This window comes from Microtus oregoni, unplaced genomic scaffold (genome assembly GCF_018167655.1).
Source record: "Microtus oregoni isolate MIOR12 unplaced genomic scaffold, Mior012 000026F_ref0000081, whole genome shotgun sequence".
Lineage (NCBI taxonomy): Eukaryota > Metazoa > Chordata > Mammalia > Rodentia > Cricetidae > Microtus > Microtus oregoni.
In genome coordinates this window covers 26105476-26393833 of record NW_024543085.1, presented here as the reverse complement: position 1 = coordinate 26393833, position 288358 = coordinate 26105476, and the positions used below count along the sequence as shown (strand labels likewise).

The 288358-nt window shown below is 41.8% G+C and overlaps 4 protein-coding genes and 1 long non-coding RNA gene across 6 annotated transcripts; 3 read left to right on the top strand and 2 right to left on the bottom strand.

The window, feature by feature from the left end:
• Window positions 1–62065: 62065 nt before the first annotated feature.
• Klf14 (Kruppel like factor 14) lies at window positions 62066–63040 on the top strand. The gene has a single exon (XM_041675318.1). It carries the CDS (start codon window positions 62066–62068, stop codon window positions 63038–63040), a length of 975 nt encoding a protein of 324 aa, XP_041531252.1.
• Window positions 63041–114657: 51617 nt separating this feature from the next.
• Window positions 114658–131897, top strand: Tsga13 (testis specific 13). The gene is made up of 7 exons (XM_041675325.1): window positions 114658–114680; window positions 115923–116004; window positions 119989–120060; window positions 120868–121074; window positions 126073–126215; window positions 127902–128029; window positions 131731–131897. Exons 1-7 carry the CDS (start codon window positions 114658–114660, stop codon window positions 131895–131897), a joined length of 822 nt encoding a protein of 273 aa, XP_041531259.1.
• A 335-nt stretch (window positions 131898–132232) lies between these two features.
• Window positions 132233–256933, top strand: Copg2 (COPI coat complex subunit gamma 2). Its single transcript, XM_041675596.1, has 24 exons — window positions 132233–132342; window positions 133393–133445; window positions 134050–134130; window positions 138005–138076; window positions 144168–144247; window positions 166784–166859; window positions 168403–168495; window positions 169716–169802; window positions 170906–171063; window positions 202371–202504; window positions 203070–203137; window positions 204408–204596; window positions 216164–216259; window positions 217045–217288; window positions 219684–219759; window positions 220554–220657; window positions 221510–221635; window positions 222118–222180; window positions 222621–222760; window positions 223441–223612; window positions 254796–254893; window positions 255509–255647; window positions 255893–255991; window positions 256428–256933. Exons 1-24 carry the CDS (start codon window positions 132306–132308, stop codon window positions 256556–256558), a joined length of 2616 nt encoding a protein of 871 aa, XP_041531530.1. The 5' UTR covers window positions 132233–132305; the 3' UTR covers window positions 256559–256933.
• LOC121463400 lies at window positions 224347–236824 on the bottom strand. Its single transcript, XR_005976435.1, has 2 exons — window positions 236574–236824; window positions 224347–228011 (listed from the first exon to the last, which is right to left on the bottom strand). It is a non-coding gene; the product is annotated as an uncharacterized LOC121463400 (long non-coding RNA).
• Window positions 256934–257309: 376 nt separating the features above from the next.
• Mest lies at window positions 257310–268353 on the bottom strand. Of its 2 annotated transcripts, XR_005976434.1 has the most exons (13): window positions 268088–268353; window positions 265648–265802; window positions 264201–264280; window positions 263768–263845; window positions 263535–263671; window positions 263319–263377; window positions 262168–262208; window positions 261659–261729; window positions 261342–261443; window positions 260073–260149; window positions 259220–259283; window positions 258523–258680; window positions 258262–258370 (listed from the first exon to the last, which is right to left on the bottom strand). XR_005976434.1 is itself a non-coding variant. In XM_041675597.1 (12 exons), the coding sequence occupies exons 1-12, from the start codon at window positions 268111–268113 to the stop codon at window positions 258253–258255; spliced, it is 1008 nt and encodes a 335-aa protein (XP_041531531.1). In that variant the 5' UTR covers window positions 268114–268353; the 3' UTR covers window positions 257310–258252. The 2 variants fall into 2 exon arrangements, 1 of the variants encoding a protein (XP_041531531.1); XM_041675597.1 differs by lacking the exon at window positions 258523–258680 and having other exon boundaries at window positions 257310–258370.
• Between the last annotated feature and the right edge of the window lie 20005 nt (window positions 268354–288358).

Here is a 288358-nt window from a genome sequence, read left to right as displayed (position 1 = left end):
TAAATCTCATAAATCTTATACCTTAAAAAACTGTTCAAGAGTCAATATAAAACCAAAGGATTGTGAGATTAGTTGCAATAAAATAGTCTTTAAACATTTGCTTTTCTTCTGTCCCATAGCATGCGGCTCTTCTTACATGAGACAAAGGTTTTGGATTTCATTTTATTAAGTATGCTTGGGTTTAGAGAAGGAAAGAGCCACACTCTAACTCCAAAGCCAGCTTTAATCTTTAATTAAACTGGGACTAGCCAGGCGGTGGTGGCACTCACCTTTAATCCCAGAACTTGGGAGGCAGAGGCAGGAGGGTCTCTGTGAGTTCCAGGCCAGCCTGGTTTACAAGAGCTAGTTCCAGGACAGGTTCACAAAGTTACAGAGAAACCCTGCCTCAAAAAACGAAAACAAAATAAACCGGGACTAAAGGGGAAAAAAAAGGCTATTTGTAGAAAGCAGCAGAAACAAACATTTGGGAAGATTTATGAAATTTAATCCTGTTGGAAATGTGATATGCCAATAAGCCAATTTACTCTTTTTTTGAGATTTTTTTTCTGGGTAATTTGTCCCTTTTCTTTAGATGTCTCATTTTTCCAGTGTTCTTCAGATTTCTTAGCTGGATACCTTTATTCTCCTGAAAAGACAGAAACAAAACCCTTTCCCAACTGTTGTGGGACAATGATCTTGTAACCTACAAAGATTTGTCAGTTGTATTGCTTTAATAAAATGTTGATTGGCCAGTAGCCAGGCAGGAAGTATAGGCAGGGAGACAAGGCAGGAAGTATAGGTGGGGCAACAAGAACAAGAGAATTCTGGGAAGAGGAAAGGCTCAGTCGTCAGTTGTCACCGAGATGCAGAGCAAACAAGATGAGAATACCTCACTGCTAAAAGGTACCACGCCATGTGGCTAATACAGACAAGAATTATGGGTTAATGTAAGTTATAAGAGTTAATAAGGAGGGGCTGGAGAGATGACTCAGAGGTTAAGAGCACTGGTTGCTCTTCCAGAGGTCCTGAGTTCAATTCCCAGCAACCATAATGTTGGCTCACAATCATCCATAAAAAGAGATCTGGTGCCCTCTTCTGGCATGCAGGCAGAACACTGTATACATAATAAATAAATAAACCTTTTGGGGCTGGAGAGATGGCTCAGAGGTTAAGAGCACTGATTGTTCTTCCAGAGGTCCTGAGTTCAATTCCCAACAACCACATGGTGGCTCACAACCATCTGTAATGAAATCTGGTGCCCTCTTCTGGCCTGCAGGCATACATGCAGACAGAACACTGTAAACAAAATAAATAAATAAATCTTTTAAAAAAAGAGTTAATAAGAAACCTGAGCTAATAGGCCAACCAATAGGCCACTGATCTCTGTGCGTTTCTTTTGGGACTGAACAGCTGCAGGAAACGGGCAGGACAGAAACTTCTGTCAACACCCTACCCTAATTTTGGGGAGATTCTCTTTTGGAAAGTTAAATCTGATCAAATGAAAATTATTTGTTAGTTTTATATGTTAGTTTAGATTAAACAGCCATGAACTATCATCTCTTCTAATTAAGAGGTGTCTATAGTTCAAATCAAATCTTTATTAATTTTGAAGGTATCCATAGCTTTTCCTCTCCTGTGGAAACAAAAGCAAAACCCGTTTTCCAACATAACGCATGTCCTGGCTTCCATTCTGAGGTCAGTACATCTTTAAAGTATATTAGCTGATTTAATTCTATAGATTTTTTTCTACTATCCAATGTCTTTCCACAGCTATTGTTCCTTTCTCATTAGCATTTAGAAAATTCAGTTAGTAAAGCATTACACAATCTATTTCTGGGGGGGGGGGTATTTATCACCCTTTTCTACTTAGTTACCATATACTTTAGAGTTCAATTTTATCTTTCTTTAGCTGCCTGACCTGTAGTATTGTGTAGCATACCTGTAATATGCTTTATATTATAATAAACAAAAAATGGTTTTATTTTCTTAGAGACATATGCTGGATCATTGCCTGTCTTTATTTGCACAGGTATACCCATGATGACCATAACTTCGAGCAAATATGCGATTATTAAATCAGCCTTTTCTGAACTCAAAACAATTGCCCATTGAAAACTTGAATAGGTATAAATGATGTAGTGTACATATTTTAGTTTTTTAGATACTACGAAATAAAACACATCCATCAGCCAGATTTCATTCCTTTGAGTACCCTTTGGGTTACTTCCTGCAGAGAGTGGTGTTTGGTTGACAAAGAACAAGTGGGACATTTCCTTATAATTTCCTTGGTTTGTTGCCATGTGACAGAAAAGTCTTTTTTAAACTTTTGCTATTGACATGATTTTTTAATAAAATTCAGCACATTTCCAATCAATAATTGATCAATTTCTGTATTACCTGGCATTCCTATATGGGATTAGATATGTGTTATGTATATGGGATGATTCCTATTCCTGATTATATCTTGTAACTGAATAAATAATAAAGTAGATTCTGTATCCTCTGGTATAAATTCAGTGGTTTCAATATACAAAATAACTCTTTCTGTATATTGTGAATCGATAACTATGTTGAGAGATAACTATGTTAAAATTCTTTAGTGCTATGAGAATAGCATATAATTCTAACTTTTGAACAGAATCATAAGGGTTTTGTTCTACTTTACGTAAATTTTCTCATTTGTAACCTGCCTTTCCTGATATATTTGTAACAGTATAGAATGTAGGGACTCCAGTTATTGGTGTGTCCCATACAATGCGAGGAAGGATCCAGCTAGTTCTCTTTATAAGTTGAATTCTCTCTCTTTTGGGATAGTTGTTGCTAATCTCCCCCCCCCCCCCCCCAAAAAATACCACAAGCTCTTTGTCAGGGTTTACTTTCTTTCCATAATTTGTTAATTTCATCATTATTAAAAGGTACTGTAGGGCTGGAGAGATAGCTCAGTGGTTAAGAGCATTGCCTGCTCTTCCAAAGGTCCTGAGTTCAATTCCCGGCAACCACATGGTGGCTCACAACCATCTGTAATGAGGTCTGGTGCCCTCTTCTGGCTTGCAGAATATTGTATACATGACAAATAAATAAATATTAAAAAAAAGGTACTGTAATTTCTGCTGTGTCTATTGCTGCTAATTGACCAAGTCTCAATTTTCCTTTAAGAATTAACTCAGAGACCTTTTCCACATAAGTTTTTAATTTTTTACTTGGTTTATGTGGTAAAAAGATCAATTTAAAAATAATATCTTCCATCTGCATTAAAATTTTTTGGAGGGTAATATAACCAGAATGCAGTTAAGATTTAGATCCATACTATTCCCATTGCCTTCTATAACTTCTCCTCAATCAAAGTCAATTCTCTCTCAGCTCTAGGTGATAATTCTCTGGGACTATTTAAGTCCTTGTCACCATCTAAGGTTTTGTTTAAATTAATTATGTCATCAAGACCTATCCCAATAATACATCATAATGGGAAATGTCTCCTAGCCATCTTTGGAAGTTATTAAGAGTCTGCAATTGATATCTCCTAATTTGCACCTTTTGTGGCCTAATTTTTTGTATACCTATTTTATAAACTAAATAACTAATAAAATCTTCTCTTTGTATTTTTTCAGAAGTGGTTTGTAATTTCCAACAAGGCAAAATTTTACTGCTTCAAACATTCCTTCTAAAGTATCTACACTTGAATCAGATAGTAAAATGTCATTTATATAATGGTAAATTCAGGAAATTGTTTACATATTGGCACAGGGTGGGGTTATTTAACATTCTCTGTGGGAAAATCTTCCATTGATATCTTTCAGCAGGCTGAGAATTATTATACATAGGCACTGCGAAAGCATATTTTTCTCTGTCTTTTACTTGTAAAGCTATAGTGAAGAAACAATCTTTTAAATCAGTAACTATAAGAGGCCACCCTTTAGGCAATAGGAAAGGCAAAGGAATGCCAGACTCTAGAGAGCCCATTGTCTGAATCACCTTATTAACAGCTCTTGGATCTGTTACCATTCTCCATTTTCCAGATTTCTTTTTAACAGCAAATATAGGAGAATTCCAATGCTGGTTAATTCTTCAATATGCGTATCATCTCATTGCTCCTATATCAGCTGTTCTGAAGCCTGCAGTTTCTCTATTGCTGAAGGCCATTGCTTAACCTATACAGATTTGTCTGTAGACTATGTCAAAGGTTGGTGCTTTTGAAATATCAGCAGCTGTTGTGCCATGTTCGCTTAAAACCTTAATGGTTGGTGGCTGTTCTTTATAATGTCTTGTAATATTTTTCCCAGAAACATCCCGAGAACAGGGATTAAAGGCACACATCACCAACACCCAGCTGTTCCTCTCTATTCTTATAATGCACTGATGAAATGGTGTCTCCATTAAATTCCTCTGTCTGGATTTGAATATATAAACAATCTTTTTTTAAAAAAAATAAGTTTTCCTAAGTCTGTATGTTAGCACCAACTTTTTTAGTGATACAACAAAAATGATAAAGCTGATAATGTTTACAATTGACATTACATAAACACCATCTAAATAATTACCCTCTCATGTAACCTTACTCCATTTTCAAACAGCTTGGCATATTGTCACACAGAGACCCAAATCCCTCCACTGGAATGGTGTTTCTCATTTTTAAATGTGGGGGAAAAAATTCTCTTTTAGCTAATTCCTCCCTTTAAGAATTTCCAGATCTGCTGATGGTGCTGATAAAGATATGTGACTTATTGCTGTTGTATAGAACACTAAAATTTTGACTGGATTTCAGGTAGTTACCTAGTTTGGCAGCATCCCAGAAGGGGGTTCAGGGAGAGCCAGCAACCCATGGAGGAGGGCAGGGGAGAGAGAGATAGCTGTCTGAAAAAATGCACAGGGAACTGTTTGGAAAAAGCATGGGGGGGGGGGCCTTCCTGAAGGCAGAACCAGGCAGTCTAGGGCAGATGAGTCTTATGGCATTTGGAGCTCAGGAGCTTCTGGAGTCTGGGTGGCAGCTGGAGACTGTTTCAGAGAGGCTACAACAGGAAAATCCCAAACTTGCTCAGAGGCTTTGGGAAAAAAGAAAAGAAAGCCTAGCCTGGTGGGGCTGGAGCCCCACATGCAGCTCCTGTGGGAACCCCGTGTGCAGCTCCAGCCTGTGCCGGAGGCTAAAAATCCACAGGCAAATGGCTTTTTAGTGAATCCATACCCCAAATGTGGGGTACCAACTGTAGCACAAATAATAAAAACCCAGAGACAGATATTGGGGTTCAAACCAAAGATCAGAAAAGCAAAGCAGTCAAGCCACTAGACAGATCTTAGCTCTATGAAATCTTCAGACTGAGAGAGAGTGAGTTCCTGTCTCATCATCTCACCTTGTATTGCTCTCTAGAGTTGGGATTTAAGGCGTGCACCACTACCGCCTAGCCTCTATGGCTAACTAGTGTAGCTCCTGGGATTAAAAGTGTGTGCAACCACTGCCTGGCCTGTATGGCTGACTAGTGTGACAGCTTTGCACTGACCTTCAGGCAAGCTTTATTTATTAAAACACAAATAATACACCGCTATAGTGACTGCTCTTGTCAGCTAAGGGATGGGGGAAAGTTTCATTATCTCAAGTTATAGGAGATGGAATATAGAATTTTGGGGAACATAGTTTTTAGTTAAAAGTGCTCTGGTTGTTAGGTTTAAGAGAAAAAGATGAAGGAGGGACAGACAGAGAGACACAGGCACAGACAGCTCTTCGAGCAAGAGATTTATTGTGTAATTGGCACAACACAGATCTAGGGAGCATTCCAGGCTCAAGAGACAAAGCAAGGTATTTGCTTTCAGTAGTTCCCGAGGGGTAGGGAAGATTTGCATCCTGACAAAGCAGGCTTGGCTAATGCGTGACCGAGGCAGGGGAGAGAGGGGCATTTACAGCTTGGGCTTCTTGATGAGGGGCACTCTTTATCTGGATAGAGAGGAAGGCTGGTTAATGTGTGACCCACGCAGTGTGATAATAATCAAGCTGTCACCTGGCCCCAGGCAGCGGGCGGTGGGGGCTGGACATGTTCTCTCTCTCTTGGCTTGTGGCCTCTAACACCAGGTCCCTGCCCAAGAAAACCATAAAGCTCGTTAGTACTGAGGTTTTCCATCCCTGGCTGTCACAGCCGCCACTGCTGCTTAAGATTTGCGACTTCAACATCCACTCCCCAACAGCCGTCCTGAGATCAATGAAAGGTGGCAATTTAAAGTAATAGTTTTAAAGCTAATTGAACACGACACTACTCCTCAGGCAGTCTGACAAGAACACCATTAAGAATCGTGTCCTGGCCCTATCTAAAATGGAGAGAACTCTATCCATTTTCCAAGATGGTAGAATCCTTAGCTACGTAGAGAACCTCTAGCTCCCTGGTTCTTCCTGATGTGAGCTGGCTTGGAGAAAGAGAAGTATCTATGATTTAGCTTAAAGTTAGTACTAATTTCTTCATCTCGATTTTCTTTCTTAAGATTTCCTAGAATACTTATGAGTAACTATAACAAGTTAACCCTGCTGTTCTGTGATGGTGGGTTATTCTAACAACAGCGAGGTTTTCAGATTTGCTTTATGCTTATTTTCCAAGTTTTTCCCCCTGTCTATTTTTACTTCCTCCTTTACTCAGGAGAGATAGTAAAGAAATATGAAAAATTTTAAACATTAAAAGTGACTTCATTGACTTATTGTATAATCCATTCTCTCAGAAAATGGCTACAGGTCATTTCCAGCAGCAATTAAGTCATTAGAACACATCTTCGGAGGGCTGGGGAGATGGGTAAAGTGCTTGTCACCAGCCTGAGGACCTGACAAGTTCAGATCCCTAGGACCTATATAAGTTGGGCATGGTAATGTGTGTTTCTATCCTAGTATTTCTATGTCAAAATAGGAGGGAGAGGCAGACAGAGAATTTCCATGGAAATTCACAGACCAGCTATATATATGGTAATGAACAACACATCTGTCTCAAACACAGTGGAAGATAAAGATTGACACCCAAGGTTGACCTCTGACCTCCATAGGCACGCTGGGGCACACACCTGCACTTGCTCACACAGTCTTTGTAGTGGCAAAGCAAATTAATTAGCTCTCTCTCTCTCTCTCTCTCTCTCTCTCTCTATATATATATATATATATATATATATATATATATATATATAGGAATATTTTAACAGCTGCCTTCCCAGAATTCTTTATAATGTGTTCCCAAAATAAGGCTCAAAGGATCGCAGTCTTGAGGAAGGTGATTTATGTTAGAGTAAACAAATGTTTTCAACAGAGCCCGTCTGATGGATGTTCCAGATGTTCACAGTAGCAGTTCTCAAAGGAGATTTCTAGACCAGCAAGCTCAGGCTCACAGAGAGCACGTTGTCCTGCACCAGACCAACTGAACCAGGCTGTGGAGGCAGCCTCAACACGGTCTCCAGTGCCCCTGACATAGTCTAGCCTTTGGGTACCCCTTTCGTAATTTTCCTAATTTCCCAACGTGCCGCATCACAAAGACAAAACAGTGAGAAATTAGTTTCGATGAAAACAAATTCAAGCAGGCGAAACAGCGGAAGCAATGATGGACTGGTGGCCATCACCCCGACCACAAATGCTACTCGTATATCCCTTCTAAGATCTTATCAGTTTTCTCATTCTTTTGTATCAAGGAGATTTAATATTGTCCCAGAAGGCAATAGAACAACTCATAAACCGGCGTCTAATCTGTCTGGTGGGTATTCGCACCGTGCAAGGCTTTACACGCGTCTCTCCCAAGGAAGAAGGCAAAGTGCATGTAGAGGGCCAGCCACCTCCCTGGAATTTCATTTACAGCTCGCATAAAACACAAATTTAGGACACAGGACCAAACAGAAGAATTTACTCCAGATAATCTAAACTTGAGATCCAGTGAAGGTGAGGGCAGGAGCAAAGGGACAGTCGGGGAAAGGTGAGGGACCCAGGGACCAGCAGCAACGCAGAGCCATCGCCATCTTGTTTAGGGAAGAGGCGGAGGGGGAAACTGTTCCTGGGGACCAAGTGGCTCAAGGCACCACTTTTCATGGAAAGGACCTGGCAGGGGAGGAGGAGGAGAAATGTCATAATGGAACTCTCTTGTGTATCATCTCTTTGAATTCGACAAACTCAGCAGCAGCCTGTGGTGAGGAAACTCAGGGGCTAGACTCGCTGGGTCTAAGTCCCTGGGCTGGAGCGAAGCAGAGGGGCTGAGCAGGGTGGGGGGCCCGAGCGAAGCAGTGGAAAATGAGAATCCACGAACAGGACTCAGGTTTGGACTCATGAAACGATGTTTTGGAAGCAGCTGTTGTCCTTTCTCTGTTCAAGACTTTTATTACACCTCTGTGTATTTATTTCGTGTGAATGAGAGGGAGACATGTGGGCCACGGTTTGCGTGTGGAGGCTGGCAACTTGCGAGGGTCGTTTCTCTCCGTCCACGATGTAGCCCCAGAGTTGACACAGGCTTGCCGGCCAATGCTGTGCCCACTGAGACACCTCGCCGGCCCATCATTTCTCTTTATGAGAGGCAGCTTTAAGGTTGAACCCCGCTTTTGAAATTACCGGAGAAAATATTTACTGTCGCGGTGTTTTAGAGACTCTAATGATGTCAAATTAATTACAAGAATTATCAGAGACTTTCAGAAGTTTTGATCAAGAATGTCATTAGAACAATTTACACAGTCAAATAGCTTTAAAACATTGCTTCTATTACACAAAAATGACTCCTAGATGACACTAGCATATTTTAATTAACAGATATGAGTAGTACAATTATATCTAAATTACATTTTGTGATCTCCCTAATAGCTTTGCAAGTAATTTTCAGATATATTTGAAATTCTGCCCAGAGGGTTTTTTTTTTTAATAAAACAACCAAGGAGTTTTTCATGACATTTATAGAAAGTTTCGTAGCAATATCCAATTTTCTAAGCCATATCAAGATCAAGGTTTGGATACTGTGGGAATGTCTAATTAGTACTGAGACTATCACAAAGTCACCTTCTTGTTAGGTATTTATTAATTACTTTTTGAGACAGGATCTCATGTATCCCAGGCTGGCCTCACACTTGCTGAGTAGCCAAGGACGATGGGAACTTCTGACCCTCCTGTCTCTCCCTCCTGAGTGCTGAGATAATACGTTTGGAGTCAAACACCCAGCAGGATGCAGGGGGATCAAACCCAGGACTTCACACCAGCTAGGCAACCACTCTACCAACTGAGCTACGTGAACAGTGTCTCTGTTTCACCGATAAGTACCAGTAAGACCCCCAAGTGCAGGGCAGCCCTGTGGCATGCTGCAGCCGGTCCGTGAGAGCCAGTTCTGTGTATCCCCTCCCAACTTGGCCTTCAGTGACTGCATCAATGGTGCAGTAAGAGGGGAAATTATATCAATGGAACCAACAACAAACAACAACAAAAACCAACCACCCCATCCTCTCCCCCTCCTTCCTTTCTGAAAACAGAGACCCACCAGGCACTCCGCTTCTTTTCCCTAGAACCTGGTGTTTTTGCTGCCTGTGGTTTGCTGGAGACTGACTCCTGCCATGTGATTCCCTGGAGTTTAACTATTTCAATGAGCCCTTTGGGATTCATGGAACTGGCAGTTGCCTTTGTGTGTTCTGTTAAGAATTGAGGTAAGGGATGCAACTCCACTGGGGGCCTTCAGTGTGACTCTGAGCTAGGTCCCTAACATGTCCATCTCAGGAAGACACTTTCTCTCACCCTCGTGTTGCTCAGGACCTGTGCTCAGCCCAGGTTAGTCTCTTCAGACTCTCCTTACACACCTTTTGGCACTAGACTCGATCCTGCCACGGTCCTGGTGCCCGAGGAGCTGGTTTTTCAATTATTTTTAGAATATACGATTTTCCTTTGACCCACACCAAATCTTTGCCTTCTCCTCACATACTTCTGACACTACGGGACAGAGAAGCACAGCCTAGCATCAACACCACATTCTCAGTTCAGAAGCCACATGAGCCAAGCCAAGGTCCCAAATTAGCCTATGCCATCACTTTCCTCCTAATACTTGAAACTGTAGCATGTTCTGGGCAGAACGCCAAAGGCTTCTATCTTGGGACCCAAAGGCCTTCATTACTAAATAAAATGATGCCTGAAATAGAAAAGTTAGATTTTCTTTAACTCTTTACTGACATTTTTTTTATGTCACAAATTATCATTTAGTATCCTTGTGAGCTGTGGGACACCTTGATAAGGATGAAGTTTCCTTGTAACATTTTCATAGTCATATGTAGACAAGAAGTATAATGTCTTACCAGACTCAAACAGCAAGAGTTTTGTACAAGTTAGAAGAAGAAATCTCTTCGTGTGAATTGACAATGGAAGGTCTTGTGCAGCTGTCAATACTACACCCTTCTCTGTCGGTCAGTTTTCCAAAACACAGAATGGTAGCTGTGATGTCACCCACCTGGCTGGTCTCAGGTAAGAACCAAAATAGAACTTGCTGGAAGCACGTGTCTCAGCGTGTCAATCGTTGTAATTATTGCCAGCACGAAGCCAGTCTGTCTTCTGTTCTAACTCACGCTGAGTAAAGTTCAAAACAGAACATCTTCATCGCTGTTGTGAGGGAAGTGGTAATATAAAAGGGTAATGTATTTATTATGGATGACTTTCTCCTGAGTCTTAGTCAGTGTTCTATTGCTGTGAAGAGACACCATACCAAGGCAGCTGTTGTGAATGAAAACATTTAATTGGGAGCTTGCTTACCATTTCAGAGGTTAGTCCATTATCACCACAGTGAGGAGCATAATAGCATGCAAGCAGACATGGTGCTGGAGAAGAAGCCAAGAGCCACACTCTGATCCATAGGCAGAGAGAGTTTAGACCTAGCATGGGCTTTGAAAACCCCAAAGCCCCCCACCCCAGTGACATACTTCCTTTAACAAGGCCACACCCCCTAATCCTTCTAATCCTTTCAAATAGTGCCACTTCCTGGTGACTAAGCATTCAAATATATGAGCCTATGGGGGCCATTCTTATCCAAACACCACATCCCAGTATGTTGAAGCTCTCTGATGGGACTCTTCAAAGTTGCTTTTAGATGTCATTCATTATACTTTCCTTGGGAGGCATAGTCAAGCAATTGAAAGTGTAATGAGAGGGAAAGGAAATGTACGTTAAAGTAGAACAGAACGTGGTCCTACTGCAGTCTGGGACTGCGTTGATGTTCATGGCCCAAGTTAACCATCTAAGGACATTCCAATATGCATGATCTGAGCTGCCACCTGAAGCCACTGATGTCCGTGGGTTGTGTTGCTACTGGGGACCATGCTGATGTCTGTGGTTGCTGCCGCAGCCAGGGACCAAGTTAATATCTCTGGTCATGTGTGTGGTCTGTGCTACCGCCTAAAGCCACATTGATGTTCCTGGTCTGGGCTGCCACGGAGGACTGTGTTGGTGTTCGTGGCCTGTACTGCCAGTGGAGACCATGCTGAGGTCCGTGGCACATAGTGAGGCCAGAAGCCACGTGAATGTTCCTGGTTTGTGCCATTGCCAGAAACCACTTAGAAGTCCATGATCTGTGCTCCTGCCGACTGTAAAGGATGAGGAATCTTCTTCTTCAGTGGTGTCAATGCCTGAAGACTCATAGTTGAGAAGAGACATAAAAGGCTTCTGGGAAAACCACCCCCACCTCAAAAGTAACAACCTAGACAGGAAGGCATTGAAAAGAACTCTTAAAAATTGGGATAAGGATGTTGAAGTGTAGCTCTCCACAATAGATGGCTACTGGCAGGGGTGGGGATGAGGAGGAACTCACCTCTCTTTAAGGGGCTGGCCACTGGGAGTTTGACCATGCCCCAGTGACTATTATAACAGCACACATTGGTTTTGTTTTTTGGTTTTTGTTTTTTCTCTTTTTTTTTTTTTTTTTTTTGAAGGGAAGTGCACAAGAGCTAGGGAGCAGACTTGGGAGGACTGGGAAGTAATCTGTAAACTTCCAAAATAATCAACAAAAATGTTATGTAAAATAAATACATAAATAAATAAATACATAAATAAATAAAATAAAGTGGGACAGAAAACCATGGCCACAAAAATGGAATTCTTAATAATAAAAATTCATCTTCTGGCTCCAGTCTTTTTCACTCCCTGGGAAGATGCTCTACTTTTCTTTCTCCAAATTCTTTTATTTCCTTCTTCCTTTTCATTGGTTTGTTTGTCATTGTTAAGGTGGATTCTGTTTGTTTGTTTTTAGGGAGTCTCACCATGGAACCCAGGCTGGCCTTTGACTTGATAGCCTGTTGCCTCAAAGTGCTGGGGTTGCAACTGTGCACACACCTGTGCCCTGAATGGTTCTCTTTCACAGAGTCAAGTCATACAAAAGGTTCTCTGTAGTCAGACAAGTTGCAGAGACTAGAGGGGGGGAACTATTCTCTAGCTGAGTGTATCAATACTTTAATTATTTCATTATCCTGCTAAGTCTAGTGAATTATAACTATTTAAAAATTTTCCAAACATTCATTCACTTAAGTAGAAATAAAAAAAAAACAACAAACAAACGGATAGAGAAAATAAGGACTCCCCAGATGTGGATTGAAACTTTAAATTTCATGTACCTAATAGACTGGATTCTTGTAACTGCTTTAAAGGCCTTTAAAAATATAGAACAACATAATAAATATAAAATTGTAATGATATTCCATTTGTATTTTAATAAATAAACCTGGCCTGAAGATCAGAATGCAAAACAGTCACACTATACAGGCCAGGCAGTGGTGGTGCACACTTTTAATCCCAGCAGCCCACACTAGTTAGCCATAGAGCAGAGTGGTGGTGGCTCACACCTTTAACCCCAGCACTAGAGAGGAATATAAAGCCGGATGAAACAGGAACTTGCTCTCTTTCAGTCTGAAGATTTCATAAAAGTAAGAGCTCTCTAGTGGCTTGGCTGTTTTATGCTTCTGACCTTCAGGTTGAACCCCAATATCTGTCTCTGGGTTTTTATTATTTGTACTACATTTGGTGCCCAAGGTTTGGGGTATGAATTCATAAGAACGCTGTTTGCCTCTGGCTTTACAGACAGCAACACAGGCCAGAGCTACACACTGCTGGAGTTACTGTCCTACAGGCTATGTTTTTCTTTTGTATTTTCTGCTGGCGAGCTCTCCCTGAACCCCCTTCTTAAGCTGCTGCCAAACTAAGTAGCTGCCTGGGAATCCAGTCGGCTTTTACTGCTCTACACAGCAGCAATAAGCCTCACATCTTCATTAACATCATCAGCAGATTTGGGAATTCTTAAAGGGAGGAATTAGTTAAAAGAGAGTTTTTTCCCTCATTAAAAAATGGAACACACCATTGCATCAGAGGGATTTGGGTCTCTGTATGATAATACACTGGACAGTTTAAAGATGGAATGATTAAATAGGAGGATAACTAATTTATAAATGAGAGGATAACTAATTTAGATGGGATTTATGAAACATCAATTGTAAGCATTATCAGCATTATCATTTCAAGTGATCATTGCTGTATCACTAAAAAAGTTGGCTAATCTGAGAGCTAAGACACAGGCCTAGGGAGAGGGCAGCTGCTTATTGTCACAAAGCAACTCACCAACCTCTCAAGTTCCTGTAATGGTACAAATAAAACTGTGCCTTTCCCCGAGTGGCAGCAATGGGCAGCAGTTCCCAGGCAGGGAGCCATAAGGCAGGAAAGAGACCTCGGTGGGTCAGCTGGTCCCACAAGGAGCCGCAGTGGGTGAGAGATAGAAATAGAGACAGATAGACATGCCATGCAGAGTGAGGTTGGATATTTATATAGTGGGTTATGGATGGGAAGGGGGAAGGGGAGAAGGGAGAAGAGCAGAGAGAGGCAGAGAGGGGGGGAGAGAGAGAGAAACAGAGAGAGAGAGAGAAACAGAGAGGGGGAGAAGAGAGGAGAGAAGAAGCTACTTCGTTGGGAGAGAGACAGAAAGGAAGGAACTCAGGCTGGAAGTGGAAGGAAGATCCGCTTGCCTCAGCGGATGGGGAGGGAGTAAATGGGGCTTGTCTCTTCAAGGGACAGGATAGACCATTACATTCTCTTCTCTTTTTTATAATAAAAGGCAGGAGGTTAAGCACAACAAGTTAAAGGAATTTGGTTGGTGGATTCTCAAGATGACTTTCTGCTTATTTGTAGGTGTCATCTTGAGTGTGGCGGGGGGGGGGGGCTGAGAAAGCTGGGTGCTGGTCACATCCTAGAGAAGCTGGTCTCTTTGCTCCGGTCCAGTATTTGTGGTATGGAAATGTCTGGTGCCTCTTACAACTGTTTAATGTATTGGCAGAATAAAGGACAAAGTTAAGTTTGGGGAAAAAAGGGTTTTTTTTAGGACCAGGGAATTGAGAGGGGGTGTATCTGACCTGTTTAAGGTGGATCCTTTAATTTGGATCCCTAGAACTCACAAGAAGAAATTTTTGGGTTTGTGAAAATATGAACTTTAGCATATTTATGTCAGAATGGCTGTGACAGATTTTTTGCACAGTGAAAAATATTTTTAATACTATGAAAGGCAGTGTGAGAGAGAAACTTAATAGTGTGCACTTGTCCTCACAGCTTTATAACTTGCAGGCACATGCCTTAATAACTTGCAGGCACATGCCTTAATACCTTGCATTTGTATTTTGCTGAAATTTGTTTGGTGAGGTTGTCCTTTTAAACTGACAAAACCTCTCAGCTATCAAACTGAATCAGAGATCTTTGAGAAGGATAAATTTTTACTTGAGTTATTGATTAAAAAACAACAGAAAACTTATTTGATTGGCACCTAGAGCTACTCCTTAGGGTCCTCCATGGTTGCTGAGGGTCGGATTTGCCTTCTTCTGTTTAGGGCAGGGCCTGCCAGCCTCCAGAAAATCCTGTGGGCTAAGAAATCTCTAGAAAGAGATTTCTTGACCAGAGCAGCTATACTGTTGATTCTAATGATTCTGTCCATGTCTACAGATCTTCAGTTTAGATGAAAGGCAGTTTTGCCCAGTGGTCAGCACTTGGCAGTTGAAGAAGTGAATTGCAGATGGATATTTTTGTGTGCCCTTCTGTCTTCTTTGGAAGAAGTAGAGTGCTGCTGCTAGAAGCCAACCTGACTCTTTTTGTTTTGAAAAGTCTTTTAATAATTAAATATTTAAATGCCATATTTCCCAGATCTCTGAGAAGTTGAGGGCTGTTTACCCAGTATAGATGAGTTATAACTACAGTACAAAATCTGCCCAGAGAGCTGGATCCAAGCTTGTCTGTACTGGCTCTCAACTTAACAGGTAAAGCAGGGTTGGATTAAGAGACTTAAATTTACATACCAATTTAAAACATGAGACTTATTGCTTTGTAGTCTGGAATGAGATACAATGAACAGACAATTATAACATTTAACAGTAAACATAGGTGCATTTAAGTCACATGCATGCACACACACACAGTGAACAAGAATTGGGCAAAGTGGATGATCTTGGTGGGCCCTACCAAAGGCATGCCATTGCGCAAAACACACATGTAACAGAGTCAGCACCGGGGAACCAGACAGGGAATACCTCAGTAAAGATGGCAGGACTTGGTCACCTGATCTGACTCTCAGTTAAGATGGTGGTAAAGTAACCTGAATTCAGTTAAGATGGTGTTAAGGTCACCTGACCTCAGTCAAAATGGCAGTGGTCACATGTTGTATGGAGAAGCCATATTTTTTTGAGCTGCAGGACTTTTATTAAACATAATAATAAGAGAGACTCAAAGGTGTGTGATCTGCCCTGAAGCTGTGCCGCAAGCCACAGTGGGGAGCAAAGGCTGGAACTGAAAACAGCTGCCTCGCAGATCTGATTAACCTTGTTAGTTTCCACGGGACCAGTGGTAGCAGTGGCAGGGATAGTTTGAGGAAAAGCAGAGCAGGTGGGGCACCAGCAAAGCATTTACAGGTGGGTGGCTGATAGTTGTAGGTTTATATTCCACAACTGAAAATGTAAAAACCCATGAAAACAGCAAACAAACACCACAAGGCCTGTATAAGAACATCTTTTCTCTACAGGCTGGGTGTCAATGAAGTCAACAGGCCCTGGTCCAGGTGACTGGGAAGCCAGAGGCTAGAGAACAGTGACACTGCAAAGCCTATAGGAAAACATCTTTTCTCTATAGGTGGGGTGTTGATGAAGCCTGAATGGTCCCAGTCCAGGTGACTCAGAAGCCAGAGAGGCTAGAGACCACTCTGGGTGGTCTCTTACAGTGGAGACCACCTACGAGAGGTCCAAAAGAGAAGAAAAGAAAAAAGAAAGAAAAATCCAAGGAACCCTGGGCCCCAAAGCAAATGCACTGCTCAGTGTGTGCTGTGCTAGCATGGGTGAACTACCCTGGGTAGTCCCATCACATTTCTAGCTATGGGAAGCAACCATAGATGAAAGTCAGAGAAGAGCTCAACCATAGCTGTGAAGGCTATGGCTAGGGGTAATATGGTTAAGCTGACTAGAAGGCGAAAAACTCACCACTGAAGTTGCTGGTGTGTGCAGAGTTTGGTGTTCAGGCAGATAGAATGTGGGTCTGTTGTAAAGAAACCTGGTTCCTGAGCCCAGGGTTCCATGTGTCCTCAGCTGGCTCACCTGTGGGCAGGAGGGAACATGTAAAGAACCTTGACCAAGTCATGAACACCTTATTTTTCTTCTCCGTGCCCCTTCACTTCACTTTCCCCCTTGCACAAAAGATAAAGAACATGCAGAGTTAACTTTTACCCTCAGATCTTCACCTGCCATAGATATCCAATACCCCTAAGGGGGTACTGAGGCTGGTACTCAAGAACCCCATAGAGAGGCAGCAAATCTCTGTGAGTTCAAGGTCAGCCTGGTCTTCAAAGCAAGTTCCAGGAAGGCCAGGGATACACAGAGAAACCTTGTCTTGAAAAAGAAAAAACAGAGTGACTTCTGGGAGCAGGAAAGCAAGGCCCAAGCAACCTTCAAGAGCAGGCAAGAAGGCCTGAGAGACTTCCAAGAGTGCCGAATGACCTCCAGGAGTAAAAAGTGACTGGAAATCCACCTCGAGGACCAACCATCTGAGCTTTGGACCCACTGGTACCTGGAGGAGTGATCACCAGAGACACAGCCCCAACTCCAACAACTGGAGGAAAAGATGGGTAGACAAAGTAAGAACATACTTAATAACACAAAAAGCAATATGGCACCACCAAAAACTAATGGCTCTACAAGCAAGACTTGAACACCCCAACACAGATGAAGCAGAAGGAAATGACTTTAAAAAGAACTTTAGGAGAATTATTGAGGCCCTTAAAGAGGAAATGAAAATATCCCTCAAAGAAGTGAAGGAAAAAAACAAACAAAAAATTTGGAAGAAATCAACAATACCGTAAAGAAAACCAAGAAAAAGCAATCAAACAGGTGAAAGAAACAATTCAATACTTGAAAACTGAAATAGAGACAATAAAGAAAACACAAATGAGAAAATTCTGGAAACAGAAAGTATGGGTAAACAATCACAAATCACAAATGCAAGCATAAACAGCAGAATACAAGAGATGGGAGAATCTCAGGTGTTAAAGATATGATAAAGGAAACAGATTTGTTGGTCAAAGAAAATGTTAAATCTAACAAAAGCTTAACACAAAATATCTAGGAAATATTGGACACTATGAAAAGACCAAACCTAAGAATAATAGGTATAGAAGAAGGAGAAGTCCACCTCAAAGGCACAGAAAATATATTTAACAAAATCATAGAAGAAAACTTTCCTAACCCAAAGAAGGACATGCTTATGAAAATACAAGAAGCTTACAGAACATCAAATAGATGGGACAAAAAAATACTCTCACCACATAATAATCAAAACATTAAATATACTGAAGAGAGAAAGAATACTAAGAGCTGCAAAGGAAAAAGGCCAAATAACATATAAAGGCAGATCTTTCAGACTTCTTTATATTACACCTGACTTCTCAGTGAAAACAATGAAAGCCAGAAGGTCCTAGTCAAGCATTATACAGACATTAAGAGACCATGGATGCCAGCCCAGACTGCTATACTCAGCAAAAACTTTCAATCACCATAGATGGAGAAACAAAATATTCCACAAAGAACCAGATTTAAACAATACCTAGCCTTACACAAAGTATTAGAAGGAAAACTCCAACTCAAGGAAGTTGGCTACATCCATAAAAACACAGACAATAGATGATCCCACAGCAGCAATTCCCAAGGAACGGAAAAGCACACACAATAACATCACCAACAATGAAAACTAAATTAACAGGAGACAGAAATCACTGGTCATTAATATCCCTTAATATAAATGGTCTCAACTCATCTATAAAATGGCACAGACTAACAGATTGGATACAAAAACAGAATCTATCCTGCTGCATACAAGAAACACACCTCAATCTCAAAGACAGACAGAGAAATGGTTGAGAAATTTTTTCCAATCAAATGGACATAAGAAACAAGCTGGTATAGCTATCCAAATATCTGACAAAATAGATTTCAAACTAAAATCAATCAAAAGAGACAAAGGGCCAGGCGGTGGTGGCGCACGCCTTTAATCCCAGCACTCGGGAGGCAGAGGCAGGCGGATCTCTGTGAGTTCGAGGCCAGCCTGGTCTACAAGAGCTAGTTCCAGGACAGGAACCAAAACGCTATGGAGAAACCCTGTCTCGAAAATAAAAAAAAAAAAGAGACAAAAGACATTTCATATGTAACACAGGAATAATCCATCAAGAGGAAATCTCAACTCTGAATATCTATACCCCAAATATAAGGGCACTTACATATGTAAAAGAAACATTACTACAGCTTAAATAACATATTAAGCCCCACACAATAATAAAAAAAAATTAGTGGGAGACTTCAAGACCCCACTTTCACCACTGGACAGGTCTGTCAGACAGAAAATTAACAGAGAATTAAAGGAACTAACAGATGTTATGACTCAAATGGACTTAACAGACATATATAGGACAGTCCATCCAAACATAAAAGAATATATCTTCTTATCATCACCCCATGGAACCTTCTCAAAAACTGACCACACACTAGGTAACAAAGCAAACCTCAACAGATACAAAAAAATTAGAATAACCCCTTGTATCGTATCAGATCACCATGACTTAAAGTTAGAATTCAACAGCAACACTAATTCCAGAAAGCCAACAAACACATGGAAGAGAAACAATGCTCACCTGAATCATCAATGGATCAAGGAAGAAGTAAAAGAAGAAATTAAAGACTTCCTAAAATTCAATGAAAATGACCGCACAAAATACCAAACTCATGGGACACAAGGAAAGCAGTGTTAAGAGGAAAGTTCATAGCACTAAATGCCTACATTTAAGCAGTTGGAAAAATCCCACACTAACGAGAAAACCTGAAAGTTCTAGAACAAAAAAAAGCAAACTCACCCAGGAGAACTAGATGGCAGGAAATAATCTAATTGAGAGCTGAAATCAACAAAATAGGAATAAAGAAAACAATACAAAAGTCAGTGAGACAAACAATTGGTTCTTTGAGGAAAAATCAAAAAAAAAAAAAAGACAAACCTTTATTCAAACTAAACCTCTAGCACAAGGTAATGCAGAAATCAATCAATTATTGCTTGGAAATGTGCTGAAGACCTCCGAATTTCATTTAAAGAAATCATGTCAGTAGCAAAGGTTTTAAAACAGACTTTTCTGTCACGTGGCAACAAGCCAAGGAAATTATAAGGAAATGTCCTACTTGTTCTTTAGAAAGCAAATACCACTATCTGTAGGAAGTAACCAAAGGGTACTCAAAGGAACAAAACCTGGCAGATGGATGTGTTCCATTTTGTAGAATTTGGAAAACTAAAATATGTACAGCACACCATGTATACCCATTTAGGTTTCCAATGGAAAACTCCTTTGAGTTTGGAAAAGGCTGATTCGGTAATCACATCTGCTAGAAGTTATGGCTATCACAGGTATACCTGCACAAATAAAGACAGACAATGTTCCAGTATATGTCTCTAGAAAATGAAACCGTTTTTTGCTTATTACAATATACAGCATATTAAAGGTATACTACACAAACCTACAGGACAGGCAGTTGTAGAAAGATCAAATCAAACTCTATATTAGGATATGTTAAATAAATAGGAAGAGATGATAAATACCCTCTGAAATAGATTGCATAATGCTTTATTAACTTGGAATTTTCTAAATGCTAATGAGAAAGAAACAAAGCTATGGAGAGACATCAGATACTAGAAAAAAACTACAGAATTAAATCAGCCTTTTGCTGATTAATTAAATTAATCAAATCAGGGCTTTTGCTTTTGTTTTCACAGAAGAAAGGCTATGGATACCTTCAAAATTGATGAAGATTCAATTTGAACAAGAGATACCTCTTAATTAAAAGAGATGATAGTACATCAAACATCATGGCTTTCTAATCTAAACTAACCTATAAAACTAACAAATAAGCCGGGCGGTGGTGGCGCACGCCTTTAATCCCAGCACTCGGGAGGCAGAGGCAGGCGGATCTCTGTGAGTTCGAGGCCAGCCTGGTCTACAAGAGCTAGTTCCAGGACAGGAACCAAAAGCTACGGAGAAACCCTGTCTCGAAAAATAAAAAAAAAAAAAAAAAAAAAAAAAAAAAAAAAAAAAACCTAACAAATAATTTTCACTTGATCAGATTTAACTTTCCAAAAGAGAATCTCCCCAAAAGTAGGTTGGGGAAGGGCTTTATTTCTGTCTTTTCAGGAAAATAAAGGTATTCAACTAAGGAATCTGAAGACCATAGGACAAATGAGACATCTGAAGAAAGGACAAATTACCCAGAAAAAAAGTCTCAAAAAAAGAAAAGAGTAAATTGGCCTATTGTTATATCACATTTCCAACAGGATAAAATTTTACAAACCTTCCCAAATGTTTGTTTCTGCTGCTTTCTACAGACAAATAGCCTTGTTGTAGTCCCAGTCTAATTAAAAATCAAAGCTGATTGGAGTTGGAATGTGGCTCTCTCTTTCTCTAAACCCAAGCATGCTTATTAAAGTGAAATCCAAAATCTCTGTCTCATGTCAGAATAGCCACCTGGTATGGGACAGAAGAAAAACAAATATTTAAGCACTACTTTATTGCCACTAATCTCATAATCCTTTGGTTTTATATTGACTTTTTATATAGCTTTTCTCAAGGTATAATATTTATAATATATATATATATTAAACTTTTTGTCATGATATTAATGGTCATATAAAGTACTAAATAATTATAGAAAAAGACTTTATCTACCTTCCTGTACGTGATTTCTGGTTTGAGTCTCTATTTTCTGCAGTGAACCATGAGCATGCCTAACAACACCTTTGTAGTCTCCAAATAAAGGATGGGACCTCATAATGACTGTTTCCCCAGGACTATGATAATATCACTAAGCTAAAAACAAACAAACACACAAAAACACCAACTAAAGATCAGCTTTGGACAACAAACTGCTCAGAACATTTTTGTGGTGGCTAGCTGCGATGATCCAGCGTCACAGACTAGACTAGTCAGTACTCAAGTCCTGCACTTTTCCATTACGCTGAGACTGAACAACAAATGGTACAGCTGCCTCTCCCAGGACTTGACAATTAACCCAAGCTTTTCTTTTCAGGATCCCTTAAAGATGTCATCACACCCCCCCCCCCCCAGACAACAGGAAGCAAATTTAAGAATATGATGCCCACGTTCCCAAGAGATGGGTTGGATAATTTTTGCTCACTTGATGGGTTGTGGATATTTGTCATTATTTAGGGGGGTTGATTACACGTTGTTATTGGTTATGGTCAGGAAGAAAGTTGAACAGAGAAGATCAGATAGAGAGTTCTTGTTTTGAAAAGAAAAAAGGAGGATATAAATATGATAGGATAAAAGGGTAAGTTATTGAATTTACTCTGAAAAGAAAAAAGGGAGATTATATAGGATAAGATAAAAGGTAGATTATTGAATATACTTTTAAAAAGCATCAACCAGTTTTAAATGTTTTACTTGGATTGGAATTTTGCGTATTGATACAAATTTGAGATTAATTTTGTTAGACTATACTGTACATACATTTCTACTTTTGCTCAAGATATTTGTACCTATATACCTCATATAACAATGTAATGCAAATTTCTAGTTATTGAAAGCTATTATTACCAACTGCTTAGGATAATAAAGAAATGCAGGTTAGTAATTACTTACCTATTATAAACAAACTTGTAGTCACATTAGGTATGTTTTCTATGTCAAACAAAGATATATTTTAGATAGACAGGTCATCTTCAAACACTTCAGAGATCTACAGAATATGGCATTTAAGATGTTTTAATAGCATAGGTTCTTTTTTCCTTTTTTGTAACATGTCTGTTCCTGGCAACACCAGTCTACTTCAGAGAAGATGATGGGCATTGCAAAAACTCCACATGGAGTTTACTTTCTTTGTGGCAGAAGTAAGCCACTGGGCAATAAAATGCCCTTGCCTCAACTGCTGACAGAATGCTGTCCTAATCGGACAAGTAGGGCACAAAGAAAGTGACTGCCAAACACTGTCAAGACAGGATGGACAGCCCTTCAGAACATTCTGCTTAGAGAAATCTGTCAGATGTGCTAGGCCTGTAGGCCAAAGATGGATGTCCCAATGTTGCAGAGGAACCTTGGGTGACTGTCCAGGCTGCCAGCTGTTTCTGTCATTTCTCACATTTTTTTGGAAATCGCTTACTTGCACTTCCTTCTTACTCAGTTAATATTATTTCCTTCTTGGGTCTCTGAGGGAGTTGGAAACTAGATAGTTATAGTTTTTCTTGTTTACTAGATGCAGAAAGCAAAATATGATAGAAAGTAAATTAGGTACAAGACTTTGGACTCACCAAGATAGGATAGACATGGAGTATTTTCTCTGAATTTTCAAATGCAAATTTACTATACATTGTTGATGTGTTTATTGCCTGTATTTATATATTGCATATAGTTATTGTCCTTATTGTTTAAAATTTTTCTTGTATTGGTTATAGCCTTCTTTTTTATTTTAGATTAAAATGGGGAAATGTAGTGGTATTTCATTTGTATTTTAATAAACAAAGCTTTCCTGAAGATCAGAACACAAAATAGCCACACTAGTCAGCCATAGAGGCCAAGCCGTGGTGGCACATACCTGTAATCCCAGCAGCCATACTAGTTAGCCATAGAGGCCAGGCAGTGGTGATACAGGATTATAAGGCAGGATGAGATGGGAACTCGCTCTCTCTCAGTCTGAAGATTTCATAGCGCTAAGAACTCTCTAGTGGCTTGGCTGCTTTTCTGATGCTCAGGTTGAACCCCAATATCTGTCTCAATAACCTGTTTATTATTCATGCCACACAGAATTGGGTATATAGTTGGACTTGAGAGGGAGGGGGAGGGTGAATGAGTGAAGGGGGAGGGAAATGGGAGGAGGGGAAGAGGTGAAAATTTGTAATAATAATAACAAAATAAAAATAAAAAGAATTGGGTATATATATGTGTGTGTGTGTGTGTGTGTGTGTATATATATATATATATATATATATATATATATATATATATTTATAGTGATGCCAGCTGTAGATATGCTAATTCCTTGTATTAAACTTTCCTTGGTCTTTTTACTCTAACAGGGAGATCTCTATCATGGAAAATAGAGTTTTAAAACCTAAACTATCACACTCCTAGGTCTGAGTCAACGGCTTTAACCCTATTTCACCCGCCAGATTAGGATTGTTAATTATATCAGAGTTTTCTCTGTTTTAAAGCTGTAGAATTGCAGACTCATTTACATTTTTATTGTAAATAATGAGTTTGGTTGTAGAGCAATTGAAGCTTCATGCTCCAGAGCCTCTGAGACACAAAACAAATTTGCCTGAATCAAATAGTCCAGGTACGGGGAATTGTAATTTGGAATAAGACTTGATAAAAGAATACCAATTAGCCAAGTGAAAATAGCTTTTATGGTTGTGCTGCTACCTTGGTTACAGAGTTTTAATTCACATTTTTCCCTAGTATTTCTCTCTCTCCATTTCTCACAAACATGATTAAGAACATAATACCTGCCCTAGAAGAAGGCTACATAAAAGTATAGGATGGGCTGGGAGAAACTGCCCCACATCACCTCAAAGACAGGGCACAGCTTTACCGTTACAGCTTCTGTACTGAGACAATTTCTTAGGACTTGGGGACGCTATCACTGTGAAATAAAAAGACGGTGTACATCAAGGAGAAAGAACTCATACTGATGACTTAAGGTGCCAGCGTGGATGCTAAGGACTTTTACATTCTAAGAGAAACTTCTAACTTGAGATTCATAAAGAAAAACTGCAGGTTTGCTCCCATAAAGACACAGGCATGAAAGTATCTATATCAGAAGGGGAACTATTTCAGGGAGAGGGTAAGGACTAGTGAAAAGGAGAAGGGGAAAGAAGATGGCCATGAGGAGAGTATTAGCAAGTATGTATTTTGGGGAGATTCTCTTTTGAAAAGTTTTATCTCATGAAGAGAAAAGTATTTGTTAGTTTTATTTGTTAGTTAGTTTAAATTAAACAGCCATGATGTTTGATGTACTATCATCTCTTCTAATTAAGAGGTGTCTCTTGTTCAAATCGAATCTTCATCAATTTTGAAGGTATCCATAGCTTTTCTTCTCCCATGAAAACAAAAGCAAAACTCCTTTCCCAACATATGTCCTGGTTTCCATTCTGAGGTCAGCACATCTTTAAAGTATATTGGCTGATTTAATTCTGTAGTTTTTTTCTAGTATCCAATGTTTCTCCACAGCTGTTGTTCCTTTTTCATTATCATTTAGAAAATCCAGTTAATAAAGCATTATGCAATCTATTTCATCCCTTTCTATTTATTTAGTATATCCTTATATAGAGTTCAATTTGATCTTTCTACAACTGCCTGCCCTGTAGGTACGGAAACACTGAAGCCAGCAAGATGACTCAGTGATTGAAGACGCTCGCCACCAACTCCGACATTCCGAATTCAGCCTCCAGGGCCCAATGGTAGCAGGAGAAAACCAACTTCCCCAAGTTATGCTCTGACATGCATGTGCCACGGTACAAGTGAGCCCACAAGAAGACACGTATACATAGATAGATGAATGTTTTTAAAAGATTTATTTATTTATTATCTATACAGCATTCTGTCTGGATGTTTGCTTGTAGGCCAGAAGAAGGCACCAGATCTCATTACAGATGGTTGTAAGCCACCATGTGATTGCTGGGAATTGAACTCACGTCCTCTGGAAGAGCAACCGGTGCTCTTAACCTCTGAGCCATCTCTCCAGCCCCTAGACGAATTTTTTTAAAGTATCAGTTGTGGGTGGTGGCACATGCCTGTAACCCTAGAATTTGAAAGCTTATTTATGAAGATCACAAGTTCAAGTCCAACCTGGAATACATGACAAGATCCTATCTCAAGACAAAAACCCTCAATTTTCATATTATATGCAAACAAAACCTCAGAGAAATGACTGGTCTTAAAATAAATGTTAAAACTCCCGTGTCCTGCACGACTTAGGGATTGGCCTAGCTGGGACAGCAGGGAATGAAGAACTGACAGGAACCGGGGTCAGGTGGACCATGCGCTCTGATGCAGATGCGTCAGCAGCTGCCCAGACACTCAGTGCATTTGTTCTGTACACGTGAGAAGGATGCAGGTTAGCTCGTCAGCAGGAGTCTCTATAGTGAGCTCAACCTCAGGTCGCAGTCAGCCAAGGAGGGGTGGTGGTCTTTAGCTGAAGGTCAACCATTTGTTGGCATTCTTTCTTGAACCAGGGGATGGCTAATACACGTCCACTGTGGACTTTATCTGCTCTCCACCTAACAACTATTTTATAACTCGTAGAAGAAGACATAATTTTAGAAATATTAGATTACATTTTAGATAAAGAACCAGTTATCTGTCTCTTTAACGTCTAAGAGCAGACAGGGTATGAAGAGCAGAGGGGTGAGAAAGATAATCAGACACACAGATGCAAAAGTGGGCCGTGATTACCAAACTTTAATCAGATACAAGTGGACTTTAAATGGAAAAACTCTAAAATGAGGCAAGTAAGCTCAAAACATAACAAAGAAATAGTCATCAAGAAAATGTAACAATTTAAAACATATGTTTCCAATACCGGGTCTAAATGCATAAGCCAAATAATGGACCTAAAACAAGAAATCAATACAAAACATCCTTGATCACTCTAGTTACAATGGAGCAGACCAACAACTAATAAAGAGATGGCTCAGTCAGGAAAGGGTTCCACTTCCCAGCCCCCACGCAAGGGTGCAATAGTGCTGGTCTGTAATCCTTGCACTGAGGGGGTGGAGACAAAGAGGATCCCTGGGGCTCGCTAGCCAACCTGTTTAGCTAAATCCGGGAGCTCTAGGTTTGATGAGAGATTGATTCAAAAAAGGGGGAGCATGCTGGAGGAAGTTATACAACACGCTTCTGGCTCTCACACCCATACACAGAAGTCAATGAGGAAACACTGAATTTAACTACACTTTAGGACTGTGGTTCTCAACCTTGCAGGCAGATTTTCCTGTCCCACCAACCAGCTCCCAGAAAATGACATGGAGACTTAGTATTAATTATAAAAGCTCAGCCAATAACTTAGGCTTGTTTCTAACTAGCGCATATACCTTAAATTAGCCCGTTTCTGTTCATTTACTTTCGCCTAATGACTTTATAACCTCATCTCCATAGTGCCCATCCTATTTACTCTGCATCTCATGGAGTCTCTGCCTTCTTCCCAGAGTCCTCTCTGCCCCCAAAATCCTGCCTAGCTATTGGCTGTTCAGCTTTTTATTAAACCAATCAGAGCGACAAGTCTTCACAGTGTACAAAAAGATTATTCTGCAACACAACCTTCTTAATGCTGTGACCCCTTAATACAGTTCATCATATTATGGTGACCCCCAGCAATGAAATTATTTATGTTGTAGTCCATAAATAAAGCATCTTAAAGGCCCATCACCGGCTAGAAAAGTAGGGTGAAGTCATGGTGAAATGTCCATGCCAGGGCAGGCAGCAGCAGTGATTATGTCCCAGATGATATGTTCAACAAGAGAAGCCAGACACATACTGTAAAGTTCTGTCTCCATTGTGTTTTAAAGTTGGCAAAGGGGATCTATGGTTATGGGGAAAAGGAACTTTTGAAAAATGGCCTCAGATGAGGATGAGGCAGGGATTGTCTGCCAGGATCTGCAGAGGAGGTGGAAGCTTCGGGGTGCTGGGAAGAGGGTAGTGACAAGGAGGATAACTGGCCCCAAACTGACCAAACTGTGGTTTAAATGGGCAGTTTATTATATGTCCATTTTGTCTTGACGATGATTTCATTTTTTACAGAGGTCAAATCACATTGTCCTGAGAACTTTCCCATAAGCCCCCTTTGACTTAGCACAAAAGTCAAAGTTCCCACCCTGGCCGTCAAGGTCCTTCACAATCTGTACCTTCCTTCTCTACCTCCCAACCACATGCTCCTTCTCTCCCAACCAATGTGGCCTCCACATGTCCCCCAAACAACCAAGCTGCCACCTCAGAGAGCCTTTGTGCCAGCTGAGCCTTTCATCTGGAATTCTTGCCTCCAGAAGCCATGTGTTTCTTCCCCTCCTTGGGTCTCTTCTCAAATGTCGACAGACCAGTGAGATCCACCTTGGGAATCCTATTTAAAAGGACAGCTCCTCCTTCCATTCTACATACCTGTTACTTGCTGTCATTAGTTCTTCCTAAATGCAGGGACTGTATGTCGCAATACCCACGTGGGAAGACAATTTGGTCTTGTAAGCCAAATTCTGAGGTGATCGTTCCCTTGAGCCAACTTCTCTCCTAGAGGAACACTGAAGATGTTCCCAAGGAGGGCTGTGCCAGGGTGTTCATTGCAGCAAATCTCAAACAGTGAGAAGCTGGAAATAATTAGAAATTTTAAAATTGTGTTTGTCGTTACTATTGTGTATATGTGGGGGTGGGGGAGCTATGTATATGGGGAGCTGTGTATATGGGGGACTGTGTATACAGCAGCACACATTTGTAGGTCAAGGGACTGATCTGGGGTCGGTTCTCTCCTTCCACTTTAATGTGAATTCCAGAGGTCAAACGCAGGTCTGTAGGCTTGCATTGTCAGCAGCAAGTGCCTTTATCAGCTGAGCCATCTTGTGGAACAAAAACTGGAAATAATTTAACAATCTATTAGCAGAGGAATGAGTAAATATATTGATCATATCTACACTATGAAGTTCTTTTCAGAATTTAAACAGAATTGGGTGTTCTACCAACACGAATTAATCTGTAATACATACTATTTATTGAGTGAAAAACAAAAATTAAAATTTGTATCAGAAAGTGAAGAACAGAGGCTGTGTCATTGTTCATTCAAAATGGTGAAAAGTTATTCTTTTGACACGAATAATTCTCCCTGCTGGTCGTGTGCTGGTGTTGTGGTGCGGAAAGGGTTACATGTGTGCTACAGTTACACGGGTTTGCACCATGACTGCATGCAACCTGGTACAATCTGAATAAAGTCTGTGGGTTGGGCCAATGTCAATGTTCTAGTTTTGACACTAAACCATAATTACATATCCTACTGCCAATAGGAAGAGCTCACTGAAGGGCTTTCAGTTCTGTTTATATAGCTTCCTGTGAATCTATAATTATTTCAAAATTTAGACAGTTAAAGTGTTGTGAGATATTTGATCACACTGTGAACCCTGAGATTGCATTATTTAAATAAAATTGACCACTGGTTTAAAAAAAAAGTGGAGCAAGCAGCAGTTGACTGGAAGTAGCCATAGAGAGTGAGGGGAAATCAGGAAGTCAGAGAGAGAGGAACAGGAAGTGAAGGGAGGGTCAACAGGTTGCAGGATGTTTCAGATGGCATCAGAGAGAGCTTTCTTTCTGGGATGTTGGCAGAGGAGGAAGGTCAGCTGGCTGCTTCCTCTGACTCTCTGAGCTAGAAGGTTTTCACCCCAGCATCTGGCTCCAGAGTCTTTATTAGTAAAATAAAAAGACAGAGGCATAGTTAAAACAACAAGTGGAGGTAGCTGAGGAGGTAGCAGGACACTAGGCTCCCCTGGCCATGGCCTCAGCAGTGAGGCGGCAGCTGTGGTAGGGTCAGGTGTAGCCTCAGTGCCGCAGGTAAAAAAAAAAAAAAAAAAAAAAAAAATTAAAGAAATAAAAAAAAATGTAATGTATTTGAAAGTTCAATTTTATGAAACTATTTTTCACTAAATCGTTTTGGAGTCAGTAGAGTTTGTATGGAAGAAAACAGAGAACAAGGTGATACAGGCACCCTCTTGACTCAGAACCAAGGACAAGAATGTGGTTTGCCAGATGTGGGGACTTGTTATAAAGCCTCTGCAATAAGGAAGTGTGGCATAGCCTCCAGAATCAGCAAATTGATCAAGGGAACAAGATAGGAAGGGGGTCCATGAATAGCAGAACAATGTATTAGTCACCATAAAGTCGAAAGGTTAGGTGTTCAATAAAATGTGTATATACAAGATAAAAATAGGGGTTAGGCATGGTGGCACATACCTTTAATCCCAGCACCTGGGAGGCAGAGGCAAGTAGATCTCTGAGTTCAAAGCCGGCTTGGTTTATACAGTCTGTTCTAGGACAGCCAGAACTACATAATGATACCCTGTCTGAAAGAAGTAAAAACAAACCATCAAAAGCATTAAATTAAGTCTCTGCCCCTCACCAAACACAAAAATTAATGAGTAGTTAGGATCACATTTACAGGAAGTGGAAATCAGTATCGGTATAAGAAAGGAGGCAGGAAGTTGATAGAATATGCAAATGAGAATTAAATGGAAATTTTAGAACAAGAGGAAGCAATAACGCACTCAGTGGATGAGTTCAACAGTGGATGGAGAGAAGAGAGAAGAATGGGTGAAGCTGGAGACAAGGATGGCCACTAAATGGTTAAAGAATGTGCACTATGGATCGTGGAGGAGAGCCCACCACCCCACTTTACTAAGCCAGCATAAGCCCCAATGACATCCTAAATATTTGTCCTTCTACTCATAGACAAGTGCAGATCTCTCACCCCTCACCAAGAAAACGGTCTCATTGCAACAGGTGGAGACCACGCCAGACAACCACAGGAATCCAGAGGAGAGCTGTAGAGCCCGGTCACAGCTCCTACACAGTCCTGCAGTCCCGGGCTCAGAGATCCTGGCAGAAGGGATGGAAAGATGGTAAGAGCTGAGGCTGTGTCTCCCGGGAACATAGGAAGCTACAACCATATGATCTCACCAACATTAAAAAAAAAAAAAAAGACTTCACACTGGTTCCACCCAGTAAACAAAATTCTGAGGCCAGTTTTGCCACAACAGCGAAACACAACAGAGAGAAAGAGGAATAGTAACAAGCTTCGTGACCAAGTGTCATGGCCATGTCATGGAACCCCCAAAACACAACAGAGAGAAAGAGGAACAGTAACATACTTTGTGAACTTGTGTCATGGCCATGTCACAGAACCCCCAAACAAGACCACCGCAGAGCTGGTATCCGATGCAAACACACTGGGATTATTTATTATAAGTTAGCTAACTCGGACCATAATAAAACACACTGCCGCAGCTGGTGAGGGAGAATGACCCTGAGGCTTCACAGCAAAGGGCTTTTAAAGAGAAAAACAGCAAGGCAGGGTGTCACAGCCCTGGCGTTTCGGGATTGGGTAAAAGTATTGGGGCGTAGGAGAATTTCAAAACAGTCAAAACAGCAGTTAATCAGGTATCTGCAGGACATTTGAAGCAAGCAGATGCTGTTTGGACACCCTGGTGGGGTCACTTGACCGGGGCTGGCACAGTTTCTTGGGAATGCTTATGAGTTTGCTGGGCTGTTTCACCCCCTAGTTAGGTCCTGTCTAAAATGGAGTTCATTTTCAAAATGGAGTCTGTTCTGCTCTTTCACATGAGTGCGAATTTAACACTAAGTGTTAGTGAGCAAATGGAAATAAAGCAAGCACCAAGACTAAGGTGGAAGGGGAGGTCCCTGGTTGAAAAGCAGTCACTGTGATCTACCATATTCACAGGTTAAGAGAAGCCACATAGTCATACTCTTTGTTACTGTTCTACCACTGGGAGGAGACGCCATGACCAGGTAACCTTCTGAAAGGAAGCATTGAACTGTGGGCTTGTTCACAGTTCTGACTGGCTGTATGTTGAGTCAACTTGACACAAGCTAGAGTCATCGGGGAAGAAGGAGTCTCAGTTAAGAACATGCCTCCATGAGATCCTGCTGTAAGGCATTTTCTCAATTAGTGATCAATGGGGGAGGGCCCAGGTCATTGTGGACGGTGCCATCCCTGGGCTGATGGTCCTGGATTCTAAAAGAAAACAGACTGAGCAAGCCATGTGAAGCAAGCCAGTAAGCGGCACCCCTCCATGGCCTTTGCATCAGCCTCTGCCTCCAGGTTCTTGGCCTGTTTGAGTTCCTGTCCTGACTTCCTCCAATAATGAACAACAATATGGAAGTGTCAGCTGAATAAACCCTTTCCTCCCCAACTTGCTTTTTGGTCATGGTGTTTTACTGCAGCAATAGAAACCCTAAGACACTTGTAGTTTTTGAAGGTTAGTTCATGGGCATCATTGTGAGAAGCAGACAGGAATGGTGCTGAAGTAGTCATTGAGCAACTTACATCCTAATTTTCAGGGAGGGAGGGAGTGAGGGAGGGAGGGAGAAAGAGAGAGAGAGAGAGAGAGAGAGAGAGAGAGAGAGACTGGGTCTGGCTGGTGTGGGCCTTTGAAACCTCAAAGCCCACCCACCAGTGACACACCTCCTCCATCAAAGCCACACCTCCTAATCCTTTCCAAACAAGTCCACCAGCTGAGAACTAAGAACCAAGCATTCAAACATCTGAGACTATGGAGGCCATTCTTCTAAAGCACTATACATACCAATCATAGCAAAAAAAAAAATTATTTGACAAAATTCAACATCCAGAACTCTCAGAAAGCTTTGTCATCTGGTGAAGGGCACATGCAAACACCAGCATACAGCACTGTACTAACTGGTAGCAGATCAAACGCTTCCTCTCCAAGCAATGACAGGTTATCTTACCATTGTTATTAGACATAGTACTGCAATTTCTGATTAATATAATAAAGTCAGAAAGGAGAGAAAAACAAATGTGGTTTGGCAGGAAGAAACAAACCTACGTCTATGTGCAGATAACAGAATGGCTTGCAAGGAAACCCCCAAGTGTTTATTACTATGTATCATTGTGACCCCCAGAAAGGGACTTAGGAGGAACTTGCTTTGGCTTCTTGCTTCAGAAGTGGAGAAGGATACAGTAAGAGGGCCTGGCTCGTTGACGTTTCTGTCCCGCCCAGTCCCCCAGCCATTTAATTCCAGAGAAAATCACACAGAGAGTCTGCATTAATTATAAACTGATTGACCCATTAGCTCAGGCTACTTATTAGCTCTTGTAGCTCATATTAACTCATCGTTCTTATCGATGTTAGCCCAAGCCAGAGAACTTTGTAGGACTGGACCCAAGTCAGGGACCTCCATGGGAGCAGACTCAGGCCAGGGACATCCACGGAAACAAGCCTGAGCCATCCAACTCTGTCAGAACAGGCCTGAGCCAATGACCTCCACCAGAGCAGATCTGAACCAGCAATCTCCACAGGAGCAGGCCTGAGGCAGAGACCTCCACAGAAGCAAGAACAAGGCAGCCACCACTAAGAGAGCAGGCCCGAGCCAGAGACTTCTGTGGGACTGGGCAGGAGTCAGGGAGTCAGGGACCTCCAAGGGAGCAGGCCTGAGTCGGAGATCTCTGAGATAGCAGCCAGCCCTGGGCCAGCAACCTCTGCCTGAACAGGCCCACGGCAGCTCCAAGCAAGCAACCTCCATGGGAACAGGGCCAAATGACCCTTGTGATTGCAGAGTGATCCCAGGGAGCTTTGAGCAACCTCCAGGAAGGCCAAGGGACCTCCAAGGTGACTAAAACCATTGCCCTGACTGCACCATGAGGAGCAACCATCTGAGCCTTGGATCCACTGGCACCTGGAAGACTGATCACCAGAGACACAGACAGTCCCAACTACACCTCAGGACTGGAGAGATAGCTCAGCAGTTAAGGGCATTGCCTGCTCTTCCAAAGGTTCTGAGTTCAATTCCCAACAATTACATGGTGGCTCACAACCATCTATAATGAAGTCTGGTGCCCTCTTCTGCAGGCATACACGCAGACAGAATATTGTATACTAAATAAATAAATAATTAATTTTTTAAAAGACTTGTCTTTAAAAAAAAGAAAAGGAAACACACCTCAACCTCAAAGACAGACATTGCCTGAGAGTAAAGGGTTGGGAAAAAATTTTCCAATCAAGTGAACGTAAGAAACAAGCTGGTATAGCTATCCTAATATCTAACAAAATTCACTTCAAACTAAAATCAATCAAAAGAGACAAAGAAGGACATTTCATATTAGTCACAGGAAAAATCCATTAAGAGGAAATCTCAATACTGAACATCTATACCCCAAATACAAGGGCACCCTCATATGAAAGAAACACTTCTAAAGCTTAAATTGCACATTAAACTCCACTAACTAATAGTGGAAGACTTCAACACCCCACTTTCACCACTGGACAGGTCAGTCAGACAGAAAATTAACAGAGAAATAAAGGAACTAACAGATGTTATGACTCAAATGAACTTAACAGACATCTATAGAACATTCCATCCAAATAGGAAAGAATATACCTTCTTCTCAGCACATCATGGAACCTTCTCAAAAATTGACCACATACTAGGTAACAAAGCAAACCTCAACAAGATACAAAACAATTGGAACGGCTCCTTGTATCTTATCAGATCACCATGACTCAAAGTTATAATTCAAAAGCAACACTAATTCCAGAAAGCCACCAAACAAATGGAAATTAAACGGTGCTCACCTGAATCACCAATGGATCAAGGAAGAAATAAAGGAAGAAATTAAAGACTTCCTAAAATTCAATGAAAATGACTGCACAACACACCCAAACTCATGGGACACAATGAAAGTAATGTTAAGAGAAAACTTCATAGCACTAAATGCCTACATTAGGTAGTTGGGAAAATCCCACACTAACGAGTTAACAGAACACCTGAAAGCTCTAGAACAAAAAGAAGCAAATTCACCCAGAAGGACTAGATGGCAGGAAATAATCAATTTTAGAGCCGAAATCAACAAAATAGAAACAAAGAAAACAATATAAAGAATCGATGAGACAAAGAGATGGTTCTTCGAGAAAATCAACAAAATAGACAAAACTTTATCTAAACTAACCCAAAGGCAGAGAGAGACTATCCAAATTAATAAAATCAGAAATGAAAAGAGGGACAGAACAACCAACACAGAGGAAATACAGAGGATCATAAGGTCAAATTTCGAAAACCAGTACTCCACAGAATTGAAAAACTTAAAGGAAATGGACAACTTTCTGGATAAATATCACTTACCAAAATTAAATCAAGACCAGATAAGCAAATTAGACCTATAACTGCTAAAAAAAAAAAAAAAAAAAAAAAAAACAAAACAGAAACAGTCATTAAAAGTCTCCCAACCAAGAAAAGCCCAGGACCAGATGGTTTCAGCGCAGAATTCTACAAGATTTTCAAAGAAGAACTAATATCAATACTCCTCAAATGGTTCCACACAATAGAAACAGAAGGAACATTGCCAAACTCTTTTTATGAGACTACAATTACCCTGATACCCAAACCACATAAAGACATTACTAAGAAAGAGAATTACAGACCAATTTCATTCATGAACATTGATGCAAAAGCACTCAATAAAATACTGGCAAACCGAATCCAAGAACACATCAGAAAAATCATCCACCATGATCAAGTCAGCTTCAACCCAGAGATGTAGGGATGGTTCAACATGAGAAAATCTGTCAACGCAATCCACCATAGAAACAAACTGGAAACAAAAAACCCATGATCATCTCATTACATGCTGAAAAAGCCTTCAATAAAATACAACATCCCTTCATAATAAAGGTCTTGGAGAGAGCAGGGATACAAGAAATATACCTAAACATAATAAAGGCAATATACAGCAAGCTAACGACCAACATCAAACAAAATGGAGAGAAACTCAAAGCAATCCTACTGAAATCAGGAACAAGACACAGTTGTCCACTCTCTCCATATCTATTCAATATAGTTCTTGAGGTTCTAGATAGAGCAATAAGACAACAAAAGGAGATCAAGGGGATACAAATCGGAAAAGAAGTCAAGCTCTCACTATTTGCTGATGATATGATAGTTTACATAAGCGACCCCTAAAATTCTACCAAGAAACTTGTACAACTCATAAACACTGTCAGTAACATAGCAGGATATAAATTTAACTAAAAAAAAGTCAGTATTCCTCCTGTACACAGATGATAAATGGGCTGAGAAAAAAATCAGAGAAACATCACCCTTCATAATAGCCACAAATAGCATAAAATATCTCGGAGTAACTCTAACCAAACAAGTGGAAGACCTGTATGGCAATAACTTTTAATCTTTAAAGAAAGAAATTGAAAAAGACACCAGAAAATGGAACGATCTCCCATGCTCTTGGATCGGTAGAATTAACATAGTACAAATGGCAATCTTACCAAAAGCAATCTACAGATTCAATGCAATGCCCATCAAAATCCCAGCAGAATTCTTTACAGACCTTGAAAGAACAATATTCAAATTCATATAGAAAAAGCAAGAAACCCAGGATAGCCAAAACAATCATGTACAACAAAGGAACTTCTGAAGGCATCACAATCCCTGACTTCAAACTCTACTACAGAGCTACAGTACCAAAAACAGCCAGGTATTGGCATAATAACAGACAAGAGGACCAATGGATCCGAACTGAAGACCCAGACATTGATCCACACACATACAAACACCTGATTTTTGACAAAAAAACAAAAAATATAAAATGGAAAAAAGAAAGCATATTCAACAAATGGTTCTGGCAATACTGGATATCAACATGTAGAAGAATGAAAATAGATCCATACTTATTGCCATGCACAAAACTCAAGTCCAAATGAATCAAAGACTTCAACGTAAAACCAACCTCATAAAAGAGAAAGTGAGAAGTACACTTGAACACATTGGCACAGGAGATCACTTCCTAAATATAACCCCAGTAGCAGACAGTGAGAGAAATAATTAATAAATGGGACTTCCTGAAACTGAGAAGTTTCTGTAAAGCAAAGGACACAGTCAACAAGACAAGCTGACAGCCTACAGAAAGAGAAAAGATCTTCACCAACCCCACATCAGACAGAAGTCTGATCTCTAAAGTATACAAAGAACTCAAGAAATTGGTCATCAAAAGAACAAATAATCCAATAAAAAATGGGGTACAGACCTAAATAGAGAACTCTCAGAAGAGGAATCCAAAATGGCTGAAAGACACTTAAGGAAATGCTCAACATCCTTAGTCATCAGAGAAATGCAAATCAAAACAACTCTGAGATTCCATCTTATACCTGTAAGAATGGCCAAGATCAAAAACACTGATGACAACTTATGCTGGAGAGGTTGTGGGATAAAGGGAACACTCCTGCATTGCTGGTGGGAGTGCAAGCTGGTACAGCCCCTTCGGATATCAGTATGGCAATTTCTCAGAAAATTGGGGAACAACCTACCTCAAGATCCAGCAATGCCACTTTTGGATATATAACCAAAGGATGCTCAATTGCACCAAAGGACATGTCCTCAACTATGTTCATAGCAGCATTGTTTGTCATAGCCACAATCTGGAACCAACCTAAATGCCCCCTGATCAAAGAATGGATGAGGAAAATGTGGTACATTAACACGATGGAGTACTACACAGCAGAAAAAAATAACTACGTCTTGACATCTGCAGGCAAATGGATGGAGCTAGAAAACATCATATTGGCTCATCAAAATCCCAACAAAATTCTTCACAGACCTCAAAAGAACGGTACTCAACATCATATGGAAAAGCAAAAAACCCAGGATAGCCAATACAATCCTGTACAATAAAAGAACTTCTGGAGGCATCACAATCCCTGACTTCAAACTCTTCTATAGAGCTACAGTACTGAAAACAGCCTGGTACTGGCATAAGAACAGACAGGAGGGGCAATGGAACTGAACAGAAGACCTGAATATTAATCCACACACCTTTGAACACCTGATTTTTGACAAAGAAGCAAAAAATATCAAAAATGGAAAAAAGAAAGCTGTGGGGGCCAGCCATGATAATCTAAATCTGGGCAGGTCACCCAAAGAAAGTTCTTTACTTCCAACCATTATCACCTGGGACTCTGGCCATCAATAAATTTAAATAAGAAGCCTGAGTCTCAGTAGTTTACCCTGAAGCAATACCTGGTAGCAAGAAAACACCACAAGCTGAGGTTACCAGCTCCCAACCCTAAGAGCAGACCGTTCAAAGGAAATGCCTGACATTCCAACTGCTGTAGATAGGATCACCTGCCAGCGCACCTCACTAAGACACCCCTAGGCAAATGTCAGTCAATCAGGGGTCCTGAACCTCAGAGACCCCTCACCCCCACCTTTACTACTATAAAAACTCAATTCTAACTGAGCTCGGGGCTCTCCGGATATTCCAATACATATTACATGAAAGCAGAAGGTGGGGTTATCCTTGGGGAAACAGGACCAGAAAGAGGGAGGTAGGGGATGAGGGAGGACAGCTAGAGAGAGATGGATAAGGGACAAAGTGAAAATAACACATAGGGATGAAAATGCTATAACCAAATGCATTCTTTTATATGTTCACTTAAAAAATAAAATAGCGAAGTAAAGGAACTAAACCTTTACACTGTAATTGTGGATGCCTATGGTAAAAATGGCAACGTTCTCTAGGCAATGGTGGCGCACACCTTTAATCCAGCTCTTGGGAGGCAGAGGCTGGCGGATCACTATGGAGTGATCTACAGAGGGACAGGCAGAACTACACAGAAAAGCCCTGCCTCAAAACAACAACAACAACAACAACAACAAACAAATAAGCAACTGGCAACAGTGACTTCAGCAACACAGACGTAAACGATCTACCATCATCTAAGCAAGAAGATTCAAGTTAGTGCTATCCTGATACAAACTTTCTCTTTCTCACAGACTAAACACAAAGGAGATTTTAACCATGTAGCAAATTTATCCTAAAGTTCATATGGGAAAAATACAAGTGGGAAAACTACCAATGACTATTTTTAAAAGAAGTAATAATGTTGTGTCTGTGTTTTTATTCACAAGAAACATTTAAAAAAATATACTCAGAGATTTGATGAAGATTATAAACATGAGCAACACTTTGTTATAAGTTAAAATATGCACCTACAACAGATTGTCTCAAGGGTGATGGAATGGTGGAATAATTTTTAAAATCACAGTTATAATTCCTAAATTTTCTACAATAATGTATAATTATACTAAATAAGGGAAAAAGCAATAGGCATTTCTTTTTTAAAAAACTGAAATATTTCTTTTGCCTCTCAAGAAAATCTTTATTCAGCCCCATCTCTCCCTGTCTGGCTAGAGATCTCTGTTCTCATTACGTAATACTTCGGATAGAGGATATCACAGTTCTTCATCATAATCTAGTCCAACAATCTGAGCTTTTCATAAAAGAAGCTTTCAGTTATCTGTGCATCCTTAATAAAAACCTTAATACACTGTCAGTTTTCAATATTTGTTGACCAAGAAAATAAAAAAACACACTTGCAACTCCTTATCTTACCACCAGAGGGCACCATATCTCCACTAAGACAGTTCCGGGAGCTAGGGAGATTGGGGAGAAAGATGTGGGTTTTTTTTTTTTTTTTTCCAACGGAGAACGCTTCCACAAAGCATTGTCAGGTCCACCTGAAGAGGAAATGAATGTGAACCATTCGCAACGATGAAATGTCGATCCTAAGATGAGATAGGCTCCCTAATCTAATGCTGTGTGCCTCGTGTCTGCGCCATCCTTTCCGGCTCTCACCGTAAAAAAAAAAAAAAAAAAAGGCAGCTTTACCGAGTAAAAAAATTAGATCCTGTGTTTGCCTCCAAAACAAAAACGGAAGAACAAAAAAAGCAAAACTAAGTTTATGTTTAAAGCTCATTTCTCTTCCATTCACCAGTTCAGTTTGAATCCTAGGAGTGTAAAAACGCTTGCTTCGTTGAATTAAAAGGTTAAGATTCCCTTTGAATCGTGTGCCTCTCCCAAGAAAAATCCAACAGGCAGAGTTCCAGATTTACAAAACCCAAAAATGATGCGTTCGTTATGAAATCCTTCTCGGATTTACGAACGGTTTCAGTACAAGTCACAATGGAATGTTCTCCTGATTGACTTAAAACACGGTCCTGTTTTAAGAATTAAAGTGGCAGCCAGTTTCACAGGGATGTGATTTAAAGACTGGCAGGTCCTTGCTTTTGACAGTGGACAGGCAGACAAGACCACTCACAGGAGCAGCGATTCCTCCAGAAAAAAAGGTGTAACTGGAATACATTTGGTATTTAAAACAGGAGTCTACTTGATGTGGCTCTGCCGTGTTGTTGAGGCTGGGAGCCATGGAGTAACTAATAAGTTTCCATCAACACACACACACACACACACACACACGCCGCCTACCTTCCCAAGCCCCAATCCCATCCCCTCCCCCCACTTACTGATCTCGACAATTGCCCAGCTCCTCCAAACTTCCTCCCCTCCCCCCATCAGAAGCGAGACTGTCTTGCCTAGGAGGGGTCTCAAGAGGGTTGCAGGAGACACGGCGGAGAGGACACAACCTAGAGTACTTTGTAAACAGACGGTCACCGGTACTAGTCAGAGTACTCGGCAAACGACGGAGGAAATATCTAAGGCGTCGTGCCTGGCACGAGTGGGCACCAGGTGTGGGCTATAATTTTCTTGTGAGAGAAAGGCTCCAGACAGCCCGTGAGGTTCTTGATCTCCGTGAGAGATGCATCATCGTCACGTGCAGGAGGCAGGAGACATCCCACTCGTGACAGTGTGGGCTCCCGGATTCTGATTTCAAACTCAGCTATTAGAGAAATAGCTTGCCAAGAAGGGAAGGTAGGGGGCATCTGATCTGATAGGACCTGGAGTTTAGGATACAAAATACATTCGCATCCCCACTAAAAACCTCTCCTTGACCAAATCCAGTTCCCTCTCAGCCACAAATTGAGACTTACAAACAGTCTTTACCTAGGAATATTCTTTTTTGTCTTACTTCTTATTAGCTATATTAGTTTATAGAGGAGCTTTATTACGACATTCCATACATGCACGTAACTAATGAATTTGATCATATTCTTCACCTATTACTCTTTCTTTTGCCCTGCCCACTCCTGCTGAACCCTGTCTTCCCAACCTAGTCCCCGCCCCCCCGCCTCCCCTCGCGCTCCCACCCATCCCCCACCCCCGCCACTTCGCACCTTTTTTTTTTTTTTTTTTGGTGACTCGGTGAGTTTAGTTAGGTTTACTTAATTGGACCATGTGGGAGGGCTGTCCACAGGGGCATGGGCATCTCACCAGTGGCTACACCGCTGAAGGAAAGGTCTCTCCCTCCCTCAGGGAGGGGTGGAGCCCCATGAGTCCCCCCTTTCCATTACATGGTGTTGGTGGGGACCCCAGTCCGGTGCAGGCAATCCCAGCTGCCAGAGTCTAAGAAGACTGGCAGGCTCAGAAGTCCCCATCCCATCGCACTCCACACCGGGGAGTCACTGCATGTTCTAATGGAACAGGGTTTTTTGGAGCCAATCAGCAAACATTAATTGAGCACCTGCTGTGTACCAGGTGCGGTGCAAAAGCACTGCAGAGAAAGACAATGGGCAAGCCCACCCCCAGCCCCAGCTCCGCTGCCATTGTTTGTGTTCTAAAGGGGAGGACAAACTATGATTAAGGGCCTGACAAGAAATACCAGATCAGGGACAAGTACCAAGAAGAAAAATAAAATCGTGCTCGACAGTGTGTGGGGACATAGGTGCAGAGAGCTGCAGTTTTGCACGGAGAAGACAGAGGGAGGTAAGCGTAAACCCGCTGGCGCAAGAATAGGCTAACCTCTGGCTGCGCCGCTGTAAGGTGCCGGGAAACGGAGCCACTGTACCTCCCCTTCTGCTGAACTCATAAGCATCTGGGGTCAGGACCACCTGGCCCACAGCCACTCCCTCCAGTGAGACCCCTGTCCCACCTCCCAGGGCCTCCAAACACGGAGACTTTCAAGCAATCTCCCCTCACCCCCACCCCGTACCTCTGCTTTTAGCCCAGCGACCACAAAACCTTTCCCTTCTCGTTTTCAACGGGAGTTAGCCATGCCTAACATGACAGGCATAAAGGGCTCCGTGACCCCGGTAGGTGACCCTCAAACAACCCAGTCCAGCTCTACTCCAGGAGACAGCCCTCTCCCCCTCCCTTCCCCGTCCCGTCCCCGCCCCCCGCCCCCCGCGCCCCCACTCCCACCCCCACCCCTCCACCCCCCCCCACCCCCCCCCCACCCCCGCGCCCCCTGCCTCAGTCTCCTGAAAGAAGAATTCTCTGGTCTGGAGTTTGATGAGCCTCTATGCTAAGGGTCAGAAAAGAATCATTTACAGTTTGTGAGATAAATAGGTTTCTGCCATCCAGTTTGGTTGCTGTTTTGCCACTGATTACAATGTTCTTGTTTTTGCTTCTGTGTTAAAGATTTCTTTAAGGTTCTTAGCTGTGTTTAGCGGTGCCTCCTGTAGTCTGACCACCCCCACCCGGATCCATCTGTTGATTCTCACACATTACCCTCCACCAGTAGCTCTCGCGTGCTCGATAAAGGCCTCTTTGTTGGGCTTAGGGATTTATTGGCTTATTCATTTATTTATTTGGGGTTTTTAAGACAGGGTCTTACTCTGTAGCCCAGTCTGGCCTTGGGCTTGCAATCCTCCCGACTCAGCTTCCTGAGTGCCGGGATTGCAGGCGTGAGCCACCAGCTGGAGGCATTAGACTCAGGCAAAGGGCAGGTGGGTGCTGGGAGAAGAAAGGTGGAGACTGACAGCACCCGAGGCTATGGAAGTCTGCAGGAGGAATGTCAGAGCCACAGCCCTGTGGCCAAGGGGACAAAACCTTACAAGACTGTTTTATGGTCCATCTTGCTTTCTTAGTGCTGAGGAAATATGAACCCCAACTGAGCCCAAACCCTTACTTCTTTCCCCAGGCAAGACTGTGGCTAACTCCCAAGCCTGTGGTACGAAGCAGAGGAAAGAATTACAAGATATATTGAGAAAAGAGATTTGTTAAAGCACTGTGAAGGCCTGGCGAGGCTGCCAATCACTAAATGGCCACCTGGACATCTCACTCCAGGTGTGGGGTCCAGGAAGACTTCAGATTAGTGCAATCCCACAGCCTAGGGCTCATGAGATATTTTAACAGCCTGCGGTATACGTGTCTACTAGGTGAAAGCTCGGTCCCCAATGCAGGCTGGACCACAACAAACCAGGAAGAGGGTGCGGCAGGTGAGCAAGAAACAGCTGGTGTTACCGTACTCCATAACAGCAACTTCTGCAGGTGGAGAAGCAGCGACAGATGCTCAAGGTCAAAGGTAATGAGAGCAAGGAACACCAGAGACACGAGGGAGGCCGCTGGAATTTCCTTAGGATGTCGGAAGGGACTCAAACAATGTTTCATTTTTAAATTTTTTAATTGAATTTTATTTACTTATTTTTTTAAAGACAAGTTTTCCTGTATCCCATGTTGGCCTTGAACTCAGTACGTAGCTGAGGGATGACGTTGGACTCTGGTCCTCCTGCCTGTACCTTTGGAGTGTTGAGGTTAACAACTCCTCCCTGCTCACGCAGTGCTGGGGATTGAACTCCATCTTGCTTGGTTTATCTGCCCACTGCCCGCTAGGGTCCCATGCCGGTGGTTCTCAGCTGACCTTCCTAGACTAGCAGCTACCACCTGCGAGCTTGTGAAAAATCCTGAGTTTAATATTTTATTCTTGACTTCAGAAACTGGGGGTGGGGGTTAATGGGGAGGCTGTCGGTCAGCATTTCACAAGACTCCCAGTGCTTCTGGGGCAGGCTCACCTTCAGGTACCACTGTCATGATGATCTGCCCAAGACACACATGGTTAGGGAAGAGTAACTGAGTCCCTACCCACTTCTTTTCGCTGTTCCTGCAGAGTTCCCTCATGAAATCCAGTCCTTTCCCTCCCCTCACAGCCTAGGAGGTGACCCTTCTCGCCAGTCAGCCCTGAATCTATGCCCTACTGCAGATGTCCACACTCTGTCTCTGGAACTATGCGCTGGTGGAAAAACTTGGTTTCCTTTCCCACAGTCAACTCTGGCCGTAGTTTTGCCGTTTGCCTTCTTCTGATATCTCCTTTGAGACCGCAGAATTACCGTTAACATCTACTCTCTTCTCAGCCACGCTTGCCAGTAACCTTAATTTTGGTCCCTGTCTGTACTGGGACCTCCTCTTAAATCACCAGGGTTCAAGACAACTCAGAGGACAGAAATCACCCTGGCTCACAGAGTATGCGAATACCTTCTGGTCGCATGACACTGCCCCACATCACAGAAAAGGGATGTACTCCCTAAAGCTGAGTTCAAATTCATATTGACCATGATTTAGGTGACTCACTAGCCTCTTCTTCCATTGCTGTTTCCCTGCAACTTTCTCCTGATTTGTCCTGTTCTCAGCCGCAAAACAAACCCAATTCCAGGAGATTCTGTGAAGATGTTATATACACACAGCAAGAAGAATCCTTCCACTAGGCACTCCAAGACCAAAGGTGTTGTCTGTCCTTACAGGAAGCCACGGTTGTCTCCTTCCCATTGGATCTGCTCCCTGCAGCACAGTAAACTTTCCCCCAACTGCCTAAATGCTTCTGGGACAAGCTGAGCCTTCCTGGCATCTTGGAGCCATGCATAGGATATTCCACAGCATTAGCAGTGAGCCCAGCACACAAGTCAGGTAATAGTAGATTGGAGGAACTTGGGCAGGTCTCGGGCAAATGATTCCAAGTCACCACCAGGCAACCCTTTTCCCAGAATGAGGAAGCTCAGTCTGTTAGGAAGCTTGGTGACAAGGGAGGAGAATTATCAGCCCAATCTAGTTTTAAAAGCAGAGTACCTTGGGCTCTGCTTCTTTCTGTTTGTCTGTCTGTCCTTTTCCATTCTACACACAAGGGACTGACTTGATACTACCATTCTTTGGACCCCTTTCTCTTTTAAATACAGTCTTTAAAAAAAAAAACTAAAACCAGCAGCTACATCACGTTGCTTCTTGACGTATGCCATTCAAGATCATTGTATATTTTTTTCTGTACTCGAGATTCATTGTATAAGCTCATTACAAATAATTAGCTATCATAATATAAGCAAGCATAGTGTCATCTTGGAGGATTTATGCCCTTGATCATGTCATCTTCACAGGGCATCATATGAATCATATCAATATGAATCATATCAATATGAAAATATTTATATTTGTTCCATTTGACATTCTTTTCCTGAATTCTCTTGTATATGATTTTAATGCCATAGTGACACATGGGTGTGTTTCTCTGTCTGCATTCATCTCTAATATTCCTACCCATCTCACTATTTTTTTAACTTCTTAGTCAATTCCATTTTAGAAACACCATAGAATCAAATTTCTTACTCTCCTATCCCCCCTTTTTTTTCACTGAGTCTGATATCTTTGGCTTTTGGTCATTTTTAGCCAATCACATCATTGCAAGAGCTATACTTGATCTCAGTTTTGACCCCTTATTTTATGCTTCTGTTCTTAACGCTTCCCTTTTTCTTTCTAACTCCAGCAATCAGATTTACTCCCCCTCCCATTTGTCATTTGCAAATTACTTTCCATTTTGTTTTCTCATTTGAGCTTACTTAATTGAAAATGTATGGATATGATTAAATTAAGCGTCTTTATTTCATTAGCTAAAAACAGTTGCACAAGTGAAATGTTTGCATTTGAGAAATTCAAGTAGCAGCTAAACATGCTGGGATATGCCTGAGATCCCAGTCTGGGAGAGAGGCTGAGGCAGGAGAATTGTGGGGGGTGGAGGGAGACAACCTGAATTTACACAGGAAATTTTAGACCAGCTTTGGGCTACATACAGTGACATCCTGTCACGAACAAAACAAGACATGTGGAGTGTAAGTGTAAGTTTCTTGCAAGGCCCCAATCTCACTGCCCTCTAAGAAACCCAGAAAGCCACTATGCCGACACCAGTCCGTATTGTTCAAACCTTCTCTATGCAAGTGAGAGAGAGTGTGTGTGTGTGCAGATGTGTAAACATTTCAAAATTCATAAACAGAACCCATACCCATGGCTTCCTGCTCTTTGCTTCTTCCATTGGTAGATCTCACTGTCCAGTTCCCTGTCAGTACTCAGAGACCTATCATCTGTGCTATGGCAGTCGCCCATAAGGTGGCGATCCCCAAGTTACATACCTTTCCTCTAGTGATCAGTGTTTAGTTTTCATTTCAACCATGTTCCTGTAACAAATCTTTGACATGCATAGTTGTATTGATAGTTGGAAGTGAAGTTACTGAGTCAAAAAAGTATGTGCCGTTAAGGCTTTCAGAATTACTGCCTCAAGAAGTCAGGGGCCGGTGAGAGAGATGATTCAGTGGGTACGGACACTGCTGTCTGGTGACCTGAGTTTGATCTCTGGAAAGAGGAAAGAGAGAACTCACCCCACAAATTGTCCTGGGATCTTCACATGCATTAGTATACACGTACACACACACTTGTGTCCACACATGCATACACATGCACACACACACATGCACACACACATGCACGCACGCACACGCACGCGCACACACGCACACGTGCGTGCACACACATACACATGCACACACACGCACACGTGAGCGCACACACATACACACATGCATGCACACACACTTGTGCCCACACACATACACATGCACACACACATGCACACACATGCACACACACATGCGCACACACACATACACACACATCCACACACACGTGCACACACACACGTGCACACACACGTGCACACACACATGCACACACACATGCACACACACATGCACACGTGCGCGCACACATACATACGCCCTCAAGAGGCACACCTAGTGCCTCACACCCTTACTAATCTTGGATCTCTAGGATGTCTAAGAGCAGTTGCTGCTCATCCAGAGGACCCGAGTTCAGTTCCCAGGCCCCACAGCAGGTGGTGAAAGTGGCCTCTGCCTGATGTATGCTCACCGTCACACATGTAACAACCCTGTAGACTCTGTGAACGCCCTGGACTTTGCCCACTGGCCTACACCATCTCCTGCCATGATACTTAGTAGGTGATTCTTGTGGATGTGTGTTAATTCTTTGTCTGGAATGTTTGCTGAAAAATAAAATTACGAACTCAGGGCCTGATTTCTTTTTTATTGCTGTTGTTGTTTATGATTACTTTTGCCTACAAGATTTTAAGAGTTTGTAGGATGTCAATCAGCACATATTTTCTTTCATGGCTTCTGGGGTTTGTGTCTTCCTCGGCTACTGAATAATCACACAGATGTTTTCACAGTAACTTTTAAATTCATATTCTAAAATTTACAAACAAGATTTTTTTTAAGTGCTCCACTCCATGAATCTGAACAAATTATGTAGCAGCCAACACACAGGAGATAGCAGAGTTCTAGAATCCTCGACGCTCACGCCTGTCTTCTCGCACGCCAGCCCGTGGTAACCCCTGATCTGATTTATTACTGTTTTTATCATTACTGTTATTTTATTTTTTTTATTTTTTAAATTTTTTTTGGTATTTTTCGAGACAGGATTTCTCTGTGGCTTTGGAGCCTGTCTGGAACTAGCTCTGTAGACCAGGCTGGTCTCGAACTCAGAGATCTGCCTACCTCTGCCTCCCGAGTGCTGGGATTAAAGGCGTGCGCCACCATCGCCCGGCTACTGTTATTATTTTAATATGTGTAGGTGTGTATGTCTGCACGTGGGTATGTTGATGTGAACGCAGGTGCCCTCAGGGGTCAGAGTGTTAGAAGCTACTGGAGGTTGCAAGCCGCCTGATAGGGGTCCTGGAGACTAAACTCAGGACCCCTGGAAGAGCAGCGAGTGCTCACTCAATCCACGGAGCACCTCTCTGGTCCCTCTGGTATGTTACGGGATTTCTCCCGCACAGAGAACTGACTTCTCCCACTCAGCCCTGGTGTTGTATGGATCGCTGTCTGCCTCCCATGGCTTCTTCGCGCTTCATTCTATTATAAGGAAAAACCCGTCACCCGCTGAAAGGCTCTTAGACTGCGTCTAAAGTTTGGGCATCTAAAGGGTTAGAGGGTCTTACGGGAGCTGTTGGGCCTCGCAGGCCGTCACCCTGTCCTCCAAAGCAGGGATACTATTCTGTGTTCCTCCCTCGATGTCCTTCACTTGCCTAGTATGTGTAAATGGGTAATTCACTGTGAGTTAAATTCACTTGTACTTTAAACAAAAACTGACCATGTTCAGCATCTCCCATGGGTGAGGTATCTGAGCAAAGATTTTGTTTACTTCATACATTGAGGGGTTTTCTTATTTACTGAATTTCCAAGTTCTTTATATTTTTAAATAAATCTCTTGTCAGATGCACAATTTGTAAAAATTTCTTCTAGTCTGCGTCTTGTCCTCAATGTTTTAGCAGTGTCTTTTGCAGAAAAAAAAATATGTAAGTGTTTATAATATTTAAAGAAATCCATTCTTAACAGTTTATGTTTTAGGTATCGTGGATAAGGAATCTTGCCTATCCCCATAACACAGCCATTTTCCCCCCTCTTCTGTGGATTTTCTTCATAGCCCTGGAATTTACATTTAGGTCTATGATACATACCTGTCATAAATTTTTAGAAACTGCAAAGTACAAGATACAAGATTTAGATCGGGATCATGTTTGTTAGCTTGTTTTCTGAGAGAGGCACATACTATGTAGCCCAGGGTGGCTCCAAACTTGGGATCGGACTCACACTGTCCTAATGTCTGTAGCTGTAAATTAATTCCTTAAATCAAATGATGTGACAAAATGAACTTTATTCTTTTCCAGAATTGTCTTACATTATTTCCTGTCAATAGATATGACCTGCATAGGAGTCATGACTGATTGGGATTCTGATCTGGACCACACTGAATTGACACAATTTCTACCCGATGCTGTGTCTTCCGTGAACTTGAACTTGTGCATATATAAGCTTTCACTGGTGTTTATTAATTTTATAATCACAGATAATGCACATTTCATTAAACATGTATTAAATATTTCTCATTCGGTGCTAGTTTTAGTAGAAAGCCTTTCTTTTTCTTATTTTTGGTTTTTATTTGTCCGTTGTCTGGATATAGGAATACGATTGATTTTTTTAAATATTGACCTCACATCCTAAAACCTTCCTAAAATTGCTTTTTGTTTCTTGTAACTTTTTGATAGATTCCTTGGGAGTTTTTAAGCAGACTGATCTCATCTGAAAGAGAGCGGTTTCTCACTGACATCCCAGCAGACATGCCTTTCTTGTTTTGTTTTGTCTTCATGCCTCACTGCATGAAAAGGAGTGAAAACCTCCAGGAAGGCACTGAACAAAGATAGGAGTGGGCCGCCCTCGCTTTCCGGTGGCGGAGGGGACGGTCGCCCCACGCTTCATCGTTAAGTACAATAGAAGCGTCTTTCAGACATCCCATTCACAGGTAAAGTTTTCTGTGAGTTTTTGTCAAATACTTGTGTTTACTGAGAATATTCTTTCACATCCTAAACTTTATTTTAGAGCTCAGATCGCTCATCCACATAGAACTTTTTGAAGATCGTATGTGAAAGTAATTGAACTTTAACCCCCCCCCCCCCCCAAACAACTGTCAATGTTCTTCAGTGAGTGTCCATGTTTCCCCTCACTTGGAATGTCGCTGCTGTTGTCCTTCCCCGAGCTCTCTCATTTACATGGCTGTTTCTGAATCATGTCTTTTGTTACACCAATTAACGAGACTATTCCCATGCCCACACCACACCGAATCTTTATGTTTTGAAAGCTGTTAAAAAATGTTACTCCTGTCATGTTTCTCTTCCAGATGAACTCAAATCCGCTTGCCAGATCCCATCCAGAAACCTGTTGCTTCTCTGAATGGCAGAGCATCGCATTTATAAATATTTATAAATACACTCGATACTGTGTAGCTGTCGGTGCTTACTGAGCTGATTTTTATAAACAGGATCGTTTCGCAGCACCCAGCATCTCTATGAGGAAACACTATGTGTTTCTCTATTTTCTCAAGCCATTATTTATGCATTTCAATTTAGTGGTATAACTCCTCCATGAACATGTGTGTATAGTTATCCCATTGATATCTTACTAGCTGCATAGTTTTTAGACTTTTCTCTTGAACTTAAAAAAAAGTTACATGGGAATATCTGTAAAAAAGTAACAGACAATTTTGTATCTTAAAATTTTTCACTTACTTCACACTCTTCAAAGCATTTCATTGGTTGGGGCGTCTGGTTCAATACTGCACGTATTCCTTCATTGTTCCCATTGTTCATGACTAGACGGTTAGTTCAAGCCTCAGATGTTTGGGAGAGAACTGCTTTCAGACAGCAAATGTTTCTCCCCTTATGACTTATCCGCTAAGATTTGTTTAGCCAGGACCGTGTGTTGCGTTTATCAATTGCTTTCTGAAGCACCTATGGAAAATATCATCCTTGTTCTCTTCAGAGAATACAATGAATTCCATCAAGGTCCAGCCGGCGAACACTTAACACTTGAGCAGGGTTTCAGGGCTCTTTCAATGTTTAGACTGTTTGTATGGCTGTTTGCAAGATTAACTTCTTTTCGCTTCTATCAGAGAAAGCTGTTCCTTGTGAATGAAAAGGTGTCTCTCTGTTTTGTGAGTCCCTTACTTCATAAGACAGAAAGGCCTGTTCCTTTCTTTTCATAGTTGTACATGGCAAAATTACTTGTGTCTGCTTCTGGTTTCTTTCTGATCTTTGATTATTTTCTTTATTCTCCCTCCCGCACCCCAACACATCCCAAGACAGGCGTTGTATAGCTCAGGCTGGCCTGGAACTTTCTGTATAGCTAAGGATGGCTTGCTAGAACTCTGGGTGTCTGCTACCACACCCGGTATCCATTTGTTTCTACTCAGTCCGGGGTGGGGGATAGCTACTGCTTGTTGAACCATCATCCTGTCTACCTTCCATGGATAGAGCATTTCCTCTTAATGTTAGCTGTATTTATTTTAAGTTGCACATAACAATCCCTCGGTTTTCTCACACACATTTCTTGCTCCTTACATTGGTCATGTCTTTTATATTTTTCTCAGTCAATCACTCATCCATTTTATTGGTCTTGCCAGACAGAGGATGGTTATTGGTTTTATTAATGAGGTCCAACTATTTTTGTTTTTATTTGGTTAATTTCTACTTTGTTGCTATTCTTGTCTTCCTTTTACTCCTCAGGATGTTTTTTTCTTTTTCTGTTATTTCTCTAGTGCTGGAGTCCAATGCTCCGTTTGTCTATTCTCACGGTTTCTGTTCCCACAAGCTCCTAGGGCTGCAAACCTCTGCATTCTCACGATTTCTGTTCCCACAAGCTCCTAGGGCTGCAAACCTCTGCATTTGCTGCACCTTGCCAGTGCGTGCAGACCTTGAAGTGGGATTGGTTCATTTGCTCCTTTCCAAGGAGTTTGTAATCTCAAATCGAATTCCTCTGTGATCCAAGTTAACTAGACGCGTACTTGCTCACTTCCAAGAGGACAGTGGCTTTTGTCTTTGTTGGGTTTTTAAAAACTACCTTTTTGTTGTTAAACAGTGACTTTATGCTTAGGGCAGCAATTGTAGGTTGTGTGATTTCTGTCTTACTCTGGACTTTCCTGGATAGAGCGCTATGTCAGTCTAAGCAAACGGCTCACCCAGTATTTCTTGAGTATAAAGTCTCTTAATTATTTTATTAGAATATACCAACTGCTTATTTTGCTACTTGAAATGCTTAAAAATAATATTGGTTTGCATGGTTGACATTTACATAGTATATCTTTTTATATTACCTAAATTTAAATCCCTGGGTGACTTGGTTTTAGGCGTTGTAGATACATAGCATATAGATTTTAGGATTTTTGGTCCTCTTTCTGTTGACTCCAACCTGAAGGTCTCCGTATTCTCAGTGTGGTGAATCTATTCTCATCAGCATTATTGGCACTTCAGCCTAGCCACATCCATTTAATTATCTTCTAGTTAGCATATTTTTTTTCTTTTTCCTGCCCCTCCTCTGTTGGATTGTAGTGTTCCCCTTATTTCACTATAAATATAAATAAATAAATGTAATGGTTGGGAAGTTATGCATCTTACTTCAATTTTTCCCAGTGGTTGACTCTTTAATTTTTAAGCCTCATGTTTAATCGTATTTATAAAATTAATATGTTCAATTATTCACTCTAACTAGCTGCTCGCTAAACAATCAAAAGCCTGCCCTGGACCTTCTGCTGCCTTCTAAGTAGAAACCATCAGGGACTTTAGCTGCAGCTCAGAGGGTTGGTCTGCCTCTCCCCGCACCCCTCCCCTCCCTCCTCTCCTCGTCCCCTCCTCGCTCCCCTCCCCCATCAATAATCATTTTAAGTTCCACCGGGTTTTGTCCCTAAATTTCCTGCCTTCCTCTTTCCACCCATCATTTCCCCGGAATACGCTAACTGCTCTTGCACGGAGGCTCCTGGGTGCCCTGTGCTCTGACCACGCGCCTTTCTTAAAGTGTTTTAATTTTGCCCCCACATTTGTCAAATTGGTTCACCTGAGCGGAGGATCTGAAGTTCAAATCGTTTTCCCAGCGAACCTTGATAGCCCCACTTCACTGTCGCCCCGAATCCACGTGGTTTAAAGGCCGCTTTCGCTCCTAATGGCCAACATCCCCCCTCCCTCTCTCCTAGGAAGCAGACTAAGAGGGGCATCTGGCTAGACATTTGTGGGGCTGCGTCCTCAGTCCCTGCCACTCCTTAATCACTCAATCATCTCCGGATATTTGTTGTGCATCTGATGCTCCAGCTGTGTTCTGGGACTTTAAAAAACCAAAGCATTGCACGGGCACAGAAAAGTACAGAGAATAATAAGGCAATCAGCAATGTACCTACAGTTCACATGGACAGATCTTAGCATTTTGCCTCATTCATTTCAGTTTTTTTTTTTTAAATAAACAAACCAGTAAAGAATCAGGCAAAACTTTCCCTTTTCCTTCCTGCTCTAAATTTTTTGTTTACCACAACTGATATATCATACTTTAAAAATAAGGAAAGAGCATTATGGATGTAGGTCGTTGGAGAATATACAGATAAACAGCACATAGTAACAAATGCAGTGCTTGCTACCTGCCTGTGTGCTACAGAATCATAGTCCACACATTAACATATTCCTGCTATAACCTGGTGAAATAGGTGCTATTATTCTTTCTATGAACCAGGGACCGTCACGTAATTACTGTCACATAGGTGGTAGGTGACAGCGTCAAACCCTGGCAATCCGGCTGCTGTTTGACCCGCTCACAAAATAGGAGGAACTGATAAGGTAATAATTAGCCCATGTTCAGAAAATTAAGTAGGTTTTCTTGTTGGTGGTGGTTAAAATAAAAGCGGTATCATTTTTGACACCTACTTCTAAAATCTCGCAGTATTTTTTGCCTCTACTCTGCTTACTGAACAGAAAACACCCCCCATGATCTAGCAAGCTTTGGTTCGTCATTTATTTTTAATCCTATATAGCACTGCCTTGCATTTTCATAAATATTTAGGTTGCTTCAAAAGACCACAGGAAATGCTGCACTGAACATGTTTGTGGATGATCTCGGAGGGAGATTATGAGTTCCTCTAAGGCATGTCACCAAAGCAAGGAATGGCTGAGTAGCAAGGCGTGCACATTGTCATCTTGACAGGTTATTGCCGCCAACCTATAATCCCCTCCATGGGAAAGAGGAGGGCACCACATCCAGTCTAGCTTGTTACATCCCAAAGTCAAATCCCATGTTCTGAGCTACTGAGCAGAATCCAGAGAATCTCACAGGAACTTCCTTCCTGTCTGAATGTAGCTAACTCTCCTGAGTCAAGTCTTATGTGAAAGTTTACTGGGGACTTTCTCTGTTTTCCAGTTCTCCACAGAAGCTTACAACTCTACAGGCTCTGAGTATTGACCTTTAGTTAAATTAAGGGCCATTCTGTTTTCGACAGATGTAGAGCATCTAAAGCGGGCTAAAGTCCCTGTGTTGTGTAACAGAACTTACACTGTTCGCTCAACTCTGTCCCTCTTGACCACTTCTGCTTGTGAATGAGCGTGAGCCTGAGTGTTAAACAAAGTTGTTCAATTGGATCTAAATGAAACCTGGTCGTTAGGAACACAGTAGTTTACCAGTCCAATCTAAAATATTGTATGCCTTGATAAGATTTTTATAAAGTATTTTACTTTTAGAATTTAACACTAAATCGATAGCTTTAAGAATATTTTATTATCAGTACACTAAAAAACTCTTTAAGCAAATAATTACATGTAGCATTTTAAGAAACTCAACATCCTGTTCTTCAGGGATAGTTGTGAAAACACACTAGTTCTTTGGTCCTTTTATCCGATCGGTCAACCAGGAAGCAGCTGGACCTCAAACAGCAGGACCTTCATAGAGCCAACTCTGCACCTCTACATACATGTCTAAAAGAATGGCTCAGAATCTCCAAAACCAAACTTCCACTTTTTGTCCCCTGAGTCCTACTTCTTTTAAAGCATCTATTTCCTAATAAAAAATGTCTTGAAGATGCGATCTTTGGAGGAGTTCGCCAATTCTAGTCTTCTTTCATCCCCTCCAGCCAACACATCTGTAAACACCCTGCACTCTGATTTCAAACAGCACCCCAAATCTGGCCACAGCCTCCCCCCCACCTACTTACCACTATCTCTTGCTTCTTGTATCTGCAGCAGCCTATGAATGGGGATCGCCTGGTCACACTCTTTCCTGAACCCTAGTGTATTGGACACACAGCATCTAGGGAGACTCTTCACAAATTAATTTATATGACCCCACTGCTCAAAATCCTCCTTGAGGTTACTTAACGGACTCCTTCCATTGGTTTGCAAAATGCTCCATGGGCTGCCTCCCACCTGCTCCAGATCCCAGGGCTCTTTCCTCTCCCATGCTTGCTTTTACTCTATCTGCTTTGGCTTTGTGCTAAGCAGGATGTCCACACCCTAATACCCAGAACTCATAAACATGTTATGTTTGCATGCCAATGCAGAGCGAAGGTGGTAAAGGAGCTCTAGGCCTTTAAAGCTGGTCTGGAAATGCAGAGGTCCTCCTGGGCCATTCAAGTGTGCTGCCTGCAGTCACAAGGGCAGCTGAAAGTGAGGAGCAGAGCAGGAGTTCCGAGCAATGCAACAGGGAAAGGCAAGACGTGGTCCAGCCTTGCTCCATTGTTGATGGAGAAAGGTGTCCTTTGAAAAATCATTCAGTGTATTCAGTGTGCGTGTATGGGTGTGTGTGGTGTGAGAGTGTGTGTGTGTGCGTGTGTATGTGTGTGTGTGCGCGTGTATGAGTGTGTGTGTGTTCCCACATGCAGCACTTGAGCTTGTATGAGCCAGTTCTCTTTCCACCATTGGGGGCCGGGGACTTGAAGGCAAATGCCTTCACCTGCTGAGGATTCTCACCAGTCTGGAAGGTGTCTTTTGTAGCTAAAGATTCAGCTGCCTCTAGAAGCCAGGACTAGAAACAGATTCTTACCTAGGGCCTGCTGTGTCCTTTTTTTTTTTTTTTTCTGTTGAGACCCATTTTGGACTTCTGAACCCATGAGAAAACAGTTTTTTGAGTGTTTTAGGCCACTGATCGTCTATGGTAATTTGCTACAGCAGTCACCCAAATCCTGCTGCCCAGCACCTTGCCATTTTCTGCCCTGAGAGGGTCCTTTCTCTATAGTCCTGGCTGTCCTGGAACTCACTAAGCAAAGCCTCGAACTCACAGAGATCTGTCTGCCTCTGCTTCACCAGTGTTGGGATTAAAGTCGTGCACCACTGTGCCTGACTGAGATCTCTGCATTTTCTTTCCCTAGTTTTTAATTTTCTCAATAACCCTACCCAAAATACTCCCTTCAGAACCCCTATTTCACCGATCCCATTGCATAGCTCCCTATAGCATTCATCAACTTCCTGACATGTGTATTTGCCACTTATTGTCTGATATTTGTCTTCCTAAAATGCAAACATGAAAACAGAGACTGTTCTGTTCACTCCTGTGTTTGCCTCATATTCTGCCAGGCAAAGAAGTGAATCCTGATAAATGATTATTAAATAAGTGGATCACTTTGTAACAGAGAGAACAGGGGTTACACTGGGGGGACGTCAGGCTTCTTGGAGGTGGTAAGACTGGGTAAAGATGCCTAAGAGTTCCTCCGCTACCGAGTGAGGCATGAGCAGCCGAGGATGAGGAAGGAAACCCACTCAAAGGCTTATGAATCTTCAGAGTCTGAGGACCTAGAATTTCCAGAGGCCAGTGGATGCTGGACTATAATCAGAGGAAGATGCAGGTGGAAAAACAAGCACCAGCCAGGTCGTTTTCTTCCATTTTGGGTTTGCCTTGACTATGCCTAGCTTTGAGGACTTTGTCATTCAGTGGATGACAGAGAAGAGAATGGAATAGACCAAAGGGGAGCAGGGTAATCAGGGAGGGGAACGTGGGAGCACTGTACCGTATTAAAAAATGACGGTTTGGAGTAGGATGCTGGTAGGGAAAATGAGCGAAGTGGACGATGCAGATCTAGTTTGAAGGTAACACTGAGCAGACTTGAGATGAGTTACATGTGGGACTGATGTGGAAAGCCGTGAGAAGCTTGGCAAGCTTGCTAGGAGTGCTGGAGGCTGAGACGGAGAAAATGCGCAAGAATTCAACTTCCGAACCTATTGTCTGAAATATCTGTTAGACACGTCAGGAGGGTTGGGGTGTTACCAAGGGGTTAGATGGATTTGAACCTGGCATCTCTGGAAAAGAGATCTGGGTGAGAGATCATAATTTCCAAAGTTAAGAGTGTACCTATGTACTTAAATCATGGGAAGTACTATACATTACCTAGAGAGACAGGGTGGAATTGAGGGAAGGTCGCCTGGGAGACAGCTCTGCAGAACTTAAAATTTTAGAGGTGAGGTAAAACAGGAAAAAATGAGTAATTAAGACTTAAACTGCTAAAGAACCAAGAAATGAAGAAAGCCTCAAAGAATGTCGGGTTACGGAAGCCAAGAGACGAGAACGTTTCGGGATTGCTCAACTGCTCAGCTCTGAGAACACTAGTTACTTGGTGGTTGGATTTAGCAATGAGAGGACCCATGGGTTTTTTATTATTATTATTTTTAAGCAAGATTTTATTGTGATAAGGTATCTATAACCAAGTTTGCCATTCTTCAGCATATAGCTCAGTGGGGCTGAGCACCGACACACTGCGAGGCGTCTGCATTATCGTAACCAGGACAATCTCTGTAGAAAAGAGAGAGGGCTAACGCTAAAATGGCCTTAGTAATACACAAGGGCAAGGAAGGGGTGGCGGAGAACGCATTCAGGCTCGAGAAACGCGCGTCTGAAAGGCAATATAGTTATTGTGTCTGATGTATTGAGGGGGGATTTTTAAAATTAAAGCTATTAGTCCATTATTTGATATTGACTCAAATTGCTGTAAAGAGACAAGGACAAAAGAGGCTGGAGAGGGAGGAAGCCTGTGAGGAACTGGAACTGGGAGAAGAAAAGGCCCAGACCAGGAATGGACCTGCTTTTGACAAAGAGAAGCCAGACTGAACCAGATGCAGCTGGATTCACAGTGTTTCCAGGAAAGCTGTCTTTTTGAGACTGGTGATCATTCATCTATTCTGTGTGTCCTTATTGAATTCCTACTGCTTTCCTGCACGGAATCATTAGGTCATAGGGGGATGTCGAGATGGTCTTCCAGGACATCTGTGTGATGTTCCTGGGAGTCTCTGAATGGGCTTGCAAGATTATCTTAGTAACATTTATTTCCAGGCCACTGTATACACCACATTGAGAAATCACCCTTATTCTACTTTTCAGTTCAAATCATTCTCAATTGTACTTCCAAGAGCCAAATCCCAAGAGCTTCCCCAATAAACACTGGCTACAGAGGGCTCAAGTGACCTAATAGCCGGGAAATCCAGGAAGAGCACCCTTCTGAAAACTGAATGTTTGAGAAATCACAGTGAAGTGGACACTCAGCCCGAGTGGCAGGGGTTGAGAAAAAGAAGCCCAGGAAGTAAACATGTGTCTCCATATTTAAAAAAATATATATTGTCAACCAAAGCTGCCCATTTGAAAGGATCACAAATAGCAACAGGCTCGTAAAAAAATATAAATAAACCTTTGTTTATTTAGGAAAAAAAGAGTTCACTATACATAGATATATATGGAACAAAAATGGGGTATGACAACAGAAATAGTAGTACACGTTAAAATGAGATACTATGAGCCAAATTTCAAAATTTTGTAGATTTGAATATATCTATTTTTAAGAGAAATCTGAATTACCAAAATGATTTAGAGGATAGAGAAATTGTATTAAATTTTCAAAATATGGTAGCTTCACAGATGAGATTCACTAAACATTCGAGGAAATAATAGCTATCAGAAGCAAACTGTCAGAGAAAATTGGAAAAGAAAAAATTTTCCAAATGCATTTTTTGCAGAGGTAATATAGCCCTGATACCAGTCAACACTCAAGCACAGTATAAGAAAGGGAAACCCTAAGCCTTTACTTGTGAATAAGATGCTAAAATAAATATATATATATATATATATATATAGATACATAGACAGATAGATAGATAGACAGATAGATAGACAGACAGACAGATAGATAGATAGACAGATGATAGATAGATAGATAGATAGATAAGATAGATAGATAGACAGATAGACAGACAGACAGACAGATAGATAGATAGACAGACAGACAGACAGATAGATAGACAGATGATAGACAGATAGATAGACAGACAGACAGACAGACAGATAGATAGACAGACAGACAGATAGATAGATAGACAGACAGACAGACAGGTAGACAGATAGATAGACAGACAGACAGATAGTTTGAAGCAGTGCATTGAAAATGTGGCAGTAGTTTATGGAAAGCACTGTCAACAGGCTCACACTGGAAAAATCTATCAACATGACCTGTTGCTTTAACATCCCAAAACAAAATCTATAACTGCTTCAATGGTCTGAGGAAAAGTATATAATAAAATTACAGTATCCATCTCATTTTAAAAAGAGGCCTACTATAAACACAAGTTGGATAGAAAAAAATACCCTAACTTGATAAAGGGTTCTATTTAAAAAAATGCACAGCAAACAGGATAAGCAGGATGGACACTAGATATATCCCCAATGAGACAGAAATGGGTGAGCGCTTCCCAGCACTCTTACTGCACGGGAGGTCCCAGCACATGCAGTGAGGTTAAGGTGGGAAAGACATCAAGGGTGTTATTTACTGATCACATGTTAATCTACATGAAAAACACAAAAGTTTCCTAAAAATAAACTAATAAGAATATTTGCCTTTTAAATAAGATCATTAGCCCTTTCATAAACAGCAATCAGTAAATTACATTTTTAATAAAAAAATTATCCAACTGTCATGATAACAAAAGCTGTAAGGGCCCCCCCCGGGGGGGGGGGGGAAACGAACAAACAGGCACAGGCATTCTGCAAACAAATTATAAAATGGTATTGAAGGATGCTTGAAAATCAGAATGATATTCATGAACTGGATCACTTAGCTTTATAAAAATATCATGGCTCCTCAAATTAAATTGTTAACTTAACCCAGCAAAATACTTTTCTTTAGAATGTGACAAACTGATGCTAAAGTTAGTATAGGGGTGAAGTCTAAAAATGGTCAGTGCAGTTGCAAAAGTGAACAAGAAGGGGCACATCCTTCTGTACATCAGGAGTGACTATCAGGCCATCGTAATTAAGACTTATTATCAAGCCACGGTAATTAAGAGTGTGTTATTGGCTCAGAATTGGTTTGATCCATGGAAAAGGACAGACTAGGAACAGTTCCATGAATATATGGAAATTTAATTTGCAATCATGGTGCTATTACACATTAATAGGGACAGGATGACTGCTCAGCAAATCAGGTCACAGCAGGCTTCCCATGGTTGGGGAGAGGGGACTGAAATGAATTCCTGCTTTTCACAAGTGGAAAGGAAAACACCAGAGAGAAAGACGTGCAACTTCATGCATCAGGTGTGGAGGTGTTGCTTAAATGATACAGATGCAGCAAAAACTGTTGTTGTTGTTGTTGTTGTCATTGTTGTTGTTGTTGGTGGTGGTGGTGGTTTCTAAGGGATCAGTGTGACCACAACTACATTTTACATTTTTTTTATAATACAGTAGACATCAAAAGTTAAAAGACAAGCTATAGATTGGGACAATATGTTCAATGTACATATGCAAGAAACACTATAAATCTAAGGGATGAAAGATAAAAAGCATACATAGCCTATTGGAAAAATGACAAAGGCTATGGAAAAACAAATCACAGACTTGGAAACTTCAACAGTCAATAAATATGCAGAAAAATGCCCAGCCTCACTAGCAGTGAGGGAAATTCAAATAAAATAACAAGATACTGGGTATTTAAAAAATTAAATTGGCAGAAATAAGTCTACATCTAGAAAGTGTTTAATGTCATGTGAGGGAGACAGAACCTTTCACCTACTACTGATGGGTGTGCAAACTGGAGAGTCATTTGGCAGTGCCTAATAAAACTCCAAAAGTGGAGTGCTGCCTAGCAGTGCCCCTCTAGGTACACACATGGAGAAAGTCTTACATATGTGCAAGACAAACATGCACCAGTTAATATCAAAATATTGGCAGCAACTCCAACACTCATCAATAGGACCATCGATAAACAGGACACATTCATATGCCTGGATCTAAGATGGAATAATTAAAATTAATGAACTACATTTATATTTAGCAACATGAATAGGAAAAAATAAAAACATACCAAGAAGGAAGAAACAAGCTGAAGAATAATATATACAGCCTAAAACCATGTGTATGCATTTTTAAAAAGCAGTGTCTCATATAGATTTATATGCAGCTGAAAGTGCGCAGCCTAAATTGCAAATTGCATACCAAATTCATGATAGTGTTTGCCTTTGGGGGAAAGGGTGGGGAGTGCTGCCAGGGAGGCAGGCAAAGGGAGCAGAAATGATAAAAGAAGATCTGAAACAGATATGACAGAATGATAACATTTATCAATTACAGAAGACAGGTACGCTTGTATTCTCTTCTTTCAGCATTTAAAAATATCTTTACATGTTTTTCTAAATCACAACTTGAAAAGAGAAACAGGTAGAAAATCATTCTGCTAGAATTTTCCTGTAAAGATTGCTGCAGCATATGAAAATTTGAGGCAAATACCTTTAGCAAAAATCATCAGTTTCAGAACTGGCTCTCCTTAATAACAGTACAGCTGCCAGTATTATTTTAAGGCAGCTCAAATAAATAAGCAGCTCTACAGGTATCAGCATGAAAAAATCACACTGAGAGAAGCAAGCTGCAAAAAGTGCAGCACTGCAGCATTTGTTAAAAATTGCAACTACCCCAACAAGGCTTCATAAACGTATTTACATACATAGGTGACTGGGCAATAAGGTATAGCAAGTGTTGGAAGAAGATACACTGCACTTTACCATAGCGAGTAGCTGCAAGGAAAGGAACGTACTGGGGAGAAGGAAAGTGACAGTCAGTCAGCCCTCTCTGAATGTTTAATATAAGTGAAAAATGCGAAGCAAACACGACAAAAATATCATATTTGATTATTCTAGTCATTAAGCATATGGACATAAGTTATTCTTGATGCATGTGTATCATTTTAATTTTCCAAAGGAAAAAAAATACTGAAGCATTGCAAACAAAATGCACAGAGCTTCATATTATAAAACTAAAGCCTGTGTACATCCCAAACTGTGGCAGGGCTATGTTTAGAAATGATCCTGTTTATTTTCTGTGGGTTTTTAATTTTAAAAATTGAAAAAGAGGGAGAGCAAATAAGGCAGTGAAGACGTGTAATAGCAATTATTCACATATTTGATTATAAACAAAGAAAAAGCCCCCCACAATCACAAACCACTGGATGAACATTCTATATCATTTTGCTGCATTTTCTTATTTTTAAATTTTTGTCAAAAGAGAAATAAAAGACGTTGCCTAATTGGAAACGCGACTTTCTATTATTAAAATTGTGGGAGTCCATTTTAATGTGTTTATCTCGCTGCTAGTCTGTAATTTATATTTCAGCGCGGAAATTTGTTTGTGTGCCTGTGACAGGTTAATGCAGTTTAAACATGCGTTTTTCTTTCGTTGCTTGAATAGTTAAATCGTTACTCCAAGGATTTTAAGTTTCTATTTCAAGCCGGGAGGATTCTTCGCACTCGCCAGGGTTAAAAACGTTTCTGCTTCAAAACGCTATTAATTAGTGGCTACGTGGTGGATCTGTTTAGGACACGGCTGCCGATCCTGCATTAACAGCCGAACTGCTAAATGAGAAAACTTTGTTTCGCCCCCGTTTTCTTTTGGATGCAGACTTGGGGCTATTTTCAATTTGGGCAGCGAGCGGTGGACGCGAGTCAAACGCAATCCCAGCCCACTTCGCCAGCGATCGCGTTTGCGAAGCGAAAGACAAATCAGGTACGAACGCGGCTTTTTTTCGCCCCCCCTTAAAGGAAAAAAAAAGTTTCTAGGACTCCGCTGGACACCCAGCTGGCCAGGGACCAGGGGCGCGGGGGGGCGAGACCGGCAGGCTGCCCAGAAGTTGCGATCCGGGACTTGCGCGCATTGAAATTACCTGGCTCGCCAGCAGCGGAGAGAGAGCGCAGACAAGATAATTTCTCAGGCTGCTGGGAAAGCCTTAGCTCGCGCGGCAGCGCGATCCAGGGGTGTCCTCGGGCCGGGGCGGATCCCCACCACCCCCGCAGGGTCCAGAGAGTCAGGGGCGCGTCAAGCGGGGCGGGTTCAGCGCCGGCAGCGGCGGCTGCGGGACAGCAAGCGGTGCGCACCGGTCTCCGGCTTGTCCGGCTCCGAGCGGCGGGACGGACGCTCCGGGAGACTCTCCAGCCCGCGGCGGGCCGAGCTCGGACGGCGCTCGCCCGCAACCGGGCGCCGCCAGCATGTCGGCCGCCGTGGCTTGCCTGGACTACTTCGCAGCCGAGTGCCTGGTGTCTATGTCCACCGGACCCGTGCTGCACCAGCGCGCAACGAACCCCGAGGGAGCGGGAGCCGCAGCTGTCGCCGAGGTGGGTGCGGTGCCACGGGAGTCGGCAGGGACGGGTTCCGGGACACGGGGGGTGCTGTGGATCCCCCCAGTCCTCCAGATCCCCTCCCCTAACCCTGGCGAGGGCGATGGAGCCCCCCACCTGTTGGCTGCGAGCGCTTTGGCGGATCTAAGCTGCAGTGCGGTGGAAAGCTCCCAGGAGACCTCGGGAGAAGTCCCGTGTGCCTCAACTAGCTGCTGCGAGCCGACCTGGTGCTCCAGCCCCACTGGGTGCTCGGAGCCATTCCCGGTCTTCTTGGAGGAGGAGTTCTCCGGAGCTGAGAGCTCCTGGGGTGAACCTGCCATCCTGAGTGCACCTGAAGCCCAAGAAGACCCCGATGACAGCGGAGAGGGGCCCGAGGGGCCCGAGGGGCCCCCAGGGGCCCGCCCCTCGCCAGCAATGGGCCCGACGTTCCGGAAAAGGCCGATTACACCCGCCTCCAAGCGACACCAGTGCGCCTTTCCGGGTTGCAACAAAGCCTATTACAAGTCTTCGCACCTCAAGTCACACCAACGCACCCACACGGGGGAACGCCCCTTCTCCTGCGACTGGCTCGACTGCGACAAGAAGTTTACGCGTTCTGACGAGCTGGCCCGCCACTACAGGACGCACACGGGTGAAAAGCGCTTCTCCTGCCCGCTGTGCCCCAAGCAGTTCTCCCGAAGCGACCACTTGACCAAGCATGCCCGTCGCCATCCGACTTACCATCCTGACATGATCGAGTACCGGGGGCGTCGCCGCACCCCCCGCCCCGCACCCTCAGCCATGGCGGAAAGCTCTGGTTCCGACTCCAGCTCTGGCTCTGGCCAGGAGACCAGCTTCACTGCTTGACTGTAGGACTGTCCTTGCAGTCTGTCTTTCCCTCGAGCACAGCCCCCTCCCCCACACTCCCGCCCAGGCCAAGTCCTTTTCTCTCTGTAGATTCCTATGTTCCAGAGTCGTTAGACAAAGGCACAGACTTTTTGCTCCGCTCTGAGGATGGGTTCCAGACAAGCCTGTGGGACTCTGGAAAAGGACTGGGAGCCCAAAGATAGTCGGAAGTCTTGCAACGCAATTACCATCTGAAAGGAACACAATTACCATCTGAAAGGAACTGTTGCTTCAAAGCAGTCAGTTAGGAACCGAGGAGAAGGGATGAACTTCCGGTACTCTTCAACGTACTGAAGATTCTTCCTTCCACTGAATTCTCCGAGGCTTGAGGAACTCCCAGTCCAAAAAGACTCTGATGTCGCAGTCATTGACTAGGGCGGACTTTGGCGATGGTATCCAGGGTGGCAGTCTTGGAAATGTCCAGACTTGGATGATGAGAGGCCTTTGGAAACAGAAATTATTTCTATTTCTGTAAACAGCAATGTTTACTAATTTATTTCTATTATCTTTTAAACAAGAGTTCCAGGTTGATGGGAAGCTAATATTTTCCACTCTCCCAATTGTCCCAGCTATCTCTGCTTTGTGGATGTATGGCTGGGATGCGCTTTTTTGTGCCTGGGGAGTGGTATGGGTCTGCTTGCAGTTCCTATAGCATAATGTGGAACCCTGCGCTTGCGTTTTGGCCCTTTTCCTCTTAAAAAAAATTCCTTCTCAGGGGTGGTAATTTTCCGGCTCTCGACTATGAGAAGATTGATTAAGTAATTAGAAAACAATCATAATAGCACCAGAGAGAAAAAGCTGGTCTGAAATACTTTCTCCTTCACCTAGAAGGCAAGCTCAAGTCACTTTTGGGTGGGACGGGTGCAAAACAAGTCTTTTCACAACCATTGATAGAAACAGAGAGACGAAGTTCCCGCTGCCTCACCCTGTGTAATCTCAGGCGTGGTAGAGTCTATTCACTTCTTAGTGGCTAAGTAGGATTGAATTTCTGTGGAGGTCTGTACATTGTTGTTTCGGGTACAGGCGAGTTGGTGGGTGAGGGGAAAAAGGTGAGAGATTGGTTTGTTTTAGAGCGCTGCTGTCTTGGGTTTGCAGACAAAGCAACTAGAAATAGCTATTTTGAAAAAGGAGCATCTTTCTCTAACGACAGAATCTTAAATTAGGACCTCCTTGAAGGAATCGGACATCAGAAGTATTTTTCTGTGGTGTGTCCTAGCTACTGTGGATTGAAATCATTGGGGTGTGTGTGCCTGTGTTTGTGTATGTGCCTGTGTTTGTGTATGTGCCTGTATGTGTTCCTTTCACTAAATATGAGGCTAGAAGGCCTTTCCTAACCTTATAAGGTCCCCTATGGTCCCTCATGGATATCTTATACCACCCCATGAATCAACTTGTAAGGGATGTTGTAATCTCGTGGGAGCCTAAGAGGCACCCGATTAAGCAAACTGTTCTCCCCTGTTCTATATATTTAAATGCTGAAGCTTAAGTTATCTTGAAAGTTATATGCTAAGTTTCTGGCAAGTGCTGTGAGTAAAAGTGAAGTATTTGCCTTTTAAATGGCTTTCCTTCGTGCTTGTGTCCCCATTTTCTCCCTCCCTGCGACCTGAGACAGAGCCTGCCTTCTGTCTCCACGTGCCCTCTCCTGCTTTCTGCTGCTTCTGTAAACCTCTCTTGCTGAGGGGCTCCCCGAGTCCTTTGGCTATTGTATTTAATAAATATCTAAACCCTTCTCTTTCCTTTCCTTTTTATTCATTTATTTATAACTTTATTATGTCTTGGGGGTGGGGGACAGGATTTCGCTGTGAAGCCCTGGCTGTCCTGGAACTAGCTCTGCAGATCAGACTGGCCTGAACTTCAGAGATCCACCTGCGCTGCCTCCCAGGTGAAGTCCATTCTCATGCGCACACACTGTGGTTTTAAAGTGAGAATGGTTCTTTGGCAGCCTGGGAGAAACCTTTCCTTTGGGGCTAATGGACTAACTCAGTGTTGGTCTCTCTTCTTTTCCTGGTCCTGGGCATTCAGGCATCCGTGAGAGACTAAACGAGCACAAGCATGGCATTGGAATGCAACTAGGTTCTCATAAGCTATGTGGGGGGGGGGGATCCTTGGGGTAGCCCAAAGAAGGGGGCCTATAATCCTCAAGAGGTTCAGTATTTTATAATAAGGCCATGAAGAGCAAAGCAGATGGGATTTCCCTTGAATTACACAGAGGAAGAGGAAATCCTAACCTTAAAGGTGATTTTTTTTCTTTTTTCAATTAGTAAGAGAATTAAGAATCACTTAAGAGAATTAAGAATCCCTATAGCTTGTCTGTTTCCTCATACGAGGCTAGATAGTTTGGGTCCTATGGGACCCAGTGAGGTAAAGTTTTCTCCTTATCCTTTCACTAGGGAATTTACCATTGGGTAAGCGAACTAAATAAGCTAACAAGAACTGCTATTAACCATTCTGGAATTAAGTTTAAAAAAAAATACGTAGATTTCCAACTGATACATAACTTTCAATTTTCAAGGTCTCAAATAGTGTCCACAGTAGTATTCTACCTTGGGGATTTTCACTGAGAAAGCCCTCTGATACTCTACTGCCGTCAGGTCTTAGAGTGCCAATCAAAGAGACACTCACGACTCCACAGTGGACAGATGAAAGAGACAGGATTTTTTTTAATGGTCTTTCTTGATCTGAACATTCTTCTTCGTGTTCCAGCAGGTTTTGAGGAATAGTTATGAGTACGATACCTTAGGAGAACATTTTAAATCTCTTGGAATTCCTCTTTCTACTTTTTGTCTATCAGACCAGGCTTAAGGAGGAAATGTTTCTGGGGATTGGTTGGATTTGGGCTGAACCCCTATATCCTTACCCAACCCTCTTCTTCTCAGATCTGATATAGGAATGAACTAGTAACAGAATCTATTAGTAGAAGTCTTCTTGAAATTTGGATTGGAAGCTGGGAATTAATTCCAAGTCCGACCGTGGACGTGAGATAAGTGTATTTCTTATCTTGCATAGAGGAGGTGAAGGGAACAGGCTGACCCTGCCTATGGAGGCAATGATCTGTTCTTTGTCCCTATTTCTCTGTTCCTTTCCAAGCAAAGGATCATTGTGAAATATTTCTCTTTGCCCCGCCTACCTCTCACTTCTCCCATTAGAAAAAGATTACAATCTCTAGTTGGGGCATCAGGAATCAGGTCGTTTCCATTCTCCATCCTGCTCTCTCCTGTGACTCCGGCTTTGGTGTGCATACACATAGCTCCGATTCTGAGTTCATGTGCTCATGAACTGGCTGAGACCCAGATCTGCCTTCCAGAGGCAGGTCTGAAGAGAATCTGGCTCTTAACTACCTGGAGGACATCACTGCTGTCCAGGTAAGTGTTTCCTTTGTATGTCTTCCTTTGAGTGGGCCACCCAAAGTCTAAGAATTGGGTGATGTTGGGGACACAGAAAATTAGGAAGACCTTATTGATCATGATATAGCTTTATCGGCAAAGTACTGATATCTTGATTTTTATCGCTGTATCTATTGTTCATTTTATTGAGAATTTGGAGGGAAATACATAGAATACATATTATGTATATATACATATATATATTATAAATACATATTTTTCTCTTTTAATCCCTAACATATGTAAGTGTGCCTTTGATGTTCAGTCTTGATTAGGCATTCTGACTGGGACTAAGGGACTGAAATGGGGTGTCTAATTGCTAGGACACCATTTTAAAGCTTTTGTTAGCTTGAATCTTGCAGTTCTTTGAGTTTTTCAAGTCCAAACAGCTTATGCCAACAATGTTTTACCTTTAAATCACTGTTTTTGAAAGACATTGGAGATTAAGGTTTGCAAAAATGGGCCACACAAGAGGCTCGTCTTGATTCTCATAGATGCAGCTGAGACAGACTTGCGGCAGAAAGGGAATGGGTTACACAATTGAATGAACCGTTTTCTGCTGCCTTTATTCCCAACCTCACTGGGAAGTGGTGACTTTAGGTTCCAAACTCTCCCTATACTTTAGAACGCAAGCTCAGAAGGCCCTTGCCCTAAAATTGTGCTAGAAATTATCACACAGCATTAGGTCCATTTCCAAGCTTGATCTCAATCTGAATTGCATCTTTTCCCAAAGACCGATGGGAGAGACCAAGTTCTTTACCTCATATGGAGTAGATGCACTTTCTGTGTTTGTTCCTAGTTGTTGTTAGATTTATTGACTGTGTAAGCCCCCAAAATGGAATTTCAGGGACCTACTCAACTGAAATTCTCTGTGTTCAACCAGAGATAAAGAATTGATTTTATCATAAATACATAAAGAAGAATAGAGTATGCATTACATGGAAGTTTAAGAAAGTGAGAAGCAATGTCATATTATAAACCCAAAGGCAAAAATATATTTAAAAGAGTTGTGCCATATGTATGTTTTAGATACTGAATTCAAAAGACAAGCATGGAGCCAGTGAAAAAGTAAAAGGATGTGGTTGATTAAGTTAGAGAAAACAAATTTATTAAGAAGAAAGATCGCAGTTTTGGGCGAGAGAACTGATATAAAAAGAAAAATAAAACCAAAAAATACTATGTAAGACAAGATTATAAAGGAGGGTGATATTGTAGTCACTACTAAATTAGAGGAGGTGGTGGGAAAAAGATCTGACAAAAGAAGGAGAGCAAGTTTTCAGAGAAATCCCATCTCTACTGGAGACCTGGGGTTTATAAAAATTTTAGGAAGCATCTGCCTAAGTTTGCAGAGAAAATAACGAGAACTCATCCTTCTGGTACTGATGTAGGAATACTAGATGACTTGAAGAGCGAAATAATTAGATCTGTGGGAGAAAACAGAGGAAGACAAGACTCAGAAATATGTACAAATAATTAATCAAATGAATTTAAGAAGTTAAGCAGGAAAGATAACATGAACATCTTAGTAGCCTCCAAAATAAGTATGCGTTAAAAACAAAACACCCATTTGTTATTTAATTTACAAGGAAACCAGTAGTAAATGGTGATTTCTGAAGTTGGTAAAGAATGTCTATCAAAAGCCTTCTGCAAATATCAGACCAAGATGTTGAAATGCGATGTTGAAAGTTTGCAAGCATTCTTACCCAAATATGTGGTAAGATAAAATGGCTTAATAACCAAGAAGACAGTAACATAAAATACATCTATTTTTTATTAATATAACATTAATTATATATAACATATTTATATTATGTAAAATAATATGAACATAGTATTAAATTATAATTAAGCCATTGTAATTTTGGAAGTCTAAAAGCAAAGTTCTACATAGCTGAGATACAAAGAGAGATTAACGAAAATATAGAACTGAATGAGAACACACAGCACAATGCAGAATGGTGAATCGTGCTAAGGCTAGAAATGTAGCCTGGACCTTTTCTTGAAAGAAAGGCTGAAAGGAAATGAACTAAGGTTCTCAGCTAAAGAAGAAAAGGGAGACAAGCAAATGCAAAGGACACATGCCATGACCCCGTAGTCTCAGTTAGAAAGACAGTGAGCACAAAGCAGTTTTTAAAAGAGATTCTTAAAAGTAGATACACTGTATGTGTGATTTAAACTTTCACACAAGCAGGAGGTGGGACGTGATTATGAGATCCAAAAACAATCTTAGTAAGATCATGTTTTTAAAAGTTTAAAAGAAGAAATTAGTGAGACAGAAGACAAAATTAGTATAAGCAAAACCTTTAAAAGCCTAATAAAACCATTTTATTTAAAGGCAAATGAGGATTAAAAATAAGAGAGTTGGCAAAGAAACAAAATCATGTACCACGTGAGTAGAAATTTTAATTTTAAGAGAATAATACAAATAATTTAACATCAATAGGAAATGGTGGATAATTTTATAAGAAGAATATAGAATTTTATTTGTTTTTGTTTTTTTGTTTTTTGGTTTTTCGAGACAGGGTTTCTCTGTGGTTTTGGAGCCTGTCCTGGAACTAGCTCTTGTAGACCAGGCTGGTCTCGAACTCACAGAGATCCGCCTGCCTCTGCCTCCCAAGTGCTGGGACTAAAGGCGTGCGCCACCACCGCCCGGCGAATATAGAATTTTAAAATGGCCTGAGACAATATAGAAAATCTGAAAGTGAAATAGTAGTAGAAGATCTATTCTCCAAAAGGTTGGGCATTTGTATACACAAGTTATATAAATCTATAAGACATAGATTGCTTCATAGGAGCCGGAGAGATGGCTGCAGGAATAGCTGCTCTTCCAGAGGACCAGGATGCAGTTCCAGCCCCGGCATGGTGTCTCATAACCTTCTGTAACCACAATCCTAGGGGATCTGGTGCCCTTTTCTGGCCTCGATGGATGCTTAAAAAAATAGATTACTTCTAACTTTTATAAACTGCTCCAGAGCATAGGGGAAAAAAAAGATGTGAGTCTATTTATACAATTAGTTCTGATACCGAAAATGACAAACAATAAAGAATAATATATCTATTTAATCTATAAAAACAAATGCAAAAGTCCTAAACCAAATATTAGAAGTTTGAATTCAGCATTAAATGAGAAAGAAAAACATCACAATTCCATGAAGTCTATATCAGCAAGGTAAGATTAATTCAACAATAATGATATATCAACATTATATTCATGGCTGAATAAAAAAATCAAGCACATGTTCATATTTCAGCAATTATCAATCAGAAAATATAATAGACTAAAAGATTCCACACATCATAGCAAGAAACAGCATTTACAATCTTTGTGGAGGCAGCTGTAAAACTGTTACTGAGTGACAGAAGAAGTGGGGGTAAGTGGTAGAAGTCATGTCTGCGGGTGGTGGAATCTGGTGATTCTGGGAAATATTAGTTCTTCCTTCAGGTTTGCCTAAATTGTTAATACCATTTCCAACGCCTCCCATGGCTCTCCACTGAGTTGGCCTGCTTTGCCTTGATTTTCTTTTTTCCTCTCTCTTTTCTTTTTTGAAGCCAGAGCCTCAAGAATGCTAGGCAAACTATCTACCTCAGCTCTCATCATAGAGGAGAGAGAGAGAGAGAGAGACCTCAGAAGAACCAGAAGTAAAGAAGGGAAACTGTTTCGGCTGATGTCAAAATAAGATCAAGTTGAAATGATTGAACACCATAGTCCAGTGTAGTGGCTGGCAAATGGGTAGGAAGAATTGAATAAATACCTTATAAATAAACCCACAAATAGGATTCCTGATGGGTAGGAACAAAGCTACTTCATGTAAGCACAGAAAAAAATAGACGGGTGATAAATGCTACAGAAACAGTGATTAATCATGAGGAAAGGGAAGCAAAACATAGCACTGCTCTCTACCGCACAGCTTCCGAAAAGATAAATTCCTCATGGTAAACACTTAAACTGTTTAAAGTTAAAAATGTTGACAAATCTCTCTACTCTCATTAAACAAGGAAAGCTGTCTTGGTTATGACACAATTTTAGTTTTAGATATTGAATTATTTATTGAGGGGATAAGACTTGAACACAGGGCCTTATGCATGCTGGGCAAAAAAAAATCAAGAAGGAAAAGAATTTGGCTAAATCAAAATTTAAAAATAGCTTATATTTGAAAACCAATAAGTAAATAAATATTAAATTATAATCTGAGAAAAACAATAGCAGTCGAAATATTAATATCCAGGTTATATTAAAAGCCAAGCTTCAAGCCGGGCGATGGTGGCGCACGCCTTTAATCCCAGCACTCGGGAGGCAGAGGCAGGCGGATCTCTGTGAGTTCGAGACCAGCCTGGTCTACAGAGCTAGTTCCAGGACAGGCTCCAAAGCCACAGAGAAACCCTGTCTCGAAAAAAAAAAAAAAGCCAAGCTTCAAGAGATGAGGGGCTAGACTCATGTATACACAAAACAGCCAAGTGATCGACAGGCATTTAAGAAAAGTACAGGGTTAAGAGTGACAGGGGCACCATCCCTTTATATATTACTTGAATCAATTAAAAAGGCTAACATTTAACAAATATTTTAAAGGGAAGAAACTTATTATTTAAAAGCCAGAAGCATCCAGGTACCGTGGTTCACCCTGTAATCCCAGCATCCGGGAGACAGGAGCAGGGAAGTTCAGTCTATGCAAGTGCAAGCTACACAATGAAACCCTGCCCAAGAACATAAATAAGGGCAGGTATTGGAGTACAACAGCACGTTCTGGGTGAATGTTAATAAAAGCAAGCAAATGTGACATGCTACAGCGTCAAGTCCAAATTCAAGGCACAAACCATTAGTAAGATAGAGACTTATTTTATATAGAACAAAAAGTATACTAAGAATCAACCAAAAGCCACCTAAGACCTTTTGCCTCTATTGGAGGGCTGTCAGTTCAGGAGCTACGGCATCCTTTCTGTCACTGGGGCAAAGGGCTTTGTCTTCGCTACCTCTGTGGCTGTAATTTCACAGCAGGTGCAGAGGCAGGAAATGTCAGCAAATATCACAGAGGAACAATGTGAACCTTTGAGAAGCTCCCTACCCCTCTTCCACAATACATGCGTCCATCTTAGTTAGTCAGAATAGCTATTGAGGATTCGGGGTTTGACCCTGAACACCAGCAGCCCCTTCAAAATTTGTAGCTCTGTAAAGGGAGTGATGAGCAAAACCAAATGTACAAACACTTGCAAATCAATCTGAAGGAAAAAACCGTTGTGTTCTTTCTTATCTATAGCTCCCTGCCTCTGATTAATAAGCTCCCACCCCCATTTGTGACAGAGGGAACATGCAAATTTGTCAATTAAGGTAACAGAATTAATTTCTATTTGTTGTTTGCAGTTAAAAATATTCCCATTCCGCTTAATTTTGTTTTTGAGATAAAAGTGGAATCGATTCAAAATTCAAACTCTTTCCGAGCTGACTTCTCCCCATCTTCTTGCCGTGGGTTTCTGAATGTTGGGGAGTTTATGTATCCTCAGAACAGTAGACAGGAAGTGATTTCAGGATGGTGTGCAATGCTGGTCTCTGGGTCTTCACTCATTCTCCCTGCTTATGTGGCCAGGATGGAAGTTTCTGGGCAAATTGTGATTGTACCCAAAGAATTATAACAGATCTTGTCTGGGTTTTGTTCCTGTTTTGTTTTGCTGCCTTTCTGGTGCTCAGGCTGGAGTCTGAGGTCTGGCTAAATCTGCTCTTCGTGACATCCCCACTGAGTATGACATCTTGTCTGCAGTGTAGACTTTTGGGCTTCCAGTTTTCTCAGCACGCCTGCTCACTCCAGCCAAAGTGTGAAATAAAAAAATATTCTGGTTCTCCTCCATATCCCACGAAAGCCCCAGGGAGCTGGGTACAAACAGAAGCCATCTGCATAGATGCCTCCGCTTCGTAAGTGTCACCAATGTACCGTGCTATCAGTAGGCGTGGAGTAGAAGTGAGGAACTTACCCAGACATTACAGATTCTACCTTAGTGTAGACAGGGTTCCTAGTATCATGGTGCCTCCCCCGTCCTGGCATATGGAAGGAGGGACTAGTGGGCTACTTCTCAGGGACCTAAGGATCCAATTCTGTTCCAATCCTTCTAGCCTCCCTGCAGCCCTTGGCTCTTCCAATGGGAAAAACACTTGACTTTCTCACTCAAGAGGTGCTAACATCCTAAGTTTTCTCTACCTACTGACTGCATACAGTAAAAGTTCTGATTCAGGCTATGTACATTGCTCTTAATATTGCCAGACTTGGAGATTTCGGGTTCCCCTTTCCTTTCCCAACAAACATATCAGGACTGCTATTGAGTTGGAGATCAAATGTGCATGATGAAGTAGAGTCCTTTATTTCTATATCCCTGCCCTAGCAGCCTGGATACACTCTAGCTGAAAGAGAATAGTCACACAGAAAAGAAGGAAGGAAGAATGCGTAATATTTTTCAAAACAAATTTTCCCCCTTATGTCTATTTTGGTTTGCTTAAAGACGGGGTTCTAGTTTTGAAAGTAGAAGCAAAGAGGGGGAAAAAAATCTCTCTATTTTTCTTTTTTTACATTTTGTTTTTCCTGTCTAAGCCTTTCTAAGTGAAGACTTTTGTCAATATAAGGAAGGCAAAAGGAAGCTGTACTCTGTCTTTTGCAGGCCCCCCAAATCAGGAAAAGACCAAGACAGAGGAAGAGCTGCATCCCTTGTTGCTTTATGTGAGTGAGGGTGCGCGTAGATGGCAGAGACAATGACTGTAGAATCTTGTCATTACTGCTGGTCCCCAGGGAGTTCTAGAGCTTCCTGCCCCATCAAAGGAGGGATGGCAACTTGGTCAGTGAGTTCCAGCAGGGGTCAGCAATGGATTGCACTGGAATGTACAGGAAGGCCCAGAGGTGATGGGAAAGTCTTTCCCTCTGGCCTGTCATGTTGCCTTGGCTTTGCTCTTTAAAAACCAGGTTTCCTTGGGCATGCCATCCAGTCACTGTTTATCAAACATTTTCAATGTGTCAGACACTGCCATAGGCATGTTGGGGAAAAGGTGAACAGAAAGAAAGCTCTTTCGTATTCCAAAAGAAATATAGAAAATAAACAAGAAATAAATTATATAATGGGATAGTTGCTAGAAGATGTGGAATTAGGAAAAAGCAGAGATGCTAAGTGGACTTGAGGGTGCTAGTTGGGAGTACGAGTTAGGTTGAGGGCTTTGCTGTGCACAAAAGATACAAAGGAAGACTTGAAGGAGGTGAGGAAGTCAGCCAGCAGATAAAAGCATTCCAGGAGGAGAACAGAGCTAGGGGCTGAGGCTGAGACACAGGTAACTTGGCTGCAGCACACTAACAGGCAGAAAGGAGGGGGTGCTAGACTGTATGTACCTCAAAAGCTGCTGCAATGAATTTGTTTTCTTCTCAGAGTAAAACATATTCTTTGGTCTGATAGGGAATGATTTCATTAATCTAGCTAGGAAACTATGTTGCCCTGGATCAAACCAATGGTAGGAGGTATAAGGAGAAGACATCAAACGTGAATAGCTTTTAAAGGAAAAGCCTTTAGACTTCCCTAAAAGATTTACTATTGGGATGAAAAGAAAGAGTCCAGGAGCCTCAGAGGTCTTTGACCAAAGCATCTGGATAGAGTTTCCATCAGCTTAACTGAGGGAAGCCAGAAGTGGGGCAGATTTGTTGGGAAGAAAAGCATCCATTTGGGGCATGTTGGACTTTAGTGTATTGGGCATCCCAGTAGAAAATTTGAATAGGCAGCAAAATAAGTCTAGAATTTTAGAGAAAGTCTAAATAGAAAAACAACAGCAACAACATATATAGATATTATTTATACCTGTATGTCTGAATCATAAACAAAAACAACTATGGAGAGTGAAAGGGAAAAGGTTAAAGTTGGTCCCAAGAGCATTCATTCATGAGGAAGTCAGAAAGGCTAGGATCCAGCAAAAGAGACAGAGAGTAAGGCAGAAAGAAAGCCAAGAGCAAAACATCCCCAGAGCCTCACAAAGAAAGCACATAAAATGGGAGTGGGCCACATCATGAGACGTGGTTGCTAAGTGGTTGCTAAGTCAGGCCGAGGGCTGGGGAGTTGACCATCTCTCTGGCTCTCAGTCAATTACTGGTGACACAGTAAGAGCCAAGTGTGGTGGAGTGTCAGGAGAGTGAACTCAGAAAAAAGTGAGGACATTGAAGACCACAAGGATAAGGCACTATTGTGAGGGGTTTGTCTCGTTTTGTGAAGAAATGGAGTGGAACTCGGCTGGAAAAAACAGACAAGACAAGCGACTTTTGGGATTAAAGATGGGAAAGAAATTAACCTGTTAATGAAAATAACCCAAGAGGCAGTAAAAAGTTGTTAGTTCAAGACAGAAAGTGCTAGAACACTTTCCCTCTGCAGACAAGAACAGTGAGGTCTAGTGGATGCATGGGAGGATGGGCTTCCACTAACTGCATGGGTGTTTCATCTTAAAGCAAACTGTGTGGTAGACAGTGGGTAGAAGTGGTTGTGAAACTCACTGGAAGGTCTTAATGATGGCTCAGAATTTCTCAGGGAGTTCCGAAAGAGAAAGGTCACCAACCAAGTTTGAGACTAGTGCATGAGTGTGTAGGGTTTGAAGAGGGGGTGTGTAACGAAGTCACCGGGGAAACTGAGAGAGAAATTAACCAGGATGTGTGGTTGCCAGGCAGCCTGAAGAATTTCCCTGCGACTTCATTTAACCACATGGATTTAGGCACAGATTGGGCACACAAGCCGAGTTAACTGCTTTAGTTTGACTCAAAAGAAATCAGTGTGGGCAAACAAGAGAATTACCGGTAAGTGGGTGAGCATATGTGCAATGACAGAGCAGAGAATTTAAACTGGGTGCAAAGGCTGGAGAAAGATAGTGGGAAATAAATTCCCGGTGCAAATGAAATAATAGATCAGGAGTTCAAGGTCATCTACCACATGGTGAGTTTGAGGTCCTGTCTCAGAACACCCTGCACCTCAAAGAAAAGAGAAAGAAAAGGACAGTAATGACAAGAACAGAAGTGAGCCTGGAGACTAAATTATTAAGAAATATTGACAAATGACCCACTGAGATTTTTGAAGTAAATCACTAATTGAATCTTGTGACTGAAACATACAATTTATGACTTAATGTAACTATCACACTCAATGAAAGATAATATTGCTACAGAGTAATATGTGCTTGCAGGGGTCTGAACCTAACAAGGAGAGATTTCCTTGGGGATTCCTGTCAATATTTTCCATTGCTCAAGTGTTTCTTCTTAAGGAGAGGGAGCTACACTTTTGACGGTGTGATTACTGCTTTTATACCATTCATGTCAAGGAAAGAGACATCTTGAGCAGCTAAAAAGAAGGAGAAAAAAAAAACCTCACAAAAACCCTGAGTTTCATATAGCCCTGACTGGCCTCAGACTCAAGATGTAGCTGAAAATGACCCTGAACTCCTGAGTTCCTTCCTTTCCACTGCCCCCAAGAGCTGGCAATTACACCACACTTACAGACATGTACACCACACTTACAGGCATGTACACCACACTTACAGACATGTACACCACACTTACAGACATGTACACCACACTTACAGGCATGTACACCACACTTACAGACATGTACACCACACTTACAGGCATGTGCCCCACACTTACAGGCATGTACACCACACTTACAGACATGTACACCACACTTACAGACATGTACACTTACAGGCAAGTACACCACATTTACAGACATGTACACCACACTTACAGACATGTACACTTACAGGCATGTACACCACATTTACAGACATGTACACTTACAGGCATGTACACCACACTTACAGGCATGTACACCACATTTACAGACATGTACACCACACTTACAGACATGTACACCACACTTACAGACATGTACACTTACAGGCATGTACACCACATTTACAGACATGTACACTTACAGGCATGTACACCACACTTACAGGCATGTACACCACACTTACAGGCATGTACGCTTACAGGCATGTACACCACACTTACAGACATGTACACTTACAGGCATGTACACCACACTTACAGACATGTACACTTACAGGCATGTACACCACATTTACAGACATGTACACTTACAGGCATGTACACCACACTTACAGGCATGTACACCACACTTACAGGCATGTACGCTTACAGACATGTACACCACACTTACAGACATGTACACTTACAGGCATGTACACCACACTTACAGGCATGTACACCACACTTACAGGCATGTACACCACACTTACAGACATGTACACTTACAGGCATGTCCACCACACTTACAGGCATGTCCACCACACTTACAGGCATGTCCACCACGTTTGGTTTTAAGTGTGCAGGAACTGAGCGCAGGGATTTGTACGTGGCAGGAAAGCCCTCTCTCTACCGAGCCATATTCCTAGCACTGGATATCACAGTTTTGCTTTTCCTTCCAATAGCATAAAATGATTCAGATGTCAGATTATTATTTCTATACTTATTTCTATATGTTTATAATGTTTATTTTTTATTTTTGCAAAAAGCCACACCCAGGGGCTGGGTGGAGATATAGCTCCAAAGTTAAAGTGCTGGCCAAGCAAGTTGAAATTCCCACTACCCATGTAAATTCCGGGTGGGCGTGGCGGTCTACCTTAATTCCAGTACTGAGAAAGCAGAGGCAGGAGATTTCCTGAGGAAGCGGGCTAGCTAGACTACTAGCCTTATGTCTGAGCCGGGGTTCAGTTGAGAAACCCTGTTTTGATAAGTAAGATAGAAACGATCAAGGCAGACTCCCAAACTCAGCTGTAGGCCTCCACCCATGCTTGTGCATACGTGTGGGGGCGTGTATCACACACACACGCACACGCACGCACACACACATGCACACACGCGCGCGCACACACACACGCACACACACATGCACACACGCGCGCGCGCACACACACACACGCACACACACACACATGCACACACGCGCGCGCACACACACACACACACAGAGATATCACATAATAGAGAACACCTGGATCATGACAAATAAAAAATAGCATTTTATTTTATTTATTTTTTGAACAATAAATTGACTTCTACCAACATAAGCCGTTCCATTCACTCAATTCTTTGCCCAATTAAGGGAGATTTCGAATTCCTCCCCACTAAAGTCTGTTCCACATCATACCCTCTCCTTAATTACTCAAACACTAATCTAATGCATGATGGGGCATTTATTTCCATCAGTAGATTTCCAGATTCCACAGCAAAGAAACAGCATCCACTGAAGAGTTTTGAGGTTTTTAAGCTGACTTCTACACCACGTTCTGTTCTGTACCTCTCTCCTGAGATGGCTAATGTTGCATAGTTTATTTTCTTATTAACATTTTCCAAGGCTGAGCAGAGGTATTTTAATCTCTGTTATAACTGCAGAGGTATTTTAATCTCTCTTATAACCGCAGTGACTGCTACAGTCTGGATCCTCTACTTCATTTTGGTGACATTAGTGTCCAAGGCCATCTTGCCTTGGGGCCCTGGCCAAGTGGAGGATTACTATCAGTGTGTTCTTAGTGCAGCCTGTCCTGGTACATTTCCTGTGACGTACAGGTAGTTTCTGTTCTAAATCTTAATTTAAAAAAAAAAAAATCCTACCATCCACTGTCCCCAGATGTTAAGACAGATAAAGCAAAACATCTGTCCTCAGAAAGCAATTACCTTCGTGAGCATGGGGTTACCAGCAGGGACCCAGCCATATTCCCCAGGGCTATTTCTAAGGTGCTGCAGTAGTTCCTCCCGTAGGTTGGGCAGGCCGGGGATTACAGGGTTTCAGGATCCATTCTTCACACTGTGCAAGAGATACAGCAATGCTATTTGCTGCGAGTCACAGGTCAGCCCTTCCCCATCTTGCCCATAACAGTTCTCCATCATGAAGATCTCCTCTCAGCTTCACCTGGTGCAAGTCTCTGTAATTCTGGGAGCATCCTTGGGGGTCTGAGCTCTATTAGCATAAAATGAAAGAAAGCTTGGGCTCAAAAGCCTGGTGCCAAGACACCCAGAAACCCTCGGTTTTGTTCTTCATGGAGATGTGGGTTGAGGGCAGGGGTTCCCCTTTTCTCCCCAGACTGCCATGCTGCAGTGGGTGTGCCTAGCCCACACTGCTGTCCTGAGAGGTACCAGCTGGTGCACCTACCACCAGGGGCCTCGGTATCAACAATAAACCCCAATTTACCTGCAGTAGTGGCTGTGAAGGAAGAAGAACCCAGCATCTTCATTTATGTTGACTTTCCACAACCCGTGACTTGAGGGTAGAAGCCAGTCTTATTAGCTCGCAGCTGGGAAACCAAGTCTGGCTATTCCTGCAAGTCAACATTCTATACTTGGACTGCACCTATTCAGCTTTCTTAAAGGGGACAATGGAGTCTGCCCTCTAGGCTCCACTAGCATCCAAGGCACTGGCTCTTAACCTTCCTAATGCTGTGACCCTTTAATACGGTACCTACCTATCTATGTATAATGGAATACCATTCAGCTGTAAAGAAAAATGAAATTTTCAAGTAAATAGATGGATCTAGAAAAGGTTATACTGAGTTAGGTACCAGACCGGAAACAAACACCACATGTTCTCCTTCATCTGCAGCTCCTAGCTCCAAACCTTTAAATGTGAGTAAACCACATGGTGTAGGCAAAGAAACCAGGAAAATATAAAGACACCATGGGTTGGGGTGGGGCGGGGGTGAGAGGGAAATAGCAGGATACCTACCGGCCATATGAACTAGGAAATGGAAGGCAGGAAGAGGGGCTGCAGCTGGGGAAGGGGAGGTCAATACACAAGCTGAGAACAGTGACACCAGGGTTGTTTGATAAAGTCTCAATTAATCATATTATTTTATATTTACCTAAAATTATACATTGTAAGTTTGTGAGTGTGAGAGCACCTAGGGCAAAGGGAGCTATGCTACTTGGGCTGCCAGTGCTCCCCACAATAACCATAAACTAACAAAGTCCCTCGTATCAGGCATAAGAAACCTCCTTTCCAATGGTGACTCTCAAAACCATAGAAGCCATTGCTGTTGCCCTTGGTTGTTTCTCAGAGGCTGAGGGTAATTCCCGGTTGGCGAAGATACTGCACACTACAGACACTGGACTCACATTATTTGAGCTGGATCTAACCCGAGAGCCTCCTCCCTATGGGCTAGCTCCCATGGTACCAGGAAGTACTGGGCAAGCCGCCAAGGAAGGTGCTCTAGAGAATGACCCCTCCCCCCACCAAGGCTCTCAGGAACACCTGCTGACATTTCTTTTAAAACCACAAGACACCCAGCATCGCTAGCCTATTAAGGGTCCCAGTAGGAAACATGACACTCTCAAACTGGGTCAATAGACTTTAATAAAGGAACTGTCTTCAAGGAGGTAAGCAGAGGCTAAGGCGGCGGGGTGTCAGCTAGTGATTTGCCCTACTGTTTCCACGGGTAGACTTGGAGGAAAGAGCCCAGTGAAGACCTCATATGTGAGAGAGAGAGAGATGCAATATTCTTCCAGGAGGGTAATTGGCTGACTGGAAGCCAGCCTGTAGGGGTGGACCCAGAAGAAAAATTACCCCAGATTCCTTCCCATATAGTTGTTGTTCCTTCCCCACTATTGGCCAAACCCAATGGAAGCCAGACAAGGAGAGAGGGCCAGGTTTCTAAAGGAGGAATAGGGAATAGATGTGGGGAAGGCAGGGGAGTCTCGGAAGATAGCCAGGACATTACCACTACTTTTGGAGAGCTGGAGAACTGCCAGCAGCTTTCTAGAAACTACTATTTTCCTTCTGTTTTGATTACAGAACAAAACACCTATTCACCCAAGACAAGATAAGCAGAGCACACGTTAATTAACGCAGTGTCCAAGTCTCATCTCCCAGGAAGATCTAGAGCAGACATGTGCTTAGCATCTAACCCCGGGAAGATTAATTTTGAAAGCCCTACAACAGCTCAGAGCGCCCAAGATTTTTGTCCTTATCACAAAGCAGAAGTCATACATCTCCATCATGGGACATTTAGACATACAAACGAACCAAAAAGAACATAAAACTGTCTTGGAAGCCCAGCGTCGTGATAACTAATGCTAATATTATAGGATTGTTTTTGAATCTCTTCACTTACATAAGCACTTGTAGGCTCTTCATTTTGACAAAGAAATTACAGGAACAGCGCACAAAATTCTCACATTATTCCCATGCCGGTCTCCCAGATGGCACTTAACACAGTACTCACCCACTGTGCATATGCTTTTGTGTATTCATGTGTACATGCGTTTGTGCACATACAGATGACACAGATAGAATTTATGTGCTTCCACATCTATATTTTTTCCAAATCATTTCAGAGTCTTCAACTTCACAATATTTACAGAGGTACATCGTGCCAAAAGTCTTATTTATTTAATGTGTTTTGTTTTTTGGGTTTTTTTATTTGTTTGTTTTTTTGAGACAGGTTATCTTTATTATGTAGCTCTGGCTGTTCTGGAACTCACTCTGTATACCAGGCTGGCCTCAAACTCCCAGAGATCTGCCTGCCTCTGCCTTCCAACTGCTAGGATTAAAGGTGTGCACCACCATGCCCAGCTAATGTGCCAATACTCTTTAAATAATCACTTTTATGCTTGCAATGAACAGTCCTCTAAACTATAAACAAAATAATAATAGTGATAGCCCACCGGGTCAGAACAGAAGCAAACACCATCTTTTATGAAAACCCCAGTGGATTACTGTGATTCAGAAGCAGGCTGGGAAGGGTCCTTTTGGGCAGGCTGTGGCCACACTTCCACTCATGGGGATGAGATGCTGCAAATTGGGACAACCTGAGAAGTACTAGGCAGCCACTAAAGGCTCAGAGAGGGACCTCAGAAAGTGTTGTAGGAGCTGCGGGCTGTGTTCCTGCCGCCCCAGCTCCTGGTCGCCTGGCTAGCTTATGCCCCAAAATAACAACACACAAATTGTATTCATTTAAACATTGCCTGACCCATTATATCTAGCCTCTTCTAGGCTAATCCTCATATATTAATTTAGCCCATTTCTAATAATCTGTGTAGCACCACTAGGTGCGCTTACCGGGAAAGATTCAGCATGTCTGACCTGGCGGCTTGCTTCATTGCGTCTGGCTCTGAGAGGAGCTACATGATTTCTGAGCTCACTTCCTCTTCCTCCCAGCATTCTGTTCTGTTTACTCCGCCTATCTAAATTCTGCCCTATCAGATGGGCCAAGGCAGTTTCTTTATTAGCCAATGACCTTCCTCTCTCATGACTTGGCCAAGTTATTTATTATACAAGACCTAAGCTAGTTAGAATAGGATATTTGTACTTATTGTATATAATTTCGTAGTAGGTTTAGAACTCTCTCACTTAAACAAAGAGGGGAGGTGTCGCGGGAGGTCCTTCCGCTCCTCCAGCCAATAGCCGGTGAGATACCAGCCCACTGGGGCGTGGTCTCTCTCTTTAAAAAAGCGGCCACTTCCCTCCTCATGCTCTCTTTGCTTCCTGCTCCATTTCCGGTGACTAGACTCCCTTTCTGGTTGCGCAGAGGGCTGTTGTCTGGGACAGTGATCTGTAAGTTTTTTCCCCTTTAAATAAATACCACCCTATTAATCATAATTCCAAACTGGTGTGGGATTGTTTATGACTTACGCCTTCAAGAAAGTCACCTGTGAGGGGACATCTGGAGGTACTGAGTCAGACTGTGGGCTGCAGATCCACAGATGTTTATTTCAAAGACACTGTTGCCTAATGTCCCATCTAATTTTGAAGGTATAGTAGGTCATCTGAAGGGGACAGTTCTCCTTCCATGTCAGATTACAAATGCCTGGTCTCGAAGACGGAGGGAGCAGGCTTGGAATTAGTCAGTGGGGCAGGTCATCAACAACCTCTTAGCAGAACCACTGAAGAAGGGACAGCAATGGAGGCCCTGGTTACCCTGCAGGTGCTGATTTGGTACTAGATTACATAGTTTTCATAGGCATGGCACATCGTCTTAAAAAGTCTAAGTACAAAACCAAACCAGATGAGCAGACTGTCCATGTCTTTGAAAGTCAAGGGGGGGAGGGGGGCTTAAGGGTCAAAGAATCACATAATGGCCTTGGGGCACTGGGCTGACTGCAAGTGTGCTGGGAACGTTAAGAAAGGCTCCTTAAACCAGGCAGTGGTGCCACGCGCCTTTAATCTCAGCACTTGATAGAGGCAGGCGGTTTGAGACCAGCCTGGTCTCCAGAGCAAATTCCAAGAAGGTCAGGGCTACACAGAGAAACCCTGTCTCAAAAACAAACAAGCAAACAAACAAACAAAAACAAACAAACCCAAAAGGTTCATTCAGGAGAACGTGACCCTAGACTTTGTTACTTGTCTGGCTTTTTAACAAGAAAGTCCAGAAAGCCCACCCTTTTCCTTACAGTCCCAGAGGGGTCAGTTAATCTGGGCTATTTCTTGATCCAAAGGACAAAGCCTGACAGAGGTTTCTTCTCTTCTAGACAGGCGTCTGTGTCCAGTGAGGGAAGCTGGCAGATGGCACAGCAGATAGATGATTCCGTTGTTGTCAGAGAGACACTGAGCGATCTGCCCTTGGGCTTTGAGATCAGGAAGAAAATGTTAAAAAAAAAAAAGTCATCTTAATTTTATTTCTCTTGCTGTGATTAAAACAAACAAATGACCTTGGCCAAAAGCAGCTTAGGGGAGAAAGAAATTTATTCCAACTTTTAGAAGTCGAGGTTAGAAACCATCCTTGGAGGAACTTCAGCTAGTCCCATCCCATCCGCAGTCAGAGCAGAGAGAAAGGAATGTGTGGGTCGTACGGACTCACTACTCGATTGCCCGTGCTCAGCTCCATTTCTTTAGTCTTCGACAATTCAAGACCACAGTGGGCTGGGTCTTATGCCCACAGGCCCACCCAAGGAAGACCAGCCCTCAGAGAGGCATTTTATAAGAGAACAGATTAGGGCTGGAGAGGTGGCTCAGTGGTTAGGAGCTCTGGCTGCCCTTCCAGAGGTCCTGAGTTCAATTCCCAGCACCCACATGGTGGCTCACAACCATCTACACCAGGATCTGATGCTCTCTTCTGGAATGCAGGAGTACATGCGGAGAGCACTCATACATAAAATTAAATGAAGTTTAAAAAAATAAGAGAACAGATTATTACAGTAGTCATTGGGGAATTTCTTTTCCCATTTGTAACACTAGTTGAGATTCTTCTCTAAAAAAAAAAATAAGACAACTACTTTAGACGCCTACAGTCACCTTCCCTCTTCCCAGTTTGCAAGCACACCCCACCTTCCGTTCACACCTTCCCTTACGGAGAGGCACAAGGATCAAAAGCATACCCGCCAACGTCAGAGCCTTTGTCTCAAGGCTGACCTCTCAGGGGTGTGTGGAATGAACCCTGACTGGCTAGGAGGAAGTCTTAGCTTCCAGTTTAAAGGATCCTGACCTCACCCCCACCAGGGAAGCCTTCCTTCTTTTGAGATTAAGAACTTTCAACGAGTTCGGTCTAGTGGTGGTGTGTATTGTAATCCTAGGACTCAGAAGTCAGGGTAGGAGAATGGTGAGTTCAAGATTAGCCTGGGCTATGTGTGAATATTGTCTCAAAAACTAAAAACAAAAAGCAATGTGAAACAGAGGTATGGAGGGGGGGCGGATTTTTTAGAGCTTCTCATAAAGCCCAAAATAAAGACCACGGTGACATTTCCCCGGAAACAGTGTCATCTTTCAGTTCTGGTTCATACCACGTAATTGCTCGGTAGCACGACCCTGAAGTGTTTTGTGTCAGCTGACCCCTAAACTGAGACTTCAGAAGGCCTTTCTGTCCGGTCGCTTCCAGAAGACAGAGTTCACGGTAAAGCCAGTAGATCCTCTTGGGCATAGTCAATTTTGTGCTTTACTTCTTGTATGGAGATTGGATTTCTTAATTCAAAAAAAAATGTATATGAGGGCCGAGGGTATAGCTCAGTGCTAGAGCACTTGCCTAACGTGTCCAAGACTTTGGGTTTGATGGCCAAGCTACTGTCAAAGCCAATGGTAAAATTTATAACAAAATCCCCAGTTTGTGAATAAGCACTAAATTCAAAGATGACAAAAATAGGAGCCACAGGCAAGCAAGGAAACCAAACTGGAATCTGGGAAAGCAGCACGCACCTGTGATCCCAGCACTCGAGAGATAAAGGCAGGAGGATCAGAAGTTTAGATTATCCTTGGCTACTCTCCATTAGTTCAAAGGCAGCCTGAGACCTTGTCTCAAAACAAATAAAAAGCGATCCATTGATGATTGAAGGAATTCAGTATAATTTACCTATCACCCTCAGCCAAGGAGAGAGGTGCCCCGCCCACTCCCTAGCCACCCGCGGTAAGGCAGGAGAACCAGCCCCGCACCACACTGGTTCCAACACTTGGAGAGGGAAGGCAGACTCTGCCTCTCGCCTGGGCATCACAGTAGAGCTGGCCCGGGTGGTAAGGGGAGTGTCAGGGTTAGCACCGCCCAGCCCGAGGGTGTGAGAACCGGAGAACTGGCCCCTCCCCTCCCGGCCTGCAATTTGGGGTGAGCTAATCCTGACAGTGCTGGAGAGCTCTTCCTGGTGGTGAGGATAGGAGAGAACTGGCAGGCTGACCAATCCAGCAACCACGCAGGTTCAGATCCAGGGCTATGAGTTGACCGCCCAACATCCACCCCATCTATGATCTGCTGGAGCACCTGAAGGAGCCAGTCCTGCAGATCCAAAGCTGAAGGACCTCCATGACACAGGGCAGCAATAGGATATCCAAGAGCAGGTCTAGTGAGGGCCCAGTATCCACTGTGTAGCAGAAGCCAGAGACCTCGAACCAGACCAATGACTCATTGCAAGGAAAGTTGTGTGAACTAAAGGGTGTGCTGTGTGACTTACTGTGACACACTACAGTTCCATGACAAGATTTAATATTTTTTTTAACATTTTTTTATTGAGAAAAGAAAAAAAAAACAAATTTCCTCCTCCTCCCAGCCTCCCATTTCCCTCCCCCTCCTCCCACCCTTCTCCCCCTCCCCCCACTCCTCTCCCCCTCCCTCTCCAGCCCAAAGAGCAGTCAGATTTCCCTGCCCTGTGGTAAGTCCTAGGTCCTCCCCCCTCCGTGCATTTCTAATATTTTTTTAATTTAATTTTATTTGTTGATAGGAGGTTGCAAAGACAAAGGGTAGATACCAAGGGATGGCGAGATGAGTGGGATTGGGGTGCATAATGTGAAATCCACAAAAAAAATAATAAAAAGTTAAAAAGAAAAAGAAAACCTTACCCTTTCTGATTGTGAGGTGAGAAATATTAGACATAATTAATGTAGTTGAATCTTTCAAGGAACTTTTATTATGAACAGGAGAGAAATGGGTCAAGAGTTAAGAGTGGGGAAGGAGAATCAAGAAATTTTAGAGCCAAGACACCTCCCTTTTTTACCCTCATTGTTCCCAATCCTCCAATCTTATTCCAAGTCCCCAACTGTGACAGAAGCAGGAGTCCTTCCCTTACCTGCGGCCAGTGTGCCTCCTCCCCTAGGCAGCTGTAAGTAAACAAATTGTTCATATTAGACCATGGCATCTCATCTTCATAGACAGGAGGCCTTGGGTTGTTCTGCTTGAGGTCCTACCCAACTATTTCGCTACTCCATTTTCCCTCTTGGTTGGCCTTGGAAGGAGCCACAGTCCTTGAGAGGATTCCTACCCGGTGCTACTGTGGAGGGCTGTGTATAAACAAGGGTCCTGAGAAGAAGCGGACACGTGCTAAGGCAGGTTTACCGGCATGGGTAAATCTGTGGAGCCCAAGTAAAGGGTTTTTGTGTGTGGACATTGTTAATTAGAAATTCATGTATTCATGAATGAGGAATTCATAGAGATGGCTCAGAGGCTAAGAACACTGACTGCGCCTCCAGAGGTCCCGAGTTCAATTCCCAGCAACCATGTGGTGGCTCACAACCATCTGTAATGAGATCTGATGTTCTTTTCTGGTGTGCAGGCGTATGCACAGGTAGAGTGCTCAAATACAAAAGGGAAAAAGGAAGAGAGAGACAGACAGACAAACACATACAAAGAGAGAGAGAGAGAGGAAATATGTGTATCACCAAATAGGAAAAGACATTACAACACAAAGAGAATGTTCAAGTGGTCAAGAAGAAAAGTTGTTTCAACTCTTGTTTTTCATAATGTCTTAGCCAATTTTCTAAAAAAAGAAAAAAATTATATTGGTGGCCGAAGGGAAAAAGATATAACTGTTTCATCTGTACATGACACAGGAGCACTGAACAACAACAACCAAAAAAGCAAAACTATCAAGAACTAGTTTAAACTAATAACACATATCTAGAAAGGTAATAATAAAAGTAAGGCACTATTCCTATAATCAGTAATAAACCATAAACTAGCTAGACATATGTAGACAGAATTTTCTTTCAGAATTTCGGCTCCCCAATAATGACATGGAGACTTATCATTAATTATGAAAACTCAAACAATAGTTTAGGCTTATTTCTAAATAACTCTTATAACTTAAATTAACCCATTTCTATTCATTTACTTTCTGCCTCATGGCTTTATTACCTCATCTCTGTATTGCCCATCCTGCTTGCTCTACATCTCCTGGCATCTCCTTCTTCTTCCCAGAGCTCTTTCTGTTCAGAAGTCACTGCTATACCTCCTGCCTAGTTGTTGGCTGTTTAGCTTTTTATTAAACCAATCACAGAAACATATCTTTACACAGTATAATCAAATATCTCACAAAAAAACATAAATTTAAACCCCAGTTTAAAAAAAAGTCTATAAAATACTGTTAAACTCCAAAAGAGGGAAAAAAATTTACCTAAATAAAATTACCTAAATTACCTGTATTTTATATTCTTTTTTAAAAAAAAGATTTATTTATGTATGTATATGGGTGCTTTGTCTGTATTTTATTATAGATCAGGTGGTTGTGAGTTGCTATGTGGGTGCTAGGAATTGAACCTAGGACCTCTGGAAGAGCAGTCAGTGCTCTTAAGTGCTGAATCATTTCTCCAACCCAAGCATTTATCATGTAAGAATTACATGATAAATTTTACAGTGTAATAACTTAGTTATAAGGAAAATCTCTAATCAGTATGATAAGATCTAAATAGAAAAAACTCATGCTTTCAAGTAGTACAGCTTGTCAGGACTGGTGGTGCACGCCTTTAGTCCCAACACTCAAGAGGCAGAGGCAGGAGGATCTCTGTGAGTTTGAGGCCATTCTGGTCTACAGAGTGAGTGCCAGGGCAGGGCTATGAAGAGAGACCCTTGTGTCTCAAAAACACAAGAAAACAGAAAGGTAGGAGCTTTATAATACATTTCTCTCAACTAACCTGTACTTTTGGCATGATCAAATTCAAGATTAATTCTAGGTAGACATTTTGAAGATGAAAAACTGACTCTTTTTGTTTGTTTATTTTGTTTTTTAAGACAGGGTTTCTCTGTAACTTTGTAGCCTGTCATGGAACTAGCTCTTGTAGACCAGGCTGGCCTCGAACTCACAGAGATCTGCTTATCTTTGCCTCCTGAGTGCTGGAATTAAAGGTGTGTGCCACCACTGCCTGGCTTGAAAAACTGACTCTTAAAACTTGATCGAAGTCAATTTTAAAAACGTGAAATTTAAAGAGAGAAATAACAAAATAGCCTTTGTTGTAGGGATATTAACAGGTTTGGGCTCAAGACCAATGGGATAGAATTTAGTGACAGCCATTTATACTAACGAAGGCTCCAAAATCTATCAGGAATGATTTTTTTCCAGTAGATGTTGAGGAAACTGTTTCACTCTGTAGAACAAAGAGTGGATTATTAGCCAACACTGCATCATTACTTTGTGGAGAAATGGGAACTGGAATCCTTGCCTTGCATCAAATACAAAATGGTCATGAAGGAAGAGTGAGATCTAGATGGTCTAGAGACTCAAATGTTGGAAGGAGAATTGCCAATCAAAGAAAAGAGAGTATTTGTTGTTGTTCAAGAGTAAGCTCTCTCTCTCTCTCTCTCTCTCTCTCGGATTTATTTATTTTAGGTGTATGAATGTTTCACTTACATGCATCTATATGTACCATGAATGTTTCTGATATCCACAGAAGTCAGAAAAAGGGTGCTGGGTACCAGGCAGTTGTCACCAAGAATTAAATCTATATCCTGTGCCAAGAGCATCAAGTGCTCTTCAGCACTGAGCCATCTCACTGCCCAGAACAGGTTCTTAAATAAAACTTAGAAAATACAAACCACAAGACAAAGCACTGATGTATCTGACTGCATCAAAATTGAAGCTATCCAACACATAAAGTACAACTTTATACTCATGGGAGTTATTTTTTTTTTTTTATAGCAGATAGCAAGTGTTTGCAAGAATGTAGAGGAATTGGAAGCATCATCCATTGGTGATGATGAGACCATACAGTGTGGCTCAACCACACTGGTAGACAATTTACTGGTTCCTTAAAAAGTTAAACGAAATTAGAGCTACAGTACTGAGAATAGCCTGGTATTGAAATAAAAACAGACAGGAGAACCAATGGAATCGAATCGAAGACCCAGATATTAATCCACACAGCTTTGAACACCTGATTTTTTTATTGATTTTTATTGAGCTCTACATTTTTCTCTGCTCTCCTCCCTGCCTCTCCCCTCCCTTCCAACCCTCTCCCAAGGTCCCCATGCTCTCAATTTACTTAGGAGATCTTTTCTTTTTCTACTACCCATGTATATTAGATCCATGTATGTCTCTCTTAGGGTCCTCATTGCTGTCTAGGTTCTCTGGGATTGTGATTTGTGGGCTGGTTTTCTTTGCATCATGTTTAAAAAACACTTATGAGTACACATGAACACCTGATTTTTGACAAAGGAGCAAAAAATATCAAATGGAAAAAAGAAGCATATTTAACAAATGGTGCTGTCATAACTGGATATCAACATGTAGAAGAATGAAAATAGATCAATATCTATCATCATGCACAAAACTCCGGTCCAAATGGATCAAAGACCTCAACATAAAGCCAGCCACACTGAACTTCATAGAAAAAAAAGTGGTAAGTACACTCGAACGCATTGGCACAGGAGACCACTTCCTAAATACAACCCCAGTAGCACAGACACTGAGAGAAACAATTAATAAATGGGACCTCCTGAAACTGAAAATCTTCTGTATAGCAAAGGACATGGTCAACAAGACAAAAATGGCAGTCTACAGAATGGGAAAAGATCTTCACTAACCCCACATCAGACAGAGGTCTGATCTTCAAAATATATGAAGAACTCAAGAAATTGGTCATCAAAAGAACAAATAATCCAATTAAAAAAAATGGAGTACAGACCTAAACAGAGAACTCTCAACAGAGGAATCTAAAATGATTGAAAGATGCTTAAGGAAATGCTCAACATCCTTAGTTGTAGTAATAGGGGCAGCGGGGCTGCGTTCCCAGCACCCCGGCCGCCTGCTCGGCTAGCTTATGCCCCAAAATAATTACACAGACACTGTATTCTTTTAATCACTGCTTGGCCCATTCTCTTCTAGGCTAATTCTCACATATTAATTTAACCCATTTCTAGTCATCTGTATGTAGCACCCCAAGGTGCGCTTACCGGGGAGATTCTAGCCTAGTCCATCCTGGGTCGGAGCTTCATCCCGGGAGCAGGGCATGGCGTCTCTCTCTGAGGCGTCTGCTCCCGAGAGAGCTGTGGAGTCTCCGAGCTCACTTCCTCTTCCTCCCAGCATTTTGTTCTGTTTACTCCTCCCACCTATCCTCTAACCAATAAAATGGGCCAGGGCAGTGCCTTTATTAGCCAATGACCTTCCTCCATCACTTAGTCATCAGAGAAATGCAAATCAAAACAACTCTGAGATTCCATCTTACACCTGTATGAATGGACAAGATCAAAAACACTGATGACAACTTATGCTGGAGAGGTTGTGGGGAAAAGGGAACACTTCTGCACTGCTGGTGGGAGTGCAAGCTGGTACAGCCCCTTTGGATGTCAGTGTGGTGATCTCTTAGAAAATTAGGAAACAGCCTTTCTCAAGACCCAGTAATACCACTTTTGGATATATATCCAAAGGATGCTCAGTCATACCACAAGGACATGTCCTCAACTATGTTCATAGCAGCATTGTTTGTCATAGCCAGAACCTGAAAGAAACTAAATGCCCCTCAACCAAAGAATGGATAAGGAAAATGTGGTACATTTACACAATGGAGTACTACACAGCAGAAAAAAATAATGACATCTTGAATTTTTTAGGCAAATGGATGGAGCTAGAAAACATTTTGAGTGAGGTAACCCAGACACAGAAAGGCAATTATCACATGTACTCACTCATAAGTGGTTCTTAAACATAAAGCAAAGAAAGCCAGCCTTCAAACCACAATCCCAGAGAACTTAGACAACAATGAGGACACTAAGAGAGACTTACATAGATCTAATCTACATGGGAAGTAGAAAAAGACAAGATCCCCTGAGCAAATTGGGTGCATGAAAACCTTGGGGGGAGGACTGAAGGGGAAAGGAGAGCAGAGGAAAATGTAGAGCTCAATAAAAAAAATACCATGTGACCCAGTAGTGCTATTCATACCTGTCAAAAAGCAGTAACAGCTCAAACGTCTATGAATTATAGACTGGAGAGATAAATTTTAGTATGTCCAAACAAGGAGATTATTTGGCTATTTAAAAAAATGAAGTATTGATAAATGTTCACAGTGTCCATATTTCAGAACATGGATCTCTAAAATGTATGTCAAATAAAAGAGGCAGACATAAAGGACGTGTACTGGATGAATTAATTAACATGAAATAACTGAAAATGGCCATAGCAGAGCACAATTGTGACCCAAGCAGTCATGACATGGATGCAGGAGGCCAGAAGTTAATTCTTGGCTATATAGCTCAGGTTCTCTCACGCGCGCGTGCGTGTGCAGTGCGTGTGGGTGAGTGCGTGTTGGTGAGTGTGTGTGGGTGTGTGTGGGTGAGTGTGTGTGTGTGGGTGAGTGTGTGTGGGTGAGTGTGTGTGGGTGAGTGTGTGTGGGTGTGCAGTGTGTGTGGGTGAGTGGGTGTGCAGTGCGTGTGCGTGAGTGTGTGTGGGTGAGTGTGTGTGGGTGTGCAGTGTGTGTGGGTGAGTGTGTGTGGGTGTGCAGTGTGTGTGGGTGAGTGGGTGTGCAGTGTGTGTGGGTGAGTACGTGTGGGTGAGTGTGTGGGGGTGAGTGGGTGTGGATGAGTGGGTGTGCAGTGCGTGTGCGTGAGTGTGTGTGGGTGAGTGCGTGTTGGTGAGTGCGTGTGGGTGAGTGCGTGGGGGTGAGTGTGTGTGCCCACGCGTGTGCAGTGTGTTGCAGTGCATGTGGGTGAGTGTGTGTGGGTGAGTGCGTGTGGGTGAGTGTGTGTGGGTGTGTGTGCACGCACACGCGTGTGCAGTGTGTTGCAGTGCGTGTGGGTGAGTGGGTGTGCAGTGCGTGTACATGAGTGTGTGGGGGTGAGTGCATGTTGGTGAGTGCGTGGGGGTGAGTGTGTGTGCCCACGCGTGTGCAGTGTGTTGCAGTGTGTGTGGGTGAGTGTGTGTGGGTGAGTGCGTGTGGGTGAGTGTGTGTGGGTGAGTGCGTGTGGGTGAGTGCGTGTGGGTGAGTGCATGGGGGTGAGTGCGTGTGGGTGAGTGCGTGTGGGTGAGTGTGTGTGGGTGAGTGCGTGTGGGTGAGTGCGTGTGGGTGAGTGCATGGGGGTGAGTGTGTGTGGGTGAGTGCATGGGGGTGAGTGCGTGTGGGTGAGTGCATGGGGGTGAGTGCGTGTGGGTGAGTGCGTGTGGGTGAGTGTGTGTGGGTGAGTGTGTGTGGGTGTGTGTGCGCGCACACGCGTGTGCAGTGTGTTGCAGTGCGTGTGGGTGAGTGTGTGTGGGTGTGCAGTGTGTGTGGGTGAGTGGGTGTGCAGTGCGTGTGGGTGAGTGTGTGTGGGTGAGTGTGTGTGGGTGTGGGTGCGCGCACACGCGTGTGCAGTGTGTTGCAGTGCGTGTGGGTGAGTGTGTGGGGGTAAGTGCGTGGGGGGGCAGGTCCCACAAAGTGAGAACCTCCTTTAAAAGAAAAGAAAGAAAGAAAAGAAGAACAAGGACCAGGGGTAAAAATGTGAATTCATTTTCAAGTAATTTATTTAAAAAAATCATCTCAGGCAATTCTCCAGTCATGCGTTGCATTTATTTATGCAACATACCTACATGTGCCGTGTGTTGTCACTCAAAATAATGCCTTTTTCTTAGAGTAAGGTTGGTCAGTTTACTTAGGAGATATCCTTTATGCCCCCAAAGAGCATCCTCTAGATATATGAACATAGATGACCTCATATTTCTTAATTTCTGCATGTTTGTATTTTATCAAAGATCTGAGACTCTGTCTGGATTTCTAATTTCTCAGTGCAGTGGACCAGGGCTGTTTTCCATTCGGTAGTGAGAGGATTAAAGGTCCAGTCCGCATGGTGGAAACCACACTACATTTCAAATGAAGGGCACTTAATCAACGGAATTAATTAGAACACCACACAAGCAAAAGGAGAGGTTGAAGATGTCAGAGATTAATGTCTTTAGAAGTAGCTGTCACTCCAGACCTAGAAGAACTTGTGCTAACTAGTTTTAAGGTCAACTTGACATGAACTAGAGAGGAGGGAATCTCAATTGAGAAAATGCCTCCATCAAATCTGGCTGTAAGGCATTTTCTTAATTAGTGGTTGATGGGGGTTGGGGTAGGTCACCGTGGCTGGTGCCATGCTTCAGCTGGTGGTCCTAGGTTCTATAAGAGAGCAGGCTGAGCAAGCAACGGTGAGCAAGCCAGTAAGCAGCATTCCTTCAAGGCTTCTGCATCCGCTCCTGCCTCCAGGTTCCTGCCCTGTTTGAGTTCCTGCCCTGACTTCCTTTGGATGAACACTGATATGGAAGAGTGAGTTAAATAAAGCCTCTCCTCCCCAAGTTGCTTTGATCATGGCGTTTCATCATAGCGATAGTAACCCTAAGACAGAACAAAATGTAGGAAAGGTGAGATCAGAATCCAGGCAGGATGATACTAGTCTTGCTTGGATTGGTGATGGGTAGAAACCAGGCCACTTAAGGGATCATGACCAAATGGATCAAAGCGAAGGGTAGGTCTGGTTGCTTCTGTTGTCGCTATGGAACATAGTAGACGATCCCTAAGAATGTTTAAAGGAGCCTGGGGCTAGAACCATAGCTGTGTACAGCAGATGGAAGTTATAGCAGGCTCTAGGAGCAAGCTGGAGGAGATGCTTTCTTTCTCTTTCCCATTCCCACCCCCAGCAATCCCATTTCTGCCAACTACACCCCACTTTTTTATTTTAATTAATTAATTAATTTTTTAAAAAGCTATCTTTTCTCATTTTATATACCAACTCCAGTTTCTACTCCCTCCCCTCCTCCCCTCCTCCTGCTCCCTCCACCTTTCCCCCACCTCACTCCCTTCCCCCCATCCACTCCTCAGGGAGGGTAAGGCTTCCCATGGGGAATCAACAAAGTCTAGCACATTGCTTTGAAGGACCAAGGCCCTCCCCACTGTATCTAGGCTAGGTAATGTATCCCTCCAAAGAGAATGGGTTCCAAAAAGCCAGTACAAGCAGTAGGAATAAATCCTGATCTCACTGCCAGTGGCTACACAGTCTGCCCCAGCCATACAACTGTCACCCACATTCAGAGGGCCTAGTTTGGTCCTATGCTGGTTCCCTTGCTGTCAGGCCAAGTTTGTGGGCTCCCATTATCTCAGTACACCCCACTTCTTAAAAGCTCCACACCGGCTGGGAACCAAGTTTTGAAGACATGAGCCTATGTTTGACTTAACAGGCCAAACCATAAGTCTCCAGCTGGTAGAACCTAACGCAAAACTAACTTGCAAAGGATCCTGGGAAATAAAATTTGTGGTCTAGTTGCCCTACTATAGTGCAGGTCCCATAAGTTAGTAAGTTGTAGAAAGTGCTGACAGTGTATGATCGCTCTGCTAGATGAAAGTCCCCAGTACTTTTCCTTGCCAAGGTAATCAAATACCCACCTAGAGACACCTGATGCCACCGAGAGGCTATTAGTAGCTTCTTGTGTCCCAGAGAGACACTGGGTTTGTCCTTTAGCATAGATACATGACACAGAAGTAAAGTAGGGGAGAAGAGAAATTAAGAAGAGAGAAGGGAGTGAGAGAATACTTCTCCTTTGGACTCCATTCCTGTTGGAGCCCACAAGACTCTACTGTGAATACAGATCCACAGGAAGTGTATACATACATGTCTACTACATACATGTCCACATGGAGCAATCCGTTTTGCAGGGCTGCGGGAACACTTGTCTTTTGTGAAAGTCACTGTCATATCTGTAAAAACCTTGTGAAGCCATGATTTTTTTTCCTTCAAAATGGGATTCGTTCCCGGAACACCTCAGCAGTGAAACCTCTGTATGGGCAGTAGAATGACCTTTCTATCCCCCCACACGGTGAGGCCTTGGAACAGCGGCATTCACTCTTTGTTCTCACAGTCAAATATACATAGAGTCAGTCCCACAAAGTTACCTGCTAACAGACCACACAGAGATTTCTAGAGAAGACAGGCACTGAGCAGGAAGGCAGCATGCCCTGCCTTTGCTAACAAACAAATCTGGGCGTCCCCAAAGCTGGTTCTCACCAAAGAGATTAGATGAGGAGAATGGGTGAATCCAGGGATTGGAGATGTTTAGTAACTTTATCTAATGGTTTAGGATGTCAGGTACTTCCCCTTGGATGCTGGCTCTTCCCTGGGTGGTGCCCTCTGTTCCAGAGCACAGCTTTGTCAGGTTCTACCTGCTCCTTTTTGTGATTTTGATATGCGTATTATCATTGTCCTTGCCTGTGGAATCTTCCAACTATGTCTGTAAAGACTAGAAACCTCGTGGAGATCACTCCTTATTCTTCTTCTCCTCACTACTTCTACTTCTTCCCCTTACTCTCCTTTCTTCTTCTCCTTATTCTTCCCCTTACTCTTCTTCTTACTCTTCCTCTCCTCCATGCCCCCTTTACTTCATTTTTTTCCCTTGGGCAAAAAATAAAGAAGATGTAGAGGTCATGTACTTGAGTTAATTTTTTTACCCTTAGATCCTTGCCTGCATAGACATCCAATTCTGAGCCCTGAGGGGGCTCTGAGGCTGGTACTCAAGGCCCCCTATATATTCCATTTTCAACTATTCTGTACTTCTGGTTTAAGTGTATCCAGGTAAAGACTGCATGGCTGGATTTTTAAAATTACGTTTGTTTATTTATTTATGATATGTGTTTGGGGGAGGGGCATGCACACGCCGTTGTGCACGTGTGGAGGCCGGAGGACAGCTTTCAAGAGCCAGCTCCCTCCCTCTGTCACGCGAGTCCTGGCACTAGAACTCAGGTCATCAGGTTGGAAGTAAAGTCCCTTTACCTGCTGAGCTGTTTTACTGGCTGGTGGCTGAGTGATTTTAATCAAACCTGAAGATACCTTCCTCAATAGAAAATTTTAACCATTTGCTTATTTTTTATTGATTTAAGTTATGTTTACATATTTTTGATTCAATTTACTATATTTTTGACTTGCTTCCTCTTTTCCTCGCTTATATTTTATCACACTTTCTTTGGTCCCTTCTATTTAGTTAAAAACTGTGAATTTATCCTCAAATGTCTCCCACTTTAATCAACGGCACTTTCCTGAAAGCCAGATGTTGCAGATGAAAATGTTAAACGTGATCTTGTTTTCTAAGGTTTTAAATAGAAAATACTACACTGGGTTAGATATCAACAACTCCCCTGCTCCCACAAGTTCCTAAAACAAAACAAAACCATCTCTGGATCATTTACTGACTCCAGTATGAGGAAGAAGGTTTTAAAAAGCATTCTAGTCGGAAACAATATAACTGCTCAGAAACAGTTGGTTTGATGCAATAATTTGGCCTTTTAGCATCAGTGAAATCTGAAACGCATATTCCTTTGTCAATACTGTGCTTTATAGCTCCCTGTGATTTCCACAGTCTGCTAATTTTAGGTGGAATTTAAATATAATTATCACTACTCGCACACTTTAAAATGCATGCTTTTAGAGTTGTATTGAATTCAAGAGGCATGAATACCATTTTTTTTCTAGATGGAAAACACTGTATTGAGCGATGTATTTCAATGACATGAGAATTTACAATCAAAGAAATACAGTGGTGAACATGTACTCTGAAGGAAATATTCATGCATGTATTTATTAATAACTGAAAATTTTCAACATGCAAAATTTCAAAGCTCATTTCAGATGGAAAAAGAGGGAGATTGGGTCTGTTTGCCCATAATGCCCTAGACCCATTCTTTGGCGTGGCCTTCTGGCCCCTCGGGTGGGTCTCGTTTTCTTAGAGTCCTGTCCTCGAACATTACCTGGACATATTCTTTGGGGCATGTGTTAGCCATGTTTCCCCATCCACAAAACCATGCTGTCCTGAATCCACTAAAGGATTCCCAAAGTATCTTTTGATCATTATGTGTGTGGGGGGAGGGAGGGCTTCTCTTCTCATGTAAATTTTCTGCAACCGTTTTGAGTGGTTGTTCCAATGATCAAAGGAGGGTCCAATTGTTCCTATTAAGATTTCCTACCTGTCACCATCAGAGGGCAACTTTCAATAGTTTCCTAGCGTTACGTTTCTTCTTGGGGTGTAATTCCAAATTGGTACCCTGCATCATTTCTTTCCTCTTCTATTAAAATTCCCTGGGATCCAGTCTCATCAAAAACATCCCACAGCCATAGGCATAGTAACGAGAAAGGACATGATTAGAAGGGGCAGACTTGACTGTATCTGAGGACTAGCGAGAAGGCCAAGACTGGGCTGGGAAGATGGCTCAGTCAGCAAAATGCTTGCAAGGCAGACATGAGAACCCGAGTTCCATTCTCAATATCCACATAAAACAGAAGATGCAGAATTGGGTGGGGAGGGGAGGGAGGGTGAAACTGGGAGGAGTTGGAGGAGGGGCTGAATGCAATCCACATACATTGTAGGAACTTTTCTTTGAACTAATAAAAATGAGAAATTAATTAGTCAGATGGAGCGGCGGCTGGGGAGAGCCAGAAACAGTAACACATGTTCCACATGCATACAACAACAACCCCCACCAAATAAAAATAAAATAAGTCAATAGAAGGTTCTTGAAAGAAATAAGAAGCCCCAAATGGCACGAGCACCTGACATGACAGAGAAGTTAAGGAGGAGCAGGGAGAACCACGCAAGTTTTATAAACAAGCAGAGGGCTCAGCAGTTACGAGCATTTGTTGATCTTGCAGAGGACTTGGTTCAGTTCCCAGCATCCACACGGTGGCTCACAACCATCTGTAGCTCTGCTTTCGGGGGATCCCACTCACTCTTCTGTTCTCCATAGGCACTACACACACATGCAGACGTAACATCTATACACATAAACTCTTTTTTTTTTTTTTGAAAAACAGCAAACAGTTTGAATTTATGCCAAATATAACGAGATATTAGGCAGGTTTCGAGCAAGAAATTCCATAATTCTTTTACACTAAAAATATTCCATTAGGGCTCAGCGTGTAAAGGGAATTACCGAGTCGGTCGGACACTCTGAGTTCAGTCCTGGAACGCCATAAAGTTGTCCTCTGACCTCCACAGACATCCCTGCTGAGGCACACATGACTCCTTCATACACACATACACATGCATATAAGTCATTTTTAAGTGATCTATAGAAATATATTTGGCTTTTGTCTCTGTCTTTCCACAAGGCAGGCAGAGTTGCAGATTCCGGGAAATGGTGCCTGAGATTATAGTTCAGGGATTTCTGGGGCCAAGGAAGACCATTCAGAATTCCGTTTTAAAAATAGAAACTCTCTAAGTTCTCCTCAGAGCCAAGAAGCACACCCAGCACACAGCCTAATTGCTGCCGGCGGGGTGGGGGGGGGCTCATTTCCTAACGCCACTTCTCTCTGCCCTGTCCCCATCTCTCCCTCTAAAGAAATTCACAGGGGTGAAAACTCCCGGGTGAGAAGGCACTGTGGTGTGGTCCCGGGATGGCTGAAAAGCATCCTGACTTCAGATTCAGAATACATCTGAAGACAGGATCAGCAAGACTTGGCAAAAGACCATTTGGATGTGTCGTGTGAGAGAATAAGAAAAATCAAGAAAACCTTCAAAGTTGCCATTGTCTAAGGGACAGAATGAGTGGCCTTGCCCCTGAGATAAGGAAGAGTGTCAAAGGAACGGGTCTGAGGGGAGATGGGATCCAGGATTATTTTAAACGCTCTGAGTCTGAGGTGCCTATTAGCTATCCAAGAACTCTGGTTGCTCAAACAGGAATGGGCTGCTTCTCTTTGCTCCTCTGTCCCTGGAACCTACAAGAGACGCTGGCACACAGCAGGCGATGAATAAATATTTCTTGGATAAGTGAGTGAACATGCGTTTGAAGCTTAGGAGTTTGGCGTCCTGGACCACAGCTCTGGCTGAATAGAAAAGCCAGTTGGCAATGGAGACTGTTTATCAATAACTCGAGTGCTAAGAGAAATTGCAGATGATCCCACCACTTCTGCCAGAAAGGCGGACAAGAGCTGGAAAAACGGGAAGGGCTTCTCGTTTCCTTCAGTCAAGTCCTTCTTTTTTGACAGAAACTAAGAGGAAGCCGGCTAGACAAGGGAACCCGAAGAGTACACTATCTCAGCGTGGAATTTAAGGGGGGTGGGGTGGGGGCTCGGAGTCAAGAGGCAGTAGGTAAATAACTAGCATAGAGGGGTTCTGAAAGGACTGAGGAGCCCAGGAGGACATCCTATTAGCTACACTTAACCCTGGATGTAGGACAAAAGACAAAAAGAACGAAGGCCAGGACAGAGGGTCAAGCCACACCCTTCTTGATGAACTTTTAATAGTCCCCTGAAAAGAAAACGAAATACAAATATCAAAATGAGTTATTCTCTTAAGAAAATGCTGAGTGGGACCACGAGAAAGAAGACTTCCCGAGAGCCCCTCACCCCAGCCCTCATCACTCTAATGCCATTAACCTCGATGCTCTCAAAACGTTTGCCAGTAGTAAGATTCAATATCCAAGATTCAATATCACAATAAAGTTGTGAGAATTTAAGGCACGGGTGCATATATGATAATACTTTGGTATAATTTTGTGTTATCCTCTATTAACTGCTGGGGGGTAGTATGCCACGGAGTCTGGAGTTATTTGGAAGAGCTGGAGGAAGACTCTGGAAGAGAAAGTATTCAGAGAGTGGGAGGCTCAGAGAATGGAGTGCTTGCTTTACACAGCATAAGGACCCGAGTTCTACCTCAGAAACCAAATAATTAGGTGTGATGGTGTGGGTTTGTAATCCCAGCACTGGAGAGGGGGAGGTAGGCTGATCCCTGGTACTCCCTGTCAGTCAGCCTACCCCGGTTGGCTAGCTCCAGGCCAGTCTGAGGCCCAGATCTTCAAAACACAAGGTCAGTAGCACCCGGGGAACAACCGAAATGGTCCGTTGGCCAGTGCCTTATGCCCAAGTGAGAGGATGGGGGAGGCTTTTTTATTTCAGCATCACTGAGGTACCAATAAATTCTTTCTGGTTGCCTAGAGTCCCTTTTAGTGAGTACAATCAATTATGCTCAGCCGTGACACCAATGTCTCCCATTGCTGGACAGAATCGCCAAGATGAATAATTTTCTTCCTTTGTGAGGCAGTTATCAGCACTGATCACATCTATTGCTAAACCATTCTCTATTAAAATCAGGCTTTTGAAGTGCGTGTTTAAAGGTTAAGCTCTGCTGCTTCATTCTTCAGTTCCATTAAGTTAGATCAAGACGGCAAGCGCAGGTCTGAGGGTAGAGGAGGCACCTCAGATGGGAAGCCCACGCCCTGTGCTTTTTAAGTCTGCTTCTTGTACTGGAAACGTTGGGAAATTCGCGATAGGTATCTCCAGTCCTAAGAGTTTGCCCATCCACTCCCCTGAATCCCTTCCTATGCACCTGATATTTTCACAAGCTCACGGCCCCCTTTTTTCCTTTGTTTCTTTCTTGTCCTTAGAAAGCTGGGAATCCAATACTAAACGAAATGGAAGTACAGAGGGGAGAGTCTCTACTCTCACGCAAGCATATTTCTCCACATGTTAAAAAGATAGGCACACAGACATATCTCATGGTCCCGATTCTGAGCTTTTAGGCTAGCCATCATCATCCCGCTCAATCTTGATTATTCTCCATTTTTGCCACTCTGCCTCAGCTTCCTGCATGTGTCAGAAGGGCTATTGCTGCTGCAGAATTCACCTCCTCGCAGAACTTAGATAATCATCTTCCAGTCATTATCTCTGAATAATACTAATTCTCTTCAGATGTGATGTTGTGGTGAAAGAATTTATAAACCCTAATTCCACTTTCTGGAGGGCAGGTTGCTAAGCAAATCTCTCTGCCCAGTCTCCCATTTCCAGTGGGAGGCTTTTTTTCTGTCTTAAAGAGACAGCTTTCCAGAACTTCGCTTTGCTGGTTGTACAGTATCTGAATCAATGTGGAACGTTAAAATTACAATAGTGGCATTTCCCCCAGCCAGGATATTGCAGTGTCGAGCATTTAAAATGTTTCAGTCATGTGTGTTTTGCATACAGCTCCAAAAGCATTATTAAGCATGTGCATGATCACCTAAGTTCAAACGCCCTCTCACTTTTCCCTCTAGAAGGAGGTTTGGAGACACGGTGGCTGGGTTCTGGCCTGGAACAACGGAGCTCTCGCTGATGGAAGAAGAGCTTTGTGTGTTGTCAGCAGCTACTGGAAAAAGGAAGAGAGCCCAAACTGGGAGGCGATGTCCCGCTCAGCTTTCTCACTGAAGAAAGAACTATGGGTCTAGCTTCCCAGAAATGGAAGAAGAAAATGTCTTCTTGCCTTTGTCTGTGTCCTAACCCTCTTTTGCTCCAGAGGATACATGTAGAATGCACTATGGGAACTGGAGAGATGCTCAGAGGTTCAAAGAGCTTTGCTGCTCCCCCAAAGGACCTGGGTTAAGTTCCTGACACTTGCATCAGGCAGCTACAGCCTGTAAACCCAGCTCTAGGGAATCTGACACCCTCTCCTGGCCCCCATACGCACTTCACACACAAACACACACACAAACACACACACACACACACACAGAGAGAGAGAAAGAGAGAGAGAAAGAGAGAGAGAGAGAGAGAGAGAGAGAGAGAGAGAGAGAGAGAGAAATGGGCAGATAGAGGTTTTCATTTTTATTTATTAAGATTATGTTTTTCTACATAGCTCTGGCTGTCCTCAAACTCACTATGTAGAGGCATCAAAGTCCCAAAGATACACCTGCCTCTGCCTCCTGAGTGCTGGATTAAAGGTTTGAACTGTCACATCCAGTCACACATAAGTTTTTTTTTAATTTATTTATTTATTAAAGATTTCTGCCTCCTCCCCGCCACTGCCTCCCATTTCCCTCCCCCTCCCCCAATCAAGTCCCCCTCCCTCATCAGCCCAAAGAGCAGTCTGGGTTCCCTGCCCTGTGGGAAGTCCAAGGACGTCCCACCTCCTTCCTTGTCTAATAAGGTGAGCATCCAAACAGCCTAGGCTCCCACAAAGCCAGTACGTGCTGTAGGATCAAAAACCCATTGCCATTGTTCTTGAGTTCTCAGTAGTCCTCATTGTCCACTATGTTCAGCAAGTCCAGTTTTATCCCATGCTTTTTCAGACCCAGTCCAGCTGGCCTTGGTGAGTTCCCGATAGAACATCCCCATTGTCTCAGTGTGTGGGTACACCCCTTGCGGTCCTAAGTTCCTTGCTCGTGCTCTCTCTCCTTCTGCTCCTGATTTAGACCTTGGGATTTCAGTCCGGTGCTCCAATATGGGACTCTATCTCTGTCTCCTTTCATCGCCTGATGAAGGTTAATAATCAGGAGGATGACTATATGTTTTTCTTTGGGTTCACCTTCTTATTTAGCTTCTCTAGGATCACGAATTATAGGTTCAATGACCTTTATTTATGGCTAGAAACCAATTATGAGTGGGTACATCCCATGTTCCTCTTTTTGGGTCTGGCTTACCTCACTCAGGATAGCGTTTTCTATTTCTGTCAATTTGCATGCAAAATTCAAGAAGTCATTGTTTTTTACTGCTGAGTAGTACTCTAATATGTATATATTCCATACTTTCTTCATCCATTCTTCCATTGAAGGGCATCTCGGTTGTTTCCAGGTTCTGGCTATTACAAATAATGCTGCTATGAACATAGTTGAGCATATACTTTTGTTGTATGATAGGGCATCTCTTGGGTATATTCCCAAGTGTGGTATTGCTGGGTCCAGGGGTAGGTTGATCCCGAATTTCCTGAGAAACCACCACACTGCTTTCCAAAGTGGTTGCACAAGTTTGCATTCCCACCAGCAATGGATGACTGTTCCCCTTACTCCACAACCTCTCCAGCAAAGGCTATCATTGGTGTTTTTTATTTTAGCCAGGTTTAGACAGGTTTAAGATGGTATCTTAAAGTTGTCTTGATTTGCATTTCCCTGATCGCTAAGGAAATTGAGCATGACCTTAAGTGTCTTTGGCCATTTGAACTTCTTCTGTTGAGAATTCTCTGTTCAGCTCAGTGCCCCATTTTATAATTGGGTTGATTAGCATTTTACAGTCTAGTTTCTTGAGTTCTTTATATATTTTGGAAATTAGACCTTTGTCAGTTGCAGGTTTGGTGAAGATCTTCTCCCAGTTAGTGGGTTGCATTTTGTCTTAGTGACAGTGTCCTTTGCTTTGCAGAAGCTTCTTAGTCTCAGGAGGTCCCATTTATTCAATGAGGCCCTTAATGTCTGTGCTGCTGGGGTTATACGTAGGAAGTGGTCTCCTGTGCCCATGTGCTGTAGAGTACTTCCCGTTTTCTCTTCTATCAGGTTCAGTGTGTTCGGACTGATATTGAGGTCTTTAATCCATTTGGACTCGAGTTTTGTGCATGGTGATAGATATGGATCTATTTTCATTCTTCTACAGATTGACATCCAGTTATGCCAGCACAATTTGTTGAAGATGCTCTCTTTTTTCCATTGTATACTTTTAGCTCCTTTATCGAAAATCAGTTGTTGGGTTTGTGGGTTAAAGTCAGGGTCTTCTATTCGATTCCATTGGTCTACTTCTCTGTTTTTATGCCAATACCAAGCTGTTTTCAATACTGTCGCTCTGTAATAGAGTTTGAAGTCAGGGATGGTAATGCCTCCAGACGATCCTTTATTGTATAAGATTGTTTTGGCTATTTTGGGTTTTTTGTTATTCCATATAAAGTTGATTATTGTCTTCTCAAGGTCTGTGAAGAATTTTGATGGGATTTTGATGGGGATTGCATTGAATCTATAGTTTGCTCTTCATAGAATTGCCATTTTTACTATGTTGATCCTCCCAATCTAAGAGCAAGGGAGATCCTTCCATTTTCTGGTGTCCTCTTCAATTTCTTTCTTCAAAGACTTATAGTTCTTGTCAAATAGATCTTTCACTTCCTTAGTCAGAGTTATCCCAAGATATTTTATGCTATTTGTGGCTATCGTGAAAGGTGATACTTCTCTGATTTCCCTCTGTGTTTCCTTATCCTTAGTATATAGGAAGGCCACTGATTTTTTTGAGTTGATCTTGTATCCTGCCACATTACTAAAGGTGTTTATCAGCTGTAGGAGTTCTTTGGTAGAGTTTTTGGGGTCGCTTATGTATACTATCATATCATCTGCAAATAACGAAAGTTTAACTTCTTTCTTTCCAATATGAATCCCTTTGATCCCCTTATGTTGTCTTATTGCTATTGCTAGAACTTCCAGCACTATATTGAAGAGGTATGGAGAGAGTGGACATCCTTGTCGTGTTCCTGATTTTAGTGGGATGGCTTTGAGTTTTTCTCCATTTAATTTAATGTTAGCTGTCGGCTTGCTGTAAATAGCTTTTATTATATTTAGGTGTGATCCTTGTATCCCTAATCTCTCCAAGACCTTTATCATAAAGGGGTGTTGAATTTTGTCGAATGCTTTTTCAGCATCTAATGAAACGATTATATGGTTTTTTTCTTTCAGTTTATTTATATAATAGATTACATTGATAGATTTGTGTATGTTGAACCAGCCCTGCATCTCTGGGATGAAGCCTACTTGATCATAATGAATAATTTTTCTAATGTGTTCTTGGATTTGGTTTGCCAGTATTTTATTGAGAATTTTTGCGTCGATGTTCATGAGTGAGATTGGCCTGTAATTCTCTTTCTTGGTTAAGTCTTTGTGAGGTTTTGGTATCCACCCTGACTGTAGCTTCATAAAAGGAATTTCGCAATGACTCTTCTGTTTCTATATTGTGAAATACATTAAGGAGTATAGGTATTAGGTCTTCTTGGAAGTTCTGGTAGAATTCTGCATTGAAACCATCTGGTCCTGGGCTTTTTTTGGAAGGGAGGTTTTTGATAATAGCTTCTAATTCTTCGCTACTAACAGGTCTATTTAGATTGTTCACCTGGTCTTGGTTTAACTTTGGTATGTGGTACTTATCTAAAAAAAAATGTATTTCTTTTGTATTTTCCAGTTTTGTGGCATACAGGCTTTTGTAGTAAGATCTAATGATTCTCTGAATTTCCTCTGTGTCTGTCGTTATGTCCCCCTTTTCATTTCTGATCTTATTTATTTGCGTGTTCTCTCTCTGTCGTTTAATTAGTTTGGATAGGGGTTTGTCGATCTTGTTGATTTTCTCCAAGAACCAACTTTTTGTTTCATTGATTCTTTGGATTGTTTTCTGTGTTTCTATTTTGTTGATTTCAGCCCTCAGTTTGATTATTTCCAGTCTTCTACTCCTCCTGGGCGCGTCTGCTTCTTTTTTTTTTCTAGAGCTTTCAGGTGTGCTGTTAAGTCTCCAATGTATGCTTTCTCCGTTTTCTTAAAGTGGGCACTTAGTGCTATGAACTTTCCTCTTAGCACTGCTTTCATCATGTCCCATAGATTTGAGTATGTTGTCTCTTTATTTTCATTAAATTCAAGGAAGACTCTAATTTCTTTCTTAATTTCTTCCTTGACCCAGGTGTGGTTCAGTAGTTGACTGTTCAATTTCCATGAGTTTGTCGGCTTTCTGGGGGTAGCATTGTTGTTGCCTTCTAACTTTAATCAGTGGTGATCTGATAAGACACAGGTGGACATTGATATTTTTTTGAATCTGTGGAGGTTTCCTTTGTTACCAAGTATGTGGTCAATTTTCGAGAAGGTTCCATGAGCTGCAGAGAAGAAGGTATATTCTTTCCTATTTGGGTGGAGTGTTCTATAGATGTCTGTTAAGTCCATTTGCTTCATTACCTCCAATAATTCTCTTAATTCGCTATTAGGTTTCTGTCTGATTGACCTGTCCATTGGTGAGAGAGGTGTGTTGAAGTCTCCTACTATTAGTGTGTGTGGTTTGATGTCTGCCTTGAGTTCTAGTAATATTTCTTTTACATAAGTGGGTGCTTTTATATTAGGGGCATAGATATTCAGGATTGAGACTTCATCCTGATGAATTGTTCCTGTTATGAGTATAAAATGTCCATCTCAATCTCTTCTGATTGATTTTAGTTTGAAGACCGTTTTATTAGAAATTAGTATGGCCACACCTGCTTGTTTCTTAGGACCATTTGCTTGAAAAACCTTTTCCCAACCTTTTACTCTGAGTAGATGCCTGTCTTTGTGGTTGAGATGTGTTTCTTGTAAACAGCAGAATGTTGGATCCTGTTTTCATATCCAATCTCTTAGCCTGTGCCTTTTTATAGGTGAAATGAGTTCATTAATATTAAGTGATATTAATGGCCAGTGGTTGTTTACTTCCGTTATTCTTATTGTTTTTGGTAGTAGAGTTTGTGTGTCTCCCTTCTTTGAGTTGTGCTGGTGAACAGTTGCTAGATGCCTGAGTTATTGTAGGCAGTGTTCAATGTTGGATTCCTTGGGTTGCGATTTTCCTTCTATTACTTTCTGTAAGGCTGGATTTGTGGCTACATATTGTTTAAATTTGTTCTTATCCTGGAATGTTTTGTTTTCTCCATTGATAGTGAACGATAGCTTGGCTGGTAATAGTAGTTTGGGCTTGCATCCATGGTCTCTTAGCTTCTGAAGTACCTCTATCCAGGACCTTCTGGCTTTCATGGTTTCCATAGAGAAGTCAGTTGTAAGTCTGATCGGTTTACCTTTATAAGTTACTTGACCTTTTTCCTTTCTTTCTTTAATCTGTATGTTTTTTCTTTCTTTAATCTGTATGTTTTGTGTTTTGATTATTCAATGGCGAGGGGATGTTTTTTTTTTTGATCCAGTTTATTTGGTGTTCTGTATGCTTCTTGAATATTCAAAGGAATATCTTTCTTTATGTTGGGAAAGTTTTCTTCCATAATTTTGTTAAAAATATTTTCTGGGCCTTTGAGTTGTGACTCTTCTCCTTCTTCTATCCCTATTATTTTTAGGTTTGGTCTTTTTATTGTGTCCCATATTTCCTCAATGTTTTGTGATGAGAATTTGTTGGCTTTGCTGTTTTCTTTGATCAGTGCATTTATTTTCTCTACGGTGTCCTCAGAATCTGAGATTCTTTCTTCTATCTCTTGTATTCTATTGATTATGCTTGTTTCTGTAGTCTCTGCTCGTTGACCTAGATTTTCCATATCCAGCCAGTTCTCAGTTTGTGTTTTCTTCCTTGCTTCCATTTCAGTTTTCAGTTCTTGAACTGTTTCCATTACCTGTTTGATCTTTTTTTCTTGGTTTCCCAGGGTATCATTTACATATTTACTCATTTCTTCAAACTTTTTGTTGTACTTCTTATCCATTTCTATAAGGGCATTTTTTACATGTTGTTTAAGGGACTCTATTGCTTTCATAAGCATTTTTTCCCACTTCTTCTGTGCTAGGGTGTTCAAATCCTTCTGTTGTAAGATCATTGGATTTTGGTGTTTTCATGTTGTTTTTCAGATTGTTGAGTGAATACTTTCCTTGGCACCTTCCTATCTCCTCCTACCGATGCTATCTAATGGGTCTTCTAAAACAGGATCAGATTTCCCTGCTGGCCAGGGGCCCCACTTACAAAATGTCCCTGCACCGTTTCCTGGCTCCTGTCGCTGGCCAAGATCCCTCTCACCACTCAGAAGGGTCTTCAGGGACAGGACCAGGCTCCCCGTTCGCCAAGGACCTCGCCAACAAAGGCCTACCACTCTGCAGGCCAGCCACCCAAACAAACTCCCGCTGCCCTCTGCCCTGAGCACCTGACCCAGTGCCCAAACAGGCTAAACTGGGTGATCCCTCGGCCCCACGGAAGGGAAGGAGAAGGAAGGAAGCCCCTGTGTGCAAGCTGGGATGGGCCAGGGAGAGAAAGGTTGCAGCAGAGGAGGAGCAGCCCCAGCAGAGGGGAGCAGCCCCCGCAGACTGACCGGCGAGTCAAGGGGGTTGGGGAATGCCCCCTCTCCTTTACCTGGGTCCCTCCGTGGGTCAAGAACACTCTCACCACTTGGGAGGGTCTTTAGGGACAGGACCAGGCTCCCTGATAGCCAGGAACCTCGCCAGCAAAAGGCCTACCATTCTGCAGGCCAGCCACCAAAAAACCTACTTGATTTAGTTGTAGTGTTGCGATCTGCTCTCAGTGTGGGCTTCACTGTTTCAAGCTTGGACCATCAAAAAATATAAGTTCGCATCTCTGCACCGCATCTCCGCCGCATCTGCGCAGTGTCTGCGCCGTGTCTGCCCACACACAAGTTTTTTTTAATTAATTAATTTATTTATTTATTTATTAAAGATTTCTGCCTCCTCCCCGCCACCGCCTCCCATTTCCCTTTCCCTTCCCCAATCAAGTCACCCTCCCTCATCAGCCCGAAGAGCAATCAGGGTTCCCTGCCCTGTGGGAAGTCCAAGGACCACCCACCTCCTTCCAAGTCTAGTAAGGTGAGCATCCAAACTGCCTACATTCCCACAAAGCCAGTACATGCAGAAGGAGAGAGAGCACAAGTTTTTTAAGAAGTTAAAAATGTACAGCATCACTTCAGGTACCCCATCATTTACACCCAGATGTTTCTGGGGTGTGGACTCCAGCTGAATGTGGAAAGTGTTGAAGATAAAGGGATGAGGAGGTAACAAGATGTAGGAAGTGATGTGTACCCTGAGTTATGGTTGATACAACCCCTTCTGTCTCTGGAAAAGGATATCACTGGCCATTCACATTATCTTGTACCAGATGGTCTCTGAGTCTTTGAACAAGCCCTGGTTCTTCCAGGAGCTCAAGCCTGCTATATCTTTTTCAATCTCTCTGTTTGTTTGTTTGTTTGTTTGTTTTCTGTTTTTTGAGACAGGGTTTCTCTGGGTAACCTCTTTGGCTGTCCTGGAACTCACTTTGTAAACCAGGTTGGCCTTGAACTCACAGAGATTCACCAGCCTCTGTCTCCCGAGTGCTGGGATTAAAGGCCTGAGTCACCACACCCAGAAATCTGTCAGATTTTTGTCTGTCTTAAAACTGGCAGCCTTGGGTTGTTCTTTAAGGCTTTGGCCACCTTTGTGAAGTGTTTCTTGAGACAAGATCTCCTGTAGCCCAAACTCATCTCAGACTCACTGTGTAACTAAAGATGACCTTGAACTACTTGTTCTCTTCCAAGTACTGAGATTATAGGCATGGATCTCCAAACCTGGCAGGTGTTTTGGTCTTTTTCTGTACCTTCAGGAGTAGCTGTTTAGATGAAAGAGAGGCTTAGTTTCTTTTATTGGACTTCTTGTGACTATGCAGGTACTTTTTCCTGCTTCTCCTCCCAGCCCTAGCCTTTCTTTTTCCATGTCCTTTATCCCATCTGTTAAGATCTGTGTAATGTGGGGCTCCTCTGCCCTAAGTCTTCTATCTTCTCAGAGCACCATTTCTTCTCCATAACCTCATAGTCCATTGTTTCAATGAGCACATTCCCTTAGGACTGACTCCTAAGTATGGAGTATATCCCAAATGTCTGAAAACAGTTAGGTTGCTATAGCCAAATGCTGGGAAGCTTATAAACACTGAAATTTATCTCTCATTGTTCTAAGGGCTTAAAGTTGAAGACCAAGGTGCTGGCAGACGCCTGATGAACTTCCTAATTCATGGATGGTATCTCTGCTGTGCCTTCATGTGACAGACTGGACAAAGCTGCTTCCTAGAGCCTCCCTTATTAGAGTATTAGTCACCTCCCCCAAAGGCTGGAACTTCTAGTACCCTCGTTTGGAGGGTTAAGCATCAACCTATGAACTTGGGAGAATATAAAACTCCAATCTTTAGCCAGGCAGTGGTGGCGCACACCTTTAATCCCAGCAAAATTAGACAGAAGCAAGCAGATCTCTGAGTTCAAGTCTGGCCTGGTCTGCAGAGGGAGTTCCAGGGCAGCCAGGGCTGCACAGAGAAACCCTGTCTTGGAGGAAGAAATTTCCAATCTGTAGCATCAAACCTGTCTAAACTCTGGATTCATCTTTTTAAGTATTATATTTATCTTATTTTGACTCTAGAGACTAAACCCGGGGAATCTCCTTCATGCTAATCAAGCACCCTACCACTAGACTACACCGCAAGCTTCAGGCTCCTCATTGAAGCCACCTACTAATCATCCTACCTGTCCCAAGTAAACTCACCGAAACTAACATATTTCTCATATTGGCTCAATTGGTTTGTTCTCTATTATTCTTTAGTTTGCAGAATCGTACCCCCACTTCCTCAGCCAATAAGACTAAAATATAATGGTATTCATTTTCCATGGCTACTCAATCCTGGTCATCCTACCATCCTGATGCCTTTTCCTTCTCCCCACAACCGCTATGTGCTTTAGTGACAATGTCCATTTGGGCATTTTATGCTGGTTGTTATTGTTATAAATCATGGAAATGAAATCTGATTAATGTAGGCCAAAAATGTTTGTTTGAAAGAATATTGGCAGAGTTCAGAGACTTGAAAGGAAAGCTGAAGAGCCGTTGCTTCAGGAAAGGCTGGATCTGGGGTCTCCAGCAAGCAGCACAGATTCTATCATCTTTCATTGCTGTGTCTCTTTATCGAGCTTTCAAATTCTCAGCAAAGAGATTGAGTCCTTCGGGGGCCAGGACCAAGGGTAAATGGCGTACATCTGTAACCGCAACAGACCCTTATGATCACTCAGTCGTCCCCGTCCCCCCACATGCTACCACACCTTATCTTCACTTCTCCATTTTCTAGCCTTACAATCTCCTGTTATCACTTTCAATGCCACCATTTTCAAAATATTTTCTATTTTGTTCAGTTTATCTTTGTGTGTGTGCGCGTGTGCTCTTTTGTCTTTGTGGTTCTTGTTGTTTTAAGACAGGGTATCCTGTAGCCTAGGCTGGTGTCAAACTCACTATGCCACCAGAGATGATCTTGAATTTCCCATCCTTCTGCCTCCACTTCCCAAGTGTGCGGATTGAGGGTGTACACCACCATGCCTGGCTTAGCGTTTAAGGTATCTTTTCCCCTAAGACTTGTTGATAACTTCTCGTGCTCAGTACAACTGACAAGCTTCCTAGAGGTGACTCCACTTTAAAATTGAGATTCTGTGTTCTTCTAGCTTCACCTCTTGCTTCCTTTCCTCTCCTTTTAAACTCTAGACCTTCTGCAGTCATTTTAATACTGTTGAACTGAGAGGGCCAGGGAGTCAGACCAGGGCCATGACAGGTTTCTAATGGCCCCCGCCAGGGACCAGGACTTAGTTTCGGTTCTTGGGAAAGCCCCATCCAGGAGCAATCAATTCGAGGGCGCCCCCACAGTCTTGTGCAAGCTAAAGAGAACTAGAGATAGCTTTCTCTCACCAGCAGCTGAAAAGCCCCAACCATGAGCAGCCAACCGATCCTACAGCAACCCATGCACTCTTTGTTTAAAGCTACCAATCCGTCCCCAGACTAATCTCTCCTGCCTAGAATTTCTCTAACCCGGTTTAGAAAGAGCCTGTGGGTTTCTCTCAGGGTCACCATGTGCCACCCCAACATGTCGGAATTAATAAAGAGCTCTTGTTTATTGCATATGTGGCTGCTGGTCTTTCCTTGGGGGCCTCTCTCAGACCCTGACAGAACAAGTCGTCCTTTGTTCCAGTCGAATGTTTTTAGTTGTGGCGTTCCCTCTTTCCCAAATCCTTCCCTTCGCTTAGTAATTCAGTTTAGAAGTCAGTTCTAAGTCTCTACTAGGCTCTTTAAAAATATATGTGCATTTTTTAATTTTTGTTTTGTGTGTGAGAGTGTGTGTTTGAAATGTGTGAGTGTGTTTCATGTGAGTGCCCACAGAGGACAGAAGAAAACATCGGATTCTCCAAACCTAGTTAAAGGTCGTTGTGAGCCATCCAACATGGGTGTTAGGACCCAAACTTTAGAACCTCTGGAACAGTAGCAGGTGCTTTTAAAGCACAGAGACATTTCCTCTGCCTCGGATTAAGTGTTCTTCCTCATTGCCCCTTTGGCATCCCGAACTTGTCTCTAAATGTGGAAATCACACTTTGTTGCATTCTCCTTGTGTTTCTTTCTGGATTAATTGCTGTCCTTAAGCTTGAGAAACACACTGAATTTGTGTTTGGTTTCAGGAACCTAGGACTGTGTTTGGTGTATTATCACATATGTTAAAATAAACCAACTTTGAGTGCCTCCATCTTTAAGAAGCTGAGTGTTTTGGAGGGAAGCAAGACCAGTGTGTCAGAAACACACACCTAGATACTTATGTGCACCAAAAACAAGGCCTCCAGACCTGGAGCAGGAGGCTGACGGAGGAGTAGCCTAGAGAAGCATCAAATGGTTAGGAGGAGTGTCTTAAGGTGGGGGTGGGGAGGTGGGGGGGGACTGGGGGGTGGGGAGTATGAGAGAAACACTCCCTGTGCATATGGCAGACTTACTGTGTTGAGAGATGGGATGAAAGTGTTGGTTAAGGAAGAGATCAGGGGGTGCTGGGCAGGTCAGTGGGAGGGAGAGGAGCAATGGGTTAGACAGACAAGAGCAGAGCATATAGGATTTTTTTTTCTTTAAATGTGTGCCCTTGGCCCTTACATTCTGTCTTCAGAACAGAGTACTTCAGCATTCTAGATTGCTAATCCATCACCAATTCCTCAGCACCTTCAGAATCCAGAACGGAATTGTAGCCCTCAACATGGGAAGTTTCCCTATTAAGGAATTATATCTTCCTGAGATTTCCTAAAGTCCTTAAAGGTATTGTATGCTGGATCCTTTTTCTTTGCTCCCTCTTTTCTTTCTCCTCCCTCCCTCCCTCCCTCCCTTTCTCCCTTCCTCCCTTCCTTCCCCTTCCCTCTTATATGTCTTTCTTTTTTAAAATAATTTTTTATGATTTATTTAACTTTATTTTATGTGCATTGGTGTGAAGGTGTCAGATCCCCTGGAAGTGGATTTACAGATGGTTGTGAGCTGCCATGTGGGTGCTGGGAATCGAACCCGGAACCTCTGGTGCTCTTAAATGCCTAGCCATCTCTCCAGCCCTTTCTTTTCTTTCTCTGTTAGAGTCTTTCTATGCTGCCTGTGATGACCTCAACCTCCTGAACTCATCTTCTCATGCCTTCATTCTTCTCCTTCAGTCTTCCGAGTAGCTGGGACGAGTATGTCCCACCATGCCCAGATATATCTTTCCATCTTGACCGTAATTTTGTATTTGTGTGATTCTTCCTCTTCAACCTGGATTGCACACAAACAATACAAGACATACAACTTCTCATTCATAGTAAATTTTTTATTTCAATTTCAATACATACTCAAAACTAGACAGACAATTCTAGAAATGCTAAACATGAGAAAAGAATAAAGAACTCATTAGCTCCCTTCCCAAGAATGGAGCTTTCAGGACTTCATTCAGTCCAAGTCACAGCCTGGACAATTTTTTTTTTTTAAAGGATTTCTGTTTAGACAAGCAAACTGGACGAAAACCCTAAGGGGGAAAAAAAAACCTACCAATATGGATTTGGAATATTTTTCCAAACTTTGGTTTTTGCAGGACCTGGGCTTACCAGTCTTGTCAACATTCCACTTAATTTTCAAGGGCCCTATTGGTTACTTCCTTGATTTCTTACTGCTCAAAGCAGCAACCACTAGGCTTCCAGTTTGGTGCTTCATATGCCATCCTAGTAAACTCTTCTTCTTCTTCTTCTTCTTCTTCTTCTTCTTCTTCTTCTTCTTCTTCTTCTTCTTCTTCTTCTCTTTGGTTTTTTGAGACAGGGTTTCTCTGTAGCTTTGGAGCCTGTCCTGGAACTAGCTCTTGTAGACCAGGCTGGCCTCGAACTCAGAGATCCACCTGCCTCTGCCTCCCGAGTGCTGGGATTAAAGGCGTGTGCCATCACTGCCTGACTTTACAAGACTCTTCTTAAGTCCCACATTCTTTAGAAGACCTCCTTCCCAAGCCCCATTATCCTCTTCTTTCTCTAAAGGACAGGTCCCCTCAGCTTGTATCTCGTGTCTCTAATAGTCTGTATTAAGAAACACAGCAGGAACAGGAGAGATAGCTCGGCAATGAAGAGTGAGTGCTTGCTGCCCTTGCACTGCACCTGAATTTTGTTCCCAGCACTCATGTCAAGTGGCTCACAAATGCCTTTAACTCTGGCTCCAGGGGGATCCAACACCTACACTCATGTGCCCCACCCTTCATAAGTAATTAAAACCTAAAGAAATCTTTTTTAAGGTATAGCAGCTCCACCCTACACACACACACACACACACACACACACACACACACACACACGCATTTGCCAGTTTCTCAGCCCTTAGCTGTAGATAAGGATGGCTATGCGTTGAAAGAAGGAAACGGAAAGTTGGAAGCTCCGCAGATTTTCCCCCTTCGTCTACATATGATTTCAATTCATTTAGAATCCTTACGGAGGTTAAATCTCACTACTGTTACTAGATTAGAATGTCACCTTTAAATCATTATGTTAATAATTTAACTTTATAGGTGAAATTGAGACTTCTATGAGATGAAGTTGCTAATGTATTAGCGTGTATTTTTCTTTTCTTGTTTCAGATTTAATAATTACTTCCTTTCCTCTCCCCTCATTAGTTAAATAAATTTAATTTCTCAAGGGCAAGGCTCATCATGCTTATTCAGCTCCCATATCTACAAACCCATTTATTAGTCTTGTTTCCCACGCAGGATCAAGATTGGGTCTGGTTACACAGTGTGTGCTAAGAAAAGAATAATTTTATTGACTTGAATCCTCGTAGAACGTGAATCACTTAAAGAAGCTGAGACCTCAGTAAATTCTTGCTGCAAGTTGGTCCAGTTCTCAGTGAACAGCCATGGGCCCAAAGAAATATACCAAGTACGTAATCTTGTTTACTCATCTAAGCCATAAACACCAATCTCCACTAATTTTGTCACTCAAAGCTCTCTAGATGGCGTGAGTCACAGAGCAGGACCTTGACTAAATGTGTTTGACTTGACCGTCTGTTTGCAGAAAAATGAAACAAAACAAAACAGAGTTGGATCTGTGTTTCATGCGGCAACAAAAGACTTTTGCCAAAAAGAAAGCACCAGGCTGTTCAGGGTGGGAACTGCTGCACTATTGAAGAGCGTTTAGGGTAGTTCAAGACTGGAGCTGAGAGTCTGTGCTGTTTTGTAAACACACACATACACACACAATCATTTTGAAAATTTGCTACACTAAAAATGATGCAGTAGTATTGTTGTGTACTTACAGAATGAGAATACATCAAAACAGCACAAGCTTTAAGAAGCTTAGTCAAAATAAACGTATTTGTATCTTTCTGTTAGACTTGGGAATATTTTTAAACCCTTTGGCCTGAACTTGGAGGACTAGGGATGTAACTCGGGTGGTGGAGCCTTGTTTAGCAAGTGCAAGTCCCTAGGTTCAGTCACCAGTATGGGAAGAGAAGAGTCAAGGACTCCAAAATACTTTCTTAGGTATTGCAACTTTCTCCTTTCCCTCAAAAGGAATTGGTATCTAGTAGAAGATGGAAAAATAAAGGAAATAATAGTACATCAAACTGTTTGCCATTGGTGGCTGGTTTTGCTACCCTAGTTCTAGGAAAAGAAATTTTTAGATGTGGTTAGGAAGATGATTTGACCATTAATCCAAGCAAGCCAGTAAGAATCAGAAATGGAGTTGTGACATTCCCTAGCTATATTCTTTTTTTCATGACTGGCCAATTGGCCTTTCCTGGCAAAGTCAGGGCCATTTCAATATGGAGGGCAAGTAGGTAGGTATTCAAAATTGCTGTAGGGGGTCTTTAAGGTAGGGAAGTCTAGTTGTCTGCAGGAGTTTCCTTGGGCATTCTTCTAAAGCAACTTCTCTGAGTGATTCAAAACTCCTATTAAAAGAAAGTTAGCTTACTGGATGCCAGCCTATCTTGGAGAAGACCGTATTTGCTTAACCCTTTAACCTTAAGTTTTTCCTCAGCATGCAAGCTAGTTATGAGTTCTATCCAGTTCATGAGCTCTCAAGTTAAGCTCCCAAACTTAAACAGAGGGAGACTGGAGACATGCACAGAGTTTGGATTCTTGAGTCAGCAACGCAACTGGATATTCTATTCTTTTTTTCTAGGTTTCAAGAAAACAGGGCATTAAAGCCGATGGCAAATGTCTCTATTAAATTTGAGAAAAAATTAGATCCAGATGGTGATGAGGTAAGAAAAACCGGGTTAGTAGTATATGTCCTATGCCATTTTCCTTGGGATTGCTTACAAGGGGCTTTATAAACTTCCCATGAAAAGTAAAGAGAAGCAAACATTTATATCCAGAGTGAGGTTAGTTTATTTTATTTTACGAAAAAGAAACAGAGAAGTTTAGGGGGACAACAAGGACATATTAGCAACACATCAGGACACAAAACCTAAAAATTAGTAACTTACCTTAGGACATATTAAATTCTAATTCACATAGACATCAAGGCTATTTTTATAATCGGTTAGCACACAGTACATATACATTTTTTGATTGATTTTTTTAAGTTAATATATAAAGTATTTGTTTGCTTGTTTTGTAGTACCAGAGACTAAAGCCAGCCCCTCATGTGTACCAGCCACTCACTCCACATAGAGCTATCTCCATACCCACATTTTAACTACAGGGGTCTCACAAAGTTGCCCAGGGTAGCCTTGAACTCAAGATCCTTCTGCTCTGGAGTAACCAAGACCACAAGCCTATGCCACTAAGCCTAGCAAAGTAATAAATTTCAATATGGCACTGGATGTGTCTTATGTATGTCAGTATTATCGATTCCTATTTGTCCCCTTCCTGCCACTTCCCTTTCCATGTTTTCTCTCTTCCTCTTGCTGACCCATTTCTTCCGTCTGAAACATTACCCTCTTCTGTGTTCGTGTCACCTATATTCTATAAGTAGTGTCCTAGTTAGCTTTACTGTCAACTCGACACAGCCCAGAGTCATCTAAAGGGAGTCTCAGCTGAGGATTCGCCCAGGTCGAACTGGCCTGGAGACAGGTCTGCAAGGGGTTCTCTTGATTGTTAATTGATGTAGAAAGGCCTAGTCCGCTGTGGGCAGCACCATTCCCTGGGTAGACAGTCTGGGCTAGAAAGCTAACTAAGCATAAGCCTGGGAGTGCGCCACCAATCCTTTCATGGTTTCTGCTACAGGTCATTTCTCTCAACAGCGGACCGCATCTGGGAAGTATAAGCCCAATAAATCCTTTCCTCCCCGAGTTGCTTTTTGTCAGTGTGTTTTTATTGCAGCAACAGAAAGGAAACTAGAACACCCACCACCTTGAGATCTCTTCCTCCCACTGATGGTTTCTTCCTCCACCGCCCAACACATTTAAATCTAGTGTTTGCATATGAAAGAAAAACAAGTGCATTTATCCTTCTGAGTATGGCTTGTTTTACTTAACATAATGGGCTCCCATCCCTTTTCCTGAAACCGCCATAATTTCATTCTTCTTTAAAGTCTATTATGTATATAGACCACAAAGTCTTTATCTACTCATCTATTGGATATCTGGCTTGGTTTTCACCCCTTAGTGATTGTGAATGGCACAGCAGTAAGCATGGCTGTGCATAGCTCTCTGTGGTCTGTTGATTTGGGGTAGTATGGCTGCAGTCTCCCTGTTTTTTAATTCTTTTGAGAAACTTCCACACGAACTTCCGTGGTGGCTGCAAGGTTTACACTCCCTCCAGCAGTGCAGACAGGTTTCAAGGTCACAGCTTCTAGCAAAATTCCATTGGATGTCCTGGTTGCTTTCCCAAGATTATCATATTCAAGTGAATTTTTGAAGCCAACTTTTATTTCGCCAGCGATAATGTAAGTCAACTTGACAAAATTAAAAACATATTCCAATTGCTAGGTTTAGTCAACTGCTACAGGCTGATTTGGAGCAGAGGTGCCATTTCTCAGAAAAGTCCAGAAGTTAAAATGTTTTCCTCACAGACTTTTCTCCCTAAAATTAATTAAAAAAAAAAAACTTTAAGGGGGAAAAAGGTCTTCATATCACACAATATACTTGTTTTCCTTAACTTTCGTTTTGAACAAGTAGACGTTAGTTTTCCAAAAGCTAAAAACAAAACGATTAGCTCTTTGGGTTTTGTCCCGTATTTCTCCTCGCCCTTTCTGAAAGAAGGGGCTGGGTTCCTTCAGTCCTCATCTAACCCAAGGGCCACAGCCGCTGGCAGCTTCCTCCTGCAGTACCGCGCATTTCTCCCGCCTATGGCTCTACCCCATTTTTAATGTCTCCAGCTTCATTCGCTTTTCAGCGCATGCCTCCTTTTCCCAGAACCCCACCTTAACTCTTTGGGGGCATGGCCTCTTCCGAAAGATGATGCAAACCTCGGATTATGCTTGTCTGCTTGTATTCTGATTTTTAAGTGTGCTACGAAGGCAATTCATGGTCTCCGTCTCCTGGGTTCTTCTTCTTTCCATTCCTACTTAGACAACCCACAGCTAAGCACATGCGGAGGAGCCCTTACTTTATCAGACAGGGCACTCTCACGGTCTGAATAGCAACTCTTCTACCAATACAATGACGTTTTGTACTACACAGAGAAGTGACATCAAAATTTAGCTATTTTTCAACAACTTTAAAAGAATTCTATTTTGCAGAGATATTCAGAAATGCAAAACGCTCTCTCTTTCCCCTTCTAAGGGGAGTCAGTTCCCAGCTCAGTTGGCAGAGTTGCCCCTGGAGGCCCTTAGAGTTGGCACTGCTTAGGTTGCTGTCCTTTGTAGCTGGTTTTCTCCTTAAAGGTTAGCCTCTGGGGGCTGGAGAGATGGCTCAGTGGTTAAGAGCATTGCCTGCTCTTCCAAAGGTCCTGAGTTCAATTCCCGGCAACCACATGGTGGCTCACAACCATCTGTAATGATGTCTGATGTCTTCTTCTGGCCTGCAGACATACACACAGACAGAATATTGTAAACATAATAATAAATAAATATTAAAAAAAAAGGTTAGCCTCTGGGTCAGCATCAATTGAGGGGAAAGGTGTGATTCCACGTGTCTGCTACTCTACAGCCTATGTGGCATTGTGCATGTGTAGGCGTGTGCTCATGTGTAGGGTACATGTACGTGTGTGTGTGTGTACATGTGTGTGAGGGGGTCTATGGGGGCTGAGGATACGTGTGTGTGTGTGTACTTGTGTGTGAGGGTCTATGGGAGTTGATAGTTCATGTGTGTATATGCGCACATGAAGACAAGAAGTCACACTCAGGTTTTGCTCCCTGGGACCCCCTCACCTTATTTTTTGAGACCGAGTCTTTCACCCGTTTCCGGCTTTGCTGCTCAGGCTAAGCTGACCAGCCAAGCAGTGCCAGGGCTCTCCCTGTATTTGCCTCCTCAGAGCTGGGATTCCAATCATGTGTCACGACGCATGACTTTTTATGAGGTTGCTGTGGATCTCTTGCTCACGTGGCAAGCACTTTTCGTGACTGAGTTAGCTTCCAACGGCAGGTCCACATTATCATCTACAAACTTCTTCCTAAATCCCAGGATTTCAAGAATCTTGCTCTCCTGGCTGTAGACCTTGTTACAAAACCCCCAGAATACAACACAGGCAAAAGGGTCTCCTCATTTAGGGTCTGGAAAAAGACCCTCCCAGTGAGAACGAGATGAGGTCATGCTGTTTAGTGAGTGTGACTCGGGCACAGGCAGAACGCTCAGTGGGAAAGTGTTCACAATGCATGTGTGAAGGACCTGAGGCTGAATCCCCAGGTCAGGGCTGGTTGACTGCTTGCCTGGCATAGGCAAAGCCCTTGGTTAGCCCAGTACCGGATAGACCAGGCATGATGGCAGAAGCCTGGAATACACACTTAAGAGGTGGAGGCAGGAGGATCAGAAGTTAGCTTGGGATGCATGAATCCTAGTCTTAATAAAAAAGAAAGAATTTTTTTTTTTTAATGTGGCAGTGTGGGCCCATAACTCTAGTATTTGGGGGGAAGGGCCAGAGACAAGATTCCTGGGACTTGCTTGCCAGTCCGTCTAGCTGATATAGTAAGCTCGGGGTTCAGAAACACTGTCTCAGAATATAAGGTGGGGAGAAAGACAACTGATGTCTGGCCTCTACCAGCACACACACACATACAAACACACACACGTGCACAGAGAGAGAGAGAGAGACAGAGAGGAGAGGTGTGGCTTGAGATCACTAATTCTGTTTCTTGTCTACAGATATATGATACAACTGGGCAATCAAAATTTGTCCTTAAGAACCTCAGATACTACACAGTCCATCCAAATATGGTAGGTGGCAAAGCATCCCCGCAAGACCTCTGAGGGTGAATTTCAACAACGGGTCCAGAACTCCAACTACAGAGTAACCCTAATACCTCCAAGTATCCCCCTGGTTTCCAGGATGGGGAATCAGGAGCGGTTTTGGGGATACATGGTGGGAGGGGAGACTCAGGGAGGAAGTGGTCCCTGCTCATTTTATTCTTCAGTAGAGAAAATTCGATCAGGGAAAATACGTGTAACCCATGCTTCCTCCCTCCCCTCCGCTCTAGTCTTCCTATTCAGAGAAAAGCAAGCTACGTGGTGCTGGTGCGCACACCAGCAGTGACTCACTGTGCTTTGTGACTGTCTTTGCCTTCTAACCCCTCTACAGCTTGTTAATAATACCCGTGCCTGGAGACAGATGTTGGTGGAAATAAGAGAAGAGCTGAGCTGAGCTGAGCTTCCGGGGTGCCCCTCCACCTCAGAGGCAGGTGGAGAAAGGCCAAGCAGGCTGAGCCACAAACAACTTCTATTTGTGCCACTAAGGCTAGATGCTATCTTTTTTTTGTGTGTGTGACTTTAATCATCTTGTTCTGTTACTATGGAAACCCTTCTGGTTCATTTCCCCAGGCTCCTAGTTTATTTGCAGTTTTAAGGGGAGGCTGTGACAGAGAGCTTCTAAAAGTTTGAAATCAACAAAGTTAAAGGCAGGTTGGTTCAGGCCCTGCTCAGCCTCTCAGCCTACCCTGCAGAGTGAGGAAAAATTGGCCAACTGATGCCTTAGTCCTCCCTTGATCTAATCCCTTTGTCTGTCTGGAAACCTTTCTCTCTACTCAGGCCAAATACTATGAGCCTTTGAAGCCCACTAAGCTGCAAAGATTCCTGGCTCAAAGGAAGAAAATCAACAGTTTCATGGTAAACGTGACTGAGTACGATCAGGATATGACCTTACTGCTCATGACCAACAACCCACCTCCCTGCTCTGTCAGGCAGCAGGAACAGGAAGGAGCTCCAAAATACTTTCCCCCGGAGTTTCAGTTCAAGGTAATGGTGCCCAAGAAAGTCTCCTGGCAGCCTCTGTATGGACCAGAGGGAGGCAGGGATGAGAGGAAACATGGAGAAAGCCAATTTAACCTAGAGAAGGGTTACCAAGATGCCTACCTCCTTCTTGTGCCTGGCCACACATTCCCTGAAATCAGAATAGCTGTGAGTCTACATGGGCTACATAGCACAACCCTGCTGTCTCAAAACAAAGCAACACGCTGAACATATGCTGAACATATTCAGTAAAATAAAAGCTAGAACAAGACTATGGCGTGATCATAGAACAAGTTCTATCTTGAAGAACCTTGGAATCCAATAGGCCAAAAAACGACATACATAAATTACAGCAATTCTACTGTACCAGGATATGTGAATAATCTAAGAATACTTAAGATATAGAAATTATGTAGACTGGAGAAGATCTCCATGTTGGGGAGAAGGGAGTAATTGTGGAAGTGACTCACTACAAAAGAATAGGAGACTGTTCCAATAGGGACTTGGGCAGGCTTGGAGACATACGGAAGGGAGGCACTTTCATGGAGGTCTGAAAGAGAAAGTGGCAGGCGATAAAAAAGGGTGTAATCAAGTTTGTGTATTAGAAAGAGCATTTGCAGGCTGAAGGAAGGTGCATTAGTTACAGAAAAGACAAAAGTCAAAAAGATTACTTCTGATGCTGCCTTAATAGTCGATATGAGCAGCACTGAGAATTTGAACTAAATTCAAAATAGCAGAGGAAGTGAAGACAATTCATTTAAGAGTATTTGGGATCCAGGAGCTAAGGAAAATGGTGACAGCCTGGAAAGCAGCCCCAGCCTAACAGGAAGAAATTAAATAAGTAAAAGTACAAAGGAAAGAAGCTAACAGAGATGCAAGTCTGGGAACGGGAGAGCCCAAAGAGACCTATCCTTATAGCAAAATGTGAGCCGGGAGTAAGGACTTCTGTCGCCACTACATGGGTGGTAGTGAGCGATGCCAAAACGCAGTGGTGTATACTGAAAAAGAACTCATGAGTTCATTGTCTGCGGTCCCTCGGGTCTCAGCCTTTGTGCCCTTTGACAGTAACGTCAGTGCTTATTGTGGTAGTGGGTGTAATGTGTTTCTGAGTAAGGGACAAAGGTGGGCCAGGGTTGCTCTCTTTAGCACAGAGAAGGGAACAAAGCAGACATGTAACCTGAGTGCGCAACGAGCTTTCTTTCCAAAGCTGCACCCCCCCCCCCCCCCCAGTGAGACCCCGAGGTCAGGGGCAGGCCTGGTCGTGCTCACCAACAAGCAGTACTAGGGGAATTGTATCAGTGGACAGTGTCAAGGCTCTGCCTCAGAAGGCTGGAGAGCATGCTGTCTCTAGTGGCTCTGTTCCTGCTGTACGTCCCTCCCCAGCTTTTGGAGACCTAGGGTTACACGCAAGAAAAGCAGTCTTTACTATGTCCAGGCACAGTGTAGCTTCCAGTACGCAAGCAGATGAACACTCACATCAACCGTGGTTGCTCTCAGCCCCTTCTAAGTGCCTCTGGCCCCAGCACTGTCTTCTATGAGAATGCCCAAGGAGCATGGTTTTGCACAATATGACTCTCTCTATCCCTAGTATGGACCAGGTATGGATAAAAGAGCCACAGAAACAAAATTCCTAGGCTGGTAACTTATCTGAGGTGCAGACTGTTGCCTCGAAACCCAAACAAACCCAAATTAAACCAATCAATGTACTAACCACCAAATCCCCGAGTTAATCAGAGATTTTCATTTCTAAGCACCTGTATTAGGAGATGAACTGATTAAGGCAATGGGAATGGAACTCGAAAGGGCACACAGGGTGATGCCGTAAATCAAACCAAGGGGAGGAGTGTAGCGAAAGGGCCAGAGATGTGTTTGTTTGAAGTTATGGTGAAGGAAGAAAGATCGATATAATTATATAGATTGTATCCCTTGTATCTATCTCTACATACGTATATATGTAGACTACACAAGGGCTATAGAAGTTTCAGAGTTTGAGAAGGGGAAGGGAAGAGGAGGGGGAAGAGACAGACAGGAAGACAGAAGGGACATATTAATATGTCATAGTTAAGATAACCGGTAACTCTCCACTAGTGCCATCTTGGATCCTAAATAACTTTCAGTTCCTGCTTATTTTATTTGCATTTAAATCTTAAAAATGAAAAGAAGAAAGCCTTTACTTTTGAGAGGAGAAGGAGTGGCATGTGGAGGTCAGAGGACAACCTGGCAGGCAGGGTAGGCTCTCTCTTTCATCTTGTAAATTGTGAGGATGGAAATGAAGCCCTTAGGCTTGGCGCTGAGCCCCTTTATCTACCTTTACCAATGAGCCGTCTCACCACCCTTTTCTTTTCCTCTGAGGTCCAATTCTACTAAGGTTCTGCTGTTTTTAATGGCAGAGTCATTAACTGTGTCTTAGTTTCTAGGTTCTGCTGTCTCCTTAAGTCACCTGTTAACTTACAGAGAATCTTGTCTTCCAAGTGGAGCAGCTTCAAGAGAAGGCATTCAGAACGAAAAAGCAATAGTTCAGTGGCAACCCCAGCTATTTTTTAAAAAGATTTTAAAATGATGAAAGAGTTCAGTATGTCCATTGGTAACTCCGTCTCTCCTACTATGTGCCAGCCCCCATGAAGGCTAAGAGTCCCAGGGTAAATAAGTCACCAGGGGCTTTGCTTTGCAGAAGTATAAGTCTAATGGCTTATCTATGCAGACCACAGGCAAAGAAGCAACCACACAGATGGCAACAGAATGGGACAGGTGCTGTGGAGATCAGGGAAAGGGAATACCATGTGAGGGGAGCTCTACACTGTGATTCAGGGAGGCTCTCAGCAGAGCTCGGGACTATTCATCAGATACTTAGGGCTGGGGAAATCTCATGTGATTGCTGCTCCCGGCAAGCGGGGCTCCTTTTTACATAGCCTCGCGTTAGGAAAACATTGATTTTTCTCTAGTGAGCTAAATCAGGAGAATAAGGCAATTCAAACGGAGTCAGGTGAAGAATGGTTCAAGTTACTGACGATGCTTCTCTTGGGAGAAACAGAGCCTGGGAGGAACATGGATGACGTCCTCGCGATTTTTGAGTATGCTATGCAAGAGGCACTGGATTCCTTCTGTTTGCACTGTTTCAGAGAAAGCTACAAGGAGATGGCTATTGATTGACTGAAGAGGAAGCTTATTACTAACATCATTGTCACGATGATTAGCGTGTGTGTTACATGAGGAGGAGGCAGGACAGGCATGCTTATATTAGATCATATGTGGGAATCAGAAGCCAGCTCTGTGGGTTTAGCTCTGGGGTTGGAACTCGGGTCTCCAGGCTTGTACAGCAAGTGCCTTTGCCTGCTGAGGTGTCAGACAATGGGATCACTTGGCAGGGAGATTATGCATGGGATACGAGTGCCAGACAGTCCCGCTGGATGACTTTTAAGAATCTGAAAGTTTTTGATTATGTGACCTTTAGGAATGGTAAAATTATTACCTCATAAGACCTTTCATTCTATGGCCTTTGCACAAGAGAGAAAAGAATGTAGTAGATAAGGCAGCCATCTCTAAGGAAGGAAGGTAGTGGTTCATGGGCCTGTTTCCCAATTTACTCCTAAATATTTGGTCTCCCAAGCAATTCACGGATGGGGTCTAAGTGTGCTGTGTCAGAAACACAGACAGGCACATCTGTGTCCTTACCCAATGTCAGAATTCATTGAATAGCGATAAACTCACAGGCAACTTGCTTTCTTTGGTTGGCTGCAATTTGCCAAGCGGTCCTGATTTCCTTCGATAGTTGGCTGCCGGCAAACACAGATCATTTCATTACAATCTTAACTATGAAAAAAAACCTCCAGGACAGGAACCAAAAGCTACGGAGAAACCCTGTCTCGAAAAATCAAAAAAAAAAAAAAAAAAAAAAAAAAAAGAAAAGAAAAGAAAAAAAACCTCTCAGTTTCGTACACATTACACGTCACACAGTGAATCTGTCTATCCCTTTATCCAGCTACAGATATGAAGGTTTCAGAATGGCTCGAGAAGGGTCATAGGGTCTGCAGAGACTTTACTGGAGGCAGAGGCAGGGTTAGTGCGGATGCAAATGAATTACAACAGGTGCTTAGATCAGATTAGCAATCCACGTGGAGAAGAACCCAGTTGGAAAGCTCCCGGAAGCACAGAGCTAAGTGGCAGTGCTGCAGGGTCCAGCTGAGCTGCGGAGGCACAGGGCCATGAACATGGAGTCTGGATGGATGGATGAAGGAATGGGTGGATGGGCAAAAAAAAAAAAAAAAAAAAAAAAAAAAAAAAAAATCAGCTTTGCCAAGAGGTGGAGACTAAGCTGAGCCGGAGCCTCAGGGGCAGCCATGAGTTCTCCACTTGCCAGTCCTTTGGCGCACACACACTGGTCACATGGCCAGTCTCTGGGGCTGCTGCCAGCACAGTATTAGGTGACTTCTAGGTGAGTTCCTCTTTATGGAGTTCAGGAGCGAGCCACTGGTTTGGAGTGTCCAGTACGGTCTCGGGTTTTTCTGATATGGCTTTACCTATCAGTTTAGGAGTAAGTTACTTGCCAGTGTGCCTCGGGGTTGGTGCTGAATGGGAGATGCTTCCTATGTGTGCTACGAAATACAGAATCCTCCTTCTCTGCATCTGCCCTCAAAATGAAGCCAAATGCAGCCGAGGAACAGCACAGCACCACTACTGTTTCACACAACATGCGGTTACTTAGAGCAAGACACAATGCGACTGCATAAACTCTTTCCCCAAACCCAGGGAGCTTCCTCGGCCGTTCACTTTCGGGAGCCCATAACTAAGGAGTTCAGCAGATTACTCATGAAACCGACCAAGCTTTAGGAACGTTACCTAACAACGAATCTCCAGTGTCTCCACTCCTCTCACTGTGGTTGCTGAGTTCCCACCTGTCCCTCTGCTAGGCTGGGCCATTGTGATCTAGTCTAGGAAGCCAGCTCAGTTTGTCAACTTCCATGGGTTCAGCTTCCTTCCTCCTTTACTCTTTTCTCCCCCCCTCAGGAAACTCACCATCAGCTCAAATCCACCAAGGACTTCTGCCTCCCCACGATGCCTCAGAAAAAGAAGTTAAGACCAGATCTGAAGCCAATCTTCTCTGTGAAACAGACAGGCGACCCCGCCTCCAAGGGACAGCAGTGGTTTAGGTGAAATTCTAGCTCTTGTTGTGTTTGTTTTCTTCTTCTCTTTCCCTTGGTTGTATTGCTGTGTCACTTAGCAAACCCAAATGGGAGCCCAAGGAGATTGAGGATGAGGTCGACTGGAAGAGGATGCAGTGGCGCTTCCTCGTGTAATTTTGGTTGTAAAGAAGATGTCAAAGCACGTAAGACAGTCTTCATGTTCTGTGAGTTAAGTGTTGTCTTCAGCAGCAGGGCCGACCATCAGGTAGCGGAGATGCAGTAGGACCAAGACACATAGGAACTCACAGCGACTGTGGCAACTGGTACAAGACCTGACCAGGTTGAGACAGAAAGTTCTCAGCACTGAAAGTGAACATGGTATCCTACCCTTAACCAAGACACTATCTGCAGTAACTACACACTGGCAAAAAGAACACTGGTTTTCTCCAATGGAGTCTCCCTATGCCACATTTCAGGACAGGCCCCGTGCCCAGGAGTAGTTGGCCAACACAATACAACAATCCCAATGGTATTTTTTTTTGTGGACTTTTGATCTAATTGTACTTTGTTTTAGCATTTCATTAGCCTTTTGCTTATTTGTTTTGATTTTCATTTTTGTGGGTTTTTGTGTTTCTTATTTTCTTTTCATTTTTAAATTCTTTTTTTGGAGAGAGAGAACAGGAAGTTGTATGAGGAGGATCTGGGAGGAATTGGGAAATGGAAAATCATGATCAAAATTTGTATGGAAAACATTTTTTTTTTCACTACAAATGAATAAAAAAAGCAGGGTTGTGGTACTGCACACCTTTAATCCCAGCACTCCAGAGGTAAAGGCAGGCAGATCTCTGTGAGTTTGAGGCCAGCGTGATCAACAGAGTGAGTTCCAGGTCAGCCAGGGATACACAGGAAACCCTGTCTTAAAAACCCAAAAAAACAAAAACAAAAACGCAAAAAAAAAGGGCTACAATATGACCTATGACATCACTTATATGTTAATGAAAGAAACACAGCAAAGCAAAACTAATGTTTTCCACTGACGGTAATTTCAAAACTGAAGGAAAATGTATAAATATATTCTAAGGTCTCCGTTTGGAGGAGACAGCAAAATCAAAGTGTAAGTTAAGAATGAGAGGAACAAATGCTATGAGGACACAGCAAAAGGAGGTTTTTGAAGGCTGGGAGCTGGCTCAGGAAAGTGCTTACCGCACTCGTTTGGGGACTAACTTTGGTGCAAACTCATCACACTGGGAAGTGGAGACAGGAGGATCTCTGGAGCTTCCTGGCCAGACAGTCTAGCAAACTCCAGGTTCAATGAGAGCCCCTGTCTCAAAAACTAAAGGAGAGATTGAGGAAGACACCAACACATGTCTCTGGCCTCCACACTTGCATGCACACATATGCACACGTATGCACAGATGTATGCACATACATTAACATTTTTTAAAAACAGGCATAAGAAGCTTTTATTTGAAACTATTCATAGGAAGAGATTTTAACTAACATTGAAAAGACAGGGGATTCTGGAATTAGCTGAAAGGTTATAGTGTGTCCAGTATCCTAATCCCGCCATTTTTTTTTAAGCCAACCACACTAACCCTCTGGTCATTGTCCTTTCTTGCATGCAATCTCTGAGGATGTAGTTAACTTGACTTTTAGGTGACTGGCCATTTGCCTACAGCCCTGGATCAACCAAGTGCACTTTTGTTGGTTAAGGTTTTCCACTGACAATGATTTCAAGACTGAAGGAAAGTATTCCAAAATGTATGCTTTGAGGAGACAGAAGAAAATGTATCCTGATCTCATCTTTCCTCCAGCCTCCCAAGTAGAGGTGAAGAAAGACGGTAAGTTCTCCTCCCTCCTCACTGTGTTCTACTAGACTGTGAGCTCTCCTCCCTCCTCACTGTGCTCTACTAGACTGTGAGCTCTCCTCCCTCAGCACTGTGTTCTACTAGACTGTGAGCTCTCCTCCCTCCTCACTGTGCTCTACTAGACTGTGGGCTCTCCTCCCTCTGCACTATGCTCTACTAGACTGTGAGCTCTCCTCCCTCCTCACTGTGCTCTACTAGACTGTGGGCTCTCCTCCCTCTGCACCATGCTCTACTAGACTGTGGTCTCTCCTCCCTCAGCACTGTGCTCTACTAGACTGTGAGCTTTCCTCCCTCCTCACTGTGCTCTGCTAGACTGTGAGCTCTCCTCCCTCCTCACTGTGCTCTGCTAGACTGTGAGCTCTCCTCCCTCCTCACTGTGCTCTGCTAGACTGTGAGCTCTCCTCCCTCTGCACTATGCTCTACTAGACCAATATGTGGGTTGGAGAGAGAATCTGCTGGGCTGAGAGAGTTGCTTGAGCAGGCACCCATCTTTTGTGATGGGTCCAAACATGACTTTTCCTTGTAGAAGAAAGCACTTGGGATGCAGAGGCAGGCGGATCTCTGTGAGTTCAAGACCAGCCTGGTCTACAAGAGCTAGTTCCAGGACAGGCTCCAAAACCACAGAGAAACCCTGTTTCGAAAAAACAAAACAAAACAAAACAAACAAAAAAAAAGATACTCAAATTTTGAGAAGGTTCAGAAGTTATAGGGTTTCCTGAACTATATCATCTACCACTTTCATAGTCTTTATCATAATGATGCATGCCTTTAATCCCAGCACTTGGGAGGCAGAGGCAGGCAGATCTCTATGAGTTTGAGGTCAGCCTGGTCTACAGAGAGAGTTACAGAACAGGCTCCATAGCTCCTGAGAAACTCTGTCTCAAAAAAAAAAAACAACAAACAAATAAAAAAAAGAAAACAAACAAACAAAAAACCAACAAAACAAACAAAAAAAAACCTCTTAAACTAAATACTATAATCGCTGACAACATGGTTTTGAAACTTAGGTCCATATAGCTTAAAATGTTAATCTGTGTACAACCTAAAGCCTCCAAGATGTGTATAGATCGTACTTTCTGGAAAATTGCTTTAAAGGGCCAAAGTCTAAGTATGTCACAAGGATGACACAGTTGCTCATGCTTCTAATCCCAGTACTCAAGAGACAGGCAGGCAGACTGCATGAGTTTGAGCCAGCCTGGTCTACATAGGGAGTTCCAGCACAGCCTGAGCTACATAGTGAGACCCTGTCTTAACAACAGCAAAAGGTATGTGAGTCTCAGAGGCCCACAAAGTCTCTTTGAGATAGGGGCTAGAATAGGGTGGAAGTGGGTTGGGGCAAGGATTATAGAAGAAAATATAGTAAGAATGCTCATATATTGTCTCTCATTTAATAACACCCATTGGGGGCTTCTGTGCTAGACTCTTATTAAACTCCAAAGGTAAAGACAGTCTAGACTAAGAAGGGCCTTGTATATTATATACACATGGGCTTAGATTTTTCTCCATTATGTAGTTGTTGCACCTCACCGAAAGGTTTCAGAGTGTCAAGTACACAACTGTATACTAGACATGCAACTGATGAGTGTTAGCCATGCAGCCAGAGCGTTAGCATAAGACAATCATTTCTTAAGGGTTGTATTTTACTATCTTTTCATTGGCTCCTTTAATCTTCTCTGTTCCTCCAAAACTAATTTGCCACCTCTTTCGTTCTATCCCTACAAGGCTTCTCCTTGGTTCCCCATATACAACCAAAACCAATCTATGGTGAGGGGAAAGAAAAATGGATCAATGTCCAAAAGAGCTGAAGAAGCAGAGTGGTCCATCTTGCTTAAAAGAGCCCAGCCTCAGTTTCTTCACTCTTCTACATGCCTTCGCATTTACCTGTCCTTGGGAATAGCCAGGTTTCATGACCCTGTCCTTACCTAACTCCCAGCTATGGTCCAAGGGAGAAGAGGATCTCTATAGCCGGTTTTTCTTGTCAGACTTACTTTGGACCGCCATCCCCCATTAGTAATAAGACACGTAGACTTACTATTAATTATGAAAGCTTGGCCTTAGCTTGGGTATGTTCCCAACTAGCTCTTATAATTTAACCCACTTATATTAGTCTGTATTCAGCCACATGGCTCATTACCTCTCTTTCATACTCTGCATCTCACTGCTTTCATCTCTAGCATGCTTCGGATTCTTCCCAAGTTCCTCTCTCTTTCCAGAAGTCCTGCATATCCTCTCCTGCCTAGCTATTGGTTGTTTGGCTCTTTATTAAACCAATCAGAAGGTGCCTTGTCAGAGACATAGCTTCACAGTGTACAAAAAGATTATCCCACAACAGGGCTCTCTTTCTCCAAGGCCTGTTTATTTTCAGTCCCAGTATATAGAAAAGGAAACTTCTATTTCTTCCATGAGAAAGCCTACCTGATGAGTATGGATTAGATTTAATAAACAGAAGGCAGCTATAATCATTAGCATAGTACTTAAAGATTTATTTATTTTATTTTATATAGGAGTGTTTTGTTTATATGCCATATACCACATGTGTGTTTGGTGCCCACAGAGATCAGAAGAGAGTGCCTCAGATCCCCAGAAGCTAGAGTTACTGATAGTTGTGAACTACCGTGTGGGTGCTGGGAACTGAATCCGGATTAGGCACGTTATTCAGCTTAGTCTGTATACGGTGGGGAATTTTTTTTTTCCTTTTTGGTTTTCTGAAACAAGGTTTATCTGTGTAGCCCTGGCTGTCCTGGGACTTGCCAACCATGGCTAGCATGAAATTTTTCTTTAAAATTTGTAATTCAACCTAGATAAGACTTTCTCTAATTTTGCCAGAGCCCTGTCCTTAACAGGATGAGCTAGATACATGCATAAAGTAGTTTGTCGGTCTGCCGACACTAGTGACACTAAGGAGTGGTTATTTAATTTACTTTTGTACCTGAACGGCCAGTTTATGGCGCATTTCTTCAACAATAACCTATCAGCCAGGGTGTTTTAGTAGCGGCTTCATTTCCAAGCTAACATCTCCTCTGTCCTCCAAATGATGTCCCACGATATTTGTGTGTGTGTGTGTGTGTGTGTGTGTGTGTGTGTGTGTGAGAGAGAGAGAGAGAGAGAGAGAGAGAGAGAGAGAGAGAGAGAGAGAGAGATTTCGAGATCCATCTGGGTAGAAGCTGTGAAGGCTGGTTAGGAGGTTGCCCAAGAAGCAAACCGCGCCCTGAATCGCTGACAGCACTTAAGATCGCATCAATAGACAACGCCCTAAGAACCAGTGAAGCCGGAAAGGCCATATAGAAATGTGACGCCATCCATGTCAAAGGTAGGAAAAGTGTGTTATTCATACTCCGAGTCGAGGACGAATATGAGAAAATGTTTTGGGAAAGCACTGAGGTAGGCGATGAGTTTGTCCCTTAAATTACTCTAGTGTTAATGAGTACGGCTGCAGACTGAATCACTTGAAAAGGGCGAGAGCTACGAAGACTACACTGGCAGTGGGTTCTGGTGAAGAAGGAATCCAGAATTATATAAGAGGTCAGGAATGACAGTCCCCAAATCTACCTTCTCGGTAAGAGTTAAGACCCACTTTCTGGTCCCTCCAAACGGATCACATCTCGCCTTCCTTTTAAGTATCCTTCTAGTGCTTTCAGAGATGTCCATTCAACGTGTCCTGTGCTTTGTCATAGTTTCGAAGAAGTCAAAGGGTGAGCCACCAACTTCGCAAGTCCTTTGGGAACCACTGACATTTTCAAAGCTCCTGGAAGAGAAGCCCACCAGATGTGTGCCAGGGGATAGCGTCTTTCGCTATGGAAGAGCCCAGCAGTGGGTTATCAAAAATGCCGTTGTCATTTAGGGGTTATCAAAAGTGCCGCTGTCGTTAAGTGAAGACGAATCCTTCAAGTCCCCTTCCTGGCTCTCCAAGAACTGAGAAGGCCTAGAGATGTCACCAACCAAATAAAGTTCCACACTTGCTGCCTCAGACCAGGGTGACACAGCTTGGCAAATGGGGCGGGGCAAGCCTCTGGGCAGCGCCTGGCCACGCCCCCGTGCGGCAGTGGGCGGAGCGGAGGGCGTGCCTGCGTCCCTAGGGGGCGAGGGCGGCCACAGCCGCCCGAGGGGGGCGGGCCTTGGCCCCGAGTGACGGTCCGCCGGCCCAACCGGTGTGAGACCACGGGGCCGGCCTTCCTGCAGCGTCTTCCGCTCAACGGCTGGGGCGCCTGAAAAGGTTGCGGTGGGTCTGGGCGCTGGGAAGCCGTCCAAGATGATTAAAAAATTCGACAAGAAGGACGAGGAGTCTGGTACGCGCGGCGCTCCGCACGCCCACCCTCAAGCGCAGGGGTCCCCTTTCCCTCGCCCGCAGCCACCTGCTCCTGGCCGCAGTGGCGGGGTCTGCCCGAAGCCCCTCCCCCGGCGCCGGGGCCTCCCCTCGGGCCGAGCGCTCCCGGCCCCGGGTGTCGCCTTGAGCGCTTGGCGGCTCCGCCCCGGCGCGTCCCCGCCCCCCGCACCCGCCCCCCGGCCGAGCCCCTCTTAGCCGGCCCTCCGCGGGGCCCTGTCGGGGGGCGAGGAAGTGCGCGCGCTTGTCTCGGTGGCCTGGGGTTGCTGGTGGGGTTAGGCCCCCAGGGCGAGCACCCCTTGTTTTTGGGGCTGGGGTCGACCGGGCCAGGGTTGCGTGTTTATGGACTCTGAAGGGCCTTGATTCTCCTGTTCCCAGGGGTTAAGACTGCCCGGTGGGACACAGCTCATTGAATGCGCAGGCATCCAGAAGTGACTTGCGTGTTGATACCTGTCTGTGGTGCAGTGCAAGTGGGGAAGATGCCAAGCCTCTTCAAAAAAAAAATAAAAATCTTCAGCTCTTCAGTGATAGCTGCTCTCACAAGTGTGGTGGAAGGTTGGGTTAGTGGACCTTCATGGCCTCATCCTGCATGGCCTCTTTACATTTGTGATTCTCTGCTTCAGTAAATGTGTGAAACACATAAAATAGGGCTTGTTTTTTTCTTTTAGGGAAATCCATAGTGTCCTGTCATCTCATTACTCTTGGTGGTGGTGGAAACGACACATTTGTTGACATCCATGGGAATGGGGGAGGGGGAAGCAGGGAAGGAAGGCACTCATTTTGGACAGGGTTCCTGTATCCAGAGAAGTCCAAGCTCTCAGCTATGACAACGATAGAATTTGTACCAGAATCCAAATTACTTCATCCAACTTAATTGCATATTTGTAATAGTTGTCCTTGTGACTTCCAAGGGATCATCCTGTTTAGGTGAAATTTTCCAAGCATGCAATATCCTTCTCTAGAAAAGTCTTTGTAGGACAGCTACTGAAGACCTTCTCTTTTTCTTATACTATAGGAAGTGGTTCCAATCCTTTCCAGCATTTGGAGAAGAGTGCTGTCTTGCAGGAGGTATGGCATGGATGTATTCAGTCTCTTGTCAATTCTGTTTGAGATAGATGGGCAACGAAATTCTGAGGTACTAAAATCAGGACACCCCAAATGAGAATGAAGGAGCGTAGAACCATGTGACAGGCTAAAGGTCACTCTTCCCTATATTTGATCAAAGAAAGAAATTCATTTTTCATTTATATATTAAAAGTAGTGGAGTGTAACCGGGTGCAAAGGATAGATTTAGGGAAAAGGACGGTCTAGAACTATAGAAATATATAGACATGCAGATTGTTGTTCTGGGGGATTTTAATGAAATACTAGAAGAAATAGTGGTGAGAGGTTATTGGAAGACTTTACAGATATTAAGCTCTTGATGTTCATATGCAGACAGAGGTTCTGGTAGAGTCTTTAAAGTTGAAGTCAACCCAAGGGAATAAGAAAGTATAGATAGGAAAGTTTGGGTCACATCCAGTAATTTATTGTATACCATCATAACTTGAGAGCATAGACAACTGACATTTGGAGAGTGTACTAAAATGTTGGTAATGTTATTAAAGGTGATTTGCCCTGTCCTCTCTGATAGAAAATACACTACAGCATCCTGTTTTGCATATTTCTGTAGGCACGCATATTCAATGAAACCCCCATCAATCCAAGAAGATGCTTGCATATTTTGACAAAGATTCTGTACTTGCTCAACCAGGTAAACTGTTCTGACTGACTTCCTTAGATTTGTATATTAGGACAGAAACATGTGACCTGCAGTGAAGTACTTACTGAAAAGTAGAATTGTTTTTTTAAAAATTATGAAATTTGAAAATGCAAAATGTTTGTTTAGAACAATAATGTGTAAAAACTCTTTAATATAAAGACTATATTTATTAAATTCATGAGGTATTAAGCCAGCTAAACATGTATGTTTCTTTTTTTGTTTATTTATTTTTGTTTTTTTTAATTTTATTGATATTTATTGAGCTCTACATTTTTCTCTGCTCCCCTCCCTGCCTTTCCTCTCCCCCCTTCAATCCTTCCCCAAGGTCCCCATGCTCCCAATTTACTCAAGAGATCTTGTCTTTTTCTACTTTCTACTTCCCAAGTAGATTATATCTGTGTAAGTCTCTCTTAGTGTCTGCATTGTTGTCTAAGTTCTCTGGGATTATGGTTTGTAGGCTGGCTTTCTTTGCTTTATGTTTAAAAACCACCTGTGAGTGAGTACTAAACATGTACATTTCAATAGATATATTGATTTGAATTCAACAAATAGTACTTAGAACATACTTGCTACATGTAATTATTTTTAACTTTTCAATTTGTTTTCAATTTAATTTTTTTTATGTGTATGAATGTTTTACCTGCATGTATGTTTATGTACCATATGTGTACCTGGTATTCATAGAGGTCAGAAGAGGGCATCAGGTCCCCTGAGACTTGATTTACAGAGCCACCACATCCATGCTGGGAATCAAACCTGTATAGAAGGAGCTGCAGGCTGCTTCCCGCCGCTCAGCTCCTGGCCACCGGCTAGCTTTACCCAAAATAATTACATGGAATCTGTATTCTTTTAAACACTGCCTGGCCTGTTATCGGTAGCCTCTTATTGGCTAACTCTCACATCTTGATTAACCCATTTCTAATAATGTGTACAGCACCGTGAGGTGGTGGCTTACTGGGAAAGATCTTAACCTGCATCTGTCTCAGAGAAGAGAGGCATGGCGACTGCCTGAGGCGTCTGCCTCATTGCCTTCTTCCCAGCATTCTGTTCTGTCTACTTCACCCACCTAATTTTCTGCCCTATTAAAAGTCCAAGGCAGTCTCTTTATTAACCAATGAAAGTAACACAGACAGATGACCCTCCTCCATCAAACCTGGGTCCTTGACCCTCCTCCATCAAACCTGGGTCCTCTGTAAGAGCAACAAGTGCTCTTGACTGCTGAAGCAACTCTCCAGATCAGTTGACATGTATTCATGTCAACTTTGAAAACCCTTTGAAAATACAGTATAAAGTCAACTGGGAAGTTGGTGGCATACACCTTTAATCCCAGCACTCAGGAGGCAGAGGCAGGCAGATCTCTGTGAGTTCGAGGCCAGCCTGGTCTACAAGAGCTAGTTCCAGGACACTGTAAAGTAAGTCAGGCAGATTTCAAATGTTTGTTTGCTTATTTATTTGGCATAATAGTGCTGTGTTAAAGTTTTTGTCTTAATGTTCAGGTCTCATATTTGTATCATTACACTAATACTGTCAATATGATTTTGGACAAGTAAGTTAACCATTATGTGCCATACTACTCTGCTTTAAATGAGGATTATAATACCCCCTTTTTCCCATAGTTTCTCTGTGTGATAGCCCTGGCTCTCCTGGAACTCGTTTTGTAGACCAGGCTATCCTTGAACTCACAGAGATCTGCCTGCTTCTGCCTCCTAAGTGCTGGGACTAAAGGTGTGCAGCGTACTACATCTGGCTGAAAATACCAGTTTTTTTTAAACATTATAGTTAAATAAAATAGTAGGTGTAAACCATTATAATAGTGCTAGGCACATAATTTTTACTCAGAAATACTTCCCATTTATAACTTAGTAAATTTTATTGCATGCCTGCTATATCTTATGTATTAGGCACTGGTGTTACAGTAGGCAAAGCCAAAAAATATTTTTTTAATTCTGTATTCTATTACTGCTGTTAATTTTCTTTTTATTTTGCATCAAACTGTAAATGTAATCTCATAGACATTTAAAACCTTAGAAAATATGATTTTATTTTATAGACAATATATATCTCTATAGGTATTTACATACAAACATATAGACATTGCATATCTAAGATATTTATATGTAATGCTAAATGGGTTATACTTACCAACTTAAATCCTAGGAAAATCTTTTATTTTAGTTTTTTACAGTTACTTATTAACTTTGTATGTGCTTGCAGAAAATGCGTGTGGAGGTCTGTTCTCTCTACCATGTAGAGGTTGAGAATTGAACACAAATCATCAGGCTTGGTGATAAGTGTCTTTATCCACTGAGCCATATCATCAGCCTCTAAAAAAAAAAACATTTTTATCATGTAGTTTTAAAACCAAAGACCTAATCTAAAGATTTAACCAAATTTTGTTGTTTGCAAATGACGACTGAGAAATAAGCATGTAGTTTTAAAAAGACATGTTCATGAGCAGTATAACCCTACCATGGCAGCATATTAGGAACATTTAAGCCCAAATCAGCTTGACTTTACTTTGTGCCATATATGTTGTGTTGTGTCCAAAGTGGCTAACTCCATTGTATTAGCAGAATTTGGAGTAGTCGAAGCTGAAGTCAGTATCTCTTTCTTGGAGCAACAACTCATGTTGAGACAATTATCTTGATAAGGTGATTGAGCATAAACTTGGTCATGAAAACAGGTTTGGGAGCATTCATTTTATCTCTTTCCCTGGTCCTTGGTAGAACATTATGAGGGGAAAAAAGCCTTCAGAATTTCTACTAGCGTTGACAGAGCCAAATACTCTTGAGTTGTAAGTCAAACGTAGTAACGACTTTTCTAATATGACTGAGGAATCCCACGGGCTTTTGGGTATTTGGTAAGTTTCACAGTAACAAAGTTTTCTCCCATACTGATGAGCAATTGGATACTGATTTAAATAGTTGTAAACTCTTTTTATACTTTGTCTTTCATCCCAAACTTGAGACTTTTTTAATGAAAATTCTTATACCATGGCAATGGATATAAGACTACTTGTATTTTATGTAAAATCTGAACTCTGAAAACAAATTGAGCCCAATGTGTTATATAGGAGCACGTCTAACGAAAGAAGTTAAGTGTTAAAATGGTAATATTTGAGGAAGTCTACAACTAGAAATGTTTTGAAAAGTAGTGAGTTAAGTTGTCGAGCTGAGCTACTCCAGATCAGCAGCATTGGCATGTCTGGGAGCTTGTACCAAGTGGTCCCTCAAGATCTCACTGAAGGAGACTGTATTTTGAGAGGGTCTCTAAATAATCTTTTACTCACATTAAAATCATGCTTCTAAGAATTTGGGTCAGTGTCTTGGGCTCTATAGCACCATGAAACAAAAAGGAGGTGAATCTAGATCCTTCTCTTTTGGTTTGGATCCTGTCTTGCCATATTTTCTGAGATTTCTTATAAGCAATCCTTACAGTTTTATATATATGATGTACTTGTCCCGTATTGGGCATGTGCCAGGCATTAGAGTGTGGAAATTTACAAGGTGTAATCCCTGCTTTTAGGTTGTTTGACCTTATGCAATGCTGACTGGAAATTCTACTTCCTGTCATGTTTTGCCTCCTTGTAAATCTGTGAGGGAAATAAGCAGTTTCTGTTAAAAATGTAGAGACTGCAATTCCGGAACTGTGGCATGCTATTTTGAATTATTTTAAATAACAAGTCTCGAAATGGTCGTGAGGGGGGTTTTCTCCTCTGCAGATTTCTAAATTGAAAGCCAAACCGTTGCCATGAATGCTAATAAAGAGACCTCCTCCTGAATTCAAAATGATTTATTGAGAAGTAAAAGCAAATCCTTAATGTCTACATTTTTTAGTTTAAAAAATTGTTTTCAATTTTCCTTAGGGTGAGCCCTTTGGAACTGTGGAAGCTACAGAAGCCTTCTTTGCAATGACTCGCTTGTTCCAATCTAATGATGTAAGTCTGTTTTATTATTTTATGATGAAAACATTTGTTTATTTTCCCCCAGGAACTAGAGTGTTCCAAATTAAAGAGGGTTGTTTGAAATGTTTAAAATTACTTTAAAACCATTTATCTTGATAAAACTTACAAATGCTTTTTAAGCAATATGTAAATGTGAAAGAATTAAAGTATATAGTATAAAACTCTTCCTGAAGTCATTAGAGAAAAAGTTGATACCTACAGGTCCACATCTATTGGTCCTAGTCAGGTTTTTTGTGGGCCTGGGTTATTGGTCAGCAGGGTTGGCAGTTGAAAAGAGCTGGGTTTGGAGTGGGGATACAGTAAGCCTGCCAGTACCTCTGTAACTGCGTCTCGTTACCCTGGGTTCCCTCAATGCTTAGAGTGTAATTGCTGCTGCTTCCCTTCTGTTTTCTGAATGTGGCACAGTTCTTTTATGCCCAGGTTTAATACGGAAAAACACAGAGAGTAGGATTCTGGGGTACATATATCTTAGCTTTCTGTTAGCATATATTTACCAAATTCTTTTTATACATAATATGTATCAGCATAGGCTACATTTTGTGTTTAATTCCCAGGACCCCTGTGCATTTGTGTCTGCCCATATGTCTTGATAATGAAGATTTTAGGAGTAGTTCTTCAGGAAAACCAACAGACTCCTGTAAGACAGTTATATTAGCGGAGGCCTTTATATATGCTCAGACAGAGGGAGGAGTGTCCCCTCAGATTAAAGATCTGACAAAAGGTGCTTGGCAGAATTTGAGGTTTTAGGTACCTTTGTTTGTCTCCACCTCACTTTCATGGCAAATGACTTCCTGTTATATAGCAGTAGTGTGTGTGTGTGTGTATATATCCTATATATAGTATAATACACACACGCACAAGCAGAGAGGCTCTCTCCTTCCTTCAGACTTTCAGCTGTCCATTTAAACCTGTTATGCTCATCATTTTCTTTTAAGAAAACGTGTGTGTGTATGTATGTATGTGTGTGCATGCGAGTGTGTGATGTGTATGTAGATATAAGAGGACAACTTGCAAGACTCAGTTCTCTCCTTCCACCGTGAAGGTCCTGGTGGTTGAACTCAGGTCTTCAGCATTGGTAGCAAGTGCTTTTACCTGCTGAATCATCTTTATCAGCCCCCTAAACAAATTACTTTCAACATCTTAGTTTTTAAGAACTTATTTTTTATTAAAGTATACTCCAGCAACATTTGCTTATTTACCCAAAATATTGTTTTCTATAGGTTTTTACATAAATAATTTAAATATTTATGCTATTTTATGCTATGGACTACTTACATTCCCTGATTCCCTAGAAACAAGATCATTGTTATCTTCAGTCCAAACAGAAGCAGTTTCAAGTTCCTAACATTCAGGACATGCTTTCCTTTAATCGCTTCCTGTACCAACAGTTCAGGGTTTAATCAAAGAAGCAGAGCCACTGTGAGTGTTATGGGATTAGGCATTTCCTTCAGGAATTAGACTAGAAAAGTAGGCATTTCAAGTTGTTGGAATAGGGCCCAAACATTGCTGTTAGAAAAGTCAGGCTCTATGTGGCTCTGATTTTGCAGTCAGGTACTTAGTGTTGGGCTAGATGGGGTCAGCAAATAGTTATAGGATTAAGGGGTTATAAATGATGATAGAATGAACATCTTGGTTTTTGGAGCCAGGAGTGGTAACTGTCACTGAGAGAGGCTGTGACAGTGAAAATGAGTCACCATACTTTAGGGGAGAAGGTGCACTGAAAGAAGGCGTTGTCAAGAGCTGATAAGGCAGTGAAGAGTAGCTTCTTTGTGGAGAGCATGAGAAAGAAAACAGCCACCGTTTAGAAAGTTACAGGGCCATCCTTAGGGAATAAAAGATAGGAGGATAGGAACATTTATGGAAGAAGTTTGAAATGATATGGAATTTTTCTGATGAAGAGCCAGAGAAATTTGACTGTGTGTGAGTAGGGGGGGGGAGTGGAAAATAGAACTGTTCACAATCCTTTTTTATATAATGTAGAATCTGTAATGATATCTGTCATTCTGATATGGGTAAGTTACAATTACATCTTGTATTCCTTAGAGTTTTATCTAGAAGTTTATATCTTATAAATATCTTCATGGAACAAGCTTTTTGATTCATTGTTTTTCTTATTAATTTTTCTTTTCTAAAATAGTTGGGGGAAAATATAGTGAGCTGAGGATATTGGTTAGTTGGTAGACTGCTTGACCTGAATGCATGAAGCTCTGGGTTTGATCTCCAGCCCCTCCTAAACTAGGCATGATGGTGTACATGTATACTCACTTGGCAGGCAGAGGCAGGAGGACCAGAAGTTTAGGGCCATTTTTGACTGCGTGGTGAGTTCAAGTCTAGCCTGTGTCAGAGTGTGAGACCCATTGAAAGACTGAAGCAAGATGAGAGCGAGAAAAGAGAAAAACACACAGATTTATCTAACTTGATACGTAGATAAAGGATACATGTTTACAGAACTGTGCTACAGACTTGGAATTAAAGCAGACAAGTAATTTTAAAGGAACAAAAGCATACAGACTATGTTCCTTAGTCGTAGTTTTAACTATGCTGCAGCAGGGTTAGAAGTCAGTGGTGAAAGAAGCAAGAAGAAAGGGGTAGGAAAAGAAATAGTTATTTTGTATAAATTACTCTTATGTTTTGATGTTCAGAACCACATTTCTGTTTTGTTTCCAGCTGTGTAAATGGCTGGATTTACCTTGCTACCATAAATACGAGAGACCCAAACAAAACATACCCAGTTTCAGTTTTCAGGTAGTATGTCTAGCTTGCAATGACTGTGATTTGAAGAAGAGAAGCAAGCAAGATGCACCCTGGGATTGCACCAGTTAGCTGCCTAGAGGCAGATTACAGGCACCAGGAAGGGCAAGTAGAGTTGGGAAAGCCAAAAAAGTTTAAATTTTTAGGAAGGATAAAAGTGAGGAGGGAAACCAGTGTACTTGAAGACAATGATAGAAACAGTCTGAAATAGAACTGAAGAAGGAAAAAAGGCAGCAAAGTGAAGAACACCAGTTACATACTGGATAATATTTTCAGAGTTTTTGACAGTTACCCTAAATTGCTTCATGAACTTATAAAAATCTAATACTCATTTTAATCTTTTCTCTGCTTGTGGGAAATTTGAGAGTCTTAGACACTCTTACCATCTCTATGAATATGTTAATAGACATGTTTATATATATTTCTAAATGTATTTATATATATATATATATATTTAGAAACATATCTTTTTAGGTTTTGTTCCTTCAAATAAATTTATCTTGAATACTTTTTTTCCTTCCTACTTTTTATTCCTTGCTATATGTCTGAATTGCTATCTGGAATATACTATTCTGCACCTGCAGAATATATTTTTAGAACCCATTTTTTGTATACTATTTCTCATTCAGTGAGATTTCAGGTTTCTATTTCATGAGAATGAGTGTTTGTTTTTGCTGCCAGAACTCCTGACCTGGGAATTTCTCTATATTTTGTCCATGGCTACATAGTAAAATTTTGGGGTCAGTCTTTTCATGTGATTATTGGCCATTTATGTCTTTTTGGATAAATGTCTCTTCAGATGTTTCCCTAAACATAAGCTGGACTTGCTGAGTTTAAAAAAACTTAGAAAAGGACACAAGATTGGACAAGTAGGGAAAGGGTGGGGGAGTTGAGCTGGGAGGAGTTGGAGAGTGAATAGGATTAAAATACAATATGTAAAATTTTTCAGAGAACTAATTTTTAAAAACATCACCAAATCCTTTATCCATTTAAAAAACGTTGTGCTTTTTAATTGAGTTATAATAGAGTACATATAATCTAGATGCATATTCTATTATATATATTACATAGAAATTGTTCTTATACTGTGAAATATTATTTTTTTAAAAATAAACTTTGAGCCGGGCGGTGGTGGCGCACGCCTTTAATCCCAGTACTCGGGAGGCAGAGGCAGGCGGATCTCTGTGAGTTCAAGGCCAGCCTGGTCTACAAGAGCTAGTACCAGGACAGGCTCCAAAACCACAGAGAAACCCTGTCTCGAAAAACCAAAAAAATAAAAATAAACTTTGATTCATATTGTGTTTAACATTTCTGTGTATTTATCTACATAATGTGTTTTGCTGGCTAAAAGCACACTTATGCCAACACTTTGCAGTGCTAGTTTTTAGAAGTTTTGACATTCTGAGGGCCATGAGGTGTGTCTGAATCTAATTTCCATTTGCCTTATGTCTGCTAACTTGAGCACTTGTTTTTTTCTTCTACTTTGGCTAATCCAGTTTTTATCTGTGTTTTATACTATGTCTTTTATGTAGAATGGAATTTGTTTTAGTTCTGGAATTTTGATTTCTATTTACCATTTTTTTGTTGTTAGCTTTGTGTTTGTGTGACTTTGATTTGTTGTATGCTTGCCTGCCCACTCTCTCCCCTCCCCTCCCCTCCCCTCTCCTCCCCTCCTCTCTCCTTTTCCTTCCCTTTCTTTTTCTTCCCTCTTCTCCCTCCTTCCCTTTCTTCCTTGTGTTAAATCACTCTGAGAATCTTCCTTTTCTTCTTCTCTTATTGGGTTCAGTGGTGTCAACTAAATTTTTACTATAGCTTAGGCTCTGGAACTGGGTCTGATGGTGAGTTTCTGTATTTATAAGTACTGAAGGTACTTAGGAGGCTGGGTAGACTAAAGGAGCCTGGGGTCTACAAGTAAATCAGAGATGCAGCTGAGGAGAGCTGGGCTGGGCTGGGCTGGACTGGGCTGGAACTGTTATTGTTACTGTCTCACTTTGGATCCTGGTATCCATCTGGAAACTTTGATAACTTAAAATGGAAGTTGATTATCCAGCAATGAGTCATTTTAGGAGAAACATTGGTATTCACTGAATGGAGGGGAAAACAGAATTAGCATTATGTCTGCATACACTCTTTCTTTCTTTCTTTCTTTCTTTTTTTTCTTTCTTAAGATTTATTTATTTATGCTAGGCAGTGGTGGCTCACGCCTTTAATACTAGCACTTGGGAGGCAGAGGCAGGCGGATCTCTGTTGTTGGAGGGCAGCCTGGTCTACAGAGCTAGTTCCAGGACAGGCTCCAAAGCTACAGAGAAACCCTGCCTGCATGAATACCTGCATGTATGCGTATATACCATAAGAGGTCACCAGATCTCATTATAGATGGTTGTGAGCCACCACGTGGGTGCTGGGAATTGAATTCAGGACCTCTAGAAGAACAGCCAATGCTCTTAACCACTGAGCCATCTCTCCAGCCCTTGCATACACATTTCTTAGAAATCTTAATAATACATTTTGTGAGACAAGTCTTAATCACTTTAAAACAGTTATATCTCTGTAGAAGAGTAGTTGATTGTGTGTGTGTGTGTGTGTGTGTGTGTGTGTGTGTGTGTGTGTGGTTTTGCAAGGCAGGGTTTCTCTGCATAATAGCCTTGGCTCTCCTGGTACTTGCTTTGTAGACCAGACTGGCCTTGAACTTGTAGTTTTCACCTGCCTCTGCTTCCCAGCAAAGAATGGATTTTTTTTAAAGCAATCTTTTATTTTACACACCAATCCTAGTTCCTTCCCCCTCCCTTTCTCTCAGTACCCCATCCCCATCCACTCCTCATGTGGAGTCAACAGAGTCTTATTGTATCACTTGAGGCTCGACCAAGCCTGCTGCTCCCCCATCTCCTGGTTCTTGCTTAGCCAAGTAATTGATTTTTTTTAAGGCTTTGCTTTTATGTTTTCTCAGATATCAATGCATCAAGTGTTTTTGCTTAAGAAATAGTAGTATTTTGAGTGTTTTTAAAAAATATCCGTATAGTTTTAATGATATTTTTAGATATTTTGAAGGCTATCTCCCTTCTTTGTTTTTAATGTTTGTTCATGTGTGTGTCAGTAGATAACTTGTGGGAACTGGTTCTCTGTTTTCAGTATTTGGGTTTTAGGGATTAAATCAAGCTATCAAACTTGGTAGGAAGCACCTTTACCTTCTGAGGTATTCTTGAGGTATTCTTGCTGGCCCACGAATACCTCTTAATATACTTGAAGTCTTACTTAAAATAACTAAAAAGTTTTCTTACAAATAACCTGCTATAATCTATAAATACACTTTCAGCAAACATTGAGGAGAATGTGCTACCTGACCATTAAAGAAATGGCCACCATCTCTGAGGATGTGATCATCGTCACAAGCAGGTATGTGACTAGTCCAGAGTCTGGGATCGAGTCCTTCTGCACTGATGGCATATCTGCTGTGTTCTTGTAGGAATAGCCTATCTTAAATTATTCTTTTTTAAATTGCAATTTTCATATACAATATTTGTTATTCTCTTGATTTGATGTTTCTTTTAACTGCCAATAAGAATTTTCAAGAACGTTATATCTTAAACCCTTCTTTTCTAAACTACAGTTGCCATATAAAAATCATGCCTATCTGTTAAGAGGGTTACAAAGGGTACTGATAATAAACTGTGGGTTAGTTTTTAAAAGTCTGTAAAAATTGGGATGGAGAGATGGCTTGAGTGATTAAAAACTTGAGTTCAGTTCCTAACACTCATATTGTGACTCATAACCATCTGTAACTTGAGTTACTAGAGATCCAGCACCTTCTTATGGTCCCTGTGGATGTCGGGTACACATGTGATATACATACATACCTGCAAACAGACACTCATACACATAAAATAAAATTTCTTTCTTATTTTTTTTTTTTTTTGGTTTTTCAAGAAGACAGGGTTTCTCTGAACAATAGCCCTGGCTATCTTGGCACTTTCTTTGTAGACCAGGCTGGCAGAGAGATTCACCTGCCTCTTCCTCTCTCAAGTGCTGGGAACGAAGGCGTACACCACCACTCCAGGCATAAAAAATATCTTTTAAGCTCATAAAAATAAATATAGGTAAAACTGAAAAGTAACTGCTTACTTAAATAAGGTATTAATGCTTACAATAAATAATATCAAAAGGTTATCATCTTACATATAAATTATCCTTTAAAAATACTGAGGGATAGTTTACAAAATAACCACTATAAAGATCTAAATATCTTTAGTCACTGTCGCCAGTAACCAAAATAAGTAAATTAAACATTTAAGAACAAACTAGAAAATACTCACTTATCAGATCAGCGAAAGAGCAAAGGCATATTATTACATTCCTCTACGAAGACTGGTGCTCTGGCACCCAGAGTAGAGCTGGAAAGCTAGGAGCACTTGGGACTCCTCATAGTGCCACGTTCTGGATCACTCATCTGTTGTGTCTGTCATTGGTAAGATTAGTTCATTAGCCATGTGTAATGCTTACATTAGGAAGTATTGCAAGCTTTTGGAATTATTTTTGAAAAATCTTTAAGAATATGAAAATTCTTTAATAAACATAATCCTGAATGGAGGTGGGTACTCTGTATAGTCTGACTTTGAAATATTGTATATGTGTGTGCCTAACATGGTGGTGAACACAGAAATGTAGTAATAGTAGTGTATATACGTGTGTAACGTGGTGGTGAACACAGATGTAGTGATAGTGTATATACGTGTGTAACGTGGTGGTGAACACAGATGTAGTGATAGTGTATATACGTGTGTAACGTGGTGGTGAACACAGAAATGTAGTAATAGTAGTGTATATACGTGTGTGATGTGGTGGTGAACACAGATGTAGTGATAGTGTATATACGTGTGTAACGTGGTGGTGAACACAGATGTAGTGATAGTGTATATACGTGTGTAACGTGGTGGTGAACACAAATGTAGTAATAGTAGTGTATATACGTGTGTAACGTGGTGGTGAACACAGATGTAGTGATAGTGTATATACGTGTGTAACGTGGTGGTGAACACAGATGTAGTGATAGTAGTGTACATACGTGTGTAACGGGGTGAACACAGATGTAGTGATAGTAGTGTATATACGTGTGTAACGTGGTGAACACAGATGTAGTGATAGTAGTGTATATACATGTGTAACGTGGTGAACACAGATGTAGTGATAGTGTATATACATGTGTAACGTGGTGAACACAGATGTAGTAATAGTAGTTTATATATGTGTGTAACATGGTGATGAACACAGATGTAATAATTGTGTATATATGTGTGCAACATGGTAGGTGGTGGTGAATACAGTAATATAGTAATAGTAATTTATCTTTAGCTGCTTGGAATTGTGGTTAATATTTTATTTAAATGTTTGGTAATTTCTAAATATCTTAGAATGAATCTGTATAATTTATAGTAAAATATACAATGTTACTTAAATATAGTTGCATTTTTAGTGATTAATTATAACTCATTTAACTGAATATAGTTTTCATACAATGAAACACATTTTGAATACAAGTCAATATATTGAATACAATTTCAATTAAAGCTTTCAATTGAAAATATCAGAAAAGCAGATGTAAAAAGTAACTTAAGAAGAAAATGTATTTTCTCTCATGTAACTGTAAGTCTGGAGGCACAGACTAGCTGGTGTTGCTGCAACCATTTGATAGTGGCAGCACTAGTATCACTTGGATTCTTTTGGATGCACTCCATCATGGCAAAGTAGATGCTTGAATTACTGGCAGTATCCCATGTTCAAGCAGGAGAACCACTGGGAAGGGGCCAAGGGATGCCAGCACCATCTGTCTCTTTTAGCAGAATGCAGTAACATTTCCTGAGCAGTTTTTAGATTTCATTTGGCCATCTATATTATATGACTCTTCTTAGGAAGCCAGGAAAGTAAGTATTTAGCTTTATCGTCCAAGTACTTAGGGGCAGGCAAGGAAGAAGGGGTTTAAAATTAGTGTTGAATTGATCAACTAATAGTGTCTGTGACAAACAAACAGAAACCCTTCAGTTATATTTTTTTAATTCACTAAATACTTGAAAAATTAAAGATAAAATAACTATATTGTTTGTTTCCTTTAAGTGTTTAATGTTTTCCTCTGAGCCTAGATATAATTCTGGTTTATTTTTTAATAATATATGTGATTAGTGTGCATGGTAGGCCAGATAATGGTCTTCTAAAGATGCCCATGTCCAAATTCCCAGGACCTGAGAATGGGTTATATTTTATGGTAAAGGACGGTTAAAGTTGATAGGAGTATTCTGGTTTATTCATGTGATCCTTTAAAAGGTAAGTGTTCTTAAAAATGGAAGTAGAGGGCTAGAGAGGTGGCTCAGCAGTAAAGAGTGTTTGCTGCTTCTCCAGATGGCCCAGGTTTGATGCTCAGCACCAATATTGGGCAGCTTACAACCACCTGTAACTCTCACTCTAGGGGATCTAGGAGGAGGCCCTCTTCTGGCCTCCTTATGCCATTCAATCTCTCTCTCTCTCTCTCTCTCTCTCTCTCTCTCCCCCCCCGTCTCTCCCTCTTTCTGTCTCTTTTGTCTGTCTCTGTCTCTCATACATACACAAATAATAAAAACGTGTTTTTATAAAAATACAAAGGGGTGCCAGGTGGTGGTGGCACACACTTTTAATCCCAGCATTCAGGAGGTAGAGGCAGGCGGATCTCTGAGTTCAAATGCAAGTGGGAGGCAGAAGAAGAGTGTCAGTAAAGAGATTTGATGACGCAAGTGCTGGAGAGATGCTGCTAAAGATTTGACAACAGAGGAAAGGGCTGAGTCATGAGCATGATGACCTCTGACGTTGAGACAGATGAAGAAATGGAGTCATCCATCTTTACTTTTTTGTTGCTGAAACAATGCCTGGAGCTGGGTTCTTTAACAAGTAGGGAGATTTATTTTGTTGATTTGTGGCTAAAAGTTCAAGATTGGTGTCTTCGTTTTTTTTCTGTTGTTGTGGTTAATACTTGGACAAGAGCAGCTTAGGAAGAAAGGGTTGTTTTGGCTTAGAGTTCCTGTCTGTCATGGTGGGAAGACATGGCTGCAGGCAGGGAAGGAATGGTGCAGGAGTAGGGGGCTGGCTGGTAATCCACATCCAAGAGACTGAGAGCAAATAAAAGATGTACCAGGCTATAAAGTCTCAAAGGCTACTACCTCCAATGACCCACTTCCTTTGGTGAGGCTTCACCTCCTGAAGGCTCTACAACTTTCTTAAACAGCACCAGCCAGGGACCAAATGTTTCAATACATGAACCTATGGAAAACATTTCTTGTTCAGACCACAACAGTTGAGTAACTCTATCTCTTTGACCTCTGCTGGGGGCTCCATGGATTATAATATTACTAAACATCATAATGGCAGGAGTGTATATAAAAGAGGTCAGGTGGTGAGACTAGAAGTCAGAGGAATGCAGGAAGCCAGTATTTATATATATTTTAAATAACAACTTGATCTTGCCGGACTAACCATGTCCTCAGTGATTTTAATAACCACTTCTGAGGGCAGCGTCCCCAATGACTTAAGTACCTTCTACTAGGTCCCATCTGTTACAGGTTCCACCACATTTATACTGCCAATCCGAACAATAAGCTTCCAGCACCTGGACTTTTAAAGGTCAAACTCAGCAAACCCCTATGGCTTTCATAATATAGGCCTCCAAAAATCTTGATTTTCCAGTGAGACCTGTTTTGGATACCAACTCATTAACTGTAAACTAACTACAACATAAAGTGAATGCTACTCTAACCCTCTAACTTTGTGGTACATTGTTACAGCAACGGTAGGATAGAAAAATAATGCAGATTTTATACTTGAATATGGAGTGTTACTATAACAGAAAATCTGAAAGTAGCTTTGGAACTTTAAGGAGATGTTAGGAAAACCCTAGACCAGTGGTTTTCAACCAGTGGATCACCTCCTTTGAGGATTGAACAAACCTTTTATGGGGCTACCTAAAACACAGATATTTACATCACAGTTCATAACAGTAGCAAAATTACAGTTATGAAGTAACAAAGTAATTTTATGGTTGGGGGGGTCACCACAACATGAAGAGTTGCAGTATCAGGAAGATTGAGAATTGCTGCCCTAGAATGTTAGTGGAGATGTAGGTTTTAGTCACTGTGCAAGACTTAGAAGTTAAAGGAGCAGGGAAAAAATTACCTTAAAGAATATCCAGATCACTGTGAATAGATCATTAGTGGAAACAGGCATTAGCGATGCCGATAGTGAGGATCCAGAGGAAAATGAAGATGTAGGAAGGGAAATCTTTTTATTATAGTGGCAGGAAGCTTAACAAAAATATATTCTGTGATTATGTGAGAAGCATGACTTACAAGAAATAAACTTAGATTTTAACTGATGAGATTTCCAAGCAAAGTGTTGAAGATGCATTCTGATTTCTTTTTATGTGTTTAGAAAAATTTGAAAGTAGGTAAATTGAACCAAGTTTTCTTTAGTTGAGACTTGGGAGGTAGAGGCAGGAGGATCAGGAATTCAAGGCATTTTTGGCAACCTAGCAAATTTGAGGCCAGTCTAAGCTACATGATGCTGTGGGATAATGCTTTTATACCCTGTAAAGATTCACTTGTATTGGTTTAATAAAACGCTGATTGGTCAGTAGTCAGGCAGGAAGTATAGGCAGGATGACCAGACTAGAAGAATTCGGGGAAGGGGAAAGTCTTAGTCTGCAGTCTCTAGCCAGATGCAGAGGAAGCAAGATGAGAATGCCTCCCTGAGTAGGGTACCAACCACATGGTCAAACATAGATAAGAATTATGAGTTAATTTAAGTTGTAAGATCTAGTTAATAATAAGCCTGAGCTAATAGACCAATCAATTTATAATTAAGCCTCTGTTTTGTTGGAACTGAATGGCTGGCTGCAGGACCAGGCAGGACAGAAACTTCTGTCTACAGCATGAGATTCTTTCTGTCTCAAAAGCAACAACCACATCAAAATCAAAGAAACAACAACAAAACAACACAAACCACCAAAAAGTTAGGACTTGCTATTTTTGGAAATTGTCTAAAGGGCATAGGGATGCTAAGACTGAGACAGTCACCTGGCCATGGTGGCATACGTCTTTAATCCCAGCACTCAGGAGGCAGAGGCAGGAGGATCTCTGTGATTTTGAGGCCAACCTGGTCTACATACTGAACTCCAAGATAGCCAGGACTGTTTCACAGAGAAACCCTGTCTCAAAAAACAAACAAAACAAAAGACTGAGAGAATCATTGTCATGAAAGTGTGCTATAGAGAAACAATGAAAGGAGTCAGTGCTAAAAAATGAGATCAAAAGGTCAGAGTGTTCATTTTGAACGCTAAAGAGGTCAACAGTGAGTCCTTACCAGCAAAGCAGAAACTGGAAATAGAGATGAGATTGTTAAAGCAAGATCTGTGGTTGAACCTCTGTCTAAATGCAGTGAGTCTCTGTACTTATGGTAGATCCACAAGGTACTTGAGCATACTATACCAGCAGAAATGCTACTGTCTTGAACCTAAAGGGACACAGAGAAGACAAAGTGAAAGAAGTTTTCAACCTCAGACTTGAGCACATAGGAAATAGGCTAATAGTCCTACTCAGTTGTGAGTACGTGTTAGCTGTACCTGTGGCCAAGTGGAGGTGGCTGCCTATGTGAGCAGAAGTGCATGCCTAAAGAATGCCACTGGGAACTACTTAGGTTGCTGCTTAAGCACTTTGCCCAGCTAGATTTTAAAGTTGTTTAGGGCCTGTCTTGTGTCTTTATCTGTTGCTGTGATAAAGTACGCTGACAAAAACAACTTAAGGGGTAAAAGTTTGTTTGGTTTACCGTTCCATTTTACTAGGGAGCCAAAGCGGCAAAAACTTGAAAGAACTGCTCACATATTTTTAAAGTTCAAAGTTCCAGGTTATAGTTCATCAGGGCAGGAAAGTCACAGCAGTAGGAGTCTGAGGGAGCTAGTGACTTCATGTCTACAGTTCAAGAAGAAAAGAACAATGAACAAATGAACACTTAGTATTCAGCTTGCTTTTTCCACTCCTATTCAGTCCAGGATCCCTTGCCTGGGGAATGGTGCCGTCCACAGGGGAGGTCCAAAATAATCCCCCATAGATATACCCAAAGGTCCCCCTTCCAGGTGAGTCCAGATTTTGTCAAGGTGATAATTTGCACAAGCCTTTACAGGGCCAGTGACTTACTTATCTTTCCATTTTCTCTGTTTTTAAATGGGCACATCTGTAACTGTTACACTGTGGCATTCTTGCATTTTATTTTTGTCACAGATTCAGAGATGGAGAGGATTGATGCACCAGGAATGACAAAAATCTCACCCAAATCTAATTTGATGATTTTGATAATAAGATTGAGATTTTTGAATCAGTGAAATTTAGATGAGATTTTAGATTGACTCGCTACTATAGTATGTTGATACTGTATATCCTTGATACTACAGTCTGGGGAGATCGTGGGATGGGGTGAATGTATTTTGCACATGAAATGGATGCAGCTTTCATGGCACAATAGTTTTTGGCCTAGTGAGTACTATGTTGGACTTCAGTTCTACAGAACTGTAAAATTATAAATGTGTGCTGTTAAGCCTCTAGTTGTGGTAATTTGTTACAGTAAGAACAGAAAACAAATAGTGCAGGTGACCATTCTGTACACATAGACAGTTGTGTTAAGAGGGCAGGAAAACCTGAAGGCAGATACTTCCTAATAGAATATATATGAATTAATAATAAGTACATGGAACTGTGATTTATCAGGGAAATGCAAACTAAAATCTTAATAAGCTATTATACCATAGGATAATTAAAGAAACCTAGCAATATAAAAACAAGAACAAGACAACAAACTTTTGCTCTAGTACAGAGTATATAGAACAACTGAAACTTTCATGCACTATAACAGAGCTATAACTATTTAGAAAACAGTTTCCTATAGAGTTAAATGTGTACTAACTCTGTGACCAGTAATATGTCTAGATATTTACCTACAGAAAATGAAAATATATGTGTACATAAAAAACTGCATAAGAATTCTGTAGCAACTTTAGACTAGACTAGAGATAACCCAAAGTACCAAGTATAGAAAAATGGATAAATACAATGTGATATACTCATGCAGTGGCCTGCTGCACAGCTACTGAAAAGAACAAATTGCTGATTCAAACAATAGCATAAATAAACCTCCAAAACTTCCTATTGGAACAATATCAAAAAGATACAAAGAATACATCCTGGATGGTTCTACTTTTATATCTTAAGGACAGCTCAAACTCAATGTGTTAATAGAAGCTACAAGTCTGGTGGCTTGGAGGAAATTGCCTAGAAATGAGCATGGGGAGCTTTCCATGGACATGCAGATGTTTAATAATTTATTTTTGGTGGTTACATGCATATCACACTTGCCTGAACACTTAATTGTTTTGGTTTATAGCACAACTCAATTGAAGAGTTACTTAAAGAGATTTTGTTAATGGCTTAAAGTTGGTCACATAGATTAACATCTGTTGATACTGTTCTGTGTGTAAGTCCACAAGTAAAGAATTCTTAGGATTCTGGAATTGAGTTCTGAAGAATGGTCCTTCACTTGAACCTTGGGAGTAGTATATTTGTGGCAGGGGTGGTGCTAAATCTTCATTGCTGATCTGAGTAGCTTTAGAATCACCTGGAAGATTGGGGAGGCACAACTTTGGATATGTCTGTAAATTTGTTTCTGAGGAAGGAGTAACCACCTGGAAACTGTGGTTCCCCCTTTTAGGCTGGAGGCCTGTAGAGTGGGGGAGGTCAACAGAATGCTGTCATTTCCCATTCTTTGCTTCCTGGCTCATCATGACTTCAACTGCTCTGCTTTATCCTATTCACCACAGTGGGCAGAACCCACTGAAACCTTGAGCTGAAATAAATGCTGTTGGTTTCTGTAAAGCATGTGGTTACAGCAATGAGGAAGAAAAGTGATACAGGATGGTTTTCAGTTTGGGGTAAGTTAACACCTCTAGTCTTGATGAATAAGATCTGTAGTTCATAATTTGTGATTTGGGAAGAAATAAATGTGTTATAGAGTTTGTAATCATGTTAAATTTTGAATTGTAGAGTTAATATATAGATTTTTGTTGGGGGTGAAAATAGTTTTAGAAAAGTGAAGTCTTTCCACTCACTTGATAAGAAGCATACAAACCTGAGCCAGTTTTTCTGATTGAATAACTGTTGTCACTGGATGATTAGTTTGAGGAGTGCCTGACTGGGACATGCTCAGTCTTTGCTGTGGTGAAATTCTTCTTTCAGAGGTCTTCAGTAACTTTTTCGTTGCAAAATCAAAAAATGAATTTCCAGCTGATATTGAAGTTCTTCTGTCTTTGGCTGTGAGGAACTTTAGAGTCCTAAATGATCTATCTCTCCTCCAGTTTGTGTTCAGAAGTGCTTACTCATCAACTGCCTGGGTCAGAGGAACACTTGAATCCTGGGAATTCATGTCAGTGCAGTTCTATTGGCAAAACTCCCAATGCTATTTGATATCTTGTATCTTTTTACGTGTTTCTTTTCATGCTGAGAATTGTCCTGTTTCCTTTCTACATAGCTCAGACACTTAGTCTTTTGTGTATTGATTTCCCCTATTCTTGACAGTTTACCAGTTTCAGTTGTTCCTGAAGCACTGTTTTGTAGGCATGTTCTGGTATTTAGTGTGTTGTTTTAGATCTTGAGAGCAAGAGCCATATCCTACATTGCTTGTACTGTTAAAGCTGGAATAGTGTCTTCCATTTGTAGAAATTCAGTGTAGGCATGTTGAAGAAGGTGAACATAGCATAGTCTGCTTTTCTGCTTTAAGCAAGGGCATTGGAAGCCTGAGGATTATTTATCTTTCTTTTTTAGGAAAGTCCTTTCACATAGTCACAGGTATGAAAGGTGTTGAGAAACCTGTCTGTGTCTGCTTCCCTTTGTATTTGCAATACTACCTTGCTTGTAAGCCTGATTGTTTGAATTAACATTTATTCTCTTTTTAAATGAAATTGTAACAGCTCTTGAAGACATCTTCTCCCAAACCTACTGAACAATAATGACTAGAAATGAAGGTCAGGGACTTTTAATTCCAGCCAAGATGAAGTAAAGACACTGTAGTCTATTTTTCCCAGCAGTACAACAACAAAAAAACCTCAGGAAAAATATAAACTACTGAGGCCTCCAAAAAGGAAATTATAGCAAATAAATGGGGGGGGAGCATTATTTAATAAATGAATGATAAAACAATAGCAAGCTTCATAAGTTCTCTTCCTTGTATTCTGGGCAGCTGAATTTAGGACTCTGTACCAAATGGGCCTCCAGGGAGAAGTCTTCCTCTTTGTGCTCAAGAGATTTGAAGAAAAGGGGCCAGTGGAGAACCTGTTTTCCCGAGCACAGGAAAGAATTCTTGTTGCTTTTTTTCCCCTCTAGTTTTTTCCTGAGGCCAGCGCCGGTAATAGAACACTTGTACTATGGTATGTAACTGGTATTATAGATACGTCAACCTTGAGAACAAAGCTGTTCCTGGAAAGGGGTACATGATAAGTAGGGAGAAAAATCTACTTAATATTATTATTATTAACAACTTTTGTTTAGTATTCCTTTCCTGAAAGTGAGTCCAGTTATGTAAAATTGGGCATTAGCACAGAAACTAAAACTGAGTAACCTCACGTTTCTCAGAGAACGGATAAAAGAGGTCTTTGATAGCCAGAGATATTGACAAAAATGATATTCAGGAAATTGTAAAGTTCTGGAAGATCTGGAAAGATCTGAGTGCTTTTTCAGGGCAGCACAGATGTGAAACGACATGACAAAGGTTTTGAAATATGAACTAACTTTGAAATCAACATGCATAGGACAGATGGGATCTGGAACTGAGTTAATTCCTTTCTAACTAAAGCATCAACATCCCTAAATCTTCTAATAGAACTCAAAGTATTGTGATATGTTTAAATTGTGCAGGGTACAAAAAGTGATCTCCAGATTCAATATTAATTCTCAGCTGAATGACCAATAGCATGCTTTACAGAACTAGAAAACAATCTTAAATTCACATGGATACAAAAAAAGATCTTTAATAGCTATGGTGATTTGAATAAGCTATGGGCCTCATAGGCTCATATATTTGAATGCTTAGTCACCAGAGAGTAGCACTGTTTGAAAGGATTAAAAGGATTGGGAGGTGTGGCCTTGTTGGAGGAAATGTGTCACTGGGCTTGGTATTTGAGGTTTCAAAAAGCCCATGCCAAGCCTAGAGCCTCTTTCTTAGCTACTGCTCCAGTGCCTACCTGTGTACTGCCATGTTTCTTGTCGTGATGATAATGAACTAAACCTTGGTCATGGTGTCACAACAGTAGAATAGTGGACTAAGAAGACAATAGCCAAAGCATACTGAGCAAAAAGAACCATGATGGAGTTATCTACAGTGCATGATTTCAAAATATATTCCAGAGTCACAGTAGTAAAAAACAGTATGATACCAGCATAAATATAGATACACACAAGACCCAAAAATAAATTCACACATCTGCATCTAAATGACTCTTGGAAAAAATGCTGAAGGCTTATGTAAATAGAGACTGCTTGTTATTTCCCCATCGCCCGGACCTGAATAATCACACAAAACTATTATTAATTAAACACTGTTTGGCCAATAGTTTAGGCATATTCCTAGCTAGCTCTTATATCTTTTTTAAAATGATTTATTTAACTTTATGTGCATTGGTGTGAAGGTGTCAGATCTCGTGGAACTGTATTTTTCAGACAGTTGTGAGCTGCCATGTGAGTGCTGGGAATTGAACCCTGGTCCTCTGGAAGAGCAGTCAGTGCTCTTAACCGCTGAGCCATTTCTCCAGCCCCTAGCTCTTATATTTTAAATTAACCCATTTCTATTAATCTGTGCATCACTACAAGGATGTGGCCCTACTGGTAAGATTCCAGTGGCAGCTACATGGCGTCTCCCTGGCTCCACCTCCTCTCTATTTTCTGCCTGATTTTATTCTGCTAAGCCATTGGCCAAAACAGCTTTATTCATTAACCAATAAAAGCTGAATTATACAGAAGGACATCCCTCATCAGTCTTGCTTTGGGAAAAAGACAGCTTCTTTGATAACTGGTACTGGGAAAATTAGACTTATTTTATATAAAAATAAACTAAAATTATATTAAAAAATTTTTAGTAGGACACCCTAAACTTTGAAACTACTAGAAGAAAACATTTATATGGGCAGTGATTTCCCAAATAGCACTCTGGTAGCCCAGAAAAGAAGCAAGAACTGAGAAGCAGGATTATGTTAAATTCAATAAGCCTCTTCACAGCAAGAAGGCAATAGAATTAAGAGGCAATCTGCAGGGTGGTAGGAAAGCTCTGCAAATAACATCTGACAGTGAATTAATGTTTAGAATATATAAAGATCAGAAAACATAACAGAAAAAAAATCAAATTTGACCAGAGAAGGGCAAATGATAAAGACATTTCTCAAAAGAAGTACAAATGGTCAATAAGTATGGGATAAACAGCTAGGTATCTCCAGGCATCAGGACAGTGAAAATTAAAACTGCATCAAGAGCATTTTTATATTCTGATAATATAAAGAAATATATTGTAAAGCAATTTTGTTATGCATATTATTTTACCATTTATTAAAAATGAACAAATTTTTATACTAATGATATTTTTATTAAGGAATTAAATTTTAGCTAAATATTTAATATATAGGATGTAGAACATCTTCAGTGATTTTAGAGTTGATTTTGTTTTATAATTTTCAGTTCTGAGAACGTTGCTTTGCACAGATGTGTAGTACAGAATGGCAGAAGAAAATGTGTTTGGAGCCATTTTGGACCCTCTAGTTTCAGTCTGAAATTCATTTAATGATTTTTTATGAAATTCAGTTCATCATCTCAAGAGCAGTTTTAAAAATAAAACATTTTAATTTAATACAATCCAGAGATGCAGTTTGATGCTGACACGCTACAGAATTATGGTAGAAAAGTATCAAAAATTTTTGCTTTTCCATAAATTATGTTTTATAAAAGCAAAAAATTTATCTGTACAGGAAAAGTACTGCAGTTCATAACCCACAATCCTCTCCATCTGAGCCAGTGTTTTTAAAGCAGCATTGTTGACACTGCTGGTATGAAGGTCTGTGTTGTGTAAGAGCATGCATTTTGAGCTCAGAACCAAGGCATCAGTGAAGTCACATTGTGTAACATGGTGAGCATTGCCAGAAACACCTTGACTTTGTCCTGATTTCCACACATGCACTGTGGCATGCATACAGCCCCACTTAATGTACACCCTCCCAAACATGCACACATACACACACTACACACAAAGACACATTTCTTTAAAATAATCTAAAGGCAATTTCAGACATATAGAAACTGAAGTATTCGTTTTTAGTATATTAATATATAAATTCAAACTTTTTTCAGTCAAAATAAAGTGATAATGAAAATTGTGGATCTACATAAAGGAATAATAGGACATTGAAAATAAAAACTCTGGAATATAAAACAAGCCAAGGGCATGATATAGGTATGTTCTCATGAATACTGTACTTGATGTATTGTTATAGTATGCTACAAGACATTGCCACCTATTTTATGGCAAAACAATGTGACAGTAGATGTGAGTATGGGATATAATGGTTAGCATGATGGATTTTGCCTAGAAGCAGGCAACCCAGTGGAGTGCTGGGATGCCTACTGAAGGGTATTAAGACAGAGGTGGTTCCCAATGAGGCTGAGGAATATGCCTCGAGGACAGCAGTTCTTGACCCTTAGAGGTCGCATATCAGATATTTATATTGTGGGTCATAACAGCTACATTAAAGTTATGAAGTAACAATGAAAATAATATTATGGTTGGGGGTCACCACATGAGGAACTGTGCTAAAGGGTTTCAGCATTAGGAAGCTTGAGAACCACCACTCTAGGAAGCAGTATATGATGGCATGTGTGTGGTGCTGTTTTATTTCCAATGCAGTAATATGAAGAAAAGAGGGCTTTAGGGGATATTAATTAGGTCGCCCAGCAGATTAATGCTGTTTTAAAAGAAGCTTCACAGTACTGCCTGAAATTCCTGGTGCAAACGAGAAGGAAACACGGAACAAACCCACTTAGGAGTTTATTAGACGGGGTGCTTACAGGCTTGGGGAATCGGTGTGCAGAAAGAGGGAGAAAGTGAGAGAGAGGAAGCAGAAGCTGGTGCATCAGGTTTTTTAAAAGCCGCCTAGCGCATGCGCACAGGGGGTTGGCGTGACTATGTCATAGCAGACGATGGGCTCATGCATGTGCACAGGGGCTTAGCTGAGTCATCGTGGACGTAACCACGCATGCACGCCTGTGTATCACACAGGTGGGTCACATGGGCCCTTTAACATTCAGGCACCTCCGCGCCTGAGGGCCCATCTGCATGTGCACGGCTCCAGAACCCCAAAATATCAGCCTTATGTGGCTGAAATCATTACACTGCCTCTTTGACTTCAGGCCTTTTGACCCTTTGAAGTCTCCCTGGGTAGTGCCATCTATAAAGACCAGGCCCTCTTCACACATTAAGTTTATTGGTACTTGATCTTGGACTTCCCATCCTCCAGAACTGTAAGCAAATGAGTTTCTATTTATGATAAATTAACTCAGTCTAAGGTATTTTTTTATGTCAGCAGAAATAGACTAGACAGTATTCTCTTCTCACTCTCAGTGTAGTTTAGAGATCCCTGTTTGTTGAGGGATAAAAAGGCAGAAACATTTAACTAATTAGCTTCTTGTTCCTGTTGGGTGATGGTTGTCCTCAGCACAGAAATACTCCACATTTCTCTTTTATATACCCCTGAATGAGAAGTTGACAGCCATGGTTACCCCACACTCCCACATCAGTGAAAGCTTGGGAAGGAAGTGAACTATATAGTATATCAGGAGTAATGCCTGTTGGGCCACTTTGAAGTCAACATATTAGTGAAGATAAAGTAAGCCACTCTACTCACAGAAGTAATTGATTTTGTATAGTGGCAGCCAATAGCATTGTATTTCAAATCCATGTTACTCATTTGACTACATTTTGGTGCTTTTATGTCTATGACAGTGGTGAATTGGAAGTAGGGAACAATTAATAGTCCAACCAGGGTACATCCAACAAAGGGCTCCCATCCTGTGGAATGTAGGTTTGAGGCAAGTCTTGGAGAGACAAGATTGGAGTAAGTCCATACTAAAGATCAGGGGGAAATAGATTAAATGGCATAGGAAAGAGATGATGGACGGAGGGGTCCTAGCAGCATGACAAATATGATGCCAACAGGTTTTGCCTTTTCCCCTTCTCCCCCTTGTTACTAAATCCCTAACGCTAGCCCCCATGGCCTGTTCCACTGACTCAAGTCCAGCAGTCGAAGTCCAATGAGGATTTCCAGCACAGATTCCCCCCTTTTCTCCTTAAACACCCACTCCTGTGAAAAGCACCTCCTTTGTTGCTTACACTTGCTGCCTTTGCTTGCTGTCTGCCTTTGCAGCCCCCCTCCCTGCCTCCTTTGTGCTAAGAATCTGGTGTCTGGGTATGTCCTTTACTGACTCTGAGGGGGGCAACATTTCTTAAAATGGGACATAGTTAGCCTTGGATGAGCTGTAGAGCAAGGATTACATACTGTGTGTTCTGCTCACTTTCCTGTAGTAGGCTTTTGTTGAAATAGTAAATGGTTACCATCTTGAAATTTTAATAGTAGATTAGACTTAATAGTGATAAGCAGATTGAAGGAAGTGTGTAACCGCCCAGTGGGTCAGTTAGTCTAGGGTTGTTACCCACCTGGCAGGTCAGTTATTCCAGGGTCCCGAAGAGGCGCTATCTGAAAAGACATGGGCGGGAAAGAGGAAGGAGGCCAAGCAAAATCTGTTGTCAAAGCCTCCGTTTATTAGCGTAATGGCAGCAGCTTATATAGCCCTTGGATGAGGAATTTGGCTTGGGATGGGGGCAGGGGGCAGGGGCATGGGATCTTGCCAGGGCAGCAATGGTCACTAGTCGACACTTGGTCACGAGTCATTGGTCAGAAGCCCGAGTCGAGTCGACAAACCTAGTGTTTTCTATGTAAGCGGAATCGTTCCTTTTGTGATTCCAACCACAAACAGTTCTCTAGATAGTTGGAATGTGGGGCAGGTTCCGCTAACAGATAGCTCTCAAGATAGTTGGGTGTGGGATGGGCTCTGCCAACAAACAGTTCTCAATACAGTTGAGGTGTGGGGCTCTGCAAACATCCCCAGGACAATGGTCCCCACTATACTTTTTGGGAAAATGGCTCCTGACAGATGTGTACATCCTGTATTAGAAACTGTTATGTCCAGATCATGGGGTCCCCCGAAAACCACCAGAGTCCAAACTTGTATGTATAAACAAAGAGCCTTTATTCATGCTCAGACTTGGGCTCCCAGTCTGTCTGAAGCAGTGGTGAGAACAGAGAGCCTCAAGCTCAGTTGGGGTAGGGTTTTTATCATAGCAGATGTTGGGGGTGAGGGGATTTCTAAGGTTCAGGATCCCTGATTGACTGACATTTGTCTAGGGGTGTCTTAGTGAAAAGGAGTGGCTGTGTGCTGGGTTAAGGCATCTGTGATCTTAGCTATAATGGTTGGAATTTTCCCCTTGGATGTTGATTGTCCTCTTCCTGGCTGGTGCTTGGGTGGACTAATTTTGTGGTCTTTCCTGGAACAAGGTGTTGCCTTACAGTAAACTCAGGTCTACTTTCTGGCTGGTCTCTATGGAGCCTGTCATGGCAGTAGTATAACCAAGGTACCCTGGGCTCCATAAATGCCTTTTGTGAGCCACTTGGTATAGTTTTAGGCTTCTTTGATTTCCGCTATGGTATATTGAGCAGTTTTGTGCAGGATTCAGCTCATTTAATTTATACTGTCTTATTTCTGGCTTTTGTTATGTACTTCGTTTCCAATCTAGTGGGATTACAAACGGACAACTCATATCTACATGCCACAGAAAAGTGGAAGAGTTGCTTGAAGTTAATGTTTAGCCAGGGCTAAGAGTAGTGGCCCTGGAGTGTATTTCAAAAGGCTCCTTAGAAGGCTGCTTTGTTAGTCAGTTTCTAATCTCTGTGACACCATACCTGATGAAAAGAATGGAGGAAAGACCGTTTCAGAGGCTTCAGGCCTTTGTCACTTGGCTCCCTTGTCTCTGGTCTCATCCCTGGTGAAGCAGATCATTGTTGGAAGGAGAAGGGGGTGCTTGTTGGTTCCGGGCCACTCAGCTAGCTTAGAACCAAAATAATCACACAGAAACTGTATTAATTAAATCACTGCTTGGTCCATTAGCTCTAGCTTCTTACTGGCTAACTCTTACATATTAATTTAACCCATTTCTATTAATCTGTGTAGCGCCATGTGGCAGTGGCTGACTCTGGTGGCGGCTCCATAGCATCTCCCTCTCCTCCTTCCTTCTCCCAGCATTCAGTCCAGTTTTCCCTGCCTACCTATGTTCTGCCTTTTCAACAGGCCAAGGCAGTTTCTTTATTCATTAACCAATAAAAGCAACACATAGACAGAAGGACCTCTCACACCAGATCATTGTGTTGGGCACATAGTGGTTGGCCATTTGGGACAAACATGAGGCAGAAAGCAGAAGAGAAAAGAGTTCGGGACAGAATATGCCCTTCAAAGCACTTCTCAATGATGCCATCATACTACAAATCCATCAGGATCACAAAAGCCATTAGCTGGCAACTGAGTCTTTAACACATGAGCCTTTTGATATAGCACTTCATACCCCAACCATACAATTGCTTATTAAATAACTGGTTGCAAATTGGAGAAAATCTGTTGACACTGGTGTCACCTACTAACCTGCTGCCCTTGCTGTGCTTTGTAGTTGTGCAGCACATTGCCATAGAAGCATTCTGGAGCAAGCCTTTTCCAACACACAAGGAAGCTAAGACATTTATAGAACATAATTTAGGGAACTCTGGGCCATGGCTAAAATCACTGCTTACTCTTTTAAAATAAAATTTTATTTGAATATAGCCACACCCATTTTTTCTGGAGCTGAGAACTGAATCCAGGGCCTTGCGCTTGCCTAGCTTACCACTGAGATGAATCCCCAACTCGCCACACCCATTTTTTAATGTATTGTGTATGACTGCTTTTATACTATAAAAGATTCGAATAGTGTTGAGGAAACATATAGACTACAAAATTCTAAAATGTTTACTTATTGATCCTTTTCAGAAACAACAAAAATCCAAGCCTGTTTCCTACTGCTGCTTAGCAAGTTACTACAAACCTGCTAACTTAAACAGTTTGGTGGTTTAAAAACAGGACAGAGAGCTCTTTTCCAGATGAGGCTAGGAAGATGACTCAGATGACTCAGCGGGCAATACATTTGCATTGCAAGCATGAGGACCTGAGTTTGAGTCCCCATGGTTCATCTGGTGGATAGCGGCTAACCTCAGTGCCTCCCTGTAGTGAGCCAGATGGGAAGCTTGTGGGCCAGTTGGTCTAGCGTGTGGAGCAGTGAAACAACAAGGGGAAAGGCAAGGACTAGCATTTTAAGTTGCTCTGACTTCCACATGTTTGCTGTGGCATACATTTGATCACTCTTACACACACGATTGTGTACATATATACATATCATATACCAACATACACAGAACAACTCTGAAAAACAGTTTCACTTGGCTGGAGTCAGAGGTATGGCCAAGGCCTGCTCTCTGGCCACTCTAGGACATGCTTACCTTCTCTAGCTGGAGGCTGCCTGCATCGTCTATCTTGAGCTTCACATCTTGTACTTCCTGTGCCAGGCTCCTGCTTTACTCTTAGAAGGATGCTTGTGATTATATTTGGGGCCTGCCCCACTGTTCTGGCATAATCCCTCCCATCTTAAAATCTTTACTCACATCTACAAAGAACTTTGCCTCATAAAATAAATTCGTAGGTTCTAGAGAATAATACCTGAGTATCTTTGGAACCTTGCATATAGCTGATCGGTCTTCCTCTAGTCCCCGCAGGTTTACATCTTCCCTACATGTAAAATGAATTCTCCCTCTCATAATATCCTCCAAAGACTAAAACCATGATGTCAACTCTAGCTCAAAAGTCCTAGATGTCCCCATGTAAATTGTCAAAATGTAGTTATGGGCAAGTTCCTTGGCCTATTTCCTCCTGGTGAAGAATAATGTGCTTCCTAGTTTCTTACGTCCACGGGTCTCTCCATATGTGCTCCCCAAATACAGTGGTGGAGTGGGCAGAGAATCACACTTAACACTCTTTCTCATTCTTAAAGGGAGAAGCATAGGGGAAAAAAGAAGAAGTTAATAGTGCTAAAGAACTTTGAAATCCAACCATGTAAACGTCTTTTAGGCTTAAGGTTTGGGAATACTATTTTCCCTACCCCTGTGTGTGTTCTGCTTGGGTGTTTTTGTGTTACTTTAGTAGAACTGAGTAGCTGTGAGGAGGTCTTACAGTCTGCAAAAGCCTAAAATATTGCTTAGATTGTCCTTGAGAGAATATACACTTGTTGACAGCAGGAATATTTGTCTTTTACTCATTAACATATCCAAGTCTCTAGAATACCATTTGCTATATAATAAACCCTTACTGTAATGTGGAACAAAATGTAAAGATTAAGGTAGCAATGGAAGTGAGGGATAAACCTTTAATATTGCTGAAACCTAGTTTATAGATAAACGAAACATTCATTGATAAAATAGGAAAAAATTTTCTTGGCTTATGAAGAAATTAACAGCTTAAAATAGCATACTGCATTCAAACAAAAATTACAATAGAATGACCAGTGCTAAAATACATCTTGGAGAGATTATATTGTTGAAAAAGACAATACTAGTCACGTAGATGTGATGGTGCATGTCTGCAAGCCTAGCACTTTGTAAACTGAAAGAGAGGGACTGAATTCCAAGTCAACCTGAGCAGTATAGCAAGTTCCAGGCCAGCCTGTGCTATATAGTGAATGTGGGGCAGGGAGAGATAGACTCCAGAGACTGACCTCTTGACCCAGTCTGATTTTAGCCATTCATGATAATTTTAAGTGTCAGAAAAGAATGGGGATAGTGTCCGCAAAGCTGTAAGAGAAAGAATGAGATTTAAGAGTACTTTACAAATTGCTAAGCAAGTTGTATTTCAAATACAGAGACAATAATCACACTTTTAGACTTGAAAGAATGTAGGGACCATAACATCAATGAGCATTTCTTACAATTCAAATTACAGTAATCCTAAAATTAAGAATAAATCCTATAATAGGTTGTAGAATATGAGTTAGCAGTGAACATTGAGTTTATAAAAGAAAGGATAAAACCACTCTAGGAATTATGTTAAAACCGAATATAAATATTATACATATATGCATATAAATATTTCTCATAATTCAAAAATTCAAAATTGAGGAGAGATGAGCAAGCAGACAAAAGTGATGTTATATTTACATTAATTTTCTTAGGTTTTATAAGTTAATTTTTTATTTAAAATTTTGTGGCAATCACAAAAGAGCTGAAGTTAAAATATAAACCTTGCACATTTCAGAAAGAAAGCATAACACTTAGTAGAGCACAGTAACTCTAGCTCTGTCAGTAAGGTAGCAAGTAGCTATGTAGGCTACTAAAATTATAGAGAACATAACTGAAGCTGAATTTAAGACTCAGTTCTTTAGTTCCTCCCGTATATTGTGAGTGCTCAGTAACAATAAAGAACCTATAGATCATATATTCAATGATGTAAAACATTCTCATCATTGTGAGAAGTCTCTTGCCTTCTAAGGAACAAAGAAAGTATTCAAAATAAAAGTTGCTACACAGAATGATTAGATGCAGTTAACCCTAAGTATAGTCTGTTAAAAGAGATACAGAGATAAAATACAGCCAGCCAGGTGTGGTGAAGCACAGCTCTAATCTTAGAATTTAGGAAGTGTTAGCAAAGAGGATTCCAAATTCAAGGCCAGCCTAAGCTATATAGAAGAATGATTTGAGCCAAAACTTAAATCAGAAACTAATTGTAGAAATTAATTCCTTTTAACAGTTTTTTTTTGTTTTGTTTGAAACAGGGTCTCATTGTGAACCTTGCTCACCTTGGATGAGTTCTGCTTGCCTCTACCTTCCAAATATTAGGGTTTTCCAGCACCCCAGTTTTACTTGAAGCTTTTATAGCCAGATGGTGGTGCCTGCCATTATTCCCAGCACTTGGGAGGCAAAAGCAGGTGGATCTCTGTGAGTTCAAGACCAGCGTGGTTTACAGAATAAGTTCCAGGACAGCCAGGGCTACACAGAGAAGTCCTGTCTTGAAAAAAATAAATCATACAAATAATATTGAATCCACATATAGTATAAACCTCCAGGCCCAGCATTGGGAGGCTGAGAAAGGAAGATTGTGAATTTGAATCTAACCTGGGCTACACAATGAGATTATAATAAATTATAATATTTCATATCTGCAGGACATTATTCCATATTTCTACTTGAAGCATCTTATGTTTTTAAATAAAATTTATCAAATAAGGAAGTATCATCAATTTTTAAAGTATGTGTGTATGTAGATGTGTGGGCATCCACATGCAATAGCACACTTATGGAGATCAGAGAACAACTTTCTGAAGTAAATTGTCTTCTTATATAATGTGGGTCTCAGGGATTGAACTCAGGCCACCCCTTACCAATTCCTTAACACATGGAATTCCCTTCATGTGCTGTCTTGCATTAGTATTTAAAAGCAAAAACTAAATAATTATATATCCAAAGAATATTGTCAAAATTCAATGCCTGTTCTTTTTTTTTCTTTTAAAGAAAACATTGAGAAACAGAAAAAGGTAAAGAATGCATTGACAATTAAAGTATATCATAAACTTAAAACTAGGGATACAGCTCAGTGGTAAAGTGAGTTCAGGGTTCTGAGTCTGATCCCCTAAATAGCAGCATTGCAGTTAATTTAATGGGAAGCATTAAATAGGATAAAATACCCAATATTACCATTCTTTTAGAATATTAACTAATACAGTCACTTGGTAAGAAGCAAAAGAATATTGTTTTGAAAAGAAAATAGCGAGGATCTAGGAAGGATCTTGTTTTATTATTAAGTAAAAAAGGAAAGGTTAGCATTCAGGGGTAAGCATTTTAAAAAATCTTGGTGTTATGGTTAGTGCTAATAACTTACTAAGAAGTTATTCTCAGTTAAGTGGCATTGAAGACTTGGTGGGTGAGGAGAGACAAGTGTTAACATTTGTTTTTCACTGATCTTTTTTAATACTTAGAACCAGTTTTGTTAAATTAATTGCTTTTATAATTTAAGGAGTAAACAGTGAGTGGACTCTGAGTTTTTCATACTTTTTGCTCCCACTGTCCTAACAGAATGAGTCAGTTGTGGCTATTTTAGATGACATGAAGAGGAGTTGAGAAAGGGGGAGTTTGATTCCCAGTTTAGGAGTAGTATAGATGAGTAGAGGGCATGAGTAGGAGGATGAAAGGCTAGCCTTCTAAAGAACTATGTGAAACCACATAGCTCAGCACACAGCATCTGCCTACTTCTAACGCTTGGCAGAAAGAGCTGAAGTCATTGGTGATTGTCAGTTTGGGAACCTGTGGGTAAGAAGGCGGAAAGAGGGAATGAATGAGCGTATCATATGTTAATTTCATATAGACAGTTTCTCTAGTCTGATGGCGTTTTAGGATTTGGGGAAATTTTAGCGTAGGGCTTTCTATAATATTGCCATTCTCATCATTATTATTGTTTATTATCTGTATTTTAAATTCCCCTTTTTTTTTTCATTTGTTGTTTGTTTTTTTCTTTTTCACCCTATTGGAAGGTGTCTTCCAGGGCAGTATTTGTTGAACTAGTGGTGGTAGTAAAGTCACTATGAAGACAATTAGGAATTGGTTAGAAGTGGACTCTAGGGAGAGAACATTTTGATTAAACTCATGCTAATTAATTTGTCTTTTAGTCTGACCAAGGACATGACTGGAAAGGAAGATGTGTACCGAGGCCCAGCCATCAGGGCTCTCTGCAGAATCACAGATGTAAGTTCTCTTTGTTTTAGTAGGTTGCTAAAGGAGACTATCTTTAGGTAGCATGCAGATCTAGACCCCAAGTCTGACTTGGTGGATCTTCAGTGTGAAGAAAGGTGACCACCAGAGAGGTTATTAACTCCAGTATTTTTCTCCATCAGCTTGTTTTTCCTTTTATGTATTGCAGTCTCTTCTTTTCTGTTTGCTGTCATGAACTATTATACTTCGGTACATCATACATAGGAAACAAAAACCTCATTCCATACTACCTTTTTACAGAAGCTTTATTGTAGACTCAGATCTCTTAGGATTTGAGGTAAACCTTTAACAAAAGAGGGACTAGAGCATCTGTCAGGAAATCATCAGTGCGGTTTCCCTTAGCCACAGTGGTAATCCATCACTTACCAGTGATGCAGATACTTGAGGGTAGATATGTGACTAGTCACCAGAAAGCTGGTAGATTATGTCTACCTTGCCCGGGTCATTTGTTTACTCTTATCTATTCTGTTCTATGTGGAAAGGTAAGATTATATAGCTGTCTCTTCTAGGAACTCGGAGTAGGAAAATTTAAAAGGGTCAGGATTGTCATGCAGATTGAATAATCGCTGCAGATTTATGCTTGGGTGTGTCTCTGAATTGCAATCTTTTCAAGGTTTATAATTTTTTTGAGATAAGATCATTAACTCAGTACATACCTCAGACTGACCTTGAATTCATAATCTTTCTGCCTCAGCCTCCTGAGTGCTAAGATTAAAGGTGTGGATCACCATACCTGCTTCATGTTTTATAATTTGATCCAGATCAAATTGGAAATCTTATAAATCTAAATACTAGAAGAAATAATATAAACAGCTTGATTTATTTTTGCTTACTATTTTGTTGCTTTCTTTTTAGTATTCTTAGTATAAGACTTGGAAATATTATTGTTCGCAATAAAATTACTTTTAATCTCAATGCTGGTCTTAGTATATCTACTCATTTGTATCTGCCACTACCCTTCCAGGACAAAAGCCTTTTTCCATGTTTAAAAGAACCTTACTTCCAAAAGATTCCATGCTGAGGGCTTGCTATAATAGTGTATTATACATTTAATTTCTTATGCCTTAAAATAATCAGAAATTGCATTCGATGTGTAGAATTGTTCAAGATGTAGAAAATGTACTTTTTGTACAGAAATATCTAACCATCTTCAGGATTTCAGAAGGACCCTCCACTCCCATATAGGAATTTCTTTTTCTTTTCTTTCTTTCTTTTTAGGGGGAGACAGAGTCTAACTAATTTGCTCAGGTTGGCCTTGAACACACACACACATGCATACACATTTTGTCTCTTTCTGTATGTGTGTGTGTGTGAGTGCGTACGGGCGTGTGTGCTCATGTGTAGCTTGTACTAGTTTTGAGTTCTGTTCTCTAGGATATTATTACTATATATAATCTTTTATTACAAAATGAATATTTACACAGAACACATATATGGCCAGTTTTCATACATTTTTTATGGGTAGTTATTTTAAATGAATGATTTTTAACAACTTTTTCTTTTTGAATGTTATTAGGGAACAATGTTGCAAGCTATTGAAAGATACATGAAGCAGGCCATTGTGGATAAAGTCTCCAGTGTATCCAGTTCAGCACTTGTATCTTCCTTAGTAAGTGACGAGGCAGCAGCTGTTTCTTATACATGGTCTTGTTTCTAGTTAAAACAAATTTCACTATTGTTCTCTCACAAGAGAAACAGTCAAAAATTTGTGTGCATCCTGTTACTTTATCCAGCTGTGTTTTATTTAGAAGAATACTGATCAGTTTTAATGGGCAATAAAAACTTGAACTTTCCATGTTTGTAAGCTGTGGGGAACCTGAAAATTGTGCACCTACTGAAGGTGGTGCGTAAGATAAGAGCAGTGAACAGGAAAGAAACAGCTTTGGTTTTTATGTTCTTCCTTTGTGCCCCATATGTTTGCCTTTTTCCTCTTTGTCCTTAGCTCTCCTTGGTTTCCTGTATCTATGTCCTTTAAAGTCTCCCTTACCACTTCTGAATTTCCTTTCAAGAACCTTTTGCTTCAGTAATAGCTTTTCTTTCTCCTTTCATCAAAACAAAATTATTCATTACAACCTTACACATTGCATTTGGTTAAAATCAGGAAATGTGGAACTAGGAAGACTGCTTGGTTGATTAAATGCTTGCCAGTGAGCATGAGGACTTGAGTCAGAGTTTCAGAACTCACATAAAAAGACATGCATGGGGCATATGCTTGTAATTCCAGCTCTGGGGGCTGGGGGTGGGAAGAGGCACATTTCTGGATCTCACCAGCTAGCCAGTCTAGACAATTGTCAGGTCCCAAGTTCTAGTGAGAGGTCTTGCTTCAAAAAATAAGTTTGACCTCTAGCCTCTGTATACATGTGCACACCACCCACAATATCTCACCCTCAGGAACAAACATGCCTACCCACACATGCATTCAAATCATTAGAACACTGAAATTACAAGACTGCCTGATTCTAGGATGTAATGGATCAGGCTTTAGATCAAGGAGTATATCATAGTCTGTCTCTTCCAGGGGAATTTTCTGGAAGTAAAGCTTATATTAATATTATTTAAGTACATTCTATATTTTCCCCCTTTTGTTGCTTTCTTTAGCTTGCCTCTTTCAGCTCACAAAGGAATGGGTGTTTATTACTTTGCAAAGAGATATTGAGAAAAAAATTACAGTTTATAGTTGTCCTAGGAATAGAGACATTGTAGACTTTAAAAAGAAACAATATTTTCAGTGTTTGGGAAATGTCTTATAGTAATTTTGCAAGAAATTTAACTCACATTTCTGATGTCTAATGATCATGCATTATATATTCTCCCTTTTTTCCTAATTAGCACATGATGAAGATAAGCTATGATGTGGTGAAACGATGGATAAATGAAGCCCAAGAAGCTGCATCGAGTGACAATATTATGGTGCAGGTACTATCTTTGAGTCTTGTCATCTTATGTTTTAGGACAAAGTACTGATTATCCAATATTAAAGGCAATTTTTGACATATTAATCCACTTATTAGTTATTTTATCTACTAGGTATCTTACAAATTTTGATTATTTCCATTGGTTTTCAAGTGTTTGGTAGAAAATAGACGATCTCCTGTAGGAGTGTTCAGGGAAGACTGTCCTTTCAGTAGTACATAGACATGCTTATTGCAAAGGGATTCACAATGCTTTCCAGTCTTTCACTTGAAAATAATTTGTGTAAAAGGAAACTCTGTTTCTTAGGTGTTGATGATATGTATTGTAAAAATAGTCAATTTTACTGTGTAAAACATTAAAACATTTTATTAAAAAGATCTTAAGATATTTAGTAGGCTATTCTTACCTAAAGGAATATGATCAAATTTTTAACTGATGGTTTTGTGTGAAGTCTCTGTATATGTTTGACTAAGTATTAATATTTACAGCTTCTTATATTAGCATATTTAATAATCTGGAAAACAGTCATTTTTCTGTTCAAAGACATCTATTTATTGGTCTAATTCTGATCATTGTACTTTTATACAAAGCATCAGGATGATGACACTCTCCTAACCTACTTTAGGAGATTAATCTTTTATTAAGGTGGTAACAGATTTAAAGCCACTTGAAGGGGCCTTGAATCAGGTACAGTGGAATGTACTTATAGTCCCAGCACTCAGCAGGGAGGATCACTTGAGTTCATGAGTTTGAGTCCAACCTGAGAAAGCCAACAAACCCTGTTTATAAGTAAGTAAATCTGTTACTCTGGCAGAACCTTGGATCTGAGGATGTAAGCCAGTGTTGAAACCACTAGATCTAGCTTCAGATTGTCTGAAATCCCTTTCTTACTTGTCTACTCTGAATTTAAAACTTCTGAAGTAAATTAGACTCATTTTTAGTGTTCCCTGTGTTTAATTTCATATAAAAAGATACTGTATTTTGTCCATTTGACTTGCACATCTTTTTTTTTTGAAAATTATTTTTGTCTAGTTCCATGCAGTTGTCTTTCCTGTAGGTATCTTATCATCGTCCTAAGCTCATGGTGCACTTTTTTTTGTTCTTAGTACCACGCATTGGGAGTGCTTTATCACCTTAGGAAGAATGATCGCCTCGCTGTCTCCAAGATGTTAAATAAATTCACCAAATGTGGTCTGAAATCACAGTTTGCATACTGTCTGCTGATTCGAATTGCTAGTCGCTTACTGAAAGAAAGTGAGGATGGGTAAGTACACTAAGCTGAGCTGGCTTCAGTTTACACGTTAATGCACCTTATCATAAAGGAATTGATTTCTTTTATGAATATTTTTAGGAAAGCACTGACTTTACAGATTAAAAAGAAATTTTTTTTACTTTAATGTTTGCATATATATAATAATTATTAATAATATACCCACAAATTAATGGTGGACAAAAATACTATTCATCATAAGTTGTACAGATGATTGAATATGATATCTAGGAGGGATATTAACAATGCTCTTGTATATCTTGTATTTTTATAAGAGAGAATGTTGATATACTAAATCTGCCCAGGGTTACTATGTAAGTGTGCTTTAGAGGTGGACTTAGCAGTAATATTGTAGCCGTCCTAGAGGCTGTGGGGGAGAACAGGAAGAGGAAGGGATCTTTCAAGGTACAGCAATCTTGAAACAAAGAAGGCTCCTCATCCTAAATGGTTGTGGTTTTTCTTTTTAACTTATAGACAGTATCTCTCCAGGTTAGTCTCTCTTGCCTCAGCCTCCAAGTGCTGGGATTACAGGCATGCATTACTACCTGGCCAATTATGGCTTAATTTTAAAATAGCTTTCTCATTTGATCTCTTAACACTAAGATCTCTAGACTAGGGAAGCATAATAATCTGTCTTCCGTGTCAGCTGTGACTGTAGTGTGCTGAATTTGATTAAAACCAAAACAGCTGAGCCCAAGGTTAGCTACTGGCTTCTCATAACAGAAAAGACTTGCTATTTTCTTGTTTTAAGTATTATTTTATGCCAGTCTGTACTATACTTTTATAAGCAATGCTTGAGTTTAATAGTCAAAGCAAAGAGGCAAGAACAGTGTGACTTTAATGAAGAAAAAGTATTAGAAACAAATTCACTGATGACCACTGCTAGTTAACAGTAACTTCAGTAGCAGTTTCACCTTAGGGCACCTTTGCTAATTATGGTAGATACACTTTTTCATGAGAGTGCTTTTTGATAGTTGAGACTGACTTTACAGCTCTTAGAACTTTTGGAATCCGGTATAGTAATCTGGCAGTTTCCCATTCTTTTAACTTGAAAGGCATATTTATACCTTATAGATGGACTAGTTATGCTTTTAGATGTGAATTTGATCCTGGTAGTAACTGGCACTTGTGACTTAAACAGCTTGACATCTCTTAACATCCTTAACTTTGAATTTATCTGTCAGAATTATTGCAGTGTTTTAAGTCAAGTACATTGACAGTAAAGTGGACAAATTACTAAAGAACAAAGTATTATTCTTGACCATATCTAATGTAGTTTATATACAAACCTTTTGTAACAACTGAAATCCCAAGTTGATAGTGTTACATAGTAGTGATCCCTTAAACATTTGGCTGTGCAAACGTCTGTCTACAGATATGTCAAGGGAATCAGGTATTTCTGATGCTTACCATCCTACTCCTCTGTTGTGCGACAAAACTTTTCCTGGTGAGACATAATATACACATCTAGTCACCCCAGATGGGGACTGAGGACAAACCAACGTACAGATACCACTAAAGTTCAGTTTCATGAATGAATGAGTTTTACAGGATGATGATGGAAGGTTACCTACAGGCGCAGAAATGACTCAAAGCTGCATCATCAGGGCCCACCACAGGATGACTAACAGCTCATAAAAGATGGGAACCTGGAGCACACTGCATAACCAGCAGGCAGCTCAAGTTTGGACAGTGTCCTTTCTACGAGACTCTGGTTTAAGCCTCTTCCAGGCAGGTGATTGATGTCAGATACTTCTTTGTAGCTTTTCTCCTCTGAAAGTCTTCTTTGTAGCTCAGATTGTCTACTCAGACAATCTTTGCAGCTCTGTTCCCATTACTTAATCTGGCAGAGAGTGGGTCTAGTGAATCTGGTCAGTTTCAGGAAGTTTGAGTTATTTACCTTCCTACTTATGGAGCTTCCCTGCAGGATGGAATGTTTCAATATTGGAAGAGACTGTTAACATGATATTCCACCTCTTCCTTTGACTGGGCCAGATAGACATTCTTTCCACTCTCCCTTCTGTAATGATCTCTGAGCCTTGGAGAGGGTGACTATAGAACTTCACTGTGACTAAGAAATAGACCACCACAGTAATATGCCACAGGAATAGCCACTTCTTCTCAGGAGCTTCACCAGTGGTTATGGGTTGAGGCTTAACAACAGTGATCTATCTATAAAACACACATTAAGTTTAGAAGGCAGTTTGATAGGCACATCACATCTATCTAGAAAAACCATAGGACTTGCTTCCTTATTGGTAACCATGACCTCCCTATTTACAGATTTTTGTCCTGGCTTATAGTATCTGACATGAAAGTCCCTTTTGTGGAGAAGGACTTAAATCAGTTGGTCTTATTCACAATAGCCGAGCCACTATTACACAAACAGGCGCATCCTGCCTGACATATTGCTGTTTCAACACCGAGGGTCTATAGCCAAGCAGGAATGTTGGTGACAGTTCTTCACCAGCAGCCTCCCTGGCCCCTTCTGGCACTATGAAAGCCAGCCAGCAAGGTGTAAGCTTCCTGTTCAGTCTCAGCTTTATTTTTCCATTCCTGTAGTCATAGTATATACATGAATTGTCTTCATCAATAGGATCTTACTGTCTAGTGCCAGGATACAGCCAACAGCAGTAGCAATAGCCTTCATGATTTGTGGAGCCTCAGGGGCTTCCCTAGCTAACAATTCACAAGAAAGTAATCTACCCCTGGCATAGGGTTTTCATTCAGTAACTTTATGGACTCTGGGAATGTCCATTTTCACCCATGTAGGATTCCTTTTGGCTTTGTTTCCCCATCAGTTAACCCAGCCTTCGTAGGGTTGTAAGGTAGGTGGAAGTACCCTTGCACCTAATTGTCTCTCCAGTGACTTTCCAAGTCTGCAAAACACTCAGAGATCAGCATTGTGTCATCTTTAAAACAAAACCTTTTCCAGAGGGTGGGCAGGACAAGGCAACATGCTAAACTACCATCCCATAACAAGTAGTGGGATTACACAGATAACCTTAGGGAAGCACCATCAAAGTGCTTGGTCATCTGTTCTGAGAAAGTGTCAGCTGACCCCAAAAGTTTGCAAATAAGAAGATACTAAAAGAGAACTTAAGCAACTTCTAATACAGCATGGAAAAATTCTATCCATTTATATCAGTTGCTTCCTCCACAGATCAGAGCTGGATACAAAGTGTGGACAGGAGGTGCTAACTTAATTATTCTTAACCTTCAGACCTTTTCTTTGAGCTGCTTATATTTCCTGGAAGTCTTCCACTGAGCCTTCCTATATTTCTCTACACCTGATAAACTCAGCGGGCCTGGCCTAGTCTGTTTAAACCTACACCCAAAGCCAAAGGGGACTGCGGTCTTGCTCTCCCTTGCTGTACCTGTTGGCTTTCTGGGTCAGAGAGGACCTGGGTTGGCACTGTGGATGTAGCTGCAGCTGTTGGGCTCTCCATTCACAACACCTGGCTGTTGGAGGGGGTTCCCAAATGGGCAAACCATCTAAACTAGTGTAACCTTTTGCTGGAGGGAAATGTACCCTAGTAACTGAGGTTTTTATCACCCTTGGACATGCTTGGTTATCTTCACCTGTATTATTGTTCTTCTGTGGACTGCTCCTTGGACTTCAAAGCCTTCCAGAAGATCCTTAGCGCAGAATTTGATTTTTATCAATTCTTACTTAGGAACTGTAGCTTGACACAAATCCTGCCACATTTGTCTTCGAGTAACCCAGACAGACCTCTTCTTTTGCTTTATCATTTTCTCATCCCTAGGGTGCTCTTACTTTATGGACACTCTTTACATGCTGGTCTAAGTCACTGAGAGCTGCGTAAGCTTTTCCTACTTCATAAAGATCCTGCCTCACACCAAAGGGCCCAGCAAAGCCACTAAAGCTCCAAACCAGCCTCAAGGTCCCTGTAGGATCAACCTTTTCTTTAACTTCTCTTGTAAACACAGTTCTATCTGGGCTAATGAACTGGGGTTCAAACATAGTTTCTCTAATTCCTAGTTCCCTTAATAGCATCTGCCCCTTCTCTATGGTTCTCTAGCCCTTGATACTTATGGGGACATCAGATGGGGATAGCCCAGTGTTCCTAATGACTTTGGTAAGCCAGTCTGACTTCCTTCATACTGTACAGGTTATGCAGCCTTTGCCTTAAAGGGGGATGGGTAGTTAGTTAGATGACTCAGTTTTTCTGCCTCTACAGCAGTCAAACAGATCCCATATGCTCCTGTGTCCCACAGCCTCTCAAGCTATGCTATGACAGGCTCTTTCATTGTTTGCTTAAAAGTCTTTCCAAATTCTAGAAGTTCAACTGCCGAATATTCCCTGATCACCCTAGTTTCTCATACCAGACTATTGTAAAGGTCCCCATCTTTATGTTGGGTGACAGATTTTTTTTCTTTTTTCCTATTAAAAGTTGAACCCTTTAGTTGTCTTCTATTGCTTTTACTATGTTCTCCTCTTCTTCACTTTCTGAATCTTTCCATGATTCTTGGATCCCACAAAGAGTGTTGGCACATGAATCTAACTTGTACTCTCTTTTCCTTATGGCCCGCAAGCCTTAAGCAATAAGCCAGCACCTCCATCTTGTCTTCTGCTTTATCTAATTTACTTGCCCAGTCAGACGCTAACCCAGAGGATGCTAATTGGATATCCCTTCTTGTTGCAGTTGCTTCTTTACACAGACGACTTCCTGCTTTACACAAACAATTTCCTGTTTAGCTGTCATCTTGGCTTCAAATGAATTTCTGATTTCACCCAACAGAGGCCAGGCAACCTGAGCTGCTGCTTGCTGACAGTCTTGACCCTTGTCCACTAATCTCTAAGACTGTAAAATTTCCTTTAAACCTTAAAATGTTTTCAGGGCATCTACATCTTCATGTTTACATTTCATGTCTGCTACTACACAAATGAAGTCTGACGTCTGGGATTCTCCCCACAGACACTCCTAGTCCTGATGGCTCACCCTTAGTTACATGTCTCACTCCCCTACAGAGCCATGCTTCTGCTGTCATAGCACAGAGGTACAGTAACACACACCATACAAGAAAGGACAACTCAGAATTTCCTCTGAGGATGATCCTCTCTCAGTCTGCTCAGCTTCAGTTACATGCCTCTCTACCCATAGCCTGGATCATGTATCCACTTCTCACCAACTCTTCGTTTGTTCTTTGATGTCTCTGTTTGGGTGCCAATTATGTAATATGACTAAACTTTTTTTTCCTGGGGAGATATGAATAGATACCTGAAAGGGAACTGACAATAGACCAAAGTATGATTACAACCAAAGTCCAGCATGGTGAACCAATGTGTTTTATTGAGGGTATTTACAAGAATATGGGTAGGATATTACTTATAGGAGCAGAAATGACTCTGACAGCTATATCACCAAAGCCTTTCCTAATTCATGTATTCCAGGACAGTAAGGGATATGTCTCAAAAAAAGTCAACAGATGGCACTTGGCAAATGGTACCTGAAGTTGTCTTTTGGCTGCTACACACATGAACATGGACCTATTCTCTCTCTCTCTCTCTCTCTCTCTCTCTCTCTCTCATACTTGAACTTGTAAAAAATGTAAAGCAACTATATAAAAATGTTTAAAGATTTAGTTTAGTGGACATGTAAATGGGTAAGAAATCTCACAAACCATTACAGACATGAAAAAAATTCTGATCAAAATACAGCATCAGAAATAAAAATATATTTGAAAATTAATTACAGTGGGAAAGAGATTAGAGAATTTTGGACAGTTCAATGGAAACTACCTAAGTTGAAATATAGGAAGAAAATAAGGGAGAAATGAATAGAATACTTGAAGGCTAGGGAAAAACATCATAGTCTAACGTATCTGCAGTGTGACTCAGAAAGAGAACAGGGAATAGGCAAAGTGAGTATTTGAAGAGATGAAAGTCAGCTGCAGATCCAGGGAAGCTGGTGAGTTCAGGTAGAGTGAATAAGAGTGAACCACATCTAGTCTCGGTTAAGAAAGCCTAGAAGACAGAACTAAAGAGAGCAAAGCACGTTAGAGTCAAGGAGATGAAAGTAAGAATGACAGTTGCTGTGATGTTCTTCATCATTGTCAGCTTGACCGGACTTAGATGACCTAGGAGACACACTTCTGGGTGTGTCCTGGCCTGAATATGGCCTAGGGTTCCCAAATGAAGAAAAGGTAAAAAGGAGAGTGTGAGCTGGCATCAGCATTCATCTGTCTCTGCTTCCTGACCTTGGGAAGAATGTTTCCAGCTGCTGATACTCCTGCTGCCACAGCTGGAGCCACTTTCACTATTGTGTGAGCCAGAGTAAACCCTTTTTCATTTGGTTTTGTTGTAGAAATAAGAAGAAAAATAACTGACAGAAAACTTATTCCAGAAAGTGGGGCTGTTGCTGAGACTACCTGACCATGTGTCCCAGTTACTTTGGAACTGCTTTTTGTTAGTTAGTTTGTTTGTTTGAGACAGGCTCTATCTATGTAGTTCTGCTTGTCCTGGAACTGTGTAGATCAGACTGGCCTTGAACTCAAGAGATCCCTCTGCCTATGCTTCCCGGAGAGGCCGAGGCAGGAGGATTGCCACTAGTCTGGGCTTCATAATGAGTTTCAGGTTAGTCTGGCCTACAGAGTAAGACACTGTCTCAGTATACATACATATATATTATATGTACATATACATACATATATGTACACACACATAATTAAAATAATAGAAATAAAAACTTGGAAACGTCATTGAACTGTGATGTCTAGAGATGGAGTCTTTGAGAAGTGCTCAGGACTGGATACAAGCATCAGGGTGGAACTCGCGTGGCTGGGTACCGATGCCTTTTCAAGAAGAGAGAGTATTGAGGGTATGGCTCGTACAGACACCCCTGACTCTTGCTGTATTCTGGCCGTCCCCCCTTAAAGTAATCTCTATAATCTTTTGTAATTAAACCATGAAGTTACCAGGGTTTCTAGATAAAGGATAGTATCTAAAGTCAGCTTCTTATTCAGGCAACCAATAAATATGATAGAATTTTGAAAAGATAGCATGATTTATATTTTTATTGAAATAAAGTCTGTAGGAATAAATTTTCCAAAAATGTGTCTCTTCACAGAAAATTATAAAATATTATTTAATGTGCTACTTGAAAAAAAATCAAAGTATATATTTTGTTTTTATACTGAAATATTCAATATTATAATAGTGTCATCTCTTTTAGACTGACCTGTGGATTCCATGAATCTATAGCAAAACAAAACAAAACAAAAACAAAACCACCTCAGTCACTTTATAAATACCAAACAGAAATGCATACACTGTATAAAAAGACATGTACAAGAAGGTTTAATCTTAAGATGTAACAGTCCAAGTGTCCATGAGCACTGGAGTTCAAAAATAAATTGCCGTGTGTTCATACAAATATTATATGATAGAAATGAACAATTACTTTTTAATGCAGCCCCATGGTTAAATTTGAGATGTCATACACAAAAGAATACATCCTGGGCCTGGGATGTGGTCCAGTGTTAGAGCATGTGCAAGACCATAGGTTCAGTCTGCAGCACAGGGAGGGGGAAAGATAGAGAAAGAGAGAGAGTGATTGGTTGGTTGATTGATTCCATTTATGTTCATTTCAGTGGGAAGAGCTTGATATCTCAGCAGGGTATCACTGTGTATCCCAATTCTAGCCTGAAACTCAAAATGACTCTCCTGCTTCAGCCTCTTATTGTTGAATTTTCATCCAAAATTATCATAGTCGTGTTCTGTTATACTCAGCTAACTACTAGATGTTTGCTGTCTTTCTTGCAGTTGCAGTCAGGATAATTGTTTGGGTTGCAGTCATCTTGGAGCCTGAAAATTTGACTTCTAAATTATTTTGCTGGTGTTCTGTTGGCCGAGATATCTCAGTTCTTTGCCATGTCTGCCTCTCCATAGTGTTGCTTGAGTGTCTTCACAGCATGGGCATTCTACAGAACAACAGAGAAAAGGGCATAATTTTTTCTGACCCAATCTTCAGAAACATACCAACTGTTGTGTTGGATAGAAAGACTAGCCATATTAAAAGGAATAGATAAAGAGATGAAAGAATCATTGGGGATTGTTGTCAAGTTTGACTACTATGTTAGCTGTAGACTGCCATAACAAAATACTTGAAACTAAAGGCTTACATGGCATGTTCACTGCTCTCTATGCCACAGTAGCTAACCCACAAGTTTCCTGCAGTTCTCCTGCCTCTCCTCCTACTTTGCCTTTGGACCACCATACTTTGGAGCTCAGCATACTGAGGTCTGCTACTCTGCCTGATTTTGTGTGTGTTCTAGGAATCCATACTCAGGTCCTTACTCTTCCATAGCAAACACTTGATTCACCAAGTCATCTCTCAGCCCAGAAGTTGGTATTTCTAAGTCAAAATTTTTGAGTGTTGAGATACGTGTGTATGCATGTTCTCATAGTGAGTACATGTACTTGTAGGTCAGGTACATATACATGTTCATGTGGAAGCCAGAAATTTACATCAGATATCTTCCTTGATTGATTTCTACTTATTTACTGAGGCAGAATTTCTGAGCCCAGAACTTACTGATTCACCTAGTCTAATTAGCCAGCTTCCCCAGGGCATTTCCTGTCTCAGTGTCCTGAGAACCTGGATTACAGGCCAGTTGATGCTCCCACACAATTTTTATGTTTTATGTAGGTATTGGAGATCCAAACTTTGATATATATATATATTATTAAAGAAAATTACTTTTCATTTTGCATACCAAACCCAGTTCTCTTTCCCTCCCCTTCTCTCACCTTCCTCTCCCCTTCCCATACCCCATCCACTCCTCAGAGGGGATAAGGCCTTTCTTCGGGGGTCAACAAGGTCTGGCATACCAGCTTGAGGCAGGACCAAGCCTCCCCCCCATATCAAGGTATCGTACCGTAGGGAATGGGCTCCAAAAAGCCAGTTCGTGCATGTGTGATAGGTCCTGGTGCAACTACCAGGGCTCCCCGCAACATATCAAACCACATAACTCACCCACATTCAGAGGGTCTAGTTTGGTCCCATGCAGGTTTCCCAGCTGTCAGTCGAAAGTCCATGAGCTCCCAGTAGCTCAGGTCAGCTGCATCTCCTGGGTAAACTTGGAGGGGAGGGAGGAGGGAGGGGATGGGATGGGAATGTGAAAGATCAGGGAGATACAAGTTGGGGGAAGGACAGAGTAGGAGAGCAATGAAAGAGATAACTTGACAGAGGGAGCCGTTATGGGGTTAGGGAAAAACCTGGTGTTAGAGAAATTCTCAGGAATCCACAAGGATGACCCCAGCTAAGACTCCTAGCAGTAGTGGAGAGGGTGTCTAAAAGGGCCTTGCCCTTTAATCAGAATAGTTACTACCCTAATTGTCATCATAGAACCTACATCCAGTAACTGATAGAAGCAGATGCAGCGACCCACAGCCAAGTACTGGGCAGTTGAAGAGAGGGAGGAGGGATCATATGAACAAGGCGGATCAAGAGCATGATGATGAAAACCACACAAACTTTGGTCTTCAAACTTGGTGACATGCACTTTATCCACTGAGTCGTGTTCTTAGCTTCTAAGCCATTTTTTAAAATTATTAAAATTGCCAGGCAGTGGTGGACAAGCCTTTAATCCCAACATTTGGGAGGCAGAGACAGGTGGATCTCTGAGTTCAAGGCCATCCTGGTCTACAGAGTGAGTTCCAGGACAAGTTCCAAAGTTACTGAGAAACCCTGTCTTGAAAAGAAAAATTAAAATTATAATAATAAGCTCTGTGATTCCAGGGGAATCCCAGAATAATAAGTTGTAGTTAGTATATGGTATTAGAAATAAAAGGGTGCTTTTTTTTTGTTTGTGAAGAAAATTATAATTAAACTTATATAAGGTTATTAGGGGCAATGATAAAGTGATACATATAAGCAGGAGACAGGATGAAAATGTCAGTGTTTTAGATAGTTCTTGCTGTGCACAAAATTGGCCTCAGACTTCTTAAAATAAGTATTTATTTTACAGTCGCCATCATCAGGGATCTGGTAGCAGCTTAGCTGACTAGTTCTGATGTGGGTGACTTGTGAGTATACAGTCAGGTTGGTCAGGCTGCCGTCCTCTGTTACTGGAGGATCTGCTCATATTTGCTGTTGACTTCTCCCTGGCTACTGGCTAGATCTTCCACCCTTGAGAACTTTTTATTGGCTGTCCAGTGTCCACTTAGCATGACAGCCACTTTCTCCCAAAGCAAGTGCGTACGGGAGAGAAGCTCATTTGGGAACTACAGTGCTTGTGATCAGTCTCGAAAGTGTTGTGTTGTCGCTTTTCGCATATCCTCCTGATGCAGTAATGTACAAGGAAACTACACAGGATTTGAATGGTTAGCAGTGCGGATTTGGTGGACCCATCCTCGTGGGCCCTCTAGTGCAAAAAGTACATCATTTATCATAATAAACCTAAGTATTACCTATTGAAAGAGGCTCAGAATTAAAAAATAGTAAGATTATGGTTGGTTCGTATGTCACTAATAAAAAAATTGACCTCGTATTTAGGATGCTCTTCCAGAAGACCCAGGTTCAATTCCTAGCTTCCATATGCCAGCTCACAACTGTTTGTAACTCCAGTTCTAAGGAATCTAACACCCTCACACAGAGATACATGCAGGCAAAACACCAAAACACATTAAAAAAGGAATAATTAAAAAATAAGGCACATACAGAAAATGAAAAAACTTATTTATATGTCTGTTATGTGTATAGGACTGAGTGACTGTGTACATTAGGAAATAGCATTTTGTAGTGCCATGCTTTATGTCTGTTACTTAGTTATAGCTATTGATCTCCAGAAGAACAACTAATTTGACATTTAAATCACTCGTTTCTTTGCTTTTCTTTGTATTTTTTTTACTCCCCCTATATCCATTCCTAAATATTGAAGTTGTTTCATCTTGTTCTGAACTTGTTATTGATAGACTCATGTTACATTTTGTGCCTTGGTTTTGTTTTTTTTTCCACTTAGAATGTTGTAAGAATCACACTTGGTTTTGTTTATACACTTGTTATTCACTATTCATTTAGACATATTCCTTCGTAATTTCCCAGCTCGTTCTTCTTAGAACAGGCATCTGTATTGTTTTCTGGTTTTGTCACTTACAAATAAAACTGCTGTTAAATAGTTTTCTTGTCTCTCACACTCCTCATCCATTTTTGTTGCTATAAAAATATAGATGCTCTTCAATTTATGATAGTTTGACTTGGGATTTTTTTAAAAAAAATTTATGACAGGTAACAGCAATATGCATGGGGTGACTCTTCCCCAGACCTTCAGTAGAGTACTTTATGATGATGAAGAGTAGCAGCAGTGAGCCATAGCCACGAGTGTGTAGAATGAGGGTGGAGAGCTGTACTCCACGTGTGGTGTGCTGCTAGGCTCTGATGTTTAGTAGATAGGCATAAAGGAGTTTTGAGTTATATTGTTGTCATTTATAATAGGTTTATTAGAACATACCACATTGTGCATTAAGGAGCATCTATATCTAAAACCAAGAAATTTATTATAAGAGATGTTGGATTTAGCTCAGTTATAGAGATTGGGAAGGCAAGAGCCTGCTGCTGGCATTTGCTCAGTATCTGAAAAGCCTTCTTACAGCCTTACACGGTGAGACGGAGGAGAGATGTCAGTTGAGGTATCTTCTCTTTACATTACTTACAGCATTACTCTTGTCATATGTCCCAACCCCCACGATACCATCTAATCCTAATTACCGTCCCCCCAAGACTCCACTGTAAATAGCATTAACATATGGATTTGGGGATTAAGCATTCAGTGCATGAACTTCTGAGGAACACATTCAAGCCACAACAGTGCCATAGCCCTGTTTCCATGGTTAAGCACACACTTCTTTACAGTATATAAGGAAGGGTGGATTGTGAGGTCATTGTCATATATACATCTGTGCTTTATAGGTTAACACAAGACTGTTTTTCCAAAATGGTTGTTTCTACACACATTCCATGGAGAAGGGAGATTTCCTGAAGCTGAGATGTGGAATTGAAAAACTTCTAATTGATGAAATACCTTACATAGTTTTAGTGAGATGTAAGCTTACAGACCATAACAGTCGCCTTTTGATAATGAGGAGTTTAGTGTTTTAGTATATTCTAAAAGTTAGGTCACCATCACAAAGAAGTCCTATTCAATTACCAATCACTCTTCAGTCTCCCTTTCCTCTGTGTAGGAGGGAAGCCGCTTGTTCATCCCGGCCACCCAGAACCAAAATAACCACACAGAAAATGTATTAATTAAATCACTGCTTGGTCCATTAGCTCCAGCTTCTTATTGGCTAACTCTTACAAATCAATTTAACCCATTTTTAATGTGTTTTATTAATTTATTTATTAAAGATTTCTGCCTCTTCCCCGCCACCGCCTCCCATTTCCCTCCCCCTCCCCCGATCAAGTCCCCCTCCCTCCTTAACCCAAAGAGCAATCAGGGTTCCCTGCCCTGCGGGAAGTCCAAGGACCACCCACCTCCATCCAGGTCTAGTAAGGTGAGCATCCAAACTGCCTAGGCTCCCACAAAGCCATTATGTGCAGTAGGATCAAAAACCCATTGCCATTGTTCTTGAGTTCTCAGTAGTCCTCATTGTCTGCTATGTTCAACCTACCCCTGGACCCAGCAATACCACTCTTGGGAATATACCCAAGAGATGCCCTATCATAAAACAAAAGTATATGCTCAACTATGTTCATAGCAGCATTGTTAGTAATAGCCAGAACCTGGAAAAAACCTAGATGCCCTTCAATGGAAGAATGGATGAAGAAAGTATGGAATATTTACATATTAGAGTACTACTCAGCAGTAAAAAACAATGACTTGAATTTTGCATGCAAATGGACAGAAATAGAAAACACTATCCTGAGTGAGGTAAGCCAGACCCAAAAAGAGGAACATGGGATGTACTCACTTATATTTGGTTTCTAGCCATAAATACAGGACATTGAGCCTATAATTAGTGGTCCTAGAGAAGCTAAATAAGAAGGAGAGCCCATTTTTATTAATCTCTGTATCACCACGTGACTATGGCTTACCAGCTAAAGTTCCATCTGGCTCTGGTGGGGCTCCATGGCTTCTCTCTGACTCTGCCCTTCTTTCTCCCAGCATTCCATTTAGTTTTCCCTGCCTACCTCTATTCTTTTGCCTTATTAGACCAAGCCGGTTTTCTTTATTAATTAACCAATCCTATTCAAAGGGGAATCTCACATCACCTTTGCTCTTAGAAAGCTGGGAAACAATCTTGTTGTTTTTTTTTTTTAATCTCCATGTATTTACCTATTCTAGACATTGCTCACAAATGAAATCATACAATATACAGTTTCTTGTTTCTGACTTTTTTCACTCAATATAATGTGTCAGTGTACATCTGTATTGTGGAAGTGTCAATTTCTCTTTCCTCTTAATGGCTGAATACTATTTATTCCATTATGCAGATGGACTACTTTCATTTTTCCATTCATTTATTCAGAGACATTTGGATGTATCCACTTCGGGCTGTTATGTGGAATGCTGCTTTAAATTGTATAAGTTTTTCTTTGTGTGTGTGTGTGTGTGTGTGTGTGTGTGTGTGTGTGTGTGAGAGAGAGAGAGAGAGAGACAGACAGACAGACAGACAGACACAGACACAGAGAGACAGGATCTCATTTTGTAACCTTGGCTGTCCTGAAATTCATAGAGATCCACCTGCTTCTGTCTCCTGCGTGCTGGGATTAAGGGTGTGCACAACCATGCCTGGCCCAGCATGTATAATTTTTAATATGAAAATAGGTTTCAGTTCTTAGTTCTTATGGGTATATACCTAGGAATGGAACTTCAGGCCCCTAGTCTAACTCTGTGTTTAACTTTTGAAGGCACTGCCAAACTGTTTTCTAAAGGAGCTATACCTTATAGCACTTTTATCAGCAGTGTGTTAGAATTCTCATCCTTATCTGTTTTAGTAAACCTGTCCTAGTAAGCATGAAGATGTTGTATAAATTTACTTATTTTAATTTGCATTTCCCTAATCACTAATGATGTTAATATCTTTCACATATTTATTAGTCATTTATATATCATCTTTAGAGAAACCTCTGTTTGAAATATTGAAATTGAGGTTATTTGTCTTGTTATCATTGGATTCTTTTTAGCTCTTTATGTATTTTGGATATAGTAACTTTAACAGATATATACTTTGCAAATATTTCCTCCTATTCTTTATGTTGTCTTTTTTACTATTTTCATAGTGTTCTTTTATGAACAGAAGTTTTAAATTTTGATCAAGTATAATTTGTAAATGTTTTCTTTGCTTGTTTGTGGTTTTGGTGTTGCACCTAAAAAAACTATTGCCTAATTCCTAGGTCACAATGATTCATTTTCAGAGTTTTTATCTTAGATATTTAGGTTTTTGATCCATTTTGAAATAATTTTTTAAAACTTTTAAAAATGATTTATTTTATTTTACGTGCATTGGTGTTTTGCATGTGTGTATGTCTGTGTGAAGGTGTCAGATCCCCTGGAACTGGAGTTACAGACAGTCATGAGCTGCCATGTGGGTGCTGGGAATTGAACCTGGGTTTTCTGGAAGATCAGCAAGGCTTTTAAACACTGAGGCATCTCTCCAGCCCTTTGAAGTATTTTTTAATGTAATGTGAAGTAGAGGTTACTTCATTCTTTTGTATTCTAATATTATGAGCTGAATACAAAATTCCCTCTCCCTATGGACTGAAATTTGGTCTGTTGGTAGTGGTGCTGTTTTGGGAGGTTCTAGAAACTTCAGAAATGAAAGCTCTAGTTGGAAGAAATAGGTCCTGGTCTGTAGTCTCTTCTTCACTCTCTGCTTCCTGACTGTCTAAGGTGAACAGTCTCCTCCCTCACACATATTCTGTCATCATTTTCTTCCAGAGTATATGGGACCAAGCAGAAACTGACTGTTCTCTCTAAAACTGTAAGCTACAACAAACCCTTCCTTCCCTGTGTTGTTTTTGTTCGGCATATTATTCATAATGATGGTAATACAAACTGATAGTTGTTGTTTTACCATTATTTTATAAAATGTTATCTATTCATTCATCAAGTTTATGTCTTTGTTATTGTGGTTTTGATGTGTAATCTTAACAGTTTTTAATGTTCTGTTTTATTAACAAATTTTTTTCTCTAACAATTTCACGTATGTATTTAACGTATTCCGGTTAACTCTCCCACACTTATTATGCTGCTGCTCCTGCCTGACTTCTTTCTTACTAAAAGTCTCTTTCCTATATTCATGACTTTTTGTTTTGTTTTTGTGTCCCTCGGTGGTTAGTTAGCTAGGGATATTTCTCTCTATGAACATGGGTTTGAAACTATCCATCAGAACCTGGTGGGCTCACCTGTGGGTATACAAACACCTGAATTCTTTTCTTCCCATTCTCCCAGATTCTATTAGTTGCTAATAATTAAGAAGTAAGTGATAGGGCCTAGTGAGCCCCTCCCAAGTCATAGCCAACTGTTAGTAGGGCCTGCTGTGTCTGCCCAATGCCTACAGACAAACTGTTGTGAATTCATGATTTCCATGGATTTGTCATGCTTGGAAGATGTTTTTTCTTGCTTTTCTCCATATCTCCTGTCTTCTCACACTTAAATTCTTTCTGCCCCTCTCCTGCTGTGTTCCCTGAACTTTGAGGAGTAGTATAAATGCCTTATTTAGGTCTGAGCCCTCAAATGTTCTTAGCCTCTTATGTGACCATGGATCTCTTCATTCACTTGCATTCAGTGCTAGGAGAGGCTTCTCGGATTAAATCTAAGATTTGTTTGTGGATGTAAACATAGACTTTTAAAAGGTGATTTGATGCTCTTGACACTCTGTTTCTGAGTTTACTGTTCATTTGATTTTCTTAATATGGGAACACCTGTTTAATTTTGCCCAGTGGTTTTATTGTATTGTGTGCTTTCCCCATAGATTTGTAGGAATTCTTAATATGGAATAATAAAAGTTCTTGATTGGTTATAAGTATTACAGACATATTCCTCCATACTTTAGATTGGCTGTTCTTTTTCTGATATCTTTGATGAACATAAAAGAACTACTTAGATGTAAGACAAGTGTATTGGTCTTTTTTGTTTTGTTTTGTTTTTCAAGACGGGGTTTCTTTGTTGCTTTGGAGCCTGTCCTAGAACTAGCTCTTGTAGACCAGGCTGGCTTCAAACTCACAAAGATCCACCTGCCTCTGCCTCCCAAGTGCTGGGATTAAAGGTTTGTGCCACCATCACTTGGCATGTATTGGTCTTTTATTGAAAAAAAGTTGTTTTGTTGTCTTACTTGAGCCCCAACTTCACAGATACTGTTTTTGTTGTCTTGATTAAACCCTAAGTTTATAAATATATTTTCTGTGTTATTTCAAGCACTATAGTTTTAATTTGTATGCTTTGGGTCTGTATTCTACCTGAATTTGTTTTCTAGGTATGATATAAAATGACAACTTAATTTTTCACCTCATCTGAAAGCTAGTAGACTCAGTATCATTTGTTGAAATGAGTCTGAGTCCATTGCTGTATAATATCAGTTTTATTGTAAAAACTAGATTTCGTTACATGCTTTGGTCTATTTGGGGGTTTCTACTTCCCACTGCTGTCAGTTGCAGTATCTAAGCCACCACCCTACTGACTTAAATAGCATTACAATAATGTAAATATAGGCTAGAGGCAAATCTTTTGTTTTTCTGCACAAGAGTTTTTTTAGGTCTTGTTTTTCATCTTTATTTCTCTGTATCTATATGATATGAACAAGGATTACTTATCTTTCTTTTCAGTGGAGTTTGTTTATTCTTAAGAGACTTGCATCAAGGCATTATTTTTTTTTATTGATTTTTATTGAGCTCTACATTTTTCTCTGCTCCCCTCCCTGCCTCTCCCCTCCCCTCTTCAACCCTTCCCCAAGGTCCCCATACTTCCAATTTACTCAGGAGATCTCATCAAGTCATTATAACAATCAGGAGTTCTAGCCTAGTTTGTTAATCAGCTTTTCATCATTAAGATAAACATCTTAAAACATAAAGAAATATTTATCTTGGCTCTTGGTTTCAAAGGTTTGAGTTTGTGGTTGTGTTGCAGCATTGTTTCTGGGCTCATGCATGGTAGGTAAGACAGGATTATGGTAGGGCACATGTGATGAGAAAAGCTGATTCAGTTTTTCCTCCAATAAGGCCCTCCATCCTAGTAGTCCATTCACTTTGAACTCAGTGGATGAATCCTTTGATTAAAGTTAGTGCTCTCGGTCACCTCTCAGTAACCAGGGATAGAGCATGAGCCTTCCCATGATCTTATCACGGGGACACTTTACTTCTAAATTATAATACCCGTGCTTTCTTAAGTCCAGTTGTTTCAATTACATGACATTTGGACTGTTTTCCCCCAGACAGACAGTGATAAATGTCAGTGGCTGGTAGTGTTAAGTAAATTTTTCACCTCTGATTCATTGATTCACTTCCAGAAAGCCATGGCAGAAATCCAACTTGATGCCCAGTTTCTATGACATTTTAAAAATGCAAACCAAGCACAAATGGCCAACTTGGACTCATAAATTCAACAAGTATAATGTACATTGAAGGAAACTCTTACAGATCAGACTAAAGTAATACTAGGTGCTCTGGCCCCTCCATTGTCCATTTGTTCTAGGACAGTGTACAGGAGAGGAGGGGACAGGAGTTGGACATAGTGGCACTCTCAACTATAATCCCACCACTTGGGAGGCTGGCCAGCCTAACTACATAGCAAGACCATGTCTCTAAATAAATAAATAGTGTGCAAACCATTTTATAATTTTTCACTAAGTAAAGTCAGTGTTTTACTAAAACAAAGATTTTGCAGTGGACATTTTTAAAAAGTTTCACCTCACCATTAATCAGAAACATACACATCAAAATAAAATGCCATTTTCAGCTATCATCATATTTGCAAAATACTTAATACTTTATAGTATCAAATATTAACTAGAATGTGAACATTTCCAATGTTGCTGGGAGTATAAAACAGAACAGATACTTTGAAGGGTCATTTGCATGACTATTAAAAATCAAAAGCACATACGTTGCTGGTCTATAATCCAGAAGTTTCTCTTCAAGAATTTCATAGAGGAATATTTGTACATATGCACAAGGAAACAAAATGTCAGTTCCTATATTATTTATAATGTCTGAATTTTGAAAGATATTTTTAATATGCACTCAACAAAAATTGTATAGAAAGTTTAGTTATGAGATATTCTAAAATATTTAATCAGGAATGAATTTTATCCATATGTCTTTATCTCTGAAAAATACTGCTTCTTGGAAAACATATGGTAAAGTGAATGAAGACTAGCATCATTTCTGTAAAAGAAAACAGTGCACTGAATACAGTCTCATGTGGTGCATATGTGTATGTGTGTTTATGTGGGTGCATATGTGTATGTGGTTGCATGTACACATGTGTATACATGCATATGAAAACCACAGGTCAACTTCATGCAGCTACTATCTGTCTTGATTTTTTTTTTTTGAGATAGTGTATGTGGTAGTTTGAATGAAAATGGCCCCAAAGGCTCATAGGGAATGGCACTATTAGGAGGTATAGCCTTGTTGGAGGAGGTGTGGCTTTGTTGGAGAAAGTATTCCACTGTGAAGATGGGTTTTGAGGTCTCATATGCTCAAATTATGCCCAAATTATACACAGTCTTCTGTTGCCTACAGGTCAAGATGTGGAGCTCTCAGTTCCTTCCCCACCTTGTCTGCCTGCATGTCTCAGTGCTTCTCTTTATTACTGCAGTAAGGGACTAAACCTCTGAAACTGTAGGCCAGTTCCAGTTATATGTTTTCCTTCATAAGAGTTGCCATGGTCATTGTATCTTGAAGAAGGATACTTAAAAGAAATCCTACACTAGCCCAGAATTGAGAAATAGACAATTATTTATTTAGGAGTAGACTCACAAATCAGAATCCTCTGCTGGAAAGGAGATCAGAAACCAAATCCCACAGCCTAAAAAGAGACCGGACACATGCTTTATATCGGCATAAATAGTATAAGAGGCCACACCCCAGTGGGTGGGTAACCAGGTAACCATTGGCTGTAGGACTTCCTACAGCACCTCCACCTTTTGTTTCAATAAGAGAGTTCTAAGCCTAATACAAAATTATATACAATAAGAACAAATATATTCAATAATTATCCTATCCTAACGAGTTTAAATCTTGTATAATAAATAACTTGGCCAAGTCATGAGAGGAAAGTAGCTACAATTATCTAGTCTTCAAACCCATTGGAGATCCAAGAAGGGAAATAATACTTGACTAAGCAGGAAGTGCAATCAAGCAATTTCCAAAATGTGCAACAAATGACAAAGACAACTTGCTACCTGGGTAATCACCCAAAGTCTCATGTTATGCAAACTTGGGTAATTGACAGAATCTCCTCTCCGTATTTTTTCAGGAGCAATTTGTAATCCCTGTTTTGGCAAAAAAATTTTTTTTAATATTTATTTATTTAATTAATTATTTATTTAAGATTTCTGCCTCCTCCCCTCCACTGCCTCCCATTTCCCTCCCCCTCCCCCCAATCAAGTCCTCCTCCCTCATCAGCCCAAAGAGCAATCAGGGTTCCCTGCCCTGTGGGAAGTCCAAGGACCACCCACCTCCATCCAGGTCTAGTAAGGTGAGCATCCAAACTGCCTAGGCTCCCACAAAGCCAGTACGTGCTGTAAGATCAAAACCCATTGCCATTGTTCTTCAGTTCTCAGTAGTCCTCATTTCGCTATGTTCAGCGAGTCCGGTTTTATCCCATGATTTTTCAGATCCGGGCCAGGTGGCCTTGTTGAGTTCCCGATAGAACATCCCCATTGTCTCAGTGTGTGGGTGCACCCCTCGTGGTCCTGAGTTCCTTGCTCGTGCTCTCTCTCCTTCTGCTCCTGATTTGGACCTTGAGATTTCAGTCCAGTTCTCCAATATGGGTCTCTGTCTCTGTCTCTTTTCACTGCCTGATGAAGGTTAATATTCAGGAGGATGCCTATATGTTTTTCTTTGGGTTCACCTTCTTATTTAGCTTCTCTAGGACCACTAATTATAGGCTCAATGTCCTTTATTTATGGCTAGAAACCAAATATGAGTGAGTACATCCCATGTTCCTCTTTTTGGGTCTGGCTTACCTCACCCAGGATAGTGTTTTCTATTTCTGTCCATCTGTATGAAAAATTCAAGAAGTCATTGTTTTTTACTGCTGAGTAGTACTCTAATATGTATATATTCCACACTTTCTTCATCCATTCTTTTTTTTTTAATTAAGGATTTCTGCCTCCTCCCCTCCACCGCCTCCCATATACCTCCCTTTCCCCCAATCAAGTCCCCCTCCCTCATCAGCCCAAAGAGCAGTCCAGGTTCCCTGCCTTGTGGGAAGTCCAAGGACCTCCCACCTCCTTCCAGGTCTAGTAAGGTGAGCATCCAAACTGCCTAGGCTCCCACAAAGCCAGTACGTGCAGTAGGATCAAAATCCAGTGTCATTGATCTTGACTTCTCAGCAGTCCTCATTGTTCGCTATGTGCAGCGAGTCCAGTTTTATCCCGTGATTTTTCAGACCCAGTCCAGCTGGCCTTGTTGAGTTCCCGATAGATCATCCCCAATGTCTCAGTATGTGGGCACACCCCTCGCGGTCCTGAGTTCCTTGCTCGTGCTCTCTCTCCTTCTGCTCCTGATTTGGACCTTGGGATTTCAGTCCGGTGCTCCAATGTGGGTCTCTGTCTCAGTCTCCTTTCATTGCCTGATGAAGGTTAATATTCAGGAGGATGACTCTGTGTCTTTCTTTGGGTTCACCATCTTATTTAGCTTCTCTAGGATCACGAATTATAGGCTCAATGTCCTTTATTTATGGCTAGAAACCAAATATGAGTGAGTACATCCCATGTTCCTCTTTTTGGGTCTGGCTTACCTCACTCAGGATAGTGTCTTCTATTTCTGTCCATTTGCATGCAAAATTCAAGAAGTCATTGTTTTTTACTGCTGAGTAGTAGTACTCTAATATGTATATATTTCATACTTTGTTCATCCATTCTTCCATTGAAGGGCATCTCGGTTGTTTCCAGGTTCTGGCTATTACAAACAATGCTGCTATGAACATAGTTGAGCATATACTTTTGTTGTATGATAGGGCCTCTCTTGGGTATATTCCCAAGTGTGGTATTGCTGGATCCAGGGGTAGGTTGATCCCAAATTTCCTGAGAAACCGCCACACTGCTTTCCAGAGTGGTTGCACAAGTTTGCATTCCCACCAGCAATGGATGAGTGTACCCCTTTCTCCACATTCTCTCCAGCAAAGGCTATCATTGGTGTTTTTTATTTTAGCCATTCTGACAGGTGTAAGATGGTATCTTAAAGTTGTCTTGATTTGCATTTCCCTGATCGCTAAGGAAATTGAGCATGACCTTAAGTGTCTTTTGGTCATTTGAACTTCTTCTGTTGAGAATTCTCTGTTCAGCTCAGTGCCCCATTTTATAATTGGGTCGATTAGCCTTTTACGGTCTAGTTTCTTGAGTTTTTTATATATTTTGGAGATCAGACCTTTGTCAGTTGCGGGGTTGGTGAAGATCTTCTCCCAGTCAGTGGGTTGCCTTTTTTGTCTTAGTGACAGTGTCGTTTGCTTTACAGAAGCTTCTCAGCCTCAGGAGGTCCCATTTATTCAATGATGCCCTTAGTGACTGTGCTGCTGGGGTTATACGTAGGAAGTGGTCTCCTGTGCCCATGTGTTGTAGAGTGCTTCCCACTTTCTCTTCTATCAGGTTCAGTGTGTTTGGACTGATATTGAGGTCTTTAATCCATTTGGACTTGAGTTTTGTGCCTGGTGATAGATATGGATCTATTTTCATTCTTCTACAGATTGACATCAAGTTTTGCCAGCACCATTTGTTGAAGATGCTCTCTTTTTTCCATTTTATACTTTTAGCTCCTTTATCGAAAATCAGGTGTTCATAGGTTTGTGAGTTAAAGTCAGGGTCTTCTATTCGATTCCATTGGTCGACTTCTCTGTTTTTATGCCAATACCAAGCTGTTTTCAATACTGTAGCTCTGTAATAGAGTTTGAAGACAGGGATGGTAATGCCTCCAGAAGTTCCTTTATTGTATAATATTGTTTGGCTATCCTGGGTTTTTTGCTTTTCCATATAAATTGGCAAAACTTTCTTCTTTAAACATTCTTTCTAAAGTATCCATGTTTGATTCAGATAGCAAAATGTAATCCATGTAATAGTAAATTATAGACTTAGGAAATTGTTTACGGAGGCATGCTCTACATAGGCATAAATAGTATAAGAGGCCACACCCCAGTGGGCGGGTAACCACTAGCTGTAAGACTTTCTACAGCAGTGTCTCTTCACAGCAACAGTAACCGTAACTGAAACAGAGCCTTTCATTGGCTTGGAGCTTACAAAGTAGTCTAAGTAAAGGACTGTTGGAACATAAGTGATGGACTATTGGAAGTGTAAGATGAGATAAACCCAGGTTGATGCCAGTGTTTTATGACAGCAATAGAATGCAAAACAGGACAGTATCCAGGAAGATATTGGAAACTGTTTTAGACTACTGGACATAAGACTTTCTGCTGGTTTTTTGAATTATATTTTAAATATAGTAGAATCTATGAAGAGTAATATTAAAAGATAGGGGTTGCATTTAATTTATTCACTATTAAAATGCAATCTGGGTGTGATGACTCATGTCTGTAATTCCAGCACTCAGGCAGAAAAGGCAAAAGGAGTGCAAGTTTGAGCCAGCAAGGGCTACAGAGTGAGGCCTTGTCTCTTAAGAACTAGCTCCACTTTAATCTCAACACTTGGAAGGCAGAGGCAGGTAGATAGATCTCTGTACGTTTGAGCCCGGCCTGATCTACAGAGCTAGATTCAAGATAGCCAAGGCTACACAAAGAAACTATGTCTTAAAAAACAAAACAAACGAAAACAGAAAAAAACTGCCTCTCCCAAAAGAAATTTTAAAAAATGTATTGTTGTTATATGAGAGCATGTGATTAAGAACTTTAAAAATTATACAGTTGATTGATAGAATCAGCTGTAGTTAGTTAATGGGAGTTGAAAACAGTTACCTTAGGTGCCACCCAAGAATAAGAAAGAAAGATCCATATAAAAGAATACTATAGAAGCAGCTTTGTTTGTCATAGTCAGAACCTGGAAACAAGCTAAATGCCCCTTGACTGAAGAATGGATAAGGAAAATGTGGTACATTTACACAACGGAATACTACACAGAAGAAAAAATAACGAGAGCTTGAATTATGCAGGAAAATGGATGGAGTTAGAAAACATTACTTTGAGTGAGGTAACCCAGACACAGAAGGACAATTATAACATGTATTCACTCATAGGTGGTTTTTAAACATAAAACAAAGAAAATCAGCCTACAAACCACAATCCCAGAGAATTTAGACAACAATGCGGACACTAAGAGAGACTTACATAGATATAATGTACATGGGAAGTAGAAAGTATAAAAAGACAGGCTCTCCTGAGTAAATTGGGAGCATGAGGACCTTGGCAGAGGGTTGAAGGGGGGACGGGAGAGGCAGGGAGGGGAGCAGAGAAAAATGTAGAGCTCAATAAATATCAATAAAAAAATTGAAATAAGAATACTATAGATACTTATAAAAGAATACTATAAACTTAAAAGAACATAATCTAGATTTACCAACTCTATAGAGTATAAGATAGAAAAGCAGTTTGCTGATGAAATGGCTTAGTGGGTAAAAGTACTCGCCATGAGAGGATTTTAAGTTCCCAGGACCCATAATGAAAAGAGAGCGACTCTAGACACTGTTCTCTAATCTCCACACATGCACACCCATATTCATTCTCCCTCATAAACACACACTGATAATAATAATAATTAACTAATAAATAAATAACTTTTAAAATAGTTTGTTTTGGTAACTCTTGATAACATAGTAAATGAATATGAACTTCTTTTTAGAACAATTAGGCTTCCTTCTCAACAATATTATATATGAAAAGATTTTCATATTTTAAATTTTGATCAACTAATGTAATATGTTTGTTTTTTAATTAGGGCTTCATTCTATAGTCCAGGCCTGCTGGGACTCATAACAGTAGCCTCTGCCTTTCAAGTGTTGAGACTATAGGTGTGAGCCAACCGTACTTGTTCACTGTTAGATATTGTTTAACAATTTTATTGAGATTAATTTACAGTTACAAGCATGCAATTATATAATTTATTAATAAGCTCATATAGCTGCACCCCCATCAGCACAATCTGTATTTAGAATGTTTGTGTCACCTTCTCAAGTTGCCTACTTTTATGTCATTAGTTCCTCAGCCCTTGAGCTGCCTTTTGTCTCTAAATTTTGCCTGCATGGACATTTCCTATAAATAGTATCATGTCGTGCTGTTTTCATTTAGCCTAATATTTAGTCCTTTACTTTATTGCAGCATGGATCTTTGCTCATTTTTATTGCTGAATGATATTACTGAAAAGTTTTTGCTCCCCAATAAAACTCTTTGCTGACGCAATAATCAAATTAAACCAAATTAGAAAACGCCCAGGTTTAATGGCTACTAGTGCTCCTGGGTGGCCTTCCAGGCCCTCAGAGAAGAGGTGGGAAAGGAAGACCAGGAAAACATGTTTGTTTGGTCTCTGAGGGGCAGTTTAAATACCCTTTGGAAGTGGTCTCGAGTGTCTCTAAGAAGGGGTCATCATTTGGCAGACTTTTGGGGTGCGGGGAGGTGGAGTCTGGACTGAGGCAACTTCCAGTGGGCACTTGGGATAGAACTTCCACCCAGTTACATGGTATGAGAAGGACAGGTTTTGTTTATCAATTAATGGTCATTTGGGTTGATTATATTTCTACTATGGATAATGATAACTATTGATAGGTACAAATCTTTGTGTGAACATACATTGTCTATTTGCTTGGGAAGATTCCTATAAATGGAATACCTAGACTATATGCTATTTGTAATTTGTAAAGAAGCTGAAGATGAGTTTATGAAGTTCCATACTATTTTACATGCCTTTGCTCTTATCTGCATCAATGTGTGATGTTGTTTCTGATTTCTACTTGTTTCAGATTGCTATCACTGTCTGTCCCTGTCTGACCTGCAGCTCTTCTGTCTCTGCCTCCTGAGTGCTTGGATCCTAGATGCACCTATGTGCCTGGTGTTACTAATTACTCATAGTTACTTTCTCTTCAGCTGCTTATTGCTTTACTACTTTCTTCCTTTTTTGCTGTTACTAAGTAGAACTCATTCAGATCTCTTACCACTTTTAGAGTTGCTGCATTGTTAGACTTCCTTACCCATTCTGGATACAAGTCCTTCAAAAACCTACAGATAAAAGCCAGGCGGTGGTGGCGCACGCCTTTAATCCCAGCACTCGGGAGGTAGAGGCAGGCAGATCTCTGTGAGTTCAAGGCCAGCCTGGACTACAAGAGCTAGTTCCAGGACAGGAACCAAAAGCTACAGAGAAACCCTGTCTCGACAAACCAAAAAAAAAAAAAAACCCAACAACTACAGATAACAAAATTTGACAAAAATTTCATAAAGTCTGTAGACAAGTACATCTCCTGGTATACCTCCCTCCCAAATTTTAATAAACAAATACTTTCACATAGTCTGTTGCTTGCCTTTTGTTTCCTTATTTTAACATTTTATTGAAATTTGTTTTATCACCTTTGTTTTTGAGAGATTGTGCTGTGAGTGTTGTGTCCAATAACTGCCTACTCAGGATTACAGTGCCTTCCTCAATATGTTCTTCTAGAATTACATTGAGAGCCCTCGAGAAGATTTTATAGTTTTCAGTTTAAAATTGTGATAGTTTTATTAAAATCATTTAAAAGTATGTGTTTATTTTGTGTGCATGTAGAACCCATGTGGATCCTGGGGAATCAAACTCAGACTTGAAAGCAAGTATATTAAGCGACTGAGCTCCAAACTTTTGTTCTTAGGAATGGAATGGTTTCATTTCCTTTACTTTTAGATTTCTTTTTGCAGCACATTGAAACAGAGTTGTTTTTATGTCCATCTTATAGACTATAAACTTACTTTGCTTCTCGCTCTCTTGATCTTTTGCTCTCTCTGTCTCCTCTCTCACTCACTGTCACTCTCTGCATTGGTGTACTATGGATTTTCTGTCTACAAAATCATGCCGTGTCACCTATGAACAAATATGTTTTCTAGTCTTTGTTTCTAGACCAACTTCTGTATTTTAGGCTTGATCTTTTTCACTGCTCAAGCCTTTAGTATACTAGTGAGTAGAAATGTTGAAAGATGGCTTCTTTGTCTCACTGCAGTGTTACGGGGAAACCATTTAGCTTAATGGTAGTTATAGGTCTTTAAACATCTACTTGATCCAATTGAGGCCATGCCTTCTGGTTGTTAGTTTTAATGTTGTTGTTTATAATAGTAAATGTGTATTAGTGTGATATATAACATTTGATTTTTTTCTAATAACCAATTTTGTTTTATTATAATTATGTTTTATATTACATGTAATATAGTATATTGTATAATAAGTGTTTATCATTTATTTGTTATGAAGAGTGCAAGTATCTGTAGTATGCTGACTTAGATTCATCCAGATACATACTTAGCAGAGATATGACTTTAGTTTTTTGAGGAACCACCATATTGATTTCCATAGTGGCTGTGCTGATTTACAATCCCACCAGCAGTGTATGAGGGCGCCTTTATCTCTGCATCCTCACCTGCTTTTCTTCTCATTTGTTTTCTTATCATGTAGCTATTCTGATTGGGGGAGATGGAATTTCAATGTAGTTTCATTTGCATATTGCTGTTAAGGCTGGTTAAATATTTAATATATTTATTGGCCATTTTTACTGCTTTTGAGAAATTTCTGCTCATTTACTCGCTTAATTTTTTTCAGCTCTTTAGTAACAAGTACCCTGCCTGATGAATAAGCTAACAAAACTTATCTCCCATCCTGTAGGCTGTCTTTTCAGTTGGCTGTTTCCTTTGCTGTGCACAAGCTTGATGTGATGTCTGTCAGGCCTAGCTATTATCTCCTGAGCTCTGGAGTCTTACTCAGAAGGTTGATGCTTGTCCCTGTATCTTGAAATGTTTGTATTTTCCTTTCATAAGTTCAAAGTTTCAGGTCTTATTTAAGGCCTTTAGTGCATTTTGAGTTGATTTTTATACCAAGTGGAAATGAAGATTGTGTTTCAGTCTTTGCCACATGCATATCCAGTTCCCTAGCACCATTTGTGGATGAGGTTATTTTTCCTCCCGTAGTCACTTTGGCATGTTTGTCAAGAATCCATTTCCTATAGGTTTTCTAGTTACTGAAAGGTAAGTCTTCAGAATCCTTCCTAGTGAGCCTCTGGGTTTCAGGGAATATTTGTTATAACACTCGTTCACCCCTTTCACCTCTGATGTTGGTGGTTATATTGGTTAGTTTGTCCTAGCATTTGTCAGTCTTGTTTATCCTCTCATAAAAGCATCTCCTTTTTTTTGAGACAGCGTTTTACTCTGTAGGCCAGACTGGCATCGAACTCAGAAATCTGCCTGCCTCTGCTTCTTGAGTGCTGGGATTAAAGGTGTGCACCACCATTGGCTGGCTCATTGTTTCTCTTATGATCTTCATTTCATTGATTTCTACCCTACTCTACTATTTCTCTTTATTTCCACATACTAATTTTGTTTGTTTTTTTCTTGTTTGTTTCTTAGTGACCTTGAGGTATGTCACTAAGATATCTATCAGAGAATTCTCTTGACCTGTGAATATAGGCACCCATCTCAATAAGCTTGCCTCTTCTGCCTTTTCTATATACCAAAAAATTCTAATAAATCATGGTTTTATTTTCACTTGATTCTAGGATTTCTTTAGTTTTTAAAAACTATACTTTATATGTAACAAATATAGTTTACATATTCAATCTCCATGTGTTTGTGTGGCTTCTATACTTTCTCATGACACTAATTTTATTCTATTATGACAAATAAGATATAAGAATTATCTTGGAACTAGAGTTACAGGTATTTATGAACTATTTGACATGAACTTGACCACTGAGCCATTTCTTGATTTGGGTAGTCCCTCTAGTCTGTTCTTTTCAGGTCTTTCTGCAGCATAGATCCGTTCGTTAGTTTAGTGCACTAGAATGTTATTTTTATTATTTCTGGATTTTGTTTTCTTTGTTGTTATCTGAATATAGATTTCCCACTTTTGTCATCAATCCTGATAGCTTTTCCTCTACCTGCTCTAGGCTGTTGGTGATACTTTCTAGTAAGTTTTTATTTGACTGAGTTTTTCATTTTTAAGATTTTTTTTGGCTGAATTTTTTATCCAAGTACTAAATTTTTAGTCCAATTTTTTTGTACAGGTATCATATTGGTATCTTCACTCTTCTCTCATTTGAGCCTCCTTATTAATCTCCATGTGTGTATTTTGCAAGCGCATGAATATGAGAGTATGACCATGTATGCAGGAAGCCAAGAGCAGGTTGTCAGATGTCTTCCTCTGTCACTCTCTGCCGTACTTCTTTGAAATAGGATCTTTCACTGAACCAGAAGCTCCCAGTGTGTCTCCTCTGCTCCCCAGTCCTGGTATGTGCAGCCATGCTTGGCTTTTTATGTGGGTGCCAAGGGTTCTAAATCAGGTCTTCATGCTTGCAAAACATGAGCTCTTACAATGCCATTTCAACAGACCCTCATTGATCACTTTTAAAAGCAGACTTTTGAAATATTCTGGCTTTTTAATGATTTCAATATCTTTAGGTTCAATTATTCAAGAATTGCAAATTTTTAGAGGATCCACGCTACTTTGTGTTTTCATGTTTATGATTTAGGTTTAGGTTACACATCTATTAAAATGGCTATTCCTTTTTTTTAGTTAATTTTTAGTGAGCAGCATTCTTAAGGACTCTGCTCATGAGGAAAAAGAATTGTGATAATACCATTAACACCAAAATAAATCATACATAAAAATACGGTTAAAAGAGGCTGGAGGGATGCCTCAGTGTTTCAGAACATGGGCACCGCTTTTCCAGAAGAGTTGGTTCCCAGCATCCTTATCAGGCAGCTCACAATTACCTATAAATCTGCTTCCAGGGGATCCAGTGCCTCTGACCTCTGCACACCTATGCTTATATGTGCATAACCACACACATATACATTATTTACAATAAAGTAAATCTTTAAAAGAAATATAGTTCAAAGAAATTAAAGTCATTTACTACATAAGTGGAAATAGAAAAGAAAATAATAAAAAAGAACGTAGAATAAAGTATGAATTTAAAAATTAGTAAAGGCACAAGTGGTGAATGAAGTAAAAGAGAGGGTAAAAATAAAGGAATGAAACAAGATTTAATGAAAAGAAAAAGGCACAGGATATAAAAGGAACAGATAGCAGCATGTTAAAAATTCACAAAATTAAACAAAATATAGGAGAAAAACTGGATAAAAGTAAGATGAACAGAAACAAAAAGATGGAAATAAAATAAAACACTAAAATATCAGAAAAAGGAAATTATAAAGATGCATAAAATGTTATAAACAGTAAAAATTAAGGGAAGGAGAATGGCAGAAAGAATGAAGTAATAAAAAATGAATGAATGACTTAGACAAGCTTCTTTCTATGTCCTCTAATATTCAGCCTGGGAAGGGGGAGTTGGCAGTGAAACTGACTGGGTGCTGTATATAGGGTGAAGTCCCCATAGTCATCCATTAATTATATAATTCTATTGATTTCTGTAAAGTGTGGTGAGTTGTCTTGGTTTTTTTTTACCCTGTTGCTGTCAGAATTATTTATTTACTTGATACTTCAACAACATTGTGTCTATATGTATTTATCCTGATTGAAATTTGTTGAGTTTCTGTGGAATGTAGACTTGGTTTTGATCAATCAGTCTGGAGATTTTCAGTCATTATTTCTTCAAATATTTTTCCCCCTTGTCTCTTTCCTTCTGTGACTTTTAATTACATGGAGTTGACATATTGCTCATGCTTCCAGGTCTCCAAACCTTGATCATTCTTCCTGTTTTTCTTTATTTCGCTTTACTTGTAATCAAACCTCTATAGCAGGCTTTTTCTTATGGGCTACCAACCAGCTCCCAAATCATGACACGGAGACTTAATATTAGTTATGAATGCTTGGCCTAGCTTAGGCTTGTTTCTGGCTAGCTCTTTTAAATTAGTATGTTTCTTTTTTTATCCCCCTTTTGCCTTGGGGTCTTTTACTCTGTCTGTCTGTCTGTCTGTTTTACTTTCCTTCTGTCTCTGTTTGACTGGCAGCTGCCTGGCTTCTGCCCCAAGAGTGTCCCTTACTGTCTCCCCATTCTCTTCATTTTTCTTCTTTCTCTTGTTTTTTCTTCAAACCTAGATTGCTCCTTCTATTTATTCTCTCTGCCCACCAGCTTCACTTATTCCTCTTCTGCCTAGCTATTGTCCATTCAGCTTTTTATTAGACCTATCAGGTGCCTTAGGCAAGCAAAGTAAAATAGCAACACATCTTTTCATAATTAAACAAATGCCGCAGAAACAAATGTAACACATCTTTACATAGTTAAATATTCCACAACAAACCCCCTTGATTAATCTTTTATTACACTCATTCCTTTTTCCAAATCTCTGGTTTTTAATCAGTTATAATCTCTCATAGTTATATGTTGATTTAATTCTTCTGATGTAGTTTCCTTTAGCCCTTTGAACATGTTTGTGTCAGCTGACTGTTGTGTTTGTCTAGTAGGTCTGATATCTTAGGCTTCCTCAGGAATTGCTGGTGGCTACTTTTCTCTTGTGTTTGGGCAGAATTTTACTGTTTATTTGTATGCCTTGTGATTTTTAGGTTAGAAGAGTAATTATGTAGTTTTCAAATTTTTATTTTATTATTATTTTTTTTTTGGTTTTTCGAGACAGGGTTTCTCTGTAGATAGTTTTCAAGTTTTTAATGTGATATGTAACATAAATTGATTTGGCTGATGTTAAACCAGTTCACTGAGGCTGCTGACATTCACAGGCTGAGACTGCTGGTTTCCAGAGCTAGGAAGAAGGGATGGGAATTGGGAGTACAGCAAGTAAAAGCACCAGAAAGCTCACTATTCTCACTGAGATCCGTGTTTTTCTTCAGTAATAGCTCACTTGGTTAAATTTCAAAGTTCTGAAGAAACTGGGTTTAACAAATGTCATTGCTTTTTGAAGAAGTGAATTTTCAGTGATCTTTTATACAGTGTTCCAGAAGTATATCTCAGTCTACCTGCGCTTTTAACCGTTGTGCATATACCCTGCTATTTGATATGTAAACATGATCTATTTGCATTTATTGGCAGTCATGAAAGTCCACTCTTTGATTTCATTGAGAGCTGCTTGCGAAATAAACATGAAATGGTTATTTATGAAGCTGCTTCTGCCATTATTCACCTTCCTAACTGCACTGCAAGAGAGCTGGCGCCTGCCGTCTCAGGTTAGTTGTATTTTATAGCTGTTCTCTATGTTCTTTTTCTATGTTGATTTTTCTTTTTTTAATCAATGGGTCTGCAGAGTGGTCATTAGAGTGGTGTTTAGGGCCGAGATTGCTCAGTGAATAAAGATGTTTGTTAATGATTTCAGTTCTCTTTAATGTTTAGAAAACACATTTGTGCTGGGCGGTGGTGGTGCACGCCTTTAATCCCAGCCTCTGGAGGCAGAGGCAGGCAGATCTCTGTGAGTTCAAGGCCAACCTGCTCTACAAGAGCTAGTGCCAGGACAGGCTCCTTTGCTCTCACAACTAGCACTATTTCTCTTAAACAATTCAAATACTAATTGGGACATTAATTCTTAGAGAAGCAAAGCAAACCTTGTTTTCTATTAAAATTTTTACACCTGAACAGTACTTTCCCCCCTATTTTTGATATTATTGTTCACATGAAGATTTTATATTGTGATCTAGTTTTCTGATACAAACAATGAATGTGATTCATTACACATTGTAATTTTCAGCTATATGGTGAACAGGAACCACAGTTACTTTTCTGTTTCCCTTTTTCCAGTTCTTCAACTTTTCTGTAGCTCTCCTAAACCAGCCTTGAGATACGCAGCTGTGAGGACCTTGAACAAAGTAGGTATCCTGTTGGTGATAGAGACTTGTATGTTTAATTCAGAAACCTTAAATACAAAGCATTTGGCTTTCTCTTCAAGCTTAGTATATCTGATCTATGTGCTTCACATGCGTAGCGCCTTAGTTGTGGCCATTTATACTGTTAGTCTATGAAAGATTTCTGACTTCTGAGTACTTTATGTTCAAGGGGTACACTGTTCAATGTGGAGGCCATTCACAAGTGCCAATTTAAGTTTATTAAGATTAAGTAAGGGGTTCAATTCCTTAGTCACACTAATCATACGACCTATGCTTATAGCCACTTGTGGTTAATAAAAATCATATGAAACAATACAAAGATTGAACAGTTTTATCAATTCCTCATCTCTCATCTTGAAACAAGTTGTGTCTTGGAATTCACGTGTTTGTGAGTTTTAGAGAGGTTATATAATGTGATGCTATCTTTTATATTACCTCCAGTGGGCCTGAAGCAACACCTCACCATTAAAATACACAGAGATTTCTGCATAGAGCCTGTGACTCTTTGCTACATGGATAAATGAAGATTTTTTTCATTAGTCTGGGTCATCTTTTTCTGTTGAATGAGTTTTACTGATAATGATCTGCAGAGTATTTTTACATTTTCAGATTTTTGGATCAGACATTCTGTGCCAATATGGGATAAACAGAGATGGAACATCAATGTAGAATGACAGACATATTTTTAGCAACAATGAGTACTCCAATTTGACAGGAATTTGTTTAGTTGCAGGAGTGTTTTAAAAGTGACAGAATGTCTTTCATGATCAGCATTTACCATAGTAGATCTTTTTCTCAGAGTTCTAATATTTTTAGAATAGACACTCATGAACATATAAACTATAAGGAGATATAGGCTGCCTATAAAAAAGAGACTGATGCTGTCATTAAGGTTACATGTAAGAGGTTAACAAATGAGAGTACTATGCTATATTGTGGCCATTACTTATTTATCAGGTGAAACCTGGTTAGTTAAAAAACAGTTACTTTGGGTGGGGAGTTGAGACAGGGTATCAGGTAGCCCAGGCTGGCCTGGAAGTTGCTAAGTAGCCATAGTTGACATTGAACTTCTGGTTCTTCTACCTTCAGCTCTCAAGTGCTAAGGTTATAGGCATTCACCACATGACCTAAAATGATCCCTTTAGATTGTCACTTACCATATTTAAAGTTTAGGTTCTGGCTTTTATCAACAATAATGTGCGTTATTTTTGTTGTTGTTGTTTGTTTTGTTTTTCTTGTTACCTTCTACAAGGTGGCAATGAAACACCCCTCTGCTGTTACTGCCTGCAACCTGGACTTAGAGAACTTAATCACAGACTCAAACAGAAGCATTGCTACCCTGGCCATTACTACATTGCTCAAAACAGGAAGTGAGAGCAGTGTGGACAGGCTTATGAAGCAGATATCTTCTTTTGTATCTGAAATCTCAGATGAGTTCAAGGTAAGAATTTAAATAAGTTTTTCCTTGGTCTGTAGCTTGCTATAACTGTGTCCTTTGAGAAGGTCTTAATTTTTATGAAGTCTGCAGTATCATTCTTTTCCTTCCAAGATATTGCTGTATCGTACATAAATAACTTTTATATTTCTCCAGGTTGTAAAGATATGTTTTATTCTAAATGTTTTATGTCTTTAGCTTTTACATTTTGGTTTGTGACCACTTGAATTGTTTGTATGATAAGTTGGGTGTTTTCCTATACTCATACCCACTTATTCTAGCATAATTAGTTCAAAAGACTTTCTTCCCTAGTGGAGTGCTTTGGTATCTGTCTTAGTTAGGGTTTTATTGCTCTGAAGAGACACCATGATCACAGCAACTCTTATAAAGGAAAACACTTAATTGGGATTGGCTTATGGTTTCAGAGATTTATTCCCTTATCATAATGGCAGGAAGCATGGTGGCATGTAGGTAAACATGGTGGAAAAGGAGCTGAGAGTACTATATCTTCATCCGCATGCAGCAGAAGGAGGCTGTGTGCCACAATGGGCATAGTTTGAGCATATGAGACCCCAAAGCCCACCTCTACAGTGACACATTTCCTCCAACAAGGCCACTCCTCCTAATAGGATCCATTCCCTATGGACTAAGCATTCAAACACCTGAGTCTATGGGGGCCATTCCTATCCAAACTACCACATTCCACTCCCTATCCCCCATAGGCTTGTAGCCATAGCATAACGCAGAAATGCATTCAGTCCAACTTCAAAAGTCCCCATAGTATATAAAAGTCTCAAACTTTTAAATAAGTTTAAAGTTCAAAGTCTCTTCTGAGATTTATACAGTCTCTTAACAGCAGTCCCCTGTAAAATCAAAAACAGATCACATACTTCCAACAAATGAAGGTACAGAATATATATATATATATATATATATATATATATATACCTTTCAAATATATATATTACCGTTCCAAAAGGTAGGGAAGGAAGTATAGTGAAGAAATACTGGACCAAAGCAAGACCAAAAACAAGCTGTGCAAACTCCAAACTGCATCTCCATGTCTGATATCAAAGTGCTCCTCAGATCTCCAGCTTTGTTCAGCTTTCCTCGGCAGGTATCCCACAGCTCTGCCTCTCCAAGCTTCACCTATACAGCTTCACACAATAGGCCTTCTGGGCCTCCATACAGAGACATCCCTGCCACACGCCTGGCCTCTGTGGCTTTCCTTAGTCACAGAGAGAGATAACCCCTTTCTTCTAGCCTTAACTCTAAAGCCAGAACCACATGGCTAAAGCTGCCAAGTTCTGCTGCTTGCTGGGGTCAGTACATGCCCCCCTCACCTCATTCAATTACACCTTCACCAGCTTTCTGTTTTCCATGGTTTACTTCACAGTTTGGCTGTCCTGGAACCCAATCTGTAGACTAGGCTGACCTCAAACTTAGATATCCGCCTGCCTCTGCGTCCTGAGTACTAGGATTAAAGGCCAGCACCACCACACCAGGCTCTGAGCTTTTCTTTAAATTCCTTTTCACAAATTGGAAGTTTAAGTAGGTGAGGTCTTGCCCTAAGGTCACCACTCCCTTTATTCCATTTACTTTCAAGCTTTTCTTTAATCTGTTTATCTCCTTGAACACAGGATTTAGCTCCATTCCACTTCCTGATGCCCTTTTTCTCCTTGAACTGTATATCCTGTGTTTCCTTCCTCAGCTTGCACCTGTTCATTAGAGAGCTACATAAGAGTGACCTCTTATAAACACACAACAGAGTCAGTATTAGGCTGTTTCGAGGTTTCCTCTGCTAACAGAATTGACCCAAAACTCTTCAACTTAACCTCAGGTAGACTTTTTGGACAAGGGCAAAAACCAACTACATTCTTCATCAAAATATCACAAGAATGATTTCTAGGTAGCATACTAAAATTCTTCTCCTCTGAAACCTCTTGAGCTGAGCCCCCATATTTCAGTCATTCTCAGCATCACTGTCTTCCATGGCCCATTGTACCCCACTTAAAACATTCAACTGCTTTTCTAATTCAGAGTCTCAAAGCCCACATTACTCAAAACAGAAACATAGTCCAGCCTATCACAGTAATACCCTAGTCCCTGATACCAACTTCTGTATTAAGGTTTCATTGCTGTGAAGAGACACCATGGCCTTGGCAACTCTTATAAAGGAAAACTTTTAATTGGGACTGGCTTACAGTTTCAGAGGTTTAGTCCATTATTGTAATGGCAAGAAGCATGGTGGCATGCAGGCAGACAAGGTGCTGAAAAAAGAGCTGAGAGTACTGCATCTTGATCCACAGGTAACAGTAGGAGACTGTGCCACACTGGGCATTGCTTGAGCATATATGAGACCTCAGAGCCTGCTTTCACAGTGACACCCTTCCTCCAAGCAAGGCAACACCTACTCCAACAAGATCATACCTCCTAATAGTGCAACTCCCTATGGGCCAAGCATTCAAACACATGAGTCTGTGGAGGCCATTTCTATTCAAAACCACCATAGTATCTTTATCTGAAAATAATCAAATAATCAAATAATTGTTTATTACTAATGTGTAAAACTATTTTTCTTTTAATTTTCCATATTAACTTTGTATCATGTGATTTTGCTGAATTACCATATTGTTACTACATTGTTTGAAATTATCTGTATAAGGCCGGGCGGTGGTGGCGCACGCCTTTAATCCCAGCACTCAGGAGGCAGAGGCAGGCGGATCTCTGTGAGTTCGAGACCAGCCTGGTCTACAAGAGCTAGTTCCAGGACAGGCTCCAAAACCACAGAGAAACCCTGTCTCGAAAAACCAAAAAAAAAAAAAAAAAAAAAAAGAAATTATCTGTATAAATAATATCTTGTGTAAATGAGGTTTCCTTATTTGAATCCAAAGATCTTTCCTATCTTTTTTTCTTACCTTACTAAAATAGCTAGCACTTTTAATAAAGTGCTGAGTAGAACGAGTGACAGTGTATTAGAAAAGATCAAAGGACAATAAGTTTTAGTGTAAAGAAAGGGAAAGAAGACCTTACCATTCTTTCTAACACTCAGCCATGTAGCAAAAGGGACTGTTGCTCTCTACTTAATATGAAAAATAAACAAAAGTAGACCATTTCAAACTTTGGAATGTTATAAAAATTGTTTAGAATGGAAAGAATGGAAGTTGGCAAATGACCATAAAATAAATATTTTAGATGATCTGGGCTCCTGAAATTATCTTGATTGGGGGGCCATTATGGGGCTAGCAAGAAACCTGAAATTATCTATTTACATGTTCTTTAGTTTTATTCTTAATTCTTTAAAAACCCTAAAACATTAGCTCAGGTAAACTGTTTCAATGGGTATCCCCATCATGGTCTTGACCTCTTTGTTCAGATTCTTACTCTTTCCTCTCTTTAACTGGACTTTGGGAGCTCAGCCTAGTGCTCCACTGAGGATCTCTACCTCTACTTCCATCAGTTGCTGGATGAAGGTTCTATGGTGACATTTAAGATAGCCATCAATCTGACTACAGGGCAAGGCCAGTTTATGCACTCTCTCCTCTATTGCTTAGGGTCTTAGCTGGTTATCCTTGTAGATTCCTGGGAATTTCTTTAGTGCCAGGTTTCTTTCTTTTTTCTTTTCTTTTCTTTTTTTTTTTTTTGGTTTTTCGAAACAGGGTTTCTCTGTGGCTTTGGAGCCTGTCCTGGAACTAGCTCTGTAGACCAGGCTGGTCTCGAACTCACAGAGATCCGCCTGCCTCTGCCTCCCAAGTGCAGGGATTAAAGGCGTGCGCCACCACCACCCGGCGAGTGCCAGGTTTCTTGCTAGCCCCATAATGGCCCCCCAATCAAGATATCTCTTTCCTTGCTCTTTATCTCTGTCCTTCCCCCATCTCAACTACCCTGTTCCTTCGAGTTTTCCTCCCCCTCCCTGCCTCCCCTCCTCCTCCTCTTTCCACCCTCCCTTATCCCCCCACCCCCATGCTCCCAATTTTCTCAGGAAATCTTGTCTATTTCCTCTTCCCAGGTGGATCTATACATGTTTCTCTTAGGGTTCTCCTTGTTACTTATCTTCTCTGGGGTTGAGGACTATAGGCTTGTTATTCTTTGCTTTACAACTAGTATCCACTATTCCTGAGCTAATGGGAGCCCACCAACTCTGGCCTGACAGGGAAAGAACCAGCACAGGATCAACTAGGCCCTCTGAATTTGGGTGACAGTTGTATGGCTGGGACAGACTGTGGGGCCACTGGCAGTGAGACCAGGATTTATCCCTATTGCTTGTACTGACTTTTTGGAACCCATTTTCTTTGGAGGCATACCTTGCTTAGCCTAGATACAGTGGGGAGGGCCTTGGTCCTGCCTCAAAATAGTGTGCTAGATTTTGTTGACTCCCCATGGGAAGTCTTACCCTCTCTGAGGAGTGGATAAGATGTGGGGGGAGGGGGTGGAGAGAGTGGGAGGAGTGGAAGGAGTGGGAACTGGGATTGACACATAAAATGAGAAAAGAACATTTTTTAAAAAAAATAATTAAATAAAAAGTTTTTTTAAAAAACTAAAACCATCATAGCTTTCAAACCCTACAAAAGTAGGATATAAGTGTGGAATGGTGCTATGTGCCAATAATCTTAGTACTCAGAAGGCTGGAGCAGAAACATCATGAGTTTCGGCCGGCCTGAGCTACATACAAGTTCTAGGACATCCTGGGTAAATAGCAAGACTTTTGTCTGGAAAAAAAAAAATCAAGTAGAATGCAACCAAGATTGGGTAATAGTTTACTGTCTTCAACTTTAGAAAATTAAAAAGTTTAAAAAGATTGAAAATTAAAGTGCACTAAAAAATTGATGGCCATGTTATGATTCATTGGAAATATTTGTTTATCCTTGTGTACAATTGCTTGTAGCATTAAAAAATCCAATGTCTACTAAAAGTGAATTTTTTTAATGTTTGTTTTTATTTTTTTCTTCCTAGTAAGTCGGGTTCTTACTAGGTAGCCTGGGCTAGTCTTAGACTCACAATCCTGATACTCCAGCTTTCCAAGGGTGGAAATTATAGGTGCTACCATGCCTGACTAGAAAGAAAAAAGAAGAAGAAGATGAAGAAGAGGAGGAGGAGGAAGAGGAGGAGGAGAAAACCCCACAGTTTCACTCTTTGAACTATGAGACCTTTTCAGTTGTACGCATTACTAGAAACATATTGGGCAAGTTGCAGGTTGTATACAGAATGATAGCAGTCATGTCAACACCAAAGAGTAAGCAAAACTTACATAGATTTATTGTCTGGGGGTACATTAGTAAACTGAAGAACAATAAGGAAATAGGAAAGAGATCAGGAGAATAATCATACCAAGGGAGGCTACAACAGATATGATCAGGCAGTAAAGAGGTACATAAAAGAATTTCAGATTATAAAAATCTTTTAAACTATGAAGAAAGTATATAAGCATTGTTATTGTAATAACTTTGTTATTTTAATTTATTTAATAATGCTATATATTTTAATAAATAGTCTGAAACATGCCATAAGAAAGTTAGAGCCGGGCGATGGTGGCGCACGCCTTTAATCCCAGCACTCGGGAGGCAGAGGCAGGCGGATCTGTGTGAGTTCGAGACCAGCCTGGTCTATAGAGCTAGTTCCAGGACAGGCTCCAAAGCCACAGAGAAACCCTGTCTCGAAAAAACAAAAAAAAAAAAGAAAGTTAGAAAAAGGTGATAATACTTTTGTTAAGCTGCATTCTTTATTAGCAGAATCTTTCCCAATTACTAATTTGTTAGCTTTTTAACCTTATAAAACAAATTCTCATTAAGTTGTTTAAAGCTCAGTGTACTTTTTAATCATCAGTAATTGAAAATTGTAGAATTGAAAAAAATTATAGAATATCATCAGTGATTTTCTTGATTTTTTAGTTCTTGATTTCTGTGACTGTGTGGAGTTTTATAATAAAAACAGGATGAATTCATAGCCTCTTATTTCCTGTAGAAATAAAAGCATAACCTCTCCCACAAAGTAACATATCTTTTGACTTAAATTTTGAAGTCAAGATATTTTTAAAATATGTAGGTTCGTTGAACCTAGCAGTTTTTATAATCCAGTGTCTCTTAGCAGTCAAAAAATTCAAAGATAACACAAAAACATACATAATCTAAACTCTCTGTATATTTCCCATCTTTACATGGCTTAATATATTTTTTATTACTCTATTTTATTTTTTTCTGAGACAGGGTTTCTCTGTGTAGCCTTATTGCCTATACTGGAAGTAGCTCTTATAGACCAGGCTAGCCTTGAACTCACAGAGATCCTCCTGCCTCTGGGATTAAAGTGTGTGCCGCCACCACCACCTGTCCAGCTCTATCCCTTTTTTAAGGACTTTCTCTACCCTTTTTCTTTTTTCTCTTAAGCCTTCATATATTTTTAGACACATTTTTACTCATTGAAAGGTATTTTTTTTTATCGAATCTGTCTTTACTGTGTATCTGTAACCTTTTCTCTCTGCATGAGCAAAAACCCTAAATCTGCCATGCAGCATACTGGCAGAGCTTGCTCTGGCAGCTCAAATCTGCAGGCAGCAGCTAGAAGTCTCTCTGTACTGAGACCCTGTGAGAGACTGCGGGAACCTACCATGGCCCTTAACGCAGCAGTTGGGAGGTGCTTCTCTGCCCTGCAGCTGGCTTGTGACTGTCAGACTAGGAAGCTGTGTTTGGCTCTGTTTTTGTGTGTTTAGAACCTTTATTTTAAAAAGACTTAGGTCTTATGTGGATCGACACCCTATGGTGGATGCCATTTGTAGGAGGAGTTTTCCTGCCCCACAGTCACTCTTAAATAAACACACTACGGCTTATATTGATTATAAATACTTCAGTTCTGATTCTACAAAGTGATTCAGAGAAGTCCTATTTGCTTGAAGAGGCAAGCCAGCACCCTTAACATGATTGCTTGTGCCTGAGAGTGATTTCTTGATAGAGTGGGATGTGTGTGTGTTGCGTGTGTGCGCGTGCGCCCGCATACGTATATATAATTTTAAAAATAAGACATAAATCTGACAAACTAGAACTACTAAAGAATTTATATCTTTACTTATATTTATTTATATTTGCATCCCATTTCCTGAATCCCTAGCTTCATCCCTTTACAAATTTCATCCTATATTCTATTCAAATATTGACAAAGTATTGATGCTGAAGGAATGTTACAGTGTAGGCAAAAATCACATTTATACTGTAAATGTGAAAATACAGGAAAAATCTTCGGAACAACAGATATATTACGTTTTTTTATTTGGGGAGAGGGGAATTTGGATTTGAGATAGTTAATTGGGGATGTCAGTTTTTGCTCCCACCCCCCAGTCTTAGCATTAACATTGTGTTAACTTTCCTCTCCCCTTTCTTTCATCATTTCTGTCTCTGTATTTTTATTGGTTTACATACATTTCAAACATATACATTTCATACATTGTATACATAATTTTCACACTAGTATCCTCTTTGCCTTCCTCCACCTTCTGCTAATCTACACCCTTTCCCCAACTATCCTCCCTTCTACTTTCATGGTATGAATGCAGGGGAGGGCAAGGGGTTGCTTCCCAATGAATTTCTTTCAGGTTGTTTACAGGAGCATGAACACCTTACCAATGTCTATACCACTGAAGGAAATGTCTCTCCTTCCTCTCTCAACCATAAATTGTGACTAAATCCTCAGAGGGGGTAGAGCCCCATGAGCCTCTCTCCCTTTCATGACAAGGTATTGATGGGCCCAAACTTGTGCAGATAACAGCTGCTATGAGTTCAAGAATGTGCAATAGTCCTATCAGCCAGGAAGTCAGCATTCCACACCACTCCACCTTCCTTCCTATTCTGACATTCTTTCTGCCCTTCTCTCACAGTACTCCCCATGGGAGAGCGTGTGTGTGTGTGTGTGTGTGTGTGTGTGTGTGTGTGTGTGTGTATAGATGAAACTTTAAGGGGGGATCTTGTTTATGGCTGTGTGTTCAACAGCCATTTATTCCTAGTACCTTGACCAGTTTGAATTGTCTGTATTCACTCCTGATCACTCCATAAAGAAGCTTCTCTGACTACAGCTGACAGCAGTATTAATATATGGTCTTAAACACAGTGTTTAGAAGGCAAATCCAACCAGAAAAGTGTTGGTTATCCCCATAATAGACTTGTCACTATTGTACTATTGGTCATACTGACTGCCTAGTTGATATTTCCTTTCCTTAATCTTTTAAAAGTCCATCCTTTACACATATTTTCCTCATCTACCGTACTTATATGAATTGTTAATCTAAAAAGAAAATGCAGATGGCACCCGATTTAATTAGGGTTTCAATTGTTGTGAAGAAACACTATGTCCACAGCAACTTTTATGAGAAAAAACATTTGAGGCTGGCTGATAGTTTCAGAGGTTTAGTCCATTACCATCTTGTCAGGAAACATGGTGGCATATCGGCAGGCATGGTGCTGGCAAAGGAGATGAGAATTCTACATCTTGATCTACAGGCAGCAGCAAGTGAACTGTCTATGGCAGCGTGCATAGCTTGAGCAAAGGAGATCTCAAAACCTACCTCCAAAGTGCCATATTTCCTCTTGACAGGCCACACCTCCGCATAGTGCCACTCCCTTTGGGGGGCCATTTTATTTCATATCACCACAGCACCCTAAGAAGTAGTTTTAGATCAACTTTAAAGAAAAAAAAAACAGACTAAGATGGCTTCTAAAGAGAACATACTTGCTCAGCTCATAGATCTCCTGTATCCTGTCTTACTGTAAATTCATGTCCCATAAACGCTCTTTATGGTCCCTGCATTCCAGAAGACAAAATCTTTAGATGAAGGATTCTACTTTGTCTTCTTCAGGGTCAGTATTCAATGGACTTGCTTTTCTTCACCAAAGCAAACATCTAATCTTAACAAAACTACCATAAAACATGTACCTAAAAATTTCTTTTGTTAAAAAGCATTGACTCCTCCCTTGGACCCATAAATTAACTAGAAGAAGGATGAGGGCCTGGCATCCAAAGTGTACGGTGTCTTCAGCAATAAACTATTGGTTTTTCAAGACAGGGTTTCTCTGTAGCTTTGGAGCCTGTCCTGGAACTAGCTCTTGTAGATGAGGCTGGTCTCGAACTCACAGAGATCCTCCTGTCTCTGCCTCCCAAGTGCTGGGATTAAAGGCATGCACCACCACCTCCTGGCTAGCAATAGAATCTTACCTTCAAGTTTTAGGATGCAAACAGGGGCAAGCAGTACCTATATTGCTTTGTTTTAGAAGTCTCTTGGACACTCCCTACCTTGATGAAGATGAGGCAGACCAAAACTTAAATATATTTAGTGGAAATATAAGTACAGTCATTTTGGAAAAATTTATTAAGCTTAATGAATCCATGCTCTGTATGTGATCCAGCAGTTTTACTCTTAATTATATTCCCTACAGAAATGCATGTTTAAGACTCATTTTAAATGACAGATCAAGCAGTTAATTTTGAAAAGAGAGAGAGAGAGAGAGAGAGAGAGAGAGAGAGAAGAAAATGACCTCTAAATTCCTGGAATTAATTTTATGACTGACAAGATGTGTGACTCTGGCTGTCTCAGTTTCCTTGGCTATACCAGGGAGATGATGATAATAATAATAATCTCATAGAGTTGTTGTGAGATATAAATGAAATAATAAAAAGCTAATTGTGCCCTAGTGTTACCTACTGCTGTTTTCTGTGTGTTTAATATGAAAACTGTAATTACTCATGTAGAGTGGTTAATTTTTTTGGATTAATTCTTATATTTTAGTGCAATTACCATAAATCTTTTATGAACAAATAGACTAATTTCTTTCAGCTTGTTTTCAGTTGTAGTATTGCCCTTCCCATTTAATTATTTCATTTTTGATATGTAAAATATTATACTATTCCAAGAAGTGTTGATATATTCAGAAGAGTATCACTTCCTCCCATACCTCCTTATAAAACTATTTGCTTGCACATCTTTGGTACACCTTTTATAAATATAAAAGATACATCCATGTTTCCTGTTTTATTGTACATCAAAGATAGCATACTGTTGTGTTCTTTTTGTACAATGTTTTTCCTATTTTCAACTTAAAAATAAATAGAAGTCATTTAATGTTTTTGGAAAGAGATATGCTTTTATTTTATTTTTTTTTCAGTCTTTTCAGAACAGGGTTTCTGTGTGCTCTGGCTGCCCTGGATCTTGCTCTATAGACCAGACTGGTCTCAAACTCTGAGATGCTTCATATTTCTTTCCAGCTGCATAATATCCCAGCAGCTGTGTGGAATGTAGCTTATTGAACTAGTCTCCTGTTTGGGTAGTGTGCAGTTATTTTGTACTTAGGAATAATGGTGCAATGGATACTCTGAGCATATGTTTTTCAAAACATTAGATCTATGTCCTCAAGGCATATTATGAAAGCTAAATATAATAAATACATCATTCATAGAGCATGCTAAATGCTGCCAGCAGTGTATAAAAGTATTAGTTTTCCAAATCTTTCCAGGAGTGTGTGTTGAGCTATTGTTTGCCAACCTTTTGGATGAGAAATAGTGTTTCTGTGTGTAGTTTTAATTTGAATTCTGTTTTTATGAGGAATATAAAACATCTTTCTCTTTTGAAATCCCTGTTTGTGTGTCTGCATAATGTTTGTGTGTAAGAATATGTATAGGCATGGGTCCACACATGGTAGAGCACATGTGGAAAGGCCAGAGGACAGTCTTGATTGTTACCACACTCACCACCCTAGCTTGTCCACTGCTTCCTTCTCCCATCTCCCTGGAGGAGCTCTGAGATTACAGATGCTCACTACTTGGGTCTTCACACTTGGTTGATGTACACATTGATCCGTCTCCCAGCATTTCTAACCATTGTCTTCACTCTTAAAGGTCACTTAAGACCTCTTTGTGAGCTGTCTGTTGAGTTTTCCACCATGTTTTTTTATAAGGTTTTGTCTTTGTTTCTCAATTATTTAAAGTCTTCTTGTATGTTAAGGATACAAACATGAAACATGTTACTAATTTTTTTCTTCCAGTTTTCCATTTATCTCCTGTATTAGAATGGGTTTTGTAATACACAAGTTTTGGGTTTAGTTTCTGTTTTTAGTTTGGTGGTTGGTGGGGTTTTTTATTTTATTTTTTATAGTTTGTCAGTCTTCTTGTCTGTTCCACTTGATTTTGAGTCATTGTTAGAATTCCTACCCTTCAGTATGGAGGAATTCACTCATGTTCACTTCAGATAAATTTTACACTTCTATGTTTCACTCAAGTTCCATTATGTGCTTGTTCTTATTTTCTATATACTTGTTTATCACCTATTTGTATGTCATTTTAATAAGCTTTATTGGGCCTGTTAGCAACTATTAACTCCCCATTGAAGCTGTTTTTATCCTTTTCTTAGCTATGCTTGTTTGTTTTTCTTATCAAAATAAAGCTTCCTGGTTTCATGAAATTTTTTATTGTCATTTTTATTGAAATTATATTAAATATAAAATTACCATAGAGGAGAACAGCTATCTTATTGATGTTGAAAGATCCTAACCAAGTACAAAGAATGGTTTCAGCTCCTTTAACTGGTCTGTGCTTTTCCACAGGTGGTGGTTGTGCAGGCGATTAGTGCTCTCTGTCAGAAGTACCCTCGAAAGCACAGCGTCATGATGACTTTTCTTTCCAACATGCTGAGAGATGATGTAGGTAGCAGACTACTTAAACATTGGAAGTTGTTCTCTTAAATTCCCCTCATTGCTGTTAAATATCACAGTGTTTTGTTGTTGTTTACTCATTTCTACATGGTTTGCATTTTTATTTTATATTCTTTAAAAATTGTATACATATATTCAATGATTCTTAATCATGTCTACTCTTTACTTCCCCCTGTACTTGCTCCAGTTCAACCCAGGACATCCCATTAGTATTTTAAGTACATTTCTTTCTTTCTTTTTTTTTTTTTTTAGATTTTTCGAGACAGGGTTTCTCCGTAGCTTTTTGGTTCCTGTCCTGGAACTAGCTCTTGTAGACCAGGCTGGCCTCGAACTCACAGAGATCCGCCTGCCTCTGCCTCCCGAGTGCTGGGATTAGAGGTGTGCGCCACCACCGCCCGGCTTAAGTACATTTCTTTATCGTATGTTAAATATATTTCTTTCTCATTTCTGTATGTCTCTCAAATACTATACAAGATTCCAATTGCTGTATTATCATGGCTATTTATTTTCCCACTTGAAGGGGAAATACTTCATTGTTATTGTTACATTAAGTAAAGGATGTTAATTGAGATATTATAAGCATGAACCTTGAAATACAAGCATTTCTTTTTGGAAAAAAAAATCCCTTAAAATGGGGATGGGGTGGTGAAAAATAAAAGTATGAATATTGAAGTTTAAGCATTTCTCATAAAAAAAAAACAAGATGGGCACTTATTGGTGGGAGAGAAAAAGGTTCTATGAACAAATGGCAGTTTTATCTTCTCTTTTATTAGGGAGGTTTTGAATACAAAAAGGCCATTGTGGACTGCATAATCAGCATTGTGGAAGAGAACCCTGAGAGTAAAGAAGCTGGTCTAGCCCACCTCTGTGAATTCATTGAGGACTGTGAACACACCGTTCTGGCTACTAAGATTCTACACTTACTGGGCAAAGAAGGCCCTAGAACTCCTGTCCCCTCCAAGTATATCAGATTCATTTTTAATAGGGTAGTCCTGGAGAATGAGGCTGTCAGAGCTGGTGAGTCAGTAGAATACAACTAGTGATATAATTGCTGGTCTTTAAAAATACGTAATTCAAGAGGGTAGTAATGAAATTGGAAAATAAAGTTATAGGTGTGCTATGATTTTGGAGGGTCTAGATACACAGCTTTTCCTTTGTATTCCAACTTCTATACAGATTTTGGCCTTGTATTGGTGTCCTACAGCCCTTACCTTCAGTGTAACAAGAACACTAGAATGGTACCTCTTTTTTTGGTTTTTCGAGACAAGGTTTCTCCATAACTTTAGAGCCTTTCCTGGAACTAGCTGCCCTGAAACTAGTTAGAGACTGGCCTCAAACTCACAGAGATCCACCTGCCTCTGTCTCCTGAGTGCTAGAGTTAAAGACGTGCAGTACCACCACCCGGCTTGATACCTCTTATTTTTTCATTAAACCATTAATTAAGAATTAATTAAATTAAAACATTAAGTCAGAATGTATATGGGGTTTGTGTATGAATGTGTCCATCTATACATTTTAAGTGATTCTAGCATATTCCACTAATATAGGTAAATTCTCCTGTAATCCTTTGTCCCATTATCTTCTGATCTTATCCTTCTACTTTGTAGCCAGATAAACTCAGAAGCCATCATTAGCTGCCTTCATGTGCTCTTTTCCCATTTTCTTCTCCCCTCAATAAAATTTGGTCCTCTTCTTATTTTTTTTCTCAAATTACTTTTTAAATTACATATGACTTAGCTGGAAAATCAGACTAATATTTTTACTTTAGTTCACATCTCAACATGATATACTATTCAGTGGCTGCTCAAGGAAACTCTCTTCCTTTGATTTCACAGTGTACTTCATGTTTCCTCCTCCTTTGGTCTTATTTATAATCTTTCTTTCTAAGACATTAATTGGCCAACCGTAGAACTGTCTTGTCATTGTATACATTCATCTAGATGTTTTGGGGGCCTCTGTTGATAGGCATAACTCTCCTGAATATTAATTCTTATCATCCGCCCCAGATGTAATGTGAAATTCAAACTAATGTGAACTGGAGTCTTCACTTGATCTTCACTCAGAAGGCAGAGTCTGAGGTCATGGCTCTGAAACCTCATCCATTCTTCACCACATCCTGTTACTTTCACCTCCTTACTGGTTTCATCATTCTCTTATTTCTTGTCATTGGGTACTGGTTTAGGCTTCCATTCATTTCTGATCCCTAGCTGATCTGCGTCTAGTGTCACAGATATTGTGTTTGTTTGTTTGTGGAATATGAAGAATGGGCCTTAAAATAACACAAATTTGGGCTGGAAAGCTGACTTAAGGGTATTTACTGATCTTGCCAAGCTCCTGAATTTGGCTCCACTTATAACTTCCAGCTCCCAGGGGATCTGTTACTTCTGGCCTCTCCTAGCACCTGCACTCATGTGTTCATACCTACATACAAGTGTATATACTTTGCATAATTAAAAATAATAAAAATAAATGTTTAAGAACAATCAGAAATATATCCTGTGCCTATGTGGTAATGTAACCTTTAATTAACATGCAGAGGTGAGCTATGTGCGGGTTTAGTTTATCTCTAGTCTCTAACAGAGTCCAGTGCTCAGCCTTCTTATTCAAGTCTAGTAATTACACTTTCTGCTCTGGGCATAGGACATTTTTATTTGCTTTTCTTTCTAATACTCTTATCCTGCCTTTTCCCTCTGACCAAACTAACTATTGTACAAAATTAGCTGTAGTAGAGTGTCTCACTTCCTTTTCTGAGCCCAGCTCCATCTCTGTACTCACCTAGCATCCTGGCTCTAGTTCTGCAGAGATTTACTAGGCTAGGTAGGCTCATTCCTCACCTCTCTTTCTCACTTCACTCTCACTTCTTACAGCACAGACCATGTCTTTAGCTTTCTTCCTCTCAGCTCCTGCCACTTCCAGGTACACTTTAGGTGAGCGTTGAATCTTTGTTGAATGAAAGGAATTTTAGTAATAGTTTCTTGGCGGTAGTTGTTGGAAACCTGAACTAAATCATGTCAGAGGGTGGATGAGAGGCTGTCATGCGGTAGAGACAGCTCACACTCAGTTTGTACATGATTCTTTTTCCTCACTGAGTATGTCATGTTCTTATGTAGAGCTCACTAGATGCTTTACAGTTCTGTTTATGCTTAAGCAATCAAGGAACTGCTAATGAGATGAGACTTTATTTCTACTGAATACTAGCTGCTTCTCTGATTCACTTTGGTTTTGGTTTTTTGTTTGTTTTTGTTATGTAGCCCAGGCTGGCCTAGAACTCATTATGTAACCCAGACTGATCTCAGACTTTGAGTAATCTTCCTACCTTGGCCTCACAAATGTCTGATTTGTTTTTGGAATGCTTATTGCTTAACTCTGAGAAGCTAATATTTATGTTGCTTCATTTTATGTTTCACAATAGCTGCTGTGAGTGCTCTGGCTAAATTTGGAGCTCAGAATGAGAGCCTTCTCCCAAGCATCCTTGTACTCTTACAAAGGTATGTAAAAGAATGTCAGTTTTTGAAAAATAAAGATTCCGTGTAGCTAAGTAGTGGCAAGTCTCATTGTACTATGTCAGACACACTGCTGGGCTAAGGGTAGAGCTAATAGAACTAGTGAGGGCAAATGGAGTGCTTCCATTTCTGACAATTATATGTGCAGGATAGATGTGGAATTTGAGTTTTGGATTTCTTTTACATGACTTTGAAAAAGTAAGGTAAACATATGTACCTCAGTTTGTACAGTAAGCACTAACTTCAAAGAGATGTTAAACGATTTATATGAAGTATTAAAGATAGTAACCTTTCATGACCTTCATCCCTCCCTAATTAATAAAGAAAAGGCCTTTTTAGCAAATATTTTGTGTTGCATTTTATAATTAAGGCAATTAAGTCATAAACAAAAGACTGACTAGTTTAAATGAATCAGAATAGTACTGAGTACTAGTTTTCTTTGTCTCCTTAGTGAAACATGTTCATTTCTTAGTTTTAGAGAAGCTAAGTCTTTGTTGGGTTCAAGGTTAGACTCTACATTATTATGCCATGGTACTGTGTTCTTCCTAGTGACATCAGTGCCTCCTAATGTAGTAATTCTGATTTGCAATGGCAGCATTTCTTTAGTAACTCATAGCCGCTCAAGAATTGTGGAAAATTTAGGAGCCCATGTTGACTGTTACTGACTCGGTCATAAAAATCATATCAGGTGACCTCAACTGTGCTCTACAGGAATGGTGGCAAAACTGTTGGAAATCTTTGGGATATAGAAACACATCTCTGCCATTTCTTCCGAACAGGTGTATGATGGATACTGATGATGAGGTACGGGACCGAGCTACCTTCTACCTGAATGTACTACAGCAGAGACAGATGGCTCTGAATGCTACATATATCTTCAATGGTCAGTGAGAGGCAGGAATGTGGGGACATAATACTTGTTCAAACTTATTTTATGGTGATTCACATATTACCTGACTCCTTTAGGCAGTTGCATGGTTTTAATCTTTGAATGCAATTCCATTTCTAGGGAAACCCCATATTCACAAAGGTATTTCCTAATTTGGTGACAGAAGTTCCTGTGAAATAATATATAAGAATATATTTTTAGGATCAAATGAACATTGCTTATCCCTGATTCTTTTTAGGCTCCCTCTTATATCTCTCCCCATTTTTATTTTCTTCTGCTTTTCTTGTTCCCATGTAGCTAAGATATTTAATTTTCTGAGAGATGCTTGCATTTTGTTGACGTTTCCTTGAAAGAAATAAGGCAGTTTATAGGTTTATAAAACAGTTTTATATAGTAATCTTTACTTTGAATACCTAGGCTAGCAGTGGTTCTCAACCTTCCTAACGCTGTGGCCCTTTAATACAGTTCCTCATGTTGTGCTGACCCCAACCATAACATTTTTGATGTTACTTCATAACTGTAATGTTGCTATTGTTATGAATTGTAATATAAATATCTGTGTTTTCTAATGGTCTTAGGTAACCTCTTATGAAAGGGTCGTTTGAGATCTTTAGTAATAAGACTTATGACATTGTTTAAATTTAGGATTTTAATTTTAACTCTCTTGGGTTTTACACAAAAGCAAGTACAAGAAAATGTCCCAAGATGAAAAAAGTTTTTTTAAAGTCAGTTAATACAAAATGTCACACTACTTAAAGCTGTTTGCTATAGTCTTTTGATATGCGTTTCTCTTCCTTCAGAGAACTTTAAGAAGAGATTGTAATGCTGAAATTTTTCTGTTTATAGGTCTGACAGTTTCTATACCAGGGATGGAAAAGGCCTTACACCAGTACACACTAGAGCCTTCAGAAAAACCCTTTGACTTGAAGTCCATTCCTCTTGCTATGGCTCCTGTCTTTGAACAGAAGTCAGGTAACAGAACTGTTTAACTGTTAGTTTTTCTGAGTGTAGGTAATTTATTAAAAAAAAAAAAAAAAGCTTGTAAATAGTAACATATCATTTAACCTAGAAAATAAAACTAGGAAAGGCTTTTAAAAATAGCATAGTTTCGAGCCGGGCACGACCAGGCTGGTATTGAACTCACAGAGACTCACCTGTCTTTGCCTCCCAAATGCTGGGATTTAAGGTGTGCGCCATTGGTGATCTTTTAGTACTAAGGTAGATGACATTGTTTAAATTTAGGATTGTCTCTTGAGTTTTACCCAAAAGCAAGAATAAGATGAAAAATCCCAATATGAAATTTTTTAAAAGTTATTTAATATAAAATGTCACAATACTTGAAGCTGTTTGCCACTGTGTATCTGCTAGAAGTTACTGTCCTCATCTCTTTCTGTATTCATGGTTAGCTAAAAGTGGAGAGAAACTCACTTGATTGCTTATATCTGTCTTTGTAGAAATCACACTTGTGACTCCTAAGCCAGAGAAGTTGGCTCCTTCCAGGCAAGACATTTTCCAAGGTATTTTTTTATGAGTACAAGTAATAATTTTAATCCCTAGGCATTATAAATTAATAACATCCACCACTTTTATTCAATTTGATTAATTCTCAGTTCAGTAACTTTTTCCATGTCATAGGTTATAGTGGCTGGAATTACCTGGTGTCCATGGACTTTCCAGTGACTAATTTATTACCTGGGAGTGTTGTTCTTGGGCATATTTTGTCGGTTAAGAGGGGAAAAATATCAGCAATTTAGTGTGTCCTCCCCCGCCCCTGCATACAGGAATCTAGAGTTATTTTACAGAAGCTTGGAGACCACTGACTGGGTGTTGAGTTATTAGTAAAGCCATAGAAATGAAACCATCTGTCTACTCCATGGTAACTAAAGCATTTTAATAAAGTCTCTACCTATCTTCTTCATACTGTACTTCTACTTTTCTTTCTCTTTGTGTTTAACAGAACAGTTGGCTGCCATTCCTGAGTTTATGAGTCTGGGGCCCTTGTTCAAGTCTTCTGAGCCTGTTCAGCTCACAGAGGCAGAGACAGAATACTTTGTGCGCTGTATCAAGCACGTGTTTACTGACCACATTGTGTTCCAGGTGAGATAAAGAATTCTTTCTAGGCCTTTAAATATAAGCTGGTATATTGTAGCCAAATAGCACTTCCCTCTAGTTTATGATTCTAGTTCCTTTCATAGAGGGTTAATTTAGCAATAATTCTAGTTTTCTTTTCAGAGGTATAGAGGTTTCTTCTTCTGAGGGGCTATTTTTTGATAACTAAAATTTAAAAGGATATAAAATTGAGTGTCTCAAGAAATAGACTATTTTAAAAATATCAGCATTTAATCCAGGTGGTGGTAGCACATGCCTTTAATCTCAGCACTCGGGAGGCAGAGGCAGGCAGATCTCTGTGAGTTCGAGGCCAGCCTGGTCTATAGAGCGAGTTCCAGGACAAGCCCCAAAATTACAGAAAAACCCATCTTGAAAAACAAAACAAAAACAAACAAAAATCAGCGGATGGCTCAACTCGAAGAACTAAAAAGAAGCCTGCCTGTTTCACTGGGGCAGTTTTTAGGGGATGTGGGAGCATACTCGTGGCAGGTGTGAAACCTGGGTTCAATCCCTAATTAAAAAAAAAAAATCTTAGGAGGCTATAGTGCTATTTATAGTGTTGAATACAGTGGATTCCAGAGTTGAGCTGTGGACAAATGAGTGAGTAGAAACAACTTTTTGGAAAATATTTCTTATTCTTTACAACTTTTCTATTGCTGACTTTTCAGTTTGATTGTACCAACACTCTGAATGACCAGCTGCTGGAGAAAGTAACAGTGCAAATGGAACCATCTGATTCCTATGAAGTTCTTTGCTGCATCCCAGCCCCCAGCCTCACCTACAATCAGCCAGGAATATGTTACACACTTGTTCGCTTGCCAGATGAGGATCCTATAGCAGGTACTAACTCATAGAAGGGAGAAGATACTTAGTGGTCTAAAATGCATCACCTCTTGAGCTGGTAGAATGTCTAGACAAGTATTTAATGCTCAAGAATATGATTCTTTCCAGAACTTAATGTTATGTGGGGGGTATGTTTATAAAATTGGTTACTATTGTAGAACTATTACTTTCAAAACTAAATCTGTGAGATTGTTGATAATAATGCTAAAAGAGAAGCTGAATGTATATAGTGATAGCCCTCAAAAGAATTCAGGGTTTCTGTTGAAACAATGTAACCATGAGTTAAGGTTCTAATACCTGATATGTCTTCGAAGAATCATGATGTTTCCTTCCAGTGTTCCTGGGAAAACTTGGTTATTTAGTAGATGGCTGGCATTTTAACACGTCATTTTAAGCATCTTGTTGTATAAGGCTGTGGTCTGCAATGTTTCAGCTTAATAAGTAGTTTAGTCAACCGTTTTGTGTCCATATTTGAGAAAGGCTTTATCATTTAGTTGACCTATGTTCAATCTTGGTGTGGAGGTGGCATAAGGGGTCTAAAAGAGAGCCAACTGCTAGTGCCAGTGATAGTATTTATTTGAGGACTTAGGATAGTCTAGACAATATATCCTTTATAAAATGTTGGAATATATCACAATTGAAGTCTTTCCCTCACTCAATTTTCCCATACTCAACATAGACCACCTAACAGTAGTTACTCAGCTTTCCCAGAAATAAGCACACACACCACATTATAGTTAAACAGTTTTTACTACTAATTAAGTACAGGAAATACAGAAATTAACAATATTAACAAACATAAGGGAAGTTACAGAGTTACAAGAAATCATAAAGTACTAGTAAATAGTTATCCCCAGTCATCATTCAGTTACATTTGGGGCTTAGTTCCATTTGTTTGATAGCCCCCCTCCTAACTCCCTTCTTCAATGTTCATTCATGGGAACCCCTGACCAGTCTTAACTGTGTTGGGCGCTAGACTAGACTACTCAGACTCTGGCACGAGGTAGATTCATGTTGGCACCATTGCTGAGTCCCCCTGGTGGGAAGACACTTTCCTATCTGGACTGTGACATTTCTCTTTTGAGCTTTAGGCCATCTGTCTTTAAATTCCATTGCTTCCTTTATTCCCTTGTGAGATTTTTTACACATTCCATTTCCTTAGAGCTTCACTTTTCTCTCCTGGTCTGTTTTCCTCTCTAGGTGTGTGTGTGTGTGTGTGTGTGTGTGTGTGTGTGTATCTGAAGTATGTCAGCTAAGAATAATTAAGCTTTCTGTTCTCAAGTAAAGCTAGTTTTATTTGCCATTGTTACACATTTATATCTGGATCCGGCCTTAATGTAGCTCAGTGTCTTTTGCCATCATCCCAGGAGACTGCATTTTATATTATTTTTCCAACAGCCATTTTTCCTTGCTTCAGAATTCCTCTACAATCACTACACTTCTCGCGATACCTATGGGCTGTTTTATTTTTAAGGGTTGTCATTACTTTACCACTTAATTACAAAGGGAAGTGAAATCTGAACCCGTAGTAGATTCCAGCCCCTTGCAGTTGAGAATACTAGCTACTCAAGCTCTTCAGATGCCCTCTAATATGGGATAACTCAGGAACCCAGTCCACAGGGAATGGGATTCAAAGAATAAGTACAGTTTTACAATACCAAATACACAAACCAACAGTATTAAAATCACAGTAGTTACATAGACAATAGGAAAACAACAGTAAGAGTACACACTTTCCCAAGAGAGGAGTAATAGACACTGCCTCAGCCCTCTTTACTGAGGAGGGAACTTCTTTTTAAAACAGATCTTACACATTATTAGCCCAAAGGTCTCAATGTTTGGTCTGCTGGCTATGGACTATTTGGGTTTTGTTTATAAAAATTTGGCAATTAGAGAGAATTTTCCTTACGTTAGATTCAGAGTGTTTCCTGATCAGTAGCAGAATGTGGTTATAAAGTCTAATCTTGTTTCAACATTTTGGTGTTTGATTACCATATGCATGATTACTCCTTTCTATTCTTTAGTTTTTATTAAAATTCATGAAATTTTAATCCATAGCCAATCTCAACTCTACTTTGCAAAGAATGAAGTAAAATACCAGGACATAGATGGTAATGGAGTCCTTACCTATCCTCCCATCCTTCTTTTTTTCAACATTTTCCATTGCAGATACTCTAAAAATTAACCAGTACTTCAAATTCTTTCACTTTCTAATATCAATCTTATCTCAGAAAAATATTTTTCCTTATGGTCACAAGGGAAAAAAAATAGAAGTTCTTGGTTATGATTTCCTTCAATTTGAAAATAATATAGCATATTAAAGAGAAATATGGGTTTAATAGATAGGTGTAATAATTTGAGTTCTGGCCTTACCACATGCTGATTCTGTGAATTGGACAAATAATTTTCTTTGTGTATATCTGATCTGGCACCAGACACAGTAAATAATAGATAATATTTTGTTTAATTCTGAAATTGCTTAAATTTTTTTTCTTATATCAGTTTTAAAATCAATTCTTCTGCAATTCAAAAGATACATGCCTTCTAGTATTCTCCAGAATATTATTCTGTTAATTATACCTTTCTTTGCTCAACCTGTAAACATCATTGGCTATCAAATACTGGCGATTGTTGATCAAGCTGTTCACAAACACATGTCTATGTGACCATTTGTTCTCCTTACTCAACCCATTCACAGGTGATAGCTGATGAAGATTTTAGGCATTTAGATTCTCTGTTGATAAGTTCTTAATATATACAATTCCTATTTTCCTTTATTCAGTATATATCTTCAGTAAGCAATACTCCTACCCATCTGACCATTCAAAGTGTCCTAAGTAAATCCCAGATGATGTAAAATGAACACTAGTCACATAACCCAGTTCCGTTAGCAGTATTTCTTTTCCATTTGGGACATGTGGATTTTGTTGCAGGCCATGTTCAATATAATTCAACCTATGTTCAATTCTTTTCTCAATTACCATCGTTCCCTACCCCCTTTTTAAAGTCCTTTTTTTTAAGTCTTTTTCTTTTTTTTTTTCTTTTTTCTTTTTTTTTTCTTTTTTTCCTTTTTCTTTTTTTTTTTTCTCTTTCTTTCTAAGACAGGGTCTCCCTTTGTATCTCAGGCTGGCCTTGAACTTGTGATCTTCCTGCCACTAAACCTTAAACCTAATTCATATTTTCTGATTTTATATTCAACCATGTGATGGTATCACTACTTTCCTGTGATTTTTGTTCTTCTGTCTTTTAAAATCAGTGAAGTTGTTTCTATAATGCATGAAGGCTTTGTTACCTGACTTGTCTCTCTTATAAAGACAACTCTGCTTAGGCCTTCAAAGTCTTTGTATCATTCATTGCTTAACCTGGAGATCCGATGACACCTCCCACCTTGGAAACCCTGAATTCTGCCTTTTGCTTTCCTGCACTGGCTCCATTATCAAGGGTGAGCCACAATTTCAATTGGTTCTGTCCACCTCTAACCCTTTCATTTCCCATCAGTTGTGTGACTAGTTGGATTCAAAATGTTTATTACCCGCCTATTGCCACCTTCTTCAGTGTCTACTTTGGATGCAGGATTAATCCTTGTAAGACCATTCCATATATTTTTCTCATGTGAATTTTTTCAGAGACATGCTGATTCTTCCTCAACACTTTTCTTGGAACCTTCCAGTTGGTGCATGGATTCGGGAGTCTTTCTAGCCCTATCTGATCACGTCCTGATTTGTACTCACTGCTCCCACCTTTGCCACCCTCTGAGCCTGGGGCAAGCTCTTGTGAGTCCAGATGCTTTCTGAATTCCCCTATAACCAGACTAGCTTCTCAGGGCTACCATTGTGGAACAGTGGTTCTCTGGTTTGGAAGCGCTGTTGCCGTGATTTTCAGTGACATAGTGCTCCCGATTATTTTCAAGGTACTGCCACCTCCAATTAGCACAACTGAAGTGAAAGCTTCATCTTCTCTTTCCCCTCTAAATCCTGAGTGTACCTTCCCGGAATGGTGCCTTCCCCTGAGGCCCTGTGTACCCTCTGCTCTCTCAGCTGCTGGCTCCTTCCACTGCTTATGCTAGTTTGTTAACTCAGTGGCCCAGCTCTTCTCTCATCCTCTCCCACCTATTACAAATCCCTTGCCTCCTCACAACAGTCCTGGGTCCAGCTAACCCCTTCTCCTGCTCTACCTTTCACTGCCCTGAGAAGCAAAGTTATCCTCCCAACCACTGATGCCCTCTGTGATGCTCTGGTGTAGTCTGTGGACCTCTGAGCCTGCACCCTCACTTGACCTGTCCTCCACATCCACCACTGCAACACACTTGGTCCTCTGCATCAGACTGATTGCACCAAGTCTGCATGTAACCATCACATCTATGTATCAGCCATCTCTTCCAGCCTCGCTCCTCCACCTCAGTCCTCAGCAGGGACCACAGTGTTGGCACTGCACTCCTGCTCCTGACAGGAAACCTCACACAGCTCTCATCCTTCTCACACCTTCCTTCTGCACTGCATCCAGTTGCTCACTGTCATCCCCCTGCACCAGCGGGACCTTTTCTCCCAAGTCTGACGGTCATGACTTGATGTCTCCATCTGCCTGGACTCAACAGCCTCCATCTGCTCACCCTTCCTTCTCTGTAGCCATCTCCAGTCCCTACCCCCCCGCCTTCCACCAGTGATTCTCACCCAGGGGTGCATGGCCCCCCAGTAGCCTATCAGAACCATCTTCTAACTGGTGTTATTGTTAGTATTTGTGAGCAGATCACTGCCTCACCTCTGGTGTTCTGATAGGCCACCTGGGGGCCGTGCCCACCCACCCCTCGGGTGGAACCCCTCCACCCCCCACCCCCCGGTTAAGAATCACTGCAGTGGATGGCCCCCTGTTCTCTCAGACTTTCAGTCTTCAATTCCATGCCTGGAGCTTTCTAGTGGTGACTGCTTGAAATCCTCATTTGAGCATCTTAGCACTTCCTCAGAACTTCACTCTCCTCTTGGAACCACCTTTATGCTTGTTTATTTCTGCACAGATAAGATGCCTTCCTTCTCTTTTCCTACAGACTGGCTCTTCACCCTTTATTTCTGTCCTTTCATCATCTACTCTTTTTTTCTCTTGAGCATTTTCAGTATTCTCCCAGGCTTTAGTCATCACTATAAACACAGGACCTAGAACCATCTGCGAGCTCCATTCAGCAAGATGTCTTCTCAATGCCTAAAACTAGGCTTATGTCTCCACTCCAGTCCCCACTGCTTCCAAAGCTCGCCTTTCATCCAATCCAGTGAGCTGTATCAACCCTAGCCCAAATCCTGTCCCTGCAACCATCCTTACCATCCTCCCTTTCCTACCAGACCCAAAGTAAAGAGCCTGGCTGCAGATTTGTACCATTCTAACAAGATTCAGGGGTTTAAGATCATAGATCTCCCTGCAGGTTGCTTCCCATCCTTGTTTGATTTGGTTTGGTTTTTCTTCCCAAAGTATGGTTTGCAAGTTGACTGGAGCACTCTTAAGGGCCTCCTTCTGCCTCTAGGACTTCCCGCTTTCTTGTTCCTGTCCAGCTTGTGTCCCTTCTTCCCTGCTCCCTGTGCTCTGTTCTGTTCTCTCTGGGTGTCTCTTCTGCCCTGTCTTCTCCAGCTGACTCCACTGCTACATCATCTTGATATGCCTACTTCCCTTTCCACAGCCCTACTGCTTGAAGCCTGTTCTGCTTTTGCCCTCTAGTTAGTAGAAAACCTCTGCTTTTTTTCTGTGGCCCATACTTTTCTCAAACAACCTACAACATGCCACTTGATCGTACTCATGACTCTCGTCTCCAGGACTTTTTTCTTCCTGTATCTGCTTTCATACTCAGATTTTTCCCATCACTGTCCCACCTACTGAAGCTGTTTACATCACTGATCTGGGGTTTTCATTGATTCTACCTGCTCCTTGTCTTAGACTGTCATTCCTTCAGCTCTCCCATGTCAAACATTTTCCTCTTCTTTCAAGCAGCAAGTCAGAAGAGTAAAGCCAGTCCTACCACATCCTACTCCTCACTTTCTCACCTCTGTTGCAAACCTCCTAAAAAGAACATAGCCTTGCTTGTTGCTGACACACTACTTGAAGCCCATTGGATGTTTCTCTTTTCCTTGCTGCCACTTGGAAATACAATATTCATTATACTTGTATTTATATTTGAAGACATTCTCCTTATGTAAATACCACACTATACCCTCTTTTTTATTTCCTTACCGTTTTTCCTCTCGATCAAGCACACGGTAGCCTAAGCCCAACCTGTCACCAGAACCTGGCCTTCTAGGCCAGGCTCATTCCACTGCTCATGGACTAGTGACCTACCTTCACCCTGAACCTGTGAGATTCCCATGGTATTGGAAGGTCCTTCCTACCCTGGGCAGTTAGAAGGTCCTTCCTGCCTTAAACGGCTAGAAGGTCCTTCCTGCCTGGTAGTTGGAACGTCCTTCCTACCCTGGACAGTTAGAAGGTCCTTCCTGCCTTGAACGGCTAGAAGGTCCTTCCTGCCTGGTAGTTGGAACATCCTTCCTACCCTGGGCTTCACCAAGACCCCTTACACGTCTCTCTGTTTCACAACGCACCTCTTTTCTTTTCAGCCAATCTTGAACAGTAGAAGCACAGGTTCAGAGGTCAACTGCGAAGTGGCTGTTCCGCATTGGTACCCAGCTGTGCCTCCGCCGTTTGCACAATCATATATCTACGTTCTTACCGGACTCTCTTCATGAGAGTCTAGTACTGGACTCTTTATGAGTCCAGTCCCATTGCAGAGGTGGCTCTAACAGGTGTCTGTGCAGTAGTCTGTGAGGTGCACCTCACCTGGTTTCCTCTAAATTAACTCAAGCCACTCTTGTCCCTTTGCTATAAACACCATCCAGTTCCATTCTACAAACTTCCGGGCTTTTGCTCATCTTTTCTGTCCCGCTAAAATCTGACATTAATACCATCTTTTCAACAAACTTGCCCCCTGAGATCTGCCAAGGATTTCAGTTAGGGAACTCTACTGTCTGCTTTATTGTTTTCCATAGTGGCCCCTCATCCTTGACTGAATCCACCACAAGCTCAGGAGACTGAAATGCCTCTTCTTTTTTTCCCACACCAGCTGCCCTAATCCAGCTCAACACCACCTTTCACTAGCAAGCCAAAGATCGCTTTTTCTTACATACAGGGGCTCTAAACTTTCTACCACCATCCCCTGCAGATTGTTCCTTTCTCTGTCACCAACACTGTGCTTACACTACTAACTTCACCTGCTGCCTTTCAATCAGTGCACGAACTCCTCATCAGTCTTCCCTTCTCGGCTCCCTTCCCGACCTTCACCCATTCCTGACATTGTCAGCCTCTGTGTCCAAAACAAGTTCTCCCGAGTCCATGCTGTTGGAACCCACCCTTGCCAGCCTCGCTTCCTAGTTCTTCACATTACAAGCAAGTCAGCTACTTGTCTGAGACCTTTATATCTAACTCACTGTGGCCTCCTCTAACATAGTGTCCCAATATTTCATGGGTATCGTGCTCACCACAGCCTGCTGCAGATGCTTCCTTCAGCTGTTGTCCTCCTCTATCTCACCCAGACCATGCTCTTTGCTCCCCTGGCTGACTGCTCCATTCCACAGTCTCCAGCTTCTTACTTTCCCTTCACTCCTACTGTGCCGTCCTTGGTGTGGTGCCTTCCCCTGAGCCCTGTGTACCTCTGCTCTCTCAGCTGCTGGCTCCTCCCACTGCTTACGCTAGTTTGTTAACTCAGTGGCCCAGCTCTTCTCTCATCCTCTCCCACCTATTACAAATCCCTTGCCTCCTCACAACAGTCCTGGGTCCAGCTAACCCCTTCTCCTGCTCTACCTTTCACTGCCCTGAGAAGCAGTTATCCTCCCAACCACTGATGCCCTCTGTGATGCTCTGGTGTAGTCTGTGGACCTCTGAGCCTGCACCCTCACTTGACCTGTCCTCCACATCCACCACTGCAACCACACTTGGTCCTCTGCATCAGACTGATTGCACCAAGTCTGCATGTAACCATCACATCTATGTATCAGCCATCTCTTCCAGCCTCGCTCCTCCACCTCAGTCCTCAGCAGGGACCACAGTGTTGGCACTGCACTCCTGCTCCTGACAGGAAACCTCACACAGCTCTCATCCTTCTCACACCTTCCTGCTGCACTGCATCCAGTTGCTCACTGTCATCCCCCTGCACCAGCGGGACCTTTTCTCCCAAGTCTGATGGTCATGACTTTGATGTCTCCATCTGCCTGGACTCAACAGCCTCCATCTGCTCACCCTTCCTTCTCTGTAGCCATCTCCAGTCCCTACCCCCCCCCCCCGCCTTCCACCAGTGATTCTCACCCAGGGGTGCATGGCCCCCCAGTAGCCTATCAGAACCATCTTCTAACTGGTGTTATTGTTAGTATTTGTGAGCAGATCACTGCCTCACCTCTGGTGTTCTGATAGGCCACCTGGGGGCCGTGCCCACCCCCCCTCTGGTGGAACCCCTCCACCCCCCCCCCCCCCGGTTAAGAATCACTGCACTGGATGGCCCCCTCTTCTCTCAGGTCTTCTTTCTCCTGTATCACAGCTCTGACTTCCTAGTGGTGACCATTTGGTGTCCTCACTCAAGCATCTCGGTGCTTCCTAGTCACACTCCCTCTTTTTAGACACCTCCTTCCTTTCCAACTGTTTATTCTTCCACACAGAACATGCCCTGATCCTAGTCTGCCTGTGAAAGCTACTCTTTTAACCCCCCGTTTCTCATCATATCTTCCCTACAGCATCACTCAAGTCTTCTGTTAGTCTGGGTCTTTGGGATGATTGTTACTGACCTTTTCATTTCTTCCTCTGCAATTAAAAAGCAAGGTACCCGTGCAGAGATTATACCTTTGGTCCTCAAGATCCTTGTTGTAGTGGCCCAATTAGTGTTATTTGGAGCAGCTACTGCCTTATTTCACCGCTAACCATCCTAAAACCCTACTTCTACCAAGGTACATCCAGTCATTTCTGGTCACAACTCTTCCGACCTGTCATCATCCTGCCTTGCCCTCTGATAAAGAGTCACCACCCTTTCCTAGTGCTCACAGCCCTGCAGCCTTGCTCCCCTTTAGACTCTGGCCACCTTTCCTCTCCCTTTGACTGTACTGCTCCGGCCATGCTTTTTCTCCATGGAATTAATCATGGTCATTCTCTCTCTTTGCAGCCTTTAAAAACAGAGTTCCTAGTTTTCTTGTTCCCAATTTATCCCCCTACCTTCTTTGAGACATACTTTCGCTGTATAACCTGGCTGTCTTGGAACTCACTCTGTATACATACCAGGCTGGCCTCAAACTCATAGAGCCACCTACCTCTGCACCCTGAGTGCTGGGATTAAAAGCCTCTCACCACCATGACCAGGCTAATTGACACTGTTCTTGGTCCTCAGTGCACTTTTTAGATTTAGTACATTTCCTGAACTCTCTTGGTTTCTCACATGTTGCAAACTCTAAACCTCTTCTCCCATCTCCTGGGTCCAGCTGATCCTTTCTCCTGCCATACTCTTTATTGCAGTGAAGCATAGTCACCCCCCACCACAGTGGAAACCTATCAGCTGTTGTGTGGGATGCACAGTCTGTAGACCTGGGTATGTACTCTCTGCTTCATCTCTCCTCCACACCCATTGTTCTAACATGCTCCTTCATCTTTGTGTCCAACTACTTGTCAAGCCTGCATACTATACCCAAGAGTCTATGTAAATTCCTTTTAGAACTTTATTCTCATGGCTCCCTGTAAACTGTTTTGTTTCCTTTTGTGCTCTTCAATTGACACTATTCCTGAAAAGCCCACAGAGAGCATCTGCCTCTTAATATTCCTCTGCCCTCATTTCTGCCTATTCATCCTCAAACAAGGGTGCCCACCTTCACTCTGACATGCTGTTGAGCTGACAGCTCTCTTTCAGGACACTCCAGCCTTTTCTTTCTTTTCTTGCATCTCCAATCCCCCTTCCACCAGTGATTCTCACCCAGGGGTGCATGGCCCCCCAGTAGCCTATCAGAACCATCTTCTAACTGGTGTTATTGTTAGTATTTGTGAGCAGATCACTGCCTCACCTCTGGTGTTCTGATAGGCCACCTGGGGGCCGTGCCCACCCCCCCTCTGGTGGAACCCCCCACCCCCCCCCCCTGGTTAAGAATCACTGCTGTGGATGACCCCCTGTCCTCCCTGGCCTTTGTTCTCCCATTCCATGACCCTAGCTTTCTGGTGGTGACCACTTATGTCTTGACTCAAGCAGTTCAGGGTTTTCTTCCCTGTCTCATACGGACCAGGCACTCTCTAGTTGGAAGCACTTCCTTCCCTTCCTGGCTTATTCCTTCGTACATAGCAGTATTCAGGGCTTTAAGATCACATTTCTCCCTGCAGGTTGCTTCCCGTCCTTGTTTGATTTGGTTTGGTTTTTCTTCCCAAAGTATGGTTTGCAAGTTGACTGGAGCACTCTTAAGGGCCTCCTTCTGCCTCTAGGACTTCCCGCTTTCTTGTTCCTGTCCAGCTTGTGTCCCTTCTTCCCTGCTCCCTGTGCTCTGATCTGTTCTTTCTGGGTGTCTCCTCTGCCCTGTCTCCTATAGTTGACTCTTTGATGTAGCTTTCTTGAAGCAATGTACTTTCTGCTTCTGATCTATGTCTTCTTTTCCTCGCCAAGAGAAAAAAGGTTTTGCTTGTCTGTAGTACTGTCACTTCGTCAGATAATACATCTCCCAGTGCTTTCCTGAACCTCTCCTCACTACTCAAACTCTTGCCTCTTCTCCACATTCTATGTGCTTTTCTAGAATCATTTTTATTCTTCTTACCATCTACTGATTCTTCCCTCTACCTTTTCGGCCCATTGTGTCCACTGTCATCCTGATTTCTTCTTTTTTCTTCTTCCTGTTCCCACAAAACTTGAAAGTCTACCCAGTACTTTTCATACTTTCTCCTCTTTATCACTTCTATGCCACCAACAGGGGTCCATTAAGGAAATACCCCCTACCTATTACCGTAGACCCCACCCATTCACAGCATGTACATCTCCCAGTGCTTCATTCCTTATTGCCTGCCTGTATCACACTTGTGTTCAATTTTTAACATCCTTTTCTTACACAAGGCCCACTCTCCAGCTTCCTCTTCCTACCTGTTTTCCTTTAGATCAACCCTCCCCAAAAAGAAGCCGACTAGACATACTAACTCTCCCCCAGGATGTTCTCTGGCAGAACAAGTTTGCTCTTTTGTAATCTATTTATAATGATTTGTTGGGTTTGATGAGCCATCCACATTCTTTTGTCATTTTTACTCTTTGCCAATGCTTGTCTGTCTGCCAAGCACTACAGCTCTCTCCTTTTAGATACTTTTAAATAGCAAAAGCACAGGCTCAGTGGTCACTGCGAAATGCCTGTTTCGCATTGGTTCCCAGCTGCACCTCTGCCATTTGCAAGTATTTTGCTGCTAACATAATGGTCTCAGTATGGAGTAGACCTTTCCCAAGTCCCCAAGGTTACTTGTCGGTACTGTCTATGCATGTCCCATTTTAAAATGCCGTGCTGTCTGATTTCCCTATTTAATTTAGATCACTTTAGGCATTTGTCTCTGTTCTGCTCTGCCTCACATGTCTGGCCCTGACACCACTCACCCTATCTACTTGACTTGTCTACTAGAATCTGAATGCCCTTCATTTGGAAACTGTGTCTCCATATACTGCTATCTGAATTCACCTCTAAAAACATCTTGGCTTCTTGACTCCACCATTCTGGACAGTTGTCAACTCTTTTGGAGCTGCTCCCCTCATCCTCCCTCCTGTTGTCCTTCATTGGACAGCCCTGACCTAGACTATTTCTGAGATAGTGCTCCCTCTGCAGTCTCACTACCCTTGGCCTCTGTCATCCTTGCTTACTTAGGCCATGCTCTTTCTCTTCCACAGCTTCATCCTTAGAAGGAAATGTTTGTACTTCTTCATGTTCAATCCCTCACATTTGCCTTATTTTCTTGGTTTATTTCATTTAGTATGCTCACAATAGCCCTCTCCTCTCAGTTGCTAGGACTTCATTATGTGCTCTTTCTCATTTTTTTTTCCTGTGCCATGGTCTCATGTAGTATAGGCCTTGAACTCATTGTGTACCCAAGGAAGACCTTGATTGAACTCCTGATCCTCCTGCCTTTCCCTCCCCAGTGTACTGTTAACCACAGTTGTATCTGATGTTGGAGATCAAGTTTAGGGCTTCTTGCATTCTAGACAAGTACTCTACCAACTAAGCTATATTCCCAGGCTCTCCTTCTTGTTCTTCTTACCCAGTATATGACATCATCACTCTTACGTCATGTTCCCTATGTGATTTGTAAAACTTTCACCCTTGCATCTCCAAAACCCAGTTAATCATTTCACTTGTGATGCCTCTGTGGTATCCCTTAAAGTACTGATATCGCTTCCCTAGTTATCATTTCTGAACTGTGCAACTAACTCTGTAGGGGTCTCAAGACTGTACTTTCCTCTTTACCTTTACCCCATGCACATTTGGCATCTTTGCTTCAAGCTGTCCCAGATGCACATCCCTTACCACATGTACTCAGCCTTAACATTGCTATAGCCCAAGACTATGGGTTCTTACTTCATGGAAACTTTTCAAGAATCCTTTCATGCACCTCCTAACATCCTTCTAAAATGTGTTTCAGATATCTTTGCTTCCCTACTGTGTTCTTACACAAATACGCTTCTGTCTTATGCCTACACCCTCTTCACTCCTGCCCTATACAGCCCTAACACAGAAGTACCCATCCTTTTCTTGACTGACACCTCTCTCCTGGGTACTCCAGTCCCTGACTACAGTGACTACTACTGCTCTTCCCCCCTGAACTTATCTCCTTCTTTCAGCTCCTATTAACTACTGCTTCCATTTTTCTCTGTCCCTGCCTCTCCATGGACAACCAGCCACACACACCCATCACACCTATGTATCAGCCATCTCTTCCAGCCTCACTCCTCCACCTCAGTCCTCAGCAGGGACCACAGTGTTGGCACTGCACTCCTGCTCCTGACAGGAAACCTCACACAGCTCTCATCCTTCTCACACCTTCCTTCTGCACTGCATCCAGTTGCTCACTGTCATCCCCCTGCACCAGCGGGACCTTTTCTCCCAAGTCTGATGGTCATGACTTTGATGTCTCCATCTGCCTGGACTCAACAGCCTCCATCTGCTCACCCTTCCTTCTCTGTAGCCATCTCCAGTCCCCACCCCACCCCCGCCTTCCACCAGTGATTCTCACCCAGGGGTGCATGGCCCCCCAGTAGCCTATCAGAACCATCTTCTAACTGGTGTTATTGTTAGTATTTGTGAGCAGATCACTGCCTCACCTCTGGTGTTCTGATAGGCCACCTGGGGGCCGTGCCCACCCCCCCTCTGGTGGAACCCCTCCACCCCCCCCCCCCAGTTAAGAATCACTGCAGTGGATGACCCCCTCTTCTCTCAGGTCTTCTTTCTCCTATATCACAGTTCTGACTTCCTAGTGGTGACCATTTGGTGTCCTCACTCAAGCATCTCAGTGCTTCCTCATCTCAAATGGATAGGATACTCTCCACTTAGAATTACTTCCTTCCCTGCTGTTAATTCTTCCACACTGATATAGTGCCTACCCCCAGTCTGTATAAGTGAGCCGTTTTCTTTTTCAAACACATTCCGCCTCATCCTAGTCACCCCTACCAAAATATGACTGTCGAACATTTTGATGTTACCCCAATCATGTTGTTTGCTTATTTTACCCCAATTGCATTATTGTTTACTTACCATTTATTATCCCTTTTAATTTCCCCCATTCTTTTGCAGTTACAGACAGTGAGTCCTAAAGAACCATCTTGTATTTTTGTCTATCCTTACTTCATACAAAGCATCCCTGACCTTCCTCTTTCCTTTCCTCCCCACCTGAAGCTACTCTTTCTCTTTTGGGTAGATCCCATCTTTCCCATCAGGTGTCCATCTGTTTTTTGAACACTAGACATTGAATTGTTTTTCAGCTCAAACAGTAGAATTTTCTCAATACCTGGCACTTGGCTCGTGTCCCCACCCAAATCCCATCCCAGTCCTCCACCCCCCCACACCACCCTACCCCACTACTCCCAACCCTGCCCTCCCCACCACCCCAAGTAAGCCCCATCCCTTTCTCCTTCCCACCCACCCTCCCTTCTCCGCCGGATCCGTAGTAAAGAGCCTGGCCTCAATTTTGCTCCTGCAAGAACACTCAAGACAATAATTCAGCATTTTGCCTTAGCTATTGCTGACTACCCTTTTCTACTTTTCCTTCCCCATGCTGAGGCTTATAAGCTGTTCTGGGCACTCTAAAGTGCCATCGTTCTGACCCTGGGATCTCCCATGCATCTTTATTCCTTGATGGTTTCCAGCTTGTTTCTTTCTAACCTAGTCTCTGGTGTTCATGCTCCCTGGGTATGTCTTCTGCCCTGTCTGTCTTCTGTGTACTACATCATCTTCCTGCAGCAATATCTCTTCCTGGTGCATTTCTTCTCTTTCCTCCCTGGCTGAATTGTTTCATTGCTGTGACTCTTATTTTGTTGTTCATCTACCTAGTATCTATCAGTGACTTCATCACCTCTTTTTTCTGTAGTATATGGTCTAGTCTTTGTTGTGCTCACATGCTCATATTCTTTCTATTCCTGTGTCACCTTCTCTTCTGCAGCCATTCAGTGTCACTGGTGTGGATATTCAATTGGCCTAATGTAAGACTGCCCTTTTCTTTTTCACCCTCTCACGCCAGTCTTATTATTCTTCTTTCCCTTCCTTCCATCAAAAAGAAGCACAGAACACTACAACCAACCCTGCACTTACTGCTTTTTGCCCATCTTACTTGCAGTTCTCCACAAAAAAGATTCCCCAAACCAAATACAACCTTATCTGTCGCACTTGCTTCTCCACAATTAAAGATTATCTAGATCACCCACTCTCCTTCCATATCTAGCCTGTACCTGCCTTCACAATAGGAATGATACCACTTTAAAGGCCTCTTCTTGCACAAGAACCAATTTCCGTTCTAGTCTGCCCTTCATTCAACAAAGGAAACCTTTCAGTTGAACCCTACTTTGCATTATTAACAAGCTTTCCTATTTACCATCTATATTGAATCTACAAACCTTGCAGAGTTTTGAAACCCTCTGCCCACTTTCAGCACATCTCCTGTCCCTGCACAGTCTCTCTGTTGCACGGCACACCTCTGTCCTTTCAGCCAATCTTGAACAGTGGAAGCACAGGTTCAGAGGTCAACTGCGAAGTGGCTGTTCCGCATTGGTACCCAGCTGTGCCTCCACCGTTTGCACGCATCCCATATGTACACTCTTACTGGACTCTCTTCATGAGTCCAGTCCCATGTTTCTAGGCGGCCTAACAGGTGTCTGTGCAGGAGTCCATATGATGTACCTCAATTGGTTTCCTCTAATTCAAGCTACTCTTGTCTCTTTGCTACAAATGCCATCCACTTCCATTCTACAAACACCCAGGCTTTTGCTTCTGTTCTCCTCTTATGAAATCTGACAATGTTACCACCAATCCTATAAATCTGTCCCCTGACATCTGTTCCCAGCTACGAAACTCTAAAGTCTACTTTTCTGTTTTTCATTGTTGCCCCCTTGACCTTTGTTTAAACTATCACAAATACATAAAGTTTGTTTGTGAATTGCTTCCTCTTCTGTTTTTCTGTTAACTCCCCTGACCCTACTTGACTCTCATTTGTCACTTTCCCATGCCATCACACCTCTAGTGTGTCTCTTTCTACCCTGAATATGAATGTAATCATTGCACAGCCGTCTCTTTATTTTCTCATGCTGTCCTTTCTAGATACCTTGCAGATCCTCCCTGTATGCAATGGTATTTCTCCTGCAAGCTCTCGGTCAGTTCATGGACCCAGGAGCTCTGCCCTTCATGCCTACTATATTCCTAGCTTTCCCTTACTGTTACAATTATTGCCAACCTCTGTTCCCAGCCAGCCCTACTGAGTCCTTCTGTTACATTAGTTCATCCAGACAATCCTAGCTGTGCTAATTTGGTGACAGTGTTCTCTGCAAAAGATGTTCCCTATATCTTTCCTTTTTTTCCTCCTTTTTTTTGTTTGTTTTGTTTTTTGGGGTTTTTTTTTTGTTTGTTTTTGTTTTTTTTCTTTTCCTTTTTTTTGTTTTTTTTTTTTTTGGGGGGGGGTTGTTTTTTTTGGGCGTTTTTTGGATTTTTTTTTTTTTTTTGGTTTTTCTAGACAGGGTTTCTCAGTAGCTATGTATGAAGCCAGTCCTGGAACTCACTCTGTACACCAGGCTGGCCTAGAACTCACAGAGATCCACCTGCCTCTGCCTCCCAAGTGCTGGGATTAACGGCGCGTGCTGCCACCACCTGGGCCCTGTAACTTTTCTTACTCAACAAGCCCTTTGTTGACTCAGTGGTTCTCAATGGTCATGGCTGCCTCTACAGCCTCATTCTTTAGACCTCTTTTACCATTGCTTCCTTCCTAAATTCTATCCATGTCACAGCCTTTTCTCTCAAATGATTTCAATTTTTTTTTTGCCCATATAGATGATAGAGTCCCTGGATTCTCTGAGTTCACCCCCTCTTTGTCCTTGCAATCTTAGCAGCCCATAGGACTCCTTCTCTTTTCATCTTTCTGACTTCCATAAATTAAAACTTCTCACTTCCTCTCCTTTTCATTGTTGATATATGTTACTTATTTATCCTGCTTCCCAACAATTCTACATAGTCCCAGTATGTAACCTTCCCCATCTGCCATTCTTTTAGCTATCTGATTTGTCAGACAGTAGTTGTCCTGTTCCATGGGAATTCTTTTCATGGTCCTGACAAATGAAAATATATCCAATATCCCTTTCATTAGGCAAATTATACAAAATCCACGTGCTCTACCCAGCCATTCAGGCTCACCACCCTGATCTACAAATGTGTGTTGTTTCTGACTCCCAACAACCATAGCTCCCCTCCTAATAGTCTTTCAGGTATTTCTTTTATGTTTTTTACTTTTTTTCTCACTCTATCTGCTGGACTTATAGCTCTCTTCCTTGGCACTCTAGCCCCTAACTCTCCCTCCTGTTTCAGCAGTCATCTCTGTTCATGAGCTCCCCTCACTCCATTCTCCTCTGCTCTTGCCTCCCTATGGACAACCAGCCACACATATTCAGTATCTACCTTTCTCAATGCAGGGACCAGAGTGTTGGCACTGCACTCCTGCCCCTGACAGGAAACCTCACACAGCTCTCATCCTTCTCACACCTTCCTTCTGCACTGCATCCAGTTGCTCACTGTCATCCCCCTGCACCAGCGGGACCTTTTCTCCCAAGTCTGACGGTCATGACTTGATGTCTCCATCTGCCTGGACTCACAGCCTCCATCTGCTCACCCTTCCTTCTCTGTAGCCATCTCCAGTCCCTACCCCCCCGCCTTCCACCAGTGATTCTCACCCAGGGGTGCATGGCCCCCCAGTAGCCTATCAGAACCATCTTCTAACTGGTGTTATTGTTAGTATTTGTGAGCAGATCACTGCCTCACCTCTGGTGTTCTGATAGGCCACCTGGGGGCCGTGCCCACCCCACTCCCTCGGGTAGAACCCCCCACCCCCCACCCCGCACCCCGGTTAAGAATCACTGCAGTGGATGACCCCCTCTTCTCTCAGGTCTTCTTTCTCCTATATCACAGTTCTGACTTCCTAGTGGTGACCATTTGGTGTCCTCACTCAAGCATCTTGGTGCTTACCCCATGTCGTACAGACCCAACACTCAATAATTGGAATCACTTCCTTTCTCTCCGTTTCCTTTCACACACAATGTTCTGGGAGCCTAGTTTGTGTAAGAGAACTTTAAACAAATATATTCCTCCTCATTCCTCATAACTTCCAGCAATTAGGACTTTCAGACATTCTGACAACAGTTTCTACTTTAACCTGGGCCTTGTGCTTGCTTATTATCCCCCGTCCCACTTCTGATTCTTCCCTCTTCTTTACAGTATCACAAAGATTCTGGGCAGAGCATTCTATTGTCATATCTGTCCTGTTGTTACAGATCAGCACTTTACCATTGTTATCCTTATCACCCGTTCCCTGCTGCAGCTGCTCTCTATCTTTTAGGAACCTCAGCTTAGTCACCAGCCTGTATTTATCAGCCTCTGTACTCGAGGTGGAGTCTTTTATGGGCTAAGCTCAATACCTGTATCCTGGCTTGTACCTTCTCAACGTAACCCTCCCATCTCCCCATGTTCAGCCCACTACAAATAAACCTCACCCTAGCCAGCCAACCTTCCGTGCCAGCCATCCATCCCTCACCAGTCTGTACAGAGAACCGGGCCAAAGTTGCAGTATCCAAGCACTTTCAAGGCTTTAAAAACTCATCTTCCATTTTGCCTTCCCCATCCCCAGCCTTGAAGGCTGGCAGAGTCATCCTAGTGCCCTCATTCCCACTCTGGCACCTCTCCTCTTGCTTCCTAGCCTGTTGTTGCCAGCCTCTCTCCCTTCCACCCTACTCTTGCTCTCCATCTTCCCTGGGTGCCTTTTACGACATTTGTCTTCCATAAGTGACTGCCACTCTGGGACTGCATTATTGTCCTGTCGCCTGTTCCTCTTTTTCCTACCTACATTACAGAATTCATCCTCCCATTTCTCTGAGGCTTATACTTCTCTCAGCCACCTAGTGTCTGCCACTTCATCCCCTCCCCTGCTCTGTTCTTCATAGGAGTCTTCCTGGACCCATTTGCAGGAAGACTTTCCCTATCACCTTCTCTTCTTCAGCCAACAGCTGTCATCTTTATTGATATTCCATTCATTCCGGCTTCAAGATACACTTAGGCTGCTTTTGCTTTATCATTGCAATGATTTGGATTGCAGTGGGAGTTGTCTTTCATCAGAGTCACTGGGTTCCTCAAAAGTCTTTACACTGCTGCCTTTGAAGCTTCCCTTCTTCTCTTGTTTCTAATGCACCAGAATCCTTTTCTAAAAAGTGGAACTGCACTCTTTGTGGCAGTTGCCTTCTCACTATCAGTCCTATAGTCCAGGTCACTCTTGTTTTCTTTTTCTCATATGGGCCCACTACATTATAAGATTAACACTCACTCAGTTTTGAAGTCCTACTGTTTATACACATGCCAATCTTCATCCTGTTTCTCTTCTTTATCTCTTTCTCTTTGACAAGAAAATAAAACAAATAACAATAAAAACCTAACCCGTGAACTCCTAATCCTCAAATCCCTAGAACCTTGCTGTATCCTGTAAAAATACTGTTACCTACTTTCTTTACCTTCTCAAACTAAACCTACAAACTTCATGAGGTTAGAAGATTCCCTGCATTAAGGCTCACTAATCCCCTGACCCTGCACAGTCTCTCTGTTGTACAGCACAAGCACACCTCTCTCCTTTCAGCCAGTCTTAAACAGTGGAAGCACAGATTTAGTGGTCACTGCGAAGTGGCTGTTCCGCATTGGTACCCGGCTGTGCCTCCACCATCTACATGCATCCTATATCTACCCACATACTCAATTCTTTCCACTTTCCCCATATCCCTGAGGTTGCCTTCCAGTGCCATCTGTTCAAGAGCTGTCATAAAGTGCATGTCATAAAGCCAAGTCGCTTTGACCCTTTACTTTACCTTTTCCTAAGGGTCCTATTCTGCAGCACTTGGAGTTTGCTTCACTTCTTTTCTCCTGAAACTTGACACTGATATTCCCATCCTACTACCTTGTCCCCTGAGATTTGACAACGCCCCCATTTAGAGAGCTTTACATCCAGACTCCCCCTTTTGTATAGTGGCCCATTTGCTTTAGCCAAAACCACTTCACAAGATCTTTCCATTTTCTCCTGAATTGAGTCTTCTTCTCTTTTTCTATCAGCTCCTCTGATCCACCTTGACTCCCACTGGGCACTTCTCCATGGCAGCCAACTGCAGGCTCTCTTTCTGCCCTGAATATGAATTTAAATTTTGCATGGTATTCCCCTATGCCTCTCTACTATTGTTTTCCAGAAACCCTCCACTTCCCTGTCAGCATCCAGCCTTGCTTGTTCTGTCACCTCCCAACCAATCCATAGACTCAGGAATCTTTCCCTTGGTGTCTGCTGTGCTGTTGACCTGTCCTCATTGTTGCCACTATTGTAAGCCTCTTTGTGCCTAGCTAGCAGTGCTGAGTCCATCTGCTGTCCAAATTCACCTCTAACCTTCCATGTTTATGTTAAAGTCAGTGACATACTTGGATTCTCTCCCTCATTTATGCACATCAGTGATAAAGTACCCATGACCACCCCTCCCTCATTCTGCTTTGGTCTCATCTGCTTCTTTGCTGTACACTTGTCTTCTGCCATGTTCTTTGTCTTCCCTGGGTCCTCTTAGGCACTTTGCCTGCATTAAGACCAAGTTTCTGCATGTTCCCTATTTTTATTCCCATGCCCATGGTCTTTGCCATATCTCTCCCGATGTAATGCCCTCCTTAATCCTCTGATCATGCCTTTTATTTCTTTCCTACTAAACTACTTACTTCATTTTCTTCTTTCTCATTCTTGCCAAATGGGGTGTCTTAGCTATCACAGGTCTCCCTCGGGTTGAAAACCTCTAACCTCTTACTTCTGGGCTCTGAATAACCATTTCTTTTGCTTTTCTCTCTTGTGTATAATAAAATACTATCTTATCACTATGCTTTGCTATGCTTTGAGCTTTCTGTCTGTAAATCCTCTAGCTGATATAGTAGACAGTTCCATGAGTGCTCCCTTTCTGAGCTACCCTTGGTGCCCAGTGTTTCATTGCATTCACTAAACTGGAGTCATACTATACCACTATACTCCCATACCTAGGCACTCAAAGTTGCCTTCTCATGGCCCGAACTAAGGGATCCTCCCAGCATTCTACATCTGCAGCATGAGTTGATATCACATTGCCTTTCACATTCTTCTAAAAATGTGCACAGGAAAAATGGATCTTTCATGCTTTACTGTGTTCCTATCCATGCATGTTTTTGTCTTCTGTGCTCATTTTGTTCCCACACACGATACCACGTACCCACACACCCCCACTCTGAATTGCTGGTGGGTTGACAGCTCTCTTGCTGGGTACTCCAGTCCATGATTCCTTTTCCTCCTCCTTTAGCATTCATCTCGTTCCCTGAGTTCCCCAACCTGCCTCTCCATGGACAACCAGCCACACACACCCATCACACCTATGTATCAGCCATCTCTTCCAGCCTCGCTCCTCCACCTCAGTCCTCAGCAGGAACCACAGTGTTGGCACTGCACTCCTGCTCCTGACAGGAAACTTCACACAGCTCTCATCCTTCTCACACCTTCCTTCTGCATTGCATCCAGTTGCTCACTGTCATCCCCCTGCACCAGCGGGACCTTTTCTCCCAAGTCTGATGGTCATGACTTTGATGTCTCCATCTGCCTGGACTCACAGCCTCCATCTGCTCACCCTTCCTTCTCTGTAGCCATCTCCAGTCCCTACCCCCCCCCCCTGCCTTCCACCAGTGATTCTCACCCAGGGGTGCATGGCCCCCCAGTAGCCTATCAGAACCATCTTCTAACTGGTGTTATTGTTAGTATTTGTGAGCAGATCACTGCCTCACCTCTGGTGTTCTGATAGGCCACCTGGGGGCCGTGCCCACCCCCCCTCAGGTGGAACCCCCCACCCCCCCCCTCGGTTAAGAATCACTGCTGTGGATGACCCCCTGTCCTCCCTGGCCTTTGTTCTCCCATTCCATGCCCCTCGCTTTCGGGTGGTGACCACTCATGTCCTTTCCTTACTCAAGCATCAAGCACTCTTACATGCATTGAGACCTACATTCTCCTCCAACTACCTCCTTCCTTCCTGTGTTCACTCCCTTCACAAACATGACATACTGCAACCCCAGTCCTTATGAGAATTATTCTCTTGAAGACCCTACCCATTGTACTCTCCCATCCTTATGTCAATATCTTTGATTGCACCCTGATCCTCTCTGGACTTTGATTTCTTTTCCTTAAATCTCCCTTCCTCTTTCTAAGCAGAGACACAATGAGCCTTTGCAGAGTATACTGCTTTTATGCAAATCTCTTCTTTCCCATAAAAATGGCCCCTTGCTTTTGCCCCCCCTTTTTTACTATACTTAAAGCTGCTCTAGTTTCTTCTCTTTGAAGACTTCTTCAACTTGCATTAATCATCCTCATCACTCAAAATAGAATTTACAAGCTCAGTTCTAGAAAATTGTTTACCTCTATGCCTATGTCTTCAATTCCACCTCCAACATTACTACTCTCAACCCTGCCTTCTACCTTCACTCAGTGCCTATCCCAAACCCCACCTTAAATCCACCCACCCTTTCCTACTAGATCCCAAGAATCTGACCAAAAGTTTACACCCTCGACAGCATTTACTTTCTATCCCTTTTCTATTTTCTCTCTCCCTCTCTCTAGCTCCCTCTCCCCCTCTCTCTTATCCCCTCTTATGCCCCACCTCCATGAGCTTATGATGTGCTTACCTTCATGTAGCCTTGGAACCACTTCTTCTCTTTGGTCCAGTCTCTGTCTATGTCGCTACTAGCCTGTGCCACTTCTACCATACTCTGTGCTGTCTGTCCAACCTAGTGCCTCATCTCCATCTGTCTTCCATAGCTGTCTTTCTCCTCCTCATCAGAAATCTCCCCATATCTTTTCTTGCTGCGTTTTTCTCTTTCTTAGCCAAGAGAAGGCTCCCTGCCTCATATCTAAGCCATACTCTTCATTTCTTCATAAGGATCAACTCACTTTAACCCATTCTCATTGCTCCCTCTTCTCCTTATCCCACTGTCTCTTCAGGGTCTTTGACTACCAGTTTTTCCATTGATTCCAACCTTTTCTTTTTCTTGGTAGCCTTTGTCCACTTCTCCCCTGCTAATAATAATTCAACCTCTTTCTTCCCATCCCATGAAACAAATTCCCACAAAGCTCTTTTTTTCTCCTTTCTAATAATCATTTCCATTTCCCCTCTAAAAGAACCTCCATTGATCATAGGCTGTCCAATTTCATTTGTTTCTGCTTTCGGCATTGGCATGCTACCTACATACACCCATTTTCAGATGTTAAATCTTCTTCTTAAGTAATCACTACTTTCTAGCCTGTTGTTCCATGTCCTCTCTTGCCCTTTGAATCAGCTGACCCAGAATAGAAGCCCACACACAGCTCCAAAGCCCTCTACTCCTAGAGCCTAGTTTCCTCCCCTTTCATTTGCCTACCTTCTTTACCCCCAATACTAAACTCATAATGCTCAGTGGGTTCCAATGTCAACTTCTTACCCCACCTTGCCTTCTATGTCAGCCAATTACAGACTTCTAGCCACCCTGAAAAGGGGAAGAATGGATTGAGTTAACCCTACAAAATGTCTTCTCAGCATTGATCAACAGATGCTCCTCCACCATTTACAAGCCTCTTTACCCACATTCTGGACTTGGTGTCCATGGGTTCATCTCCATGTTCCTGAGATTATCCACCAATACTGCCTGTGCAACTTACTGCATGTAAACACTCTCCCATGTTCTGGATCTAACATAAGTCACAGTGGCTCTGTGCCATATTCTCTTAAGTATACTACCTTGTAGATATCTGGGCTTTGGATTTTCTTCTCTGCTGTGCTCCTGTGCTTTGACATTGATGGTGACTTGTGTCCTGATGCCTGCAGACACCTCCATATGGGAACTTTGGATCCCACCTGTCCTTTTCGTAATCAGCTCACGATCAAGACTGCCCGTCTGCAAACTCATTACTTACTGCCCCTTATGTACCTTCCAAGTGTTGTCTCTCCAATCAGCTCTTTTAGGTGAAAGCCAATCTCTATCTGCTACATTCCTCTGGCAGCTTTAATAGCTTTCTTTCTACTTGGATATAAATTAACCTTTATATCACCACCACCACCACCACCCATATTTTGCCTGAAAGACTGTGCTTGTATTGTAGCATTCTCTGCCACCTTCCAGTGATTTTCCCTTCTTGTCTGTCCCCTTCCTAAAATTGTCCTCGCTGCAGTGTCACCAGCCTCTTTGTCTCTAGTGTACTATCTGAGTCAACTTCTGACTGATCTCACTATTAATTGTCCTAGCTTCTTAGTTTTACTGCATTAGACAAAGTTGTTTCCTACCTTTGGGGCCTTCCCTCAAAGCAGTTATCGTCTCCCCATGTCTTTCATTAACATGGTAATCCTAGAGTAGGTGCCTTCCCAGTCTGTTTCCTGCTTTAGCTGGCCTGCCCAAACTCTCTTCCTTCCCAGCTTGGCTCACCTGGTTTACTCTTATCTCTCCTCTTCTTTGGTGTGGTGTGGTGCTTTTTCCTGAGCTCTCTGTACTCTCTGTTCTCTTAGCTGTCTGCTCCTTCTACTATTTCTCATTTTGGTCCAGTGGTCCAGCTCTTCTTCTATGCGCTCATGTTTTTCCAAACTCCACACCTCCTCTCCCATCTCTTGTGCCCAGCTAATCCTTTCTCATGCTGTAATCTCTTCTGCCCTATGTCACACCTTCAATGTCTGAAGCCCCTTCAGATGCCCTCTTTGATGCTCTGGTGTATTCTGTGGATCTCTGAACCTGCATCCCCCCTCCCCTGCACACGCCTAACCTGTCCTCCACACCCACTGCTTCATCAGACTGGCTGCACCATTTCTTCACCCTCCTCCCATGAGGCCCTGTGACCCAGGCTTATGAGTTCCTTCTAGAACCCCACATCCACAGTTCCCTGTAGCCTGTTTTGCTTCCTTTCACATCCTTCCAGTCATGCTCTGATAAAGCTCTCAGGAAGCATCTGCCTCTCTGTTCTTGTCACTGTGTGATTTGGGTATTCTGCTCCACACAATCCACCCCATCCTGACAGTACCCTGACTTGATCATAATGACTCTTCCTCCTAATGCTCCTGCTTCTCTTCCCACTCCTCAACATTCAACTCCTTCCTTCATCTCTATTTTGTTACTGGCTCCATTCTCCTCTTTTCCTACTTCACCCTGGATGACAGGCCTCAACTTTCATTAATTCTGAACACTACCCATCTCAGCCTCGCTCCTCCACCTCAGTCCTCAGCAGGGACCACAGTGTTGGCACTGTACTCCTGCTCCTGACAGGAAACTTCACACAGCTCTCATCCTTCTCACACCTTCCTTCTGCACTGCATCCAGTTGCTCACTGTCATCCCCCTGCACCAGCGGGACCTTTTCTCCCAAGTCTGATGGTCATGACTTTGATGTCTCCATCTGCCTGGACTCAACAGCCTCCATCTGCTCACCCTTCCTTCTCTGTAGCCATCTCCAGTCCCCGCCGCCTTCCACCAGTGATTCTCACCCAGGGGTGCATGGCCCCCCAGTAGCCTATCAGAACCATCTTCTAACTGATGTTATTGTTAGTATTTGTGAGCAGATCACTGCCTCACCTCTGGTGTTCTGATAGGCCACCTGGGGGCCGTGCCCACCCCCCCTCGGGTGGAACCCCCCACCCCCCACCCCCCGGTTAAGAATCACTGCTGTGGATGGCCCCCTGTCCTCCCTGGCCTTTGTTCTCCCATTCCATGCCCCTCGCTTTCGGGTGGTGACCACTTATGTCCTCACTCAAGCATCTCAGTGATTTCTCTTCTTGTACAGACCCTGCACCCTCCTTCGGGAACCACCTCCTTCCCTTCCCTGTTCATCCTGTCACATACAACATGTTCTAACCACAGTCTGCACTGTATGATTGATAGTTTACTCTTCATTTCTACTTTTTTCTCTTTAAAAGTTATTCTTTTAGGAGACCAGTATCTGGTTTTCCTTGTGTTTTTAAATTTACCTTCTTCCATCAGTGCTTCCTAACATCATTCTGTTGACACTGAGCTTGCTTTCTAGGCATGGATGTGCCCTTTTCACCTTTCCCCAGCTTAATTCAGTTTCTTTGCTCATTTCTTAAGTTCCACTTTGTTTGAAATTAGACTTAAATATTCTTCCTAGTCCTTTTCCTCTTGTTATCCATGATTGTTATCCCACTTATTTCTCTCCCACTCACCATTTCCCATCAGGATATTTGGGCTCTCTTTAGTTCTCTAGTCCTTTCCTTGGCTTATACGTTCATTCTACTGGCCTTATTTTATTGTTGGTTGTTACTAACCTCACTCTTCACAATCTTGTAAAGCTAACTAGCCCTATATTTACTCAAAGTTATCAAACCCATAGAGCGCTAGCGTCCACCTACATTCTATTCCTTTTGATGTAATTCCAATGCCAAGACTTTTTTTCCAACATGTCATCTTCACATGGCCTTTCCCATGTATGGGTAAGTTTTACCTTGCTTTTTTTATCCATATTCTTTTTTTGTTACACATTTACCACTCAGTCTATTTTCATAGTTCTGCTTTTTCTATGCTGTGCTCAGTTGCTCTAGTTCTCTCTGTTCGCTCCTTAGTAGGACTCCTGCCACTTGCTTTGTTTCATGTTTACACAACTTAATTCTTTTTGTTTTGTTTTTTTGAGATGGGGTTTCTCTGTGTTGTCCTGACTGTCCTGGAACAAGCTTTGTAGACCAGGCTGGCCTCGAACTCACAGAGATCCACCTGCGTCTGCCTCCTGAATGCTGGGATTAAAGGTGTGTGCCACCACTCCCAGGATGGACACACACACCCACATATACACACACCCTAATTGTTTTCTATCACATGTTCCTTTCTTTGTATCCATAGTTTCCTGAATGTTACCCTTCCCTCCCGAGTGTCCTGTTTTTGGTTATCACTTGATTTCCTTCCCTTTTTTCCTTTAATAACTGCCTCCCTACACCACCTTCTTCCTGACACATCTGCTTTGTAAATAACAGTTGTCATTAACTCCCCCCCACCAACACACACACACACTTTTTATAGTAAATACACTGCATTCTGAGTTTGAAAAAGCCTTCACCTAGCTCCCTTTTGGGGGGGGGGGGAAGCACATTTTCACAAGAATCATTAAAATGATAATGAAAAAATTTAAGAATGTTTTACAATATAAACCATGTTTAAGGATAGTTGTCCAACTATTTTAAATGCAATTTTCAATAGAAGACACTTTTTATATGTTACAAAATGATCCCATACTATAATATGAAACAGTGATGTTTTTAACATAAGTAACAAGTTGCTTACCTTTACATATTAAATATATACAATATAAATAAATATTTTGGAAATGTTTACTTACCAACCGATGAGTTTCTTGAGTTATCTTGCCCATGTTACTGGGAAGATGACAGGAATATTTCACAGCATTTTTACGGTCCTTGGTCATAGAAAATGAGCCTACTGATAAGAAGTACTATGGCCATAAAAAAACTACGCTACCCCAAGCAGGCTTATGTACAAGGGAATCAAGGGAATCACTATTACTAGCATCTGAGTGTCACTCACTACTGACTTCCTAAGCACATGGGTGGGTGTGTATACAAGAAGTTTACATGCAACTTGCTCTTAGACTGTGTGCTGTCGAGCTAGCAATCCTTGCGCTCCTCTTTCTGCCCGACACGTGTGACACTCTGAACCAACCTCAGTTTGTGTATTTTATCGCCATTCAAGCACACACGGTTTCCTGGTTGTGGTCTCACTTCTCTTACTTTCAGTTGGTTCTATAAGATTCCTTAACAATACCCCAGCAAATCCAACCTCAAACTTTCCTGTCTGTCCTCTGCAGTATCTTAAACATTCTGTGTGCCTCCTCTGACCTGCTGAGCCCCCGGAATTTCTGATTCAGTAAGTCTGTGACTTTACAGTTGTAACACAGTTAAGAAACACTGCTCTTCCCTTTCCTTCCACCAAGCCCGTTAGTTAAAAAGTCTATGCCAAGACATCAGGACAAGTGTACTCCAGCTCTCCTTCCTGTTCTCTTCTCCGTACACTCATTGTGATCAGAGTTTAGTTCTGGAAACCTCTGTGGCTCCATGGTCTCGCTCATTACTGTGCCACCTCAGAACCATTCTATAGGTTACAAAGTTCCTTTGGGGAGTTAACCTCTCTCCTTCCTGTCTTTTAACCCAAATAAAAGGTTTCTCCTTCCAGTCAGTACCTCTGTTATTTTCATCTGTTATTTTTCCATTCCTTTCCTCCTCACTATCTTGTCCTAAAATAATATCATCCCCTCTTGAAGAAACCATATGTGTTCCTCTTGAATAGAACTTTCTAGCCAGGTTCTCTCCCTAGTATGTCTCTCCTCTCTAATCTGCTCGTGCCACTTTTACTGTTAACTCTCTTCAGATAACTCCGTCTTTCTCATGTTCAGTACAATTATGGCTTAGTCCAGACTTTCAGAGAGTTCCTGCAATTGGCATAGCTCAGAGCTGTCTTATTTATACTCCCAATCCCTGAGTCTATTAGTTGCTTCAGATAGCATCCAAGGAAAGATCGCCAGATGATAGTCCTTCATAACACTGTTTCAGAGCCACATCTCTTCCCTCCATCTTTGGCTGCAATCTAGCATAACACATAGGTCTCTCCTCCAAATTCAACTCTGTCATTTTTTTTTCAGCATTCCTCATTTTGGCCCTCTATAATGCCCTTCCCTATTCACCCTTTGTACTCACTCTGTCCTTCCACTCAAAATCCTACTTACTTTTTTCTTTTTCAGATTCCAACCTCTGTCTTCTCCGTGATACTTTCATACAGACTCCCTAAGTATCATGTCACTCCGAGTCAAACAAGATCCACAGAGCATCTCAGCAATTTGGATGGCACACTATTCAATAATCTTCATCTGTCATCCTTTCCATTTCCACCCCACTACAGTCAACATGGATGCAGAATTCTCTAGATGTATTTGCCTCCTCATAATCTTCACTCATTCTCCACCTTGTAACAGGATTCTAGTCTCAGAACCAAGCTACCCGCCTGTATTCTCCACTAAGCAATCCTAGTATCTCCCTAAGTTGTCATCAGTCACTTCTGTCAGCACTGTGGCATCTTAATTGTTATAAACCTTCCCTCCTTAACAACCTGATTCACCATGGTCTCTATGCCTAAATGTGACCAAGTAGATTTACATTGAGCTCTGACAGGACTTTCCATTTGAGATCTTTATTCTACACTTTATCTGCTTGTTGACCGGCCCTCTGGCATGTTTTCCTTCCCTTTGCTTCCAATCTACCTTTCATTTTGATTCCTTCCTGATTTGGGACCCAAGAGCTATCTTAAGTTTCATTTGATGCCTGCCATTTCTTAGTACTGGCTCTTTTACATCTGATGTTAACTTTAATGTTGATCTTCTATACTGTTTTTCCTCCTTTAGCCAGGAAAAAAGCCTTAATTTTCAGCATCCCTCCTGTTCTGTGCGTAGCCACTCACTTTTTCTTCTTTACATTCACTGCCTAACACTTCCATCCTCCTTAATTTCCTGTGTACGATATTGCATCTGCTCTCAGCTCATAGACCTAGGTGGATCATTATGGATAGCCTGTTTCAGATCCATTCCTTTAACCTCATTTCTGCTCTCTTGGTACATCCATTCCTTCAGCTATCTAGGAATCTCTTCAGATCTGTATCTCTTCATTGTGCCATGGTCTTCCCCTCAGTGAACTTCTCCAGCTTTCCACCCTGACATGTGTTTACTATACACTCTGTCTCCAGCCCAACTGCACCTCCCTCTCCCTATTTAGCTTCCAGCATTGATCTTTGTTTCCAATTCTGTATTCTTTTCAAACTTATCTCCTTAGCAGGTGACTCTCATAAAATTTGCTTCATTTTTTTAAACCTCTTTAAGAGGTCTTCAGGTTTTGTTTTCTTTCTTCCTTTTGGGTTTTGCCTTTCCTGTTTAATGAAGCTGTAACTGTGATAGTAAAGTGCTCTGGCCCTGGAAGGGTCCCTTTGACCTCCTCTCTTGTCTTCCAGTGTCTGTCTCGTCTTTGGTTTGACTGGTGCATTACTACCACTGACTTTTAATGTAGCTCTTGGCAGGTTCCCTGCAAGTCCTCATTGCATCAACCAAATCGTTTAATGAAAACTGCCACAAAGGTTTCACTCACACCTTCCTCCTCAATCCGTCCCTATGTGTCACATCCTCAGTACTATTAAGTGCCTTCTCTTTTGTCTTCTATGTATAAGTTAACCAGTCTGATCCAGTCTGTGATCTAGTCTACCATTCATTTTGTCTCTCTTTAATTTATCCCCAGGCTCCTAACCCTGCAGCTTCACATAGCACTCTGTTAAAATTTATACTAAAAGGATCTGTGGCATTGAATTGTAGTGTCAAGAATAGATTAATCACACTAATTTAACTCTTTGTCAGCTTTGGAAACAGAAGTCATGTGTCACTCATTTCTTGTGTATACCGCATTCCCTTATACCTTTACTTAAGTGTCAGTGGGATGGAATGATGGATGGATGGATGGATGGATGGATGGATGTTTAAAGACTGAAAAAGTACTTCTTATTCCCATACTATCATAAGTGTTTACATTTGCATCTCCTTTCTTCTCTTGCTCAAACCCCCAAATAGCTTTCTAATGCTCCAATTTCTAGTATTTTGTGCACAAAAACTCTTTCTGGATCCCTGATTAGATCATAGACACCTTTCCTCCATCCATGTTGGCCAAATTCTCTCCTTCAAACTGGAAAACCCTGTCTTCAGCAAAACTTCACTTTCCAAAATTGTGTCAATTTTTTATTACTCATTCCCTACTTAATTCTGTGAGTCATCTGAAACATACAGTGAATGCTGCTTGCTTTTCCACTCTGAAATAGACTTTACCAATAGTAAAGCCTCCCTTTCATCTACTCACTGCAGGTTGAAAGCTGACTTAGTTTATTCTGGTGTTCTCTGGATCCACAAAGTCCACAGTCTAAAGACAGCACTGAGACCGTGTACTTGGTCAGTGTTAATCTGATGATTTGTGTACTTTGCTGTCAGTAGTTTTTGCTTTATTGTGGTCCTAGAGCATCGAGTGGTTCTTGTTTTTCAAAATATTGGCTCTTTTAACCAACATGACAGAAAGTCCCCCCAAAATATCTCCCCCTCTTTCTTCACATCAACACAAAAACAGTTTGTTCAAGTCATCTCTTCTGTGTGCTCTTCTAATCTACAGTACAGAAACATTTTCAATCATACTTTGTGAAACTGGCTTTTTGACCAGCTTACAAGCTGCTCCAAGAGTTCTCCCACCTTAGAAGAGGGTATGCAAATGTTAACACTTGAAATGTGGAACACAATACTGAGCACAATGATGATGGAAATGTGCTTGTTTTACCCACTCATGTGGATTTGCCTGCTCTTCCCTCCAGTCGCAGGCACCTTTAGCTGTACCATGAAGTTTACAGTCCGGGACTGTGACCCTAACACAGGAGTTCCAGATGAAGATGGATATGATGATGAATATGTGGTGAGGCTTCCCTGCAGACCCTGCACCTCCACAGCATCAGCGACTGCTCTCACAGAGCGTTTTCCTAGAACAGCTGACAGAACTCATGGGACCTAGACTGTCCCTCCCTGTAATGGAATTGTATCATGCCAGAGAGAATTTAAATGGAGTACTTTACCACTAAACCAAAGGAAGTCAGCTTTTTTTCCTCTATTAATGGGAATAAGTGACAATTGCATCATTTTTAATGTGATTGGGTTTATTTATAAAGTAGGTTTCAGGAACTTTTTGATTGGTTAGTTCTAATACTGGTAAGTCATGGACTGAAAGTCATTGCCAGAAAGGAGGGGTGGTGTGTCAAGTTAGAGGGTGTGTGGCCTCCACAAGGGGTCTGATTATGGCAGTGACTACTGTGCACCGCAGGGCCATTGGCACTCAACCTGTACTTACTTGGCTCCTGCCAGGTTGTTCTTGCTCCTCTGTACTGGAACCTGTAGTGAACCTGTAGTTCTAGTACAGAGCTTCCTTTAGGCCTTTGCATGCTTTGTAAACAAAATGCCAAGTGATCAGTTCCTTCTATTTTTGTTGTAGACTCAAAGGACTTTTATTTACTGACTCCTGCTTATTGCCCACTAGCTGGAAGATCTTGAAGTGACTGTGTCTGACCATATTCAGAAGGTACTGAAACCTAACTTTGCTGCTGCCTGGGAAGAGGTGGGAGACACCTTTGAGAAAGAAGAAACCTTTGCCCTTAGCTCTACAAAAACCCTTGAAGGTGAGAATTTTGCTGCCAGTGAGCTGCCTGGGGCCAGCATAAAACCCAGGAGGCATATATGCAGTTCCAAAGGAACTCCTTTCTGTTGAGTATGGTTTAAGTCATCTACTCAAAACCCAGTTACCTGTCTGTATCATCTGACCAAATCAGCCATTTTCTAGAGGAGTAGCCTCTGTACCTGCAGCTCCTAGGACAGACCCTCATGTTCAACTCTTCTAATGCTGTCACATCAACTTTCTCAACAGAGGCTGTGAACAACATCATCTCATTTCTGGGCATGCAGCCATGTGAGAGATCAGACAAAGTACCTGAGAATAAGAATTCCCATTCCCTCTATCTGGCAGGTAAGAGATTCCCATCCGCTTTCTCTTCAAGTGTATAGAATTTAAAAGGAAAGGATGTGGATAGGCACTCCCTGCCCTGTTGTTGTCTGTCATTGCATTATTTAACAATTTGAGACCTAATCAAAATGAATAACTGATTGTACAGGTTCTCCTTAGGTTATTCTTTTAGGAAGCACAATGGCTTAAAATACTTCAATCTCTAACAGATGCCAGCTCCACTCCCTGAGTACACTAAGTTAGTGATACTCAATACCTTCCATGACCTGGTTTTCAAATGAACATTTAAAAATTATAATTATTTGTAGGACTCACTTCCTGTAAATTTCTATAAAGGTGAAACTAAAATAATAGAAAGGAGGGACAGGCAAAACATGATAAATTCCATTAGTCAGGGCTTATTTGAAGTTCTTAATATACTTTCTCTTTTTTCTCTCAGGTGTATACAGAGGTGGCTATGACTTATTGGTACGGTCTAGACTGGCCTTAGCAGATGGAGTGACCATGCAGGTGACTGTGAGGAGCAAAGAGAGAACACCTGTGGATGTTATCTTGGCTTCTGTAGGATAAGTTCTTGCTGGGAAAGGTGATGTTGGCTATGCTCTCCCTACTGGTGGTTTTTAAGCTTATGGCATGAATTTCCCAGAGTCTCGTTTAAAGATTAAGAGACTTTGAAGAAGCAAATCCAATGTTTGGCCCTGAGCCAGCAGATCAAGCAAATGTTTGCCTTTGTGCATGGATTTTAGTGTTTCTTCCCTTCTCATTGTCTCACTTGTTCAGCTTTGGGATGACAATGCAGCTTTGAATGATCTTGAAAACCAGATACTATGTATGCTATTCTACAGCTGCTTGGCTTCATTGTATGCTTTTATTTAATGTGTGAAAACTCTTGGCAATGTTGGAAATTTTATCCCAGAAGGGTGGAGCGGGAGGGGAAGCCGGAATCCATTTTTGTCACAGTTTGTTTTTATTAATAGAAAATAAACACTCATTCATTCCAGTTTCAAAGTTGCTATACTTGAAATTTCTAATTTAAAAAATGAATTTAAAATAATCAATAATGCTGCTTTAACTAAGTTAAAACTGTGGCTTAAAAAAGTTTTCAGCACCATTGCTCTTTCAGCATTTGTTCTTACGTCTCAGTACGGGAGTTGCTGAGTTACATGAGAAAGCCTTGCTGAACAGCCAGTAGGGTGGGTGCTAAGCAGCCATCCTAAGAGGAGTCAGTGGGCATTTGGCTGTTACATGGGCCCCTTGCCTCCACTTCAGACTGGAGGAACATGCACCTAAGTACTGTTGCGAGGAGGAAGGCTGTTATTTTACTGTTCAGCATGGACTTTCTAGCCAGTGACAATAAAGCTCTGGCACAGATACAACTGGTTAATACCTCGTGGTTTTAGGAAATTCTGTAAATAATTTGAATCTTTTTATTCACAAATTATATGTGTGATGAGGTTCTCTACTCTAGGAAGTAAGGGCCAACATCTTAATACCCTTAGAAAATACATACATGAGTATGCTAATAAGTCTCAAAAGCATATTCAGAACATTGTATCGTGATGTCTATTTTGGTTTGGTAAGGTTTTTTTTTTGGGGGGGGGGCAGTTCTGGGGATTGAACCCAAGGGCTTTAGCTTGCTAGGCAGACACACTACCACTGAGCTACATCACCAGCCCCCTAAGCCAATGTGTGTTTCAACAAAATGTCTATAATTAGAAGCAGCTGATGAAACTAAATGTAAGGCATGACAAGATATTCCTTCTCATAAGCTGTGCTGTATAGAGAACTTGAAGGGGAGATAAGCAAGCTCCTCCCTCCCTCTTTACTACAGGACTCCAATTATGGTTGGGCCAGAAGTTAGCATTTCTGAGGATTTCAGCAAAGTCCACACAAGTTAGGGTTTTTTTTTTAAGTATTTTACGAAAAACAATGTCCAATGCTGTCTTTCTACATAATTGAGAAGTGTTATTCATCAGAATTTTCTAATAACACTAAACAGCAGATCCATACACTTGGTTAGATGTCACAGGAATGAGGGGAGGAGTATCTTGTCACCCATAAGAGAATGAGAGATGGATTAGCATGCCATCCTTAGAGTTTCTGCTGCCTGTTTTCTATAGTTTGCTGACCAATGTGAATCAAATGGACTTTTATGAAAGAATAGTATTTGATTGCCAGGACCTCTTTGGGGCATTTCTAAGTGGAATACACACAAATATGAGAATGGGAGAGGTAATTAATACAGGGAAGCTACTCTTTACAGCTCAGAAGGAGTTGATGAAGCCCATATATGCATTCAAGAAGCCCATGGGATCCTCTAGCTGTGGGTAGTGGCTAATGTGGTCATCCAGAATCGACACTGTGGACCGCGGCAGCGTTTTCCTAGTGGAAGAGAACAGCATGGAGGTAAACTTAAGGCTGGAGGATGAGAGGATGTAAGCCATGGGAAGCCCCATAAATGCCCATGTAGACAGACATACCACACTGGAAAGAGCCAACAAAGAGCTTGTTCATCTCCTACTTGGGAACTATACCTTAGCCAGATAAACTTGCCAGTTCCACTTAGACTGGTTTCAATTGTTCAGAACACAACAGACAACATCTTGCAAATACAACACTTCTGTAACAGTCCTCAAAACATGACTTTCAGCTCCTTAGAGAAGCATCAACAGGTGGCTCACTCTGCAGCTCACTGCCCAAGCAAAGATAAACAAAGAACCTTCCTTAATCTCATGAGATTGTTTAAAATTCTAAACAAGCTGTTTATTGCCAGATTGTATCTACTAGGACACATGAAGGTATGGAACACTCTTACATGACAGTCAAGATTTCATATTCCAGCACCTTCTGAATAAGTACCCTGAAGGAGTAACAACCAATAAAAAGCATTTTTCATAGTGAGCTGTTCATAACTGCTCACTGAAGTCTGCTCAGTTGAGGTCAGTGAACTGGCTTTAGAATCAGCTAACACATTCCTTAAGAGATTCCGGTCACATGAAGGTTTTTCCCCCTTTCCTCTATACTTAGCAATAATACAACAACCATGTCAGTGAAAACAGGACGTATGAATCCAGAGAATGTATAATCAAATCTCCTTTGGTGAGAATAAGATTCCCTATACCTAACTGGTCTATTTATTTTATGTTTTCAGTGAGATCAGAGGCAATAGCTAGTGCCAACAGACCTGTTAAGATGAAATATCTAACAAAAACAAAACCTCTGAGGACTCACCTGTACAGCTCCAGAAATTCTGGATAGGGATTTATAGGATCCAATGGCCCATAGATAAAATGAACTAGGAAAGAGAAGAGGAAGGAATTTCTAACAACTCACATCTATGCTTCTGTTACTACCTTAAAATTAACTTCTCTCCATTTATTTAAAAAAAATATGCGAATAAAGTTTTTCTGTAGAAAATGTTCTTATTCGGTGAGCTATAAAGAACTTATAGAACAAGCCAGTCCATCTTCTACATAGAGGCATTTGGTCCCTTCTTGCTCTTGTATACTCTGAATTCCAAAAAGGAATAAGCTCACTTTGAAGATCTTCTTTCTAGAAATGTAGGTGCATATAGAATCATTATCCTTTGTTCCCTCTGTTGTGACTGACCTCTGACATATTGATCACTAGTATGTGAGACACTGCTAATTCCCTTCGCCATACCATATGACCGTCATTAATGACTTTACTAGCTTCCTGTCCCAACAGTTCCTTTTTCACCATGGTAGGCAAGCCATACCAGCTCCACCTATGTAGTAGCTCAGTGCCTTCCGCCCTTACTCTGGCATTCCAGGTGTTTTCAATATGGTTGCCAGTGAATAAAGATTGGGCAGTTAGCTGGGCAGTGCTAGCACACGCCTTTAATCCTGGCACTTTGGAGGCAGAGACAGGTGGCTCTCTGTGAGTGAGGCCAGCCTGGTCACATACTTTAGTAGCTGTTTTTATGTAAGACTCAGATTGACTTGTTTTCATTTGCTAACCCTGGTAGCCCTGCATGGAAATCTTATGAGTGGGAATTACGTAAGTCACTATTCCCCAAGGGTCCCTGTCAAGACGTGACAGAAGATTGCACGCAGATACTCACTAGGGATGGTCACAGAAGCAAGTGCTCCCACCCAGCGTCTTCTGAATTTCTTTCTTTGATTGATATACTGTAAAAGACTAGAGCACAGGAGAGTCAAGAGCAGAGCACGAGCTAGTATCAGTGCAGTGTCCAGAAAAGCATCTGCACACAGAAGCAGCCTCAGGTCCCAGAAAAGCATCTGCACACAGAAGCAGCCTCAGGTCCCAGGAATAGCCCGAACAGTGCTATCAACATAAGCACTTATGTTCCTTGCATTTCTTAAGCAGGAAATGAGATCTTCAGAAGGATTACAGTTGGTTTGGAATGTAACTAATTTAAAACCTGGGTCTAAGAATCCAGTTTTGATCCCAGCTCTGTGACTCTAACAAAACACTTTTTTAAAAACCTAAATTCCTCATTTGAAACTAAGACCAAACTACATAATCTCTGAGTTGATAGCCACCTCTAAAAATGCAAGTGTAGAAGTTTATGGGATCATGGCTTCATTACTATACTTCATCTGACCATGGAGTGGAAGACTCCTCCTGTAGTGGAAGCTGCCAACAGCCTCACTGCAGGCAGCCCTGACTGCTCTCCCTAACTCTGGGGCAGTTAGCAAGGCAAAATATGAGAATAATGTGTTTAAAAGAGAGGTGTACTTGTTTTCAGTTTGATTTATATTTAAAATATATATATATATAAAGGATCTTGTGGGCTAGGATAGGGAGGAAGAAATACCTCTCTCACAGAAAGCCAGCAGTTTAGAGCACTGGAAGTCATAGACCCAGCTCGCAAAAGGCCAGGCCTCATCTTGAGAAACGATGCACATATTGCATCTCCCAGTCTTTCCAAGGAGACGGCTACAGTCTTACTAAACCAAAGCCTTGCTTCTCAAGCCATTGCTACTGCAGGAATAAGCAGAAGAGCTTTGTACTTAAGAGACTTGAGGTTTCCTTCAAAACTGATTAAAACATTCTGAAATACTGAACATTAACCAAAAGTCTAAAGACGGATATGTCAAAGTCATTGAATCATTTTCATGCAAATAAACACTAAGATTTGCAACTATTTATCCACATTCTCTGTGCCAAATGCTTCAGGAGTAACTCACACTGTGCTTAATTTCTTTGTTGGAAAACACAGACTAGGACTGTCTCGGGTTCATCTCATAATTCCTAACCAGCCCCCTTGGGACAAGGAGTATGCCAGCAAGGAGGAGAACATAATCCTGCACCTGCCCCTCTCTCCAAGAGAGCCTCACTGGGGCCTAGAGCAAGGTTCCTGTCTCACCTGTCGATGACCAAGTTCCCGTCATTGTTGCGGATTCCAGCCCACATGTCCCATAGCTCACTCTCAGAGGGTCGAGTGTATGGTCCGAAGACTGGAGTCAGGCTGAAGAGTACAGATGCAGGGTGCTGAGACAGTGGAAGGGATTCAGAGCGCCAGACAGAACTAGGCCCTCAGAAGGCCATACTGTCTGACCCTTTGCCAGTTCAGAAATTCTTCTAGAAAATCTCTAGGCCCAGGCATGCTTTGGCCCAACCCTATAATAGCAGCAAGTTTGACTACACTGTTCTCAGCTCGCTCAGTCTTTGATGATGACTTACCCTCGAGAGAACACGAAGAAGTTCATGAGCCTTGTGAGGATAGGTGAAAGCACGCCTCCATCTTTGAGGAGCTGCAGGTCAGAAGTGAAAGTAAGAATCAGGGATCCAGAGAAAGTTGACAAAATGTTTTACACCAGATAAAATAGAACTTAGCCATGTCTTCTTCTGGGGAAAGAAAATGTATAACCCCTAAATCTAACTGATGAAATCATCAAGTTTAGCCTAGGATCTCAATTTATTTAAACATCATACTTAAGACACAGATCTTCATGTAGTTCTATTTTTCTAAATAGTCATCTCTTATTTCTCAGAAATGTTTGTAGGTTTTATGTAGGAGAGCCTGCTTTATTTGATTGAGGATGAAAAATTAACTTGATTAATGTGAATTGATGATAAAGATCTCAATAGAAGGCTCATCACAAGTATGACCCTTAAGGGTCCCAGGTTTGTTTGTTTGTTTTACTGTCTCAGACATCTGAACTAAGGAGCTATGCAGTGAAACTGCCAACCTTTTGAAGAAGGAGAGGACGGTGAGTCTCAGGAAAGATACCTGTGGAAAGAGAGACATTTACCCATTTACCGAGAACTGCAAGTTAGAAAGACAGCCATTGCCAGAAACTAATTACCCTATTTGTTGTTACATTTGGAGCTTTCACTGCCAAAACAGAATTAGGAATAAAAACAGCTATACACTACGTAACAACTTATACTCAACCTGGAAACTACATACATGTGTTCCAATCTGAAGAATGATTATACTGCTAATTTCTACAAGATTCTCTGTGTAACAGTCAAGTTCCAACACCCTGATATTACTTTCCTCATTTTAAAGGTACAGAAATGGATAAAGTAATTCATAGGCTCTTCCATAATGCATTGATGCCTAGGCCTAAACTCCCCTCAGCATCTCCTCAGCTCAGAATACACACTGGTGTTAATGAACTGGTCTGTAAACACACATGTATGTGTATTTTTCTCTTGAACTGATAAAGGGACAGACTCACTATTCTCCCAAGCCACCCATAAGGCATTCAGATGGGGGCATTTGGGCATTTCTGAATTAATGAGCTCCAAATAATACTCATTAATTCCCAGCCTGACACATTTGTGGTAGTCTTTTTTTGTTTGTTATGTTTGTTTTTGTTTTGGGCACAAGGTCTCTCCATGTAATCCTAGCTGTCATGGAACATGTTACATAGATCAGGCTGGCTGTGAACTCAGAGATCCACCTGCTTTTGCCTTGCAAATGCTGGGATTAAAGGCGTGCACCACCATACCCAGCTCTTTAAAAACAAAATCAAAACAAAACAAAAACCATGGTATTTATTGTGTTCGTGAGTACATCGGTGCCAAGACACATGTGCAAAGGGCAGAGGGCAACTTGAGTTCTCTCCTTCCACAGTGTGGGTTCCAGAACCAAATTCATATTGACAGATTTAGCAACAAGCACCCACACCCACTGATTTTCTAGATGTTTGTAAACATATATTCCATAAATGCCATCAACTATCAGAACTATTCATGGCACAACAAAGGTAAAAGATGCCCCATGTTTAGTGTCTGCTTATAATATCAGGTTATCACTTAGGTGTCTTTATGACTTAAAAAGGTGGCCTTCGTAGGCTACACCCCACTTTCCACCTACCACCAAGGCAATTACCTCCATTTGACAGACAGAGACTCTTTATGGTAAGCCGGCCAGATCGATTCTGCTTGTACCTGTAAAGGACAAGAAGAAACATACATGTAGCTGAGCAGCTGGCACCCATGCAGAGGGCTGCAGACAACCCCCAAAGTTTGAAGATCCCAAAACAACTTGACTTCCCATCATCTTAAGTTCCTGACATCTGTGCCAAGGGCAGAAGTCTGGTCTCACCTGTACAACAGCTCCTGAGCAACAATATCTCCATAGTCATGAGACAACAGGTTGATTCTGCGGTTTTGGAGTCCCAGGTGCCGAAGGAGGGATTCCACAATGCTGGCTTGCTCAAATATGGAATACTGATGTGGTCGCTAAGGAAAGAGACAGAGACATAGCATGACATCATCAGAGCCTGACCTGCATTCATACCCATCCCACCCATCACTGGGGCCCACCTCACTGCTTACCGGTTTGTCACTGAAGCCAAAGCCTAAGAAATCAAGGGCAATCACTCGATGAAACCTCAGGGTCAGACCTTCCCAGATCTGTAAGAAAGCAAGCATGATGTGCATTCTACTCCCACAGCCCAAGACCCATGCCTCTATGTCAGCTTGGATAATGTGAAAAATCCCATGAAACCATCACAGGCCTGGGTGATCCTCTGGGAAAGGGTATGATTCCTAACATTTAATATATTGAGAACAAAACTCCAGCCTTAACTTGGCAATGATTCTTTCTGGGCAGCCAATTTTTTACTCCCCTATAGTACATGAAAAGAAATTCAATATTTAATGGGATTTTATCAAGCAGTTCAGATCTGCAAGGGCTGACCAAAAAAAAAATCTAGAGTTTGAATATATTTTTAGGACATAGCAGGACCTAGAAATCAAACTTTATTACCTTGTACCAATCATAGCTGGATGTTGGAAAGCCATGTAAAAGCACAACTATCTCAGGGCTTCCAACCACACCAACGGAGTCTAAAAGGAGGAAAAAGAGAAATCAGGCAAAGTAGCCTTGAAGACAGCAAAATCTATTTCAGTAAAAAAGGATCAGACCAAATTAATGATATTAAAAATGTTGCTCTTTAAAATGCAAGCTTACTAGATAAGAGGAGCCTCCTCTTAATTTGTATTTTAAATTGTAAATGGCACACTTTACATGAGAATTTTTGAAACAATTTGCTCATTATCACTTAGATTTTTTAGAGATATTCCCTTGTAGTTATCAATATTAAAATGCAAATTATTTTTCATTTAGCAAAAAGTAAAACAAATAAAAAATAAAACCAATTAAAATGTTACAATCACAACAAACTAAGATTCTCTGCACTGTTTATCCAATGCTAGCAGATACACCCAACTCTAAAACAAAGGTATAGAATTCTGTTTCAAAAATGGGCTAATAATGACATAAACTTTTTTCTGTATGTGACATCTTTCAGATTATTCAAACAATAGAATCCTCGCCACAGTACTGGATTTAAATTAATACTGTCAGTGGCAGAAAATATTGGTAATAAGCTTTCAAAAATTGTTTAATTAGAAGCAGTTAAAAATATCATGTACTGTACTTAGGCTGACGAATCTACAAATACTATAAAACACTAAATATTAATTCTGGAAAAGAACCAACAAGCCAGTGTAAGGAAAATTTCATACTTACTTGACTGTGGATAACAAATGAGAGGAGGTCAGGAGCAATAATGAAAAACGGTTTACGAAAAACAAACATTTTTCGTTATTGCTCTTGACCCCCGCCCAAAAGAAATCTTTCCAATCTGTCTCTCAGTCTCTTCACCTATAAAATGAGATTAATGACACCTATCTCCAAGTGCTGTTATAAAAATTAAATGAAAAATGAAAATAATTAAGATTAAAAATATAACAGAATGCCGTGAGTGTGGTAATTAAGTAGCAGTCATAATAATTCCCAGTAAATCTCATCAGTTTTAGATACATATAACAAATCATGGAAAATAATAAAATGACAAACGGAAATGGGGGGGGGGGGTGTAGACAGGTCTCTAAATATCAAGTTACCTGACACTAGGGGCGCTCAAGAGAAAACTAACATCAAATACAAATGGAACTGGAAGAAACTTCCTGAATTAGGTACAATTCCATCCCCACCCCCACCTCTCCATTGCTGAGTGCCCTGTTCGCAGAAGACCGAAAGAGTTAGTCCGTTATACTCCACCTTACACAAACGGGGTTACTCCCCTTCCCACGAGCCCCCCCCACCCCGTCACTGTGGAGCAACAGAGACCAAGGGCTATAAAATAAGTACCTCAGCTGAGACCCACATGACCCAAGTTTGTGGGATTCTCCCACAGTCCAGTTCTCACCTTGGTAGAAGATGCGAAGTCCCTTGTAGGTGAAAAACTTGCCGGAAGTCTTCCATGAGTGCAGAGCCGGGGAGAGCTGAGGGGGCGGGATGTGCAGGTACGCAGCCAGCAGGGGCACAGCCAGTAGCCCCACTTGGACCCACCACTCCCTCATCCTGTGGGAAAAGCAGCCAAGGTAACATTGTACATTTCCAAAAATCAAAACAGAACATGGAGTGCAAAACTGGCACCACGTGACCATGGCAGGAAAGTTTACCAAGAAGACGTAAAAACGTCACTACCCTTTGCAGTGCTTACCACCATTCTTCCATATGTGATCTCCAAGCATATGTGTAATTTATTACATGTCATTAAGCAGAGAGCTGCTCCTAACTTTAATATACACCCTCTGGCCAGCGAAGCCCCATTTGGCACTACTATCTGGATTTGGGCTAAGAAACTGATGAGGGGGAGGGGAAGATACTGAAAGCAAGATGGCCGCAGCACTTTACATTCCAGTAAGCAGCTTTGCCCTGACCCTGAATATCTAATCTCTTAGAAATCTGGGCAGCAGATTCTATTTTTGCTTTCTTTGCAGACTCTTGAGGCGGTTCCCTTTTTAAAATTAAGACCCCCACTTACACACCTAGCACTCAGGACTTGGTTTTGTCTAGCACAAATTTGTGCCCCCAGCTTGCTATGCCCAAATTTCAAAAGTCCAGATTAATTTATCTCCCCTGGAGGCAAGGATTTAAAGCAAGAATAGAAACTATTTTACCAAGGAAAGGGTTCTCTAAGTGGGAAAATGCCACCTAAACTGAACTAGAGGTGTCAGGAGGTAGCTACAGGTAAAACAAATTAATTGCCAGAGTCCTGAGAAGCGTTGGCTTGCAAGCTCACTTTGTATATAAGAATGCCCTGTGGCACATTACCTGCAATCTCGTAAAATTGGCTTTTCTTTTTTTTTGGGGGGGGGGGATGTTAATTCCAGCACTAAACCTGACGTGGTAAAAAAAAAAAAAAATGACACACCTTGAGAATCCTCATTTCCCTGCCTAAACTTCAGACTGCGACTGGACTCTCGCTTTTTTTCTGCCCTCCGAAGTCTCTGTTCAATAAACAGTCACAATGTCTTGGTTCTACCTTTCAAGGCAATACTAGAAATGATTGGAACAGTGCCAGAACGTGATGGTTTTATGGTAGTCTGTGATCCACTAACTGATTTTACCGCCGAACCTCCTTGAAAGGGAAATAACAAAAGCGTTAGGTTTGGGGTTTTTTTTTTGTTATTGTTATTATTATTTTTGTTTGATTATTTTCCGCAGCCTCCATTCGGTCCTGTTACCTGTTCATACATTTTCACGTAACCTCTGGGGCATCCATGTGGGTCTCAGACTGAATCTGCAGTGACTCAGCAGAACACGGGGAGGGGCGCCTACGGCAGAGCGAACAGGGGCTTCCCGCTTGCGCTGGGAACAGAGGTGCCACACCCACGCTCTCCACACCGTACGTCGGCGCACCTCCTCCATTCAGGAAAGGGGGGGCAACCCCCCAGGGAGCTGTTCTTAGTCTTAGTTACCTTGGTTAAAAAAAAAATCCCCCCCAACGTTTTATGATTTTCAGTAGTCAAGCAAACTGGCAATCAGGCGAAAGGTTTAAACAAATTTTTTTAAGTCAAATCCCCGTTATTTAATGGCACCATGACTTAGATTAAAAATTCAACACACCCCCGTAACAAACTTTACGTGCCTTGATTTCTTATTTCTGTTAATGATGTAAAAATACATTGATCTAATACCACCAAACCAGCCCATCTAAAGACTTCTTAGCGAGAACTACACTGCGAACCCACAAATCGAAGCAAACATTTCTCATTACGTTTTAACAGTCTGGCCGCGTGCCCGGTCTCCCGAGGGTTCCCATTTCTGGCTTCGGAATAACACTTATTGCCGCGGTCACACAGCGCGGCAAGGTCCGGTCGCACCTATGCGGTAACTACGCCACTACGATTCCAGAAATCTTAAACCGCACCGTGGCAGTCTCGGCTTTTCGAATCCTCAACCACACACCAGGGTCTAGAAATCCCGAGTCACGCAACAACAATGACCAGCTCTACACCGGGGCGTTTCCAAGGTTCGCAAATCCTAAATTGCACCGCACCACCACCACCGCCGCCTAAATCACACCACAGCAAAGACCCTGACGGGGAAAAAACCTAATTTGCACCAGGGGTAATACGGAGATCCAAAAATTCCTAAATCTTACGCAGCTGACCCCCGGTTTGAAAATATACCACCAGCGAGGACGATCCCGAGTTCGGGCCGAGCGACCACCTTCCAGCCGGGGCAGCATGGCCACCTTTTGGTAAGGATTTTGCCACGGGCAGCTCCGGGGTGGCAGAGGTACCCACACGGAGTCGGGCCGGCCACACCCCCCTCGCGGCACGGCCGGCAGCACCCACCTGCGCAAGCGGTCTCGGCGCACCATGGCCGCATTATCCCATGCCGCTCGCCGCAGGATTGCGGAGCACGGGGCGCGCCGAGGCGCCCACAACCGTACAGGATCGGAGGTGGCGTCGGCGCAGCCCACGGTCCGCTCAGGGCGGTCCGCGGCAGCGGCAGCTGAGACAGCGAGCGGCCTCTCGGGCGAGCCTGCGGCACTGCGCCTGTTGGCGTGGCGCGGCTGCCGCAGAGAAGGGCTGCTGCGTCTACGAAGAAGCACCGGGATGCGCTGGTGGCCGCGGCAGAGCGGAGCGAGCGGGCACCGACTTTTAGAGCCTATCTAGCCCCGCCCCGCCCCGCCCACCATGCTGCAGTGTCCCTCCCTCCCGCTCCCGCCGCAGAGCCCTCCCCAATGCTGCAGAGAAGGGGGGCCTCTCTTGTGGGCGCCTTCCGGGCTATCGACCCCCTCTTTTCTCGCAGATCTCTAATCCTGAACCCCACATTCTGCTGCAGGAAAAAAAAACCTTTTCCATGTGATAATGCCTCAGGCAAAGATAGCAAATGTCTGAGACTCCCCGCCCCCCCCCCAACACACACACACCCTTCCCTTGGAGTACGCGCAGGTCCCCAGCCCGAGAAGGTAGCTGTTAGGCATAAATCACCTCAGGGCTAGGGTGCTCGTTGTGCCACCCACTTCTTTTCTACATCCTAAGTGGATGCTAAATCCTAGGAGTGATTACGCGTTCGAAAATGCGGTCCACCAGAGCGCGGCAACCCCAAGCCCCTAACCCACGATAACAATGAAGGAAGGGCACACTAAATGTCTAGGGAACCAACAAGTTCTGTGGTATCCTCCGCTGGGCTAAGTGGACACATTCATGGAAGGGCCGTGAGCACATAAAGCCGGCCAAAGTCACTGCAGACACCACGGTGGCACCAGTACACTTCCTTTGCAGCAAGCAACACGCTGTGGTCGACATGCCAGAAGCTGCTGCGGCATCCAGCTGAAGCCCAGCTGGGGACCGTTTATCAGGGTCCAAGCCTCCTTTATTTGTGCATAACACAGTCACAATGCGAACACCCTAGAAGTGCAGGAAAATCTAGAGACTTTTTAAAATATCTATAATCCTTTTAAAAGATATCTCTCGCACCTTCGCCAAGTGCCAAGCATTGTGGTGCCTGTGTGCCGTTTGGAGCCACAGTGAAATTCTAACAGCTCCGGCGCCAGCTAGGGACACAGCGCAGACTGGCCCAACGGGGGCGCTGCAGGCCTCTTTTCTGAGCCTGGTTTGCTGCAGCTCTGGCTTTGCGGTTTTCAAGCCCGGCCATGCAGGCAAGCAAGATTCGGCCAGAGGACCGCAATCGGTCAGCCGAACCCAAGGGCATCTAACCTGTGGGCATCTAACCACAATCCTAGAGTTCGGGGCCACGCAACAGACACTGAAAGTGCCAGCACCTCAGAGAGGGTCCTCAGAACACATAACGTGGTCGAGGGTATACTTCTGCGGGGATGGCATGAAATAAAAAATTGTAAGAACCTCCCCGGGGCGATGCACGGGGTTATGAGTGAGTGAAGGCACTTTATACATTTTATTTTTGCTTTCAGAACATTTACTAACAGGTCGGCCTCGTCTTTCCCATTGTAAGACCCTCAAAGTCTGAACCATGTTTTCATTCACCTTTTGTATCCAGGATCCCGCCATGGGGTGGGCCACAAAGCAGGCCCCTAACAAATACCGCATGGATAAGTTCAAGAATTTGAGGGCGCACAGGGGAGGAAGTAATTAAGGGGAGGGAGGAAGGGGTTGTCTTGAGTGATGAATAGACATTTACCGGAGACAAAGAACATTCCAGCCGGCGGGGACAGCTTTCGCAAAGCACTGGGGGCTCCATACCGCGTAACCTTTGGTTAAAAAAAAAAAAAAGTGTTTCCTTTGGGCGCCAGCACTGATTGGGGAGGAAGGGGGGACCAGAAAGTATAGTCCATCGGAAGGAATGTGGAATTTGTCCTAAATGAGAAGGGGCCGATGTATTTAAAGCCCTGTAAGACCGCAATTTAAATTAGTACCTTTACAAGTGAGGATTACCTGCCTACATTAACTAACCACCAAACCTTTTAAAGACCAAATTACTTAAAATTTGAACTAGTGCTTTCTATAGAGTAAAGGCTTTCTGATTTTAGCAACTGCCCGTGCGGAAAGCTTCTGCAGTATATGGGTTGGTTTTTTGTTTTTTTTTCATATTTGCTGTCAATGGAATCTTTGAGCCTTACAAACAATCCCACTTTGATTCTCACTAGGCCGAAGCACCAGCATCTGAGATGAAGGCAATTTTCTAATTAATGGACTGAATGCCCCACAAAAGATCTCATTCTGAAGACGGGGAACAAGAGGGTCGTGGGGATGGGCGCGTTTAAGCCCCCGAGGGGAGTAAAGTCAGTGAAAGCGCCAAACCACAAAAGCAATCCAGTCCAGGCCCAGGGGAATCCTTCCTGCTCAGGAGGACTAGGAATAACTCGGCTGGTAAAGGGCGGGATGCGGTTGAAATGGCGTGGACCGCAGAACTTGGTTAGACAGAGAAAGCTGCTAGCGGCTCCGACACAAAGGCAAGATGCCGAGGAACAACGCGACTACTGGGAACAGCTAAGGCTGGGGAGAGCTTTGCTTCCTAATGTTCAAAGGGTTAGGGAATCTTCCAACCAGGACTGACATTTCTAGAGGGAGCTTCCTCCTCAGCGGGGAGAATCTGACCTACGTTCTAAAAACCCTGGGGGCACCTGAGAAACAGAGAAACTTCATAAATGAAGACTGAGCTACCGAGTTTGCCGCTGGTGCCCCCCCCCCTTCTTCCAAACAGGCACTAACTATCCTTGGCGGACGTGACCAGCAGCAGAGTTCCCTCGGCCAGCAGCTTGTCAGACATTCCCTTCACATTCCTTTTCTAACATGGGTTCACCTCATAACAGCACCTCAAATTTGTGCGAAAATCAGCATAGAAACGTCTCCGTTTACGGTCTCACAACGGCAAGCAGTGAGAAACCAGCCCGGCTTCTTTCTACCGTAGGTTCAATCATCATTATTTTTCTAACCCCAGTTTAAGCGCTGTAATAATAGGACAAATGCAACAGCGCTTGTAGACTACAAGACAGAGCTGCTTTCTAAAGCCGGAGTTAACAAATTTGAATAAACTAAGAAAGTACAGAATGGGACAAACTGGTTTGAACAAAAACACTTGGTTAAAGAGACTTGGGGCTTTACTTGATTTTTAAAAAGGTTTCTTTGGGACAGTGAGATGGCTCTGATTTTTTTTTTCGGAGGGGGGGTAGGAAAAAAAGCTACTGTGTCTGGAGTTACGGCAATATACCCAGAATAGCCTGATCCTGTACTATTTTACTCATCAAACCCCACTGAGACTATTTTATTCTGCTTTACAGATAGATATTAAGAGACATTTAGGCACACACTAATGTATTCAGGGTAAAACTAAAACACTCTGAAAATCGTGAGACTCAAAACAGAGTGACTAGCCTAGCTGAAGTCCCTACTGTGAGCACATGTATCGCCCCGAGTACTCCCATGTTCTCAGGAACCGGCTAGGTGAGAGTTTCCATTCATCCCCGAGAAAGAGTCTGTGTCTCAGGGTACTGTGTGCAACCACCAAGGCGCTGGGGGCTGAACATAGATGGTCTGGCTCCAGAGCTGGCGTTCCTTCCACTGGCCCACACTGCCTCGCTGTTTGAAATAACTGGGCATGTTTAGTCTAACCAAAAGGAGCCTTGTGGAATGAGTGGAAGGAGGAAATGTGTTCACAGCCTTCAAATATTTGTGGAAGCGGTGTTAGACATTTTATTCCATACGACTCCAGTGAGAGCCAACGGCACAGAGACAAAAATCCACTCAGCATAAAGAATTTTTCAGCAGTCCAGCCCTGCTAGAAGGGTTGAGTGGCTCGTGACAGGCTCCCTGTCACTCGGGGCTGGGCAAGCTGGCCGCAGGTATGTAAGGTCCTGGTCTTCTGCTCAATGAATGGCCTTTGAGGGCTCTGACATTCAGTGGCACTGAGAGCACAGTGATCCCTCTGCCCAGGGAACAATCTACCGCTCAGTCTTCCCAAGCCTCGCTCCTGAGCCCCAGATTCGCTTAGGGACGTATTGGGTACACTGGGGGTTGGGCAGGAGGGACGTTGCTGCGACTTTATTGATAATTTCTTCGGTTTGTGTTGCTTCCAGTGCCCCCCCTCCCCAGCCAAATGTATCTAATATATTTCTAAGTGGTGCCTTCCTCCCTTTTCAGACTCTTTGAGGATTAAAAAAAAAAATGCAGCAAAGAGCCCCCAAAATGAATGGTAGTTGAGGGAATAATATCGAAGCCGAATAATCAAATGAGAAGAACCTAACGGACAGACAGCATCCGTTTCCTTCCGCTGCAGTATTACAGAACACCCCGAAACAATCCTACTCACCCGGTTCTCCACGCCTCGCCTCCCGACAACCCAAACCTGGAGCTACCGAAGCCCACTAGTCCACCGGTAGAGGCCATCTTTAGCACTCAGACATCACTAGGCTTGAGGGATTCTAATTAGCTAATAGTATCTTGCATTTTCACAGCCTTTACCCTGCTCACACACATTATCTCATTTGCTGCTCGCCACAGGCTCTCTAAGGAACAGCTGCTTTCAAGCAAGCAGGCGTTCTTTTCCCAGCTGCCTGGAAAAGAAGGCTGCCATATTCGACACTGTTGCTCCCTCTGGGCCCCTGCTTCCTTTTTTTTTTTTTTTTTTAATTTTTTTCTCTAGCTTTCAGGGTTTTCTTCCAGCTCGGAGGAGCAGACCCTGGGGCAGGTGTTTTGGGTTGTCTTCTTGCTCTCAACTTTACACCTTCCTCAGTTGTCCCCACTCCTACCCCCCCCCCGCCCCTCAGGGGTCCCGTGGGACACACCAGCACTTCTGTCTCAGGGGCCCTTTGTCCCCAGCAACCTGCACTCCCGTCTCCCTGGCTGCCCAGGCTTCGCCCTCCACCCCGCAGCTATTCCCGCGTGTCTTCACTACCCTGGGCACCCACCCTCACCCGATCTGTACTGCACTGCAGTCCGGCTTCTCCAGCTTAACAGGAGAGGTGCAAGAGGGAGCAGGCCTCAGCCGAGGAGGGCTGGATTTGTGTTCCCTTCACTAGAGGGGCAGCCACAGGACAGGGATGGGCGTCACTGTGAGGGTTCCCACAGCCCCACGCCATTGTCACTCCCGTGGTCCCATGACTGGTGAGGTCCACCTTCCCCGAGAGGGACCAGTCTCAGGGGCTAACTGATTCAGGTAAGACCAGACCTACAGGACACTCCACCCCTACCCCTGCTGGTGATAGGGGGAGGGAGGGTGCACATGCACTTCCTGGGGCCAGAGGTATGTTCCCTCCTTCGCCCAGTAACCAGTATCTATTGGGCCAAGCCACTGAACACCCGGATCTAGCTAAAGGTCTCCACCTTGGCACACCAGCCCACCTCCTCCCTGCCAGGCCCCAGTGCCACCTCTTGCAAAGGGTATGAAACAGCATGCGCACCTTAACAATGGCTAACGGAGAATACAGTCATCTGAGCACTTTCCACGGTCCGTCACAGAAGTGAAGGCCAAAGAAGCAGTACTTGGATAGTTCTTAACTAGGGAGCCATCTCGGTGAATCTTCCGTTCACCAATCAGCCTTCCTCCTCACTTCGTAGTTACCTCAAGTCTCCATGTCTACAGCTCCAGCCCTAGCTTCTGACCGGGCGTTTATCGTTAACCATGACCTTTGATCGTCTCTACATAGGTAACAAACATTTCATACACAACAAGGTCTAGGTTAAATGTACCACCCTATCTCCTCTTTACCACACTGCACACTGACGGGTACACGTTCTCTGCCTCCGTCTGCATCCTGTCTTGCATCCTGCATCCATGCCAATCTTCCATGCACCTCCCAAGTCCCTCTTAAATTTCCCTGGCTCCCTTCCCTTGCTACCACCACTTATTTCCCTTAGCTCAGGCTCCTCACCTCTCACCCGGACCTTTGCTTCCTAATTGGCTCCCAGGTCTCCACCATGGCTGCTTTTCCAGTTCCTCAGGGACACACCTGCCAAAGTGATTTTTCTAAAGTGAAAATCTGGTGGCATCGCTTTTCTGCTCAAAATGTGTTACTGATGTTAAATCCAACCTCCTTAGTTTGGCATTCAAAACGCTTCACACAGAAACCTTCAAAGCCTTGCCTTCCTCTATAATCTTCTCTCCTGTCCTCCTAGTTGTCCACCCCCCAACACTTCATACTCTGACCAACCGTTACACATTGAATTACGCCAGGCGGTTTCTTTCTCCTTCACACAAGTCCTCTGCCCTAATCAAAGGTACCCTTTCCCACTGCTCCACCTTACGAAGTCCTATGCATTCCTCAAGAGTGAGTTGAGTTACGGTATCTCTTGTCTACCTTCCATGGTGCCTTTCTGTGCCTTAGGCACACTTCAACAGACTCGCCTACCACATTCTCTGGTGGAGACACTTGGAGATCTGCTTTGTCTCCCCTACCACACTTCTGAACTCGTTAAGGTCAAGGAACCATGTCAACTATTTGTGTCTCCTCGGTCCACCCGACATTTTCTAGTGATGACAAGAACAGATGATTGTAAAACCTTGCTGGTCATTTTGTATGAGACCCTGTCTGCATATTTACCAGACAACTGAGGCTTCGAAAGCCTGAAGATTCCAGCCCAGATTTCAAGACTGGTAAATTGCTAGGTAGGATTTGAATCCAGTTCAATCTAATCATGTTTATGCATTCATCAGAGAATCTGGGAGAATTAGCATAATATTTGGGGGAAGTCATTCCCTAATGGTACTGTGTTACAGGTTTGATTTCTCTCTTCGAGGGAAATTATGCGGCAATTCTACCCAGTGGATGGACACAGAGTGTTAAACTGCTCACACTAGAGGCTAAAGTTAACAGTCTTGCTGACAGGCTGATGAGAAAGCAACCCTGTTATTATCTCATAGCTTCAGATCTTAATGGATAAATGTGAATATTTTTGCTAAGGAATATCATGATTGAAAATAATGTCTTCTTTTGTTGTTATTGTCCCCCCAAACTCATGGGTAAGTTAGAGAACAGCGATCTAAATTGAAAATCACTAGAATGTTCAAGAAGTTGCCAGAGATACCACAAGGTCTGAGGTTGTGTGTGACATTCATGTGCCTGGCACACAGAAAACACGGTATTATCACAATTACTATTGTCATTAAGATAACTAGCTCTCAGCCCAGCATTGGGGAAACAGAGAAAAGCAAAATGATAGACTACTTAGTACAGCTGTGATGAAAATGCTAAGGGAGCATCAAGTGAGATCCACCAGGGAACAAGGAGAGGCAAGGAAATTAGATGGTACCCAGAGGTCTCATGATAGAATTTTCTTGAACTAGAACTCTACCAAAAGGGAACCAGAGCATCAGAAAGTGTGGAAGAGGTCATGGAAACCTATGCTGGTATGGCCCTGCACTCAAAGGAAGTTCAGGATGCAACTGGAAGTCCAGTAGGAACATCACACTTGAGGACAGAAGAGCACATTCCCATCCCCCGCTGCTGGGCTCCGTGGCGTAGAAGAAATAGCCAAGTACAAACACAGTGATGTGTACATTAAGTGAGTGGCAAGGGGGAGGCCGGGGACCAACTCTGCCAGCATAACCCGCTAAGTCCCACATCTTTCCGAAATCCCAACCCATGCCAGGTGTCTAGCACACTACCCCACTGTTTCCCGGGCCAAACGACGTGGAAGGCGGCCTCAAGATCGACATTCTTCACCACAGGCCATTAACTTTATATAGGCAAAGCGTATTTATGTTCCTCCAGTTTTTCAACAAACAGAGAAAAGAAAATTTCTGTGAGTTGTTCAATCTGTCCACCCCCCCACCCTCTCTACCCACCCCCAGGTCATTCCACTGGGAACTGCTAATGAGACACATGGCGGGGGTGGGAGGGTGTTCAAAGTTAAACAGAGAAACACTGTTGGTAAAATTCAATAGATCTATCTTTCTCTTTTTGAGGATAATTTGGCACTATCAAAATGGACCCAGCAATATCACGTTGTCAAATTATCCCCCACGTATGCTCCCTGGCATGTGTCCAAGGTTGAACAATACTTCATTATTTAGGGGAAAAAATGTTTTCTAAGCTGGAAATGACTTCAGTGTCCATTTATAGGGTACAAGTGAAGAGGTCCTCTAAGATACCAAACTTCTCAGTATTGTGTGAAAGAACAAAATGCCTGTGCATTGTAATCGTGCCTGCAGAAAAGCACGTATGCTCCATATTGTTAAATATAATACCAGTATGTAGTTCTGAGAGTGGGGGTATATGGTCCATACTGTTAAATATAATACCAGTATGTAGTTCTGAGAGCGGGGGTATCTTTGGTCCTGTGCCAAGAATGCCTGTAAAACCCTCGGGTGACAAAAAGGTTGGTTTTAGATTTACATTTGAATGTCTTAGGAGAGTGTCCCCTGCCGTTCCCATGAAGCCGCCTGTTCACCCACACTGTCCCATCCCCTCAGCCAGTACTTGACCCCTAAATAGACGCGAAAACAGACCAGAGGATGAGGAGGACTGAATGGATGCTTAGTCCTCACTTTCCATTCTACAGGGCAGGCAAACATTTCTTTCGCATCTCAAGGGAGTGTGGGGCTTGGACCCAGGTCTTTCCTGGCAGGGAAAGGGTAGGGGGGTGGGGACTGCCAGCCAATAGGGATCTGAATGAAGAGGCACTAATTCAGAAGCTGTGACTATAGTTAAAATAACAGCCAAGGAAACCATGGCAAGCAAAGCCTACATTTGAAGCTTCTGTTTCATTCCACATTCAACCACTGCAATAAGAGACTCTCTGTGTCTTGTCTTCTTCTCCATGAAAACTGCAGCCTGAGGTTCATCACCTGAGCTGGTGGGCAAGGGTCTAGTGTACAGAGGAAGAACAACTGGCCCTAACTATCCCAGAGGGGCTCACTCTCCAGTGCCTCTGACTTAATTCCTCCTCCTTTACTGTGTTGGCACCAATGTATAGGAAACAGGGGTTGTTCCAGCCAATGTACCATGGAAATCAAACTGGAACATCCCTGAGCCAAGGACTCCAGAAGATTAGTGCTATCTTGGCTCATGCTGCCCACCAAAAAGGATTGATGGTTTCCACAGTTAAAAAAAAAAACAAAAAAAAACAAAAAAACAATAACAACAACAAAAAAAACCCTTCAACTCTGCAAAAGATTTACCTAAAAAGAAGAACAAAGAACCTTAGTGTGGGAAGTCCTTCTGTATATGTGTTGCTTTTATTGATTAATAACAAAACTGCCTTGGACCTATAGCAGGGCAGAACAGAGCTAGCCAGGGGAAAACTAAACTGAATGCTGGGAGAAAGAAGGCAGAGTCAAGAGAAGCCATGTAGCCCTGCCAGAGACAGATAATGGACGAAACCTTGCCGGTAAGCCATAACCACATGGTGATATACAGATTAATAGAAATGGGTTAATTTAAGATATGAGTTAGTCAGAAATACTCTTAAGCTATTGGACAAGCAGTGATTTAATTAATAGAGTTTCTGTGTGGTTATTTCGAGTCTGGTCTGCCAGGAACAAACGAGCGGGCCTCCTACAACAGAGCCTCTCAAAATGAAGCATGCTCTAGTTCTTTGGCAGAAGCTAGACAGACTAGCAGGAGAGTTCCCAAACTGTGCCATACTGCTCCATCTACTTTAAGTTCTTCAGCAGAATATTATTTGAAAAAGTTTTACTTCAGGAAGGTGGGTAATTCAGAGCCATCTCTTCTCTGGAAGTGTTGTTTAATAATGTCTTCTGAAGATGCAAACATTCTCTGCTGCAGTGTAGGAATGCAGAAAGGGAAACAACTCACACTAGCTTCAGGAAGTTCCTAAAACTGACCAGATTCACTCTGCCATAGTAAGCAATGAAAGTTGAGCGTCTGTCTCAGAGAAGCAGCCTGAGCTGCTAAGCCCTTCAGACAAGCTAAGATGCCTGCAAGAACTTTAGACCAACCTGTTGAGCTGCCAGCAGGCTTCACAGTGTGATCCAGGTTTCCCAGCTTCTGTGAGTTGTCAGCTGTACTGGGGTGGGCTTTGGTGATGCAGCTGTCTTTCAGTCATTTCTGTTCCTGTAAGTAACTCCTCAACCCCACTCCTGTAAGTAACCCCAATAAAATTCATCAGGTCCCCAAGTTGGACTTTGATGGTGTCTGTCCTATTGCTGTCATGGGATCCCCGTCTGAGGTGAACCAACAATAGAACACAACAGGTGTAAAAATGGGGAGTCTATCGTGAGGCTGAAGAGGGGAGAGTAGTCTGGGAAGGAAGCCAAATCCACACTTGCCTATCATTTTGTCTTGATTTCTTAGAAAAGGAAAACAAACAAACAAAAGAGTCCACAGGCATAGAAGCAGCCGGGTCACCAGCCACTACTACCTCTGTTTCTGTCAGGGAAGTGCAAGTCCTTCCAGGCAAACCTGAAAGGCCCATCATCTGATGGCTGGATAAACAGAGTGTGCCACGTCCATACAATGGCACAGAGTTGATATGTAGACCAGGCTAGCCTCACATTCATAGAGTGCCTCTTGTCTTGCCTCCCATGTGCTGGGGTACATGGGCATGCACCACCACACCTAGCTCTTGTAACTTTTTATTTTAAGACACGTCTCACTAAATTGCCTAGATTGGCCTTGAGCTCAGCTTTGTAGTCCCAGCAAGACCTTCAACTTGTGATCCTCCTGTCTTAGGCTTCATAGTAAGTGTGATTATAAGCTTATATCTCCAGAACAAGTTACAGTTGGAGTTTTTAGTTTTCTTTCTTGATAACCTTTAGAAGGAGTAGACAGAAAATCAGAACATGGGATACATGAGCAACTATCAGCTTGAACTCATTTCCATTAAAGAAAACTTCAAGCCACTAAAATAGAACACACATTATTTTTAGCTACACATGAAATAGTCACCAAGATAGGTCATTTTCTGGACTATAAGTCTCAACAAATTTTGAAACTCATATGACCCATTCAAAAACTGCAATAGAATCAAATTACAAACTCATTTGGGAATCCTGAAATTCTTAAAAATTAAAAAAAAATAAACGTCTAAGTAATCCATGGTTCAAATAATGACCTCACTAGAATAGAAATAGGAGCACAGCAGAGTAGGCTTGTAGGGGTAACTCACACTGTGCTATTATGGCAGTTTGGGTAATGAATGATTCAAGATGTATTTCAAATAAAAAAATACCATCTTCTACCTAGAGAATCTAGCATGAACAGTGAACCCAAAGTAAAGAGAAGAAAAGAAATGTAGAGAAAGAAGCAATCAAACAGAAAACCACTATTTAAAAAAAAACAAAAATAAAAGTTAATTCCTTTAAAAGAAATCACTACAATTTTAATAAAACGTCTTGAGAACGAGAGAGAAATTACCAGTATCCAGAAGGAAACTAGAAAGAATCCTTAAATAAAAAGGAAATGTTGTATTGATACATCCAAAAACTTCAATAAAATTAATTTCTTTAATCCAAACTATCAAACTCATTGAGTCGGGAAAGCGAGGATCCTGTATCTACTCCATGAACTGGACTCGGGGTTCAAACCCTTCCCGAAGAGAAAATCCCAGTGACCTTACTGAGTCCTTCCAAATATCTCAGGAAGAAACAGCCTGTCTTCCAGTCTCCTAGAGCCAGAAGGGGCCACTTCCAGCTTAGTTTATGAGGCTGGCATCATTTGGTTGCTAAACAGGCAAAGGCAACACAAGAAAACGACACACCAACGGGTCCACAAAAGCCATTTGCACAAGTCCTTAATACATTTTTTTGGCAAAGTGAACCCAGCAATACATAAAATGGATGACATATTATAACTAAATGGAGTTTGTTACAGAAATGCCAAAAATCATTTTAATATTCAGAAGACAATTAATATAATTCAGCAGATTGAAAGGCTAAAAGTGAAGAGTCATCTCAATAGATTTAGAAAGGCATTTGGCAAATTCAAACTCCATTCCTGATTAAACTCTCTCGGCAAACTAGGACCAAAAAGGATCCTCTCAGATCTAAGAAGGGCTCAAAGCCAGCACCACTCCCTGGGCCTTTCCCCCGCATAGAGCAAACACGAAAAGGGGGCTTTCTCACCCCTTTCTTCTACATTGTTCTGGACACCTTAACCAGAAAAATAAGGTAACAGAAAGAAAAAAGACCACAGACATTGGTTGAACTGTGGCCATGTAGACACACGATTATATGCGTTGAACATCCCAAAGTCCCCACACAGAAGCTACCAGAAGCAATCAGTCTGGCAAGGCTGTAACATGCCAGGTTCATAAGATCTGCTTCCTAATGAGGGGCAGTTAAAAATTGTACTTCAGAAACACCATTTACAGTAGCATGCAAAAATACGAAATCCTTCGGGTAACTTAAATATGCTAACCAACCAGCACTCTGAAGAGAAGTCGATTATTTCAGTAAGTGGAGAGAGTTCCTCTAAGCACCTAAACTGGAAGACTCCATTTTCTAAAGTGCCATTTGTCCTCAAACCGATGTGTAGATTCAATAAAATTACAAGAATCTAAAGTGTCCTGTAGAGAAAATAGTAAACTGAATCCATTTATGTAAAATTTTAAGACCCACTATAGCCATGCAAAGGTGATGCTGGTATAGGAACGCACACATAGGACAATGTCTCAATAAAGAGCTGAGAAATCCCTCTAAAGATGTATAATCATTTGACCACCAGAGAAACCCAGACTAAAAGGATAATGTATACACAAAACAGAAGGAGTGTGCATGTGTAAAACATGAAAGAATAAAACCCTTATGTTGTTTACACACCTTAATTCAAGAGAGGTCATAGGCATCATTAAAGTATACTCAGAATGAACCACAGAGCTAAATATAAGAGCCAAAGGCACTAGAAAAAATTCTCAGTGGACTTCGGCTAGACAAAGTGTTTTAACTAGAACATTGAAACAACTTTTAAAAAACTTCTACTGCATCTTTTAATGCTATAATTTCTATTTTTTCATAAGATGACCTCTATCAGTCTTTAGGTTGTTGATAAAGAAGCAAGAAGCAGAGGGATCTGCCATTTCTTGTACCCAAAGGGTCGGAGGTGCATTCGTACACGGCCAACTCAGGCACTCCAGTGAGTCCACTGTGGACAAGGTGTCTCCGACCATCGGCCGCTCTTTGTGCCACCTTCCTTCCTGGGCAGCTGCTCCCCCAGGATGATATGACAGAGCCTGCCACCTTGACAAGCCCAGAGAGAGACAGAGTTAAAGTCCTGGACCAACTCTTCATGGCCCAGCTTGGCTACTCGGCCTTCCCTGACCATGATTCTGATGACCAAGGCCAAGTGCAGACGGGGAGGAAGAGAAGAGAACACAAAGGAGACGAAGAAGAGGGCTTGCAGTCAGGCAGGAGAAGGCTTGCAGCCCTGCCTAGCTGAGGACACCACTCTCCCAATCAGAAAAGAAAGCTGTTGCTTTCTTTTCAATCTTTAGAATGTCTGAGCGTAAGGGAATAGCCTTCGGGGCATCTCTAAGAACAGAGCATGAAGAAGGAGTGAGGTGCTCTTTGACCTCAGGTACCGGCACTCTTGGAGATGGGGTAGAGAAGGGTGAAGGAAGGCGTCATGTGAGGGCACCCCTTGTCTCTTCGGGCTGAAACAGAAGGTAATTTGCTGAAAGAGGTGAAACAGGATTAAGCTCTCTGGGTTTAAGATAGTCCATTGAGGTAAATGCCACAGGAAGTTCACTAGGTATAAATAAAGGACCTCTGGGTCAGCTTACAGGTGGGTCACCAGTGGGGTCCCTTCTTGGGCCATCACTTTTTGTGCCGTCTGCCCTCGAGCTCCAGGATAAAACTATTGTACTTTCAAAGGTCAGACCTATTTTGCTTGATGGTAAAATCATTGGAAACACATTCATATTCATACAAATAGGAATTCGTTATGAAGTCAAACACAAGCATTACATGAATTTGAAGATCAAATGCAAATTTTGTGCTCACAGTAATCCCTCAAAAATTGCTTTGTGCTACCCCTTCATGCAAATGCAGCTCTCTCCTCCGTGGTTAGGATTCTAGTGGGAACATTTGCAAAGTACCTCTTTAAGAAATAAGGCCTGGAAATCAGGGATGTTCTCGGTACTTTTTTTTTTTCAGTGTCCAGACACTTTGGCAGAAGAAGCCAGGCAAGTCTTCCAAGAGGAAGGACTAGGACCGTGGGGACAGCATTGACATCTGGTTGGGCTGGCTGACCGGTCCAGGCACATGCATGAGGGACTGGTGCCTGGGGGCTGCTCATAGGAGCAGCTGCATTCCCGGGTGACCTTTCGTGTGGAAAGCATGGGATCCTGCCCTGGCCTGGGTCTGCATGAGTGTCTCTGGGTAGAAGTGGGAACCTGGTGTTCTCAGAGAGGCAGACTGGGATCGGAGGACATCCACCTAAGAGCAACCTGCTCCAGCAAGCTGACTTTTAGCTTCAGAGTGAAAGAGATGGAGGCCAGACAGAGAGGTCTTGAGCTCCCAGGATTAGTAAGACAATGGAGCTCCAAGGAGACATCTTAGGAAGAGAAGGGGAGCGTAGGGAGGGAGGGAAGGAGGAAGGAAGGAAAATGAGGATAAATAAAACTGATAGCCTTCCCCCAGGAACAACAATGTCTATAAGCTAGCCCTCCTTTTTATACTTCCATGCAGACTACCAAAAGCTATTTATGAGAGGCCACACTATTCAGGACTAAGAGTCGGTGATGGGCAGGGTAGGTCCCCATGCTCAGAGTGAAGATGACTTCAGGGGAGTTGGGGAGAGGGCTTAGGAAGTGCTTGCTCAGTAGATGTGAGCTGAGTTCTAGTGGCAGAATCCATGGTGGTGCTTGCCTATGAGCCCAGGACAAAGAGGCAGAGACAGGCAGAGTCCCAGTCAGACAGTCAAATACCTTGTCTCCAAAAAAAGGCAGGGTCTAGATGCCTCCCGAGGAACGCAAGGTTGACCCCTGGCCTCCATATATAGATGTGCGCACACACAAGCATGCATGCACACAGGCACATACACACAAGGAAGAGACACAGGGAAAATATAGAATGACAGACTGGGTCACTGATACAAAAGTGGCTTACTAGAGATGGTTTTGTTGTCTCAACACTCCCGTGAGCGAAATACGAACCAAACTTAAAAGTGATCACTGTTAATATTTTTGTATATTAATCATGCTGAATTATGTAATTTTACAGGTTATACAAGAGATGTATTGTCCTTTCATCCATACACAGGCCGAAGGATCAGTCCTTGGTCATCACCACAAACCTGCAGCCCGAGCACAAGATGTCCAACCACACAGCCATTTCTGTCTCTCTTGGTTGGAGGCCCTCTGGAAACGTAATCAATAGGTCTTGATTATCACAGAGGATTTGAAAGGATGGAGAATAAAGGATGTCGAGTGGGAGGGAAGAATTAAATCGCAATATAGCTTCTTTGGCCTCGGTGGTTAAAAAAAATTAAATAAGCATAAACCCAAAGGCAAAGAGAAGGGGGAGGAGCAAACAAGAGAGAGAGAGCAGGGCAATCACAGTCACCCACGGCACCTGGAGCATTAGGCGCAGAAAATCCAATTTGCACATAGCAAGTGGAAGGGCCTTCGCTGAGGGGGCAGGGGCTGAAACCTTGCGAGGGAGCAGAGGACCGTTGCCCTGGAGACAGTCTTAGCTTGGAAATGGCAAATAGGAAAATAGCAAGGGCTTAAGGGAGAAAAAAGGGGGGCGGGAGGGGGAAACGGGCCCTACTTACAATGGTTGAAATCTTAGAAACCAGACCAGACCACATAAAAGAACTGTACTTAAAATGACAAACACAGATTTAACCACTTTGAAAAAGAAGCCAGAAAGAGGGCTGCTCTTCCACCGAGTGCTGAAGACGGTGATCAGACCCTGGAGGGGTTTCAGATTGGGAAGGAGGAACATTTGCTCGGAGCACAAACGGCCTCTTCATTTCTGCCCCCAGAACACACCAACAAAGCTGTTCCCGGGGAGCCATTAATAGAGATAACGACAAACGCAGAGCCTCCTCGCAGGTGCCCGTGACCACCTGCGGCACCAGATGCAAAGGGATGAGTGCAGAGTTATTAAAGCAAAGGACTTCCTATCAATTGGTTAGTTTCAAAGTGGGATAACGATGGAAGGGAAATGGTTTGGGAAACCTGGCCAAGGGGCTGGACAGATGGCTGAGCAGTGAAAGTGTTTTTTCTGCTCCTCCCGAGGACCAGAGTCTGGTTCCCAACGCCCACCCAGGGTGGCTCACAACCCCCTGGACCTCTTGCGGCCTCCATAGGCACCTGCAAGCGCGAACACATACACATAAAACACAAAGTAAAATAAGTCTGGGACACCTGGTCCGTGAGCTCCTAAGCTAGAATTTGATCAGAAATGATCCGAACACTCAATTCAAGGTACCTTAGTGTTGCAGGGAGCTCCTTCTGCTCCTTCAGCCAATAGCTGCTGAGATACCAGCCCACTGGGGCGTGGTCTCGCTCCCTTTAAAAAAGCGGCCACTTCCTTCCGCTCGCTCTCTGGTTTCCAGCGACTAGGCTCCCTTCCTGATTGAGCAGAGGGCTGTTGTCTGGGACAGAAGGAGCTCCCGCAACACCTTAGGATTCGGGGGCTGAATTCGGGACCCAAAGAAGCCAGAGCATGAGAATGGGCCTCTACCTAGCGGTGGGGAACAGAAAGAGTCAGGGAGATAGACCAACAGGTTCAAAGAGGGGAGAAGAAGAGAGTCTCAAGTCCGAGAGGAACGCGAAGGATGGATGTGATCAAGGAAACAGCAAGAAGGCACCCAGGGGGCTTTCCTGCCGCTAACTGAGCTGTGGCTACGAGTGTAATAATGTACAACAGCAACAATTAGTAGGAGATAGTAAGGCATTAACTCTCTGTTCCCGTGAATCAGCTACTCTAGGGGTGGGAACCAGGGGCCTGCCACAAACCCTCAAAGCAGTCCTGGTGTGCCCTGAGGACTGAGAAGCACCCTCCTTGAGCCACCCTGACTCGCCTCTGATGGATACTGGGTTCACACTTGCTGGGGAGCAGGCCCCTTAAAGCCTACAGGTCAGCTCAGACAAGTAGAGAGGTGATGTGATCACCCACACAGGCAGTCACAGCTGGGTTTGCGACGGATGGGCATTAGGCTGATGGTGGAGAGACGGGAAGAGAAGCCTAAAGCAAACCAGCATAAGTGATAGGGTTCTGGGAAGTGGCAGGATTCACAGCCCTACCTCTCCGCTCTAGTGTTCTATGGAAAACTACGGGCTTGTGACAGCAGAATTAGTGAATCCAATAAGGGAAAACAAACAGAGATAACCCTCTGATCTCAACACTGGCCAGGTGTGCAGTTCAGAAGGCCCCCGGGGAAACGAACGAGGCACATTTTCAGCTTGGCGAAACCAGGTAGTGGAGCGGCACGAAGTTTTAAACACCAGGAAGCAAACATGCAGACATAATGGGCTGGGGTCAGGGCACTAATGGAGAAGGCGGCAAATGACTGTGATTTTCAGACCTGTGAAACCGTAAATCGGACCAGGAGAACTCAGCCTGCTGTTAGCGTGGCATCTGCGCTCACGCCGAAGCAGCTGGAGCCTGCGGAAGTGGTTCCAATGATTCTTGGAAAACGAAAACTGTACGTGCGGCCTAAAGCCCTGACTATAAGGACCTGCACCAACATCAGGGGTAAAACCACGTTCACGTTTCAGCAATGCGTGGACAGATTTTTACAGCTAAAAACTCAAGGGCATTAAAAACAAACAAACGAACTGCCTGTTCTGGCTACCAATAAGCGGTTAGCTTTCCGTAACAACCAACCCTAGAAGGGCCCAGCTTGTCCAGGTGGGGACTATGTGCAGGAATTACGGGGGCAACAAAGCTGTTTCTCTACAAATAGCCTCAGCTTTGGGGACCAAGAAAGCCAAGAGACATCCCAGGGCTCAGGAGGGACTGAGAGACCTGGTACCTTCTTCACGTTCCAACCCCTGAAACCGCAGACACCAGCGCAGGAAATAAAAACCAAGACACAAAGTAAGGATCAAAACACTAGAAGAATCCCAGGATGAGACCAGGAGAGTGCGGGAGCCAGAGTCCCACTTCCTTGTCCTAGAGCGTTGGTGAGGCCTCTCTCCATTTTGAGTGTTTATACGTTCTTACTGGCTTCACCTATAATCGCTGTTGTACAATGTACATTAACAAGCTATTGTTCCGTGTACAATAACTTTCAAAGAAAGTATGTGGTTTCACAAATCCCAGCACATGGTAGACTCTGAAATAACACCATGGTCAAAGCAATGGGCACATCCTGTATGCATCCGTTAGCAACATTCACATCTTTCTAACCCACTTCTTGTCCTTTATCCCTCCTCCCGTCTGCTCTCCGCCACCCCAGGGACTCACCTACGGATTCAGTTTCTGTTCCTGTAGATTAATCAGCTCATTCTAGAATTATGTGTAAATGGGGCTATGTAGTAAGTACCCTTTTATTTTTGTGTTAATTTATGTATTTGTATGTGTGTCATGGCATGCATATGGACATCGGAGGACAACCTGGGAGTCACTTCTCCCCTCCTACTGTAGGTCCCAGGGGTTGAACTCATGTTGACAGTGCTGGCAGCAAGTGCCCTTATCCACTGAACTACCTTGCCAATCTCCTACATGCTCCCTTCTGACAAGCTTTTCTCCCTGAACAATTTGTTTTGGAGTTTCGTTTATTTTTCATGACTAAGTTGTATTTCACCATGTGTGAACAGATTTCTCTTAGACAAGTATGGAGGATGCAGTATTTGATTTTACTAAGATGAGTTTCTTTATCTTATGATATCTTTGTCTAATTTTAGTACCTAATTGATGCTGATCCTAAAAACATGACTTGGGAAGGAATTCTTTTTTCATCCTATGGAGTCTTTTGTGTAAAATGAGACATATTCCTCTCTTAAATATTTGGTGGAACTATCAGTGAAGACATTTTGGCCTGGAGGGTTTGTTGGGTAGAGGGTGAGCCTGTTTTATGGAAGAAACATTTCAGTCTATACATAGGAACCCTTTTATAGCTACATTACAATTCTTGTCACCTGCTTCCATCTTGAATGAGTTTGAGTAGTGTATTTTGTTGTCAAATTTTTGGCATACTTTTTTCATAAATATCAATGCCATTTTTGCATCTGCGGGATCCATAGTGATACCCTCACTCATTCCATGCAGAAATAGCTTGTCTCTTCTTTCTTTTCTTCTTGACAAAATGACTACACATTTATCAACATCATTGATAATCCCAAACAACCAGATTTTAAACATCCCGAGAGGAATGAGCTCTTGAAAAGTTTCCAGGACTTGGGGCTGTTAACCCCCTACCTATCTCAAGAATATTCTAGTCCAATACCTAAAGGGACTCACATAGCCACACATGGTCAGCTGGGAGAATGAAACAAAAAATTGCCTCAAATTGATGGCCAGCCTGGGCTAAAAAGTAAGTTCCAGGATAGCCTTGAGAATAAATAAACAAACAAGCTCATGTATTAGTGCAGTTGTCAGGGGAGTGTACTTACAAATCCATCTTCTGTCCCTCCAGCTGCCTGAGTCCATAGCAGGACCAATCACACTGGCCTTCATGACACCAAGAGAGTCAATTTTCCATTCAGAGTGAAAAAAATCTACAGGTAATTCTTAGACCAGCACTGAAGTTCACTGAGGACTAAATGCTTTCCTAGCCTTGTGAGAGCTCCAGAACAGAGGAAGTGGAAGCCAAGTTTCTTCCTATTGGAGAGGGACGTCTCAGAAAAGCAAGACAGGACAGTGAAAATGAACTCTGTGGGACTGCGTGGTAGTCAGAACAGCACTATGAACTTACTCGTCTACCTACCTACACACACGCACATCTATACACATAAACACACATACAGAAAAACATTTAGAGATCTATTTATTTTTATAAGTCAGCATATATACACATTTCCTAGATCGATGTGCTGTGAAATCTAAAAACAATGAGCAAATCTAGTATCAACATCTAGCTTAGTAGATAACATTAATCAAATTAACACAAAAGTTAGGCTAGGGTGTACAGCTCAGTGTTAGGCAACTGTCTAGCACACACAAGGCCCTGGGTTCTAGCTCCAGTGCTGGAAAAAGATACATTAAATTGAATCGAAACAGGCTTCTTGAAAAGACTGGTTGATGCTGGAGTGGGATGGGCAAACCAAAACAAAGTTGGAGCACTTTGT

Excerpts from the sequence above, each read along its gene's own strand:
- Copg2 (XM_041675596.1), top strand. The coding sequence starts at position 132,306 with ATGATTAAAAAATTCGACAAGAAGGACGAGGAGTCTG. Across the intron at positions 133,446-134,049 it reads AGAGTGCTGTCTTGCAGGAG|GCACGCATATTCAATGAAAC; the intron begins GTATGGCATGGA and ends ATATTTCTGTAG. Across the intron at positions 203,138-204,407 it reads CTGTGAGGACCTTGAACAAA|GTGGCAATGAAACACCCCTC; the intron begins GTAGGTATCCTG and ends ACCTTCTACAAG.
- Tsga13 (XM_041675325.1), top strand. The coding sequence starts at position 114,658 with ATGGGCCCAAAGAAATATACCAA. Across the intron at positions 114,681-115,922 it reads GGCCCAAAGAAATATACCAA|GTTTCAAGAAAACAGGGCAT; the intron begins GTACGTAATCTT and ends CTTTTTTTCTAG. Across the intron at positions 120,061-120,867 it reads ACACAGTCCATCCAAATATG|GCCAAATACTATGAGCCTTT; the intron begins GTAGGTGGCAAA and ends CTCTCTACTCAG.
- Klf14 (XM_041675318.1), top strand. The coding sequence starts at position 62,066 with ATGTCGGCCGCCGTGGCTTGCCTGGACTACTTCGCAGCCGAGTGCCTG.
- Mest (XM_041675597.1), bottom strand. The coding sequence starts at position 268,113 with ATGGTGCGCCGAGACCGCTTGCGCAG. Across the intron at positions 261,730-262,167 it reads GTCCTCTCCTTCTTCAAAAG|CTCCTCAAAGATGGAGGCGT; the intron begins GTTGGCAGTTTC and ends TCTGACCTGCAG. Across the intron at positions 259,284-260,072 it reads TGCTTCTGTGACCATCCCTA|TTCATTTTATCTATGGGCCA; the intron begins GTGAGTATCTGC and ends TCTCTTTCCTAG.